Source organism: Catharus ustulatus, chromosome Z, assembly GCF_009819885.2.
Source record: "Catharus ustulatus isolate bCatUst1 chromosome Z, bCatUst1.pri.v2, whole genome shotgun sequence".
Classification (NCBI taxonomy): Eukaryota; Metazoa; Chordata; class Aves; order Passeriformes; family Turdidae; genus Catharus; species Catharus ustulatus.
The window spans coordinates 14,018,586-14,306,943 of NC_046262.2; the positions used below are offsets into that span (position 1 = coordinate 14,018,586).

A 288,358-nucleotide genomic window follows, 5' to 3' on the forward strand; every position below is an offset into this window, starting at 1 on the left:
TTTGTACAAACAAGGTAACCTTAAATGAACTGGTATTTGCAAAGAATTACAGAAGTCAAAGTCTACTCTAACTGAAAACCTTTTTATCGACTGTCTGATTATTCTTTTACTCTTTTGTTTGCTTAAGGCACGAAGTCAATGCCGTACACCTCTGACACAGTGGTAGAAGCAGAGAACATACTGTACTAATAAATAGTAATGTCTGAGTTGCAGACAGACCTGTAATGTTTGAGATGAAAACAAAATCTACAGACAGGGAAAAAGCATCTTTGTAGTTTCAGGAGGGATTAAATAAATACTAGTGTTTTTTCATTTGCAAAGCTTGACATATATGACTGTATACAAACTTTGTTTGCTGTAGAAAACAGTGTGAAGCTTAAGCTTGTCCTTGACTGAAAGGAGTTCAATTTCAGGGAAAATACATATGAGGCAGTTTCCTATGCAGAAATAGAACTCTTTTCAATAATGTACCGAACAATGACTTCTATTACCTGAGGTAGATTTTGCAGAAATTGTTATTATTACTTTCTGGTGGCAGCTGGAAGTTGTATAGCTGAGTATCAGTTCTCAGGCTCATAAAGTTATTTCTGCTCTCTGAGGTAGTTTAACTCTGTATTTCTGAATTTAATTTTCTTTGTTTTGTAGAATTAAGAAAGGCAGCAATGGCAATGACAGTGAATTATGTATTGACAACCCTGATTCATTTTAGCAGCATTCAGATTAAGGCATAGTGGCAAGTCAACAGCTGTAAAAAACTGTTGGAACACTATGTTGCACCATCTCACCCAGTCCACTTTCCTCTGACACAGTCCAAAAGATATGAGAACTCATTATCCTCTCTGCAAGTGTCAGGGCTTAGAATCTCAAACATGTACCTGCATGATAAATTATCCTCTGACGTGTGTTCTAAAGCACATGCTGGTGTGTTCTTCAGATTCTTGTCAACTTTTTTCACTGAAGGATAAGCAAGACCAAATTATTTAATGTTTTTTATTAGACAATAAAGCAATTTATCACAGGTAGTGGGCCTGTTTGTTGAAACTTTATGTGCAACATCTCAAGACATTTTTTTCATATTGGGTATCATATCATACTGTGAGACAAGGAGTGATCCTTCATGAAAAAGCATCTCCTTTAAATGAATGCAAATTCATTCAGGGAATGGAGAGGCAGATCACATGTGCATAGTAAAATTCGGGATTACTTTAAGTGCAGTAAAACAAAAGTCCAGAAGAAAGGTGGGCTTACCTTTTAAATTTTGTTTACAATGTTCTGTTACACAAACTTGAGCTAATATTTCCCAAATAGCTTTTTTTTTTTTTTTTTGGAAGGGGGGTGGTGGTGAGTAGTGCTGTAATAATGGCGTATTATTTTACTTATTACTTATTTTTTATTTTATTTTCTCCTATATAAATATAGTGTATTGCTGCCCTTCTCAAGACTGTCATGAAAAGTTAAAATCGATTCTTCCTAAAGTGTAGAATGTAGATGAGAGTTGTAGGCAGAATCATGGATCTTCAAATCATAAGAAGCTGACTTGAAGCTGTAACAATATAAGTATATCCATTTTTTTTTCTGGCCCAATGAATTCACAATATGGGTTTTCTATCTTCTACAACACAATGTGTAGTAAATAAGTAACTTTCAGTTTTCACGCAAACAAAATTGACAGACAAAACTTTAGTCTCATTTACCCACACATTTATCACAGAACCATAGAGTGGTTTGGCTTGGAAGTGACCTTAAAGATCATCTCCTTCTAACCTTCCTTTCATGGGAAGGGACATGTTCTACTAGACCAGGTTGCTCAGGGCCACATTCAGCCTGGCCTCAAACACTTGAAGGTATGAGGCATCCACAAATTCTCCAGGTGACTTATTCCCATGCCTCACCACCCTCACAATACATACAGTAATTTCATGATTATAAGCTGTACCTGATTATAAGCCACATGTCCGGGTGTCAGCAACGTTTAGGTCTTCATCAATATATAAGCCTCACCTGATTATAAGCCGCACTTTTGTTAGCAGTGAACTTTCACATAGTTGCCAATTAGTAACAGAATCGCAGGATTGCGGGGTTTACTGGAAGGTGCCGACCTTGGAAACATTTTTTCCAAGCGAGAAAAGATACAGACAATAGCTGCGGCAGCGTACCCTGCAAGTTTTATTAACAAGCGGAAAAAGATACGAACAATAGTGTGGTCATTTTACAAGCATTTCCAATGAATCTGCATTGCCTCTAAATAGCCACTCAGCTGGGCAGCTGCACAGCTGCACGGACGGGCGGGCGGACGGGCAGCCGGGCAGCCACGTGGGCGGGTGGGGAGACGGGCGGGTGGGGAGCCGGGTGGATGAGAAGCCAGGCAGCCATGCGGGCAGACAGGGAGCCACACAGGCGGAGAGCCGGGCGGCCAGAGAGCCAGGCAGCCATGTAGGCAGGCGAGAAGCCAGGTGGGGGGGCGGGGAACTGCGCAGCCACACAAGACTGAAAACACCGAGAAAATACAGAGAACTATCATGGGCTCGGATCGGCGGTGCTGCCCCGCCGCCGCAGCTGCACAGACTCCAGCTCGGCTTGGGGCTGCTGCAGGCTCTCACTTCCGGGTTGGAAAATTTCTGAACATCGTTCATATATAAGCCTCTCTGGAGTATAAGCCGCACTTCCGGGTATGGACCAAAACTTTACTCAAAATGGTATGGCTTATAATAGCAAAATTACTGTAATTTCTTTATAAGATCAAATCTAAATCTGCTATCTTTCTGTCTAAAATGGCTGACTCTCATCCCATTATTGCACTTCTTCCTGGTAGAGTCTTTGCCATCTTTTCTAAAGTTCCCTTTAGGTACTAGAAGGTATTATAAGATCTTAGCCCTCTCTGGGCATGGTCTCCTCTGGACTGGTTGCAGCAGGTCCCTGGCTCTCCTGTGCAGGTACTCCAGCTCTGGCTGCGGTGCTCCAGGTGGGTGTTACCTCCAGATGTCCAGAATCCCCTCCCTGCCCTGCTGCCCACAGGGCTCTGGATGCAGCCCAGAACACGTTTGGCTCTCTGGGCTGGGAGTGCCATGGCTGGGACATGTCCAGTCTTCCACCAAGATACCAGAATTTAAAGTTCTATTTGCTGTTCTACAAAGCCATTAAACTGTATCTCAAACTATCATATTGTTGTCTCTATTAATGTTTTAATTAAGCCCTTGGAAACCTGAGTGCATCAAGTTGAGCAGAAAACACAAGGAGTAAAATAGGTGTTACAAAATTAGAAGTACAATACATTAGATTCTGGAATGCCTCTAAAATCTGGGTAAGCATTTCTTCCATCCCAACTAATATGAAGATGTGTTTTGTATTTATTATGCTCTCACTGTATGCCAGTTGAGCATGGGTGGATTTTATTGTTTAGAGAGACATACACTGTAGTCCTTATTTCAGAAACTCTGAGCTTTTAAGTTGTTGGTCTTTGCAACAGATCTGGGCTACTAGTCCCTATTTATGTGTGTCAGCCCCGGTTTAACATGTAAACAACCTTCCTATGGATCTAGACCCACCAATTTGTTTTTACCCCTTTCTGTACAAGTGTTGACATACATGTGTTGAAAATCCACCCTGGCTATAGCTGCTGTTTTCAGACTTCAGAACAGTGTGTTTCATTCTTTTTGGCTCTGCTATAGGAACTATGTTGTTCTGATTACTTCTCTTCAGCTGCTCTATTAAGTGGAACAAAAAGTTTTGAACACAAAATTAGAAAGGAGAGAAACATTATTATGCTTTCTGTGAAAATGAACTAAGGAATTCTAAGCTCTCATCCTGATTTAATTTAAGTGTCTTTGAAATTTTATTGATAAATAGTTTTGATGAAGCAATCTGCTTTAGAGATTAAAGATACTGATAGGAATGCAAGTTAACAAGATGTTCTAGTAAATTAAAGCCAGTTTTTAAATCAAGCGTAAAATTCCAAGACAAAAACATTTAAGTAGAAAAAAAGGAGAAAAAATATAAGATCACACTATTCCAAAATATTGTGTCTGAAATGTAGAGCTGTAGAACACCAAGTACAAGAAAAACTCTCAAAGTCCAATTTCTCTATGAATATCTTCATAGGATTATGACTGATGGCAGAGGATGAATACAGACAAATCTTTACAGAAATCGTTGTGCTGCCTGAAGATTAATGTTCGAATGAGATAGAACAGAATAGGATCAGCTACTATCACCTGGGATCTTTTAGATCAAAGCAAAAAAGCAAGATCATATTAGGAAAGCATTAGTGTTGTGCTTCCTACTTCTCGCATACTCACCCCTGCCATCAGAGACGCAGCCTTAAGGGAATTTCAAAAAGCTAGTCAGAGACTAAAGTTGGTAATGGAAGAAGCCATAGCAGAGACAAATAAATCCTGATATTTTCCCCTCATATTTCAGATTTTTTTGTATATTTGAACTATCTTTAAAATTCCCAGTGGAGACACTCCCAGCAAGGCAGCTGAGTTGGACAGCTGTTGTAACTGAACATTTATCCAAAAATGCAAGCAAATTGTTGGAGTGTGCTAAACTTCATCTTGACATGGATTCACTGCTACAGTAGCAGATGCCTCATTCACAACTGGCCTGGATTTGTTCAGCCACAGCTGTGGAGTTTTTCTCTTGCCCATGTTCTCTTTTCTCCTGCCCAGTTTTCTTACCTGACATACTCATTAAACCTAAAAATGCTGAGATGAGCTGGAGTAGAACATCACGTCACACTCTGTTCTCACACATCTATTTAAGACAGCACTTCATCATTGCCCTTTTTCATCCCACAGATATTCGGAGCCTCATTTTGAGCATGCTTGTTTCTCTGTTGGGAAGTCTAACAACTAGGTAACAGCACAACCTGGGTCACAGAGAAAGCCATCTTCAGTGATTTTTCACTATTCCAATATCAGCCTCCCCAGGAATGGGCGCTGGGGGTGAAACTGCACTGGCTTGAAGAGTTCCGTATGGAGAAACACGGTAGCTGCTCTTGATGGAAACACCGTCTTTCTTTCACTAAGATTTGTTTTTTATCCACGTCCTAGTGTGTATGTCTGCAAACTTGCAGTGTGACTCCCAAACACTAAACTCCTGCGGTCTTTATTCTGCCATTGTTATTTATTGTTCTTGTCCAGCCTGACAGTTCAGTCCCTTTGCCTCATTAAAAAAACAAACAAACAAACAAACAAACAAACAAACAACAACAAAAACCAAACCAAAACAAAAAAAAACAAAACAAAAACCAAACCAAAACCAAAAAGTTCAGAAAGTTGGGCTGCTGCCTAACACTCAAGGGCCAGACTTTTGGAAAAGACTGCTTGCCCTCCTTTTCCATGTGGTCTTAGCTCTCACTCACTGCTGCACTTACCAGAATGGAAGAATTAACATATTCCTGCTGTGGAAAATGTCAGATGATTGCGTAAGCTCTATTTGCTAACATAAATCTCAGCTAATTTGTATATCTGAGCCTGCTTTGGTTCCTTCTTTTGTAGCAAACAGGCATGTGCATTAAAAATAATGCTCTATACTTCATTCTAATACTCAGGCAGAACACGCAGATTTGTCTCCTTTAGGTTACTTCAGCATCATCTGAATAAAAGTAACATCAGAATTTACATAAATGATGTTGTTCTCTTTAGGACAAAGATACGGAGCTTAAGAGGCAGGAAATGGAAATGACAGCAGAGAATGAGTTATGCCCCCGTTTAAAAAACTGTAGCGTTTTAGAAATGTAGTCACTAAGTACCACCTCAATCTTCAGATCAAAGAAACCTATGTTTGGAATTTGGGGAAAATTTTCAAGACAAAATTTCCCTGTTTGAAAACTATCTACTAAACAGGAAATTCCAAATTAATTTTATTGCTCTGTTTTTCTTTCCATTTCTTACTTTCTTATTCTTAACTGCAGATCTGATCCATTACTGTGCTCATAACAGGATATTTTCAGTCCTGTGGAGTTTGTTGTCCATTAAAATAACCCCCCCTAAAAATAAGCTCTTATATCTTTGATTAAGAAATTCCATTATTGAAAAGATGTATTCCAAATCTAAATAATATCAGGACATGAAACTTTGTTCATTCCCCTGTTGCCTTCGCTGGGGGAGAAACGAAGGCAAGTGGCGACCTGGTTAGAGTGGGCCACGGCAAACACACACACATACACTTTTACAATCCCAGTCGCCGGACAAATCACTCGCTACACTGATACAGTCGATGGTGAAATGCGTTTATTTCTCGGCAAACACGGGCTTAAGTAACTTCGATACAGCTGTGATTGGCTAACGCCATGGAGAGGGCGGGGCCTAACTCCTCGTGCATAATGACGTCTTCTGAACGAACTTTCTAGCTCACCACATTCACCTCACCCACCTGGTCCTGCTAATGCTATACTTTTAGCTCCTGATGCTTATTTTTAAATCATATCTTACATAAAGGCTGGGAAAGGAAGGTTTGCACTTAACTATTAGAAATTAGTAAAAAATCATTTTCTTCTGACTGTAGAATTAGAAATAAGAGTGAAAACTGATGTGTGGGAAGTTCCACCTGAGCATAAGAAAGAGCTTCCTTTTTGTGTAGGTGACCCCACACTGGAACAGGTTGCCCAGAGAGGTGGTGGAGTCTCCCTCACTGGAGATATTCCGGAACCTTCTGGACACAATCCTGTACCATGAGCTCTAGGATAGCCCTGCTTGAGCGAGAAGGTTGGATCTGGTGACCTACTGTGGTTCCCTCCAAAATTACACATTCTGTGTGAAACACTGAGAAATTCAGGGGTCTGCTTGTTACTTTTTCCCTAAACCAATACTATACGCCCATTATGGAACCACTAATAAACTGTCAACTTTTTTGTTTTCCTCCCGAGTGGATCCACTCTTCATAAGGAAGACCAGGAAAATTATCTTTTTTAATGAAATGCAGTTGGAAATTGCAGTTTTGGTACAATACAGTCAGTTAATCAGTCATGGCTCTCCCACGTGAAATGAGTGCTTGTCAGTGTGACTATGCATCAACTTGTCAACTTCTAGCAGAATGTTCTGGTCCTGGACATGAAATGTTTGTGTTTACACAAAATATTCAATAATGCTCAAGAAGCTTTTTGATAATTACCTTTTTCCACAAGATATTTTGTTTTAGATGAATGAATATTTCCAATGAAAGCATGTTGCACCAAACAGAAATTGTTTCTTATGAGCCATATGCATCCAGTATTTCCAAAATCAGGAGCTTAAAAATTCCTATGTTGAACCTTTGAAGATTAGAAGCTTAAAAACTTGTATGTTGACCCTCAGAAGGTCTTTAGAAATTTAGTATACCTGGGATTGATTTAATTTTCTTTCTGGTGCATGTGGTTCAGATTATTCTGCTATCTAAAGAACACTATTAGTACAAAATCAAATAATAAGATTGTCATTTTCAGAAACATAATATTCACAGAATCACAGAATGGGTCATGTTGGAAGGACCCACACTGAGACATCTGATCCAACCTCCCTGCTCAAGCAGGGCCATCCCAGAACACACAGCATGGGATTGCATCCCAATAGTTCTTGGATATCTACAGTGAGGGAGACTTCACAACCTCTCTGGGCAACCTGTTCCAGTGTGTTAACCCACACAGTAAATTTCTTCCCCATGTTCACATGGAATTTCCTGTTCATCACTCACTGCCCCATTGTCTCAGCACCTCTGAGCAGAGCCTGGTCCTTGCTCTGACCCCTCCCTGCAGACACTGACAGACTCTGATGGGGTCCCCTCTCAGTTGTCTTTTCTCAAGGCTGAACAGGGCCAGCTCCCTCAGCCTGTCCTCATACTACAGATGCTCTGGTCCTTTGATCATCTCTGTAACCTTCCACTGGAACCACTCCAGCAGTTCCATGCCTCTCTTGTCCTGAGGAGCCCACAACTAGACACATACTCCACATGAAGCATCACCAGGACTGAGCAGAGGGACAAAATTGTTACAGGTTTTGTAGTAATCTGTGTAACATACTGGTAATACTCATGCAATTTGAGATCAAGAAAACTGCTCTCCACTCTTCTCCTGATTGTTCTGTGCTCATCACAGGAACAGGGCAGTGTGGAACAGGGGTCTGGGGGCTGCAGGAGAACCTGAAGAGACCTGAAGGTCAGAGCTAGTCCAAGAGCAAAATCAACAGAGGGCCATGGTGGGGGACAACTGCAGCAGACCACAGTGTGTACAGGAGTTGATCTGCTGAGGAGATATGATACAGCTGATTTGGAGCTTGGCAGGGAGAATTAATAATAAGGAGCACTGGAGAAAAAAGACTAGAAGAAGGAAAGAAGCATCCTTCAAATAGCTAGAATAACATATTAATTTTCATAATATTCTTAGCAGTCATAGAATCATAGAATGTTAAGGATCAGAAGGAATCTTAAAGATCATTTAGTCCCAATCCCCTGCCATTGGCAGGGAGACCTGCCACTTGACCAGGCTGCTCAAGGCCTTATGTAACCTGGCCTTGAACACTTCCAGAGATGGGTTATCCATAATCTCCCTAGGCAAACTGTTCCAATGTCCCAGCATCCTGACAGTAAAGAATTTATATCTAACCTAAATTTCCCCTCTTTCAGTTTGTACCCATTGTTCCTTGCCCTGGCACTGTAGTTCATGTCAGAGTCCCTCTCCAGCTTCCCTGTTGCTCCCCTTCAGATATTGGCAGGTTGCTATGAGGTCTGCACACATCCTTCTCTTCTCAGCCTGAACAACCCCAACTTTCTCAGCCTGTCTTTAAAAGGGAGGAGCTCCAGCTCTCTTATCAGCTTTGTGACCTTCTATGAACTTGGTCCAGCTGTTGCATGTCCCTCTTAAATTGAGGACACATAGGTTGGACAAAGTGCTCCTGGTGGAGTCTCACCAAAGTGAAGTAGAAAATGCTGAGAACTCATATCTAAGAATAATGTTATGCTTTAGTGTAGTTACTGATTTGTTTGAGACAGAGAAAAATATAGAGAAAAAATATACTTCAGAGGAAGTTTAAGTTTAACAAACCAAAATACTAAATGTAATATGCAAACCTCATGTTTTCCATGTCTCACTCTTCTGAGGAGGCACGTTGCCTTTATTTTGTTACATTTTACTTGACCTCCACTTTTTTAATTGGGAAGTAGGCAGTACAGCATTTCATGTGTATGTTGTGCATCAGATAAATATAATAATAAATTATTTAATTCCCAAGTGTGACTAATATTCTATGATTGCTAAGATGTCTATCCTGTGAGCCAGTGATGGTTGTATAACCGTATCTAAATGTTTTGCCATGGTAAAGCCCTGACACTACTAAGAATTTGAGAGGAACATTAAATGGAATAAATTCAGTATGTTGGTTGCCAGTTTTACTCTTCTACCTATGGTATGGATATCATATTGTTCCATTGGCTTGCCGTATTTGTCATGGAAGAATTTTGCTATTACTGTGGAGATTGTTTAACAAATGAGAAACAAACTCATCTCTCTACATTTTAAAGAGTTTTTTAGTTAGCTGAGGCTGTTTAGAGCTTTGCTTTGGAAGGAATGCATGTTTACTGTAAGGATCTAAACACCACAAAGTGGCAAATGTTACTAGGATTCTCTCACCAAATCCCCAGGCAGATCCTACCAAAATACCATAATTCTGTAAATTAGTAAATACTCTGTCATCCAAAGGAGTGATTTAATTAGGAACATTTGGATATATTTTCAGACGCAGTCTGACCCCAACCTCTAAGTTTACATAGCCGGGATTTTCTAAGCTGCCTGTGTTCCACATGACTTCTGTGAGACTACAGCTGCCTTCTCCTGTGGCTTCTGCTGGCTTGTGTGGTTGAGCTTATCTGAAAAAAAGTATTTCCTGTTTTAAGACATGACCAGATAACAGAATTCTGGTCCAGAGAACACTTTGTTGAATCAGTGAGTAAGATATCAGTTCTTTAATGGTATTAATTTAGTAGAATTTTTTAAAAAATGCTGTCTTTCTCACTATATTAGTTCTAGACATATCTAGGCATATCGTGTGAACTGTATGATTCATTTTGGTGGCTGCTATTCTAACATATGTTGAGAGGGTTCCTGCTCCCAAGATTCTTTCTCAAAATAGAGAAGAAAAACATGATTAAAAGAGTCATTGAAATTGATGTTTGAAAGAAAATTAAATCCAAGTATTCTTTTATTTACAGAAGAAGGCATGATTTGCCAAACCACAGCATTTCTGACTTTACCATAAGTTTCAAGCTCATATGATTTATAATTTTCAGTAATTGATTTAAAAAAATTACATGTGAAGTTGTTGAAAAACTGCATATTTTTCTTATCAGGAAGGCATTAAACTGTAATTTTTAAAAGAAAAATGTGAACAGGCTGTTATTATAAGAACAATTAAATATTTTGTTCTATATTTTACCTGCAATGTAATTGATGATGTAAATTTGAAATGCTTTCATTCATTAATATAGTTTTTAAAGTTTGATAGACTTATGAAACAGGCATTTGGAATTTGAATTTCATCAAACCCTTAGAGTCATATTTAATACATGTCTCTCAAGCTGGGAATGTAGCATTTCATCAAAATACTTACGGATCCTGAATATAACTATATGGACTTCCCAAAAAAACCCCATGTAATAATGTAATCATTCAATTTTGTGTTAAGAAAGATCAAAACTTGAAGTGAATTCACTAGTGAACAGTGGGAAAAAAGAACTTCAGAGTCCAGGAGGTGATAAATAGGTCCCTAAACAAATACAGTAATTTCACGATTATAAGCTACACCATTTTGACTAAAATTTTGATCCCACCCCAGAAATGCGGCTTACATTCAGGAGCAGCTAATATAGGAACAAAGTTTGGAAATTTCCCAACCCGGAAGTGCAAGCCGAGGTGCCGAGCTGGGCACCTGCCAGTAAAACCCAGGATTATGCGATTGTTACAAATTGGTTACTCTGTTGCACGGCAGGTGGAGGCGGGCTCCATGCCAGCAGCGCGGGGGAGAGGCGGGGGACTCCGTGCCTCCTCCCCACTGCCACTGCGGGTGTGGGCAGGCTCCGTCCCTGCCTGCTTCCGCAGGACTGGGCGAGCTCCATCCCCCCTGCCGCCGTGGGGCAGCACTGGGCCAGGGCGAGTGAGCCCCGTGGCGGCGGCAGTGGCGGCCGGCTCCGAGCGGCCCCACCGAGCAGCAGTGCCAAGCTGGGCCACCTGACCCCGTCGGCAGCCCCGAGTGGGCTGAGCACACCCCAAGCCAAGCCAGTAAACCTCGTGATCCCACGATTCTGTTACTAATTGGCAACTTTGTTGTATGCAGGTCCTCGCTGCAAACGACAGTGCGGCTTATAATCAGGTGCGGCTTGTAATCATGAAATTACTGTACCTTGAATCTTTTCTTAACTTCAAAAGAATTGGCTCAAAGTACCATTAGCTATATGGCAGACACACTCCTTGCCACAGGCAAATAACTGTACTATAATACACTGAATACAGTCAAACACTGCTCAATGAAAATATGACTCTTCTCCATGATCACTTCAGCCTCAAGGAACACACTCTCAACAGCTCTAGAAATTTTCCCAGCCCCTGAACAGGAGAGTGCTGCACATCCTTCCCGTTAAAACTATTTGTTTTTGCTGAAGAGATCTAAAACAACTCATAGATGAAACTGAATGGTAGATAGGATATCAATGTGACTTGCTTTTCAAATGATGTTTTTCAGGTGACAGAGGCATGAATGGGTCTCCATTTCCCATGGAAACCTTGTGTAATTTACATTGAAAACGGATGAATAAAAGGTATAAGCAGGGATCTGGGCTGAGTCCAGACAGAAAGGCTGGCCTACAACCCATTTGTCTGTGGGTTCCAGCAGGGTGCAATATTTATTCATGTTTTTCCAGTTAAGAAAGCATATTCCAGTATAGGTCAGACAAACGGGATCTTGAATGTCAGTGCTGTGTAGCTAAATATTTTAGGCACTTCTGTGGTTCAGTAGCCGGAGAGTAGGAGTCTGATGACAATTTACAAATCTCAGATGTTTGCATGCCTAGATATTAGTGATAAATTTTCACCTGCCAATGGGAACATAAAGGGAAGTTTAAATCAAGATTTTCTACTTCAGTTCTCAGTATTTGCAATTTCTGCATGACTGCTACGATGCTGTACCTTCCTCAGACCAGTAATGTGCAATATTGTGTTTTCATGTGGCGTTTTAATGTTCCAAAAAATTTAAATCTGCTTAAAATATTTTAAAATGTTGGAGACATCATCATCAAATCTGTAAGAGTGGAGTAAGACAGAACTTGTTCTTCTATGAATTTTTAACCACAATAATGAGCATTTTCAGTGTACACAGCCAATGCAGTATGATATGTTAAAAGATTGTGAATAGACCACTTTGTTATTGCTTGGATTTTAAACTTCAGTAGTGCTGATTTTGACTTGGTGGCTCTATGGCACAGCTTTGCACAAGAGTTCACCAGTCACAAGCACAGGAATATTTTATTTTGCTGGTGATGCCCACAGTGCTAAGCTTTCTTGCAACTTTCACTTTATGGAGCTACCTGAAGAGAAACAGTTCCATTAGTAATCGGGCCTGGTTATAAACAACAGTTGAAAATTTGGGCTTCAGGGTATTGTAGTACCTGACTCACTTACTTTGTTCTTTCTCTGAACCATTCTCTATTTTTGTATCTACCTTGTTATCAAGACATAAAGACAGTAGGCTGCTTGAGATGAAATCAGTAGCCCTCCCAGCTTGTCTTTCTGAAATTAGCTTTCCTGTATTGGGAAAAAATATTAGAAATATACAGACTTTTATAGCATGACAACAGGTGCTTTTCAAACTAACAAACTTAAAGATCAAAGATCAGCCCAGGGAGAGTGAGTTATTTTCTTTTTTCTTTCCTTTATATTCTTTCCTTTTTTTGCTTTCTGTTTTATTTCAGTGTTTGGTTGGTTGGTTGGTTGGTTGGTTGGTTGGTTGGTTGGTTGGTTGGTTTGGTTTGAAGTTTTTTGTTTTGTTTTGGTCTTAATTAGACCTCCTTGCCGTTGAAAACCAAATGTCATGAAAAACACTTCATTAAAAGCTAAGTACTCTACAGCTGCACTCCCCTTTTAATAACTGTTGCAGAAGTATAATCTGGGCTCCCAGGAAAACCATGCATCAAATTTGGTACAGGTAGCCAGGGAGCTAGTGTCTCCTGTGGAGCCACAACTTCTAGAAACCAGTTTAATACTGACCATGCCAAGGTCAAGGGCAATTGCCTTTCCAGCTGCATGTGACACAGAGGAATGTGCATATTCCCCAGCTCATCTAGGAACACCTCAGTGCTTTGGACTTATCTTTTGTACTTTTCTGCTATGGCACACTTTAGAAATTGTTCCATTTATCCAACTTAACAGCAACACCGAAGAAACCTCTTCTTCCTCACGCCATTGTGACTGCGATGTGCTATGATGTTTATTTTGATAAACACTTGATAACCACTGGCAAGTTCTCATTATCTTCTCCTAGGAAAATATTGGGTTGGGTGTACTGTCCATACAGTGTTCTGTAAGGGCTTCTAATTAACTGTTGTGTACTTATGCTAGCGAGTACATATTGGACAGGACTGCTTTGTGCTTGAGTGCAGGGCATGGCAGCTGTAAAATGTGCTGGAAAATTCCATCACCTGCCTGTGTTCCTTGAAAATGGTGGTGTGGTGGAAATTGCCTTGATGCCTAAAAAGCAGCACAGTCACTGCCTTTGTTTGATAGCTGTAGGATCACAAAATAATGTGTGTCTTTGTTCTTTCTATTGTCACAAGATCCAGAAGAGAAGAATTTGAAAACACAACAAATCGTAGGACCTGGTGGACAGCACAGCTGATAAATAGAAAGGTGTCCCAAAAACTTGATCTGAGTTGTTGAATGAAATGAAATATAGAGAGGGTCAAAGATTTAAATTCCTTGTCATTCAAAGAGAAAAACAGAAACTGTGAAATTTCACTTGCTCTGTAACTACATTACATTATACCCGTGAAAACAGGATCAGCATTACTAGAGATCTGCACAGATCTTTCACTTTGCTGAAAGGTTGGGGAATAAACACAACAGGTGACTAGGACAGGGAAAGAAAAAAATAATAAGGCACTGAAACTGGTCGTGCAAATACATGGATGAGCTCAAGATATTAACTGGGGACGATTAATTCATGTTGCTTCAAACTAAGCATAAATTGAATGAGCTATGAGGTTAACACTTCCATAAAACCAACAAAATGTTTCACCTTATCCTAGCAATCCTAAGTAACTTTCTGGGTGTATTGTGCTATCTTAGCTGTCTGACACCACCATGTCAATTGTAATTTTCATATTCAATACGTATGTATATGTAGTATTTCAGTCTTTTCCTTTTGTATGAACATCCACACACCATTTTGTACAGGGTTCTTACCATGCTTTTTTTCCAACAATCAAATACACCCTAGCCAGAATTTTAGAAGTTTGTTTATACTTTATTTAGCCTGATTTGTTTGCTTGCTTTTGTGTGTGAATATTTGGGCTCTTTGCTTCAAGGTTCCACCTTGTATGACAGACTACCTTTGATACTCTACAAGCTGGAACTCAGAATGAAGAATTCTTTCCAAAGTATTCTCTTTCATGCATTATTTCTACCTTATTAGCACAGCAAATGACCTATAAAGGGTAAAATATCAAATAAAGTGGAAAATCAAAGTTACAGGACAGATTCCTGGCATTTTGTTGGGACAGGGATGGTAGATCAAATTATGACAAATTAACACACTAAAAGTAATATAAGAATTTGGGCTTTGATTTCTTAATTTCTCATTCCTACCTCAATATTTTAAAGAAATAGCATTTTACCAAATATGTCTTCTCCTTCTGCCTCCAAGATCTCTTGATTTCATATTCTCTTCAAAAATTTTTACAAGATTTTCTTAAGATGGCTTTTTTCCTTCCCTTGATGAGCAAACCAAATTTCTTGAGATACTGTGTTCAATTTCCTTTTTACCTAACTGCTGATTTTTCAATTATTTGTGACTTTTTTTAGATCTATAGTTAAAAGAAATCCACTCACCCCAGTGCTGAGCACAGCAAGATATCTGGTCTTAGAAGTGTATTCCATGTTGCTGTGTCTGGCATTTAGACTGAGTAAACAACATGTGAAAAGATGGTTACAGAAGGCATCCAAATGATGTAATAACAGGTGAGGAAAGACAAACAGAGAGACAAGAAGGAAAGACAAGAACGACAAGAACGACAAGAACGACAAGAAAGACAAAAAGAAAGAGAGAAAGAGAGAAAGGAAGAAAGGGAGAAAGGGGGAAGGAAGGAAGGAAGGAAGGAAGGAAGGAAGGAAGGAAGGAAGGAAGGAAGGAAGGAAGAAAGAAAGAAAGAAAGAAAGAAAGAAAGAAAGAAAGAAAGAAAGAAAGAAAGAAAGAAAGAAAGAAAGAAAGAAAGAAAGAAAGAAAGAAAGAAAGAAAGAAAGAAAGAAAGAAAGAAAGAAAGAAAGAAAGAAAGAAAGAAAGAAAGAAATTCCAGAAATGGTTGATGATTTTTTTCTTCATTGCAGGAAGACCACATTGACTTTTCTGCTTTTGGAGCTGTATTGGAGCTAAGTGATCAAGAGTGAGGTTTTTTTTGTTCTTGGTTTGGTTTTTTTATTTTTTTTTTTTTGGTTGGTGTTTTGGTGGTTTTGGTTTTGTTTTGGTTGTTTTGGTTTGGTTTTTTTCACTCCATTTAACAGAGATAATGAAATATTAATTAGAACAAGAATAGAACACCAGCTCTCCCTTCTCCTAGGAAACTGCTATAGTCACCAGAGCATGAAGTCATGACAAGCGTTACCATTTTCCATGAATATTCAACTGCTCCATACAAAGTGAAAAACACTGGGAGGACAGAACAGACTTCCATTCCAGCACCTACAAGATGTGTTTTTCTTTCAGGAGGTAGAACATGTGTGTTTAGATCCATCCCGGAAGACAAGGAGCTAAATCTCTAGCTCTTGTTTCTCAATGTTGGTCCAATCTTTAACACAAGTGAAAAAGGGAAGCAAGGGGTTTTTAAGTCACTTTTTACTTGGAACCTAGTCTAACAGACACACATTATTGAACACTGGTAAAACAGCAACATTCTTGAGAATCATAGGACTTATTTCAGGGAAAGCTTGCAGACAGTGAGTGAAAAAATGAAGTTTTCCAGGCATGTTCTGAATAAAACTTTAGGATTCTTAATGCTCAGACTAGATATTGGCTGAGAGGAGTAGTGTAGCTCTAAATGAGCTGCCTACTTAGTTGTGTTGTGCAGAAATTGCAAGGACAGTGGGTTCACTGGCCTCTAAACAGAAAACCTAAATAATAGGAAACAAATTGAATGGTTCCTGCCCTTCCTTGGATTTATTTCTGTAGTGTCCTTGCAAACTGCGAGATGATACTTGCACCAATGATAGATGCCTAATATCAGGACTAAGAGAATCAAGATAAAAATGTTTTCATATATCAAATCTTTCTGAGTTAATGCTGACCTTGTTGAAATCACTAGAGTAGGTTCCTACCATCAGTTCCACTCTGAGAATAGAAAACATCTTGCCAGTATTTCCATCTACACTGTGTTTTTACTGAAACAAGATTAATATAATTTACTTCCAGCTGTCTTTTTGTTGTTGCATTTGTGTGAGATTGAGAAATACTTTATGCTTAAGGCAAAAGGTTCCTAATTTCTGATGTCTGAAGATTTTTCTTCATGTTTATACCATGATGTTTATTCATTTGTGTAGATTTGAGAAATCTGAGGCTAGAAGAACACAAATGCTGGCTTTGGGGTGAGGCATTTGGATGTGTGTATGTTTCTTTTTTGTGTTTACTTTTCATGTTTGTTTTTTCTTTTGTTTCTTATGAACTCAGGAAGAACTAAGAATGTAATTCCTTATATAAACATTCAGTAGTATCAAAACATAGAATCTCAAAACAATATTAAAGCCTATCTATAGCCAACCCAAGTTTCTTAATAACTAAGCAAGTGCAGATCCTTCAAGAGAAATCCAGAATGCACAGCAGAATGTTACCAGTTTTGACACTTTTCTCTCTCCTTGTAATCAAGCAGGAAAAACTGGCAGTATAGCAGCCGCCTATACATGTTTCAAAACCGTGAAAAACAAAGCTAAAGTCTATTTCAGTTGATCACAATTTTGTCATTGACTTACAAGGTTTCTGGATTTCATCCCAAGAAAGGTTAACAGTTAAATCCATATATATGTTTTAATAAGAATTAGAAAAACATGCAGACTATTAAGAAAAGCGGTCAGAGCTTCTAATATCTGCTAAGATAGTGAATATTAAAACAAATAATGATATTCCCATTGCTGACAGTGAAACAATCAGTAAACATTCTTTGCAGGCAAGGAGGAAAACAAAAAATATTATTAATGGGAAATGTTATTATGGAGCTAATTCTGCCTCCCCTCAATTTATTATTGCAGTATCCTTGCGATGCTGTAGTGCAGCATTTTGTTACAGTCATGTAAGAAACAACAGGTCTTTTGATATACAAGGTAATTGTTGCAGAATTTTCAGTGGTAAACTACAGACACATTCGCTTTTTATTTCATTAGAAAATACAAAGATTAAACACAAAGATATGGAGGAGGAGATGCAAATAAATAGTACTTAGCGATACAAATTACCAAGGTTGTATTTTTGGACTAAAACAAGTCCTTTTTCTCTCACATGGAAAGAAACTTTCACAATAAATACTGTTTTGTGCATATTAAAAGAAAGTTGACTGAAATGAAGGAAGTACTCCAAATCAGGATGTCTCAGGTTAGGTGTGAATGGGATAAGAATTTTCCTATCCAAGCTCTGGAAAAATTGCAGGTCTATTTAAAGACTGCCAGTCTGCAATACCTTCCTTAGGTGGGAGGACATTAAAATCCCTCTGTAGCTCTATTTCTCTGTGTCCATATGTGCATTTCAAATTACTAGAACTTACAAATCAAGTGAAACCCTAGACCTGGTGGGTAATAATTTAAGCTTGTTTGGAGAATGTAGTGCTTATGTCTGGGGAAGAAAGAAACCAATACATACAATGCATACAATTAGAAGAAATTTTTGGGAATGAGAAATCAAAGTCAGGGAAGCAGTAACAAAATGTGACAGAAAAGAAATGGCATATATCAGCACAGATTGTCTTAATGTCTTTCTTCTGTAATTTTCTAGGCAAAAGAAACATAACAAACTTCAGAAGGCTCTTACCTCCCCACTATGTAGCTAGCAATCACAATAACAAAACAAGCAATTCCTTGCCAGAGGGCACACAAGGATGCTGCCAAGCAGAAGATATGAATATTCTCAGTAGCAGGACACATATCTGAGGAGAGCACAGGGTGTATTTCAGGCTATGACAAAGGCTAAGAAGTTTGTGATGCTTTTCAGCATTCAGACAAAGAAATGGGGAGATTGGAGTCAACGTAGTATGCAAAAATCTTTGCAATAGGAAGCAGAAGAAGGAAGGAAAACATGATTTCTAGAAAGAGGAGATAAATAACATCAGACTGAAAACACATTGATATAGTATCTTACTGTCTAAAAAAGGAATGGATATACCACAGCATGGTATGTGGACTGATAATCTGGTATTTGGTGCTCATAATGGTCCCCTCTTTTCTTCCATTAGTGCATTCTGGGTTTATTGCTTTATGATTGCAAACACAATGAGTTTACCTGCTTCTACAGTCAAACTTCTAAAGAATTTCCCAGAAGTCATGGTAGAAGAGTTAAATTCCCTTAGTTTTATTCTCTGCTCTGCTGGGTGCTTCCCTAGTCTTCAGAAGATATCCTGAAACTCTTCCATTTGGGATTCATGAGGCTTGAATAGTGTATTATTTCAGCTTTCATCATTCCTTTTTACTTTTTTGTTGTTTAGTTGTACTTTTAAGGAAGGTTCAGTTTGTCCCTGTGTAAAAGTGAATTTTCCTTTTTCCTGTTACAGCTTCCACAACCTTTCTTCAGGAATGTTTATAAAAGATCCTTTCTTGTATTAATCTACCGTTAATTTTCATCCTGATCATCCACTTTCCTTTCACTGCAAGGCGGTCCCTTTTCCTTACACAGGTTAAACGAGTAGGTGGATCTGCATCATTGTCTTGGTCTATGTAGTCCACCGAAAGTAGTCAGAAAGTTCTGACCTTGCTGAAATGTGAGATAGTCCTCTGCACTTCTTACATCTTTCTTCAGATGCCAGCCATCCTTCTGTATTTTTTTCTTATTTTTGACCAATTAATATGCAGTTCCATGTACTGATTTCTGATGCATTGATTACTTTTGATCTTTACATATGTACACACTTCTGTGGTTTTTCTGTCCTGCAAATTACTCTTTTTTCCTGATAGGGTGATATGATTACTTTTCCCACCCTCCATGTGTTTTAGTAGTTACTGAAGTATGACATAGGTCAGCTCGTCACCCGTCCCAGGTGGAGATTCAACGCTCTTCTGCTGATCACTGGCATGGAGGGTGACACATCCTCCTTGTCTTCCCTTGCTCTCCTTCCTAAAGAGTCTGTATCCACCCATTCTAGCTCCAATCACAGTAGGTGTTCCATCACATCTCCATGAATCTGATAAGATGATAGCCGTAGTGAGATCATCTGATAAGATCATAGCCCTGGTGGACATGTCTCTCACTCTTGTTTATTCCCCCTGCTGAGTGCATTCCTGTAGAAGCTGCCCTGGATGAAGCCAACTTACTGTCTGTCTTAATTACTTTGTCCTGTACTCCTGGTGACCTGTGACCCTTCTCCAGGCCCTGGGCTTCTGTTGTTGATCCTGATATCGAAATAGAAAGTGGTAGGAGTGGAATGGCTTGAGGGTCTCCTTCCCTTGCAGCTACAATTTAAAGCCTTCTTCATCAGTTTACCAAGCCTGTGACTGAAGATGCTTTTCCCCTTCTCGAATAGATGTACCCCCACCAGCCCTGGAACAGAAATGATGGGCAAGCTACTTGAAGGTTATACATGCAAATATGCATGGTTTAAATCATTAGTCCTTTTGCAAAATATTTATGACTAACACCACTTTTCTCAGAGTTTGTCCATTTTGACTCTTCAGGGTTTAAATCCTATAGGAAGAACTTCCCTCTCCACTTGTGTATTTCTGCAGTGCTGGCTGGACTGAGATCCCAGTTTCAGATACAGGTATTCTGGGCTCTGGTTTTATATTAAAAAAATAATCAGACAGCTGTGTCTGTATAAATGAAAATATGCTTTCCCTAGCACAAGCTGTGTATACTTGCCATATAAGAGCTATTGGATGAGTGATTCTTTAAGAAGAAAAACATCCATATGCTATACAAAAGAACAGGGCTTTAAAATACGTATTGAAAAACATCCATTCATTTTCAGCTTTCAACTGGTCAATTGTATAGATCAAAAACAAGCGAAAAGTGAAGTACCCTGAAAACATTAGCTATGAGCTTGAATGTTTCTTATTTCATTACTTGCAGGTCAAAATGGATTGTCACACTAACAAGGAAAATAGAGAAACCCTAAGACCAAGCTTCCTGCAATTTGGCATATATTGGAAAAAAATCAAAGAGGACATTTGTTTTATTGCAGAGATGACTGTGTAGGAGATGCAGACCATCAATAATGTAGGTATTATTTTTAACTGAAATACTGTAGGACCGTTGTAGACATACAGTAAAAAGATAAGGACTTCAGCCTGTAACTAAAATGCAAAAGGCACTGAATAGAAGCTGGTAGCTTTCCTTCCATTTGTGGTATAACTGCAGTTGTTTTCAAGCAAACTATAACATGAAAAGAAGTAAAAATTCAATGTCAGTAATATAATTTGGTGTCATATATCAGTGTTTCTTAGCAACAACCTAGTAACATTCAGTGGAGGCCATGCTCAAATGAAGTAATATTGCATCAGTAGAGAATGTTTTCAATGAATGTTTATGCTTTAGGTTTTTCTCTGAAAAACTATGGATGTTACAAGAACCTTGCTACTCTAGGTTTAAAAAACATGAATCACTGCTTGTTTTCTTTTGTTTTTAAAAATCTGCATATAACTCAGCTGTGACAGTGTTCATTAAAACAAAACCCGCTTCAAAATACTCTTCTCTTCTCTTCTCTTCTCTTCTCTTCTCTTCTCTTCTCTTCTCTTCTCTTCTCTTCTCTTCTCTTCTCTTCTCTTCTCTTCTCTTCTCTTCTCTTCTCTTCTCTTCTCTTCTCTTCTCTTCTCTTCTCTTCTCTTCTCTTCTCTTCTCTTCTCTTCTCTTCTCTTCTCTTCTCTTCTCTTCTCTTCTCTTCTCTTCTCTCCTCTCCTCTCCTCTCCTCTCCTCTCCTCTCCTCTCCTCTCCTCTCCTCTCCTCTCCTCTCCTCTCCTCTCCTCTCCTCTCCTCTCCCCTCCCCTCCCCTCCCCTCCCCTCCCCTCCCCTCCCCTCCCCTCCCCTCCCCTCCTCTCCTCTCCCCTCCCCTCCCCTCCCCTCCCCTCCCCTCCCCTCCCCTCCTCTCCTCTCCTCTCAGATTGTCTGTCCTTTCAGCAAGGCTGTCTTACAGCTCCTGAGATCTCTCTTGAGTAACAGTCTTGGAATGGACCCACAGTTGAATGTATGTTTGTGTAAAGCAACATTAAGGAAGAAAAAAGTGGGAGTTTTTCCTCCCATGTTCAAGACATATCATCTAAGATATGGTTCTCTCTTAAAGTTTAAGCCATTTTGGAAAACAGATAAATTTTTAGAATTTCAGCAACTAGAGGGGAAAAATTTACTCAAAAAATAAAACCAGAATAAGACATAAAGCAGGGAATATTATAGATTACTATTAATACTTTGATATCCTATTTTAATATTTGTATAATCTTATGACTCTATAGTCACAGAATCACAGTATTACTAGGCTGGAAGAGACCTTCAAGATCATCAAGTCCAACCCATGCCCTAACACCTCAACTAAACCATGGCACTGAGTGCCACATCCAGTCTTTTTTTAAACACATCCAGGGATGGTGACTCCACCACCTCCTCATGCAGACCATTCCAGTACTTTATCCCTCTTTCTGTAAAACAGTTTTTTCTAATACCCAACCTATATTTCCCTTGGCACAGCTTAAGGCTGTGTCCTCTGGTTCTGTCAGTGCTGCCTGGAGAAAGAGACCAATCCCCACCTGACTGCAGCCACCTTTCAGGGAGCTGTGGAGAGTGATAAGGTCACCCCTGAGTCTCCTTTTCTCCAGGATAAACAAGCCCAGCTCCCTCCGCCGTTCCTCACAGGGTTTGTGCTCCCAGCCCCTCCCCAGCCTCGTTGCCTCCTCTGGACCTGCTCAAGTGTCTCAAGGTCCTCCCTGAACTGAGGGGCCAGAACTGGACACAGCACTCGAGGTGTGGCCTCACCAATGCTGAGTACAGGGGAAGAATGACCTCCCTGCTCCTGCTGGCCACACCATTCCTGATACAGGCATTTTGTCATTACCCAAAAGACAAAAAACTGAGTGTAATTAATATGTTCTGGCAACAACTTGGATCCAGATCAAATTCTCCCTCTGCCACTCAATGATGTGGCTTCATGGAGGTTTGTGTTACCTGCACCTCTGGACCCTGCATAGTTAGAACTCAAGAAAACACTTTCTTGCTCAAAGTACTTTGTATTTGCAGAAGATCAATTCCGTTTTTCTTCTTCCTTTCTGTTCTAAGCATTAGGGAGATATACAGTCTTAGTGCTTGAAAAATATCAATTTTTTTGTGATGGAGGAACACAGGTATAAAATGATTGGACTTCGATCAAAGAATGAGTCTTCCCTTGTCAGAACAAGTGCTTGATGTAAGTGTATACCATTTACTTCAAAATTACTTTTCCAATCAGTTAACCAGCATTTAAGTTCCATCAGAAGAGTTTAGCTTCTGAAAAAGACACATTTTGTTTCAAAGCAACAAAGCAGAGAGATAGCACCTCTGCTTGTGAGAGATAAAATCCTGATGTGATTCAGAGAGTATTCAAGCACTGATTGTAAAGATGATGAGGTTCATAAATCCTGGAAGAGAAATAATTTATTTTTCTAAGTTCTCATAACAAAATGGAAGCAAGCAAAGGAAGGGCCTCGTAGGTGAAATAATTGCTTTGTGTCACACTGTGTAAGCAATCCCCGCTCCAAGGCCATGCAGGGGACATGTTGACACAGGCGGATGCAGATAGGGCATATCTCTCCCCCTCCTGCTCTGGCCAGGCAGGTGCAAACCAGCTTTGGCCAGGAACCCTTGAACTCATGTAAACACACCACAGGCCCATACTTTACCCCCTTGAACAGTTTTATTTTGGGCCCAGCAGCAGGGCAGAGTTGCTGAGCAGGCTCTGAAGGCAGCGGACGTGGGACACGCCACCAGCCTGGCAAGGCGCTGCGCAGTCCAGGTAGGAGCACGGGAAATTCTGCAGGGCTCGGGCGACCAAACCTCTGCCTAATCCAGGTGATCATCGCTGGAGGCTGCAGGAGGATATGCCACAAGAGTTCTGCCTTGTCTCCAGGGCTTGTCCTGTGAGACAGGAGGGGCTGGGCTCCTGCAGAGCACCCAGCTGGACACTGTGTCCAGCCTGAGCTGGGCTGGGCTCAGGGCAGCACCCAGGCTGGCACCACCTCTGTCCGACTCTCTTCTCACATGTTCCTTTTTCCTTCTCATCTGCACTGAGCAGGGTGAGAACAGACAATGTGGTCAGGTGAGGAGGTTTTAACAAATTTGTGAGATGCAAAGGATCTCTGCAGATCAAAATATATTTTCAGGTTTTCAGAGCAAAATGAGAAGCTGAGAAAACAGGCCCTTAAACTCCATTTTTCTCATGACAATTCTGTGACATGCCTGGAATTTGAAATTTAATTTTTACAATTTCTTTTTTCCTCTTTTTTCACTGAAAATTTTCTTTTGGGAAAATAATTTCAGTTTTATGTTTCTGCATAACAGTTTATTGTAGGATCAGCAGCAAAAAACCAAAAATATAAACATGATGTGTAGTATAACTGAGAAGAAAATTAAAAGAAACATATACCATTTGAAATAACATTTTTCTGATGGCAATCTCCTAGTTATCTCTTAATTGCATTCCAGTTTGCACAGAGTCAATGGTGGTTAAATAGATGGTGTGATGATGTTGCATTTGAGGAAATAAATTTAGCAACTTACCTGCTAATCACATAATCTTAAAATTCTTTTCTCAGTTTCTGGAGATCCTGTCTGTGTTAGTTCGAAGAGTTAATTAATCTTGAGCTAATGCAGTAACACACTGGGGATATCATGGCCTCTGCTAAGGTCCATGGTGGGCTTCACAGATGTGGACTTACCTTGCCATAAGTAAATTCTGTTCTTCCAAGAATGCTCACTGTTGAAACATGAGATATGTTCGGGAATTATACGATTTTCTTGGCTCTTTCCAAAACCCTTGATTTCTCTGCTGCATATCCAGACATTTTTAAATATTGGTAGAGTATTAAGACTTCATCTGAAGTATACAGAAGATGTTGTTTCCCTGCACACTGAAAGCACGAAGGGCTTCAGGAAGGTCTTGTAGTGTGTCTGTACAGTCTAATATTTCAAGTGTGTCTTCTAAGACCTTTCGGACCCAAAGTTTCCCTTCTTGACGGTGGATTTCTATGACATTTAGGATTTTACTTTTTTAATCTGTGGTTTTTCCTATGTAAGAGAGAAATTTTTGAGATGTAGAATGGGAGAACAAAGATTTTACTTGGGTAGAATTATTAAAGATTTTCTGATTTCTTGCAAAGTAAAAGAAAACACAAACATTTAATTCTGAGTCAACACCAAATATTTCAAAATCTGTATCCACAATCTTAATAATGTTTTTTCTCTCTTCTGTACTATGTTCTTTCTATAAAATATCCTGGGGCAGTTGTCTCCTTTTTAAGAAATGAGCATTGGCTTATAAACATATGTCATTTCAAATTTAAAAAAAAAAGCTCAGTTTTATAAATTTATAAAATTATATATTTGATTTGACACAATTTCATAATTTCTTTCATGTTTCTTTTTCTAATCAAAATTATTTCTTGAAATAATCTTCTTTTAATTAATATTGCAAAGTTATATTTTATTAATTTACAGTTGAAACATTAAAATTGTCTATACTTACAAACAACTGATGCTCTCTACAAGAATTGAAAATGGGTTTTGGTGGCATGTAGTTTAAACCACTTTGCCACAGTATTATTAATTTTGGAATATGCTTGGAGTATGCCAGAATTTGAGGGGTTCAGCTATGAATCCTGACATCACCACATAGTTTTCTTTAGCTGAGTTTGGAAAGGATGCTGAGAATTTGCCCAGAACTTACTAACTACTTGAACAATAAGGTAGTTGTATCAGATCATGATATTCAGGTTACTCTGTGAATCAGTAATGAGGTAATTGGCGGCTAGGATGAGAACTTAAACTTCTATGATAATTTGTTTATTGCCACATAACAGAAATAATAAGTTAATTTTTCCAGAGTGAAATAATTTGCATCTAAATTGCAAATCCCTGTTTATTTTAACTACAAGCCTATAGAATGCAAGACTATTACATATACACTTGTAGTGTTCAGCAAGCTTATATGGAATTTTTCACTAAGTGGTGACATTATTTTCTCTCGTAACTAAAACAACTAATGTCTGGGGTGTTCTCGTATGCTCTTCTTCAGTTATCTCAGCAGGTTTGAAAAACTGGTATTCAGTAAATCCTTGGTTCTGAGTATGTGTGGTGCTTGGGCTCAGAAGACTCAGACACCCCAAACTGTAAGGTCCATTATTATTGATGTGGTAGAGAAGCATTGCAGCCATAAAACCATGGAGCTGAAAGCAGCCCCTGCCCTTGAGTAATGAGCAGAGAAAGGGGATCCAAACTTACATAAGCAACTACTGGAAAAATCAGGAGTTTCCTATTTGCCATATTAACTGTTTTTTTTATTCAATATCCTCTGCTATTTCTGCTATTAAAAGTCATTACTTCTGAAACAGGTGTACCCGTCAATGGGAAAAGCCCCAGTGCTTAGACTTCTCTTAAGTGCTTTAAGCTCTTTAATCCTATTTTACTTGTTAAATATTGAAATTGAGATATAATTTTAAAATGAATGTGTGCAAGGAAATGTAATGAGACAAACAGGTAGCAGAAATTTAACATTTGTTTCCATTTTGGAATAGGAAGATAGTAGAGATAGTAGAGAAACATTATATATCAGCTTTCATTGAGGAAGAAATAGTCACTGATTGCTAAGCCATTTTTCTGTCAAAACCTCTTCTGTGGTATTTCAATATCAGATGCCATTTTCTTCTCTCTTTCTTCATATGCAATGCCAGAACAAATTCATGCTGTTGATTTTTTCTGCACTATGTAGCTATTGGTGTATATGGAGTTCTATCTTCTGCTAATATAAAGTAGCCATTTATTGCATTGCTAAGAACAAAATAACTGAGAAAAACCCTGATGAGGTGAACCCTAAGGATCTCAAAGTCTGTGACTCTATTTGCAATGAATCAGGAGATAAGAAGTTATAGTTAGGCACAACGTTATAGGAGAATTAGAGAAAAGAATGGAACAAACTGAAGAGAGAAATAGATGCCATGTCATTTCTGGACAAGAACATTTCTAACTGCTGACAGTGGTCAGGAAAGCAATGCAACTGTGGCAGGATATTAAAAAGATGAAGAAAGCATAAATTAAAGGGGTTTAACTGCAAGTATCATTTTTTAGATTAATTTTTATGCTAGACAAAGGTACCTACAGTGCCTTTTTGGTTATTCATATTGAAATAACATGTATTAGTCAACCTAATTTAAATATCTGACAAATTCCTAATTTTAGAGGAAATAATATTTTAATTTTGCCTGAATATCCAGGGAATAATGTTATACGAACCCATGCTTAATCTCTTCAAAACATTGATTTTCTTGCTTACTTTATCTAATTCAAGAGTGGCTCCAGCTGCAACTGAAACTCTCACTCAAAACTATCGCTTAGTTCATTTCCATTTGTGCATGGTTTTTCATTTGTATTTATGCTGTCATCAAGTTAAATGTTACCTGGTCTCGTAACAAATATTTGTCATCCTCCTGATGACCTCCCCTTCTGCCCAAGACTATGAATATGCGAATTTTAATCTTGTAATCTCAGATAATTGGACTAATTGGCCCCAGTATGACTGTGGAGCCGAGAAGGTGCAGACAAAAAAAAACTATATGAGGATCAAGAATATCTCTTCTCTGCATCCAATCCATGGCACATATAACATGAATATTTCAAGCAATATGCACAGTAAAAGAAAAGCATGCCACTTAAAATAACTTTGAAAGTTTCCTTGGACTTATTCTAATGCATACAAATATGAACACACATATTATAGAAACACAAACATCAATTTTTTTAATTTTTAAATTTTTTGAAATATCAAGTGTACAATATGAAGCTCTTTGTGTTGTGTAAGAGTATAAGATAACTTCAAAACATGTCCAGACAATACCTTAAGTACTTCAAAAAACATAAGCTATGCTAGGGTTTCACAGCAGCAATGAATTGTTTGGTTTAACTCTTCGTGAAGCCTCTGCCTCCTTGGGTGGCTGAACTCTCTCACCCAAATCTGGCATCTTCATTTCTTTACTGACAGCCAAAAGAGTGTCTGTGAACTGGGGCAGTCTGCAGGCAAGAATGCCTTAGGCATGCCTGCTTAGGCAGAAACCTAAGCCTTAGGCTTTATTCTGACTTATTGCTAGTGTTAGTTTCTAGTGAGTACTATCACAGTGCTAACCACAGTTTGACTTTTAAATTTTCTCTACTGAGAAATTTCCAGCCAGGAGGGAAGCAATACATTTTTCTTACTCTCACTGGTAACAGTAATCGTCCTTTGGGCAGCTCAGCTCTCCTGCTGCTCCTGTGAAAAATCAGGCCCTTACAGGCATTGCACAGCACTGACCATGGCACAGTTGGCAAGAGAATGAAACATACATATCTCCAAAAGAGTCACCAAATCACCACACCACACCTTACAAAAATCCTGACTTTAAACATTGTACACAAATCATCTTGGCTTATAAATACTTATGAGTGGGAAAAAAAAGATGTTGCTAATGTCTGTAGTATTTCTTACACCAAATATTTACTGCACAAAGCCATGCTATGCACAGTGTGGGTTATGCAGGCAAGACAGTGATAGCAGCCCTCACCTCTGTGGCTTGTTTTTTGCTTGTGGTCATTTGACACAAGTCCTAGACAAGAAGACTTTTCTGCATTATTCTCAAAATTATAGAAAGGGAGACGACAAGGTGTGCATTCTAATTTATTCATAAAATCCTAGTGATTCCCTTGATCAGCAGTACACAAAACTTTAGTCCTGCAATCAGCCTGAAAAGTCATTTTTCAAACACTGTGTAAAAATACTAATTTGTCAAAATTGGAGTGTTTTGCCATGTAGCAGGTGTAACATGAAAGGACTGACAAATGTGAGTTTAAAAACCAGACTATGGCAAACATCTCTATTGACTACAAGAACTCTTTAGCATTCTTCTTTTAATTGGTGCTGCAGTTGTTCCACTGCCTTGAGAATTGTTATGACAATACTTACGTCTGCAGTTGAATAGAGAGCGATGGTATAGAAATACTCATGCCTTGGTTGGTTTTGCACTTCTTTTATTACATTAATACAAGTACCACTCAAGCATTTGCAAACTCTTGCAAGAAAGAATGCACTCATATGTAAAAAATCCCAGTCATCTGAAGGGTGCAGCTTGGTGCCACTTATATGTCAGTATGTTGACTCAGAAGTTGTCTCAAAATGATTTCTGGAAAAGAAATACAAGTCCTTTCTATTACATATTGTAGGGGAAAAAAAAGACCAATGAATATTTTTTATCATACAACATGATCAGTAATGTTACGTTAATAACAGCAGTATAATTGGCAGTATAATAGACTAACTTTTCTTCCAAACCTTGGAAAACTGGGAAAAAGTTTTAAATTTAGTCTTTGAAGCTGAAGTACTTTAAAAAAAATTTAGCCATCATAAAATTTCCTCTTCTGGTTTCTCCAAGGACTAATATTTTGCCTGTTACAGGCACATTGTTACTGAATATTCATATACAAGCTCATCTGGACATTAAAAGATCTGAATTTGGCTTCATCATAAGGATTGCAAAGTTTGGGCAATATTTGAGGCTTAGGTATAAAAGGGGAGTACTGGTTCATACTATGAAACTGACATATATAGAGACATATATGTTCATTTGAATAGATTTTATTTTGAAAGCCTTGTCAGTTAAATCTTGTGTGAGAAGTAGTGGAGATTTATGCAGATTGTGTTCCAAGAGGAGGTTAGAGAGCAAGGAAAGGCCTGGACAGGCAGTGTCTGAGTCCTAGCAAGGCTAAAACTATTCTAGGTCAAATAGCTGTAAATAGGCTTGCACATGCTGTGAATGTGTGCACGGGGAACATTTTCCGAAGAACCTTTCAATGGTAAATCACCTCACATTTTATGATATTCACCTAGATTGTTCAGAACAAAACCCTACTTCGCCCCCATCTCAGTGCATTATACTCTCACTGGAGCAGTACAGTCATATAGACAAGATGAACTGATCTTGGTGCATCAACTTTACATCTGAATGGAGTAGGGATAGTCTGGTAGGCTTGGATTATGTATTCTTCGGTCTCTGTAACTACTTTTCTCTAGCTGGTTGCATCCAATTCTGTGTAATTTTTGAATCTCAGAGGGCAAGTCCTTTTATATCAAGTCCTTTTAGCTATTATCCCTAATAGTTCTCTGGATGCTGTTTCTGTCTTTAAATTAAGATCCCTTTAATTCCCTCAAATAATCATTGGTGTAAGTGGAACAGTAAAGTTAATAAAAAATAAATGTCTCGCTTGCTGTAAAGTGTGTATTCCAGATGGAAAGTGATTTTTAAGGAAATAACAACATACAAAATACTATTTTATATTGAGTTATAACTATAAATTATATCAATGTGTTTCTATAAAGACAGACTAAAATAACATTAAATGTTCTATATATTAATATTTCATATTATATATATTATGCACTTTATTAATCACATGGCAATACAATTAATTAATTGAAATGGCTATATGATGTAAAGGCACATTAATTAGGCAGTTAGTGTCGACTGTACAGCATTTTTGATGAGGTTTTGTCTATATAATACTGATTACTTACTCTTAATGGTAAAAGTTAAACAACAACAGAAATGCCAAAGTTACATCTGTTTAACCTTATGTTGTCCAGTGTATTATAGTAATACAGAATGTGGTTTGGCAAAACACAAGCACTGTTATTCAACTGAAAAAGTCACTTAGTTGCTCAGAGGAAGCCACTTGGACCTCTTCCTTAGTCCCCCAGAGAAGGTACTTCAGTGTTGTAAACGCAATGTGCTGAATAGATAACATAAAGTCATAATATTTGTTTTGGTTCGTCTCAGTCATTGCGTGACTTTATCTTGCTTATTGTATGTAATCTGAACCTTATGTCAACACTTAAAAGATTTACTCATTTTTATGCTTGTTACCATAGGATCAGAGCAGCCTACAAACACAAATGAGTTGGCCATCTCAGCTCCCAGATATGGTATTTCCTAAACTCCATAAATATTTGTCCCAGAATTTACAGAAGTAGCCTGTAAACTGTTTCATTACCTGTGTCCTTCCCTGGAGATGCCTGGAACTTGTCTGATGGTCACCAGTCCCTCATGGCATCTGCTGGCTTCAGCTGCACTGACTTGTCGGCATCTACGAAATGCAGACTGTGGCTGTCTTGGTCTGGGGACCCAGAAAACAGGCAGCATATCATTAGTGGTCCAGTGTGGTTGTTTACCTAGTATAAAATGAAAATCCACAGATCTGCAGTCTGGAATCCATGTGCACCACAGTCTGTACTAATCCTCACTTTACTAAGTTTATAGCTATCTGTTTAAATTCCTATTGTTAACCTCATCCCTTGAAATAATGCATGCAGTTCCTTCCTTTATATATACACAGGCTTCATGGGAAAATAGTACAATTCCTTCCAAGGGACAGGGTGTGCCAGCTAAATTGAATTCTTTACTTATGTGCCCTACTAATGTAAGTATGTCAGTCTTCTCGTGTACAGTGCCAAAAGACATTCAGAAAACTTAAGGGAGCTGTGATTAATATGTATTTACTTATTAAACAAGCAGTTATACAATACTTGTTATACAACAACTTACTTTATTTAAGTTCTTTTTCTGCATTAAACTAATGTCAAGAATCAAAATATTTTCATTTTCATTGGGGGAATCATGGTTGCATCTAGGTTGTGCTACTTTTCAGTTCCATAAAAAATGCACTTGTTCATGAAAGAATATAAACACTTGATTAGAAAGAATTTTTTTTTCACAGAACAGGTCTGTTTCATGATCTCTTATATTTGACGCTTCATTAAATAATCATTTTCCTTTTTCACCTTTGATAATGGTAATATTTTAAGGTTTCCTTTCCTGGTTTTTGCTTTTATTTTTACAAAAAAAATTTTTTAAAATTAATACTCTGTCTAGCCTCACAGTTTGTTTTTTGTCTATTTTCCTGAAAACTTCTAGAATTTCTGATGTATTTCTTACAATGGCCAAATATTAGTTATCTGGATTAGTTACGTGAGTTATGGAACAAGCACAGTTCCACTGTTTCTCACACCAGTTTACCTCTGGGACCAGTGTTGCCACAAGAAAAAAAAAACATTCTGGCAGATACAACAGGGTTTTCAGCAATCCCATCCAGGTCAGGTGCCTCCTGACCTCATTTTGAGGACCAGGGCTGCTGGGGAGTACAAAGACACCCCATCCCACAGATCTCTGAGTCCCAGAAGCTTGTTCGGTTCAATGCAAACCCATGGGAGCACCTGGACCTGGCTGGGCTCTAGCACAGTGTTGAGTCCAGCAACAACCCAGAAGCTGGGACAGCAGTGCTGTGGGGACACGGGTGGCCCCTAAAGAAATCATTATCTACCACATTTTTCTCTCTGAAGATGCAGTCTATACTCCTGTTTATTGTACCTGAGTCTCAGTGCTTTCTGGCTTCCAGGAGGAAGTGCTGCCTTGAATGCAGCACGAGGGCACATGCTAGGTTTTGCATTTGCACAGTGCTGTGCCATACTAGAGGCAAAAAGTCCATCCAAAGGACCAGGGATAGCACAGACATGCATGGTAGTTGCTCTATGCAAGGCAGACAAGGTCAAAACTTGTTAAACTAGAGCTAATGAAGAATATTTGTGGCCTGGTGGAGACACTGATGGTGCTTTGAACCACGCTCTCTCTGAGCTATACATCCCTCATGCAGTGCTCTCCTGCAGGCCTTTCTCTTTGATCTGTAGAAGGTGTGGCCACATATCCACATATTCTGAATTTATGTATCTAATTTTCATGCTAAGAATCAACATTCAAAGGTGTCTACATTCATTCCTCCACAGGCTGCTAGAGAGAATTTAGACTCCTGAATTTATGCATTGAGTATCAAGCAATCAAAGTAATGGAAAGTAGTATATGTATTTAGCAGGATGGGATTCTAACCACATTATTTCCTGATATTATATTACCCAGAAAATCACTTCAGAAATAATTATCAGAAATTTACTAGAAAAAAATATGCAGTGTTGAAAGGAAATTTCAGCTCAGTGTTCTCCTTACTGGAGATGTTCTACAGTTCAAAGTAAATGGAAGTAGAAATACATTATAGTTCTCTATAGAGACCAGGGTATATACCAAAGCACTCAGTGTAGGCAGCGACTTGTCTGAAAGAAGAGTCCTCTCTTGGCGTCTGTTGAGAAAGAGGGGAAGCAGACAGCTGAACCAGACATCATTTACATGCAAGATGTACAATAACTTGGAACACATCTATTAGAGAAAAAAAAAAAAAAAAGTTGAAGTGATTTTAGGACTGAAAGTTATGTCTGGAAACTTCCAGAAATGAAATCTTTCACATATATTCGCACAGACTAATGCTGCTTTGACAGTGGTTGCATCCACAGCTGGTAAGGTGAAAGATCTTGAGACAAGTAAAAATCATGGCCAATACTGTCAGTTTTTGAAGGGTAAATTTATGTTTCTTGTTCGAGTGAAGCACTGAAGTAGTCCTCTGGAAGGCCCAGAACAGCTCACAGGCTGAAGACCAACAGCAGTTGGGAAAATTCTCTGGCAATGATGACAGATGTGGGTAGGAAGGCAGCAGGAGTGGTGGTAGAGTTGAAGAGTAGCAGCACAAACAACAAAAGCTGCCTTTTACCCGGCAATACATGCCCTGGAGTTCCACATACAGCAGAGACTGACTATTTCAGATACTTTTTAGCTTGGATAGGATATTAGTCTACATTTGGAGTGCTGCCATGGACATGTGAGAAGGTTAGTAATATTGACACAATTTATTTTGTAGATTAATTTTTTATCTCTGGTTTATTGTTTTATTGTGTTTCTTTATCCTCTTATTAAAGTTATGTTTGTTCAAATCACTTTGACTGGTACAGGTACTCTTCTCTTTTGTACCTTGTTTCTCAGGTTTCTGAGAATCTTAAAGCACAGTTTCTTAAGCTTTCAGAAGGAACTGATAGAGCTTGTACTGGTTTCTTGTAAGTGTTAATGAGCACAGCCAGTTTATGGTTCATACTTCCTAGGCAGCCATAAGCTTCCAATTCATCTTTATCTTCCATGACAAGACCTGGAGTTGAATTCAAAAGCTTTCATGCTTGCTGAATTATTTCTTTATGCTTTCAGAAGCTCTTACTGCACAGATTTTCCACTTCTCAGAGAAGATCTGGGCAGTTGCAGCATGTAGTGTCAGTCTGAGCTGTTTTTGTCATTGTAGTACTTTCCCCTGCATTTGTAACTGCTTTCCTGGCCGTGTGGTTTTGTGGCTGCATCCAAACCCACTAAAATCAGTATAAAGGTTTTATAATTGGAGGGATTTGGATCTTATCTTTCAGTCTGGAAACCAGTTCGTCAAATATACATGAAAATCACAGAGGTGTTTTGAACCACCTGCATAATGCCTACTAAATTAAGATGAATTAGTCTGTCAGGAAGACAGATTTATTTCTAATTAAAAGTTTAAGTAATCCTTTTGCAATACTCCTTCATGGCTTTCTATAGTGATGCTTTGTATTGCACCTGTACAAGTTTCCCTGACTCACCTTATCACCTTACATACAATGAATCTCTACAATGGATGTGGTTAAAGGAAAACATGCTACATTTGAATATCCAACCAAACAGAAAAGTATCATATGGAGGAAATGAAGTTCTGAAAAAAGACACAATATAGGGGCATTAATATTTTTGGTCAGGATTGGAATTGATTAAAATCAATAGCAAACACAGTGAGCATGTTTAACTTTATTCCGAGAGTGCACATGACTATCCCAAAGGACAGGACTAGAAACAACTGTTCATCTCTTCATTTCAGATTAAGTCCCTGCTACTAACATTGTTATAAGATGTAGCTTACCCATCTCTCCTTAACAGTATTGACAGAGGCTATGAAAATTCCCCAGGATAAAACCTGCTTTAGCTCAGGTTAAGGTAAAGGAGTATTTGCCTTACAGCATATTAATCTCTTGGAAATTAATAGATTTGTCTGCACATGCTCTTGTAGCATCTGGCTTCCACTGAAGTATCCTCAGAAGCATCATTACAAGGGGAGATAAGTCACTGAATGTGGACATATGTTAGTGCATTTCAAATCTCTTATGTATGATTTTTCATTGCCTTCTTTTGTGCTGACTTCCAGGTTCTTGAAAAAGAGAGATTTAGATTTGTATGTGACACTTTAAAAACAGGCTCATTGCCTGCTATCCCTAAGGGAAGAGAACCTTCTCTTCTTGCAGTGCTGTTTGGTGGGGAAGAAGGCTTATTGTAAAATCAAACCTAGTAATACCAAGAACCCAAAATCCAAAAAGATGGATATAGAGATTCCAGGGAACGATGAGCCTGCATGAGTGTGGGAGAGTTTGAGGTTATGGGAACCATGAAAAACAACCAGGCAAAAACAAACAAACAAAAACAAACAAACAAACAAAGAGAAAACCCCAGAAATCTAGATGTTATGATGTTCAAAGGGGAAGAAATGTGGATGGATAAGAACATTGACAATTATAATTAAGTTGAAGGCTAGTCAGAGCAAGCATACTCTGCATAAGAAACAGGAGGGGAATGCATGGACAGATTGAGACTCGGATGGCATCACTGAAAAGGAGAGGAATAAAGGTTTTCTCTTACCATGCCTTTTACTGCCGAGTAATACAAACAAGAGGGATTTTTTGTTTGCTTGTTCTTCTTTCACTAGCAAGACAGCAAAGCTGATATTCCTACCACTCTTCCTCTGGAAAAAAAAACAAACGGGAAAAAAACCCAAACAAATAAAAAACAACACATAAAACTGGAGCTCTTGAAATTTGTATGAAGAATCAGTTTCAAAAAGAATCCCTCTAGCAAATGGTTGCAAGCCAATTTCTTAACATACTCTTTTTACACAGCATTTGAAGGTCATTCATCAGAAAGTTATAAGATTATTGCTATATTAATCCAATAGTTGATTTCTGAAATTTAATTTCATTGACTTGCAAAACTAGGCACTCAAAATTATGGAAGCTTCAATTCACAGGTTCAGCCTAATTTTTTTTCCCCTGCAATTGACCTATGTATTACATCTAAACTTTATCTGGAAGGAACTAACTTCTCTGGAGTGTGTTTTGGAGTTAGGGATGGTTTGTGTTTGTTTGTTTGTAATTTTTCTTTTCTATCAAAGGCTGTTTGGATTCATGTCTTAAAATCAATGAAACATTCTCTGTATTATTTTAACTAATTTTAAAGATATCTCAAGTACATGCCATGCGACAGTATCTCTAATGCGACAGCCCCCATTCAACAGCCAGTCAAGTGCTTTTTATCTCATACAACTTTCTGTCCTTCCAGCTGAGAACTTACAGGTTTATTTAATGAATTTATTAAATTAAAGATATTTGTATGTTGTGCTCTGAACTGTTCTGTTCACCTGATAAGCCATATTTAACATGTAAAGGAGAAGTGTTACTGTGCTGCTGTATTTTTAATGAACAACACTTAAAATAGAAAATGCCTAGAATTTCTGACAACTCTCCAAAAGACCCCAGTTTGCCCAATCTTGATCTTATTATCAGCAACAGATCAGTTTTTCCATCTCTTTTTAGTCAGGAAAGATTGCTTTGGTATGGTCATGAAACTGCTACCTTGCAAATCACTACAGTCCTAGATTTCAACAGTGCTCAGAACTGCACCATGAGTTTGGTGTTCCTGTGCAAGCTCTCACGCTGGAGCCCAGAAATGTCTGCCTTGCTTCTGCTCTTAAAGTCTACCTCTAAAGGGGACAAACTGGCTAAGTGGTTTAATCTTGAAGATTTGTGCTGTTGTCAAAATTGGTTTACGGCCTAGTCTCAGGTTACAGGTTGAATGCAAATACTAGAAGCGTTCATTGATAAAGTTTCAAGGTGTGCTAGAGTTTACCTGTGACTTTAACCTACAGCTGCTTCTTTAGGGTCATCTTTCCTTTACCAATCTTGTCAGTATGTTTATTTATGCGTGTCCAGTTAGCCATTGACTTATAGTGACAGTGCAGTAGGAGCAGCTGTCTCTCTCTGCCAAATGCAGCTTCTTCACCTGGAGCCCAACCAATTGTAAGAGAAAATAACCTCAGAAAATCACAATTATTATTTTGGTCATTTCTCAAGCAATGGGCTGACAAACTTTCTAACTTCTTTTGGGAATCAGATGTACCTTCTTGGTCTTTTACCAATAAATGCAAGGGAAATTAAATGTTTCTTCTGAGTGCAGAACTTATCAGTTGCTTCTTGAAACCAAGTATGAGAAGGTGGAAATATTAACCAACACCTTCAGTAATAATTTGGACTACAAAACATTCATGCCTAGTTCCCTGAATCAAAAACTACTTCCTCTGTAGCTTTCATATGAAACTCAGGATGGGATCGAATCATATTTAGATGTTCTAGTTCCTGCAGTTATTAAGGGTCTCTCTGCAAACAGGAGGGATAGACAAAAGTGTACAGGGATGAAACTTCTAAAATCTCACCCTCTGGAGACCTCACTTCCCATCTACAAGCAGGGAGAAGGAACTTCTCTGCATCGGAAATGTAATCCTCATGGGGATAAGTGCACTGAAGAATGTCAGGCATTTGCACTTTGACACTACAGCTGTGTCAGTGCCGGACACAGACCACGTTACGGAGGCTTCGCAACAAAAATGAGAGAAAACTTACTGTGTTGGGGTAACTGTGTGATAGGGAATAGAGTTTGTCTGGGCCCATGCTTCTGAAATTTTCTTAGGCATTAGTGAGGGCTGAGGAGCTGTGAGCTGTGAGCACAGTAATTACTTCCTTCAGAGAGTGAAGAGCCTGTTCGTGTGCAGAGATGAGCATAGCTCTGAAAGCCAGATGAAATCAAGCAGAACCCAAAAAAATGGAAAATGAAAGGTGGTACCAACTTATCACAGGCAGTAATGAGGGTTTCAGTAAGCTGAGAAAGCAAGAATTACTGTACTGCAAACAACTCCTCAATACAAAGACAAGCACATTTCGTGTAAAGGTCTGACTCTGAGGAATCTGGAGGGAATGCAGTCTTTGAAGATTGCCTAAGAAATAAGTGCTCAAAGTTCACAGGCTGACTTAATCAAAGCAACTCACCCATTAAGACCTCCCTCACATCCCAAGTAGTTGGTATCTCAAGGCTATCTCCTTTCTGTCCACAGAAAAGAAGGCTTTTTTCCTATGATTTTGTCACTGATGAGGGATTTTATAGCAAAACTACCATCAGAAAGCCATTTATGCCTCACCTTTTATGCTAGTGTTGAGTTTTTTTGGTGGGTTCTGTGATTTGATTGGTTTGGTAGTCTTCCAGCTGAGGATAGGATGTGTGTTATAGACTACCATGTTCATTTCCACTACCCATTCTGCTTCACTTCCTGAACCTTGACCAGTCTGGTCAGGGAGGTTGAAAAGCTCTCTTGCACTGGCAGAGCAATGGCATTCTGCACAGAGCATCCTACAGTGAAATCTTCTTTTCTCCTAGATCTCAGATGTTAAATTCTGTTCTCAGAGCAAAATTCTGTTACTGGTGGTAGGGGGCATGAGTGTGATAGGACTCACTTTCCAGGCTACCCAACCCTTGGGAAAGGAGGAACGGTGAGTTGAATAACTCAGCCTAGAAGAGTCAAATCCAAAGATTTTATCTATCAAGGTTAAACAGCCAACAAAAACACATGCACCTTCTGAGGTCTTTTCCTTTTCCAGGAGAAATCACTTTATTAACCATTCTGTCATGGGTAGTGGCAGAGATGCTATAGGATCATCATATGGAATGGTTTCTGGTAGGGAAAAAGAGGGACCAACAAGTGACTAGCTGGAGGGACAAGGCCTTTATTTAAATGCCCTTGAGGTGCCCAGGTCACAAGACAGTCTGGCACAGATGCATTCATACTAGTCCCAGACTCTGCCCAGACTACAATCATGGGTCATGTCACAAACTCTGGTGACCTGGGAGCTCTGCTAGTATTTGTCATCTTAGCAAACAGTACACTTGCCAGCCCAATGAATTAAGTAGCTCTGGGGTGGAGTTGCAACACAGTAGGCTCATTAACCTATTGTGAAATAAGCAGAATGTTATGGAATAGCACAGAAGATCAGCAGAGGATACACAAGACCAACATCCCCTTTGTCCCTGCAGGCAGGATTACCAGGTAAAGGCATACCTGCAGCAAGTCTGCTGCTTCCAACGCTTATAGGTATCTGCTCTAATTGCCTTGTTTGACTAGTTTTTCTTGACTCCTACTTTTAGGGTCAATTTTTGATGCTTATAAAACAGTGAGGAGAAGAATGAGTATTGTGATGGTCACAATACTGAATAAAAATTTCATGGATTCTGCCTTTGAAAGAGAAGAGGGGAGCCTCATCCATCTCAAGGATGACAGTTTGATTTTAAATAGGAATGAAACCCCAACTGAAATAGATGAAAGTCAGCTGTTCTGCTGCCTATAAATGGCCAGGACACTGATAAATAAATAGAGTGTACAAATAATGGAAACTCTTATTACTGCTTACTACCCTACTACTCTTAATAGCTCAAGGCATTACAAAATGTGTTGTTAGGCTACATTATGGGAACTTGTAGGAAATTTTTTTACAATTATAAGGAAATATAAGAGGCAATTTTGGGATGGGGAGAAAAATGGCTCAATATTCTAGAAGGGAGTTTAGAATAAAAAGCAGTGAGATACGTACCAGCAAAGGAAATTTCCATGTCTAACATGCTGAGGAACTTCCATTATATCTCTAGAGAAGGCAAGAAGAGGTAGTAACCACAGACTAAGGTGGTAGCCTTCTGAGGCAGAAAGAACAAAAGGTTGAGTTAGAGAAGAAAAGGGAGAGCTTAAATATTAAAAATGGTAAGAAAGACAACCATCATATCAAATTTGTACTTTGGAGTAGAGTGATAAAACACCTACAGGATGAAGTGGCACATGTCTGAATGCTGCAGAGTCTAGGAAATATGAAGGAAAAGTAATCTCTCTCTTACTACTGAGGGGCAAATTGATCCTTTTCTCCATTTTGAGACAACAGGAGATATCCAGGCCATTATAGCAGGAGAAAGGACTAAGAGATTCAGAACATCTACTCTACTGCCATCAGTAAAAAACAGGTCATTCTCATTTGTTGTAATGAAGTGTAATTAGGTAAAAAATTAGCAAGTGAGTACACTTTAGGCTTATTCTGTCAGCACTAGATTTTGTTTTAGAGCTGCTTTTGCAGTTTTATTGGCTTTACATGCTTTGAAAGAGGCCATTTCAGTCTGTGACCCAGGACACTACAGATGTTTATCATTCCTATTTTAACAAAACCACAAGGTCTAGGAATAAAATGGCAAAAGAAAATAAGCAGCAAAACTGTAACTAATAGCATTCATTACTCATTCTGCTATTAATGAAAGCACAGTTTATCATCAATGTTGCTTTTTTGTCTAGTTTAATGACAAATTTTCTCATTGGACTAAAATTTTACTTTTGGGACAATTATCACGGTAATAATCATGGTCTTCATTTTGCTGAGAAAAAAGTTTGATGATTACCACCCACTGGGGACAGATGGGGACAGATGGGGACTAGATTGCTATACAAAATATTGTGAATATTTTTAAATCTAGTTCTTTTGTTTGAAAAATATATTAACAAATTGACTTGAAGACTTGATAGATATTATGCAAATAAGAATGTCACAAAAGTTTTTTTGTTTTCCTACTAGTCTCACAGCCCTGTGATTTCAGAGCTCACCACAACTCTCAGCCCTGCTTCAAATCAGACACCAAGCATATTCTTGGAGTTTGCTCTCTCAGACCAGACCCTGTAGGCTGTGGATAGGGAGCTCAAATGATGGCAAGCAAGGACCCATCTAATTATTTATCTCAGTAAGTAAATGTCTCAGTGCTCAGTGTAATACCTCTGTGCAGTGGCTGCTCTGCCTGGATTCAGGTGCTACATTTGCTGCTGCAGTTGCTGTGGATAACAAAGCTCTCATGAGTACGTGAAGGGCCTGGCCCTGTGGTGTGGCCGTTATTTGGACTTGGTAGATAAGAAACAAACAATATTTTAAACTACACAGTTCAGAACAGCAAACATCTTCTAGTATTAAGGACTTACAGATTTTATTTAACTATGTAAAAGAAAAAGTTAATTCAGAACAACATCAAGCTTTTGTTTGTAACAAATATCTTCTCTGTCTGCTTTAACATACTTATTCAGGTCTTTCAATCAGGTATATACAAAAAACTTTCAAGACAATAAATTAATCCTAAGAGTGGGGAAAGGAAGATAGTTTCCTCTACCATGGGGGGAAGGAGTTAACTGATTTCCTATAACAACAAAGCCTTCCAGTCCAAGGTACTGCAATCACAGATGCAGAGGCAAAAAACAGGATCAGTCACAAGATAATATCGTCTTCCTCCAGAAAATCATTGAAATTTACAGTTCAGTTACAAAAAGTGCTGGGATCATAAGGAGCCTCAGCCTCTGAAGACATTAACTTGAAATGAAGCAGATCTGTGCAGCTGAAAGCAGGGAAGGAAAGAGGTGGAATCTGAAAAGGCTAGCAAAGATTTTGAAAGAATATCAATGTATATAAATATTAATATTTTTCTTTTACATAGAAAAGACTCCAGAAAGTCTTGATGTATGAAGTAGCACCTGAAAGGAGCAATTGAGACCGTGAGCATTGCTGTTCCAGTAATTTTTATTCCAGTTCTGTATTCCTGAACTGCAATCTCCAACAGCTGTGTCTGGATGAAGGGAGGGGAGGCTGTGGCTGGAGATCACTAGTGGGGAGGAAAATCCCAGGAGTTTACACAAAGCACCATTTAAAATCCGAGTGCATTGACTCAAAGAGAGTTTTTGGTTGGGCTACACAGACAGAAAACTGGCAGATGTTTGGATAGAGCATGACAAAAAAACCCTTTGTTTTCACGCTATTAGGTTTTGAGTTATCGACATTAATTAGAGACAGCTCGAGTAGGCAGATGACCATGTCTACATCTGTGCTACAGAGTGAAACAGAAGCAGTCACTGATGGGCAATGCCCACACTTACATAGCTTTTGGCCATGGTTTCCTCTGGGCCCCCATCCAGCACTTGTATAGTATAATTATTATTCCTGTAGCTAAAATTGTGTGAAGGCTCAGGTTTCAGTCTGCCAGAGCAGTGTTTTCATAGCGTGAAACTGCATGAATGTGCTGCATACCCCTGACGTGTACCGTGTTGCATACCCAGGGATTCAGCCACTGCTGGGACAGTGCTGGGATAGTCTAAGAGCAAGGAGCCAGCTCCAGTGGTTTAGTCATCTCTGTACTTTCTACTGGAAGCAGTTCCCAGCCAGGGCTATCCCCCAGCATTATTCAGGACTTGCTGACTCAGGTCAAAACTATGCCAAAGAGTGATGGGGGTGATACAGGGCCCAGTGAGAAATCTCATTGCCAGGTCCTGAATATTTTTTTGTTACATTGAAATTGCAGTAATTTCACGATTACAAGCCGCACTGACTATAAGCCGCATCTCCGGGTGCTGGCAAACATTTCGTTCTTTGTCCATACACAAGCCGCACCCAATTATAAGCTGCTCTGTCGTTTGCAGCGAGGACCCGCGTGCAACAAAGTTGCCAAATAGTAACAGAATCGCGGGATGGCGGGGTTTACTGGCTTGGCCCTGCTCGAGGCAGCCGCCAGGGAGTGGCCCCAGCCCCGCTCGCCGCAGCTGCCAGGAAGCGGGAGAGTGGCGTGCCCGGCCGCCACTGCCGCCACACTGGGGCTGGCCAGCACCGCTGCGCTTGCGGGGAGCGAGCGGGGCTGCTGCACTTGCAGAGGGTGAGCAGTGCTGCTGCGCTTATCGGGGCTGGGCAGCACTGCCACGCTTGCTGGGACTAGGCAGTGCCACTGCACTTGCAGGCTCTCACTTCCAGGTTTGGAAATTTCCTAAATTTGTTAATATATTAGCCGCTCCGGAGTGTATGCCACACTTCCAGGTTGGGAGCTAAATTTAAGTCAAAATGGTGTGACTTGTAATCATGAAATTACTGTACTTTCACTAAAGAGAGAAGATGGGATTTAGTACAAGAGGAGTATGAGGGATGACTGGATGCAGCTTTGTCACCAACGCTTAAGGAATCAAGGTACACAGGTGCATCAACTCCTCCTGGCAGTGCCTGTCCAACTCCTCAGCGTGGCAAGGCTTCTTATCTTCCCCTGTAGCAGCAGCCTCTCTTCCAAGAGCAATCACCAGCTCCACCAGCACCATCGTGATGGTGGCTTGCCCCAAAGAAGGGATCACGGGCAGAAAGATGGAACAGACAAGGACTTTGTACAGAGATAAGGCAACATTAATGACACAAAAAAATACAATTTACAGAACAGTGTGTTTCACCCACTCAAACATGTGATCTGGACCCTGTAGTTTCTGAGAAAGAGCAGAACCCAAGGTGGGGCTGTTTTGCTGGGAGCTTCCCAGAAACCAAGCACTTTGCTCACACTAGGTTCATCAGGAGGACCATGCCAGGACTGATGTGGATTTCAGATTTTGTGACTCCAGGGCAGCAAGATCTAATATATAGCAGCCAAGTACCTCTATTTCACTGCTCCAACCAAAGCCACAGGCTTAGGACTTTGGGTAGCAGAACTAAGGTGACAACTGATCTTCAACAGTGCAGCTTTAGAATAACATTCTTAGAAGTTCAGTTCACAGGAAATTTCAAAATGTTCAGGTTTTGGTCCAAATCAAAACAAAGCAAACAAAAAAGGGGCAAAAAATATTTGCATTGAACTAGAAATTCTCCTTTTAGGACAAGTCAGCAGCAATGTTATTAGGAAAAAATTCACGAAGCACCAGGTGAATCTCCACTCCTATAGAATTGACAGTTGATTGTATCAGTCTCCGACCTGAGAGACAATCAAAGCAGCTTGCTAAAATCAAAGTCAAAACAAAGAGGCAAGAATGTAACTATCAATATACTTAGGGAAAGATTTGGGAAGGAAGCGAGTAATTTCAGGTGAAGGACAATTTTGAGTCATAAAGAAAAGGATTTTTGCAGGTCATGAGTGTATTTAAGCATAAAATGCAGTGAATACTGATAACCACAAGAAAAGCTGAGTTTTGATGCGCCTATTTCAAGATGCATTGCTTAAAATGGGCTCTGAGAGAGTTTAAGATGTTTGGATAACACAAGAGTTGGAAACTGTAGAGCCCTGCTTATAAATTGCAGGGCATATGTTGGGGAATGCCCATCTTCCCTCTCTGCCCATGTGAGTAAGAAGTTAGGAGTCAATGGTGTGCACCTGTATCTCAAGATTCCTAGTTTTATGTAGGCTCTTTATGTAACACCATGTGTTGGAGATGCCTCTGTTTCACTTTTCAGCAGTTATTCTAAACTTCCCACATTGTTCGGGTTTTCCTGTCTCTAAACTTCATTAAAATCATCAGGTGTGAGGAAAAAAAATTGAGGCAGTCCCAATATGAGTAGATATACATGACAGTATTTTGTTGAAACAACTGAAATGTGTACATACCGAAGAATGTACTCTTATTATTGTAATCCTTGCCTGCCTGATCCAGCTTCTCCTTCCCAGCTATTTCTCCACTGCAGATAAATGGATGGGGCCTTATGGTTCCAGTCCTGTAGGCAGCTATGAGCTGCAACTTCTTCTGCAGTGTGATATAAACAGTGTCTGTGCAGCACAAGTAACAGAAGCTATACTTTCCTATGAGATGTGTCTCCAGAATTACAAACAAACTTCCCTCACATTTCCCTTGGGTAAGTTAATGACTCGTTTCATATACTAAATTAAATTTCTAAGATGCAACACGAATACTGCAGTGCCTCTCTTATGGAGAGGCTTTGACCAGGCATGGATTGATGAGAGTGAGGCCAAAGGCAAACAGACCTTCAATCCTGAGTCCACAGTCCACCCTGGCTGCTTGCCTCCTCATGACGTCAGGCCAATGTCTGCACTAGGAGTTATAGATGAAAACTACTAATTCAAAATTATAAAAGTGGAAGATGAAATTATGAAAACGGGAAACAGCAGTTTTGTGAAAGTTTCTTACTAGAGCACAACTTCTGGGGTCAAAGTCATTAGTGTTCCTGTTAAATAGCAAGTAGGACAACTCTCAACATAACAGGGACCTCCTCTTGGCTGTGTAAACTATTTTACGGGATTATTTCTGCATAGGCTATTTCTAGCTGTGGCCTGTGTCAGAGGTTTGGGCTGGCTGGATATCCAAGTATCTATTTACAAGCATCAGGACGGATGGAATGTTATCAAGTACAGTCAAAGGCAACTGGAAATGACACATCTGCTGGTGCTCCACTTCAGGGCTACAACTGGAATTAAAAATAAAATGACAAAACAATATTAGGTAAATGTTACTACCATTGTTTGAAGCCATTTAAATATTGCAATTGCAAATAACTTCAAGGTTGCTCTCTAAACTGCACTAGACTCAGGCAAACAATGAAAAATAAAAACACAATATAACTTAGAATTTTGATAAAAAAGTCCTCTTGTTTGTGTTTGTCTGTTCGATCTTTCTGATAGTCAGTAACATAAGAATCCTGTAAAAAGTGTTTGAAGAAAAAGAACAGGGGAAAAGCAACATGCTTAGATTTAATTTTATATACCATACAGATATGTTCACTCTGTATGACTGCTGGTATGTGAACATTTTCGACACATAAATCCATTTTGACCAAATTTAATTTTTAAAAGCTGTGTGCATTGGAGAGAACTATGACAATCCAAATTGAAATAATGAGGAGATACAAGAAATCAACAGGAGGAGTAAGGATATGTAAAATACATAAAATATGACCAGAAAAAAGACCTAATTGGTAAATAGAGTTATGACTAAGATAACTACATAGTAGGGTAATCTAACATTAAAGGACATAGCCCTGCACTGGTGCTGAACTCCAGACAAAGGAGAAAGTTGGACTCATCCAAAGCCTGTGGATGATGGTGAAAGAAAAGGAAGACTCAGCTGCTGCTGTCAGTAAACCAAACCACATGAACAGAGAATATGTAGTGGAAGCTTTCATTATGAATAAATGACCAACCATTTAACACCCAATGCACAAGCAGGGAGTCACAAGAGAGTTTAACTATCTGAAGAATGAGTAGGAAAGGAAACATCAGGACATAGATCAATTAACAAGCTCTATACTGAAAAGCATTGTTTGCCACTATTTTTCTGTGTTAAAAACGGTGAGAGGACAAGCTTTTCTGGATGTGCTTCTGTACCAGTGAAAAGTACCAGTGAAAATTAATTGTTTGAGAAAAGAATGATGAAAGGCAACTTGGAGACAGTGACTGGAATTATATAATACATATTCTCAGGGAAGAAAATAGAGAAACTGGAGACAATCAGGGACTTGAAGCAGGCAATTCACCAATTCACGTCAATAAAGAAGTCAAAAGAAAAAGTAATTAAGTTGTAGCACAAACCCTAAGCTATTCCTATCAGAAGGGAAAAGTATTGAGAGAGATATTAGTTTAGCTAAGCCAAGAACTTTTACTTGACCTCAAACTCACAAAGTTCCATCTGAAAAGTGGAAATCAGATAAAACTCTAAAAGATATAAAATAAAAGTGTGTGGATGATCCAAGAAGACTAAGGCATAAACCAAAGACAGAGCTAGAAAACACTTCAAAAAGAAACAAGCATAGGAAACAAGCATTAAAAATAACAAGGAGAAAAGAAAATTATGATTGCTTTTCCTGACTATTTCTGAGACTGGAGGCAAGGAAATAGCATAACTGACGATCCCAAGAAGATTGGAATATTTAAAATCTTTTTTTGCATATGACAAAAAAGCTGTAGGCACCTCACCAGCATAATAACATTCATGAAAAAATGTTAAGTACTCAATGCAAAACTGGGAGGAAATAGATCAGGAGAGCATTATGGAATGTTCTCAAGTCAGTCAGACTAGACAGACTTTGGCCTGGGATATTTTAAGAATTAAGTGAATTCTTCAGATTAGCAATTACTTGAGAATCTGTCAAAAATGTCTAAAAGATATAAGTCTGGGAAAGGACAAAAAACCCAGCTGCCTTATATAATTAGAGAGGAGAAAGCAGAGGAAGAGGAGGCTGGACATATTAAACTAATCAATCTAACTTCAACTCATAGGAAAAAAACAAACAAACAAACAAACATACAAAACCAGAAAAAACTCCAAAGCATATCTAGAAATAAATAAATTCTTTTAAAATGCTTTAAATGAAAAGTAATATCATAAAAAATAATTTGGTAAAGGATATAATTTTAAAACCAATTTTAAATTTTTATACTGTCATATCACAAATTTATAGGACCTTTCCTTGTTCTAACTTTATTCAATCTTGTTTTACAATCTGGATGACAGCCTTAATAAGTTTTCAGATGAGACAAAGTTGAAAAAAAGTGCAAACATGAATGTATTGAAAGACACAATTCAAATTCAGTACTATCTTGAGAAATCACAGTAGTGGAATGAAAAATGGATTAAATTCTACCTCATGTATTGCACTTAGGTGGAAATAATAAAATTTAATGCTCTGATTTATAAATAGCAGTATAGCCTTCAAGGTTTTCTCTGCTGAGCACTATTAGAACATCATGTAGAGAACTTGGTCCCTTTGGGGCACTATACTTTGGAAGAGACATGGGGCAATTGGAGAAAGCCAAAAATAGTGCATGTGATTAGAAGCAAAGAGAATGTGATCCATGATGAAAGATTTTTAAAATAGAGACCCTTTGGCCTAGGACAAAGGAAAAACCCTATAGAGCACATGGCAATTATTTTCAAACACAGAAGAGAATACTCTGATCATAATTTTCAATGTGGATCAAGAATACTTTAATTTAAATTTTAGCAAAAAATAAGAGACATTATGGAAAACATTCTAATAATAAACTTGTGAATACGCCACACAGGTATCTTTAGTAGGTAAAGGGGTCTTTTCCACTGAGACATTTAGAAAGTTAGCCAAGAAAACACCAAGAATTAGGAATAGGAAGTAAATCTTGATCTGGGATACATGAATGAACTACACCATGAGTCGCTAGCTTCAGCTGTATTTGGCTTTCAGCTGTATTTGGCGTCTCACTAATTCAAGTGTGGTAACCATGTCAAAATAACGACACGCCAAGCATGTCAAGCCCATGATGAGCAGGTGGACTGCTCTGGTGTAGGAGCTATTGCTTTGAGTTTGAGACTCAACAGTTTGAGTCTCCACTGATGAAAATAAACAGTTCTAGATCCCGTTTAGAGTGAAGTCACCTATTTCCTGGAACCCAGTTTTATATTTAGCTCGCCCCAGCTCCCGTGATGGAACTCAGGAGTTGTGTAAGAACACTGCTGCTCACAGGACTCCTGCTCTTTGGCCTCCCCAAGATACATGGTATGCATCATATGGCTTTCATCTGAGGTAAAATATTGTTATGCAACTCCATTAACCAGAAAAGCTGGATACTCCCAAAACTGGATGACTCTTGAGGCCATTTCTGTGTCAGCTGACTTGAGTCCCCACTGCCATCAGTACAGTATGAGCACTAAGAATCATCAAAATACAAGCATGCAGGCTGAAGAGTTTGAAATAACAATTATATGCAGCAATTTCACCCAGGCAGTGATTGAGGGCTAGAGGACAATAGATTGTGTGGATGAACAGCCAAGACACCTTCTGTGAATGGAACAGAAAGTCCATGGGAGGACCTCATGGAGAAGAACCTGTCATGTTAGAGCAAAAGGGTCCAGAGGTCTTTGTTTTGACTGTAAGGTGGTTATGGCTCCATTAAGGTTACTGATGGGAGAATTATCAGTGTAATCACATCTGGAAAAAGGCTCTGTAATAGGGAAACCAGGGAACTACAGACTTGTGGGTCTGATTTTCAAACCTGACTTGATGGAAGATACAGAGTAGAACTGGGAAGCATGTGAACAAACAAAGTCTTTCCGAAAAGTCAAAATTCCATGATCTTTGGAACTTCCATGTACATAAAAATACTCTGCTTTGAGAGAAACTGCTCTGTCAGTATTTGAATGACAAAATAATGCAAGTCATGATTTTTCTCTACCAATTTTACAATTTTCACAAAATGGTGAATTGTTGTAAAAACCCAAGCTCTCTAAATAATGATTAATATTGTCTTGAACAGAAGCATACCCATTATGTAGAGATGTCAACAGCACATAATTCATCACTTTGTTCATCTCAAATCCCTTATTGTCGCAAATGCTTAAGCTCTGTCAACTAGAGACCTTAAGCTGAATCATAAATTAAAGGATGCTGTTTTTTCTGGAACTAGCCAGCTTACAAAAACAACAAAGTTACTGTCCGGATTTGTTCACATCCTTTGACTAGAAATTTCTTTCTTTCAAAAGAAATTTAAGAATCATCCTTTATACACTGTGACCTTGATCAAATTGTTGTCTGTTGTCTGTTGCATGCTAGCACTACAGTTTTAGCATAAAGTGAATTTAAGTACACAAATAATCAAGCATGGTGTCTGTTCCAGCTTCTGTGTTCTCCTTTCCACCTTAATATGAGAGACAAAAGAACGTGAGGTGGAGAGCAGGAACAGGTAGCAAAAGTTGCTGAAAAATGCTCATGAAACATGAGTAGACAATGAATGCTCTGAGCAATTAAATATAGAACACTTGGAAAAGAGAAGTGGTTATCTAACATGTTAGAATTTAGGAAAATCTAACACAGGAAAGCAATGAAGAAAGCCTTGTTTGAAGTGTCTAAACCTTCGGGACACTTAGATTAAAGCACTTTAGGCAGAAGTTTTACCAGAGCCCTAAACTTGTTCATTGGCAGGAGGAAATGGAGGACAATGTGGACAAATAGGTGCCGAAAGTGGTCTCAGGACCACTGTGGATTCTAACTTTGCAATGTGTGCCTAGCCACAGTCTTCCATAAACACTTGACAGACTGAGGATGGGATTAAGATTCAGAGAGCAACAACAGCACATTCATAAAATAATACACACACACACATACAGATACATATATACATATCATAAAATTGATTGATGCTTTTCGCTGCTCATTTGGAGAAGTTCTTCTGGCTAATGTGACATCTAGGATGCAGGACAACCTGTGCAGTGCTAGAAACAGGCCAGGACACCAGATTTGATATTTCTTGGGTTAAAGAAAGAGCAGTGAATATATAATTTGAACCAAAGCCTTAATTTCTACACTCCTCTATTTCCCTTCTTCATATAAAAAGCAAACAAAATACCACAACATACACCTTTTCCAGAGAAGCAGAAAGTCAGTGTACTCATTACATAGACAGATAGGTCTTTGTTTTGTATTAGCTGTAGATAATGACACGACGGGTGACTTAGAAGTAAACAGAAAGAGAGAGCAAGAGACCTGAGACAGAGCATTTTTTCATTTTTTCCCTTCTTTCTTTGCCCATGCCTTCTTATCCTGCATGCATGTTCACATTGATTCCTTGGAGATGAGTTCCTTAGAGAAAATTCTCTGTTTCCACAGATATTTATTGGTTAGGTAATTATTCCACTTTCATATAAAGCATTTGGGGGAGCTTTGCTCTGTAGCTTTAAAGGAAGTAACCCAGACAACCCACAAACTAAATTTTTCCACATATTCAGAGGCTGAGAACAGAGCTGCTATTAAATATTGTTTTTACTTTTACATACAGCAAGCCCTGTGCATTCCCAGCTCTTGGTACAAGTCTGATCATGGTTGGAATATGCATTTTATTAGTGTGGTTTCTTTTTGTGGCAAGCAATCGTGTGTCATGGTACTTTTTTCTGCAATTCTACTTAGGATGGAAATTTAAATTAAAAGAGAGCTTCTCTTCTTTCAGCTATTCCTTATTCCTTGCATGAATAAAGAACAATAAGAAGGTGAAGGGAGGAAAGAAGAATTAGCTTCCCTCTGATCAGGATTTTGACTTGCTATTATCCTAAAACCAAACACTTTGATGAAAGACACAGAAAATGCCTAAAATACAGAAAATGCCTAAAAGACTGATTTACTCTCTATAAAGGTTATCTCCAAAGTTTCACACACTCCCAGTGGACTTTCTTTCCCCTTAAGTTTTCTAGAAACAGGACATAAAGGAGGAAACACATATTGATCTGAATCATTCACTTTTACATCCCCCATTTTTAATTTTTATTTTTATTTTTATTTTTATTTTTATTTTTATTTTTATTTTTATTTTACCCTCTAGATAAAATCAGTGGAGATTAATTGGAAAAAGATGTGTTGTGTTACTAAAAACGATGGATTCATAGCCCCTGTGCTTGGGGGCCAGTAACTTATACCTGTCCTGTTAAATATTTGCATCAACGACCTGGAGGAGGTACTGTGTACTCTTGACAGGTTTGCAGATAACACCAAGCTGGAGGGATCAGTATGCTCGAGGGTGGGGCTGTGTTAGAGCAGGACCTAGACAGGCTGGACAAGCAGGCTAATGGGAACTGTGAGAAATTTTTCCAATTCCCACAAATACAAAATCCTGCCCTGGGGGCAAAGAAGCTCATGAGGTGGTACAGAGTGGAGTGATCCAGTGAAGCCGTACCAGGATGTTCAGACAGGTGTTGGAGCACCAGCCCCTCAAAAGGATATTGAGGGACCAGGCTGTTTCAGCAACGAGAAGGGAAGGCTTTGGCAGCACCTCAGAGCAGTTTTCCCCTTGCTGCAAGTAGGACATTGAGAAGACAGAGCCAGGCTCTCCACAGCAGCGCATGGTGGACTGGAGGAGAGACAGCGGGCATAATGAGAACTGAGAAGTTCAGAGAGGAGAAGAAACTAAACCTCTTGCCCCACAGGACAGTGCAGCAGTGAAGCAGATTGCCCCAAGTTGCTGTACAGCCTCCAGACATGAAAGTTTTTGAAACCCAACCTTCCAAAGCCCAGCAATATTTGCCCTCTTCACTGACCCTGCATTGAGTTGGAGGTTGGACTGGGGAGCTCCTGAGATCCCTTTCTAGCTGTGCACTTTCTGTGTTTATGATTATGTTAAAAAAGAAGCCAAGAAAATAAGATGATAGATTTAAACTGCAGTTACGATTGCAGAATATGAACAATATCTTGATTTAATCTGTCTTCTGCATTTTTTTATGCAGTTTTGAAAAATAAAAACTCTTTTTGTAATTAGTATAATTATCTTGAGTTTTTTCACCCAAGAGAAACATATCCATGCTCACTTTAACTTCATATCATAGGGATTTTTAAACCACTCAGACTAAACAACCTTTTTTCAGCCCTCATTTGAAAGCTCTGCAGGTAAAGCAGTATCAATTGAGAGTGCATTTTGCGCTATCGCATTAGCAAAAAGCCCAACAACAAAATGTCACTTTATTTCCTTTCAATACAAACTGCTAGACAAACAACTATTTTTCTAGCATGGACCTTGTACATTATATTGATCCAGACATATATAAATTAACATTGCTTTTGCTGACTATAGGCAACTACTGCCTGCAAAATGAAGCCATGGGAGTTTGGCCAACAGACTTTACCAAAATAGCTCAGATTTTAGCCAGTGCTTGCACTAGGCACTCACTGGCAAGCAAGTCTCGCAGAAATTACAAACAGCACTTGCTTTAGACACTTAACAGTGAAGGAACCTCTTTCAGATGAATTATCATCAACTGAGCTGTTGGAATCCTATTTGACACCCTGTTGATAAACACTGCATTATCCACTATTGTAAATAGAAAGCAAAACCAGATCAGACATCGTTTTGTCTTCTGCACTTGGCTCCAGAGCATCATGCTCAGGAAGGACTGGACTTTCAATACACAGTTTGAAAAGGAGTAAAGCAGCAACTGCATGTAGAGAAAAGGGTAGGTGTAGGCATCCCTGAATATTATGTCAGAAATGGTCAGAATTCAGGTATCTTTCATTAATGTCCTCAAGGCAGACTTGCTTTTCCAGGTTTTTTTAGGAGATTGGATGGAATCTGGAAGACTGACAACACAGCACAGTTTTAAGCGTAGATGTTTCCTAAAAGATGTATAAAAAAATACAACCAATTTCTGTATTGTTACCGAGCTAAGATTCATGGGTATGATATACCAGTCTTGGGTATTTTGATTCTAATTTTGCTGGGCAATTAAAGTACTACCACAGACTAGCAATACTAAATCTAGTAAATAGTTTAATATCCACTGAAATTCTCCAAAGAAACTGAGAATAATAGTTATTAATAAACAGACTTTTTTATTCTTTTAATAAGAGATAACCCAAAAGACTACTGACTACTTATTATGCTATTTATTTGTATTGGGATGATTGAGAAAATTCAAAGTATTTATCCTACACACCAGTAATACACAGCCTTATGCTTCCACAGATCCAAGTCCAGCTGTAGACAATGTGGAAACCACACTCTTACCTGTCTCCTGTCTTTCCAGCCCCCCTACACTCTCACAAGCTTTCTGACTGAAAATTATTTTGGCTGCTTGTGCCTAAATCTGGTCTTGTTGACAGTATACTGTGTTTGACATTAGTACTCATGAAACTAAACTACCTACCATGTGAAGAAATTAAAAACTTTATCTTAGTATAGAGAAAGTTCAGCTGTAAATCTAGAATATATAATCTATCTATGGATTTATTGTTATCCAAGTTTATTTGTACATATACTGAGCAATAAATAATTTTCTCTGATTTATCCATGAGGTATTTTATATGTTCAGCTCTCACTTCCACTTGGTTAATGCAAACCAGTTTGTCATAGTCTCAGATGTTATTATGTTACAGGAACGTTGTAGTAAACAAACCCCATAAACACCTCTGGACCTGGAATTTCCCCCTTTTATCACAGTGCTTCAACCACAAAACTATAGGGCCAGGATCAGATCTGTGGTTGCAATTTCTAACACAGTGAGTTATTAATCATGCTTTGCCGTAACTTCAGCACAAGAGGTAAGAAGGAAAGGCCTGAATAACTATCACTAGTTTGGCAGCACAGGCATCACCTGGAAGATGTGGGTATGAATTCCCTGATCAGTGGTAAGAAGTGGAACTTAATGTCCTTTGCACAGGACAAACGCAAAGACTATGGTATTGTTTGATACAGTTAAAAAAAAATCTGGTCTGGTGATTTTGAATGAGGAAAAGGCAAGAGATGGCTCTGGTGTATGAATAAGCATGATTAATTTGTGCACCCTTAGTTTAAAACTTCAGCAATATTTTTGTCATGTACTTATCGACATGTCAGATTTTAATTCCCTTAAGTCAACTGGAAATTGATGAGGTCACATCTCGTGGTGCATCTCACTCTGGTACATGTCTTCAGCCCTCAGGAATCGCTCTATTTGTTCTGGGCAGAGCAAGCCTGGATCAACAGCCCAGCTGAAGACAGATAATTGCTGTTTGCAGGTGAGCCTCTAAGCTTCCTAAGACAAGTAGCTCCCAGTTTGGAAGCACCTGGTTCAATAGCAACGGAAGGGCAGCACCAGCCCAAGCAGCCAGAGGTGCCAAGAGCTGCACTGCTCCCAGCCATTATAGTCAAACAACTTCCATATGCCGGAACTGCTATTCTTGTACACCAAACACAGCAGACAGCTTGGGTGAGATACAGTTCTCTTCTATTCCCAGTTGATTTCAGAGGGGGCTTTGTGACTTAGTGAATGATTGTGAAACCCTTATAGCACTGATCCATGGAGCTCTTGTCCCACCTTTCATGTCCTGCAAATGTAGGTCTGCCTCTGGTGTTTTCTCAATGCAAATGATATATAAATAAACTGATGATAGTATGCGCCTTTTTAATGCTTTCTTTCCTAAACTGTTTTGCAAAACAGAGATCTTTTATTATTTTAAGCCCGTTTTGCTGTAGCTACCTTCTACACTCACACTACTCAGCCCTGTGCATGCACTGCCACACACCTGGCCGCGGAACGCACCTTCATCCTTTCAGCCATCCAAGACCTTCCAGTGCACCCGTGGCACGCTGACACCCCCTCCACCCAAAAATCGTGTTCCTCGGTTTCCCGAACACAAACGCGATTGCCAGCCCTGCCAAGCCCCTGGTTCAGGCCGGGCCAGGAGCTCGCTCCGATAGCCACAGCCGGTGGGACGGCGCTGGGGCCGCGCTCCCCCGTCCGCCCGTCCGGCCGCGGTGCCGCTGCAGTAGCGCCGGCCCCCTCTAGACGGAGCCCCGGGCGCAGCCCCAGCGCCGGCACCGGCCGGGGCTCGGGCCGGGCGGCGGCGGTCCCCGAGCCGCCCCACCCCGCAGACGGCTCCGAGCCGCTCCGGCCCCCTCCCCGCGGCGGCGGGGCCGGCAGCTGCCGGGCTGAAGGAGGAGCAGGACGCGGCGATGGCCGCTGAGTGCCCCGTGCCCCGGCAGGGCAGGACAGGCGCGGAGCGGGCTGCGGCAAGCGAAGTGAGTGCCAAAACCGCCACCGCTGCTGCTGTGTGTGGGGAGGGGTGTTGGGGAGCGCTGCCCGCCGCCCCCCGCCCCGCACTGACCTCCCCTCCCTCCCTGCGCTGCTCCCCGCTCCGCTCTCCGCCTGCCCCGCCCCGCCCCGCGGGAGGAGTGCGGGCTCAGCCCGCCGCCCCGCCGCTCTCGCTCGCGTTTTTTTTGCCGGTCGCTGCCGCCCCAGAAGTTGGGGCCGCCGCGGCGGCCGCTGCTGAGGCGCTCCCATGGTGCCGGCGCCCGCCGGGGGGGCGCACGCCCGCTGCCGCCCGCCGCGCCGCCGAAACTTGGGGGAAGTTTGCGAGCGAGTCGGTGAGTACGGACCGGGGGGCGGCTCCTGCCGCGGCCGCTTCCCCGTCCCCGGGGGCGACGGGCCGGGGTCCGGCTCCTGTCCGGCTTCACCTCCCCTCGCCCGCGGTCTGTGAGCTTGCCGCTCGGTGCCGGGCGGTGCCGCAGCCGCTCCGGGAGCGGGGCCGCCCGTGTCCCGCTGCTGCGGGCAGCGCGGCGCCGGAGCCGGGCCGGGACTGGGACGGCGGGCGGGGGGCGAGAATTCCTGCCATGTCCCGTGCTGTGGGTGATGGAGGGGGCGCCGGCGAAGAGATGCCTAGCATCGGAGACCTGGAGAAACAGTTTTCTCCAGAGACACCCTCATTTCTGTGTGGACTTGGATTTAAAAAGCACAGCAGGAATGGTCGTTTAGCTGCCAGCGTCTCAATCTTCCCCCCGTAACAGACCTAATCAGAATTTTTCTTCTGTGTGGTTCCTTCCAGTTTCTACAATCACTGCAATTCCACCTTTTTTTTTTTTTTTAATGCCATTTGTCCATGATTTTGTTTCTTATTGTGTGGCATGCTGTAAGTATTGCATAGGACAAAAAAAACAGAGTATTTTTTGTAAAACAAATACTGCAAACGTTCTCAGCAGAAGTGTGCAAACAAGTTATATAGCAGAGGAGTAACTAGTGCTTTATCGTAGTAACGTCTTCAGTAAAACTTGTTGCAAACTCTACCAGGACTAAGACTAGAGATCAAGTGAGTGGATGTGAATTAGTTACTCATATTTTCAGTGCGCTGTATTTTGTTTAGCGTATAGTTTATTATTAACTTTATGGCTTTCAGTCACACTTTTCTTCTTGTGTAGCAACTGCAAAAGACCCACACCTGGTCATCTTACTGGTCCTGATTAAGTCAGAATTAAGAATGAAAAAATTAAAAAACTGTAGCCCACCACTTCGTTTGGATCCCATTTTAGTAATGCTATAAGTGAGTGTTTACTGATAGAAAAAATTGAAGTTGTTTGTCAAGATCTTTTTAGCTTAAATGCGAAAGACTTAACTATAGTATACCCTTGATTGCTCACATCAGCAATGAAAATGTAGCTGGGCATAGAATCAATTTAAGGGGATTTGGTAAGTCATATTTAAATGCTGGTGTTTATTTAAGAGCTGCTATTTTAAATATTGAGATTAAAATACGTTACAATTGAGATGTCTTGTGGCTCTGAGTGATAAATGCAAGTATTACTGAAAGTTAGTCAGACAACTTAAACTGCTTGAATAGGAATGTGGTGTCTTTCATCTCCACATCTCAGTCTCGCATTACTGGAATTGCTACTTGCCGTGTTAATTCATGATGTTAGCATGTTCTAATAGTTATAAAGGATTGACAAACAAGACAGCTTGAAATCCTTCTGAGGAGTAATTTCTATTATTGCCAGTAAGTGGTAGTGGTACGTTTATCAAATACATGACTATAACTGCTGAAACTTACACTAATGTATAGAGAAGTTATAGACGCCCATCAAATATTTTTAAATTCTCTGAGTATGGTCAATCATTGTTTTCATTACCATGGGCTGTTTCCTCTCCTGGTCTTGTTATGTTTGCTCAGCACAGTGTAAAACATCAAGGGCTCTGTAGAGGCAGCCCAAGACACTGCTCCCAGGAGAGTACGTGGGTGTCTGTGCCACACTGGCTGTGTTGGGGAAATCTATAGAGCTCTGTTCTAAACATCTTTTCAAACTGAAGTAGCATGTAATCCTGTATATGACCTCTTGTCCTCTCTTCCAATAAGGAATGGTCAAAACCTCTGAAGGCAAGTCTCCCATTCACAGATTGGTACCATTCCTTTTCATGAATTGGAGACTGAGGAAGCATGAGTATATAGTGGTCCTTTTAGAGTATAACTTGCACTTACAGGGTCTCTTTTGCCTGACCATATATACATGTCCTATGCTTATAGTAACTGAGTTAGGCCTTGCCCCTGTTAAACGAAACTTTTGCTGCAGAAATTGTTTTATCTTGCTCTATTGAAAGGAGCATTGAACTGAATAAGTATAACATCTTGTATCTTATTTGAAATACCAGGTTTCCATGAATAAAATGGAAGCTGTGAATATTTATCATTGAGAAAGCAATGTAGGCAGAGATACTTTAATTTTTTTTTTCTCTTATTGAAAAATAAGTGCTTTATCAGACACGACAGCACTTGCTTGCATTCAGGCCAGTTGAAGATCTCGCAATCTTAAAGTACGTGTCAAAACATTTCGAAAGCATTGCAAATGAATGGAATTGCAAATGAAAGCACTACAAATTATAGGAATAACAAGAAGGGGGGATAAACCTGATGGGATAAGAAAGGGCAAGGCTACCAGCAGTGTAATAAAGAGTCTACTCAGTCCACAGGGGAGTCCTTCAATGATAGGTTAGCTAGAGGGTCAGGTATCTTTTAAATAAAGGGTTTTTCTTATCTTGTTACCAAATACTTGTCTGATGGAAAGACAATTATTGAGCCCAGTGGACCTGAGGTAGTATTTCTGAGGAGAGGGCAGTATGAGGAAAATGGGGAGAGAGGTAGTAGGGCTGCTACTTTGGTGTGGTGAAGGCGAAAGGCTGATGCAATGAGATACTAGCTTGGCAGGAACAGATTTATGTCAGGACTTGAAGGAACACTTTGTGCTCAAATTGTTTATCACAAGGGAAATCTTTCTTTACCGTATATGAATCCTAGTTTAAATCTTTGTATGAGGTGGGTGTTTGTTTACACATCATTTTAGTTCATGAGAGATGGAACAAGCATCCTCTTACCAAAGAGCTGGTTTTCAGTGTATGAGAAACAATTTTTCCCAGAAAATTGGAAAGGCTGTTTTCTGACAGAGGTGAATGTTGTCCATATCACATGTGCTGCAGAGTATGAATTGAAAATACATTTAAGTGCATATTTTATTGACCTTTGGAAAGCATGTATTCTATTGAAAATACCTTAATCACTAAAATTAATTATTTTCTTCATTCTTAATTAGTTAGTATAAACCTCAGACATGCTTCACAGTAGCAGGGTGACTTGCAACAGGGTGGAACTTAATGGCTCACTTGAATGGTATTATATACCTTACTATTTGCTGAACATTTCAGATGTACAATGTTGTGAGGATGTAAAAGACAATAACTCTTACTGAAGGAATAACTGCTGGAAAACACAACTGATGGTGGATGCATGTGCACAGACACTTGTGTCAGAGTAACTTTTGAGATGTAATATTGCCCCGCTTTGTTACTATCTACTCAGTAGCTGAAGGGCTACAAGAGTAATTCAGCATTTCTGAGTTTTAAAACTCCATCTGTCATGCTATTCATACTTACCATGCTAATTTAAACCATTTATGTTTGTCTTTTGACTTGCCAAGAAATCCAGACTGCAATGCCAACACCCATACCTACTAAATCATGTTCAGCTTTATAAGTTAGACTTACAAAAGTACTCCTGTTTGAGTGACACAGTCTGCAACATAGTCTTTTGTCCTGCTGCGCCCATGGTAGAAGTTAGGTTTCGTGGAAGGGATCCAGTGTGTGGGATCATGGTCCTGTGGGGGAAAGTGATGCAGGGTTGCATGGAGAGCACTGGAGATATGGTGGAGACAAAAAAACTCTGCACAGTGACTGCTGGTGAGAGGATATGAAACTCTGGTAAATATAGGAGAGAATTTTAACCCCTCTGCATTAAGAGAATAAACACAGCACCCATTCTGTTGGTGTGGAATGATTTATGCTTCCCTGTTTCTCCTCTTCTGCAACCATTTAGCAAGGCTCAGAGCATTAGGGTATTACAGTGCTAGACCTGCTTGGCCTCTGCATCAGGCACAGAGTGACTACTGAGGATGGATTCATAATGTGTGAAACTGAGCTCAGAATGTGCAAAGCAAAGACGCTTTCCCAGCTTTGTGCTCATTAAGGCAGCAGATTGCTGCCACTGATCACTTAATAAGCTTACTTCTTGTAATCCTAGAACAAAGGGGATATAGGAAAAAATAAATGCAAATAATCAGTTGCATTTAAATAGGACATTAACAGGGATGGAGATAATTAATATTTAGAACTTCAAAAGCTGTTTAAATACTGCCACAAATACATTATGATCCTCAAACTTTGTTTTTAAGTGGTCAGTCCAAACATGAAATATTGTTTTGGATGCACAACAGTAATTTTATACAAAAAAAGTCAGTAGTTAACAGACAACAGCTCTGAGGGGAAGTTAGAAAGAAGTTATTAATAACAGCTATAATGTTACAGCATTTAAATGTTCAAGCATTTAAATAGAATTTGAGTTTTTACTGCCTCAAGAGAAAACAGGCTCAGTAAAACTTCATATTGCAGTAAATCTCTAGGATGAGTTGATGGTTGAGCAGAAACTGTACCTGTGTTAGTTTTGTGAACAGATATCTTTGTGCCTGACCAATATGCAAAAGTTTCAGGTTTTAATCCATACACATTCTATCTCTACAGCCTTTTTGGTATAGCCAAACAACTCCCTTTGTGCTGTTGGAGTTTGGGGATAGTCTGACCATAAAGTACAGTGTGTACGACAGAATAAACAGACCATCACATTTTATTCCAGCTTTCTTCAGTTAAATGAGCATGCAGTCAGTTTCTGCCTTTTGTGCCTGTTTCCAGCTGCAGCAAGCAGTCTGATTTCTGCTATATTTTGCTTTATTTTTTTTTTTGCCTGCCTTTTTCATACATGGCGTTATGTTAGGGCTACCTAGAGAATGAGTTGGGTTGTCCTTCATTGCATGACTGAAAATATTGTTTGAATTTATTATGGAATACTTTTTAAACTGTGTTTGCTCAAGAACCATGCTATGAGCCTACTTTATAATTGTTCTGAGCAATTTTTTGTTTACTGTTTGGTGTTTTGATGGTTTGTGGCATTGCTAACGGTTTTATGCGATGCTATAAAAAGCGAGTGAAAACAAAGCTCAGTACCTTCTAGATGGTGGTCCTTGTCCCTTGCTTTCAGGGGTTGAAGAAGACTGTGGTACTTTCGGACCAAACGTTACCTGTTCTGCCAAGAATCAGGAAGATCTGATACTAGGACTGAGGGAAGGGCAATTAAAAGCTGCTGTATCTTTGGGTTTTGCTTGCGTTTTATGTCTGAGTCTGTTACACTACATCAGGGGAGCACTGTGCAACTTTTACTTAAAAAAAAACCTCTAAGAAAACCACAGCTTTCGTAATGACTGTGACAATTCACAGTCAGACAGGATAGCTCTAAGGACTAAGTCAGATGTTAAGTAAACAGAGTGGAATTCAACATGGTCAGAACTCTACCAGGCTATCTCTTTGACAGGACACGTAGATAAAGCCTGATGAGCTGTGCTTATGCTGGCACTTTGCTCTTGTAAGTTGGGTCCTGGCTGGTTTAGGGCACAAAGTAGGTGAGTTTAGCCACCTGAAGGAATGATTTGCAGGGTGCAGTGGGAAATCCTGCTCTTTTTCTAGAATCTGTTTGCAGGTTTTGGCTGAGGCACACACATAACTGCAACACATGCAGCTGAAACATTACAAGCTGGTGCTTGTTACATATAGTGCCAGCCTACTGGTCCAGCAAGTGTGAATGAGCTTATCTTACAGCTGCAATGTTTTTGCAGTAGGATCAGAAAGAGTGTGTGAGACAGTGCTTTACACTTTTCAGCCGTGATTTCTGACCTTTGGAGAGCGGCAGTGTGCCTCTGGGTGTGCTCGTGCTGGGTGTTGCTAACAAACACTGCACAGGAGAGGTGCTTGTTACGTGATACGGTGACTACTGGCCGGCTGTACGCCCGCCAGTTCTGCTGCTGCAGGACAGCGTGTACAGCACGGAGGGACTGCAGCCTGAGGGGAGAAACGGCCCTCCACTTCCCTGTGAGAAAGGCTATTTTTGTGGAGCTGTGCGATGAGCTCTGGTATCTTCCAGCTCTGAGGTGCTTTAATTAGGATGGCCATATAAATTGAAAAAAAACATTTCAGAAAAAGAAGTCACTGTTGTAAAGAAGCCTGTGCCTCATTATGGCTGGTTCTTAGATAAGTATTTTGTTTGAACACCTAATTTCTTTGAAATAATGGGTAGCTTTGAGAAAATTCATTTCTTTGATTGTACTAGGTCCAGATTTTTTTTGATGGCATGCAATTTTATCAACCACAAGGCACACACAAGTGGGTTAACTGCAGTGGATTCTGCTTGATGGTTCTCAGGGGTCTAGCTGACCACAGAGGTGCTGGTGCTGACATTAAGGAAGCATGGCATTCATCTCTTTTACGTGGTGTGAAGGGCCTGTCTAGCTTGCATTGAAGCAAGAGGAGCAAGAATACAGTAATTTCATGACCATAAGGCACACTGGGCTATAAGGCGCACCCCCCCGGGAGCCGGCACATTTCGCAACTTTGTAGATCAGATAAGGCGCACCGGACTATAAGGGGCACTTTTTTTTTTGCAGTGAGGAGCCGGATGGCATGCAACAAAGTAACGAATTGCTGGCAGGTGCTCAATTTACAAACATTTTTCAAAGATTGGTGTAGCCTTTAAATGCAGCCCCAGGCGCCCTCCCCGTGCAACGGGCCCTGGCACTCCCGCCCGCCCCCGGCACTGGATGGCACGGCTCACGGCACCCGGCTCCCACCGCGCGACCACGCTGCGTCCTGGCTTCCCTGCGGCCGGCGGCGGCGGCGTTTCCCGTTGCTTCCCCGTGGCCGCACCGCTTCTCTCCGCATCCCTGGGGCTGTGCCACTTGTCGCTGCTTTTCGGTGACCGCGAGGGCTTCCCCGCTGCCACTTCTCGGCGGCCGCAAGGGGCTCGGCTGGCGCCGCGATTTGGCGGCCGCAAGGGGCTCAGCCCGTGCCGCTTCTTGGTGGCCATGGGGGCTCCGCCGCCGCTTCTTGGCGGCTGCAAGGGGCTTGGCCGCTGCCGTGATTTGGCGGCCTCAAGGGGCTCAGCCAGCGCCGCGATTTGGCGGCCGCGGGGGCTCCACCGGCACTGTGATTTTGGCAGCCGCAAGGGGCTTCCCCGCCACTGCTTCTCGGTGGCCGCAGGGGCTCGGCCGGCGCCGCTTCTTGGTGGCCACGGGGGTTCAGCCGGCGCTGCTTCTCGGCGGCCGCGGGGGTTTCCCCACTGCTGCTTCGCCGCCGTCGCTTTTTGGCGGCCGCAACAGCTCGGCCGGCACCGCCTTTTGGCGGCCGCAGGGGCTTCGCTGCCGCTGCTCCGATGCCACTGCTGGGTGGGCTCTGCTCGGGGCTGTTGCGGCTCGCACTTCTCGTTTCCTCCGGGCCAGGGCCTCCCAGGTTCTCGTTTCCCCCGAGTCCAGGCCAGGGCCAGCACCGCCCGGCTTCTCGTTCCCCCCGCGCCCGTGGTGGCGCCGCCCGGCTTCTTGTTCCGCCCGGGCCAGGGCCGGCACTGGCTCCCTCCCTCCCCTCTTGGCTCCTGCCGGCTGTGGCCGCCCGCTCCCGCCCCCACCTCGCGACTCGGCGCTCCCGCAGCACCACCCCCCATTGCGGCTCGCACTTCCGGTTTGGCAAATCTCGCAACTTTGTCCATCAGATAAGGCGCACCGGACTATAAGGCGCACTTCCAGGTTCGGGGAAAAAATTTAGTCAAAAGGGTGCGCCTTGTAGTCGTGAAATTACTGTATTTGCTTTATACATCAGCTAGCATGGCTTTATATGAAGGGGAGATCTTGCCTGACAAATTTGGTGTGATGGAGCTACAGGTTTGGTGGACAGAGGCAGAGCAACTGATACTAAGTGGGCTTACGCAGTTTGACACTGTCCTGCAGGCCATCCTTGTCTGTAAATTAGAGAGACACAAACTGAGCACTTACTGATAAAGAGCTGGCTGGATGGCCACACTCAGAGTTGTGGTCAACAGCTCATTGTCCACATGGAGACCAGTGACAAGTGGTGTCCCTCAGGGGTTGGTCCTGGGGCCAAGACTGTTCCACACCTTTGTCAGTGACATGGACAGTGGGATTCAGGCACCCCCAGCAATTCTGAGCTCAGACACTGAGCTGGGTGGGGCAGTCAGCACAGGGGAGGAAGGGACGGCATCCACAGGGACCTGGACAGGTTTGACCTGCAAACCTCAGGGAGTTCAGCAAGGCCAAGTGCCAGGTCCTGCACCTGTGTTGGGGCCATCCCAGACACACTCCCAGGCTGGGCAGAGAAGAGATTGAGAGCAGCCCTGTGGGGAAGGACTTGGGGGTGGTGGCTGATGGAAAACTCACCATGAGCCAGCAGTGAGTGCTCCCAGCCCAGAAAGCCAAGGGAATCTTGGCTGCATCCAAAGGAACATGGCAACAGGTCAAGGGAGGGAATTCTGTCCCCTATACTGCTTCTGTGAAACCCCACCAGGAGCACTGTGTTCAGCCCAGGTGTCCCCAACTTAGGAGGGAGATGGAACTGCTGGAGCAACTCCCGAGCTGATAAGAGGGCTGGAGCTTCTCCCCTAAAGAGACAGGCTGAGAAAGTTATAGCTGGAGAAGGTTGTGTGGGGGCCTCAGAGCAACCTGCCAGTACCTGAAGGGGAGCTACAGGGAATCTGGAGAGGGACTCTTTGTCAGGAGGCTCTAGAGATGGAACAAGGAGTAGTGGGTACAAACTGAAAGAGAGGAAATTTAGGTTAGCTTTAACGAATAAATTCTTTGCTATGAGTGTGGTGAAACAGGTTGCCCAGGGAAGCTGTGGATTCCCCGGCCCTGGCAGTGTTTAGGGCAAGGTTGGATAAAGCCTTGAGCAGCCTGGTCTAGTGGGAGGTGTCCCTGTGCATAACAGGGGAGATTGGGGCTGGAAGATCATTACGGTGCATTATAACCTTTAATATTTCTATTGTTCTGTGATTTTTCAGGCTTATGGGTTATCATGGTATAAGACCTGTATCCAGCACGCAGGGGAGTTAAGCAATATGTTTGACCCTTGTATGTTTGATCCAACTTGTGTCATAGATGAGTGCACTTAATGCCATGATGGAAAAAGTAATGTTGTTTACTGTTGTACCTATGCGTTTGTTGTGGCCTGTTCTATTGTTTTTTTCCAAATATAAAATCTTTTATTAAGGTAATCAGGTGTATTGTGAAAATCATCCCAGGTCCCTTTTCCTCTCCTGTTCTACTACTGCAGGTGAAGGTGAAGAGCTCTCTCCATAAGAGCCCAAGGAAGCTTTGTGGAGCCAGTGTGAATAAAAAAATCCATCCATCGAAAGGAAAGAACATGCTTCTGTTTTCTTTGCTGAGGTGGGAGATGCACATTTAAAAAATAATTTTGACCTATTGTTTGAATGTTATTTCAAACTCAAGGAAACGAGGAGCTAAGTTAATCACAGGAGATCTTCAATTAGAAGAGGGAAGATGTTTTTCGCTGTGTTAGAATGTGTTGAGTGTTTCACTTCACTAAATCATGCAGAAAAGGAGAAGATGTTGAAGGATTAAGAGCCAGGAACTTCATATAGATTCTGGATAATTTGTGAAACAAAATGTAATATGTGCAAGTAGGAAGACCACAACATGAAAACCTGGGGAGTTAATGGTTGTTGGAAAGACTGAAGTTACAGGCTCTGAAGCATTTGGTTCCACTGTCTTAAGTGGGCATTTATGTGAACACATAACTGAACATAAGGTGGCCAGTAATCAAAAGAACATGTTTAAGACCAAGACTAATGATTTGTTTAACGATGTTTGAGGTGGCTGGGCTAAAACACAGTAAAAAACCCAACTTCCTCAAGATGATTGAAAAATTCTAATGTAATTTGATTTGCACACAGAATTATATTTTCATACTGATTTAGTTTAAAAAAATATTGTTATTGTAAAGATTGTAATGTTTCATGGATAGAGCTATGTTAGGAGTAGAAGTATTTTTGGTAGAGTAGGATTGGTTTTGCCAGTGGCCTGCATTGCTATGCTTTCCAAATGGCATACTAGTTGCAGTCTTTTTTAGCAGCCTGTCAGTGCAATAGCATTTAAAAATAGAGGGAACAGAAAGATGGTATTTTTGCATCAAACAGTTGATGTCATTCACCTATTCATTTTATATGTGAGCAGTTGGTACACATACTGTTTATATTGCAGTTTGTGTTTTATTTACTAATGCTGGACTAGGAAAACAAAATGTAAACTGTCAATAAAAAAGGACAGGCACCATTTGTTCTTAGGCTGAAATAGAAGAACTGTCTCTCACTCATTACATTTTTGTTTGGAGTTTTTAAACTTCTGAAAGGTTCCTGCCAGGGAACCTGATCTTACCAGAGACTGCAATTGTTCATGTGAACTGTTCATATATAATCCCATTTATAAGAAGCAGAACTGTGGCTTTCCAGGCAAAAGAAGAATTATCCTTTCTACTTTCTATATCTCAGGCACCTGCTCCGACCAAGTATCTTGAAAATTAGAGAAGTACATTTCTTCCATTTAAGATTGAGCAGTACTACAGAGCAACAGCCTCAGCTGTGGCTTCAGAGCCTGCAGGTCATACAGCTCTCTCTTCTTGGGACTGTTCATTGTTGCTTCATATCCCAGTAGATTGATATTTTCAGATCAGATGCTCTGATTGCTCCCTGTTATATTCCAAATACAGATAGGTACTCTTACAAAATGTAATTAAAAGACGTGGTCAAAAGCAGTGTGCTTGTTTACGGGCTGTGCCTTGTGGAGCCTTTCAGACAACACAGGCTGAAACCAGCTTGGGGAAAGTGCTGGATATGCTCAGCCAGAGATAGCAGCTGCAGCTTCAGCTGAGCATCCAGCAGCCATGAACACAGCTGCCATCCCCTGTTCCTAACCAGCCCCTCTCCCTTTGCTTCTGCTGGGCAGAAATTGAGGTCTGAGTTTGGACTAATGTATATGAAATCAGCAATCAGTGGCCTCTAATACTAGAGAAGCAGAGGATGATCCAGCCCATGTGTTGTGTGTCCATCCCTAAGAGGGCAGTGCTGCAGAAGCCACTAGAAGTGTGGCACCAGTGGAGATGGAAACTTGCTAAAAGAGAAGAGCAGGAAGGTTGAGCAAACAACTGTATTCATTAAGGCAATTGCTGTACAGAAATGAGGCAGGGAAAGATGAAGGTCAATCTATGTTTTGTTCCATTTTTTTTGCAGTTCATATGCAAATTACTGGTAGTCATTTATGGGTTCTATAGTCACACAAACAGTACCGGAGGAATTTGGGCATAAGAAAAATGACAAGAAGGAGTACCAAAAGGACATTTAACAGGCTAGCATCGATATTTTACCTTGTGTAAACTTTCTGGGATGCATGAAGCGACTGAGACATCAAGTAATTCTAACAATGTAGATCAAGGATGGAGGGTATGTACTTCTGCCTCAACAGCACTGACCTTTTGTGTGTTCTACATTATAAATAGTTGCTTATCGGCAACTCTGGCTTTTCCATTGACTTTTGATCCCTACTGCTCTTACCATTCATTTCTTTGTCTTTCTCTTGGCAGAGGACTTCAGTTACTACAGGAAAGAACTAATGCCATTCATTATATTGTTTTGTCATTTGAAAAAGTCAAAACAAATGCTCCTATTGCTTTGACTTTTTCTTTGCAGGCTCACGGTATGTGGGGTTGATGAGGAATGATGCTTTCAAAGCTGTCGTTGTAACTCCTTACTGAGAAATTACATAAGGCCCTAGGGAACTGTATGCAAATAATTTTACAGATTTTAGGTGCATTTTATATAGTGTTAGTACTTCTTGATATTGTTTGGCTTAAAAGACGTATTCATGAGTGTTAAGTACTGGCTGCTCTTCCCTGGATTATCAGCAAATCACTGTGTAGAGCATGGTCATTTAATTGTTATAAATATAAGCAAATGTTGAGATGATAAAATAGAGCCACACAGACCACTAGAAATATTTATCATGGGGTCAGGAAGACCCAGAAGAGTAGCTTCTCTTCAACTATTAATACCGTTGGGCATTGAGAAGTTGTGAAGGAAATTCCAAACAATGTCTCCAAGTTTTGCCAGGATTACTCAGTGGAATTACTTGTTGCCAGATGCTCATGCTGAAAGAAAGAGAACAGCAACCACTGTGGTGGGAATTAATTTTCAAATTGCTCAAAGCCAATTATCAGTCCAATTGTTTTTAGGGGATTATTTATACTCTATGGACTGTTCTACAGTTTGAATGACAGACAAGCAGGTAGAAATTTTATTTATGAGCGAAGTGTTTCTCACCTTTATCCTGTTAGCTGTGGGAATACATGCAGCATCTTCTATTTGGGATTTCAGTGTAGCTGTGAAAAAGGGATTGGAGCACAGATTGTGGGATCAGAGTGAAAGATTTGGTCTGTTTTTCCCAAGCAGTAGCTCCTGGAAGCGATACGGAGCTTGTGGCTAGGAATGGAGCCATAACCCTGTCCGTGACTGCATGGGAGGCTCTGCAGTGAGTTCAGAAAGACCTCAGCCAGATGTGAGCCTTCAAAGCCTCTGCTCATGGCACTGCTTTCCAAACCATCGCAGAACCTCATACTTTTTTTTCCTTCCTCTTGGAGAGGGGAATACTTGTGTGTTTTGGTGTTGTTTTGAATGTATTGTGCTCTTAGTTTTTATGCAGTCTTGGAATTAGTAATAAACCAGGTGTTGCTTGTGTTTCATGGATAGTATATCCAACCCAAAAGTCCAAGGAGCCTACAAACAAACTATTCCTCTTCTTCCTGCTGTTCTTTTTGGCAGTAGCCTAAACTAAAAGGTTTACATGAATTAAAGATTCATGGCTGAGTATGAAGTTATTTGCTGATCAGACCCCTTGGCACAATTTGTTAATAATGTGACAATCCAGCTCTATACTCACTAAGTATATTTGATTGCTTCAGGGGTAGGTGCTGCTGAGAGGAATTTAGCATCCTTTCTGGAGTCTGGTTTGTTGATTATTGTATGACCCAGTTGGCAGCAAGTCTGTCCTATGAGGCACAGGACAATAATACGCTGCACAGCTATTTTGCTAAGTAGTTGAAATACAGTGCCAGCATTATATGGGACAGATACACCTTTGATAACCTATTGCTGCCAAGTTGCCCAATAAAAAATCCAACTTTTTATCCATCGTGAAACTTTCCTTCACTGTTCATCAGCAAGCTGAGCCTGAGGAGCTCTGCTTCTGTTGAGATTTAAGGGAAAGTTTCTAGTCATGGTGTCAGTTCATCATGTTGCTCACTAGCAAATGACTTATTTTGAAGTTTTCCATACTGTACTAGATTTCTAAACATTTGCTTGAAATTCAGCATAGTTTCAGAAAATTCATGTTGGGCTGTCAAACTTATTTAAATGTTATTTCCATAAATCCAGAAAAACTAAAATACCACTAGTTAGGTATCCTCTAAGATAATTTTAGTTCGTAACTCTTGTCTCTGCAGCATGACAACTTATCTGCAAGAAACATGCACTTCTTCACCCATCTCAGAATGGCTAAAAACTTGCTCTTAAATCTGGCAGGCTTCAACAAACCAGGCCCTCGGATACACTCTGCAAAGTTAATTCAGTCACCTGGTATGGATAGTCTGATTTTTTTTTTCCCCTCTGTTTAAATTTCTCTGTTGTTTGAACTCTGCCTGAAGAGTAGACTGGCACATGTTTTCTTATTTTTCAGATCAGTCATGCCAGCTATGCATAAAAGAGCTGGAGCAAAAGCATTCCATATCCGTTAAGTGTTTTATTTTCCAGACTAAAAACTGAATACTTGCAGCTTGTATGTCATTATATGCTTGTCATTCCTAATTACTTTCTGGCATGTTCCTGGGTGTTTTGTAGACAGGAAAATGCATTTGATTACTTTTTTTTAAGCTAGGCTAGCAAAGAAAAAAATGAGGAAGGAAAAAAAAATTCTACAAGAAGAGAGAGGGACTTTTTACAAGGGCAGGCAGAGATAGGGCAAGGGAGAATGTCTTTAAAATTAAGAAGAAAGGATTTAATTAGGTAGTTGGATGAAATTCTTTCCTGTGAAGGTGGTGAGGCACTGAAATATGTTGCCCAGGGAGGTGGTACATGTGCTATCTCTGATGATATTTAGAGATATTCAAGACTGGGTTGGATAGGGCTTTGAGAAACGTGGTCTAGTGAAAGGTGTCCTTGCCCATGGCAGTGGGGTTGGAACTAGATGACCTTTAAGGCTCCTTGCAGCTCAAGCCGTTCTGTCATTCTGTGAGGTAGAAAACTACTGAGAGAAAGAAATGTGTGGGTATAATAACTTTTTCCTTTCTGAAAGAGTAACTTGCTTGTCTCTTACTATCAGTAAGCATTTTGTCTTGAAGGAGTAAGACTATTGCATTTCGTAACTGGAAATTAATCAAGCATATCATTATTTTCAAGGCTTGTAAGTATGTGATTTTCCCTTGCAGGAATTCTGAATACCATGGTATGTTTTACTGAAGGAAAACATTGTGTTTGCATATTCAGATTTTATATGCACAAATTCATGAATGTGTACAGAGAACCAGGTTTGCAGTTCTGACCCTTCAAATAAGCTACCAGGTGAGCTACAATAGCTCAGCTGAGGCTAGTGGTAAATAGAAACTGTGCCAATGAAGAAAAGAGTTTCCCAGCCAGCATTTCCTTTGCTCCCTGACAGCTTGACTGCTCTAGAAATGTGCTGGGACTATCAGAAGCCTTTTAGCTCCTAAAATAGCTGCTGTTCCTCAGGCAAATCTTCAGAGTGACTGAAATTAAGAGTCATGCAACTTTATGGGGCATGTACAATACTCAGGCTGCTTATAATAGATTCAGATGTGAAATGGCATTCAATGGCTATGGCCACAAATTAAAGCCCAGACTGATTATTTAGGGTGGCTCTCATCTGTCTGCCATGGAGGCTGTAGTGTAGGCTGCAATGAGCTGCACCCCTGACTGGGAGCACAGTTTTCACTGGGCTGATGCAACTTGCCTCACAACCAAGTACCAGGAGAGATTGGCAGCCTATGGCAGGAGCCTGCCTTGTCACCAAGAAGGGCTTGTCAGGTCCTTTTGGCAGCAGCCCACAGCAAGGTTGGTTTTGGCCAGGCTCAAAGCTGCTTTTTGCCAGCCCTACGTACCAGCCAGCAGATGGGAAATGTGACCTAATGGTAGCTTGTCTGTGTGGGTGGTCTCTAAAGTTTGTTGAAGTTGCTGAAGAGTATTCACATGATGTAGTATTAAGTGTCTCCACTAGATACCTGAATTGTGTTTTGCCTTCTATAAAGACTCAACAGGCTATGAGAAGTGCAAGACCACCTCAACCACGTCAGTTTAGTGCCTGCTTTTCAGTGGTGTCTGCTGAATTTTACTGGTAATGTGTCTGCTGTGATAAACAGGAGCAAAGACTCTTGCCTCGGGTGACAATAATTTATTACTTATACAGTGCCACAGCCATAGTTTGAAATTCAGTCAGCTATGCTAAACAAATATGAAGATGCCTGCCCTGGAGAATTGGCAGCATTCAGGAATAGCAGGATAATTTATGGTGCTGAGCAAAACAAATAGTCACCTGTGGCTGTGCTGCACAGTGAATACTTGTGCTTTTGTAGACTGTGTTGCCAATCAAATGATTCCCAATATTAGTTGCTTTTTTTTACCTTGCTAAAATAGCTGTAGGAAAATAATTTTCTGAAATCTGAAGTTTTAAAGGAATTTTGAATATAGCCTGATGAAATATGACAGCACAGGAATCCTGGAATCTTTAACTTACAGTGAAGATAATTCATCTCTTCTGTGCAACGACATGTATAAAATTTTTACTATAAGATTGCCTCTGAATTGCCAGTAATTCTTCTGGAAAAACAGAAATTTTCAAGAAATTAAGCCAGTTCCAGCTTTTTGGCTTGAATTAGAGTAATAGTTTCATCTCTCAGAAGCAACTATGACTGTATAACTCATGAATGCTAGGCTGGATAAACACATTTAAAATAAAAGCTTTTTCAGTCTGAAGAATTATTTTAAAGAGTTAAAAAACAGCTAAACAAAAGTAATTTCAAATAAATCAAAATAATTTCAAGTGCATTTGTACAAACATAGAAAATATTTTGTATTGCATAAAATGATACAAATTCACTAGAAATAAAAATTTCAATCTTCCTATAGAATTTTACGACATGAATGAAGCCAACTGAATTTTTTTCATGTCACCAGAAGGGTCTGTTACTAAACTGTTTTTTGCTGCCAGGCTGTCTGCTGTCAGCTGTTTTTAATAGAGAAGAAAGTGTTTTTACAATGTTCATGAAGATGCATTGAAAAAGGCAAAATTTAGTTAAATGATTACTGACAGATGCAAGGTGTTGATTATGCCAGATGCTACTCTTGGGCGAGGATTGTGGTAGACATGATGCTGCTGCTGGCGCCATGAGTGCTGGAGCACTGAGTGGACATATCTCTGTCCTTTGGAGAGTGTGCAGCCTGCGTAGGAGGCTGTAACCTCTCATGTAGATGGGTCAGCAGAGCCCCTCAGCACCTTCCAGTGAGCTCCAAAGGGTCTGCTACAGGGTCACTTTGCTTTTCTTTATCACCTAGCTGGGAAACAACTACTTCACCACCAACTGCATGGTTTTCAGGCTGAAGCACTTTGGGCTCGCCACCCTTTTCCAAGCTCCATCTAAAGTCTTGCACCTCCTCTGTAAACAGACTGTCACTCTCTAAAGCTTTCTCCACAGATCAGGTTTTCTGAGTATTTTATCTTCATTGCCCTCTTTGGCACAGTCCTTCATTAAGTATTGGAAAGGAGCAGCCCTCTAACATGTGGTGCTCCCATTAATGCAGTACAGAATTCTGGGTGCCTGTGAGATGATTTTCTCATCAACTTTTTTCTCTTTAGATTTCAGAAGATTTCTTTTGATTTTGGTTTGGTTTTTTCCCCTCTTCTCCTTGCAAAACTGCTGCCTAGCCTGCAACTCTTCACACTACATTGGTTAGTGGTACAATATGACACATTTAATCTTGTAATACAGCAATGAGAAAAATGTATTGAATAATGAGAAATCCATAGATGTGATCAGTTTTCTTGTTTGGTCTTTTCTGTTTGGTCTTTTTTCTACAGATGCTGCCCCAAAATAATGTGTTTTAGAGGAAGCTTCAGACTGAAAATTGCTTTAGTGAAACACACCACATCCATCTTTATTTCCAGGTTAGGTGTGGGCATGACAGGATTTGCTGTGCATCTTGGAGAAGTCCCATGCTGTATTAGCATGACATTGATGCCCTGCTGTTTGTCAGAGCCAACACCAAAATCCTGTTTGGTTTTGGTTATGTAAAGGTCTTGGCTGTCATTTTTTCATAGGCTAAGGTGGTAACTGCAGTGCCCAAGCTAAGCATCTGACAGTACAGCTTCCCTTTGGATCCTAACTGCTGCTTACAAAACATTGCAAATACAGCTCCTAAGCTGGCAGGGTGCTTGTCTTCAGCTGCAGGGAGAGCCGTTTTGCTCAAAAGGCTTTCGCTCTCCCTGAGGTCTATTGCAAAATGAAAATGTTCCCTTTCTTTTTGGCATCAACTCAGGTTTGTAAACTTTGATAACAAAAGAAATACTGAGTTCATATTCCAGAATACTTGGAATGTGGTTGTTGATTTTTGGGTACATAGAGCTCTTGCTCTCACACAGAAGAGTTTTGCCTTTAAAATTCCATCTGATCCCTTTACAGATTTTTGTTGTTTATTCTGTCAGAGGGCTTATTCCTGGAAAACTTAGTATGAGCACAGTTTCCAAATTGTGCTGAGGGTAATTGTTCTCTCTTGCTGTGAAAGCACTTGGTGAGATGCATAGTGGACATCTTCCATCTACTGATTTTTTAGCACCATGGATGGGAATGTTCACATTATCATAGACAATGAATGGATGGGGTACACACCTAGAGATGGAGATGGGCAGGTAACATGTTGGTTTGATGTTTAGCTGGGAGTTCTGACTGTTGGGCAAGTGGGAAGGGGCAGTATCTGGGAGAAGCTGCAGCAGGTAAGACTTTTCGGGCGTCACCTACTGACCTTCATCCACTCGCCTTGGGAACAGATGGTGCTCCTTGTTCTCCAGCCTATCTCCTTCTCTTGGATACCCTAGCCTTTCAGGTTGACCATCACTGCATGTGTATTGAAAGGTGAACTCCCATTCAGCAGCCTCTTCTTTCATCTTAATCCAGATGCTGGATTTTTAAAATATTGTAATTGTTGTTTTCATGCATTCAGGGGGTAAGAAGGACAAAAAAGTTCTGGGTTATAAGGACAGGTTTACAGAGGCTTTGAAGATGGGCATGTTCTGTATTGAGGAATAATGATGTTTCCCAACATTAATCACTTTGCATTCCATTTCCACTATGACAGCTCAGATATAATTACTGCTCACCTTGGGCCACTTAAATTAGTAGTGTATATTCCTGTGAACCTTTTAACGTGCTAAATTAATCACATGGAGAAAGTTAATGCTATTTATATTTAAATAAAAATTTGCCAACCAGGCAGGTGGGAAGAGTGTTTTTGTGTGCGATGTTACCATTTATGCTCAACTACCTGAGGAAGGCTGGTGTCTTTTTGAGAGATTATGGATATGAGCTTCTGATAAAGCCAATTTACTGTAATAAAGGGGCTGGTTTTTTTGCAAAGGGCACTGTCCACTTGAATATTGTGACAGTCAGTAATGTTAAATGCCTTATGGGGGGGGTATCGCCTTTCTTCTTACTAGTCCTGTTTATTTATTGATACTGTCATGTTTGGGGAGGGTTGGATGCTGAAAAGAGGTGAATACATGTAACAAGATTCATTCTGTTTGGTTCACCTCCATACCCATTTAGCACCTTGCTTAAGATTTGATCTTACACATACTGCTGAAAAATGCCTTAAAAGCATTTTACTTTCAAATAGGTGCAATATGCCTTTCTCTTACTTTTAATGGAATTTTACAGACTTCAGTGTTGCCTATGGGATTTTGCAAATCCTAAGGGCTGAGGCCCCTGAAGAAATAAGAAAGCCCATTTTTAAGCACAACTTTAAGCTAACATCTTGCATGTTGAATGTCTGTGGTAAGCTTGGCAAGTCAAGTAACTTCCTAATACAATCCCATTCACCATCTTTGGCATATGAATTCCTCAGCTATTTAAAACAAAGAGTAGAAACAGCAACTTTTTTTACATCTTCTTTCTTAGCCTGTGAGCAAAGTGATGTACAGATGCATATGTCGTATATTGGTTGCTTTCTCAGGGTGGACTCTACTTAGGTCCCAATTCTGCAGTGCAATTTCTAAGCATAAGCCAATGTAGAAATCATTGGTGCACGATGAGAACATGCCTCTCTGTGAAAAGGGTTCATTTCATATCTTGGCCATGTTGAGGGAGAACAACAAGGTGCATTTTATCATGGAAATATTTGACAAACTGTGTCAAGTGCAAGGAAAGGACAGGAGTAAAAGTAGTATATAGGAGTCAGTCATACTTGTTTAAAACAAAAAATTACTTTCCATGTTAAAATAACCAGCAGTTGTGTTTGCTTGCTGGAATTCATGTAGTTGAATTGTTACCTCAAGAGAGTGTGCTCCCAGTTAATAGAATGTTACCCAAACTTTACCAAAGTATAAGAATTTCAGCACGTTTCACTATTAAGCTGCTTTTAGAAGTAAGACACATCTTGCCCTCTCTTCTTCGTACTTTTTCTTTAAGCAACAGTTAAACCATCTCAATGCCACTTATCACTGGGAGATAAATGAACACTGAAATGGGAAACAGTTTTGCCCTTTGCAATTTATATATCACTTCAGCGTAGTGACAAGTGGCCTTTAATTAAAAGGAGAGACAATTGTTTAATTGATTGCAATGGAGGATTTTAAAAGTCTTTTTAATTGTAGCACTTAAGATATTTTCCTCTCAAAAGAAACTGATATATTAATTTGTACATTTGTTTCATTGTCTTAGTGCAAATACTAATAGCATTCCAGAGCCTTCTCTTGTTGCAGGGAATGCTGCTGTTCATCTCCTTGTCACCTATGGCTCATACTGTTGTACCCAATCCTAGATTCTTCAAATCTTGATTACCCAGAAGACAGAGTTGTTTTGTTGCTGTGCTCACCACCAACGTTGTTAGCTAATACATTCCCTTCAAGTGAAATGCAGCTACAGTGATATTTCTGGTTTTGTGTAACTTGCATGCTTTGTAAACATCAAAATATCAAAAGAGCAGCATTTTCAAAAGTACAATATGACTTAATAAATGTGTTTCTGATGTTTGTATCTACTGGAAGAGGCGTTTAGAGATGGGAGGAGAAGGATTTATTGAGAAATAACAAAATGACTCATCAGAAATACTTGTCCTGGTTTTTTTCCCATGAGTGGCTATTTCCATTATAAACTGGAGTGGTCAATGTCTGCCTGAATGGAATTGAGAAGATAGCTCTCAGAAGGTGAAATGGTTTGTAATTTTTAACCTTCCTTCACTATGTTTATACCTACTAGAGGCGGAAAGAGTTTAGTAGCTCTGAAAAATGTTGTCTAGTTTGCTTATGATATCTTTTTCTAAGAGGAGAAAAAAAAAAAGAAAGAAAATGGACATTTTCCCTTGTTCCTGAAATTCCTAACATGAATGTGTTTATCCCACACTAGATGAAAAGATGGACTCCCTCTGACAATTAAAGTTACTGTCCATTAGGAAGTGTGTGTACTGCACTTAATGAAGCAGCACTTAGCTTTGCTAACATCACTCTGCAGCACTACAGACATTCTTTTAACACGAGTGGATTCCCAGAACTCTTGCTTTGTAAATAATGTCTGTGCCCAGTGAGCCCTAATTGATAATGACTGTTAATGTAATACCTGCTGGTTGGGCCTGGTCTTTACTGAAAGAGCTCTTTGAAACTTATTTATTGATTGCTGCAATTAGTTTTGTTTACAAAAGCAAAGAAAGAAACACCAAAAAAAAAACCTGAAAAAACCCAGACATTAATTTGCTCTCAGTTTTCTGATAATTGGTTTTTTTTTTAATAGAGTTAGTGATATTAAAGTCTCAAAACCTTTGTCTGCCTTTTTACTTGTAAAGCATTTGCTGGTTTTCGTTATGATCTCAGGAGTGGATATTGAATAATTGCAATTTTTCTGTCCAGTTCATAAAAGGTCACCCCAAAATAAAGACACAGAATTTGCCTACTCTCTGTATCATGAGGTTTTTATAAACTAATTATTATTTATTTATCTATGCAGAAAGTGAGATTTAGTCACAAGGCTGAGATGGTATTCTCCTCCCTGTATTCAGGGAGGAGAATATATTTGCACACACTGTACAGACATCAAGCTTTGAACCCTTGTCCCATGGTACAGGCTATGCCCAGCTCTGCTGCTGTCTGCTGAAGGGGGATGGGAGTTGTGCTTTCATCTGGTGAATGTTGTGCTTTCATCCTTCTCACCTTTTACTGTTTCCTTACAGGTTTTGATTTGATTGCCATTATCAGAGAAGGGATAATGCTTGACATGAATCATCCAATGGTGACATTCATGTCATGTTTTAAATTACTTAGTGGTTGCAAAGTGATCAGTTTATGAAGTGGTAGTTGAATTTGTTTTCCCTTTCTGTGTTTTTACTTCAAAAGTGATTTACAGTAATTTCACGAATACAAGCCGCACCAATTTGACTAAGATTTTGCTCCTAAACCGGAAATGCGGCTAATAATCAGGAGCGGCTAATACAACCTCAGAAGTGCCTGCCAGAGTGCTGAGCCGAGCAGCTGCAAAGTCGGCATTTTGCGATTGTTACAAATCGCTACTCTGTTGCACCGCGGGTGGAGCCTGGCTCCCTGCAGGCAGCAGGGGGGGCGGGGAGAGAGGCGGGAGAGCTCTCTTTCCTCCTCTGCCACAGCCCAGGGGAGAGACGGGGGGGGGGGCACCGCCATTACTGCAGCTCGGGGAGGAGAGGGGGGACCCGGGCCGCCACTACCGCGGCCCGGGGAGGGGGGGGAAGCCCGCGCCGCCATTGCTGCGGCCCGGGGAGGGGGGGAGAAGCCCGCGCCACCATTGCTGCGGCCCGGGGAGGGGGGGAGAAGCCCTCGCCGCCATTGCTGTGGCCCGGGGAGGGGGGGGAAGCCCACGCCACCATTGCTGCGGCCCGGGGAGGGGGGGGGAAGCCCGCACCGCCATTGCTGTGGCCCGGGGAGCCGACGGGAGCCCCACGCAGCCATTGCCGTGGCTCAGGGAGCCGACGGGGTGCTTTGTCCCCGCCCGCCGCCGCCGCGGCAGGAGCGGGGAAACTCCGTCCCTGCCCGCCGCCGGCGCCACGGGCGCGGGAAAGCTCCGTCCCCGCCCGCCGCCGCTGCCGTAGGAGCAGGGGAAGCTCCGTCCCTGCCTGCCACCGCAGGGCAGCGCCGACCCGGGGTGACCGAGCCCAGTGGCAGCGGCGGCCGGCCCCGAGCGGCAGCACTGGGCTGGGCCACCTGGCCCCGTCAGCAGCCCCTAGCGGGCCGAGCCTGCACAGCCTTAGCTCAGCCAGTAAACCCCGCCCTCCCGCGGTTCTGTTACTAATTGCACGCGGGTCCTCGCTGCGAACGACAGAGCGGCTTATATTCGGGTGTGGCTTATCTATGGACAAAAACCAAAATATTTGCCAAGACCCAGAGATGCGGCTTATAATCAGTGCGGCTTGTATTCGTGAATTTACTGTAATTATAATTTTTAATGACTAGCACTAGCTTATGTAGAAGTGCCTATTAGGAGGTAAGATTTGCTTCAAATGACCTGAAAAACAATAGTCCATAAAAGAATGCTTGAAAAAGAATTAATTGCTGACTTTTAGTAAAGGTTTAATCAATAAATAATTATTATTCTCTCTTTATTGCTGGGTGATTTATGCTCTTGGTTTTCACTGCACTTTAGACTAATTTTTAGTATGTATGTCAGTTTTATCCAGCACTGCACCAATGAGGAAGACAAATACACTATGTAAAATCAGAAAAATTAGCTATAAAATCTAGCAGGATATTTTAATTGGGGTAACTTAAGTAGCATTTTTTTGAGCACTAGGTTCTCATTTTGATGTATCTCTGTAAGGGTACATGCTTGGAGACTGATTTATGCCCTTATTCACTCTGTGCATCTCACATGTATTTTGGCTGGGCAGGTGCACTCTGAATTTTTTGTTAGAAGTTTATCAAGCCAGTTGGTATAATCTGTCAGTCCTGGGTCCAGAATGGACATGGCATCATAGTGGTTCAAAATTTACAGTTCAGTGTGTGCTTTACAAGTGACTACTCCAACCAGTGGAGAGATGATGAAGTTGTAAATGCTCTAAGGCACAAGGAGTGCAATAAAATTGTTCAAGATGCAGCCAGGCCATTAATAATTAGACGTCAATATAGTCTGGTGTCTTGTTTTGACATATGTAGTCATAAAACCAGCAAAACAAATTTACAGCACACTTTCATTTTACCACTACTCCGTACAAATAATAACCATTAATAAGTATTTCTTTCCTAGCTGTTATTACAGTCTAACATACTGGTGTATAATATATTTGTAATTAATGAGAAATGTAGTTAGTTAAAAATCCCCTCCTTTACAGAAAAATACTTCAAATGTAATAGAAAATTTTAAGTGGTTTGTAGCCCTTATGAATATCCAACATTATGGTAAACAGATATTGTAGACTGTTAAAAGGCCTGGGTTATTTTGTTGTTGTTATTGTTGGTTTTGTTTGGTTGGCTGGTTTTATTTTCTCAGAATTTTGTTTTCTGCATATTCTGTTGTCTGTCATTCCCAGCATGCGCACATAAGAACCTCCACAGTTTTGGTCTTTGTTAATAGCTTCTGTATATTAGTAAGACTGCACCTCTGCTGAAAGTGGCGTGACATCTGGTGTGATTGACAGTATTTAAAACTAGTAGAGGCATTTGCATTTCTCTTCAGGATATTCAAGACTATTTTTGACTCTTTCACGTGGCAGTTGCCCACCACTTCACTTGGGATACCCTGACAGCACCATTGGGTTGTGCTGGTGTGAAACAGGGCAGCCAGTACTGTCCAGATGTGCATCCTGCCATTCCAGGAATTCTTTCAACAAGTTCTTTTGCTGAACACCAGCACCTGGCTTTCACCCTTCTATCCTTTATGCAGGAGAGCCTCCTTGGATTTCGTATTTTGGGGGGAACCATAAGGCATGGCTGTAGTGTTCCTGGTGTTGTACCACAGCCTGTTAAAAATGGCCTTGCAGCTTCCCTCTGAGATTGGTGTCTCCAGCAGATGGAAATGGTTGTCTTGGAGCTGTGGATTGGTACTTTAAGCATACCTGGAACTAGGACCTGCAGAATGGCCACCTCTTTACTATTAAAATGTTTAGTTCTTAAATCACGCTTAAGAATTGTTTTCGTCTGTGGGACTTGACCCAATCCCAGGATCTGCCAAGAGCCATGGTGAGATAACCAGGATTAATGGAAAAAGGAATAATTGTTCTTTCAGGAACAATTTGCTTGGGAGCATTCCCGTGTTTCATTGGCACCCAGCCCAAGTGGGACATGAGATATTAGTCCTTTTGTTCCTCTTCTGACCTTTCATATTGAGGTCATTATGGCTTTGGCAATCTGGTGGTGAAGACTTGGATACTCTTCTGAGCTCTTTGAGTAAAAAACAGCAACTGTGGTGAATTCCTGTGATGGACAAAGGAATATCCTGATGGATGCTAAGGCCAGATTGACCAGGAATTTTGAATGGGAGAAAAACTTTGACTTGCTGAAGATCTAATTTAAAAGGAGAGAATAGCATTTTAGTTTCAATTTCATAATCACATAAAACTTGTTTTAATGGCTTTCCAACAGAGACATCACACAAGGTTTTTCTTGTGCTTATTATATTGTATAATTGGTTTCTGGTAGTATCAAAACACTAGGAAATCTCTCTCAATAATGTAATTAATCTCTAAATGTTACAATTTAGTCTTAGCAAGGTCTGTTTTCCCAGAACCTCATATTTAACATCCAGACGCTTTGAATTGTGTGTGCACGCTTTGATGTTCTGTGGTTTTGGCAGTCAGTGCAGCATTCAAGTAATAAAACCTAGTGCTCACATCACCTCAGCTTTTGATGGCAACCACTGTGTCACTGAGCAGTTGTGTCTAGTAATGCCTGGATTTAATGGGGTTCAGAAGCTTGTCATGGGGTTGCATCAAAACTAAAAACATTAAGGCTTGACTCTAATTGTCCAGGTTTTCAGAAAGTGAGCTTTCAAGTCTAACTGCTTACATGTATCAGTATGTACTACTACAACTACTAGAATATGCATTAGTAGCACATAAATGCCAAAAACCAAAAAAAAAACCCCAAAACAAAATAAACAAAACAAAATAAAACCCCAACCCATGATATATGTTGAAGTTACTAGGTCCTTCTTAAAAAAAGAGGACTGCATTAAGTCTGAGCCGTATTCAGCATGAACTTCCAGTGGAAAAATACATGAAATAAATCAAAATTTTTCCCCAGCATATCTATTAAAGTCCCCTGGAATATTATGCAGAATTCTTATATTCTATGTGTAGACTGCTTCTGTGGAAGCTGGGTGGTTCTTGATGCATCCACTGGTACCTGATGCAAATGCCATCTTCCCATGCTGTCAGGGCTGCTGGCACCTGTCCCCTGTGCAGTCCAGAGAGAGGACAGAGCATTCTGCCCCAGAGCAGGTGGTGCAGCTACTGGATTTTGCTTATAAATAATTTTGAGGGTGGAGCAAAATAAAGAAATCATGTAGTTCTTGTTGGAGCTGTTTGGTTTGTCACAGGCCCAGTGTCTATAGATAATGATAGATCTCTGCCTTTCGGTAAGAAAGTCTGTGTTGCACAGAAAGTAAATATACGTTGTGGAAGTTTTTGAGTGTATTCATGCTGTTGACCCATTGTTAATGAGAAATCCATCTTTGCTCTGTTGAATAGCAAATTTATTTGCATCTTTCTGTGTTTTCTTTCTGAAGCTGGCAGCTGACAAGTAATTGGCATTCAAAGCAGGGTTCTAAATGGAAAGAAATATAGATGAAAGAAACTGACTTGTATGAATGTAGCATTGAAATACCAGGATTTTTGGGGGAGTAAGAGAATACACCTGAAAATAACTGAGGCTGATACTAAACAAAGGGATAGTAATCTGTGCTTCTGTGGCATGTTTCTCACATGCTTTTGGAGTACCTGAAATACATGTTCTCCACAAGGAGTAAACACATGAGATTCTTCAAGATTTGGGCTAGAAATAATAAGGCCCAAAATTGCAAGTGTTATTCTGGAAAATACTGATAATTCTGTGGGCATTAAACCTTTGTCTTCAGAAGCCTAAGAATGTTTATCTATTATTTGTCAGGCTCTTGAGCTGTGTCTAAGGTGTATAATGCATACCATTGTGAGATGTGTTCCTTTTTAATATTGCAGACCTTTGTTTTTTTGCCAAACACTGTTAGAGGAGATCATTAATCCCTGATATTCTCAGTTAAGAAGAAATTAAGTATATCACAGATAGAGACCAAAAGGAAAAGACCCTGAAGCAAAGGTGTAAGGGCTTTGTTCATTTTTTATTAAGAAAAGGCAAAGGCTTCTCATCACCATTACAACCTTCTTTAAAAGGTGAAAATATTCTTTTCCCATATTGACTGTTTATTTAAGCTTGACTTTCATGTAAACTTCTTAAGCATTTATACATTTGAACTTTAGAGAAAATAGGGAAACTTCACTTGAGTTCTTCGCTCTTAATTTGAAGACTGCTGTAGCAAAGCCAGTTGGGTTTCTATGATGTTTTATATCTCCATAATAATTTCAACTGAGTAGGGATCTGGTCACAACGTGTTTGGTCCTCTATATAAACCTAAACAGTTTCAGTTTTCTTCTGCAGTTAAAACCAAATCAGTATCTCTTGATACTTCCAAAGATAATAATGCTCTTCAAATGACCAGTGTTTGCTCATTTGGTGGTTTGAAATACCTGTTTGGTTCTTACACTACAGCAGACCCTTATGCCCACAGGCATCAGGGAGGTTTTTGAAGAGGCTGGTGTTGTTCACCTGGGTTTTGGTATCTTCTCATAGCAGTACAGTAACTTTTCTTGAGTCATCATATTTATTTAATTGAAGCCAAATTTTCAAGTTGTTGCTGTGTTTAAGAGTAGCTAATAATGATACTGTTAGAAAAACTTTTGTTTTACTACAAGACATTTGAGGAAGGTTTGGTGTCCCGGTCTGTTCCCTTAATGCTTTAGGCAGATGTAATTTGGGCTTAACAGAAACAAGCCGCGAGATTGCTGGATGAAATCTCAAATGCAGAGTAAACAAGAGGGAAATATACCTCTGAGGGATCGCTGCCTCTCCAGGGTCAGAGCCATAGTAAAACAAACCTGATTGTGAATAGAGGATTTGAGCAGCAACAGAGGAGCTACACAGAACATTTGGGTCATTTTTCACCCGCAGCTGTGCAGGACAGTGTGTAAACACGGACTGGTGTCTGCCAGTGTTGCCCTGCCATGCCCTTGCTTGGATAGGAAATGATCTGATTAGTATGAGCCATCAACTTCCTTCACTGCAATTCTTAGATCTGTGGTATATTAAACTTCCAGATTCCTTAGTAAAAGCACCAAGTAACCCTTTCTTTTCTTTTTTTTTTTCTTTCTGTACAGTTATTTTACAGAGCAAGTACTGCTAGGCTGCTTACCTGGTGTGATTAATCATTTTTTCCTTGAGGTGATGCATAAAGAAGGCTTTATTCTGCATTCTTCTGGCTCACTGTAATACCACAGTGACAGGAGTGCAGCAACGTTTATTGTAATGTTCTGAGTATTTTGCAGCTGTGTGTCAGTCATGTGGAATTAGCTTATTAATGTTGATGAGAAATCTCATCCAAAAAGTGAGTGTAAGAAAAGAATGACCTTTTACACTTCTGGCTGGTTCATCATGCATGCTTTACAGAAGGATCTTGTCATAATTCACAATCTTAACACGGCAGAGAAGCGGGTATCTGGCTGGTGTTATCTTTGGCATTTGGTTTCTTCATAGTTTAGAGTCTTAATTAAACCTTTGAGAGCCTGAGGGATTATTTAAACATACATGCAATTATCTTAGTGTTCAGGAATTTATATGTTTATTTTTAAAGACCTTCCTTCATTCCTTTTCTAGGACTGGAATGGAAAGGAACAGATTACTGTTAAAAGTTTCTAAAATTATATCTATGCATAAAATGCGTATTTATGATAAAGGATTTCTCACTAGGGCTCAGATTAGGCATTATATTCACAATATTTTTCCTGTCGCTATTCCCTGCTGAATTTCTTCATCTGATAATATTACTGTTTAGGAAGTGATAACATATGCATGTAACAAGTTAATTGTAAAAGCCCAAAAGGGGTAATTTGATTGTGCTACTGAAACAATAGTAGTCAAGCATTCTGTCTGCGGTTGCCAGTTCTAAATTGTCACAATTGTTGTAAATCATGCAATGGAATTTGTGGGAAACTTGCAGCTTTTCATTACAAATACCCCGTTTTCTGTCCAGGATCCCTCAGCCATCTGTCTGATAGACTGCAGTGATGCTTCTCAGACCATTCCCTTAGCAGCCCAGGGCAGTAAGAGTGGTGTGAGGGAGCATGCCTGAGTATTGCAGTATCTTTGAAATCTTGACTGCCCAGGTTTGTGGCCAAGAACTAGGTCCATTCTCAATGTAAATGGTGCATAAGCAGGCACTGGCAATTTTCCATGTTAGGAACTACACATATGTTGCACATATGCATAATTAGCTAGTTATCACTGAAAATAAAAAGAGCATTTTATATACCCTCTTCTTTGCTGTATAAGAGATGCTTCTCCTTTTACTTTAAAAAAATAGAATCCAATTCCAGTATACCTGAATTAATAGATATTCTCTGCCCTTGTGTGATTTCACTAATGTATCAGGGGACTTGGGAGCAACATTCTGGAGAATCAGAGGGGAAAATATCACACTCTAAAGATTTCAAGTAGTGTGTAGGGGGAAATACGTGTCAATTGTAAAATGAAGTCTTACTATCTTCCATTTTCAAAGTTTTTATTTTACATATTTATGTTACCCAGGTTGTTGGTATTGGACTGAGATGCAGGCTGCTCCCAGGAAGTCCTACTCCTTTTGTAGATACTCTATATTTGCCCTATGGTGGAGAGGGGAAAGTAGTTGACCGTGCTTGTGGGGGCTTGTTTCTTTCTGGGGTGTTTAAAAAAATAGCACTTGATGATAAATAGATTTTGTTTAATGAGTTCTGAGTTAGAACAATGAATGAGTTTAGCTGGTAAGTGACTGAACTGCTGGTTCAATGTGTATATAACCCTACTAGTTTGTTTTCACTGTCTGAAAAGGAAGGAAGTTGTATGGGCAATGCCGAAAGCTGTATTCTGCTGTTGAAGTGAGTGGTATTTGGGTTGGTGTTTCTTGCCATAATACGGCATTCCTAATGCTTAACTCTGCCCTGATCCTTCCTGTGACATTTGTACCACTTGAGCACATCATATGGCTGCAATGTGTACGTGTAGGATGCTAGTGCCTACATCTGTCACAAATATGTGAAATGTTCCTGAATTCATACTCTATTGTTTCTGCCTACCACATTTCACAAACTCTACTTTGTTTTTTACCTGCTATTCTTGTCTTAAAAAAAATAAATTCCATATTAAAAGGTTTCTCTCTGGAAATTTACATCTACCTAAGTACACATGGCATGGAAACATGTTCATCTCAGAGGAAAAAATACAGCAGTCGTTCTAATAAGAAGCACAAATTATTATGAAAGGTAGGCAATTGCCATTTTATTTTAATAAATGCATATTTATGAAGTAATATGGATAGAAGCTGTCTCTATCTCAATTCAGTTACAAGTAGAGTAACTGATACGTTTTGATTAATCAGAAGCTAGCGTGATTTTGTTCTTAGTGTGGAGAAGGCTACTATCATTTAAAAGCATTAGCATATCAAAGTATAAGCAGTGTTAGTGAAATGCCTTCTGATTGCCTTGATTTACTATTATTTTGGCATCAAATAAAAGAAACAAAATAATTTTCAGTGAAGAACTCTTTATATCAGATAGACACATCAAATTCCCTTTGTGTTCTTTTGTGTTGACATGGCAATAAAAAAAAACTGTGCTTCAGCAATCTTTCACTAAAAATGAGATCAGATTAACTCTTAAATTAACTATTTTTTTCTTTGTGTAGCTTTAAGCTGTTCAAGTAATTTATCTTCTGGAAGAAATTCCTTTAATTTTTTTTTTTAAATTACTTGAGGAAGGAATTTGCTTTGGCCTTTAGATATTATCTTTCATTTCATCTGTCCCTTAACCTTTTAAAGTAACTTTAGGTAAAATTTTAAGTAATGTCTTCAAACAAATAATTGCTTTTTTATAAAATAGTGCATTGGGTACTAAGTTCAGGGGAAGAAAAGAAAAATTTTGCAGACTTTCATTGCACCTTACGTCTGTAAAATTCTGTTTGAGTTTACAGTTATTTTCAGCTTATTCCCATCTGTATTTTTCAGTGTGACAAGAGAAGGTGATTTGCAATAAGATGCAGGAGGTGTGTTCAGTCAGAGGATTTTACATATATGCAAAACTGGTGCTTCTAGGTGAGACTTCCAAAAGATAAGAGAGAAGGAGGGAGCACTGTGACTGTGAAAGTGAGGAGGTCAAATGGAAGCCATCACAAAAAACCACAGTTTTTTGGAGTTCAGTGAGAACTGTGAGCAAAGGAGACTGGAAGTAGAACTCAGATTCTGATTTTTTTTCCAAAAACAGATCTTCAGGAAATTTCTTGAGGTGCAAAAGTTCCATATTTTAAAGTCAGACCCACAAACTGGATGATTAAACCTTTAGTGAGTGGATGCATTTGGTTTTTTGATGAGTTGGAGGTGAAAATTCTAGAAAGACTTATGACACTTCTGGGTTGGTAGAACACAGAATTTTGTAAGATGACAAATACTGAACATATTTATAATGGAAAAGCAGAGCCCTAGAGTGAAAGGTCAGGAGACAGCATGAGAGAGAGGAAGAGAGAGGAATACTAGGACAGAGAGTAAGAGGAGGGAGATGAAGGATTTAGTCTAAACAAGCAAACAAAAAAGTTTCATCCACTTAATACTTGAGAGAAATCTTCAGACTGTTTCAACACTAATCCACTTCTCTCCTCCTTCCTCCAAAGGGAAAGATACCAGAGGGGAAGAGTCGTACATGGGTTGCACTGGCTGGTGACCTTGTGGCAGCACTGGGACAATGGTCCACGTGGAGAATCCACCAGGAGCTCCCTGGTGTATTTTGCCTGTGCTGATCAGAGATCTCTCAGTAAGCAGAAGGTTGATGTGACCTGTAGTTATCCTCTCCTTCCTGGGCTCTGCCTTAGAACGGCTTGAATGTTGGCTTAAAAAGGGAACACAGAGTTTATTCGGTGTACTCCATAATGCCCCTGAAGAACTTGTTGGACGCCTAGAAAAGAAGATGGGCCTCTGCACAGAGTGACACCACCCATGTTGTGTGAATGATGCTATCCTTGAGTCATCACCCATGTGGGAAGAGCTGGTCTGTGGGCCAGCCTGGAGATGGGCTGTTCATCCGTACAGACTGCGCTGTACAAAACTGGGAGTTGGGTTGGTCTGTTTTGAATCTTTCTTGGTTATTTTGAAAATTCTACCATAGACTGTCTTCTGGCTCATGGTGAATGAGAAATCTAAATTTTGGTACATGACATCCAACCACCTCACCAGCATATCTACCCTACCAGACTTTTTTTGTCCTCTCTGTCTTGCCCTGCCTGTGCAGTCATCCTTGTCCCTTTGAACTAAGTGTAAATAGTGAATATTTTATTACTCTATTAATTTCTCTACACATGTTTCATTCCACCCTCTTCTCAGGCTTTTTTACACTCTTAATTCTTCTCACTTAATTTTTCTAATGCACAGGGTGTGTCATTTGAGATCTTTCTTCCACTGTCAGAGTTGAATTCATCTGTGCTCATTCAGGTATGTCCTTATTCACACTTCGCTATTGACAAGTCTAGTTCTCAGGGATGTGATAGGACACACCATGTCCTAAAAAGCTGAAAGATTTTTATGAGTCATTCATCAGGAGTATGAACTCCCTTTGAAGGATGGGACTGAGGGCCATGACATGTATTCTACCTGCCAGTCTTGATACTTGCTGTAGTCATTGTGGCAGCTGGGACATTCTGAAGGAGTGGGTCTGTGGTACACTAATGAGAAAAAGAGCATGTTCTGTTAGCTTGAAACTACGGCTTTCCTATGTAAATTATTTGAGTAAATCAATTAATTGTTGGGGTGATTTCTCCTGATGGACCTCACTTCAGCTGTGGTTACAGGAATGGATTGCTACTGGCCGGAAATGCTCTCAGAAGATCAAATCTCTTCCTACTTCAGTGTTCTATGCACTAGCTTTCACAGGTGAATGAGTACAGCTGATTCTCTCTGCTGGGCTCTCTAACTGGCTGATACTCAGAAACAACAGATTCATGGCACAGTAACTGCATCTTGTTTTGGAATTTGGGCGTGATTTTATGTGGTAACTTTTATAAAAAATTCATAAGTTTAGAGAAGATTACTCACTGTGGTGAGAAGCACTTTCAGTTTATCACACTGCTACTGGAACTCAAATTGCTGGAAACAATTGCTTTCTTTTTTAGGTCTTTGAATAATCAGCCAGCAAGTAATCTATGTTTCATAAAAACTTAAATCATTGATTGATCTAAAGTTCCAAGGCATATAATTACAGAAATGTTCTGATACCAGCAGGTGGCCTGAGGACTTAGTGCTACTTTAGAAGGAAACAAAGCACTCTAAAAATTGCACTGAACCGTAGCTACACTTTTTTTTTCAGATCTGTGACCAGATTCTGAAATGCTACTTATAAATTTATAATTCACGATTATAAGCCGCACCATTTTGACTAAAATTTTGGTCCGAACCCAGAAATGTGGCTTATAATCAGGTGCGGCTTATATACAGACAAAGAACAAAAAGTTGCTGTTTTAGTTTGGAGGACAGGTGTCTGCTGAGAAAGGCAGGAACTTCTCTTTGAAATGGAGAATGTAAACCCCCTCCCTCCAAATTATTATAATTTTGAAATCAAGGGGCTTTCAGGCAAAAATATGGGAATTAGGAATAACAGTTCTTTTCTAGGGAAATTAAAGTGGAAATACAGTAATACAAAGAAACAAACTCCAAACCCTGACAAAGTCAGAGTACAACCTGACACCCTGTCAGGCAGGGTGTTGGTAGCAGTCCCATTAAATGGTGGCTGCATCCTCCTGCAGTGACAGATGTGATTCAGTTGGAGCAGTGCTCCTGTAGAAGGTGCAGTTTCCCTCCGGAGGTCCAGTGGTGATGTGGAGAAATCCAGTTTTCCTCTGGAGTCCAGTGGAGGAAGGGGCTCCCTTAGTGTCCCAAAGCCTCTGTTTTTATCTTGGTAAGAAATGTTGGGCTCTTCCCCCCGGCTGGAGCAACTTCCAATGGGATGAAGTAATTTTATCAGTCCCACAGTGGGACTCAATGGCCATTAGCAGAAAATGACTCTCTGGAGGAAGGATGGGTTGTGAAAAGATAAAGAACAATGCCCTGCCTGGTTTCAATGGATGGGTCATTAGCAGAATATCTCCTGCAGATATAAGAATCACTGCCCCCACCCTCAACAAATGGTGATAGAATAGATACCTTTTATCAAACTCTGTATTGTAATGTGCGGCTTATAATCAGGTGTGGCTTATATGGACAAAGAATGAAAAGTTGCTGGCACCCAGAAGTGCGGCTTATACTCAGTGCAGCTTATAATTGTGAAATTACGGTATATAACCATTATTGTGAGTTTTCAGTCTGACAGTGATCTATTCTATAATTCATACTGCCCCTGGTAATCTAACTGCTGTCCACCATTCTGATTCATTATTTTTGGCAAGGCAAAATAACCTGTGCCAGAGTTTGTTTGTTTGGTTTGGGTTTTTTGTATATTTGTTTGTTTGTTTGTTTGGTGGTTTTTTGTTTTGTTTTTTTTTAAACCCAGGGTTTCTTTTCAGTAAAACTTTTTTGTTTATCTATATAGGTAACTTTTTTAATTCTGAGTTTGGTATATTATTTTTCTCAAATCATGTTGAGATTTTATTTCCAGAAAGTTGACTTCATTTTTCTTTGTACCCAGTACAGAACTGCTTACAGAAATACCTGCTTTTAAATAATCTTTTCAAAGACTCACATTGTAACAAATTAAACCCTTGATCCCTTAGTGTAGGTTCTAAAACACTGGCAAGGTGAACTAGAGCCTCATTAAATTAATGATTCAGTAATGGAAAGTGAGGATTAAAGTTTATAATAGTGGGTGATGCGGTAAATTGAACTCTGCATTAAAACTACCATTAAGTGAGAGAACAAGGAAACATGATTTGCATCTGTATAAATGCACATGTGTTGTGGGAATCAGTAGTTGTTTTGCCCAGGAGCATTCTTTGTAACATCTGCTCAGTTACTGTCAGCATCAATTAGTCACTATGATAAAACTTCTGAAATAATCTGAGATTAGGGAGAAAAAGAAACCCCACATCTCTTTGCTTTAGGTTCTTTTCCTGTTGTAAATATTTGGGAGTCCTTGATAACTTGCAAGTCACTTCTATACTGAGGCAATTAAATTTACAAACACATTAGCAAGAAAACTGCAAATGCTTTCATTTTTACTGACGTCATTTACCATCAATGTGTAAGTGTTTCATAAAGAAGCTATTACATTTCCTAATTAAGCATATAGGATTCTCTTCAGCGAATCTTTATGATGTTTGCATGCTGAAATGGGAAGAGCGAGCCCTCTCAATTTCTTTTAATTGAAAGTGTTAAGTGAGTCTACTTGATTGTTCTTTGCAGTTATTCAGTATTTCTGTTGTGTATTGTATAAACAAACATGACAGAATTGCCAATAAATACCTATATAAGCATAGGTATGTAAATACAGAAGTCAATTTATATTCCTAATTCAGTCTAATATTGGCTACAGGCTGGAAGCTGGTTCCTACCATCAGTGGTGTTCCTGCCAACCCCTGAAAATAGGCCTCTTTGAATTCCTGAGTCTGATTTAAGATTGTTGATTTAATATTTTTAGAACGAAAAGCAAGCCTAAATCAATGGAGAAGTACTTGGCTGGAGATGTGAATTGCACAAGATGTGTGTTCTCACTAGACACCTCAGGTAAAAAACTCTGGAGGAATTCTCTGTGCCATTCCTTTGTAAATTCTGACCCCATATCCAAAAACTTCCCGCCACAGGTACTTTCTGTTCCTTAATTAACCACAGGTAAAGAAATCTTAATTTTTGATATCGATGGTCTTTTATTTGAACACCATTTTTCATTGACTGGATAACATGTTGTTTTGCTCTTTTGCTGAGATGTATCGAAAAGACTTCAGGTTAAAGAGGCAGTGTGGATGCAAATGTACAGGAAAACCAGAAGCAGAATTTAAGCGACAATAAATGATGGCTATGGCAAGAACTTGCAACATGAAATGGAAACTCGTATTGTACACATAAATCCTTTAATTTAAATATATACATATATGCAAACCGGGACAGTCTTAGGAAGGATGAATAGAGGAGTATGAATTATGTGTACAGTAATTTCACGAATACAAGCCGCACCAATTTGACCAAAATTTTGGTGGAAACCCGGAAGTGCGGCCAATATTCCGGGGCGGCTAATACATTAACAAAATTCTAAAAGCTGCCAACACGGAAGTGAGAGCCCGCGGCAGCCCCAAGCCAAGCTGGAGCCCGGCCGGCCCCGGCAGAGGTGGGAAAGCCTGGCAGAGGCGGGGCCAGCAGTGTGGGGGGCGGGCGGCAGAGCCTGAGCCAGCAGGGCGGGGCAGGGGGGCGGCAGAACCGGGTCAGTAGGGCGGGGGAGTCTGGGAGAACTGGGGCTAGCAGTGCAGGGGAGCATGGCAGAAGCAGGAAGGCCGGTGGGTGGGGCTGCCTGGCAGCGGGGGAAGCCCAGCAGAATCGGGGCCAGCAGCATGGGGGAGCCCGGCGGTGCGGGGGCCTGCAGTGCCGGCCAGGGCGAGGAAACGCGGCGGCAGTGCAGACGGGAGGGGGCGGCCGGCGAGCCCGGCGGCGGCAGCCCTGCCGGCAGGGCTAGGGAACGCGGCGCGGCCGGTGAGCCGGGCGGCGGCGGCGGCAGCCCGCCGGCAGGGCTAGGGAACGCGGCGCGGCGCGGCCGGCGAGCCGGGCGGCGGCAGCCCGCCGGCAGGGCTAGGGAACGCGGCGCGGCGCGGCCGGCGAGCCGGGCGGCGGCGGGCAGGGCTCGGGAACGCGGCGCGGCCGGCGAGCCGGGCGGCGGCGGGCAGGGCTAGGGAACGCGGCGCGGCCGGCGAGCCGGGCGGCGGCGGGCAGGGCTAGGGAACGCGGCGCGGCCGGCGAGCCGGGCGGCGGCGGCAGCAGCCCGCCGGCAGGGCTAGGGAACGCGGCAGCGGGGCGGTGCTGACGGGAGAGGGGGGCCAGCGAGCCCGGCGGCGGCGGCAGCACCACCCGGCCAGCCCCGCCGAGCCGTGGCGCTGAGCTGGGCCACCCGGCCCCGTCGGCAACCATGAGCGGGCCGAGCCTTCCTGGCCCCGCCCCGAGCCAGTAAAGCCCGCTATGCCGCGATCCTGTTACTAATTGGCCAATTTGTGAAAGCTGCGCACGGATTCTCGCGACAAACGAAAGTGCGGCTAATATTCGGGGTGCGGCTTATCTATTGACAAAGACAGCAACATTGTCGAGGCACCAGAACTGCGGCTTATAATCCGTGTGGCTTGTATTCGTGAAACTACTGTATATGCTCAGATTTCCTAAGTGCCTCATTGTGATTGACTTCCAGGAAGGAATTCTGGAGCTGTGTTCCTTCTTCTATTGATCTGAGTCATAAAATAATAGAATAATAGAATATTTAAAATTGAATGAAAGAAAAATACAAGATCTACTCTAAAGTGTCCTTGCTGTATAGGCTTCAGAATCTGTGACATAGGGTCTCTCTTTCCATGGGTGATACAGGCCAGTGATGCCATGTACAATCTTCATTCAGTTAAGGAACTGGATTGGAGATTGGAGATCTCCCTAGATGAAACTTCTGGCTCTGAAATAAAATGTTGAGTGTCTTGCTTGAGACCTTTAAAAGATATTTTTTTTCCTCCCTGGTCTATTAGCTTCTTTGTTGTAGGGTCATTATTCAGATTTAGATTTTACAGACTAGAAATTAGAAAGTATGAAGAAAGAGAAGACTAAAACCAACAGAAAATGTTTCTTCTTCAGCAATTTTTAGGGTTTGGAAAACAACTATTCAAAGCCATAGCATATATGGCTTCTGTGGCTTCATTAAACAGACAGCTCTCTAGCATTAGGAGTATTTGTTTTCCAGAATTGTGGAGGATCACCACAATAAAAGTATATTTAGAATATGAAAATACATAAAGTACATACATAGCTTGCAACAGAGGGCAATAGAAAAGCCACAACTGAGATGTACAGTAATTTCACGATTATAAGCCACACAATTTTGACTAAAATTTTGCTCCCACCCCGGAAATGCAGCTTACGTTCAGGAGCGGCTAATATGTGAAAAATTTTCTGAAATTTCCAACCCTGGAAGTGCAGCCGAGGTGCCGCGTCGAGCACCTGCCAGTAAAACCCGGCATTGCGCAATTGTTACAAACTGATTACTCTGTTGCATGGTGGGTGGAGGTGGGCTCTGTGCCGCCGGCAGCGCGGAGGGGGAGGGAGGCGGGGGGCTCCGTGCTGCCATCCCCACGGCCTGGGGCAGAGGCAGGGGGCTCTGTGCTGTCATCCCCGCGGCCCGGGGGGGAAGCAGGGGGCTCCCGCCCCGCCTGCCTCTGCCAGAGCAGGCAGGCTCTGTCCCCACTTGTCACCGCAGGGCAGCGCCGGGCTGGGGCAAGCGAGCCTGGCAGCAGTGGCGGCCGGCCCCAAGCGGCATTGCTAAGTGGCCGCACCAAGCTGGGCCACCCGGCCCCATCGGCAGCCCCGACCAGGCCGAGCCCGCACGGCCTGAGCCGAGCCAGTAAACCCCACAATCCCATGATTCTGTTACTATTTGGCAACTTTGCTGCATGCAGGTCCTCGCTGTGAATGACAGAGCGGCTTATAATCAGGTGCGGCTTGTGTATGGACAAAGAATGAAATGTTTGCCAACACCCAGATATGCGGCTTATAGTCAGTGTGGCTTGTAATTGTGAAATTACTGTAAATCTTAGTGACCCTTTGTACCTGTTACATGATACCTCAATGGTGATGGCTGGTGAACAAAATTAAGACCAGTGTTTTATATTAACAAAATATTTACTTTGAACATGATGAGTGCATTCACTCATATCCCAGCAGTATTTGCGGCCATAGGTATCTCAGCATATTGCAGGAGCAGCTGGTGAGGCCTGGATGCCTGACTCAGCCCCTGGCTGGGGATCTGGAGTGGATGGAAGGGCTGCATTTTAACCCTCCATGCCTGCGCACTTCCCAGCCACACTTTTCATCGGCTGACTTCAACACCTTTCTTCTTAGCAAACTTGTGTAAACCCCTTTCTTTGAAGCTTCATCTCTTCACAGGGGCTCCTTCTTGACAGCACCAGTCATGCAGACCTTGGAGCTGTATGCTCAGCAGTGTAGGTTTTAGACATTGTTCTGCATAGCCAAGTGATGTCCAGATTCCCATGACTCTGCAGAAGCTCTGAGGAAGTGCAGTTCAGGACTGAAAAGCTGATAACATACTTCAGAAGTGTAGAAAGATCAGGTCATTGTGCTACATAATTTTGGGTGAAACTCAAAATACTCAACAACTCATGAAGAGTTAATTACTCATGTCAGTGAAATCTGAACCCTGCTGAGCTGAAATGGCAAATGTTTGCTATTTTGAGGAAAAAGAAGTGACAGTGAGGCAGGTAAGGGAGGAGCTTAAGTTTTGAAATATGACAATAAAGTGGGCTTTTTGTATTTACCGTTGAGTGAAGAGAAGGTTGAAGCAAGTGAACTGCTCACAGATAATGCTTTGTTTGAATGTGACTGATTTGTGGAACCTGTAAAGCCAGTCATTTAAAAATTAGGAATGCTTAGGGTAGCAGCTGCAAGACTTAACAGTCAAACTAAACTCAAACATAGCGGCGATGGAGATTTGCTGCTATCCCCTAAATCTCCTTCCTTGGTTCTCAAGAACAATGTGCTATGGTTGCACCATTTCAAAAAGTAGAGGGCAAATGGGAGCCATAGAGCTTCCATCTTTGCCTAAGTTACAGTAATTTCACGAATACAAGCCGCACTGTTTTGACCAAAATTTTGCTCCCATACCGGGAATGCAGCTAATATTCAGGTGCGGCCAATATGTGAATAATTTTCTGACATTTTCAACCCTGGGAGTGCAAACCAAGTCAGTGCAAACTGCAAAGTCGAGCTCCTGCCAGTAAAACCCTGCATTTACGCGGTTGTTACAAATTGCTTACTCTGTTGCACAGTGGGTGGAGCTGCTCTGTGCAGACAGCACAGGGGGTGGGGAAGGCGGGGCAGCTCCCTTCTGCTGGCCCCGCGGCTCGGAGGAGGCAGGGGCAGCTCTCTCCTGCTGGCCCCGCGGCTCAGGGGAAGGCGGGCAGCTCTCTCCTGCTGGCCCCGCGGCTCGGGGGAAGCAGGGGCAGCTCCCTCCTGCTGGCCCCACGGCTCGGAGGAGGCAGAGGCTCTCTCCTGCTGGCCCCACGGCTCGGAGGAGGCAGGGGCAGCTCTCCTCCTGCTTGGCCCCGCGGCTCGGGGGAAGGCGGGCAGCTCTCTTCTGCTGGCCCTGCGGCTCGGGGGAAGGCGGGCAGCTCTCTCCTGCTTGGCCCCGAGGCTCGGAGGAGGCAGGGGCAGCTCTCTCCGCTTGGCCCCGCGGCTTGGGGGAAGGTGGGCAGCTCTCTCCGCTTGGCCCCGTGGCTCGGGGGGCTCCCGTCCCCACGTGCCACCGCTGCAGGAGCAGGCAGGCTACATCCCCGGCTCCCATCGCCACCGCAGGTGCCGGTGGGCTCTGTGCCCCCCCCGCCACCGCGGGGCAGCGCCGGGCTGGGGTGACCGAGCCCAGCGGTGGCGGCGGCCGGCCCCGAGCGGCCCTGCTGAGCGGCAGCACCGAGCTGGGCCACCCAGCCCTGTCGGCAGCCCCGAACCCTCATGGCCCGAGCCGAGCCAGTAAACCCCGCCCTGCCACGGTTCTGTTAGTATTTGGCAACTTTGTTGCATGCGGGTCCTCACTGCGAACACAGAGCGGATTATACTCGGGTGCAGCTTATTTATGGACAAAAAACAAAATGTTTGCCAACACCCGGCGATGCGGCTTATACTCAGTGCGGCTTGTATTCGTGAATTTACTGTACATACTAAGGCACCAGTAAGCCTAAAATAACATTTGTATCTCTAAATTATAAACCCTGTACTTCAAAGCCCAAAATATTTACCCACTGTGCTGGTTAGTCATAAGCTTTTTTGATCCAATAAATACTGTTCGTATATTTTTGTATTAGCAGTTTGCCAAGTCATTCTATACACTGTCTTTTCTTAGAGCAGTGACAATTTTGGCAACTTACATTTTTGGGGTGATTTTCTTAATATGCTCTATTTTCTTTTCAAAAATTCCTTATTTTCTTTCTTCTCCCTTTTTACAGTCTTAGTTCCATGAACCACAGTTTTTACTCATGCTTTAGTTAGTAGTCATAGATTTGTTTTTCCATATCAATTGACATTTTATGTGCCTATTGAGAAATATTTCATCAAAAAGGAGATTAATTGAGTTGCATTAATTGCATTTATCGATCTGGCTGTGAAGAATGGAATTGGACCAGATAATGTCTGACAGTGTTGCACTGCCTGATTTTCTCAATTTCTGTTACACAGGCCACCAGTTACTTGTACCCTGTAATTTGTTATCTTGAAAGGCAAGTTGAAGTGATGGAGATTTTAAAAAATTAATATTCCTCTTCTAGTAAATTCCAGTTTTCATTTTGTTTCAGCCTTTTAAAATACCCTTTTTGTTCCTTGGTTCTATTTTTGATTCCTCAGTATCTCTTACATTTCATTAAAGAGCAATCTAGTGTTTATTGTTTCTTCCACATATGGATTATGAGATCAGGTACAGTAATCCATCATGTATTTTTCTCAATTAACTGGCTATTACCTTGATTGTAGAAAGGTGCTCCAGATTTCAAACAACATTTTTAGGTCCATGCTCTTTTGAAGTTTGTTAGTCTCTTAAGTGTGGACATGAACTGTGTACAATAATCCAGTAATAGATCTTTTTTCTGATCTTTTCTTTAGCATTTTCCTGTTTAATTTATCAGAAGAATTTTCCTTTTAAGTTACTGATATGTCAGCAACAGTTTCAGATAATAGAGTTCTGGATTTCCAGCTGCCCAGATCTCAGAATACTTTCTATAAACATTGACTAAACTGTTCTTCATAACATTCCTCCAGAAGATAATTAGCTGTAGCTGAGAATATGACATACTTCACTTAAGGAAGGCAGTCTGATTCTGTGGATACTACAAGATATATCTTGTTTGTCAAGTGAAATTGCTTGGATTTCTGTTTGCATCATTTACAATACTGATGGTTTCTTTTAAAAGGCCAAAGAAGTGTATTAATTCCTAATTTGGCTTCCACTGCAGTGTAAACGTCCTGAGCTATCCTGTCCACATATACACTTGTAACCATTATGCAATGGAAAACATAAATTCATTTTTTATCCTACCATAAGTGTCAAAAAGCAATCAGTTGTTACTCGGCTTTTTGCTGTTAAGAAAATGTTCCAGTTATTGTTATGTCAAAGAGGCAAAGACTGCCAAGTCTGTAAGAACAGAAATGTGGTTCAGTGAAGTATTTAAAATATGAAGGGCAAGATTTATTGTTAGACTCCTAAGGATATGAATAGATGGAGGGGGGGAAAAAAAGACTCTGATTTGGAGCTAGAATGTGATTCCTTGTCCAGAAGAGATTGGTGAGACAAGAGTAAAGGTTAAACAGAATCAAAGTTTTTGCTATCTGAATAGAAGAAAAAGGGAATGATGATGGAGTGTTCTGATGTGTTTTCTTAGTGTTTCCTTGAACAAATGATGTGTTTTCTTAGTGTTTCCTTGAACAAATTTAGGGAATTCCTGTGCAGAGGAGAAAGTTGATGAGAGAATTTAAGGAGTGAGTTCACAGTTGCAGAACATTATTTCAACAGGGGATGTGAAACCCCAATATAAATTTGAAGGTAAGAAGTTTGAGCCTAAGAAAGAACACAGAATCACAGAATATCTCAAGTTTTAAGGGACCTATAAGGATCACTGAGTCAAACTCTCCCCCTCTCAGGACTATGCAGAACTAAACCATACAACCAGGAGCATTGTCCAGACAGTCCTTGGACTCCTGACAGATTTGGTGCCATGACCAGAGGAGCCTGTTGCAGTGACTAGTTACCCTCTCAGTAAAGAACCTTTTCATAATGTCACACCTGAACTTCCCCAGTGAAACTTCATTCCACTTAGTTGTGTCCTGCCACTGGTCCCCATGGAGAGGAGATCAGCACCTTCCCTCCTCTGCCCCTCATGAGGTAAGGGTACCTTGCTGCTATGTCCAACCCCCCTTCTCTTCTCCAACTGAACAGGCCAATTGACCTCAAATGGTCCTCATAAGTTTTGCCCTCAAGGGGTTTCACCATCTGGGTCAGCCTCCTCAGGATGCACTCAAAAACAATCTGATGTCATTCTTATGTTGTGGCACCCAAAGCTGCCCCCAGCACTCAAGGTGAGGCTGCCCAGCTCAGAGCAGAGCAGGACAATCCCCTCCCTTGCCTGGCTCACAGTAATGTGCCTTATTCCCCCCAGGACAGGGTTGTCCCTCCTTGCTACCAGGGCACTGCTGGCTCATGTTCAGCTGGCCGTAAAATGGTTGGAATTACTTTAAAATGTGTGTGAAGAGTCCATTTTTCCTTCTGTCTGAGGTACGTGCTTTCAAAAGGTTTAGGAAAAGTAGTTCAAGACTCTCAGCAAGTCACACATCACAATGCAATCTAGGGAAATAAAGTGTTTTTCAGATAAAATTCGAATACATCTCAGATTGTTTTGTTTTCCTTTAAGATGTAGAGTAGCGGTTTAACTGGAAATTAAAAGAAATAAAATACAGGAGAAATAGAATAAAAAGACATTTAGGATTTCTTAGATCAACTCTCAGAAGCACAAATGCTCTGGAAAGAGATGTCAGATTTCACAGGTGCCGGGATCCTCTGACATCTGTTGTTAGCCCAGCATAATGGAGAAGCAGGAACTCCTGGACAATCTTGTAGGACTTGTGAATCCACATAGTGTGTCTGCTTGGAAGTAGTCTGCTCCTTTTCAATGTTCCATGCAATCACAGGGTTTGCAATCTTTCTTCCAAAGCACGTAATTTATACCCTCCTCTTTTTTTGTCTGCTGCCTGCAACTTTTCAGTTAGATATGTAAACACATAAAATTGTGGAATCATGGAATTACTGAGGTTGGAAAGCATACCTGGATATCATCTAGTTCAACCCTTGTGCTTAGGGCAAGATTTCATTAATGCAGTTATGTTTTCAGTCCATTGGAGTTTTGAGTACCCCTGGACCCCACAACCTCTAAGCAATTTCTTCCACTGTTTTGTCCCCTCTTAAATGAAAAATATCATTAATGAAGATTTAAACAGCATTTACTCTTGAGCTGCTTCTTTAGTGGCTCAGCTAGACTTCTTTCCACTGATATCCCTTGGCATTTCAGCCAGTGTTCAGTACATTTCACTAGTTTGTACTTCATAATAAGGATTTTACTAGGGACAGGTTCAAGAGCCTTTCCAACTTTTTTATCACTGGTGGACCTTTCCTTAAATGCTTTTTTGAAGACCAAAAGAACTTTTGGCACATTTTAGTCCATTTAATATAGTCCAGATTATTATTTTTTGGTAGGTTATCTTAGGACATAATGAGAAGATAATAATGGGCAAAGATCCTCATATCCCAGTCAAGGCACTGATGAGTCTGAGTCTGTTTCTTATTTTGTGAAATAAAACTAGTTTGGATGGGCCCTCTTAACTCAGTGCTGTAATCCTTTTATTCGCCTTGTGGACTACAGTAAGCAAATGTGCTTCTGACAAAATATGTGTATCTGTTTAAAAAAAGAGCTTCACCTATATCCCTTACTCACGTGAATCTGTTATCCTTTTGTGAAGCTGCAGTTTTTCCAAGAATCATTTTAATGGGAGACTGCTAATCATTTTAACATCTAGCTTATTACCTTATGTACAGTAATGCCTGTTTTTCACACACAATGAACTGTCAGAGCCAAATGCAAATATAGCTGATTTTGTGCTTGTATGGCTGTTCTAAACTGTTGCTGCCGGCATTTTTTGTGCTATCACCCCTTGCTGCTGCCACAGATACTGACGCATTTCACCTCCAAGAGAAAAGCAGTAGTATCTTTATTGATGTAAAACAGCCCTTTAACAAAGTTTGGTGGCAAATGCGTCAGCAGTTTAACAATATTCAATGGCAAGGTATACTTGATTGTTTACAGCAGAGAGGATGGGGTCAGATAAAATTGTGTAGGAGACCATCCTGTTGAGTCATAAGGTTCAGAAAGGACTCCCCTGTGTTCTAAATTTTTTTATTGGAGTTTAGTTGAGTTTAGTTGTGACTAAACTTAGTGACTTAGTCCCAAACTCGGTCAACACTTTATGGCTAAAAGATTATATGTGCACAATCAATATTTTATGTTGCTTAGGTAAGATTTCAAAGTTTAGCATGTTGCTATTCACTTACTGAGAATCTAAGGCAAGGAATCTCTCAGTGCCAGGGAGTAACATAGAGAGGTGTCCATGCTGAAGGGGAGCTTATGACACACAGCCCCTTCTGTTCAGGAGAGCTGAACAAGCCCTGGGCTGTCCGCTGTTTATCGAGTAAGGTGATTGACTTATGGTCGTATTTACACAGCAGCCGTGTTTCGTTTGGCGCATGCTCAACCAGCCCTCAACTGGTGAACAAGACTCATGGCCCTTAGGTGTCAAGCAAGATTTATGGCCCTAAACTATTGTGTTGATATCTGTGAGCCAGATGTAGCCGTCACAACCACCCCGGGTGGCTGTTGCACAAGCAGAAAACGGCAGGGGTTGGAGCACACCACCACAGCTGCCAGGAGTGAAACAAAATGTTCTGAGTACAATCAGGTAATCAGAAGTTAGGACATTTCCCTTTGTTGCTCATAAAGTAGCTGAGAGATCCTTGCTGCTGCTGAGCAGGATTTCAAAATATTTTGGAAGGACTACTGGAATAATTTTTTCTGTCCTATTGTAATAGGATTCTGACTTTGTCATATAAAGGTCATTTCCCCTTGTTAATGCCACAGTGAGTGTTTTGAAAAAGGAATTTGTCAGTAGTCCTTAGTAGCTCACTTCAGTCAACAGCTGGTTTAAACTTTATAACTTTGTTCCACACTAAGCTGTCCTTTTATTTTTGGAAAAGAGAGTTGTGGCTCACTGCTCAGTTTTCTATCTGAAATTCAGAGTTCTTTCAAAACTCAGAAATTAAATTAACACAAGACTCTTTATGGAATTACATATGAGTGGGGAACACAATCAGTTATAATGAGAGCAGGTACTTTCTAAAAAGTGTGATAATAGAATTTGGCTGTGCATATTATAGGGTAGACCAACTTAAAGACTCACTATGTAGGCACTTGTCTAATCCACTTGTTTCATGATGTGAACCAGGAGGGAACCTTGCTTACAGGTTTTACTTTGGATAACCATGCATAATTTGATTTATTTTGTAGTAATACTACATATTAGTCATGCTTCTGCATGGAGAGGACTTTCTGTTTATTTCAAGCATGTGTTTAATTTTTTCTCTACATTGAAGGATTTTATCATTTGGCAGTTGGGGAGGGCATTGTTCTGGGGTTTTTTTTAGTATAAATACAGAGGTGACAGCCTTTTGCACATTGCAGAAGGATAGGATTCCAGGGAAATATTGATGAAACTTTCACTCACAAGCACATTTTGCATTCCACTGTTTAGTGATCTATCTGTACATGAAAATTATAACGGAGAAAATTCTGGGGATACAAAAATGTGGGAAATAGAAAAGGTATAGAACTCAGAAAGCTGGGCGAAAGCTAATCTCAGGATGGAAAAATGCAAGAATGCTGAAGATGCAAGGGCAAGAAACAATAGGGCTGTGAGCTGTGTAGAGATACAAAAAGATTCTTGCTGCTCTTTTTTTCAGCTAGTGCTAACTCTGTAAAGGAAAATTCTCTTTTAAAATGTTACTTTTTCGTTGTTCAGGCTAGACATTCAGTTTGCATGTACACAGTAGTTCTTTAGATGTTATTTGTGGGGTTTTGCAGACTGATTTTTTTCCCCATTTTTTTGAAGAGCTTGATGCTGTTAAGTCTGGTCCTTCTTTTTGTAATCCCTCCCATTAGAAATCAGATTATTGTGAATTATTCAAATAATGTTAGCACCATGTCTGACTTTTTAAAATGCCTTTAAAAGCTGACTTGCATCCTTGGGAAGAAGTAACTTTCCATGTTGAATTTATGTTATTTTTCTTTAACATAGAAATGCTACTAGTTCAGAACTCTTTTGGATGCTGCTGCTGTGCCAAAATGTCATGGCAGCAAAAATGTGCTTAAGAATTCAGAACATAACATACTACTTTTCTTTATCAGTGTGCCATCTTCCTGAGACTTAGACACTGTCCTTTTAGAGGAATAAGAAATGTTATTTTCTTAATTCCACTGGTTTATAGATTACTGTGCTGTAATTTATTGTCTAAAGTGGTGGTAGTGGTGGTGTTAGTAGTAGTAGTAGTAGTAGTAGTAGTAGTAGTAGTAGTAGTAGTAGTAGTAGTAGTAGTAGTAGTAGTAGTAGTAGTAGTTGTTGTTGTTGTTGTTGTTGTGGTGGTGGTGGTGGTGGTGGTGAGATACTACTCATCCTCTTGGTGGTCCAGAGATTACTTCCAGGGCAGCTGATTTTCACCAGGAATGTGCACGAAGAATAAGTTGATCAGTCACCTTGACCTCTCTTTGCCTTTTAAACGTGTGCTCACTTTAATGTCAAGGTTAGCACGGGGTGCTGTGGCTTGGCAGCCCTGAGTGACACAGGGTTTCAGGCCACTGCAGCAGTTTGAGTGAGAAGCCCAGGTGCTGTGCTCAGCCGCCACGCAGACTGCCCTGCCGGTGGCTTTCCCTGAGGGACAGCAGGACCAGGACGCAGAGCTGGATTTTGTCATGCTGCCCTCCCACCGCAGGTGACCTTTGCTGTTCCAGAACTCATCTCTTGTCTGTTTCTCTTGTTTTCATGTAGGTGCTGGGATGGCTGGAGACTATCGTGATTTGCTGTCGAGCTGAGGGAGGCGTGAAGCATTGTCCATCCCCTGCTGACATTTGAGGTAGTGTGATAAATTTTTATCTTACCTGCAAGTGACTTTATTACCAGGGCTACCTAAGCAGATTGATCAATAGTATCCCTTAACACCCTACAGCTAATCTGCACAGATCCTAGGATTCACTCCTGCAGGAGGTGATAATTATAATATGCATTATACAAAATTCTGATTGATATCTAATTGTCATATTTTAATACCCAAAACAATAGATATATGAACTAAGACTGTCAGATTCAGTCCTGATTAAATTGCTGAATTCAAGCCCTTCTGTCAATCTCTAGTAGCCAGCATCTGAGACAGAGCGCTGGGTGACTCTTAAAAGTAGTTAAAGCCATTTTTACTTGTCAGAGAAAAATTATTATGCTGTATTTTAAGGAGCCGTTTCCCACATAAAGTGTTATTTAGGATATTAATCACCTGACTTTAAATGCACACTATTGAAACAAATAGAGAAAAAAAAAATCTATGTTTTATGAGTGAGGAAGAATGTGAAAATGCCTATCGGAATATTGTAGATAAAAAATCATGGTTTAAATGACACAAGTGTCATTGAGTTTGAATGTACTTATTGATTCTAATTAATGTCTAATTCATTGCTTCTTTAACGTGTTACTGAAAGCTTAATGAGAATACAGAACATCATGGAAATATGTTACTGTGTAAGGGATTCAGACCTGTGGTTTCTCATGGCGTGAAGCTGAAAAGCTGTTATCTGGTGTTAAATTGCTGCATGAGACTTTACAGCTGCTATCTGTGTACTGTAGCAGTTTTATGAGACTTGAACTTGCTATTCCTGTCTAAGTGTACGCAGTTGTAGTGTCATTAAATAGAAGAGAAATTCTAGCTACTTCTAGCTTTAGTTTCAAAAACAGTGGGTGAAACTTGCTATCCTGTGTCTGTGTTCTTAATGTTTCTGAAATCAGATGGTATAACTCTAGATTCATTCATCGCAACATGGATCTCTGCTTGGGATATTTGTTTATACCAATTTCACCAAGAAAATTAGAAGGTCAGAATAATGAAAAGTTATTTGTAAAAATGATTGTTAAGTATGCATAAATTAGTCATTAGTGACATCCTAAACCAAAGTCTTTTTTGTTGTGGTTACCATGTCTTTTCATACAGAGTTCAGCACACCTGGAAAGCAGTTTATGAATGGCTTCTGCTATTTTATAGCTGAAACATGGCCAAACAGCCATACAGAAAACTGCTTCTGTGCTCTGTTTTCCTGGCTTTTTGTGCCCAGGGAGCCATTTGATCCATAGCTAAACTGCCCATTCCAGATTCCTCCACCAGCAGCCTAGCACTGGACAGACACAGCTTGGACATGGGCTCTGGCCTTGCTTCTGAGCTCCAACACAGACTCACTCAGGTTCTGTCACCCTCTGTAACCTTGCTGTGTTTCAGTTTCCAGTTTGTAAATGAAGGGTAATAATTATGAACTTTCAGAAGGGAGCAAAGGATCCCAATCTGTAGGAAATGCTGTTATTTGCACAGTACTGTATTTGATGTGATGTTGACATGGTGTTACCAGGGGAGAATTTAAATATTTTGCATTTAAGTATGACTGGTTTTTATTCTTTCAAGTATGTGAATGTAGTCACCTGCTCTCAAGTGTGGTTACTGAAGAAAAATTTGTATGCAACAAGTGAATGAAAAATAAAGACTGATTTATGCATCACGGCAATTCTGCTGTGAAATTGCACAGTTTTAATAATGTTGGGAAAATATATGCTATGAGGAAGTGATTTATTGAATATTGCTATACAATTTGTGTTGAATCTAAGAGCAGTCAGTTTCATCACGCTTATGTGAACATGGCTTTTACAAGATTGGTGTGATTGGAAAGTGTCATGATATTTTAGGAACAGATGGTATCCTTGCTAATGACTTCTTAAAAATAAAGATAAAATATTTTTATGTGAAATATATTTTTTTTTATATATTACATTTTTTAAAAGTTTTTCTTAAGATTAAAGCCTTTGATCTCCCCAGAAATATAGCTTCCTGTGATATTAAATTTATTCAGTAAAAGAACTACAAAAAGGAGCAGTCCTACTCTTTCCCTTCCACACTGACACATTCCACATGGCCATATGGGTGAGACTGCCACTCAGAGCCCAGGGCCGAGTGAGGTGAGGGTGGTTAGTGGTGCCCTGATTAATGGGAGAGTCCAGTTCCTAAGACTTTTGCTGGCAGGCATCTGTGCAAGCAGCCTTGCTCTCTGCTTCAGCATAAAGATGAGGCAAGGCTGCTGGTCAGACTTCAGAGGAGTTGGGTGATGTGCTAGATGAGAAGAGCCCCCAGCAGGGCTTTACAAAACTTCCAATGTTCTGCCCTTTAGTCTTCTCTTTTTTTGAGCCATGTATCTGAGATCTAGCTTGATATGGGATTTGAGGACAGAGTGGATTTGTGTCTGAGAAATACTTAGAATGGTTGTGGATGAAGGGGCAGGCCCTGGTACCTTGTGAATTTTATCTGTAAATGTCCATTTCCTCATGGTCCCATGTAAAATAATTTTTCCAGCAATGGAAAAATGTGAATCCACTACATGGTTTTAATGAAAAGTTGAACGTGCTCCAAGATTTCACTTTTTTAATGAGTTGGTATTGTGATGGAGTTCCTGCAGAGAAGGAAGTCATAAAATTAGTGGAGGCGGACATGCTGTCCCTTGGCCAGCCAGCCTGCTTTCGCTGGGCAGCTCTGTTGTTTGCAGCACCTGTTGGTTGCAGATTATCCCATTTTGAGCTGCTCAGTCCTAAATTCACAGTGTGATGTCTCAAAATCAAAGGTTGCAATGCTGAAGTACTGCTTTTGTCTTTGACATTTGAAAAGTGGTGTATGTGGTACGATAAGCTTACATTCACTACATTGGTGTAACCACAGCTAAGGAGCACAGTTCATTCCTATTGTTTGTGAAAGAGATATACACTTATTAAGATGGTTTTTCTAGTTGCCTAACTGTTTCAGATTAGATTCTCTTTCTCCTAATTGCAATTCCTTCTGTCTTAATGCAAACTGTCAGTTTTTTGGGTTTGGTTTTGGATTTGGGATATTTTTAATCTGCTACAACTTCCTTTTGTGTTGTTGAGATGGCTGGCATTGTATCCACAAGACCGTACTATTCTGTGGTGGGGGGGGGGGGGGGTAGTCCATGCGTTACTCTGCTGCTGGGCTGCAGTGTGAATGTATGCAGTCTGTGTCCCTTTCTCTGGATAATGCCACTGACTGCTTCAGGATTTGCTGATGGAAGATATTACCTGGCATGATTAAAATACCTCTTTAGAAACAGATCTGTCAAATTACCTTTAAAATTAATATGCTTGTTTCTGTGGCTTGTTTTACAGACACTTCTTAATTTCTTCATTGGTGAAGTTTTCTTAGGGGAAATTATGGGTGTCAGGACAAAGCTCTGTCACTTTCCAATACACATTTCTAACATGGCATTTCTGTTAGTCTCCACTGCAGATGAAGCCATCATTGTAGTGCTATGATAGTTGCAAGTGCCCATGCAGATTTACTAGGAGGTAAACTCTCTAAACTAGTACAGTAATTTCACGATTATAAGCCACACTGAGTATAAGCCGCACTTCCGGGTGCCAGCAACTTTTCATTCTTTGTCCATACATAAGCTGCGCCTGATTATAAGCTGCACGTTACAATACAGAGTGTGATAAAAGGTATCTATTCTATCACCATCTGTTGAGGGTGGGGGCAGTGATCCTTATCTCAACATGAGATATTCTGTTAATGGGCCATCCATTGAAACCAGGCGGGGCATTGTTCTTTATCTTTTCACAACCCATCCTTCCTCCAGAGAGTCATTTTCTGCTAATGGCCCATTGAGTCCCACTGTGGGACTGATAAAATTACTTCATCCCATTGGAGGTTGCTCCAGCCAGGGGGAAGAGCCCAACATTTCTTACCAAGATAAAAACAGAGGCTTTGGGACACTAAGGGAGCCCCTTTCTCCACTGGACTCCAGAGGAAAATCGGATTTCTCCACATCACCACTGGACCTCCGGAGGGAAACTGCACCTTGTACAGGAGCACTGCTCCAACTGAATCACATCTGTCACTGCAGGAGGATGCAGCCACCATTTAATGGGACTGCTACCAACACCCTGCCTGACGGGGTGTCAGGTTGTACTCTGACTTTGTCAGGGTTTGCAGTTTGTTTCTTTGTAGTACTGTATTTCTACTTTAATTTCCCTAGAAAAGAACTGTTATTCCTAATTCCCATATTTTTGCCTGAAAGCCCCTTGATTTCAAAATTTTAATAATTTGGAGGGAGGGGGTTTACATTCTCCATTTCAAAGAGAAATTCCTGCCTTTCTCAGCAGACACCTGTCCTCCAAACTAAAACAGCAACTTTTCGTTCTTTGTCCGTACCTGATTATAAGCCGCACTTTGGGTTTGGACCAAAATTTTAGTCAAAATGGTGCGGCTTATAATCGTGAAATTACTGTAACTGTTCAGAAAGTCATTGCCTGTGGGCATTACCAGGCATGTCTGTTTGAATTATTCCCCTTAAAACTCAGGCTGACTTCATCACTCAGTGAGAAATCCAAACTTGTCTCCACTTCCTTAATAATCCGTCGCGTTTCAAAACTGTTCTGGATCCGATGTCACGTACCCTTCTACCTCTTCAGTGCAGGAAAAAAGGCTTTCCATGAGCCTTCCTGTACTTCTTGCTCATCAGATCTTTTGTCTTCTAGCCTATGCTCATCTGCCTCACAGGAAGGAATCTCCCCCTCTCATATAGAAATATTAAGGATATAAATAAATATAAAAATTAATTTAAAATAAATAAATATAGAGAGGATATAAATAATGAGCTGTGCGCTTGTGAAAGTACATCTTCAGGTTTCATCAAAACACCGATATGCTGGTGTGCATGTGGGTATTAAGTGCACGCAAGCACATGGACACAAACCAGACCCCACTTCTGCTGCTTCCTTGGCAAGAATTCTTTCAGGACCTGTGATAACTGAAACAGCTAAAATAATTCCATGGTATCTTACAAAATGTGAATTGTAAGAAGTTGCTTGAAGCCCATGACAAATCAAGCTGTGTACACAGTTTGTACATTATATTGGCTTTCAATAAATTCTGTCTGCAACATAAGCTAGTCAGTCTCCCTATATTTAGAATTACTAGACACTCTAGCCTTGGAAAAATCTCCAATTAAAAATTTGCAGCATTCCTCTTACAGCTCTTGGCCTAAAAGGTATTAGCAATAGCTGTATCATAAAAATGTGTATTAGAAGTGATTGTTTCAGTGCAAAGGTTTTAGAGATCTTGTTTGGATGGTATCTAAAAATGCTCATATGTTTTTAAGTCACTTTGGTAAAAGTCTGTTTCTGTATGCAAGATGCTTCATCAAAATATTAAATTTGAAAGTTGGGTATTTTGTCTTCCAGGTCATACCAGCACAAATAGAAGCAGAAGTTAATAGACTTTTAAAGAATGTTATGAAATATTTGAACAGAGGTCAGCTTTTCTTCACAAGTTATTTCTTATTTCATGAAAACTTGTTTTGACAGTGTTGCATTTAAAAATACCGAGTAATCTACAGCTACTGGTTTCATTCAGTACTTCTTTCAACTTTGTATTGATTTTCACAATTGAGGATCTAGCTCTATGTATGATCTCTATGTATGTCTATATGAAGTAGTTTAAGCAGTTGTTGATTGCAGTAAGCTGCTTTTTGGTAGATGCTCACCATTTAGATATTCAGATTTGTGTGGTCTTGAAGCACCAAATCAGCAACAAAAGGAGGAGGGAACATGCTAGTATTATCTTCCAGAGGACACATGAAAAGCCAATCATACTGCTTCTTATTAACACAGAACTTCTTAAACAGATTATTTTGTTTGCAGTTATTGTGGAAAACAGTTGCATTGAATAGATGTGCTCATATGTTTAACTCTCCATCAGTTTAACTGAAATTCAAAGTTGGTATCAGTCTGCATCGTACCGATGCAAAACAAATGAATATGCGTCATATCTTAAACTTACATGAGCTGCAGGACATACAAAACTGCGCTAAATTAAAATGCACTGGTTACTGTTAAACCTTCTGCCCAGAAGATTATTCTTTTCCTGCAGACCAGCTGGTAGTAAATATGTGATTGCTTGGAGTCCTGAGTGGCCATCCAGAAATGCAGTGAGAAATGCTTTGTCTCTCATTTACGAGCTTTCACTTAACTGTGTTATTTAATTTAATGACTTCCTAAATGCCATACAGGCTCTGTTATGTAGTCTTTAATCTGATTAGGAGCACACGAATAATTTAGCATGCGATTAAACCATGTAATTAATTTGTCCCATGGTAACAAACTGTTAAGTAATTCCATTAGTCTAGGCTAAATACCAGGCTTTGAACTTAAATTTTACAACTTCTTGAAGATGTTTTTTTCCTAAAAGAATTTTTATATATATAAATATGATTTACAATTAAAAGGTTGCTCCCTCTGATTTCTTGAAATTGTTCTTTGAGCAAAAATGACTGGCTATTACCAAACTGTTCCAAAATTATGAAACTCCTGGTGGTCTCCAGTGAAACAGAATTGGGTTATAGCCAAACATTTTTGAACAAAGCATCCTTAATTTCTTGCAATCACCTTGAATTCAAACCTGCCTTACGGAGTTCAAAGAGCAATGTAAGGAAATCAGAGGGAGCAGGGATTTCATGTTAGAGAAAAGCTCAAAGAGATCAGATGTGGAATTATTTATGGTGTGTGCTGAAACATAACTGACTATGTTTGCCCAAGTACCAGGTAATATGTTTTTTAATTCGAGTGATAATACAGATACTGGCACACAGGAAAAAGCTTGCAGAAATTATGCTGACTGAACAGTGGAACTGACCCGCTGTGTAGTGACAACCCAACTGCACGTATAAGATGGTTATTTATTATCAAGCATAAAATTAATCCTGTTTGTTTTCCCTCATGTTCCAGCCTTAATTCCCAGTGGTGTCACACAGGTTGCTTTGCACTCTGATTCCTGTGCTTCATTACTTTTTCCTAATTTCTGAGAGGTGCTAAGCTCTCTCACAGTGCTAGGAGAATTACTTAGCCATGCTCTTAATGTTAAATATATCATCTTGTCTGCTTGAAATCAGATGTTTTTTACTGCTTTGCTGGATTGGGTCCACACTGCTGTAATCCTGACAGGATTTGAACTTCAATGCTGGCGAGACACTGAAGAGCTTTTCCTTTGTGGTTTGGGGTTTTTTTCACACTTGCACAAAATTTTTTTACAGAGCTGGAAATATCATTTAAGCATTTTATGTAAAGTGTGAATAATTATGTCAGTGAAAGGTTTTTGAGCAAAACCACATTTTTTAGTACTGATTGCTAGGGTGTTGGTTCTAGATGCAGACTTATATATTTCTCTTTGCTTTCTTGATGTGATGTTGGACATTAAATGGATGTATCATATTTCTTCAAACAGACTGGAATATACTTTTGCCTATATAAAGAAATTCTAGGACTTTTCTTTGCAATTCATTGTACAAATAACAAAGCAAAGAGCAGAATTTTGTCTTTTGTATAACTATCTAAATACTAATAGTAACTAAATATAATAATTTAAAATATGGAGGAGCCTTGGAAGAATTAGTACTATAGCTGAGAAAGAAACTGTTATCATAAATGGGCCTGAATCTTCCTTAATGATACAATTATATGCAAAGCTGAGTATCTGCTCAGCAATTTGCATCTGAATGTTGTGCATCTAAATGTTTGCACTTTCATCTGGGATTCATCTGTTTCAAAATTCAAATAAGTTCAATTTGTTCTGTCTGTGTAGTAGACAGAAACTGAAGACTATAACTGCAATCCTCTTTTAGGAATTGTTTTCTGGTAGAGAGATCTACTGATCTTAGAGCTGAATCCTCCTTCTGTGTATCTAGTCCATCAGGTTACTGCTGTCAAAGTACAGCACATTTTATCACAAGAAGTGATACCTCATGTGCCTTAACCACATTAAAGAACTGATAATCATTTTGCCTGTTACAAGTTTAAATCAGAGCAATTAACAGACCCATCAGGCCATAGGAAAAATCAACCAACTAAAAGCACTGAAGGTGTCTCTTACAATAGAGAGAATAAACTGGTGTTGAAATTAAAATTTCATATACTCTCTCTTCCAAAATTTAAAGTTTGTATAGGAAAAAAAATATTTTTTAAACCCAAAGTGAGCAATTAATTCAATAGATTCCATTTGCAATTTTAATATTTTAACACTTGAAATCACTATAAATTATTTAGTTGACATAAAGACCTAATTAATAATATAAGTTGTCTCTGTTCCATAGGTTAAGTTTTAACCTATAAAGCAGTTTAAGTGTATTTAAAGTGTACTTTTTTTGTAGTCCTCAAATTGGCATAAAAACATGCCTAATAAGTGCAATTTTATGTTTCTTTTGTTGTTAAGGTTTTGACTTTTCTTTTTAAGTGAAATGTGCCCTTTATGAGGTTTTTGGTTGGTTATTTTTTTAATTTGGAGCACGTAACTTCTGCTTCTTTGGTATCGTTCCTTGTCCATTTTATATCCAGGATAACAGTACACAATAGGTGAATGGTGTGTTGCTCATATCAGCTGAGACAATTTGTTATTTCTGTTTCTTACCGTGGCTGAGTACAGGGCCCTGACAAGGGCTCTGTAAAAACAGGCACTCATCCAAGGGCTGCTGATGACTTAATCAAGCCATAATATCAGCAAGCAAGGGAAGGAGGCTTTAAGTTCATTGCAGTTTTAGATTGTGTTGATCGGCAGGGTTAAACTAATTCCAGTTGCAGCATGACTCCATCCTGTTGGCACTCAGGGGAGTGAGGGTACATGGGCAAAGTGATTTCAGCTGTGCATGATCAGCCAAAGTGATGTGAATGTTTTTAGGCAAGCACAGAAGGATTACCTCTTGGTGTCACTGGTCGTGTCCTGAAGTAACTTTTAAGGAATTTCCGCACTGTGAAAAATAAAGGCCTTTCACCCAGAAAAATTCTGCATGCACATGCACGCATATTTGGTGGTTGCAATAAAGAAGATTCAGGACAGACCTGGAGAACCTGGAGTTATATTCCCTTCCCACCATTTGTTGTTATTTGGTGGCATATCTGCTGGTGTATATTCACATGCATGGCACACTCTTGTACTCTTGCCTCTTTGTGATCTAATGGAATCGTGAAACAGCAGTGTACCGAAAACTTTTCAGATTAATCCTTCACTCAGTAATTTTGTGGTTTGTTTTGCAGCAGAGACGCTACCCTTTGTTCTGTACTAGCTGCGGAGATGCTGCTGTGGCAAACTATGATAAATTGGAGGAGGTTACTGGGGAAAAACTCTCATATTTGAAGTACCCTGAGTTAATGGTGGTGGCAAAAGCAAAAGTGCACTAATAGGTGCTGTTCAATGTCCTTGTCCTTGTCTTTCCTTCTGGTTCTTTCAGGTTCAGAAACTATGCAAAGGTCAAGATCTCACTTCAAACGGGGTTTTTTAATAAGCAAGACTCCTTCTGGTTTACTTTGAGTATTAACATTTTTACCTGACCAGAGTAGATGCAAACAACTCAGTGTGCTCTGACTAAACTGTTTCTTTTCTGAGGCAGCTTCTTAGCCCAGTTTCGTCTGTTTATGCTGACTCTGTTCACGTCCCATTGGAGAGATGTTGTGTTTAAATTCACTTGTGATTGACTTTACTCCAACATTGCTATAGAAAAGGGCCAAGATATTTTTTTTATCCTTTTTATAACTCCTGGCTGCCTTTCTATACTGAAGTAATTAGCCTGAGCTGACCTCTAGCCAAATGTTTCTGTGGTCAAGTTTCAGCTGGCTTGAGGACAGTCAGCTGCTGTAATTTTTTTTTTCCTGATTTTAACTCTGTTCATTCTTACAAGCTGCTGGAGTTGGGTAAGACATAGAATATTATTCTTTAGAATAATATGTTACAGAAACTTGAAGGTTTGTTTTTGGTTTTTTTTTTTCTGTTGAATAAGAGCCATTTGTCTTTCTTAGGCACATAGGGTGGGTTATGGGAGGTAGATACTACTGGGTTGTAAAAGGTCAGTTTTGCCCTAATGCTTACAGAGAAGCTGTCTCTTGCTGGGTTGACACTGAAGCCTCTGGACAATACTGTTCTGTTGACAGAAAGCTCACAAGAGTGTCCTAGAGGAAGGGCAATGGGTCATTATGGAACATATCTTTGAGATCTTTCTGCAGAGCAGTAGTTGTCTGATGATGATGCAGGTGGCACTTCAGAGGACCCTTCTCTAAGAATTTTTATTTTGTACCACCAAAAGTGGTATCATGATGGGGCAGCTCCTGCTTTCCACCAGACTTTCTCCCACAAGACTACAGCTGTGGCAGCATAGCTCTCACTTCATCTCAAACACTGCCAGAAGTGGACATCATAACTGCAGCCCAGTGAGTTTTCTGGTGTTTGTGCTGGATGCAGAGGTCACGTCCCTGTGCTTCACACCCCATGCAGCGCTCCATTTGCCTGGGTGAGGCCTTGGGTAGAAGCCCTGTCCCAAGGGCTCTGGGTTGCAGCTCCAAGGAGAGAGCACAACTTGGCCTTTTACAGAGGCTCTTGCACAAAGGGTGGAGCATGACGCATCCATTTTTTCAGATGAGAACAGTTACTGTTTCTGAGCTCAGTCCTGCCCATATTGAGTATGTTCAGAGTATACCAGTTAGATATTTTTCACAGACACAACTTGTCTGAATGGAAAACTCAGTGGGATATCCTGTGTGGTTTAGACAGTATTTTGTCTTGCTGAGATTCTGGCATTTGTGAGAGTCCACTGAAGAAGCATCGTTCGTTTCTATACTGTGTTTTACGAGCAGAAGGGCAAGGGATGAAGCAGCAATTTTGTTCATCTCTGAGGTTTAGGAACACAAATTTATCCTGTGCCCTGTTTCAGAGAGCTGGTTGTTTTAGTCAAGATCGGTGGCTGAGCAGGGAATTTCCCAATAATTGTAGAATTGTTCTTAAGTAATAGCTGCTGCTGGAGGGTGGCTGTGCCCTCCCCTCCATCCTGGCTGCTGCCCTGGCTCTGCTGCTGGGCTGTGTCTTTGGGGAGTCCTGATAAAACTGGTTTGCCAACAGGTTCATTACAATAAATGTTTATGGATTCATTTTAACTGGAAAAATCTCCTGATGGAGTTCACTGTGTTGCAGATATGTAAACAAGTCTGCCACTGCAACAGGGAACAGCAGTACTGGAAGAAGACTGTTTTCCTCTGCAATAACAAGACCTTACTGAAGTGCAATGTGTTTGTTGACCTTTGTGATGTGTTTCCAGGCTCCTGGGTTAGTGCTTCAGCTGTCAAACCATTCTTCTTGGAAGGAAGCTGAGGGATGGTCTCCAGTCAGGTGTGCAGGGATGGAGGGGATAGTCATGCTATGTGACAGCTGCACATGGGGACCAGCCCCGGTCCCACCAGACTTGTTAGGTGTGGTTATGAAAAATGAAACAGTGTGCTCTGAGTGATGGATTCTGATCACATTTGTTCGTGCAGGAGGACTCCTGTGAGGCTTTGACCTCTTCTTGTGGCTGTTACTATGCAGAAAGAAGTAGAAAGGCTTGGAAAAAAGTAGTTGGAAGATCAGCAGAGGCTGGTGGATGTGGTAGAACAGGAAAGTGTGAATAGGAAGGCAGCATGGAATGCCTGGGTACTGGGAAAGAGAGTTGTAAGTAAAGTGACATTGTGCCCAGGTCTGTGGAAGAGAAAATAAAACTTTAGGGAGAAAGTGGAAGAGCTGAGGGGGAGAAGAGACTGATGGGGTAGAAGTCATGTTAGAGAAGATTTGACAAACACAGAGGCCCATTTTTGTAGTAGATTTATTAATAACAGATAATAAGAGTCCTTTAAACAGGAGTACATATGAAGCAGGGGGACCAGTTGAGCTATTAAAGATGTAGCTGATCTAGGATGAGCATTGTGCTGTGGGAGTGTAGCACCTCTTCTGAGAGTTAAGAGGATTATTGGCCTGTGATTTGCTTCTTTAGCTTTGTCCCAGGTCTGTGCATTCCAACAGCTGCAGTTGTCACTTCTCCTAGTCCTGCTACCCAAGTTGTCTCACTCCCACACTACCCCAAATCCTCACTAAAGCACCTTTCTTCCTTCCTTCCTGTCTTCCTTTCTTCCTTTCTCCCCTTCTCCCTTTCTTCCTTTCATTTCCTGTCTTCCTCCCTCTGTCCATCACTTTAAGTGACCCACATGTTGACCAAAGTCCTGCTGGTGCCTGGCCAATCCAAAGAGCTCCTGCAGCTCTTCTCTTCACGGATCAGTCGCATGCCCACTCAGGCTGACCCAAGCTTGTCTGGGTGGTGCTGCTGGGCATCCTTGTCCTGATGTGTGTGCAGTGGGGAGCATCTCCTGGCTTGCCTTTGCAGGTCTGGCTTAGGTTCTATTAGTCTAGAGCAGTTTGAGTAAATGCCACTTATATTGAACCTGAAACCTGAGAATTATTTAAGTTTAAGGGGGATGTGAGAAAATACCTTCTGATTTTCAAGTTTTATATTGAACAGCATGGATGAGAAATCTGGAGTTGGTAATAATTTCGGTTTTTTTCTGTGCTGTGACTCATTCTCATCTCTTAGTGTAAAAAAATTTAGGGAATTATCTTCTAAATTCAGCATAACTATAGCTTTACATTCTCTGCATTCTTGTGTTTTATGGTCTTTAACCAAATTCAAACTTTGATAACTGTACTCAGAAACTGACTATTTTTTGACGCCCAGATTTGATAGCATGAATTGTTACTTGATAACACCTTCTTAGAGATTGTTACTCATTAGCTGACTTGGTTGTTTGGACACTTGTGATTTAATCTTCTGTTAGATAAAGAAAGAAAATCTCTCAATGAAAAAAGTCCAGTGCAGAATCAAGGTCTGTGATACCAGTTTACAGTCAGATGTGGAAGTGGAGCTGTTCTCTCTCTGCTGCCTCTTTGAGTGCGGTGTCAGTGTACTGTGCTAGTTGGGTGCCACAAAACACAAAATGCTGCCTGACTTGTTTCAAAGTCCATGTTCATTTTAGCATATTGTTGTAGTTTTAGTTTTGAAGGTCTCTGGCAATCTCTATGGCTATAAATGTTCAGGTTATACTCCATGGTATGGATGCTTTCCCCATACTTCCTATGAGCATCTCATGAGGTTTTTGGGAGCAAGGTACTGTTTTGTGCAGAAGTCTGCACAGTCTGCAAGTCCAGCATAGAGCAGAGCTGCTGCCCTTCACCAGACGCTGGTGACAGTGGCAAGAGCAAAGCAGTGCCTCAAAGCAGGATTGTGTGTGATGAGGTTGTACAATGTGTGCCTGCCTGTGTGGCACGGATGAATTAAGGAAAACAAGGAGTGTGCTTTTTTGTGGAAGTTGTAGAGGCTTGTTGGTTTATGCTAGGATTGTGTTTGCTTTCTTGGAGGTTTTAAAGTCATTTGCAGATGCAGTCTATCAATTGACAATACCTGATTTTTCCTCCCTCTGTATTTAATGGTCTAGAGACACATAAGCTACTTCTCTTGTAAATACAGTATCTACTATCTGTTCTAGACTGCAAGATGATGTATTACTTTATGAGGCAATAAACAATAAACTAAATGTGCTTCTGGTTTAAATCCAATCAAAAATTCAATAAAACTAGATAATAGCTTAAATGTTGTATCGTGTTAGTAATATTTGCTTGTAAAGAAACTCTCTCATTTGTTATTACAGAGTTAGAAGTATGGATCTTCGACATCTGCTGTTTACTTTGGCACTGATCTGTGCAAATGACTCACTTTCTGCAAGTGATGGTAAGTTTTATGATGCCTTTCCATGCCTTTGTATCAGTAGATACATACATATATTTTAGCTTTATGTAAACAGTACTTTTATACTGAATTTTTGATGACTGCGCAACTTTCTTGATTGCGGTAACCCAGGTACCTAATATAACAAATGCATCAGTTAATCTTTTTGTAAATATAGTGGATGAGGTTGGGACATGTTGCAGAATGAAGGTGGATTTTATAGACAGTTTTTGATGTGTAAGCAAGATGTATCAATGTTGGTGTTACTCATCTGGATTTTATCTGCATGGGTATTGAAGTTATGAAAGAATTGTACAAGGTTCGTTTTTGTTATGTGAACTAGTGTTTCTTTCCTAAACAAGTCTTCTAATATATTCATATTTTAAGTTTAGTGTATTCATATCTTAAGTATAGGACTGTTTGGACATACAGAGTAAGCATTTAAAGACCATATGCTTTGAATCTCAGGCCAATATGAACAAGTTTCCTAAGAAATAAACTTAGTGATTCTTGGGTAGAGATTATGGGATTTCAAAAGAATATATACCTTCAACCAGCCAGCTGGGACTGGGACTGGTCTTTAACTCGTTTAACAAAACCCATGAATTCCAATTGGACCTGCATGTTGTGTCAGATTGATCTGCTTATGCTTGCCATGATCTAATTATGCAAAGAAGTGCAGCTCAACCTGGTCAGCTCTGTGCTGTTCTGTCTTCAGAACAGACAGCAGTAACAGTTTTCCATAATAACTAATTTTATGCAGACGTGTCACTGCTTCTCCCAAAGGTACAGAGCAGCTGCAACTCTGTAAACAGGTGCCCCTCCTGACTTCTTAATCAAAATCAGTGTCAGCAGAGCAAGTAACAAAGAGCTGTTTGTCAAGAAATTTTATTAAAAGTGGGATGAAAACAGATTCCACAGCAAACTCTAAATAAGTTTCAATTAAAGTTTCTGAGATCTCTCACTTTTTTTCTTTAGGTCCATACTTCAGTTTTACTGAGCGCAAATTAAACATCTGTAGACTTGAAAGCCATTTTCATCAGCCTTTCTAGTGCTAGTTCTAGAATATGGTAGTAGGCCAAAAAGCTGTGACATGCTTGCCTGTAGTCACAACTGGCTTACATTTTAAAGGTATAACCATAACTCTTTGTCCTGATAGAGTTTTGTATTTTCTTTGATGTTAATGGAGACATTAAGCTGAAATAAGAAATAATTAAAACTCAGGTGATCAGTTCTCAGGCAATTCTTCTATAAAGTTAATTCTGTTTATTAACAAACAGGTTGGGGGGGAGAAAACACAAGTTTCAGTTTATTTACTTCTATGTGTGTGGCTCAAATGCTTGTCCTCTATGTTATCAGAAAGGGAATCTGTAGGAATGGTGGTTAAGGCTTTTCCTTTAAAATTTACCAAATATATACATGTACGAGCTTCTATTCATTGCCACCACAGAATGGTCAGTCAAACAAAAAGCAACGTGTCCTGACTTGATCCTTTCCCCTGTCATGTCTGCATTTCACAGTAGACTCATTCAACAGTAAAAATTAATCCCCAGGGCAGTCTACTGGACCAACTGATTTCTCTCTTGAGTTTTAACTGCACATGAGGATTATATGATCCTTGGCAGATGAGCTGTGGTCCAGATGTCCTAACTGCAGTAAAAATCTGTATTATAAACAAAACCTGACCACAGCATCATCTTTGTGTGACTTTGTCCATGCTGATGAAATAGTAACTTCCATGAGATTACCTTCAGAACCAAAAAAATTAAGACTATTTTGGTTGTTTCTGTGCTTAAACACAAGACACAGTACTAAATATTTATGTCCTGATTTGCTGTACTATTAAAGATTGTGTGTGTGAAGGGAATTACTTTGTTTAGTGATTGTGAATGACTAAATTGCTTTCATTGGTTTGACACATTTATTATGAGCTGGGTACATGCTCAGTTTAAAATGTCAGAGAAGGAAGTATAAATTGAACAGTGGTATTTGAAATAACAGCATGAAAGAGCATCCATTTTCTGGATTTTTTTGTGATTTAGGAAGAGTATTAGACAAGATCTGTTTATTACACATTTGGATTTTCTTTTTCCTCCCATGTGAATATGCTCATATCTAACAAAGTTCTCATGAGAATCCAGCCCCACTCAGGTCATGAATCCTGACAATCTTACAGTGCTCTGCCCAGCATAGTCTTGCTGAGACCTTCATATAAACTTAATTAAATGTGCTTTATACTTGTACCATATCTGATATGTTGCCTGGGGACTGGCTCTATGGTGTCATGGTTCTCTAAAAAATTCCCGTCAGTAGTTCTATTTCTTCTGGCAGCAGAATAAATAAAAATTGCATGTGCTTGGTAGTCTTGTACCAAAGCCCAGTTCTAAAACACTGTAATATAGACTTGTACATGGGATGGTTTTGTGTCTTTAAAATAAACAAAGCTTAAGTTCAGCCTTACAAGAGAGTGATTGGAGCTGGCTTTGTACCATGGGGTCACATCTACCCTAGACAGAGTGAAATCCCAAGCAAGTTTCCTTCTGGCACGATCAAGGGTGTGAGGCCAGCAGTTGGCCAGGCAACTGCACAACATTTGAGACCAGATACTGGACATTTAGTCAGCTATTTGCTGGCTCCAGGCTGGTATCCAGTTCTGCTGGAGGCTTTCTATTGATTTAGCTTGTTTTGCACGTTCTCCTCCTGCAAAGAAGCTGGCTTCCAGCTCCCCAAACTGAGACTGCAGCTATGAAGTGAGAGGAGTGCCCACCATTTCTGAGAAGGTGATGCTGGAAGTGACCAAGAGTGTCCATTGCCCCTGGTCTTCAACTGTAGCTCAGGGCTGAGCAGTCTGGGTCTTGCAGCCTTTCCCCAGGGTTGCTGGCACACGTGCTGTCCCTGCCCTTGAGCTGCCTGATGTACAGTGACAAGGGCAGAACAGAGGCTGTGGTAGAAACAAAGTAAAGGCCACAATAACAGGAAGGTGATTTCTAATAGGATCATAATTACCAGAGGTAAATGTGTTTTGTGCCTTCCAGACTGGAAAGCACAAGGCCCATTTTCACAGCTGATTATGACATTTTTGTCAGCAGAGTTAGGCTTCTAGATTGCTTTGAAGATGGAGAACTGTGTGCTTTTGACGTTTTAATTTAATTTAGTTAATTAAATACATAAACAAGAAAGAGTACTTCATCATAGGCAGATGTACGTCTGTGCAGTATTAATTGTGGTTCAGAAAATAATATAAAAGCTTATAGTTGCATAAAAATACACAGTTTGTATTTGAGATTTTACATTAATGTAACTGTGGTGTTTCAAAACCATATCCAGAATTCACCAAGGTATTTTGGCTTACTCTACCTGCTGACATCAGAAGCAGTTGGTGGGAAGTGCTCCAGACATAGACTGAAATATGTTTAGGAAGCAAAATAAAAGTTGTGATATTGTTTGCTTGTTCCTTCTCCAAAACTGATGAGTGTAAGTCAAATAAGTACATAGAGAAGTAAACTGGGAATTAGTTCCAGTTAGTAAAACAATACATAAGCTCCGGCAGCTCCCAAATGGATTTCTTCCCAGTGAAAAAGGTGGGAAATGTCTTTTACCATATTTTTATTCTAGATCAAAGTTCATTCCAGACTATTGCAGTTATGTTAATTCATACTCTGAAACAGCTTTAGAAAGGCGTTCATATTTAATGATAGCACAAGAAAAATAATTTTGAGTGAATTGGTTTTGTACAATGACAATTTTACCAGCAACAAGCCTTAAATTACTGTTCATTTTATCTAACTGGATTTGAAAAATGTATTTATCTTTTTCCATCACGACTTTTTAAATTATTTTATGAATCTGCTACACTAATGTATTCTATTTGCATAACTTTTATTTAAGAAATGGACTTAGTTATTTTCCATTCTGAAATAAATCCAATCCAATTTTTATTTCCATCAGGATGTCCTTTTGTTTTAATGGTATCTGTTGTTGTACTTTGATGCTTTGTATGCATTGCATGCTGATGATAAACCATCTAGCTGTATGTGTGCACTGGGTATCAGTGTTCATTTGCAGAACTAGAGATGGAATCCATAAGTCGTGCATAGGACTTCAGTGTCATTAAAGACATGCCTGAGCAGCCAAGACTTCTGTGCAGGACTCCCAGTGATTCCAGAGGACCTGTAGGACACGTGCATCTTCCTGGGGTGGTCAAAAGCTTAAAGGAGCTCTATCAAAAACTTTAAGGCCAGATATCTGATACGTAATTACTGTCTCTTTTCAGGGAATTAAGTCAAATCCATTCACTGTTTGTGATTCCAGGGCCTGTTGTGACTAACTTTCTGTTGATTATTGGGAACTTGGACACCTAAGGATAAGATTTGTCCCCGAGATATTCTCTAGGCACTCAAAAAATCTGCATAAAGCCTGTAGATAGCACACCTGTGCCTTTTAAGCAGAAGCTGAAGACGGAGTATCCTGGGCAGACTGACATAGCTACAGATATTTAGGCAACTAGATTTTGCCCTACGTGGCATAAAGGGAGCTAATTTAGGTGTCTTTATTTTGAACTGAGTCTCATCTTTGCAGCTGCCTTGTTTCATTGTGCATAATTCTAGTTGCTTTCTTCTTGTAGTGTCTTAGCTGCTCAGCCACACACTGTAGGTTTTCTGCTACTGCCAAGGAGAGGGGTCTTCTCACTGGATTGACAGGAAGGCACTTGGGGTCTTGCTGTCACCATGAAGTTTAGCAGCAGACACACGTTGTCTAAAGACTTTCATGACACATGAAAGAATTATTATAATTAGAATAAGCAGAAAGGTGCCTTTGAATGGCAGCATGTTCTCTTCCAGGGCAGGGAAATTCATCCATCAGTTCATGGAGTCAGGAGGTAACTGGCCTGAACCATTTAGAAAGATGGTAGTCTGAAGAGGTGTTTTGTGATCTAGATGAACTCAAATTTTATAGATGAAATCAATGACAAACCATTTCTCAGGTATTTGGGTTTTATGGTTTTTTTTAATAACTTCTTTCCTAATCAAAAAGACTATACATATTTGCATATATTATATTCCTAATCTTGTTAGGAAGGGACAAAAGGCCACAATCTTCCTAAGTTTAAACTGCAAACATTCTTGCCTTCTCTTGTTAAATAGAGTTCTATAATATAGTTTGTAGTCATTCATTCATAGTGGAAATTTTCTCTTCTTAAGTTTTTTGGTTTGATTCGCCTTTGCTACAGCCTTTCTCTGTTTTGCCTGTTTTCTCAGTTAGATGCAGCTAGATGTGGAACACAAGTCCAAGCAGAGCTGGCAGTAAAATCTGAGAAGCTGAAAACTGTGATCATTGTGGTGCATCCTGGTGTACATGGATGGGGGCAGAACTGTTGAGAAGGCAGGTTTGAAACTTCCACCTGAAAACAAAGCCTTTAGAATAGCTGCCCTTTTTGCCTATTTAAGTGTTCCTGAGCAAGAAATACGTTCTATTATGTAGAAGAAATTGCTATAGATGCATTCCAAGAGCCAGAATCAGAAACCTTGGCTCAGAGAAGCATAAGTTATACCACTCTAATCTGGCTAAGCCATTTCGGCTGAAGAGAAGATTCATTTTGGCAGAGAGAAAAATAGTATTTCCATCATCACTTTCCATTGGGATTAAGGATGGCTTTGATGACTAGCAGAAAAATCCGAGGGAAGGCCAAAGAAGTGCACTTCTGAGCTACTTTTACCACTGTTGCTTCCTACTCAGTAGTATATATTTCAGGTAAACCATTTGTCTGGGCCTATGGGACAGCATCTCAGGGAGAAGAAAGGATTTCACTTTGTCTGTCTTCTACAGAAAACTATTTGGGATTTCTAAATGTGGAAAACACATGCTGAAAATTAATTGCAGACAGAGCTATATTTTATAAGAAAACTCAGAAAATAAAAAACATTTTAAGGTATTTGAATCCTGAAATTGTGCTCTTAAATGTCTGTATTTAGGCTTGTATCTGAGTAGATCCAAAGATTTAAATGCTACCCTGGGGTGCAGAAACTTGTCTGCTCTGTCCTGTCCTCCAAACCACATCTGTGACTCCAGCATTTACTGAAGATTTTCAAGCCTTTGAATATCTTTACTCACAAGCCTGCCAAAAACATTTCATGGACAATCAGCTTCAATCAGGCACCCTGTAAAATAACATACATGCCAAAGTCTCCCCATCCAGTTATCTCTGTCATCTTTAGTATCCCTGCTATTGTGTGTATTTCCTTCACTGCTCTTTTGTTGCAATCATATTTTCTTCTCTGTTAAACACAGACTTTCCAATTTGTTGTACTCCGATTGCTGTGTTTTCAGGCAACTTGCAAGAATTAGCAACTCATCAGTGGTTAGTGCCTGGAGTAGTGGGAAGGAGAGGTCAGTCTTTCTCCCTCACAGTGCCAAAGCTTGTAATCTCAGCAGGTCTTTACTCTCCCAAGCAGATTTACAGACTGCAGCGTAGCCACCAACACACACACTGATCCTCCTGTGAACAGAACTGCTCCTCCTCTACCAGCACAAAGCTGCACCCAGAACCACTGACTGATGGTGGCCACTTGTGGCTTGTTGTCAGAGGAGTGAAGCCAGTTTGAAACACGAACTTTTGCCCATGCGTGCAGTGAAGCCTGTATATTTATGGAGGAAGATCAGATGATGGAAATTATGCCAAACCTTGCACAGCAGCACACACCCTCCACAACAAGTTTCTGGCAAGGTTTCCCTTGGAGAATAAAAGTACCTGGGATAATCTGTTTCCATTCTGTACTACTGGAGAGGTGCCCATAATGATCTATGGGAGAATGATGCAGTAGGTGAGAGGTAGAGCTGCAAACTATGAGTAGGACTCTCTAGCTTCTGAACCTGGAACAAGTCCTGCTACTTAACAAGATAGAGGTTTCTCTACTTAGCTTGCTATTCTCACCTTTTGTAGAAGCATAATCAAGTAGTAACAGCAATGGTCAGTTTTCTTCAGAACATCTAACAGATTGCCACTCTGCTAGAGATTTCAAATTCTTCCTGCATAATGCAGTGAAGACTTTCTTTTTCAGAAGTACAGGGTGCGTTTTATTGCAGATAATTAAATGTCTCTACTAAGTAAGTTCAAAGGGGTGTTGAAAAGCCATAATGTAGGCTAATAAAGTTGGTGGACTGTCTGAAGAGGCACACATAATGCCAATTCAGTCCTGTGTTTCATTCTCATTCAGCTGGTCTGGGAGGCAGACAGTTGTTCACTCCCTGCCATGTGGACTTTGTGAGAGCCCTTGGTTCAGCACTGTAAACAAAGGTTCCTTAAAAAAACACCAGGGATGTAATGGAAGGACTTGTTTGGATAAAATAATTAATCAAAAGGGGGAAAAAAAGGAACAAAAGAGTTCCCACATCCAAGAGTATCTCCTGTCTATAGATCATTCAGGGAGGAATTAAATCAAGATGTGCTCTGCTGGGAGAGCTGTGTGGCAGGGCGGGATGGAAAGCAGTGCAGTTCTGCACAGTGCAGTTTCAGTGCAGCCAGGGGAACGAGGCAGAGGGATGCGAGTGGAGCCCTGGAGCCGTGTGCCAGCACTCCGCACAGCGCTGCTGGAGTGGGGCAGTGCGGAAACACCGCAGATTCGCCCAGACCAAGGAGTGTGTCTTCTGTGGGCTACCCCAAACTGTACCCTGAGCATATTCAGAGAAACATGCTGAAAGGAAATACGCTTATTTTGTATTTGGTCTGAGATTTTGTTTATTTTTTACTCCCCTAGAAATGTGTACTCTTGGCTTTAGGGCTGACACAGAAACTTCAAAAGCAAATTTGGTTTGGATCAAGAATTTACCCCTGAATCCCTATCTGCTATAACCCTCCTCTGTTTTTCACTTTGTAAAGACAAAATAACAAGACCAATTACATGCCTGGCAGGCAAACACCATATGCATCATGTTGCTTTTAAAACACACTTTGTGTTTGCTGTGTATGCCTACTGTATAACAGGAAAAACAGATCGTATTTAATAAATGGTAAATCTTCAGCAAAGAACTTGTACAAGTAAAATAATGTTATTATGCTGTTTGAATTTGTATCTGGTCTTGTAGCTGAAACAATCAACAAAGAATAAAGTGATAATTTACTTTTAACAGGAAAACTGCAAGTATTAAGGGAGCAAATGTAGGTAATAACTATAAATGTTAAAATCTATTTCTTATTTGCTGTTAGTGATCAAATAGTTAATAGTCAGTGTAATTACTTCAGTAAAAATGCTGATGTCAACTATAGTTACTGTTGTATAGGTTTTAATTCAAACCATCTGTTTTAATCCCTGTATATATCCTGGTTAATCTTTGCTTGCAGTGAAGTGTTTTTCTGGAAGTTAAAAGTAATTATTAAAGGAATGGAAATTATTTGTGGTTCATGGTTTGGCAAGGAAAAGAAATGCCTTTTCAAGTTCTTGGTGTCTCTTTTAGAGATCTCCTGCACCAGAAATGGTTGAGGTTGGAGTATAACACAGAGTATTTTCTGTCATGTGATATTTGGGGTTCATCCCAATGAGGTGTCTGGAAGTGTAAATCACTGGTCTGATTATTCTCCACCACTTAATTAGCCCATTTATTTCACAGGGTAAAGGAAATATGAGTGGTTTATTAAAAGGGAGGTATAAAACATTGGGGAAAAATGTCAGAAATGCTGGCATGTGTACATGAACAACGTAATTTACTTTCAAGTGAACTGTGTCATTCTCGTGTGAAGTGTATTCAGTGGATTTGTAGAGGTCGTTTGGTCTTGCTACCTTGTTGGGTTAGCTTCGACCGTAACTGGCTTGTCTAAAATTGTCCTGTTGCCCAAGGATACCTCTACCTGGCTCCAGAGCTCAGCCTTCATGCTGTGAAGATCTGTTAAGCCACTTTGCAGTAAAAAGAGAAGCATCTAGGACAGTTCCACAAGTAGTGAAATAGATGTGAGATCAATAATTTATTATCTTTCCTTTCTGATTTCATAGCTATTTCACAATAGGAAGCTGTAGACGTTTATCAGAAAAACCCAAGGTATCTCCTTGTACTCTTGTCACATGCCTTTCCGCACACCTAGGGACCTTCAGAACTCAATTAAAATCCTGGCTGGATCATGCTGTACTTTACAGATGCAGAGGGCAAGACTTTGCTCTTGAAAGGCTGCTGCGCTGGGAGCTTTTCAGGCTATCCAGCTGTCACAGATGACTCTGTTTAACCTGCCATTCTTGGCCAAGCCAGTTGAGTTAAATCCTTGTCTACAAAAATACTTGTAATAATATTGCAAGAACCCTCCTGACAGAGACTTCATATTAAGACAAGTAACAGAAACAAATCCGCCAGAATTTCATGTAGTGGCCCAAAACATGCAGCTGATATTATGTACTTTTCCAAGGCTGTGAACACTGTTCATAGTTTAAAGTAGATTTTTCTCTGGTTTGTCCTTTTCCTCCCTGAGTCAAGAAACATTTGTTTTTTACCCAGAGGAACATGCATTACAGAATCTGGCACGTTTGCATGTGGTACAAGCTTGTGAATGTTTTGTTGAGATAAGTGAGTGACAGCTTCCAGTTGGTGTTATGCAGGAGCTTCCAGTTGGTGTTATGCAGGAGGTGAGGGTTTCTTTCCAGAAGTCCTGACCATCTCAAAATAATTATATTCTCCTTGCAGTGCTCCCAATCTGACATGTTATCTTATCCCCCCACTACAGCACTGCTGATATTCTACTACACCAGTTTTTCCAGCTAATTGTCTCAAGTAGCAGTTTTAGTTACGGGAAGGACTGAAAGGATTACATCTATCAGAGTTAGTGTTTGGTCTGTGTTGTCCAGCATTGTAACAGAAGACTTGATTGTAAATTGTTGTTGAATGCTGTTTTTCAGTTATGAGCGCATATTACCACTGGAATTCAACGTATTTTTTGCAAAGCCAAAAAGGGCATTTTTTTTCTTAAGAGAATAAGGCTGTGTTTTCTTCTGTTTTAAGAGAAGTGTCAACAGTTAAGCCTTGCTATTTAATTTCATTATACCCCCTGGAAATTTCTCAAGAAACATGAGTTATAACCATGTCAATGCTTTTCACTTCATGGGTTTCACATCTCAGCAACTTGCGAAGATGTGTGCACTAACAACATAGTTCCAGTAATCCCAAGATACCTATATATAAGCACTGACTTTCTAGAAACAGCATTGTTTTTCCCAAGGTCACAGCTATCACTAAAGGAAACAAAGTATTAGCCTTAGTATGTGGCTCTTAACCCTGTCTAAGAGTGCAAGTAGGAACTGATTAAAAAAGTATATAGCTTACATTGGTAGGAGTCCTTGATCTAAAGAGAAGTGGCCTCTGTATGTTGTTCTAATTGCTGTGGGAATCCCATCATGCATTCAATTGTAGTTTATGGAAAGCTGCTGTAGTCTTCTAAAACAATTACTTTTAGAAAAGCCCTGAATCCATCATACTGTTACTGGAGCTAAAGCTGCCGTGACTTGTGCCTGTGGGGAAGTCTCACAGCATTTCCAGGTTGCTAATGCACTGTAGCATTTAAATGCAGCATGTTAGAGAGAAATTATTTTTTTATGAAAATACATAAAAATGAATCTTCCTTCCTTTTAATCAGGGCAAGTCTTAGGTATTAAATAAGGAATAAAAGTTGTTCCATATTTGAGATGGCTACAGGCCCTAGGAAGTTTAGTCTGTCCTGAGTTCTCAAGTGTTTATTTCATTGCTGTGAGTGAGCTGGGGGGTTAGTTGGGTTTTTTTTTTCATTATTCATGTGGGTGGTTCTCACCTGATTGGTGTGTAATTACAGTTTTTTTGTTTTGTTTTGTTTCTTGGAGTGAAACATTCATCTGAATTGTCACTGACAGACATACCTGTCACTGGTCTCAACAGAAAAGCAAAGAGGTGGCAATAATCTGAGCTCTCCAGATAAGGCTGAGACATGTTGGCAGAAATGGGTGAGCTTCCAAAGCCATTTACTTGTCCTAAAGAAGGCAAAATCCCTGTGACTACCGCAAGAGTAATAGTTCTGTAATAATGACAGTGGTCTGAAACAAGCTTTCAGCGTCTAGCTGTGCCACAGAAATTCCTCTGTGTCCTTGGAAAATTGATTAATATCTATGTCCTGGCTCCCAAGCTGAAAAGTGAGAAGGCACTTTAAGGATAAACTTCTTAATCTGTTTATCACATATTATGGTGAATGAAATTGCTGAGGTTGTGCAATATCCTCTGTCAACAGCATTGCATTTATTGTGCAGAGCAAAATGATAGAAAATTGTATCTCCTCTTCCAGTGCTCATGAAGCTGGCAGGCTGCCTCCTCCGCCAAGGCAGGGAAAGGTGGCTGTGTGCTTGTCAGGAGGCGAGGGACACCAACCACAAGCAGAGAAAGCACGGAAGTGTCCTCCAGTGCATATTTGTTTTCTGCCTAAATCTGCATACTTGCAGAAACTATGCTTTTCTTCCAACAGGCAAGGATTTATGCTAATGTGGGCCCATAACTAATTGTTGCCATGGGAAACTCGGAATGGCCACCCACGCTTTTATATCTGAATGGAGCTTGTGTTCAGATGTACTGTTCCATCTGTGTGTCAGCATGCACACATTAGTGTGTGTGTATGTTTCTTCCCTGGTGTAGCATGGTCAAGTTGAATTATGAAAGGTTGCCTTTCGTGTTAAGGACTCTGGAAGTGTCAACCACACCTGGAACACTGTGTCTTGTGGGGCTGCTCCAGTGTTGACATGCCCAGAGTAGCCTGTGGTGCTGCTTCAGATCATTGGTGTGCTCAGGGCTGACAGAAAGGCACAGCCAGCCCTAGGAAATTTTCACTTTTTCTTTAATTGTTGCCTTTATGACCCTGCAGCCCTTCTCCCCACAGAATAAAATATGATTCAAACATTAAAATGCAAATGCTGGAGCTTTTCAAAGAAGAAAGTATTGTGTTTTGAATTAAAAGCCCATTTTCCCCTTTTCTTGTACTCAGGGTGTATTGTCCTGTCAAGTTTTCTAAAATACTCGCACTGTGAGATGTGCACTTGATTTGGAGAATCCCAGCTCAGATGACTGAAGTTTGGAGGTGCTGGAGGTGACACAGCCATGCTTGGTGGCAGGTGGTGACCGAGGTGTCTGCTGGACAGGAGAAGGCAATGTCACTGGCACATGGTTTCTGCTAACCAACAAGTGCTTGTGGAAGGTACTTGGATAAGCAGGTGCTCTAATGAATTTGAGATATACTTGTTGATAGGTTAAATTTGACCTATTTTTACACTGCTTAGTTTTTGAAAGCTTTTTTAGATCTGCTACCGAAGCCAAGCTGCTTGCTAGCAAGCAGCATTATAGAATCACTAGGGTCAAGAAAGGAACAAGGACTTCTCTCACTGTACTGATGTCCTTTCAAAGCAGATCTGTGTGAAGCACATTCAAACATATTGATGAAATGTTGTGGAAAAGGCTGCATTGTCACTGGCTGAGCTACACATTTGCTTTGGACTGTGAATTTGGCACCGTTCAGCGAGACGAAAGAAACACCAGCAGTAGAGTGCAATGCTTGGCTCCCTCCCTGCCTTCCAAACAGTCTAACCTGCCAATTTCTCCTGTGTACCCAAATACTGACTGGATTAATATAAATGTTAATTATAGCATCATTTGACACAGCAAGCTAGCACTTGTTCCTGTCTTGCACTTTCGTGTTGTGTGTGAGCACCTTTAGCCACCAGCAGGTCCTTTCCTAAGTAAAGGATAAGCCACAGCTGTCACAGGAGTGTGAGCCTTAATGATCTCCTAACTGTGTGACTTTGTATAATTTATTGGATTGTTTCCCTGCTTTCCTCCTTTTTTGTTCTGAAATGTTTTTTAAGTCTGAAGAAATAAAGATTACACATACTGTGAATTTAATTTTATCATGATGAATTTAATTGTATTATGATTATGATTTATTATGATACTACAGATGACCGCAGGTGACTAGAGATAGCGGGGTTTTGAGATGTGATTTACACCTAATTGTCACACTGTTGCTATGCTTGCATTTCCTTAAATGACAATTTTGCCTTAAACTGGGAGAGTTCACAAAAACTATAATCCTTTACCTATAATGAATGTACATACTGACAATATAGACTTTCAGTAGGGCACTGAGTTGCTGGAGTGAGTCCAGACAAGGGCATCAGAGCTGGTGAAAAGTCAGCTGGAGAATCCTGAGAGGAGCAGCTGAGGGAGCTGGGAGTGTTTATCCTGGAGAAAAGGAGGCTCAGGGCTGACCTCATCACTCTCCACAAATGCCTGGAAGGAGCCTGTGCCCAGGTCGGGTTGGCCTCTTCTCCCAGGCAGCCAGAGACAGGAAGAGAGGACATGGCCTCAAGCTGGCCAAGATAGGTTTATGCTGGACTTTGGGAGTAATTTGTTCACAGAAGGGATGATTAGACTTTGGGATGGGCTGCCCAGGGAGGTGGTGGCATAACCATCCCTGGAGGTATTTAAGGAAAGACTGGAAGTGGCACTCAGTCCCATGGTCTGGTTGAAAAGGTGGTGCTCAGTCACAGGTTGGACTTGATGAACTCAGAGTAATTTACTAATGAAGAAAAGACCTTACAAAAAGAATGTGAATAAAAAATACGCTGCATAAAAGTTTCACTATTTTTTAAATGCTCTTAAAAAGTTTTAAGAATTAGTTAAACTGAATTGCATAAATGAGACAGAAACCTGTTCAAGCTACAAAAGATTTAATGATTTGGAAAGATCCTTTTTTAGTGAAATATCAATATTTAAGTTGTAAACGAAGAAGACTTTTGTTTTTCCACCCTCAAGGTAACTTATCTAACTGCTATCTGTATTTTTGATAAGTTACCGTAATATTTTGTATGTGTTACTTGGGCCGCTTAAGCTATGTTCACAGATCTCCAAGTAGATAAATCTCTGCTTTCAATTCCTTGAAATACAATTACAGATGTTTGTCATATTACAGTTGTAGTTGTAGAACCATGAGCACAACAAGAGTTTCTGATTGACGTCATTTTTCTTTCATTTTGTAAAGTGCCTTACTGGACAAAATGGATTCTTAGGTACATGGTTTACTTTAAAGCATGAAATTTACTATGTAAGGACATAGTCCAGATGTAATATTTAATCCTTTTGCCAAACTACTTTTTGATAAATTAAGAAAATTTTGAAATAAAAGTATTTTTTAATAAGTGAGAAAACAGTACTTAGCTGTTTTTTTGAACAACCACATTCTGCTATTTTAAGTGTTTGCAAAACAGTTGTTTAGAATTTCTTTTTGTTGTAGTGTGTTCTTATTTTTCTTTTCATCCATTACTGTGAACTTTAATCATATTGAGCTTAGCCCAAAGGTTTCCTGTGTTCCAGCTTTTAAGCTCCCTAACCTGTGTAAATACATTAGGGCTGTTCTAAACCATTAGAAACAAGGATAGATGGATGTGTGCAAAGTTCAAATGTGTTCTGCTGGCTTTTATCATCACCGTGAATCATACAGCAATTTAGAAGCTTAAAATAGTTCTTTGTTCATAAAACGCAGCAAAATACAGCAAATGAAATCTCTTTAGAGAAGATAGAAATATATATTGAGCATTTCAGTTCAGTGTTGTGGGAGGTTTTTTACTGTAATAGACTTTTTGTTTGTATGTTTTCTTTTTTTTTTAATTACTTTTGGTGTATTTGAAGTGATATGTGTTGAGAGCTGTTGAAGCTGAAATCCTTCTTTCATCCTCAGAGATGAAGTAGTATGGAAAGTTTAAAATATATCCTTCCAGGAGAGAGTTAGATCACAACCATTGCCCAAGTCAGGACTCAGTCTTTCTGCTGAAATATTGTCTCTCCTTTCTCTTTTATTTTCTGAGACTGCTAGTTTAATTCAACATTTTATGCAGAATGAGTCAATAAAAATGCTCAGAAAACTTACAAAGCCCCAAAAATTATATTTTGGGCCAGATATAGAACCTCCTGTCTGAAATGTCCTTGACCTAGGGTGAGTGATGACTAAAACATCACTGTGTCACTAGTGTGATTTTCATACTGAATCCAAAATACAGCACCCTACCAGCAAAGCTGAGTGGGGGAGTAATCAGTTCAGGAAAGTGTATGAAAGCTAGTAGGTTCATTGCAATTGATTGGAAATTTTTTTTCATCTTGAATTGTCATTAGCGTACAGACACAAAACAGTAGGTACTTGTAAAGCAATCATTAATAGGAGGAACACCATTCTCATCTGTATTGGGGAAAGTTAATCCCTTAGAGGTACAGGGGAGACAGTACTTGCATTGACAGGCAGGCTAGATAACAGAGAGCCAGAGTCAGTGAGGTGAGGTGACATTTGTGCCAGGACCTGTTCATTTCTGCGTACTCGTAAACAACTCACCAAAGGAGGCAAATGCTGAAGTTTGCAAAACAAGAAGTTTGTTGATGTCCCACTAAACCACAGAGGACCAGCTAAAGAGTTGCAGAAAGTCCTTACAAGGCAAATGCCTGGATAATAAATCATTAGCAAACAATGCTCGGTGTAGTAAATGTCGAATGATGCTTGTAGGCAAAATACAGCCCTAACATGGCACATAAATTCATGCACTCCAAGTGTTATGACTCAGAGATGGGGTTTTGCTGTTGTTACAGGCTGTCCCCAAGAAGGTCATGCTTGTCACAGCTCTGTTCCTCCCCACACCAAAGACTAGCAGCAGAGCTGGAAAAGTGCAGAGGAGGTCAATAAGGATGAGCAAGGCTCTGGAACAGATTCCTTGAAGGTCTTCCTTCACCTTCAGTTTTCCCGAGCTGTTACTCCTCAGATGCTCCTGCAGTCAATGTCCTGAAATGAAGCAAGAGGCTCAACAACAAAGGTGTCTCTCACTGTGCTCACAGAGACTAGCTGGGTTGCTGTGTGCAGACACTACCTGATGGCAGCACGCAGGTTGCATCAAGCCATACCCTGGAGAGAAGAAGCCTGCTGACATGGCTAATTTTACACTGTCTCAGTGTGTGCAAAGAAGCAAAAGTAATTCTGGTTGAGTCTAGTCCCTCTTATACTAATTATTGCATCTGACACTGGCTTTATGGAGGAACATGGTCAAAAAAAAGTTGATTGAGACAAATTCTGCACAGCAAGTTTTAAAAGAAAGCTATAAAAGAGGAAGGGTCTCAGAAGTCTTACTTTTCCGTGGTTGTTTTGTTTGTCTGCCAACCTTAAGCTAGAGTTTAAAAATGTTGTGCCCAGATGGAAATTCAGTTGTTGGGCAGGAGTAATAAAAATGTAGTAGAGAATAAGGGCAGCTCCTGTTTTTCATGTTCTCCTCCATTCTGATGTTTATGCTATTTCCACAAAAAATACTGGAACTTGTCTAGTCTGTAGTCAGTTTGAGGGAGTCCTTGGCTGCTCTTCTGCTCTTGGTATGAAATGAGTACCATTCCAGTTAGAGTAAAAAACAAAAAAACAAAAACAAACACAGGAAAAAAACACAAGACGAAACATTTCAGAACATTTCAGAACAAGGATGGGCAGCACTCAGTGTTTCGTCTCGTAGTTCCTTCTGCAGCCAGGTTTTTCCAGCTGAGGAGTCTTTATCCGTCCTCAAGAACTGCAGCCCCATCCAAGAACACATGCTCTTGGCAGTGAGCTGGTCCCATCTGATGTAGCAAGAGAACTGAAAATAGCTTTCCTAAGGGAGAAACTTCAGGCATGGCTATCTAATGCTGTTAGGTTTTAGAGTATTTATTTTGTGTGATTAGAGAATTAGAGATTAAGGGTGGGGGCTTGTGCTGGTTTTTTCCTCTTCTTTCTTCTCAAAAATAAGCAGCTGAACAGTTTAGCCGCAAAGATAAAGTGGAACATAGTGAATTGTATTAAACCTACTGCTGCATATGAAATCCAAACTTTCACTCTAGTTTTGAATTATGTGGAAAAAATTCAGTCATTGACATCAATGTTCAGTCTTTGTCTTGTACTGTTTTGTAAGTGTAGTTGGCTTATTTTCCAGTTTTCTCATTTATGTTAAGAACAAAGCTAACAATAATGTTGGATAAATAGGTCTATAAAACCTTAGCAGTTTTGTCGGGGAAAAAATTAAAAGAAATTGTGGAATTTTGATCATAATTTTTTTTCTAAAAGGACTATCTATTTTCAAGAAATTGTTAGCAGTGCCTGTTAATTTAAAGCAATCTCACCAGCCATTTCTGTGGGAGGATTATGACCTGGTCACCCATTCAAGGCAAGACACAGTGTCATTTAAAAACAAATCCCTAGGCTGTGCTAGTCCTACAATTTGATTCAAAGTAAGTAGAATACTTTAGTAGTACTAGTAGTAGTAGTAGAGTGTGTTGTGATAAATGATCCTCAGAAAGCTCTTGGTGTCTTCATACACAGTGCAGACATAGTTAACAGAACCATATATAGGAGGTAAAAACAACCTCTGTATATCCTTCTTAGAGAAGACTTTACATTTGAGAATATCAAAATACTTAATAGAGATTTAATACAGAATGACAACAAGTTTCATGAGCATTATTTTCATCTAACTGCTAAGGAAAACAGCAATATAAAGAAACATTGATTTTCCAGATCTGTGATGATTGAGAATGTGCAGGCTGGGCAGAGAAACAGCTAAAATCCTAATGGAGAGGCAGGTTTCTCATTTTACTGATTTTTGCATATTTCTATTATATTAGTAATAAAAGTGATGTTTTTAAAGTGTGTGCTGTACTGATAGATCATAATTTGGTAATATGGAGAACATCTGGTTCTGACTTCTATTTACTAGAAGGGAAGATTAATAGATTCTTGTGTATGCAACTCAAATCTGATATTGAGGTATATCTATATTGGGAAGGGGTGGGAGAAAACCTTTTTCGTGTTTCTTTTAATTTTGTGTTTTACTTTAGATGCTATTCCCCTCACTAAAAGCTTGAAGTAGGGAGAGTCTGTTTTTAATACCGGTAACAGTCTTTATATTTTATTAGCTTTCAATCTGCTGAGATCAAAAATTCCTATGAAGTATTGACAATTTCACTTATTTACCAAATGTAATTTGTGAGAATACTTTGGTTTTTCTGAATTACTTTATTGGTAGAGTTGCCTGAAACCTGAAAAATGCATGCAAAATGTGTGAATAAAAAAATGTCATGGTATGGCTTGTGCTGTTTGGTAATATTGAATTTATGAGAGTGTGCTCTCTGCAGATACTCACAGCAGAGTGCTTCTTGAAAGATTATTCCGTGCCACATAAGAGAGAAGAAAGACAGAAAAGGAGAAGTGAATGGTGATGGGTGAGATTGAAAGCTAGCAACAGAGTGGACCATTCTTATCAAGAGCAATACTCTTTTAGTAATTGTAATGAAAATTACATCATCTGATATGTATTAAGCTGAAAGGTAGGACCAACATTGTCTGTATTCTGAATGAATAGCAAATTCAGAGTTTGCTGATTTTGAGCATTTCTGTGTAAATACTTGTAGGAGTAGATTTTCACTCTTACCCTCTTTTTAAGTTGATAGTCCTATGCAGATAATTTATTGATTTCTTACAGAATATTTACATTTCAAATGATTGAGTATGGCTGTTAGGCGCTAATTTCCTTCTACAAGGAGCTGACACCCTTTACACCCTACAGAACTCAAAAATAAAGGCATTAATTAGTTCCAGGATTTATTTTACTTCATGAGAGAAAATTGCCAACATTGTTAAGTGCTTCAGAGTAGGAAGCATGAGAAATGGTGATCTGTGCTGAAGGATGCCAATTCTAACCGATCCATGGTACTGAACATTCATTTAGTACAACATGGAACTGCAACCAAAGAAGATACTGGAAGACCAGAGCAATTAAAAACTGTGAATTGACTATGAAACTCTGGAAAAAGGAGGGATAAATAAATAAAACTGATATTGCTATTAAAATATTATTTCTGCATTTGAATGTAGAGTATGTTCAAACAAAAAAAAATATTTTAGGCTTTTTCTTTTATAGTAGAATAAAGGAATTTGTAAGAACTAGGTATTTTTACCATAAAACAACATGAAAAAAGGCAAAAGTTTTATTGATGAGTATATGGAGCTCTGTATGTGAGTGCAGTACATATATGCCACAGTCAGCATAAGAACCCATTCCTATGTTTTTGAAATCTGGGATACAATACATAAATGCATTAATGCCTCCAGAAACAAGCAAAGAATTCTGTTGAGGCTTAGGAAATCATGTTTCCCATCATGCTGATTGTGTGATTTGACCCTCATGTCTGCTGTCACAAGCTGGACAGTCTTGTTTGTGCTTTAGGAAGAATTATGGTGATTCTCTAAATAGCAGTCTACTCTAAAAACAAATCATGGCTTGCCCTGGTCTTATGAGCAGATACAACTGGGCTCTGCATGGATTATTGCCATGCAAGTTGGAGATGGTTTTTTCTGTGTCAGGACAGTGAGCCCTAAATCTCTGCCTGTCACTAATTGTTGATTTATAACATTTATCCTGGACATGATAAGCTGTTCCATTTGTCAGTAGAACTTACAGTTGTAATAAAAAGGCTTTTTCCTTCTTAATGAGTGGCACCATTTTTTTCTGACAAGAAGCACAAGCATTTAAAACAATAGTTTTCAGATTGGTTTTCTTTTGTGTGGAATAGGAGATTCCAAGGAAACAGCAAGATTTACTGTTGGAAATGCTTATGGTGTGTTTATAGAGATGTGTAGCTATCATTTTCCTAGTCTCGGTGCCAGATGTCTGAGAGGCCTGTTTCCAAATGCTTTTATGATGGAAAGACTTCAGTAAGTTTTCATACGTTGTTCTACAAATACCTATTTTCTTACTCAATTGTGAATTTTGTAAAGGTCTTTGGGATAAAACAAACAGACCAGTATAGGGAAGGTTAGGACAAATTGAACATCTTTTGTCCACTAGATGGAAACAGAAGCAGTGTGTATATGCGTGTTTTTTTCTGTATTCAACTGAATGTTTTTACCTCTTGTCTTCACATGAGAGATCTTCACATGAGAGAGAGTAAATAAAGTAATTTTTAGGATTGCAGTTCAAGTCAAGAATTAACTGGACAGCAGAGAATGGCTGAAGTAGACTAAAAATTCATGAAAGAACTGAAGTAAGGTAGGGGAGGGGTTAGAATAACAAGGCGAGGAAAGTGAAAATCAGGGACACTGAACATACTGTAAAAATGAAAGCTGCAAAATGCTGGCTCATCAAGAAGATGGCAGAATATGTAAGATTGTTTTGATTTTCTGTTTGTCAAAGTTTAGTCATTCTTTGTTCCCTTGCAGCAGGGAAAAAATGATCTTGAGTCTTTAAATGTGTCTGGAGTGATTATGTTTAAGAAAGCCTTGATTTAGAAAAGCCCTAGCAGTTCTTACCACATCTCCAGATACTACTGTTTTCGTCCAACACTGAACTTCTGAAGTCCACTTCAAAACTGAAGAACCACAGCCTTCTTAGTTAACATTTAAACATCTGTTCTGTATGGCCCCTTTTGAGTCATAGAATCCTTCAGTCACAGAATAATTTAAATCAGAAGAAAACTTCAGGTCTCTAGTCCACCCACCTGTTGAAAGCAGGGCTGAGTTTGCTCAGGGTTTTGTCAAGTTTGAATGTTCCACAAACTGTCTGGCAAACCTATTCCTATCCTTGACCACCCTGACTGTGGGGCAAAAAGCCAAATTTTTGTGTCTAACCAGAATTTCCATTACAGCTATTTTTCACAGCCTATACCAGTTCCAAAATTCCCATGGTCTCCACAGCTGAAGCTGCTGTAGACCTTCACATCCCCTACCACTCTTCCTTAACATCAGCTCCTGCAAAGCATTTCCTTTAGCAGTGCTGCCCAGTGTCTGAATTAAAAAGTCACTGATAGACTTGCTTCACCTGGGTTCCAAAGTTAAACAGAGAAATGTTCAACACCTGTACCTTTATTTGGAGACAGACTGACAGTAACACAAGAATGACAGGTATGCTTCAACCATGATTGAGCTCACCATGAAGCAGATGTCCATCTGATTTTACATGTCTCCTGTTTCTCTCCACTGATTGTAAAGGCTGCTGACTGTGCTAAACACATCATGGGTGTCTAAAACTGAATTCAATTAGTCACACCTTGCATCTCTCTGTAAATCGTGGGTATTGAAATCCTGCTAGATGAAGTGCAAACTTACTGAATATGATAGTTGGCAGTATTCTGAAGAAGCTGTCCTATATGGGGATGTCGTTGTGGCATTAGCAGCACCATATTTACCATTTAACATTGACAAGAACATACTTTAATTTACTATAACACTTTTATTGGTACTAAATATCCAGTTAGTTTGCTCCAAAATGTTTGCAAATTAGACTAATGTAGGCTATAAATGCTTTCATGTCTGCTCTGCACATCTCCTAACAAGTTGATAATTTTATCTGCTGTTTCTCTTCCACAGTACCATACTATAGTTTTTGGCTGACTTAGGCATTATCACTTCGTTGTTCAGTCTGTGAAAACCTAGACAGAGTTTTTAAAGCTGTTGATAGAAAAGGCTGATCATGGACAGGTATGTGGAAAAATGCCAATCTGACTGGGAGTTCAAAGGAAAGGCAAAAAAGTAATTTTCCAGCATCTTGTTTCTTGGGAAGAAACCTGAATCTGCACAGATATACTGGCCTTCTGTAGAGGGATCACAGTCTCTTTTCCTTCTGTTTTGCTGTGTACAGAAATTAATAGGAATAGAGTGAAAAGGTGTTTCTAACTTGCAGGCTTCCTTTCCCTGCCAAGGAGCGTCATTCTCCAACCAGCCTAAATATCCCTCCTTAATTAGTAACAGATGCAGCAGTACGTGCACAAGTGTTGTGTCAAGAGGACATTTGGAAATCATAGCAGAAGGTGCTGTGCCAGATAGGAAAGGAGTATGTGAAGCTGAAGCAGGAAGTTGTTAGGAGAGTTCAACAGTTGTGTTTTAAAGATAGGGAGGGAAATGGGGCAGCTGTTAGGGGTTTTTAGGTAACGTTGCACATCAGGCACATGACCCCCGCTTCTCTTAACTGGCAGTCTTTATCTGTTATTTAGATTTGTCAAAAATGCAGACAAGTTAGAAGAGATGCCTCCATAATTGGTCTTCAAAATTGGTCTTCAAAATTATGTTTACACCATTTAACCATTTTCCTCCTGTCTGCAAATGGAGAAGCTTTATAAAAGTTTAATGTCCACATTTTCTTTTCCTCTTTTCTCTTGCTATCACATTGTTGTGTATGGGGGGCAGACCGGGTACAAAAATATTAATGACTGACATGTAGAAATAACAAAGAACATAGCAGCACACAAAATTAAGGAAGAAACATTTTTCTTTCTCTTCTTTTAGCAATGATGCTACTATATTTCAGGTATTTTTATTACTTTTGAAGATGTAAAGAATATAGTAATTGACGATATATATTTAATAGAAATTGTTATTGGGCTCTTACATATACTTGCACCTATCTCAGCATACTTAGCCCCTCAATTCCAAATGCTAATTTTGAAAACTTTTAGAGTTTGGTTTGGTTCAGCGGTCTTTTGTTGGTTTTGTTCTATTATGGGTTTTTTCTTGTGGTGGTTGTGGTTTTATAATTATTTTAGAATAGTACACTTATAAATATATGTAGTTACGTTGCAAAGTTTCTGCAAGTCTCACTCAACACCATGACTACAGTCCTTTATATACTAGATAGGATGTAATTTATAAATACTGGTGTTTTAAGTGTATTTTTGTACCAGACTTTGTAGACTAATCCAAAATACTTAATTTTAAAATTTATTATTGTGAAAGAGATTTAAATGTATTTTTTAATGGAGTTGGAAAAGTAGGATCATGAATGAGCATTGAAGTGCAGAGCCTTTGATAGGCCCTGACATGTAATGGCACGACCAAAAGGGCAGAGTGGCACCTCTGGTGTCATATGGATAAAGAGTGTCAGGCTGTATTGATGCATCTCAGCTCATCCACTGCCTCGTCTGAAATACTCTGTGGAGAAATGATGCTTCCAGGAAACCCGGACTTGAATTTCCCCAAAGCCATTAACAATGGTTTTGGTAATAGGAATATGGGAATGAGGTTGGCAGCCCTGCTGCTCGCAGTGGCAAGCACTGTCAGAAATACATCATTTTTGTTGTCCTTTCGGAATGTCAGAACTGGTGCCATGTGGTTCCTGCTTTCCTCATTGTTTTCTCTGTACAATGAAAAGAGAGGAGTTAGGCTTCATGACAACAAGAACTTGCTGTGACCTGACAAATCCATAAAACCCTGTGTGAGGGCTATAGAACAGTGCCATAGGATAAGGTAACTGCCCTTACTATGGTGGAGGAGTTCTCATCAGTTATTGTTTCTTTATTATTCTTTCCCAGAGTTGGCTAATTTGGAGAGCTTCTCTGTAAACCACTTCAAATAAGCTAACTGGTGTTCAGTCGCAAGAAGTGGTTTCAATTATTGAGTGTAGAAAGGGATTAATGAGGCTTTTCAGAAATACTTTTCAGAAGCATCACAATCATCTCAGTTCACAGAAATAAGGGCTTTGCCATGTGTGGAGTACTTTATAAATAAAGTAATTGTGGCTCAAAATTTGCAACCCTATAGTTACACACATGGTTTCAGGTGGAATGTAAGTACCAAATACCATGGGATATTTTCTACCTAACAGTTATATTGTTGCATGAGCTTTATTTTTTAATCTTACTGTACAACACACCTACAGAAACTGCCCTGTGTTGTGTGGTAATTACTGGCCAGATCTACCACTTTGCTTGCAATCATTTTCTTTAATGAATCATGAAGGATCTGTGAAATGTATTCATAATATTTATATTGCTGTTGTTAAGCCAGTGTGTTCTTGTTGGATTGAGCAATCTGGAGAGCTTTATAAATACTTGCAAATATTGCTGACAAGCTGGAGGCAGTCCAGTGGAGGGACACTAGGATGAGTTGAGGGAGGGAGCACAGGATAAACAAGGGAAATAGAATAAACTGGCTTTGTTTTCTGTTACTGACAGGAGCTTTCATGGACAAGCCAGTTTCTTGTGAGAGGTATACACAAAAAGTAGGAAGTGGCAGTGGTTCACAGACTGCAAGAGAAGATGACCTACATGACGAAAAGAAACAAATTCTTCTGCAGGCAGAAAAGGTTTTGCCAGAGATAGGATCTCCATCTCTGACATACTTGAAGCAGGACTGTGCAAGGCCCTCAGCATACTGATCTAACTTCAAAGAAGGTCCCACTACAAGATGACCCCCAAGAGATCCCTCCTAACCTAAATTGTCATTCTCATAAAGAGATGCATCATAAATAAACAACTTCATATCCTCCTCTGCACTTACAAGCTCATTGATGGCAGAATGAGTGTAGGCAATGGTGCTAACGTGTTACGTGGTTACAATTTCCCTCAGTCTTCCTACTGAGATATTCAAAGTTGCCTGTAGTTTACCATGGAATTTTCTTTTACTCTGTATGTGAAAGTGTATGCTCAAATTCTGGTGCTCCTGCAAGAATTCTCAGTTCTGTATGTATGTGCTCAGTAGAAGCTTGCTTGCACTGGAAACTAAAATCTCCAAAGACCCTGACATCACAGTTTGCTTCGGCTGTCCCAGCAATTAGCACTGACGCGCCTGTGTGTGCTCCCGAGGAGGGTGTCAGAGCACGCTGTGTCCCCGGGCTGCAGAGATGAGGCAGAGTTCCTGCAGCAGCCAGAGCCAGCTGCTGTGGGCTGGGACGTGGCCAAGCCTGGAAGCGAGAGCAGGAAGCCTGTCTCCTGTGTGCGTTCAGTGACCCCTTTGTTGGTGCCAAAGCAGTGTGGAGGAGGGAATAGGTTCAAACTTGGTGGGGACAAAACCTAAACGGGGAGGCAGGGATACTTGCAAGGGCTGTATTTATGCAGCTGTATGGACGTGAGCTGAAGGAATCTCAGTGGCCTTGTAGAGGCCTACCTGCTTTACTTAAGCACTTCATGGATTTGTGGCTCCTTCCTGGAGTGATGTCTCCATATTCCAGGAGAATATTCCTGAAATATTGAAATTTTGGTTTTGGATAGTCATTTCGAATAAACTTACCTGAAGTGCAGTTGAACCCAGCACTCTGCACAGCCTGTACCTGTTGTCTGCTGCTGTGAACATGATGCAGATTTTCTCTAAAGGTGGTCTTGCATTGTATAACTTCAGGGCACATGAGGTCCTGTGTTGGATGAGACATGCAGTGCTGGATACGCAGCCAGAGAACCAGCCTGCACTGTTTTAGACAGGGTGAAAAAGAAGGCACCTGCACAGAGTTTGCTGTGTGTTGAAGAACTGTGGGGACACACAAAGAAAAGATAAAGATGATTTGAAAAGGGGGACCGAGCACAACATGAAGAGTGGATTTTGTGATAAGGGCAGGAAGCAAATGACAGGTTTGTGATACTGAAGCTTGAGATCACACTGGCACAGAAACTCTCTGCATAATCCCTACAGCCTGCTTTCATCCAGAGCCTGAATTAGAACTGTATTTCTGTCTCATCAGTGTGCTGCTTCATGCTGAAGGGATGCAAATCTCACTGGCAAAGCACATGTCAAAGCAAAGGACATATGAAGTGCCACCAATTAGACATTTCCCATCCTAGTGGTGTTATTGCAGTTGGAATTCAGGAATGTTGTCTCATATTTATTACATATTTTCTTCCTGTAAGTGGGTTTTTTCACTGTGCAGTAGAGCTGCAGAAAATAAAATAAATAAATCTGCTTCCAGGAAATTCACCTAGGCACTGCACCAGAAGCACACTAGTTTGGTCTCCTTAGAAGTGACATATTAGCTTTTTAAGAAGTTAGAGAGGGGGCATTTTTATTACACTGCTCTTCTCAATTTAATCTGAACAGGCCTGTAGTACGTTTTGAAGAAGGCTCCCATTGGGGAATTGTCTAGGTACACACTGTACTGCATGAGTAAGCGTGGCAGAGCTGCCCCTACCCTCTGTTCATTTCATAATTAATTTGTGTCCTTTTTAGTGATAGGACTTAAACTGCCTAGGCGTCACCGTGATCTTGACATGCCTCATATACAACCCAGCTTTCTAAAAAGCTGTTGAAATGTTAATGGTTACTCAGTGTATCTTTGATGTGAACTTAAAAGACAGTTTTCATAGAGGAAATTGCCATTGTGTCAAAAAGAGGTTTCTCGCCAGAGTGCCTGTAACAAAAAGTAAATCCATTTATAAATTCTGTAACAAGTGACTAAATGCTGCAACGCCCACATTATGCAAGGAGCTTAGAAAGGATGACAAGGATTCTGTGGCAGCAGTTTGGAGAAAGCTTTGCAGTATTTTAAGGACCTGATATCTTTTCATTTGTAATACTTGTGAGTTTTGTTTGATGTGTTTATTGTTGCAGTCTTTAAACATGCTTAGGTTAGTTTTCACAGTAACACAGCAGAGCTGTGGTGCTCATGGACCATTCTGATGTCAGATGGCAAAACAGAATTCACAAAAATCATAGAACCATAGAATCACAGAATGGCTTGGGTTAGAAGGAACATTAATGACCATCTAGTTCCAACCCCTCTGCCATGGACAGGGCCATCTTTCAGTGGACCAGGTTGCTCAGAGTTCCATCCAACCTGGCCTTGACCACCGCCATGAGTGGGGCATCCACAACTTCTCTAGGCAACTTGTTCTGGTGAATCACTACCCTCATGGTGAAGAATATCCTTCTAATATGTTATTCCTAATATTAATTATTCCTAGTTCTTCATATGTTCTTCGTCAGTGCTTGCCAAAATGTATCCTCTGAATTGATATGTTGTCTCTATAGCAAAAACTCAGCATTCCCTTGGAGCAAGCAGGACAACTATTGGATGCACTCTAATTGAAGATACCAAGATAAATCTTTTCAATAAATCTTTTGGGAAAAATTTTTTTCTCTCCCTGGATTCAGCTAAATTAGCTCATTTCCACCATCCCACTTCAGGAAGTTTGCTGGGAACTCTTGGTTTTAAATAGAAAACAGAATGATGTCCCGGGACTGCACCAGGTCTGTCCCTCAGCAAGCAGTCTGCTGTCATTCAGAAATGATGTGTCACACATTCCCTTGTGCACCCATCAGAGGCAATGTTCACTTGAAGTCAAGCAGTGTGGCATATCAAAGAGAAAATAAAAGAAAATAGGGGTATGGGGAAGAAGATGTCAAGAGGATGGATGAGGTTATGCTGAGTAGTAGGACAAGAGGCAAGGGGGCAGTGAGTGATGCACAGGAAGTTCCATCTGAACATGAGGAAGAAGTTCTTTGCTGTGGAATGACTGGAACAGTTTCCAGAGAACTGGAACAGGTTGCCCAGGGAGGTTGTGGAGTCTCCCATAATGGAGATATTCAAGAATGATCTGGACAGAGTCCTGTGCTCTGGGATGGGCAGGGAGGTTGGACCAGATCACCCACAGTGGGCCCTTCCAACCTGACCCATCCTGTGATCCTGTGAAACCACCTTGAGGAAAAATGCAAAGAATACATCAGGGAGGGAAGGGGATGAGAAAAGGAGAAAACGAGAAGTGCAAAAATATTTCTGTCACTAGATTAAGTGACAAAACCTGAGACACTCAATGCTCTGAAACAGCATGAAAGGGAATGTCTCCTCTGATCTTCCCATCACAAGAATGCTAGATCTTGTTCTTTTTATAGACCAGACTTAAAAAATCCTAGCATTGCCTTTCTTCTGATTCTCACTTACCTAAGTTCCTGGCACCAAGTATACTCAGTTTTCACTGAAATTGTACACTTGGATTAGATTATTTCACTAGGCACATTGTCTTCCTATTGTGTCCTGGGCCCTACTGCACTATAACACAGTGCTCAGAAATGTTGCTACAGACTTGTTTCTTGAGGGATTGAAAATGAGGTGGTTTTGGCTCTTCTGAGAGTTTACAGTCCTACAAGACATGATAACTCCCTTCCCTTTTCTTCATCCCTCCTATTAATCTCTCAAACTGATCGTGGCTTATCATCAGTGACTGGATCCCAAACCTGTGCATCCTCTGCCTTATCTTCATCTGTAGTTCAGAAATCACAAAGTAAATACTGCAGGAGCTGCTCCACAAGATTGTCAAGGGAGATGGTGATGTGGGGCAGATCATAACCTGCAATAAAAAAGTCTTTTTTCATCTATCTCTAGTACAATCTCAGCAGGAGAATAAGCATGTGGAAAAGGCTTAGGAAATACTCTGTTCCTTTAGTTCTTCAAATGGCTGCCACTTGTCGCAGCTGTGCCTGAAATTCAGAAAGGTTGGCTGTGGAACTTGCGGTTGCTGCTGGCTATTGTAAGTGGTGGGTTTAGAGCAGTCAAAAAACACTATGAGTGCTGTATTTTTTCTGGTAATGGAAAAATTATTAGGAGGGTTTTTTCACAAGGGGATACCTACCACCCTTGTTAGTCCTAAATAACTTCTTGTTAATGGTCTTTATTAAGCTGCCTTTCCTTTCATTTGGTATGTCCTTCCTTACAACAAATTGCCTATTTTTGTAAAAGATACTAAAGAAACTACTTTGCCTGTGGACTAAATAGGGATTGCAGCTTAGACTTCCCCATGCTTGGCTGCACTCCCACACTGCTGCTTATATAGTAATTTTTAAGTGAGCCTGTGAGGTGCCATTTACAGACAGAAGACAGGGTAGAGTTCAAGAGAAGAGTAGAGAGCTTTACACCTTTCAAAACTGTGAATTTCATGCTACGTCTGCCATACACCTCCTTCTAAGCTCTCTGTGTATACATTGTACATAACTTGGGTTTTCTCCTGGCAGTAAAATGGGAATTGCTGGCACAGAGCTGTGAACTGACATGAGCTTGCCCAGAATTTCTTTACTAAAATTAGAGGAAAGAGGTCATACCATGTTTGTATTACATAGCAAGTGTTATTAACTTTGTGATATACTGACAAGGGATAACAAAACTAGGTTGACTAATTAAATGAATTGTAATTTACTTTGTAGTAGAAAATGTATTTTGAACTACCACAAGTTGCTACTCATGTCTGTCTTCCTTGCAGGCCTGTCTTTTCAAAAGCATTGTGAAATAGTAATAGCTGTGCCAGTGAAAACCTAAAATTCCTTTAGCTTTGTATCCTATCTCCTGTATCTCCAGTGGTGACTTGCCAAATGCACAGTGAAGAATAGCAGAGTGGAGCAATCACTGAATAATGTGCCTTCCTCTGGTGTTTGTGTCTTGTGTTTGGAGCCAGAGGTGGTACGTGTATATTTATTACCTTTGAATACTTTTTCAGTAAAGTTGATGATTGCTCTCTTGAATACACAGATGTAGAAAATTTTAGGATCCTAAATGCCACTTAGCAGGGATCTTTACAGCTCAAGTACAAGCTGAGTAGAGAAATGTGTTCTTTTATTCCTTTGAATCTGCTACTTCCTAGTTGCATTAGCTTTCTTGCTTTCTTTTTTGTTTATGGCTTTTGGGCTGTTTTATTTTTACTTGGAGGGGGGTGTTTGGATTGTTGGTTGGGTTTTGTTTTGAGGGTTGTTTGGGTTTGTTTTTTTTTGTTATTGGGTTTTGGTGGGGGTTTTTTTGTTTGTTTGTTGTTTTTGTTGTTGTGGGGGGTTTTTTGTGGTTTTTTTTTTTTTAATTTAAAGAGATAGTTACTACTCAGTCAGGTCATCTTTCCAGTTTCGTAAATCTCACTACTTAGCTATCTCTTTTCCAGACAGGGAACTCCTAGCATATTTATGTTAAAAGGTCTGTGATTTAGCTTTTTCGATAGGCTTTTCTGAAAACAGTTTAGGATAGGCTGTTGATTTTCCTTTCCAACTCAAATGAAGCCAGGGAAGGAGGTGTACTTGTGTGTTCATAAAGGGGTACACAAACTTCTGCCCTCTGCTCCACACCTGTTTCATCCTCAGAGTTTACTCTGTGGTGGGACCTGCACACTGCCGCTGGGTGAGCACAGAGAGCCCCATGGTGCAAATCTGCTGCTGTCAAATGCAACAGCAGCTGTTTGGAAGAAGTTTAGAGGCTTTCTGCAGTGATAATGGGTGATGGTTTTTTGACTTACCTTGTACAAGGCAGCATTAGAGGTACTGCTTTGTTGCTTCTCTGGATGCTTAAGCAAATGGTACTTTAATCTGCTCCTCACTTAACATGGCTTGAAAAGGCCTTGGCACTTTTATGGGAAAAAGGATCCTGATTTCAGCTCAAAATATCTGCTGAGTGATTTCTAAAAGAAGAAAACTTGTAAAAACAGATTTGATTTATGGTTCAGTAAGACATACATAGGCATGTTTGGGGGCCAGCTGTAGATTAATCTGTCAGCATTTTGCCACTGTCGTAGGAATTTCCAGCATGTGCCACCATGTTCCATGCCCTTAGGACTCAAAAGGGATCACTCCTATGTTTGGTTTCCCAGCTCAGATAACAGCACAAACATCTCACCAGCAGACTGAGACCTACACTGACCTATAATAGCATTATAGCATTATATAAGCAGTCACTTCAAGAAAAGTCTATCTCTGCCTCACATGACAAAACTGTGCCCTGTGCCAGGGACCAGTCCAGATTTAGGCACAATGTGAAGCCTAGGGTGCATAGTGAAATCAGAACAAATTTCCAAAAAATTATGTGGCATTCCTAATTAAAAAGCTATTTTCAAGATGAAGAATACCCTGAATACTTAGCATGAGCAAACCACTAAGGAATCACCAAACGGTTGCAGTGTTTTTCATAAAAAACTGGCACCTGATATTGAGATTGTTACCTCAAATGAATACTTTAGAGCCAAGATTAAAACATTCAAATACTAGGTTTTTTTGTGGGATGTGTAAGGAAGACTTAGCAGATGGCATTGTTAGCTCTGCTACCAATACATGTTTTATTTTAACATGTTTGTGTTATCTTATATCTCTGTTTTGTCATGTGGACCCTGAATCTACTCTCACTACTCTTCCATCTTCCAACAATTTTTCTCTCTTATGCTAAGATACGGTCACAAAGGCTACTAAAATTTTTGTTTCACAGTTATCACAGCAGTGTCTGGAATACCATAATTTTCCTTTTTCTCTTCATTGAAATGTTCTGATTTCATTTGGATGCTTTCCTCAAGCTTAATCATCTAGAAATTAATCTGGAAATTGTAAAGGTATACTGTAACATTTCTCATTTTCTTTGGTTTCTGATTTTGTTGGAATAATTTATACCTTGAAAATCATATTTTTTACTGATAATTTGACTTTCTGTTTTATTCTTCCTGGTAGACCTAAAAATATCGTTAAAGATTTTTAAAAACCCTGAAAGATTGTGTAAAAATACCTTCAACTTTTCAAATTTCGAACAAAGCAAAGCTGGGCAGTAAACTTATATAAAACTTCATGCTGTTGTTGTTTCCTAAACCAGCTTGCTTAATTGTCTTTACGTGATTCTCAGATTTGTTGGAGCCTATGTTGCTGGAGCTGGTTATACAGTCAACACAGAAATGTTCTTCCAAATTTCAGGTTCATTTAATCAGTATAGATTGTTCTCATTAAGTTCATGTGTGGCAAGTGAAAACAGTACAAGCTGATTTCTTTTGTGTTTCATGCTCATTCCTGCTGCTGGAACCACAGGCCAAGACAAGCGACCAAATGTACTTCTGCTTGTGCTTCTTACTCCACCCAATGTACCCCTGAATCATTTTTAAGCTGTGCAAAATCACTGGCACTCAGCCTTAAGGCACCTCATGTGGAGCAAGGGTGGTTTCTTGTTTTCTCTATTCCCCAAAATAAATGCTTTCAATGCCAGTGGAAGTATCGGGCTCATCTGTGCCTGGTTGCTTGTTTCCAAATTATGGCTGCCTCCCACATGTCTGGCAAAAGCTTTTTTGCAGTCACATGGAAGGCTGGCTTGACAAACTGATTTGGCTGGAAAATACTCTCTTTCCCACCATGCCCCCAGCCCACCCCACCATCACCTCCAGTGGCAGCAGTCAGCTGCTTCCCTTCCCCAGTCCATTATACCACCAGCTCATACAGCTGTTGGGCCAGAGGAGAGCAAGTGGCCTTGGGGCCTCCTTCTTCCTGTAGCACAGCCAGCTGTGCCTGCTGGAGGAGCTGGCAAGGAGCTGCAGCCAAGGAGGAGAGATCAGTATCTCCAGGTGGCAGATCAGTATCTTCATATGGCAGATCAAAGAACCTCAGCTCCTTTCTTCAGGGCATGAATTAAGACCTTTGAAGTCAGAAGATATGATTCCATGTCTTTGCACCCAGAAAGCATGCCAAGAAGCCCAGATAGAAGAGAAGTGATAGAGCCCACACAGAACAAGGAAAGCTTTAGGGCAGCATTAGTGGCATGTATCCATAGCACCCTGGGAAGTGTTCGGTGGGCCTGTTTTGACATCACTGTGCTACAGATGTTTAAGAAGGGGTGCCAGGCTTGTTTGTAGAGATCAGGGACAGCTGATTGCAGCATGGAAAGATTCCCTGTGCTCCCTTACTTTGATAATAGCAGGAAACCCACAGAGAGATTATCCAGCTTGTACCTATTGCATATCCTGTGTCTCCTGCTTAAGGCAAATACATTGGTTTAGGATGTGATTTGATTTACTGTTTAGGTTTCTTATATGTGTCTTGAGATGTTAAAGGAAATCCCTGATATAATGGGATGCTTCATGGGCAAGGAAGGCAGCAAACTGTGCAGCAGAGTTGTAGAGGGAAGGGTTCTTGGCTAGACCATGAGAAGTAGGACATGGGGTTTGTGAGGATGTTTATGATTGGGTTTATGGCTAATACAGTATCTAAATATTGTTGGTCTCTAAATAACAACTTTATCATCAGTTGCAATGAATTATAGTATCTAAAGAGTTCTAATATAAGCAGGCTCAGCTAGAAATATACAGATTTACAGTCTTCAGACTTGCAGACTTCACAACTACAAAGCAACAAAGCACCTATGGAGATGATTCAGGATTTTTTTCTCTCACTTTTACTTACATATCCAAAAGGGAGTGTTCCATCTTCAGGCTGGATGGGCTCTGCAGGCATTCCTGGCAGGGAGGAGGCTCTCTGCAACCTTGGGAGGCCAGTTTGCACAGCTGCCCCAGTCTCCAGCAGCATTTCATACCCTTCTACTGGCTGATGTGCTCCAAAGCAAATGCAAACATCTCAGCTCCCCCATCTCTGGAATGCATTCATTATGCAATCATACAGACAGTTCCTCCTGCAATACCCACCTGGAGTTCCTTTCATAGGAAGAACCACACTGAACATCAGGGAAAAGGAAAAGAGGGAGGGACAGGGATGATGGGCTTTCGAGGAGAAGGGAGCTGTGATGTGTGCATGCAAAGTCTGACGTAATGGCAAGACTGTGTCGAATGCTTGTGTCAAAACACATTGTTGGGCCTGTAAGTGTGAAGAAGGGCTTTTGAGCTGTGGATTGTAGCTGCACTGTTAATTTTGTGTTTTCGTTGCCCAAGAGCAGCAGTATGTGTCTGAGATCCCTTGTGGAGCTGGTCCTGACCGCATGTGGTGCAGCAGAGGGAACATGGTGCTGTTGTGGGGAATGTGATCTGTCATGTTTCAATTGTCCTCTCTTCTCAGAACAGTTGCCAATTCTTTTCTGCAATAACATCTGCACGCTTTCACCAGGACCAAGTGTATGTAGATTGTGTCTGCTCATCTCTTTTTCTTTGAGTCCTGAAGCAGTTAAGTCTCTTGGCTCACTGGTGAGAAAAGGAACAGAGAGACATATTGTAAAATACAGATGGAATTCTCTGTGTCACCACTGAGGCCTCTGTCTGCATGTCAGTCCCTCTTGTTTATTGTATTACTCTTCTATCTCAGGGAAGAAGGGTGAACCTAATATTAAAACTTAGAGGACCATTACTGGATATAACTGCTTGGACATATTTTTATTTTTTAAAACTATGCTGTTATGTATTTCAGCTTCCTATTGTTTTGTGAAAGATTAATTTATTAAAGAGATCTCTGTCATTGCTCATTGCCTGGACACTGTCTGATGTGATCTATATTTTTTCTTATCTTTTCAAAAGAAACAGCTGAGAGCATCCGGAGAAATAATGATCTTCACTTTTCTAAAGTTACTAACATTTTTTTCCTATTTTGAAATTAAAACAGTTAGTAGGAGTAGTAGTAGTAGACTTGTACGTATTTTGATTGTCTTGGGCCTGTCTCTGTGCTAGGTGTACATGCAGAAGCTAATGATACTATACTATATACTATACTACACCTTGTGCAGACATAGCAGAAATTATTTGCACTTTATTTCTGGAGGAACCATCAGAATGTGATGGCTGATGTCATTCAGTATAATGTTGTCTTGGTCACTGAGCTTTGAATATCCCCTCTGCAGCTTGCATATTCCTTCTGGGGACTGTCTTTATATGTGGTACAGTGCAAAGTTTGTGGAAGCAATCCAGATAGCCTCCCTAGACTTAATTATTTTTTCCAAACTCTAACTGCATTCCCTATTTTTACATTACTTTTGGCCCACCTATAAAAGGAAGGTGATGAAAGTCACAGGAGAGCCCCTGCTCAGAGACTTCCAACTCAGTTTTGAAGGCATGGGAGAAAACCTGTAACACTTGCCTGGCTATACTCAGCTCGATTGCAAGCTGAAGAAGTATTTGTCTGTAGAGATGCAAATAAGCTTCCAAGCTTGGAGTGCTGAGCTCAGATTTCCTGAGTTTAATCCAGCTGTGACCAGCATTAAACACTAATGAACATCTGCCAAGGAAGGGCCTTTTAATGGAAATAGTGTTGTTCTTTTGGTAGAGTCTTTACTGCAGTGTTTTAGAAAATAAATCCATGTTTTTCACAATTTGCAAAGTTCAACTATAATGGTTGATGTAAACCTGTCCAACTGTTCAGAATCATTCTGGCCTCAAAATCAATGACAGAGAGCAAACATTATGGGCTTTTATTGATGAGTTCACTTCTTAGACATGCCAGTAAGTGCAAGTAGGTCTGAAATACTGAACATGTTAAACAGACTATCTGTTTACTTTTGCCATCTAATCCTTTTCCTCTGTTTTGAGCTTTTTCAGACCTAACATTTTGCTTTAATTTCTGCCTTTCTGTTGAGTTTCTCGAATGTCAACTTTCCACAGAAATATTTTGCTCTTTCTTTTTATGTGTTTTCATTAAAAAATAGTTTTGTAGTGACCCAAAATAGCAAAAATCAAACATTCTGAAAGAACTAGTGTTTGTTTAAAATTAGGGGGTTTCTGTCAGCTACTCAGAGCTTGTGAATGAGCCCAGGCTGGTTCTTAAGGCAAATTTGTGCAGTCCCTTCTGACTTTTTTTGAAAATCAGAATAAATATCCACCTATGGCTGTAATATGGAATAATTGGTGTAATTTCAGTTGAATAGCAACATTGGCTTTTTGTTCTCAGGGAGGTGTACATCACTGATAGCTCAGCTTCTTATCTGCTTATGCAGAATTATTTGGTCAATCTCCTGCTGTGGCTTCGGTCTCTGGTGCAATCCCTCAAGCAGTGCTCAGCCAGGTGTTTGTTCCACCTAGTAAGGCAGGAGGGAGCACTCTCCTCCCTCACAGTCAGATTTGTTTGAGGCTGTGTCTCACTGTCCAGACCTGGAAATGGCTTTGAAACTCCTTCAGATCAGCTTGGCACCAATTAGCCATTCCCTGCAGGTAGTGTCCCCTTTTTCACTGACAGAGAACAATTTACTGAAGTGAAAGTTCATATCATCACTCAGGGAGAATCTCACGTGACTCATCCTCACAGTTTTTTGTATTCATTGTTTTAAAGTCAAGTCTAATCCTCTTGAACTCATCATGCTTTTCTGCTTACCTGAAGAGGGAGTGAGTTAATCACTTAATCTCATGTTCCTCAATGTGCCAAAAATGTAGTTTTGGTCATTTTATATAATTACAGCTTGCAGTTTTGATGAGGAGATTGTGTGATTGTAACATTACTGTTTAGTCCTGTCTGAGGAGCAAACTCTTACTGTGAAGGAGTGTAGATGGAATCATCACACCACAGTTTTCCTGACTGTAGTCAGGAAAATCTGGCTAAATGCACACAAGTGGTCTGTGACTTTTTTGAGATCGGTGTGCTCTTACTAAGGCACTGGAGCAAAATCACAAGTTCTGGGTTTAATGGTGTGTTTGTTGACATTTGCAAAGTAGCTAATGTCTAAGACACATCTCAAGAGAGCAAGGAAAGTTGGGCAAGAAGTGAAGTGATGCATGGTTACTGTAGGAGACGAGTTCTGCAGTACCTTCCTTTGGGGTTTCCAAAATTCCAGGGTCTCTAAAGCAGGCAAGGTGTATCTCATTGTCATACCTAGTGTCAATGCATAGCACATATATCTGTGACTAACTACCTGCATTTAGAAAACTGATTTCAAATGCAGCTTTCTAACTGACTGGCATTTAGTGTGTCTTTAGTGTGTGTCTGACGAATTGAAGCAAATTTTGATGGCAGGATTTTCTGAGTAATCATTTTGGATTTAGCATCTGTTCTTTCTTCATCTGAACTCAGTTGAGGCTCATAAAGCAAACCTGCTGCTGTTTCTCCCCTGCAAAAAGCAGAAATTTTGGGAAGATGATGTGTAATTTTTTAAAGATAATTTGTATAAGGGCAGTTGCAAAACTATTCATTATTTCTTTCATTTCTTTGATTGTTTTAAAGGCTTATTAGATCTTTCCTTATTGATAGAGCCCATTAATCTTTTGGTAATCTAAATAAAGCATGGGAACAGTATTCCTTCTGCATGAATGGCATTCAGGGGAATGAATCCCTCCTAGGCATAGTATTGTTAGCAGTCTCTGCTTTTATCAGAAACGGAGTCTTCTTAGGCATGCTAAAGACTACAGTAATTCAAGAGACCTAGATTGGTCTTTAGTTAACTTGAATGTTTGAGCTTGGTTTTTTCCTGTCAGGAAATATTTTCAAATATTTTCTGTATTTTCAAATTTAAAAAAAAAAACACGTCTTCCTTCTAAACATCTCCTGTAGTCATTTGAAAAGGCTAGTTTATGAAATGTCATTGGAGGAAAATGGGAAACCAATGGGAAGCCAATCATTCTTTAATAGTCATCAAACTATAATAATATCTCAGGATATATATCTCAGGAGCCTTTATTTCAAGTACTGTAAAATACTTCAAGTATTCTGTCTGTGAGCCTTCCCTATGTAAGCTCTGCAGCTCAGGGCTGACAGCACTGGATTCTTAGAAAGACAAAACAGGTGCCAGAGGAAGTCAAGTTCATCAGAGGATACATAATGTAAATAAATCACTTTTGGCAGTCTGTCAAAAAAAATATAATATTTCCTCTATAAATCTGTCCACTGTGATTTTGAATATGACTGTTTTGTCCAAATCTCCTCTGCAGTAGTAAAATAAGGATTAGTCTGGTGGCTTAATTTTGGCCACCCAGTTCCATAGAGATGATCAGAAGATCTCTTAGGTTCACAGCCAGATGGCAAAAATAAAAGCTGAAGGAAAATATGTACTATTCCCTTAAGTCCAACTCACTTCTGAGTCATGAGTGTCCCCCATTTGTATGTTCTCTGGTGTTTTATTCATCCTAGTGCTAAATTGCCAATACTTCTGGGGGTGGGGGTGTGTTTTTCCACTGTTGATTTAATTCCATCAGTCTGATATCATTGACATGATCTCTTTTCTTGTTTGGTATTTACATCATCCTGAATTTCAGATAAAGTCAAGATGCATCCAGCTCAGCAACTTTCCCATTTTGGGAAGAACTTCAGATACTCCCTACTTGTAATTTACAACTGTGTCACATACATTTCCTTTCATGTGCAGGAATCCAGCTGGGATCCAAAGCACATATGTCAAGTCATGGCTGCGAGAACTGCTTGGTACTCTGATTTGTTGGCTGAGGTTTTTTCAAACAAAACTTGTTTGTCAATTACTAGGACTTTAAAAGGATCCATCACAATATTGGCTTGATTTCTGGCCATTAGGAGTGGAGATTGTTGCTTTATAAATACTATTAAATGGACAATCCTAGCAGGACTACTAGAACTTTGCTTAAGAGAAGACAAAAGTGTGGTCACAGTGATTTTCCTTTTGAAAACTACTAAAAAGAACGTTTTTACAAAAGCACTGCAAAACTGCAAAGACTCATGTACTTGTTAAGTTTAAGGATAGAAGGAGGAGAAAACAATACTTTTATTCTTCTCGGGTTTGATTTTTGTATTTCACTTTGAAGCTGGAAACTCATAGTTTATGATTCACTGCAATAATAAAGCTCTGAATTATGGAATGAGTAAGCATCCTGGCTACAGTAATAAAACAGACACTTTAAAAAGCACAGGAGAAATCTGGCATGACAGAATATTCTAAAATACTCAATTCGGTTTTCTTTTGGATGCAAAAGAAAGTGTTATGGTTTAAAGGTGCAAAAAGAGTGAAAATACCATATAAGTCCCTGTATACTTCACAGTCTGTCTAAAGATGAAATTGGGTGGTTGTCATGATGAAGAATTGTGAGGAAACACTAGGACTTGCAGTCTTCAAAAAGTTTTCAATCAACACTGCCACAGGAATCCTTGGACTGCTTTGAGGACTCTTCTTTTGAGTGCCTGTGGCCTTGCTTGCCCAGGATGGTTTTTGTAGTAGCACCTCTCAGGAACGGCTCAGTAAAATCCTGTGGAGTTTCACTCCAGGGGGAGGTAACAAATGACCCTCCTAGTAACCTAGCCTCCATATAATTTTTATCTCCATTATTTTTAAATTGCTGTATTGTGACTGTAACAGGGAACTTCCCTCTGGACTGAGGAACAAATTGTTGCTGCCTTTTCAGAATGCTTTTCAAAGATGTTCAGATAGTTGGTCTGTGGATGGAACTGGAATTTTTACTGTTTCAAATGGAGATTGTTGAAAATCTCTGTAGAGTATGAGATAGGATTTTTCTGTCATGTATGAAAGAAATACTGCAAATATAACATGCAGACATTGTTTTGAAGAACAGTTAAAACCTGCAGAAGTCAGAAATAACTTGAAAGTTTAACAGTGGAAAATACAAGAATTTAGACATTGACTCTGGTGTCCTAAAAGTGTGAATTAAAAGGACTGAATGTCAGGTATAAGGCCAGATTAAAGGCCAGTATTTCTCCAAGTTACTTCATTCAAATGTGGAAAGGTTGTGGATGGGAAATAAACAACAAGAAACATCAGGACACATTTTTGCATAACCAGCCCTGTTTTTATGATGTTTGGGACATAGTGTCATTGTCATCTTACCCACAGAGTTTGGGATATAATATCACTGTTAATGCACAGCTGCATCTTGGCTGTGAATGAAACCTGGCAAACTCACAGCCCAGCTTTCATGGAGCTCTGATTATATTAGACCTGATGTTTCACAATTGTTGAATTTGTGAGGAAGACCTCAGTCTTTCTGCTGTGCAGTCATTATTCTGCAGTTGTCCCTAAACAGGTTTGCTGCATCAGTGCTTGCTTGTCTCTTTTCACATTGCCTTTGCAGCCACATGCTTTCTCCTCCAGTCTGTTACCTTAGCATCTCCCTTGGGTGATCCCAGGTATGTGCATGCTGTTTCTGCTCTACACTATCAGGGTGTGCATGTGCCAGACCCAGAAGTTGTCTTCACTGTTTGAACTGCAGCCTTACATCAGGTCACACGTTTCATTTGCAGTTTGTCAATACTATGCTGGTTCTGCCTTACCTCAAGTCTTCTACTGCCCTTCCCAGCCTTCCTGTCATAACCACTTACGCCCTCTTGTGCTTTTCTTTCCAAACATGTAATTTTCTCATTCTTCTCTTCACCTGTGTCTTTGTCTTCCTTTTTCTTTTTCCCCCTGTTTTGGCTCCATTTGTCTGCTCCTACTGCAGGTTAGCTGTGCTGTAGCTTTTCCTTTGTTAAAACACTCTCTGTATTGTTCTCAGGCTGGCACTTGTGCTGTTTGCTTTCTTAACACCACTGCATAGACATTTGCCACTGCCAGGTCTTGCAAGGTGTGCCCCACAGTAACCTGCCCACCATGGGCTCCATGCCCCAGACACCTCCACAGGCTCTGGGGCTCCAGGCTTGGTTCCCCCTTCTCCCCTGATCAGACCAAGACCTGGCTACCTTTACCCAATGCCAATAGCCACTGCAGTGCAGGCAAAGCTCCCCATCCACACAGCTTCTTGGTTATAGGAAGGGAGCTAATGTTAAAACAAGGGAAGTAATTTGAAACATTTAGGCAGGAGCATTAAGATGTGCCCTGAAGTGACTTTTCATCAAGTTTTGTCAAGTTGGAGTTCTTAAACCTTGGTTCACACCTGACAGTCTTACTCCCCATGTACTCTGAGTACTTTCATCTTAGAGTTTGGGAAGGTGTTGGAGACTGGATTGGGAATGCCAAGTTGAACTTTAGCTTTTCTATCTGGAAAGCTTGTCTTTCTGGAGCTGGTTCTGAGCACCGACCTCTGATAGTTTTGGAGGGGCCACATCTCAGTAAGAATAATCCCTCATTGCTGCATGGTGGGGAGCAATGCATTTGGTTTTAGACAGATATTAACTCTGAGCTGGGATTCAGAATAGAAATTGCTAGTACATATGCAGGAGAAAGAAGGACATTGAAAATTATTATCAGTACTGAAAAATTTGTTTTGCACTGAGAATGGCACGGAAGACCTTTTGTGGTGTTTGGTAATTGCACATTCTGTTTGGCCACAGGAGCTCATTTGTGCTTCCAGATTTCCTCATATTCCCTACCACATAATGCTAGTCAATACTGAACATCTCCAGCAATGGCTGTAACAGATAAAAGCATTACACATTATTCATTTTGTATGTAATTTCTTGGAAAGGTCATTTCAATTTAAGCTACAACTATGTAAGCAATTAAGAGAGAATTTGAAATGGGTTTGTTACATTAACTGCCTTTCATTTACAAATACCATGGCCTTTCTTTTTCTCTTTATTTGTTGTATATGAAAGCAGGCCAATAGATAGGGCTTACCTGCGTCAGAAATCACTTGATTCCACCACTGCACATGGGAGGGCATGATTTGCAAAGCACATACCATACCATGGAACATGGCACATGTGCACACCCTCTCTCCTCCCTGTGCTGTCTCATGGGTAATGGTACCAAGTAATGCTGTGTGATCTTTTTTCCCCTCAATCCTGAGCTTTATTTACATAGTTTGTGTGCACTACCCTTATGGGCCACGTGCATGAGCAACACTGATTTCTGTTCCGTGGATGCCTAATAGCATGTAAAGTGTAGGAAACCAGCACAGCTGCTGGACTTCTATGCTGTCAAATAAGCTCAGCTTCTCCAGGTTTTTGTGCTTTTAACTACACCAGTTTGTCTTTGACTAAAGATGGAAGAAGGTTTTTGCTGAAAGAATAGCCAGAATTATCCAGTTATCTGTTTTGCAGGGATGCCTACATAATGTGTTTTGAGGTAGCAATCACCACATTAATCTTCAGTGCAGAGGTAAACATCCCACTTTCATGCTTCTAAGCAAAACACCTGAATTTATCATGAGCTATTAAAATATTTAAACTTATTCTATGGGCATAATATTCTCTTACATTTCCATTCTATTTTCACTGTGATACAGTATATCTGAGTTATTAAGCTTTGCTTTGTTTCTGTCAAGTATTTCGTACAAAAGGATCTGATTTAATACTGATATGAAATAAATTTTATTCTTTTCCACAAAAAGTTGTTCTAGAACTTGGTCCATTTTGGGTAGGTTTTACTTAGGACAAAAACTGGATCAGATTAGCAAGCAGCCTTATAAAGAGGTTATTGTCTCCCTGTTGCATCTCTCACTCTCTGTATAGGATGTCTGACAATTTATTAGTACTAGATTGTACCTATTTAACATATCATCCACTGACACCAAATGTGGTTCATTTTTCTGCTCAATTTAAACAAATTAGAATTTGCTGGTAGCATAGAAATCAACCAGCTCTTATTAAATGACCCAACCTTTGATGAGCTTGGTGAATTCAGGAGCAGGACCTAATTGACGGAGCATTTATTGTCAATGCAAAAATCTGAGCTACAGGAAATAGCACTCCAGCTCTTCATAGCTATTTTCAGTGTTAAATGTAATGAATTCCCTTCTTTGTATTGCCGTTTCCACCTTTCTCTATTACACTCCATCAGTGGCACATTGTATGTGCTGTGCGAGTGGATTATATGAGAGGTGTGCAGCTGCATAAGGTTTCATCTGTCACTTATTTGCATATTGGGACAGGTTATTCTTCTGTGAGTTTAACTCTTCTGTAGGTTTGACTGGTACAGGAAGTTCTGATAATGGATAATTCTATATGAACTGTCTAAAATTCCCAACCAGAAACACCTCCTTTTGTTCAAAAAAAGTGCAGCCTCTTTTATAATTTTCTGTTTAGTTAGCTTGATTTTTATCAATCAGTGATATGCCCATTATTAACTCACCTACCAAAGTCCCACACTAGTAAGTGGGACATTTCTGTACAATTTGTGTACTCCTCCACCATTGTCCCTGCAGAATTACTAGAGGACTGGTGGCAGTAAGACTTTGTCCACAATGATGATAAACTGTTTTGCTTTACACATTTCAGTTCTTTACTCTTCCATGCTTCCAGCTTCTTTTGAAGTTATATTATATTAGAAAGACTTTTAAGGAAGGAGGGGAAGGGAGAAGAAAAAGAAAAGAGGAAAGGAAATTCAATCTATAATAGAATTACAGTAATTTCACTATTATAAACCGCACTGAGTATAAGCCACCCTTCCGGGTGCCAGCAACTTCTCACTCTTTGTCCATACATAAGCTGCACCTGATTATAAGCTGCACGTTACAATACAGAGTGTGATAAAAGGTATCTATTCTATCACCATCTGTTGAGGGTGGGGGCAGTGATCCTTATCTCCCTGGGAGATATTCTGCTAATGGACCATCCATTGAAACCAGGCAGGGCAGTGTTCTTTATCTTTTCACACCCCATCCTTCCTCCAGCGAGTCATTTTCTGCTAATGGCCATTGAGTCCCACTGTGGGACTGATAAAATTACTGCATCCCATTGGAAGTTGCTCCAGCCAGGGGGAAGAGCCCAACATTTCTTACCAAGATAAAAACAGAGGCTTTGGGACACTAAGGGAGCCCCTTTCTCCACTGGACTCCAGAGGAAAACCGGATTTCTCCACAATCACCACTGGATCTCCAGAGAGAAACTGCACCTTCTGCAGGAGCACTGCTCCAACTGAATCACATCTGTCACTGCAGGAGGATGCAGCCACCATTTAATGGGACAGGGTGTCAGATTGTACTCTGACTCTGTCAGTGTTTTGGGTTTGTTCTTTGTAGTACTGTATTTCTATTTTCATTTCCCTAGTAAAGAACTGTTATTCCTAATTCCCATATCTTTGCCTGAAAGCCCCTTGATTTCAAAATTATCATAATTTGGAGGGAGGGGGTTTACATTCTCCATTTCAAAGAGAGGCTCCTGCCTTTCTCAGCAGACACCTGTCCTCCAAACTAAAACAGCAACTTTTCATTCTTTGTCCATATATAAGCCGCACCTGATTATAAGCCGCACTCCGGGTTCAGACCAAAATTTTAGTCAAAATGGTGCGGCTTATAATCATGAAATTACTGTACCTTTCTAACACTTTTTTCTGGTTTTTCCTGTTGAAATGGCATACTTGTTCAAGCCATTATCTTGAGTAAAGTAAGTGGTTTTATTAATGGCAGTTTGACTGGAACTTACTGGATTAGATAGGAAACGAGCAAGTGTGTTTCCATGCTTTATTTTGCTGTTCTTTGTTTTGCTCTTCTAGTCTATTTAAAATCTTGGTTGACAGCCTTTACTTTCAGTACCCTGCTGCCTTTATGCCTAAATGCATTCAGCTGAGGTTTTGCTTACAGTTACCACATTCTGGGACAGTTTGTTCAGAGGGAGCTTACACCAGGTCCTGCAAAATGCTGATAATTGACTTGTGTGGGAAACAAACAATTCATCAGCTCTACCCCAGGAATTACACAAGCCTTACACAAGTCAATATGTTAAAGTTTTCTTCACTCAGTCACAAAATCTGCGGTTTTGAAGGCTGGAAACTTGGCACAGAAAGTGGAAATGTTTATCATCAGATAATATTTCTTTCAAATAGTCATAAAATAAAAATATATGTGTCCATATAAACTACTAAACCAGGAACTGTGAATCCCAAACAAAAATGCTCCGTGTTCAAAAATTATCATGTCTGTTGAAGGAACATCTATGAGAGAAAGAATTAATAGTCCTGTCATGGTGAAGTGGAAAATAGAGACTTGGGCGTACATTCCTCTGAAGTTAGGACGTAAGAGACCAAGTCTTAATCTGTATCCTGCATTGCTAATCCTCTCCATTGTAAGTGATGCCTTTCTGCTTCTGTTACAATCTGTTTTCCTAAAAGAGTTTGTAAATTTGAAAGTGTGCATAAAGCTGGTAAATTCCAGAGAATTAATTTTTAAGACGTTGTAGAGCCTATATCTAAGATTCTGTTGGACCTCTCAAAATCTAAGTGAAGTTTTATTTGATTCAGTTCATTTCATTATGTGAAAAAGCAACTGTGTTTCTTTATTTACCCTTACAGATGAGAACATAGTCTGCATGGTCTTTAAATACTGTGTGTTCTAGCTATAAATACAACTATAAATACATCAACAGAAATACTCTAAGTTAGGAGAGTTTTCCAATATATCACTTTCTCAAATTCTTAATGTGTTGCAGTAAAAAACCTATATTTTCATGTAACTGAGGATAGAAACAGGAAAAGCCATAACATGTACTTCCTTGCACCCTATCTGTTTATAGAAGAAGGGAGAGATGTGTCTTCTTGATTGTAGGAATTATGCAATTGAGGCAATTTTATTCCTATCTTTGAAGTAAAGGCAGAAAATTTAATTCATTTTTCTTGATCTGTTTTAAAACAGTTATTTTTCTTTGTTTTGCTTTTATCTAATAATGTGATTTTCAATTAAATAAGAAAATTCAAATTTGAAAACTGGATGGAACACTCACACTTATAAAAAGTTATAATACTGTTCTTGAATCTTTTATCCTATTTTATTTTGGATTTATGTTATGATGATTTGAAGTTTTGTGATCACATGCTGTTTCTAACAAAGATATTTACTATTTGTCAATTATTTGACAAGTGATATAAAACTGTGCAAAAGCTCAAATCAAGGTAAATCCCAGAAGCATTTTGGAGTTTTTCCATAGCTGTCAAACACTGAATATCATACCAAATATAGAATAGTAAAAATGTTTTGTTTAAGTATTTTAAATATTTGTAAATATTTTTAAGTTTTAAATAAGTTTTAAATATTTTCTGGAAAAATAATAGTGCAATTTTTTCCATTTGCAGCAACAGTTCATTTCAAAATTTGTTTAAGTTTTAAACTGAAACTTATTTAAAGTTAAGTGAAATAAAACATGCTGTCTAAGGAAAAAAAGGCTTTTAAAAATCTTTCCAGTTAAACTTCAGTTATTTTAGGGGGTGGCAAGATGAATTCTTAATGCCTTGGGGAGGGAAGGAGAAGGCAGAGAGGTTCAATCTAACCACCTTGTAAAATCTATTTGCAAACATAAGCTCAGGCCTTTTTCATTGTCCAGAGTGTAAAATCAGACAATTTTATGGGATGAGCAAGACCAAAATTCATAATACTCAAGTTTTATGATGCATAATACATAGTATTAGTTACTTCCTGATGTTGGCAGTGTGTAGTATAAAATACACAATTAAAATCATTGAGCCCTGGAAACACAGATTGCTCAGGCATGGAGTGGCTGTGTCTGTCTGAGCTATAAATAAAGGAGTCGGCGTTCGTGAATGCCACAATATCCTCTTGTGTAGCAGGAAGTGCATGGTGCTTGTGGATGACTGTATCTTTTTCTGATTTTGAAGGTAAGTATCTTGTATTGAGTATTACTACAGAATCACAGAATGGTTTGGGTTGGAAGGGACCTGTAAAGATCCTCTAGTCCAATCCTCGTGCAACCACCCAGGATGTCTTCAACCAGACCAGGATGCTCAGAGCCCTGTCCAGCCTAGTCTTGGATGTTTCCTGGATGAGGCATCCACCACCTCTCTGGGAAATCTGTTCCAGGTTTTCACTAACACATTTCAATTCTGATACTCACAGCTGTGATACTGCCAAGACATTTGCAACGTACTTTGCATGCAGGGTCTAATGGCATCATATTATTCCCTTTTCAGGGATCATTTCACCACTCATCATTTCACCTGACTATCACCTACATCTTAAGTGCATTTTGGAGAAATTTTCTTAAATAAATTATCATATTTCCCAGGTAGTATGTGAAGAAAGTAGACACTTCCATGTGCATTTGATCTCCTTCTGAAAGCTTTCCAGGTCAAATAGGGAACACTGGCAATTAGAACCTTCAAAAGGAGGAAAAAGTTAAGGCTTTACTTTGGAAGCAGTGAGTCTGCAGAAGCAGTACCTGCAACTTTTTGTTTTTATATTTTTCACAAGGGTTGATGTGGCTGACTTATTGTAGCAGTCATTTTATGACTTTTCATCGTTGAGGTTTTGACTAAGAATAGAAATTACGGATACAGAAGTGGCACGTGGCATGACACGCCCATGCTTAGAAGTCCCCTTATCTCCCTCAGAACAAAGTTGTGTCCACACAGCATTGAGCACACATACCTGAGGTCAGCTCAAGGTAGCTTCTGTGTGAGCAGGCATTGTGAAATGCCTCAGCTGGGTGTGTGCTAAGCTGTGGTGAGTCTGGTAGAAGCTCTGCAGTACCACACCTTCCTTAAAGCTGGTGAAGCACTAATTCAGGTGCATCTGTGCTGAGCTAACCAAACTGGGGACAGCCAGCTGGTCCAAAGGCAATGATCCCACTGTACTCAGCCTTGGTGTGACCTCCCTCTTTGCATGCAGTTTAAGATTTGGTTTCATCTTGAGGAGGGAAACAAAGCTGATAAGAGGGCTAGTGACAGGACACATGGGAATGGTTCAAAACTACACCTGGGGGGTTTGGACTGGGCATTAGGATGAGTTTCTTTAAGTGGTCAAACCCTGGAACGGGTATCCTAGAGAAGTGGTGGATGCCAAGTCTGCCAGTGTTTAAGAGGTATTTGAGCAGTGCCCTGAATAACAGGCTTTAAACTTTGGTTAGCCCTAGAGTGGTCAGGCAATTGGACTGGATCGTCGCTTTGAGTCCCTTCCATCTGAAACAAGCTTTTCTATTCTATTCAGTTACAGCTTGTAAGGCTGGCAAATCTTTATGCCGAATGTCAGGCTGTGACACTATCACTTCTACATGGTAAAAAGAGAGCTTGACTCATCTTGCAAATTTGGCTTCTATAGTCGTGTACATGTATGCATATAGGAATTTAAATCTCACCTCTTTGTACACAAGGGATTGGAAGAAAATTTAAATACTCAATAAAGGTGCTGAGTTTCCTTTAAATAGCAGATTAGTCTGGGGTTTGGACTTGTTTAATGTGTATCCTTCTGTCCCCTGCTTTTTTTTCTGACAGACCTTTTGCAGCGGCCACAAATCAGCAAATGCAGATCACCTGAAATGGAGACATTTTCATGTTTTTGGACTGCTGGAAATTTTTATAACCTCACTGTTCCAAGAATACTACAGCTGTTGTATAAGAAGAGGTAATAAAAGCTGAAACAGGAAACGAGAGAAGTAATTTATTTTACCATGCTAGTTAGGTTGTTACTGTTAATTTTTTGCTGTGATATGAGCCATATCGTTTTTAAGGGTATAAAACCATGTTTTAAGTACATTTTTTTACAATATCAGAATTTATTGGTAATTATTAAGCAATTTTCAACAATAAGCATTATTTGGCAGATAATTAAGAACACCTTCTAAGTAAATTTAGGTCCAGGTTGCAGAATCTAAAACTGAACACTATATGGCTTGGGTAAGGATTTTTTAATAGGCAACTTCAGTTTGTTCTTTATCTGTCTAACCTGAAACACTGAGTGCACAGATGTGGAGGTTGGATACAGCCCCTTTCAAGTTTTTATTAAAGTTTTATGAAGTCCCCATTGATCAATTGCTGTGATAAAGTCTGAATGTACAGTCCAGGGGAAAAGGCTGCTCTGATACTGGGATAATGTTTCATTGAGTCCTGTTCAATTATGACTCAGCTCCACTTTAAGCTTTTTTAAATTTCAGGTTGCTACAATGATTAGCCTGAAAAAGGACACAGACATCACCAGTAAAGGCTATTAAGGAAATAGGCCTTTTGTTCACAGGAGCAGGAGTACATGAATTTCTGTTCCCTCTAATGACCAGGTTTTGATCTTTTTGATCTACAGATGCTTTTTGATGATGGTAACGATGCCTTTGTGTAGCATATTTAAGCCTAATGGCAAGGCTGGCTTTCTTAGTTCCTCTGAGACATCTCAGAAATCACAGTCATGGAATAACAGAATCATAAAATGGTTTGGGTTAGCAGACACCTTAAAGTTCAGCTATTTTCCAGGCCACTATAAGTACATGAGTACCTAAACTCAGTTATGAGGGTTTCTTCAATAGTGGTTTCATTGTAAATCACCATCAATATTGACATGGTTTCATCCCTTTCATAAGTTTTACAGCTTATCAGCACTGTGTCTTGTAATTTGTACTTTATAAGGTCTATAAATCTCTCTCACACAAATGTTGCATTTTTGTTGTCATTTTAGTAATGAGGAAGACTGGAAAGAATGCCCTGATTATATCACTTCAGGACACAATAGCTGTTACTTCAACGCCTCCTACACCTCTGTGTGGACACCATATTGTGTCCAGCTTGCCAGTAAAAATGAAATACATGATAAAAAGTGTTTCAGTGTTGATGAAATAGGTATGTTTCCATTATGTATCTATACCTCTATAAGCTTTAGTATCACTTAGGCTGTATTTAAATATTGCCTATCAGAAAAGTTAGTATCTAAAATATATTATACAGTAATTTCACGAATACAAGCCGCACCAATTTGACTAAGATTTGGCTCCCAAACCGGAAATGCGGCTAATATGTGAATAATTTTCTGACATTTACAACCTCAGAAGTGCCAGGCAGAGTGCCAAGCCGTGCAGCTGCAAAGCCCGCATTTCACGATTGTTACAAATTGCTACTCTGTTGCACCGTGGGTGGAGCCTGGCTCCCTGCAAGCAGCACGGGGGGTGGGGAGAGAGGAGGGAGAGCTCTCTCCTTCCCTCCTCTGCCGCAGCCTGGGGGAGAGACGGGGAGGCCCCGCGCCGCCATTACCGCGGCTCGGGGGGAAGGCGGGGGCCCTGCGCCGCCATTGCCGCGGCTTGGGGAGGCAGCGAGGTGCTCTGTCCCTGCCCACTGCCGCCGCCGCGGGAGCGGTGGGGGCTCCGTCCCTGCCTGCCACCACAGGGCAGCGCCGGGCCAGGGCGAGCGAGCCCAGAGGCAGCGGCGGCCGGCCCCCAGTGGCCCCGCCGAGCAGCAGTGCCGGGCTGGGCTACCTGGTCCCGTCAGCAGCCCCAAGTGGGCCAAGCCTGCACAGCCCGAGCCAAGCCAGTAAACCCCGCCCTGCTGCGATTCTGTTACTGTTTGGCAACTTTGTTGTACACGGGTCCTCGCTGTGAACGACAGAGCGGCTTATACTCGGGTGCGGCTTATTTATGGACGAAAAACGAAATATTTGCCAATACCCAGAGATGTGGCTTATACTCAGTGCGGCTTCTATTCATGAATTTACTGTATGTAGGAAGGGATTTGATTTTCTAACACCACAATGTGATCCACACCAGAAAATATTGCCTAGATAGGAAGAAAACTTAAAAGATTAAAAAAAACAAGTGATTTATTTTTCTAAATAGCAGTGGTCTCTCAAATGTGTGCATGCTTAAATGAGCTTATCTTTGCTATCGCTTTGAGTCCTTTCTAGTGGATGCTATATCTCCTGCAAAGTTGGCATTAAAACCTTGATTCTGCAAAACTCTGGAAGCCAAACACTGTTTTGCTCCTGAATCAATTGTAATCTAAAGGATCCGGATGTCTAGTGTTTCCAAGCTAGGCTTTATATTTGTGACAATATAAATTGTTACTGCCTGGGACTTTACAAATGTTATTGCTTGTTCAGAGTGGTAGTGTACCTGCATATCCAGATAATTTATTCCTACAGGTGATTAGAATGCCCAATGTTCTCTTTTTTTCAACTGAGCAAATTTAGACTAGTTTTTCAATTACCAAAAATTTTCAGTGTATTTCTACAATAGCTACTAAATATTTGTCTGTTACTCCGATTACTGTTTTTATTTCTAGTCAGAACTCTAGATTTAAATTTTGATGGATAATTGTTTATATCTAGTGTTTTATAATCTGCTATTCAGAAATGTAATTCAGTCAGGAATACATTCTTAATCTTATTTATTAGTTGCTTGGGTGAGATTTGTGCAGAACATGTCTACTGCCAATTGTCAAGGTGCCTTCTTGTTACCTAATTTGCAATGACTTTGACATGGCACTATATTAGATTTCAGTCAGAAAATACATGGTTAATATACTTTTTGAGTCCTGAAATAATTTATCAGTGTGTAGTAAGAATGGTCATTTCACATTAAAAACTGGCTGTTTTATTCCAAATACTCTGTTTAAACAGTCCTACCTGATCCCCCTGTCCACCTTAACTGGACTCTGCTGAATACTAGTCAGACTGGGATCTATGGAGATATCCAGGTAAGATGGGATCCACCACCAACAGCAGATGTTCGGAAGGGATGGATTACTCTGGAGTATGAATTGCAGTATAAAGAAGTTAATGAGACAAAATGGAAGGAGGTATGGAACAAATATTTATTATACATTAGTCATAGTGCAGTGCAGGCTTGTTCTATCCCTAACACTATGAAAAAGATGTTTGTAATTGCTAATTAGACAATGTCTTAATTCTTAAAAAATATGCCTAGCTTTCTTTCTCACATTTTCCAGCTAACATTGTAACTTTATGTGTTAAGGTAGTGGACAGGCAGGATAATAAAAAACTCAGAAACACCTGTGTTAGATTAGTAAATGTAGAAAGAGTCAGATATATGCAAGTTTTTTCAAGGCTAAAATATTTATCTATTGTTTTCTTAAACTCCAAAATCTAATACATTGGAGCAATGCTACAATTTCATTCTTCAGTTCCTTGCTACAAATGCCTTCCCTAACGAGTGTTGAAGCACATTAAGACAGAAATGTCTGGTTATACATTGTCAAGTTATACATGTCTAGTTATTACTAGTTTTTTGCACAAAGGATAATCCTTGACTGCTTAAATATACCATAATGCTTAGTTAATTAATTAATTAATTAGTTAATAAATTAATTTTTTATTAGTTATATGTACAAAATTCCCCCTTACTGAGTCTTGTTTGTAATTTTTCTCTATGCCTCAGGATGATTGATTGCTTTTTCATGCATAGCCTTGATAATATTTCAATATATTTTCTAATTGAAAATAAACAACTTCTAAATTGAAGAAAGAGAAAATATTGATTACTAAAGTGTTAAAAGCAGTAGATTATTAAATTATAATTTTTCTGATATAATCCTTCATTCTGCAGTAAAACTAGAATATAGTATCTGCCACATGGGTTTCTATTTTGAGCACTTTTTCCTTGTTTTTGTATACTTTTGTAGGGCTACTGGAATTAAAACAAATATTCTTAGAGGTGTAATAGAAAAAGGCAGAAATTTTTAGACCTCCAATGATATTCAGCAGTATCTAAGTATGTTTCAGCTAATATAGAAGTGTCAAAGACCAACAGTCTGATGCCAGCTCTCACACAGTCTCCATTATCACATTTTGTATATAGCTGAAGATTTTGGGGACCTATACATCATTCTCCAAATCAAAACATTTGTAACATGCAATATGTTTTGTTATAGACATTAAATCTGTAGTGGAGATTGCAGTAGTTGTAGAGCTCCCATGTTATTTTAACAGCATTTTTGGCATTCTGCAATCAGTAATGTTGTGTTATAATAAAAAGGATTTACAACTTGAAAGACTAGTGAAAGATGTTCACACCACCTGCTTATGGCATGTAACAAGGGAAGCTGCCTTTCTTCACTGACTGTATCTATGGAGCTTGGATTCTCTGCTTTTGGTCCCCTGAATAACAGAAATGCTTGATGACTACTAAGTTGATGGTAAATGGTGTGAATGTTCTCTGAACTCTTCTTGTGGTATCCTTAAAATTCCTAGTAGCAAAAATGCCTTCAAATTTTTATTTCTGAAATCAAGCAGCAGTGTAAAATTTCCAGTACAACTCAAACAAATAAATCACAATCCTTCTGTCTTTCCAGTTGAAACCCAGGCTTTCAACAATGGCTCCACTGTACTCTCTGAAGACAGCAAGAGATTATGAGATACGAATCCGATCAAGACAGCGAACTTCTGAAAAATTTGGGGAGTTCAGTGAAATCCTCTATGTATCATTTTCTCAAATAGGCATTGGATGTGATCATTGTACAGAAGGTAAATAAGCAAAGTGTTTTTACAACTGATTCTTGTCTTTTCAGTGATGGGGGGAGGGTGGTTTAACCATGTTGTATAGTTGAATACATAGGTAATCAGCCTACTACATGAGAATCATATGGAGAGATTGAGAATGTTCAAGTTCCATATACAAGTTCAGAAGTAAACTCAGAAGAATGTTTCACAGATCATCAGAGAGCAAAAATACAAATAGCTTTAAGAATTAGAAACTACTATTGCACATCTCATAGAGTCTAAACCAGAATTAAATCTTATACTTCATCATCTAAAATGAGCATCTAAAATGAGCACTTCAGTTCAGAAGAGAAGAATTGTGATTTCTTGTGATAGTGTTGGCTAAGGCTTTTTCCCAGAATTCTGTGCTTTTCTGATTATCCTGATATACTATCAAGGACAGTGAGTGTTTTACTCATTCTTGCTTTTAAAGTGCTTTTAAAGACTGAAGAAGAAGAAGCAACCATTGAGAATCACATTTTTTCTGTTGAAGGAATGAGATAGTGCCTTTTCCAGAAGTGCTCTTGGGTATGAATTACTAAATTAAGTCTTCAAAATATGAGGGTTTCAGCAAGAAATTTTAACAAGCTGCTTCACATCATTTCCCAGGGTATTAGTGAAGATGTTACATAAAACAACCTGTAACTCTTTCAAAATCTTGCTAGATTCTCCTTTTTAACTCTTCCTATTATTAGTTCTCATTTCTAATTTATAGGAATAGTTAATGTTCTGTACATGTAGATTTTTTTTTATTAACTCATCCACATTAAGTGATCAAGGTTTTCAATGAATGAAATTAAAATACTAGGAAAATCTAAGGCCATCCTACAGTCATTTCTCTTCAGTCACTGCAACACAGATTCTCCAAGGTGATCCAAATCCATACACCTCACACAACAGCCGTGAACTGATTTTATTTGAGAATTTATTTTTGCTTCTTTTGTATATCACTTTCAGGAACGCAGAATTAAACTTTAGTTTCATGTATTAATAATATAAAGTTTTCTAATGCAATGATCTAACTTCTTGAAGGAGCTGGACATTTGCTGGTCTCACTGTCGTGACCATTAGTTACTAAAACAGAGATCTGTTTAGCACACACATATCCATATTCCTATGGGCTTTATTGATGCCTGAAAGTGTGTCTGGTGAAAATCAGAGCTGAGAACACAAGGCTCAAACTCGTACCTGAATTTTTTATTTTGTTTTTTCTCTGGAAGGTCATTTATGATCAAGTTCTAAAGCTTTCCATCCAGTGTTCCTTGGCCCAAAAAAATTGAGTGACATTTTTGTAGGAAATTCAAAATTATGAAAAAATGAGAAAAAGATAAGACTAAAGCTAGAAAAAAAATTCTCTATGCTTTGTAATTTATAATCTCATATTAAGAATAATGGAATTGCTCTAATTTAAGAGTATTTAAGAGATAAAACATTTCATTTATCAGCATGGTTTTTCATTTCTACTAAATTGCATTTTTCAACTAATTTCTAAATTCTTTGTAGCCACCTGCAAGGTAGATAAAAGGGGCGGGTTTTTTTCATTTCATTCAGTTGGTTCACAACATAATTAATGTTCAACCTTTAGAAAGAGAAGTGATATTTTTTGACACCACCATACTTTAGTCTTGTGAGAGAAAAATAGTTTGCTTGTGATTTTCTGTGCTATTGGTAATGTTCTTTCAGCTTGGATGAACAAGTAGTAGCATGGTCTGTGGCATTATATGCCCTCAGGACTACACATACCATGCTCCAAGCAGGCAGTGTTCCTCATGGCTGGTTTTGCTACAGACATTATCTTTATTAAAACCTTATTTAGATTTATGAAATCAGTCTGGTTTAGCAAGGAGTCTCAGTGGACTCGTGGAAACTGCTGAGACCAAAAACAACCATGGATTAGGAATGATCCTTCCCACTTCAGTGCTGCCACTTGAGACTCTCCCAAACTACACCCTCCTCACTCAGTCCCCCCTTCCCCTTTCTGCTCCAGTGGGAAGGAGTTGAGAAATGATGACACAAAAAGTGATGATCATGGGTTGAGACATGAAACAGCAAAGTGATAAGAAAACAAATGGTAAAAGCAACAACATTAATAGTGAAAGTATACAAAAGAGAGGGTGGTTCAGACCCTCTGAGTGAGAGATAATAGAGATAACGAGCAACATCAGATAATGCCACCACGTTTTTCAACCAAAAGTCACACCCTTCTTCTTGGAAGCCAGGGAGTCCCTTTGTCCACCCCTGGAAGTGTCATGAGGTGGTATCACAGAACCTCCAAGTGCTGGCCAGAACTAGAACAAAAGCACATTTTTATTTCTGCTGAACACAGAACTTTCATATTTAAGTAACAAAAATTTTCATCAGTTTTTTACCACTTTGGAATCCTCAGGTGGTAGAAGACATGGTTGAAATTAAAGATGTGACAGTGATGGAGATTCCTGCTTATATGTTCATGTTTTGTTGTTTCAGAAGTTGAGTTTCCATGGTTCTTAGTTGTTGTCTTTGGAGTGTGTGGGCTGGCTGTAACAGTGATCTCAATCATGCTGTCTAAACAACCAAGGTAGAGACTTTTTATTTGTTGGATTTTATGTATCTGTAGCTAAAAAAAAAAAAAAAAATTAATAAAAATAAATTATTTCAAATTTGGGGGACTAGGAACCATTTCGAACATTTTTGGCTGTTCTTGTAAACTACATATAACAAGAATTAGTATGTATGGAGCCTTTAGCACAGGGAATCTGATTATGTTGATCTCATTTCACTGTAGTACATTTTATTCTGAAGAATTTACATGACTGATTTACTTAGGCTTTGAAGGGGGCTGGTTTTTAGCTCACTCAAATTCTGTACATGCTATTTTTTATTCACCTGCTATTTAAAAGTTTCATACAAACCTATATGTGTGCATTTGATTTTGTTCTTAGACCACTCCACTAAACTCTATTTCTTGGAGCCAAGGGAAAGAGCTTGAGTCACAGGGGAATATTTGGTCTCTTTGGATAAATTGCAGCTCCTGTAGATAAGAGGAATAAAATGAAACAAAGCACAGAATTGTTTGTTTGTAAAAATTTAAAAATTGTGTCATATACACAAATGAAAGAATTAAACACACATAAAAATGACAGATCTTAAAACTAATTAATCCCCTTACGCATGTTTTCAGGGATAGATTTTGGCGGAATTCAACTTGGATGTCATATGAGTACTTTTGTATACTATGGAGCAACACCATGGTCAAGACCTGGTGCACACATTCGTGTTGTTAGTGGTCTTGTGTGCACACTTTGATAATGAACACTGAGTAGTTTTGCACATACCATCAAACGGTGTAATTTCATTCCACATACTGAAATTAAAACAATATGGTGCATTTGGAGTAGATCTAAAAAATTTTTTTTCATTGAGCAATAATTTTTTATTTCAGCAAGCTCTGTGCTTTGACAGAGTTTAATTTCATTTGCCATTCCCTGCAATAGCATCCCAATCCCAGATTTAAAAGCAAGGCTCCTCATACAATTCATGACAAAAGCTTGATGTGTCAGAATGGAGCAATGTGCGTGTGGCACCAGGGAGCTAAGGTCAGCACACTGAGCAAGGGTGGCTCAGTCTCAGAAAATCCTGAGGTCTGTAGCTCTGGATATCTCTGATCAGAGTTTATAAATACATTCCATGCTAATCATGAATGCTGGAAGAAGCTTTTCTCCACTGAAGACCTTCATGTGGAAAGTTTTTCCGGACTGCGGGCTTGTGCCCTTTGCTTCAAACTGCAGCATTTAGTGGTGGAATGGCAATGTATTCTGCAGAGAAGCAGCCTGCATAGGTTTTCCATAATGCAAAATATCCAGGCTTGGTTTCCTCCTGATTCTACAAGATACCAATTCATATTTTCCTCAGTTCTGATCTCATAGGCTCTGAACGAGTCTCTCTAGGACAGATGCCATAGGTTTAGGTCATTAGAGTTGGGGGATGAATTATGCTAGGCTAAGAAAGGAGCAGAGGCTGCTCCCTCCCAAATATCTTCTCCAGGCAGTGAGTGGTAAAATTCTTTGTTTCACTGGAAGCCCATGCCCAGTCCTGTCAGAATATCTAATTTGTGGATTCAACTGAAAAACAAATCCTAACCCTGATAGCCCAACCAGTTTACCCTGCCTCTCCAGGGTTTAGGTGGAAAATTACTGGATTTCTGGCTCTCATTAGGCTGGCTGGGCAGAACACTGAAAATCTGCTCGAAAGCAGAAATATCTGAGGAATTTGGACATGCCATGGTTAAGCCGAAGGTGCCTAAATTTCTTTCTAGGCACTCTTTAAGACTTCTGTGACCCTTTCTGGACCTCACCAAGGTCACTAAAAAGGCAGCAAAACTAATACCTGGATTTTTATCTACCATTTCCCACACCTTACTTTCTAAAATAGGCAATTAACTCTTTATAAAGAGAATTTTGAATTTTCCTTGTGTTTATCTGTTTGCAAAAGAAGCAGGGAGGTAAAATGGAAGAGATAGTCATGACCAGCTAACTGTTGGATTACTATTAAGGGAAAATCATACTTCTGTTATAATTAGGGGGCAGAGGGGGTGGTGTGGTTTGATTTTGAGTTTTTTGGTCCCCTAAAAACTTACAAATGCACTTTATGAAGGATTAAAATAATATATATTTCCACAGCCTGCAAATGCTCAAGCAAGTTCCTAGACCTTTCTCTACAAGAGTAAACCCCTGCCTTAATTATATATTATTTGTTGCACTAAAATTTCAAAAAGAAGAACTGGCACAGAGATAGCAAAATACTAGCCTAAGTTCTTGCAGATGTTTTTCAGTTTTATTTATTATTTCTAAATAATTCACTCTTTCCACCAATTCCCATTTTCTGTCCCCCTATTTAAATTTATTGGGCATATGCAAGGCTACTCTGTTCCTGAAAAAATTTTGGAAAAGTCACCACATACTGAGGTTTGTATCAGATTCCATTCAAAAGTATGTAAAAAGGGAATCTATTGGCAGAGCTCTAGGAATTTACTCTCTTTCTATACAGCATTGAATTGTCAAAGACCAGGCTCCAAAATGGATTGCCACATCAATTTAGGTGATATCATAAAGGAAACTTGCAGAAAACTTGTTTCTTAATTTGTAATGAGACAAAACATTACTTCTTTTTGTTAGAAGTATTTGAAATTTTATTTTCAAACATTTAGGTTTTGAAGTAATTAAATATAAATGCAATGTAATCCTGTCTTCTTTCTAATATCCTCAAAAAACCCACTGCCAATAAAAGCCTTTTTTTTTTCCCCAGGTTAAAAATGCTTATTTTTCCTCCAGTGCCAGTTCCAAAGATCAAAGGGATTGACCCAGATCTTTTGAAGGTAATACTAGACTAAAATCTACAGTGAAAATTTTTGTAGTAGTAGCAGATGACAAGTGTTGTCCCAGGCAGAAAAATATTGTAGAAGTAAATTCTGACCTTTGGGGAGTTGCCATAGAATTAGTTTGCATAAAATAATTTTGAATTCCTTTGCAATTATTACATAACTATAGTCATCTTTACATAAGATGACAAGAATTTGTCATTTGTCATAAGGACAAGAATTTCTATTACTTTCTTTATAAAATGCTTTTTCATCTGTTTTGTAGAAAGGAAAGCTAGATGAAGTGAATTCCATCTTAGCCTGCCATGACAGCTACAAGACACAGCTATACAGTGATGACTTGTGGGTTGAGTTTATTGAGTTGGACATAGAAGACCCTGATGAAAAGAACAGAGCCTCAGACACTGACAGGCTCCTGAGTGAAGATCATCTGAAATCTCACAATTGCTTGGGAGTGAAGGATGATGATTCTGGACGGGCCAGTTGTTGTGAACCAGATATTCCAGAGACAGACTTCAGTGCAAGCGACACGTGTGATGCCACCTCTGATAGTGATCAGTTCAAAAAGGCTACTGAAAAAGAAGAGGATCTCTTGTGCCTTGACAGACAAGATAATGATGAGTCACTTGCCAGCACAGACCCTCAAAGCTGGCACAGGAATACCCCATCTGAAAACAGCCTCCTGTGGGCACCTTTTGGAGACAGCGTTGAGTCACCTCGCCCGTCAGTCCATACCCAGATAAGCAACCAGAATTCACTGACAAGTAATGACTTCTACGCTCAAGTGAGTGATATTACTCCAGCAGGCAGGGTTGTACTTTCACCAGGGCAGAAATCCAAGCTGGGCAGAGCACAGCATGAAGGCTGCACAGAACAAAACTTCACTGTGGACAACACCTACTTCTGTGAGGCAGATGTGAAAAAATGCATTGCTGTGACTTCCCACGAAGAGAATGAGCCACACGTTCAGGAGCAAGTCTATAATGAAGATGGCTACTTCACCACAGAGAGCCTTACCACTACTGTTGCCAACTTTGGAGCTCCAACAGCAGCACCCCCGAGTTCAGAGACGCCTGTTGCAGACTATACATCCATCCACATCGTTCAGTCTCCACAGGGCCTCGTGCTCAATGCCACCGCGCTGCCGGTGCCAGACAAGGAATTCAATGTGTCTTGTGGCTACGTGAGCACAGACCAGCTGAACAAAATCATGCCATAGCTCTTTTTTCACTAGGTGTGTGTAGTGTTTCACAGCAGAGAGTCAGTTTTGGGCTTGTATGCTGAAACCATCAAAATGAAGTCTAAACGTTTCTCGTGGTTCCTATAATTTTATCTGAAATGTTGCAGCATAAAATATACATCAAAATATTCCTACTGTGTTCTGTAAATATTACCTATGAATTTGTCTTGAGGCTGTTTTGTCTTGTTCTTGTAGGTGTTGATTTTTGTGAAATTAAACATTGAAATTACTGTTTCATGTACAGTAAATTGTGCATTTTGATAAAGCTAAAAATCAGGTGGTTTAAAGTGTTAGAATTTAGAAAAACCTGCTGTTGGCAGAGATCTTTATATCAATAATTGGGAACTGATCATACAGGTGAAAACACAAAGCTTGACTAAATAACACATCTATTTTGACTTATATAAATTGGTAAAATATATTTTAATACTTTGGTCATAAAACCATAATGTTTTCTATTACACTAAATACTGTAGTTCAATTATGATGACCCATTTAAGTAATGTAATTGCTGCAGTCCTAAAAAGGAATTTGCTGGTTTTTAAATTAAAATCTTGTTCACAGCTAAAAGAAAAAATAGATTTTTACAGAGCCATTTTATACCTCCAAAGAAATCTATAGAAAGATTTTGAAATATTGTAGGAACTCAAAAGTAACTGATTCTATTACTTTCTTACAGTAACTAGTATAGAAATATACATGCAATTTAAAGTTCTGTGTAAAATTTTAAAATATAAAGCATACTTGGGCAAATTATTCTGTTCTTCATCAGATTCTTGTTAATACTAATAATAATAATATACTTTTTATAAGAAAAATCTTGTCCACAGTATTAAACACTGTGCATCTAAACTTTCACTGAAAATTTTTGAGAACACGTGAATAAGCTCTGATAACTTAGCAGCATAGTATCTTCATATTTGACCAACTTCTGAAGCCCTTCCAGAGCCAAAGGTATCACTACATTTATTAGTCTGTGCCATATAAAGTCTCTATTAAAAAAAATAAATTGAGGACTTCAGAAGTTAGCCAGCTGTTAATTTTTAGAGATATAACAGGATTAAAATACTTTAGTGGAACAAGGGGATCAAGCGCAGTATTGTTCAAACGTGGTTTTCGTTTTTGCAGCCTAACAACATCTCCTCTGACCGTGTTAGGCAGACTTTCAGAAGGAAAGGAGAGAAAACTGAAACTCAGTGGGGAAGCTCTCTTTGTTCTTGCCTATGCTAAGAACCTGATAGAGCTCTGCAATTAACTGTTACTGTTTCAGGAGTTACCTTCCTAAGCCATGGTTTCATCACAGCAGGGTTCTTCTTAGAAAGCAAATAGGAACATTCATTTCTTTACTTTGACCTGAACGGAAGTGTATGATGTGCAGCAAATTCAGGTCTTGCTTGTGATATCTCCAACTGAACTCACTGATGTTCTTTTTGTGACCAAGTGCTACACAACTGGGCCCAACTACTGGGTGGGATTTTTAAGTTTAGCACGTACTTTATGGTAAATGTGCATTAGATTTTCTGCTAATTTGCTGCTATAATTTTCTAACAGCTACATTATTTAGTTTCATATAAAATTTCATAGATGATAGACATTAATGCAAGTAATGCCTACGTGTGTGTTTGAAAGAAGTTTCTTACTCTGTTTCTATTGCCAAAAATAGTTAAATACCTCAGTCAAACTCAGAATGTCATTTTGGTACTTTACTGGTCACACAAGCCATGATATGCCGGTCAGAAGATGTGTCTTTCAGTTTCTATTTAACTTTCTCTATGTTAGTGTTTTGTTTGTTTTTCTCAAAGTTTAATAAATGTATTGTCTTTGATCTGTCTGGACACAATGTGGTCTTTTGCAGATATTTAATTTTTTTTAATGGAAAATAGAGATTTTTACTAGGAGAAATCAAGTATTTCTCATAGAATGAAGCATAAAGCCACTTTTGTTAGAATAGAAACAATGCCTTATGTGATCAGTGTTTTCACTAATGGATGTGTATGGACAGATAGGACAAATTGCACCCAGAGCTGGCCAAGACATGTTACCAGTTTAGCTGACCTATTTACGTTCTGCTGGAACATCCTGTGATTGCCAGGCTGGTCCTCAGCCTGTAGTGGTGCATCAGTTTATTCTTCCCCAGCTGCAGGACCCTGCATTTCCCTTTGTTGAACTTCATCAGGCACCTCTCCACTCATCTCTCCAGCCTGTCCAGGTCTCACACAGTCTCCTGGTGTATCAGCCACTCCTCCCAGTCCTGTGCCATCCTCCAACTTGTCCCTTCATTCAGGACACTGATCAATAACAAGACTGGACCCACTACTGACCCCTGGGTAGCACCACTGACTACAGGGGCCTCCAGTTGCACTCTGCACTGCTGATCACAACCACCTGAGCTCTGCCAGTCAATTCTCAACCCACCCCATTGTCCACTCACCAACCCATGCTTCCTGAGCTTCCTGTGAGAATGTTACAGGAGACAATATTAAAAAGCCTTGCAGAAATCCAGACAGACAACATCCACTGCTCTCCCCTCATCTGCCTAGCCAAGCATTACAACATAATAGAAGGCTTTCTTATTCCCTGTGCTGCATGCATTGGTCTACAAGCATTCCAGGGAAGTAACTGGCCATGCAGGTCTCCCAGGAGGGGTGCAGAAGAATTACCTCAACCACACATACACCACCCACCCCTTGAGGTGGCTGATCTTTTGGTTCTTACCTTTGAAGGCAGCTATGGATCATTTGTCACTGCTCTGGTTGGCCCAGTCTATTCCCTAATTGGATGCAATGGTGTGAGCATTGCTATTTTTGATCCCACCCTCAAGGTGCTGCCCCTTGAAGCCCATCTCAAACACATTGTCCAGCCTGCATGTAAATTGCCTGCATGTGTTCCCTTTCTTAGAATATGACACTTTGTTCATTCTGTTCTAATAACTCCATTCAGAAACCCTGTTGGTTCTCAAAAGCAAAGACTCAAGTTGCTCTGCTGGCTGTCTGTTGGTGTCAGCAGGAAGGCACCTTGGTTTGGAAAAATTTGGATTTGAGCTTTTTCTCTATCAAAGACAATGTAAATTTCCAGTGCTTAGTGTTACAAGACACTGAAAAAAGCAGAATCTATACCAGTTTCCATTAAGATAAGAAATAATTTTGTCAAACACAATGAATTACACTACTATTCTTTACTTTACTTAGGGTAATTTTTTTTTTTTCTGACTTATGACACAGGAAGTGAAAATGATTTACCAAAATATGAGTATTGGTCTAATACCGATACTCAACTATGACGGACAAAAGACTCTCTAACAATTTAAAGTTAGAAAGTGAATGTTTATTCAGCGCTGGGCAGCACCATGGGGTAGCCCCCTAATACACACTGCAAAATCACAGTTGATCACAGAGTCTATTTATTGACAAAAGGTTCAGACAAATACATATTCATAATACCAGCCCCTCCCATTCGCTGCTTCCTATGATAATTAGCTTGGATGGCTATTAAGCATGCGTAAATGGCTTCCTAAATTAAGTCTGGGGTCATTTTTGTGAGGAGGGGTCCTAAAAGGAGAAAGTAAGGTGAGTCTTCCTCGCCCTGAACTTTCGGCCCTTTTCTATTAATGACAATACAAATGATTTCTGGGGATATTCCAATTTTTCAAAGAATGGGTTTCTGGTTGTGATTGTTCGTGCTTCTTCAGGCCTACCTACCAGTTTTGTCTTTTCCCATTGTAAGCACAGCTGAGCAAACGTAAGATGACAGACGATCAATCAACTATTTAACTAAAATCTAATTTTTCTAATATTATGTTTCAAAATCAGCAGATTATGAGAGCTGTTCAGTCTGAATGAAAAGTAACATCATCAAAGGTATATTTTCTATTTTAAAATGGAATATTAAAGAACAGTTGAGTGCTCTTTAGACCTATCATGATTTCAGAAATGCTTCAATTTAATGATGACAGTCTCTGTTGGGATCACTTTACTGTCATTTACAGCTTAGTATATATAATTACATATGCATCAGCATAGTTGTACAAATAAGAAGTAATCCTCTGGTTCAAAGAGGAACTTCAAACCATATGACATTTAGCCACAGGCAACTTTCTTTCCTGTACTGAGATATGCCATCTCAGAGGCCTATTGCCAGACAAAAAACAGGAGTGCCTGATGCAGACTACCTGATCTGAGAGGAAAAGGGAGAAAATTTTTGGAGCACGATACTATTTTTATTAAAGAAGAAATGCAAATTTGCATGGCGGACAAAGAAGTAAACACTACAGAACCTTATTTCCCAATACCAATTTTTCAGTTTAACTCAGAATTTAACTCTATTTCACTGAGATGGTGGAATTTGTAAGAATTTAACCAGCTTTTATAATCAATTGATTTTGAAGAGATACAAGTGGATAGTTCTCTCTTGGAATTGATTCTGTCAAAATGCAATTTAGCAGTACAAATTCTTCTCTCTGACTAATCATTATTAATTGCATACACAGTCAGCACTTTAACTGCCATAGAAACTATGCCCTCAGGCCACAGAGAAGCAAGATGTAGTCCAAATCCATTTCTGTGATTAGTATACTACTTAAACACTCTGGCATAACTGTATTGAGCAAGTGCTTCCTTATCTTCTCTAATCAGGGCTATTAGAGTAGGTAATATTCAGAAGCAGAAGAGAAACTGTGCCACTAGTGTCAGAGGAAACAGGCACAGCAGAGCAGCTGCCAGCAGCCAGCATGATAAGCTGATGCAGTTGTTAAAATCGATGCATCTAGTAAACTGGCACGCTGTTTGACAGGTTTAATTTTTTTATCGCTACAGTGTTTGGTATTTCTTTTGCATAATATAAGCTTCTTTATCCTAATATATGAAAATTAGCTCACCAATGATACATTAGTTTCCTGAAATTAGTCTGAGAAAGTAGATCATCCCACACAATGTGGTAATTTGTGAGAGAACATAGGTGAACTCCCCTCCTTGACACTGGAAGAAATAAAAGTCTGCAGAAGGCTTAGTGGGAGTAAAAACAAAATTGAAGAGCTTATGCTTACAACTTTCTATAGCTTCCCATCACAATGCTACAAATGATGCTTCCACTACTGTCCTTGGTCTGCTTTTGAGCTCATACCAAAGGAAATGAAATCTGTTCCATAATAGACATCTGAGACCTAGACATACCGGGAAACTGATTTTTTTGTTGTTCTTGTTGTTGGGACTTGTTTGCTTCGTTGGTTGGTTGTTGTGGTTGTTTTCCTCAGTAATAACTTCAATAGGTTTTTAAAATTTTATATATTATTGCCCTTGAATATGAAATCTTTACAATATGATACTAGAAAGACATAAACTATAGAACAATACAGGGTCAGTTAACTTTCTCATACTAAAACTTCAGATCTCTTTCCCAGCAGCTATCTGTTTAGCATGTACAGTGCTGCAGTCTCAAGTTACAGAGGAAATACCAACCTTGCCCTTTTGAATGAAAAACTCCTTCAGGAACTAATTCTGTGAGCCAACTAATGTACTTTCTTTGGAAGAGTAAGGGTCAGGCTTGGAAATTTACTTGATAACATAATTTCTAGCTAAAACTGGGCTACCAAATGAGTAGGTCCAACTCTTCTCCAACAGACATATGAGCATGGTATGGTTGTTACCCAGAGATCATTGTGAGCATCCTATCCTCCAACAGTGGCCTAGCTGTGTGAGATTCCTTAAGCTAAGTTTTTAGCTATCTGCTAGAGTTCTTTCTTTCTCATAGCATATTTTTGGTGGAATGAGAAAGATTTACTAGTGCCCTGAAATGCCACGAAAATTCTAAGTGACATTCCCTGAGCCAAGCTACTGCTGGAACAATGTGGAACTCAGGACAAGCTCCTGTTTTAACTGCAATTAGATTTGTAAACCTACTGTGTTTGAAGAAACTAAATTTTACTCAGCCAGAGTTCATACACTTTGTAATCACAGTCAGATACCAAGAACAGACAAGCCAAAGAATGACCTATTTTATTAAAAGCTCCAGAGACACATGGTTTTTATAGTATAAATAATGGCAAAGTTGTCTCACTTTCTTTTGAATATGGTTAGTATTAGATCTTTACCAATCACCAATCGATCCGTTACAATTTTCTGAATTTACTTTGTGGAGGAATGCATTATATAACTATTTAGAAACAAAATGCATGGTTTCAGCTTGGCACTGAAACAGAAATATAATATAGACACGTGTGTCTTTACAAGTTACATTCCTGATTCCACAGAGAATGATGCAGTAGATGATGCCCAAGGTACAAGTATTCCTTTTGCACAAGACTGGCCTCATTTTCCATAGGAGAAGGACTAACAGTCAATGGAGGGAAAAGTAAGGAAAAAAAGAAAATACCATCCAAATGGACAGCTTCAGCTAAGCTCAATAAGACAAGATTTGATAATCACTGGAAAATGTACTTCCTAACAAAACATCCTACGGTGTATGGTTAGAGCATGGTGCTAACAATACTGAGATCGTAGGTTTGATCCCTATATGGGGCATTCACTTTAGAGCTGGTGATCCTTCTGGGTCCTTTCCAGCTCAGAATATTCTGATTTCAGAGAAAAGTATTTCAGATTATATGCTCCTTACCAGACGTTTGTGCGGTTTAAACATTTGCATATGAACTTGGAGATAAGAAATGCTGACTTGGAATAGGACAGTTTTGTTAAGAGAGAAATGGAGTTAGAAAAAATTTTAAAGCCTTGCAAATAAGACTAGATACTTTGGAGAAATAAAGTTATGAAAGATACACTGTAATAGAACCCAAAAAAGGTGATTTTAGATGATTGGCTTTAAGGCATTTTACAGCATGGAATGACAAAGACTAATAGGCCAAGAAACGCTTATGATGTATTGTAATTAAAAAATAGTTGGCTTCTGATTGTGATGGCGTGAGGCATAATATCTACATTGTCTCACCCTTCATATAAGACTGAAAATTGAATAAAAGTTTTTTAAAATGCCTCTCAGAAATCCAATGTAGATGGGAAAGCACAGGAATACATTACATTACTTAGAAAGGCAGGAAGCAACACTATTACTTCTCTTGAGTTCATTCTTCTTCCTCTATTATTCTTCAATATTAGTCATCTATGTCATAGTCTATTTAAAGTGGATAGAATGTCTGTTAAATGCTTCCAAGAAAAGACTGTGAGTTTTCATAGGCTTGCACCATGGCTTGCAGGATAGGGTTTTGACATGATTGGAATGCTGACATGGACGTAGTATAAATAGTAATTTGCAAAGTGAAAATATTCTGAGAACAAAATTGTACTAATGACTTGAAGATTTTCAGCAAAATCAGAATTCTGGTTTTCCATAACTACATTCTCTCTGGAAGTGGCTCCAAATGGATGATATAGATACACTCTACTGAAGAATACTTGACTACTGAAGAACTCAGGGCACATAAATAACTGAATATAGATAGACATACTCTTTCCTGTAACACAGAGTAAACTTTTATTTTAATTAGGTAAATTATTTAGTCTAGGTATTTGACTTCTGTTTTGCCATATATATATACATATCCAGGGAAGCTGTGGATGTCCCGTCCCTGGAAGTCTTTAGGGCCAGGCTGGGTGGAGTTCTGAGCAACCTGAAACCCAGCAAAAAGTGTCCCTGCTCACACCAGGGGGGTTGGAACCACACTACCTTTAGGGGCCCTTCCAACCTAGGCTATTCTATGATTCTACGATCTATGAAAAATAATCTGTGTCAGAAAAAGAGCAACAAGCTTGGGCTACAAATTAAAACTTTCCCTCGAGCCTAGGTGATGGTTAAAACTTTTAAAACAAAGGCATTCTTCTGAACTAAATTACTGCAAAGGTCTCAGACTTTAATGACATATGAGGGGCTTTTTTCCCTTTGGAAACAGCACATACCAGTCTACACAACAAAGCACTGGAACAGGCTACCTTCATTCCATATGGCTAAGTATTTTATCATGAGTTATGCTGCAGATGAACTTAGGCTGTTCCAGACAAAGACTTGTAGACAGCAAGATACAGTGAGGTAGTTTTCCATCTGTAGTAATTTGGGAAGTTATTTCTCCAGGCCAACCAAAGCCATTTTTCATTGAGTATGTAGTACAGCTCCCGTAGATTGTGTGGGTTTTCACTGATTCACTGAATGACTCACATTTTAGGAGATTTCATGGAGATTTCATTTGCCATTTAGTGTTTACTGTTTTGTTTTTTTCTTTCTTTCTTTCTTTCTTTTTTTTAGGGTCATATTGCATCGCAGAACATTCCTGTTAAAATTGCAAGGTATGGGATCCATATAAGAGACTTAGGAAATTTATGGCAGTCTCCCATTACAAAAAATGGAACTTTTATTTTGATATATACCATAATCACTAATGCTAAACCATTTTTTTTCCAACTACTGAAGTTATAAAGCAAAGATTAGGTCATCCTTTGACAAACAAAAAGACACAAGAACAGAGGAAAAAATTCTCTGTGAACATAAATTTGTATTCTGTTTCTGCAGAAAATAACAGCTAAAACACATGCTGAAACTGTTACATTTTTTTCCCTTTTAAAACTCCCACCCCAATACTTAGGTAACAAACATGAAATAAACTTTTTTTCCCTGAGGTGATTTTAGTGGTACAGATACTGTTTAGCAGGTATATTTGCTCACACACATATACTTATTTATTTATATATTTATCTATTCAACTGTGTTCCATTACCCTACTTAATAATTTGGGAGATTGACCCCAACTGCATGCCAGGTACTTACCAAAGCTGCTCTATAACTCCCCTCTGCAACTGAATAGGGGAGAAAAAAGTATAACAAAAGGTTCATGAGCTGAAATAAATCCAGAGAGAGATAACTCATCAATTATCACAAGCAAAACAGACTCAACTTGGGGGAAACAGATTCAATTTATTACAAATCAAAACCAGGGCAGATAATGAGAAGTAAAACAAATCTTAAAAACACTTTCCACCCACACCTCCCTCCTTTCCCAGCTCTATTTCCTCCCCACCAGCAGTGCAGGGAGGCAGGAATTGGGGTTTAGAGTTGCTTCATCACATGTTGTTTCTGCTGCTGCTTAGGGAGAAGAGCCCTTCCCCTGCTTCAGCATGGAGTCCCTCCCATGTGAGACAGCTCTCCATTAACTTCTCCAGCGTCAGTCCTTCCCATGAGCTGCAGTTCTTCATGAACTGCTCCAGCATGGGTCCTTTTCCATGGGGTAGAGTCCTTCAGGAACAGCTTGCTCCAGCATGGGTCCCCCACAGGGTTACTGGTCCTATCAGCAAACCTGCCACAGCATGCCAGGAGCCTGCTCCAGCATGGGCTTCCCACAGGGTCACAAGCCTTCCTCTGGGCATCCACCTGCAATGGTATGGACTCCCACAGGCTGCAGGGGCACAGCTGCCTCACCAGTCTCAGCACAGGCTGCAGGAGAGTCTCTGCTCCAGTCCCTGAAGCACCTGCTGCCCTCCTGCACTAACCTTGGCTTCTGTACAGCTCTTCCTCTCACATATTCTCACACCTCTCTACTCTGAGCAGAACTAAAACCACACAGTAACTTTTTTTCCTTTGTAAGCACATTTTCATAGAGGTGGTTACACTGTCCCTGATGGGATTGGCCTTGGCCAGCGGTGAGTCTGTCCAGTCTGGAACCAGCTGGCTGTACCAGACTCAGGGAAAGCTTCTGGCAGCATCTCAAAGAAGCCATTCCTGTAGCTCTTCCCACTCTTCCCCTGCTACCAAAACTTGGCTATGCAAACCAATACAAATAAACATGTATTTATCTGTATTTTGTATATATTTCTGCTTTCATTCTTTGGACAAATATAAACATTTTGGAGAATGCAACAGAAATGAGTACTTCCATACTAAATATCCTTTCTGATGGCTTTCATCTCCTAAACCAGAAAAATAAATCCTTTTTTCAAAAAGAATATAACATGTTAAACAGTACATTGATGCCCCAGATGAATGAGAGTACAGTTTATACTTCCATCTAATTAAGCTACTCTGCAGTCTGACACTAGAGTGTGATGCCCTGCTAAACACTGGGATGAGTGCTCTGGCACTCTACAGCAAGTTAAAACCTATGCTCTTCCTTTTGTGTGCTCTACAGAAAAAGACAAGATGAATAATTTTGTAAACTGCGTTGAATCTCACAAAGCTTAACTCTGTGAAGGAATCTGAGGCATCCAGAAGGCTGTTAAAGACCATCAAAATGGCACAAAGACCACTAAAACACTGCTCAAGCCCATGCCTAACCATGAGGTTTCAAAGGTACACAGATGATGCTGTTTGTGAGAAAAAATATGAAACAATGCTTGACACAGGTCTTTGGTGCAGCAGTTACTCCTACAGGGAAGTTCACAGCGGCGATAAAAGGCATCTGTGTTTTCTGTATGAATTAGAAACTCTCTGTAGGTTGGAGTATGCATCATCAGCTGCCTGCTGCTTTCCTGCCCAATACACAGTGGATGTCAAACATTTGTTCAGTGACCATCAGACTCTTGAACTGTCTTGCACAAATAGTTTCTACCCTATAAAAGGAAAAAAGAATTAGAATGAACTCCAAATGAACTATAGATAAAAATCTTGTCTTTTGGAAGCATGCAGTGTTAAACTGCTTATTTTAGCAACAATATTTTAAAAGTTAAAACAAAAGAATATTTGCTGACCGTTAAACCTTTTACAAGTTAAATGTTCTACTCCTGGCTTATAGACTTCATTCCATGTCAAACATTTTTCCATCAATGTTTATCCTCTGCATTTTCCCCAAGTCTGTTCATAGTAATCACCTTCCTAGAGGTCAAATGACATATTTACATATGGGTCATTTAGCACAGCATTATTACAAACATAACATGTGGACAGTGGGTAACATTATTGCCAAATATTAAGAATTGGGTTTTAGTCTTCATTTCCTGTCTTCCTATGAATGTAATCCATACAATAAAACTACAGCTAAATAACACAAAAAACAGCCTGTGCAATATAGTGTGGTTTACTGTGCAATAAAATGCTCACTACTCAAGATTTTGTTGGGGTTTTCTCTCTGTAGCAACCAACAGTAACTGCACTTTTTTCTAGGTCAAAGAGGAACACTAATTGCTGTGATTAACAATTTTATTAATCTTAATTACAAATTTTTAATTACATTTTTTTGAAAGTACCAAACCTTTTGAAAAATTTGTGCCATTTACAAGGGCAACTGAAACTGTGAAACAGGTTTTGTAAAAATTGGTATGTGAAGCAGGGAAAGTGAGGTAGAAAACATAAGCAGCATGTACCAGGTTCCCTGGGTACCTCTTTCTCTATTAATATCTGTCCATGACACACTTGGCACTGTGTCCTTTCCCCACTCATATCTCAGCTGCAGACCTTCTATCCCTGAAAATTATTTCATCAATTTGCCTAGTCAGTGTCCCAGTGGACACAACCAACCCACAGATGTTCCGATAAAGCAACTGCCTGCCAAACAGCACGTGTGACCGCTGTGGTAGGCTGTTGTTTCCCTGGGTGTTTGCAGGCACAAAAAGTCCTGCATGCACCCACATCTGATTTGCACAGCAGACAGTTCTGCTCATGGGGACAGCACCCATGTCAAAAAGTATTCAAGATGTAATATCCAACCTCTCTATTATAGACAGAACCAGGTCATCTGAGAAAGCTATAGAATATTTAGCATTTTGGACAGGAAGTCCATTTCTACTCTAGAATCTTAGAAGATAAGGATGTCTGTCTCAATGCGTATGTCAAACAAGTGTAGCTGGATGGCTGTGGACCAAGAAAGGACTGCTGGTAATAACAGACAAGAGTAGCTGGTAATAACCAAGGAGTGTTGCCACTAACACAGTTTGAGAAAGAACAAGATGTGGCTGGAGAAAGGACCATGCAGACACAGGGTAAACACTGTTGTTCCAGTTTCTGGAGCACAATTGAGCGCAGCGCAAGCACAGGAATGAAGCCAAGAAGTGGGGATGGCCTACAGGGGGAATCAAGACTGTGGAAGCCCCCTTCCCCTTCCCCTTCCCTTCCCTCACACTTTCTTTCTTTCTCCATCCTATCCCTTTATCCCACGGCCATGTGCTTATAGAGTAGGCCAGGAACTGACGTACCACTTCACACTTTTGCAGATGCCCTGACGTTCTGTTCCACCACAAGCATTTATCAATCTTGGCTGCTTCCTTCTCCTAAAGGGTGAAACGTCACATACTAGAACGCAGCTTGGGTTGCAGGAATGCAATTATACAGCCTATTTATGAAAAGAAAGAAAGAAAAAAAAACGGGAAAAAAAAAAAACCACAATCCAACCTGGTCGATAAGGTAATTTAACAGTTGTCTCCGCTTCATGAGGCGATACCCAAGCCTCAAGAGGGAGCCGCATGGCAGCTGAGGGGACGCTGACAACGCGCGGGGTTCAGCCGAGCCCATCAGCGGGTGGTGGGGGGGGGGGGGGGGCGGGGGAGGGGGGGGGCGCGCCCCCTGCAGGCCCGCAGTGGTACGGTCCGGTCCTCCGGCTGGGGCTGGGTTTCCCGCCTTCGCGGGCGCGCGGGGTCCCCTCAGGGGCCTGAGGGGCGGCGGCGTCAGCGACGGTCGGCAAGGGCGGGAAGGCCTGAGGAATAATTCCTACATTCTGTTAATCTCTCAATCTCTGTGTGTGTGTATATATATACATACGTATATATATATATATATATATGCCATATGCAGCAAAAAATTGAAAACTTTCAAAGCGGGGTTATCAGCTACAATAGCTTTAAAAGTGATGCTGGGAAAGGGGTCAAAGAAGCATTGAACAAAGGTGTCACTTTTGCAACAGTTTAAACCCGTGTTTTAAATCTTTAAATTTTTTCCCCAGTGGCATAAATATCATCGTTCAAAACAGTCATAGGAGGTTTAACAAAAATGCCTTTGGAAGACATAATGCATAATAGTAATATGCACAAAAATAACAGTGATGAGTTTTCCTGCTGGAAAAAAACACAGCATTAATAATACGACATTATTTTTAATTTACTGTTCCAGTTCAGCAGGAGTTTTGTACCCAGTAGTACTGTTGCCAAGTGCTGAGCACATCCTGTCTTCTGAGAAAACAAGTGATGCCATAGAATAAGGAAACACAAAAACAAAACTGCTCGGCACAGCAGCTCCCTGAATTCTATCCTCTGTCAAAATGTGGAGAGTGGAACACAGTTTTAAAAGTATAATGAAAAAAATAGTGATTGACAAATTGACATACTGCCCATGATAAGGATTGGAAAAGTCAAGGGTTTGACATTCATTATGTACATTTAGATTATCAACTAACAGAATATTAAGATGGGTAATTGTTTTAAGAGTTTGAGTGTCCTGAATAAATATTTAAAACCCCAATTTAATAAATCATTGCATTGTAGTAAGTTGCAAGTCATTAAGATTACTAATTAATTTAAAAACAAAACCCCCATTAATTTAACTAAGAAACATAAATTTTTCAAAGTTTATTATATTCTGAAAACTGTTAATCTAAAAAACTGAGCTTTGACTTATGATTTAGTTTTAGTCTCCCTAAGGACATAGTGGGCACAAGAAAAGAAATATTGAACACATAGAACCAATATCTTACTGCTTTGTTCAAGAAGTTGCATATAAAAGCTTGTAAATATTGAATGACTGAGAAAATTATTCAGTTATGTAATTTGGATTTCTGCTTAGTGTTGTGCACTTTCCTATTTCTGCCTAAATTTACTGCAAGTATTTCTGTCTGGAAATTAATTCAGTTTCTGGGTAGTGAATATGTTTTAGCTTCTGGTTCATCTCCCTGATTGCAATTTTTTTGTTATTTATAAAAAGGCTGTTCACAGTTTACCACATAGAAGTGGTGATTTTGTTTGGATTGTATGGTTTACTGGTATTGAAATTTTTGTCTCATGGAGCCTGATGTTGAGAGATAGTTTGAATATTTTTAGAAGCATTCATATTGTGTATTTCAGATCCATCTTGTAATTATATGTTGAAGATTCTGTAACTAGAATTACTAGAAATAGGGATTGTGTTAAAAACCTGGAACTACATGGGTGCCTTTGAAAATACTTCAAAACAAAAATGTCTCTTTATTCTCCAGCAAGGTTTTTGTGTTGCAGTGCCCATCACTGATTTAACTCTTGTTTACAAGAAAATGTGTAAGTACCTTTAAACCTGAGTAGTCAAGTATTAAAGCATCTTAACAGGTAAAAGATGCTGCATTAATATGTGCTTGGTGCATTACTCTGTCTATGGAAGTGGATCCAGGTAAACTTTTTAATTGCAGAAAAATTTCCAAATTCAACCACAGTATATCAGTTTGGCGAGTATTGTTTGGGCTTTCTGACATTCATTCTATTTCCTAGAAATGCAAGACCCTAAATAGGCTGAAGTTTAGCACCAACACAAAAATAGTTTTAATTTTAAAAAAGAATTTTCTTTGTTCTTCTTATAGTTTTGCCTAAGAATTTACATGGCGTGAATGAGAAATGAATTAATTTATAGATCTATTTTTTACATATATCTAGTGATCCAGAAACAAATGAATCGTAGTGACGAAGAAACTATGAAGAAAACTAGTGTAGTGAACCTTGATAAACTTTTGGATGACTTCTCAGAGATAGAAAAGGTAAGTGAAGAAGATAAAAAATCTTGAGACTGCCATGTATAATTACTGACATTTTCCAAATCTTTTGAGTGAACATTTCTATAAGTTATATCAGCTTACTGTTATGCCTTTGGAAAACTGTGTTGACCATATCCTGGAGTCATAGAAGTGAATTCTGTGAAGTCTGAGAAGCCTTTGTTTCTGTGCTAGAATTTTAATCATCCAGAGGCCAAATTGACTTCTCAAGAAGAGTATGGAAGATGGTGTTGAAGATTAACTGCATTACATTGCTTTCATAGAATCACAGAATTGTTTGGGCTGTAAAGGACCTTAAAGACCACCTAGTTCCGAGCCCCCTTCTGTAGGAAGGGACACTTCTCACTAGACTGTGTGGTCTAGTGTTGGGGTATCCTTTCAGAAGTTGTTCATTGTCCTAGAAAAATGTCATTGCTTTATCAGGGAGCACGAGTTCCTACATTTCACATGTATTGAGCTTCCTTTAGCTTATACATGTGTCATTTCAAGATTGACCCTCTGAGGAAAATCACTGCTGTGTTTCTTTTTAGACTGATGTTGATCAGCTTTCTGCTGATTGCCTGGTCAGCAAATCCATACTAGAGAGCACCTGAAATAAATTTAGCATTTCTCTTGGAATAAACTTATTATACCAGCTCCTGCTCTCACATACTGTTCAAGTTGTTGCTGTGCAAGGATGTTGACAGTCTCATATGCAAAGCAGTAGAAGGAACATTCCAGAGGATTGATCCAGACTCTGGGCTACAAAACTGAGAGGAAAATAGTTTATAACTTATGATGTAAGTCAGCATTCTTAGTTCTGCAGGGTAAACTTGGAATAGCAAAGGATCTCAAGTCTAGCATCTTTCTTCTCTATAAAGGAATTTCCTGGATGGGATATAACACAGGCTTGGACTGCAGTATTGTGGAATTGTTAAATTTTTTATTCACTTAAAACTCAAAACATGTTAATATATTGTTAGTCTTTCTCCAATTTTCTAGAAAATGTCAGAAATTAATGAAACAAATAACCTACTTATTCATCAGCTGGAAAAATGTAACAGATTGCTAACATTAAGCCAATCAAATGAGGAATCAGTAAAAGAGGGTAAGTTATTTTATTAGAAAGGTATGATTTTTGCATATATTCAAGAAGTTCTGAGAGATATTTTCATTATTTTCAGCCATAAAAAATACCATAACAAGGATATAAGATACTGTAGGAAAAGCAGTAATGCCTAATCTCAAATCTTGTAATGAAATCCATCTTGTATTAAATATTAATATTCATATTAATTTTATGAGGATTCAGACTGTTCTATGGATGCTAATAAAATGTCATTTACCATTTATAGATGGGAATTATAACTCTATAATCATAATTAAAAAGCTGTGAAACAAAGAAGAATTACAGAGAAAACTATAAAATTAAGATTTCTTTTATTCTAGAACTGTTTTCAGATAAGTATTTGAAATTAGAAACAATATCTAGCACTTAGCCTGTATTTGTGGTTGCTTATTCTTCTGTAGTTTGTTAAGTAGATGAAAGGTGCATCTTTTTGTAGGACTTTCATCTCTGGGAAATCAGCCTGCTAAGTGTGGAAGCTTAGTTTCACACAGGAAGGAGATTGCCAGCTAGGTTTTATTTAAATCTTCACTGGGACTTGAATAATTTAGCACTACCAGAAATTGAGCTACTGAGTGAGTGAAGTTTGCTTATGATTATAATCTTTTCAAATATACAAAAAAACTCATGGTAGAGGATGACGGGGGAGATGGAGACCAGTAGCAGCGCAAATGGGAGGCATTTAGTGTAAACGATGGTTGATGTTAGTTGGCTGCTTCTCAGGAAAGAGATCTTGGTGTCCTCTGAACAGTTCTCTTTAAATATTTGGATTCTCTTAAAATATCAATAGACAAAGAAGCAAACACAGTGGTAGGCATGATTATGGAAGAGAAAGAGAAATAAGCATTTTGACTCTGTAAGGTCTATGACTTTCATGTCATGTTCTGGTCCACACATCTCAAAATAGACATAGCAGAACTAGAAGAGGTAACAGAGGAGGATGCAAGGCTTCATATTGCCAGGAAGGAGCAAGGCATGAGGAATCAGAAACCACTTCTGTAACAAAGACCATGGATGTAGGGGCTTAACCGTGCAAGGCTCATTCCCACTGTGCCCGTGCAGGGCTGGCCCAGCAAGGACTGCCACAGTCAGCCACAGCTCCACTTAAACAAGTCTTTACTGATGGGAGTGACTCAGGAGGCTGAGTCAGAATGGAGTTCAAAAATGGTAACAAAGGTCTGACACGGCCCAAGGATCCCTACTTGGTCCCAAGTGATTAGGTAGATCTGATATCAGCCCAGAAAATCACTCCCTCACTCACCAGGGTCTAGTGTGTGGCTACCACACAACTGCAGCACAGTCTGAGGGCAAAAGCCTCAGTTTACAAGCGGCTCCCACAGGGAGGAGGGACAGCTATTCCTGAATCTGCTGCCAGCTTTTTTTCACTGTCACCATCTATACTCTTTCTAATATGTCCCTGTGCCCAGCCAAACCCCCAGAAAAGTGCATGGGGGAAAATGCACCTGGGGCTTTCACAGGTTTGGTTAGAATTTTGGAACATCTGAAGGAAGACTGTGGTTGACTGGGAACTTTTCAGCCAAGACAAATAATGGAGCTGATATGACTCATAGCTGTAAAATTGTGAATGGCACAGAGAATGTGATTGAGAGTACAATATTCATTGTCTAATGTAATAAAAAAACTAGATGGAAATAAAACTTGTTTATTGATTTAAAACTAACAAAAGGAGGAACTTTACCACACATTACAAAAAAAAAATCAATTCCACAGAAATGCATAATGGAAGTATACATAAATCTAAAAATATTGGAAAAAAATAATGGAAAAAACCAAATTTTTTAAACACAAAGACAGTATTTCTCACTGTCCTCCTTCATTCTGTGTTTGGGAAGTTGAAAGGATGTACTAATGATAGCATTTATCTAGTTTTTTTTTCATCCTTCCTGAATTGTCTTTTAGTGTGTATTATAAGGTGGCATAGTGAACTGGATGGAACTTAGGTTTGAGTCAGAAACACTTGTATCTCTATTAAGCACAAAAGTGCAGGACAGTCAGTCAGAAACTGAAGAGGCTTCTTTATTGATTGAAACCAGAAAGGAGTGGCTTTATATAAACAGTTTGTGAAAAAGGAAAGGAAAAGGTGGACAAAAAGAGGAAATGATTCTTACCATAGAACTTATGGTAGCAGACGAAGTGAAAGAGACAACTCAGGAAACCAGAGCAGTAGGAATGACTGCAACAAGAAAGAGAAATGAACTGAAAACAGATCAAAGTCAGAAGAGAGATTGAGCTTTGTAAACAGTATTGCCTCACTTTCATGAGATAAAAGAGAAATTATTTGATGAGATAGTTACGCTGATATAACTCAAGAGAACAGCCTGTGGAGCTTCTTTTGAAACACAGGATGGAAAAAGAAGTGTGGGTGGTGGAAGTCCAAGTAAAAATACCAGAGCAATCAGCCTGAAATATGAACTAATGTTTCAGCAACAGGGATGGTCAGGAAAAAAAAAATCTCAACAATATTGAAGTCATAGGGATAGTGCAGATATATATAGGAGGTAGAACTGCTGGAAAACAAGGATCCTTAAGACAATGAATAAGAGTTTTGCAGAGATACTAGTAACATTGACAAAAACAAATGAAAAACAGGAACTTGGAACAATGTGAGACATCCAAGAGGTGATTCTGAAAACTATTTGATGATAATGAAGTAAAATATGAATAAGATGCCAAAGGGATAGAATTTATTGAGAAATAAAGACCATTATCCTGGCTGCTCTGTTAGGTTAAGCTCAGAGGGGTTGTGGAGTCTCCCCCACTGGAGCCATTCAAGAGCCATCTGGGTGCAATTCTGTGCCATGTGCTCTGGGATGGCCCTGCCTGAGCAGAGACGTTGGGCCGGATGACCCAGTAAGGGCCCATTCTGTGATTCAGTGATTCTGTACTTACTAGTAAGGTGAACTATTGGATTAATGCGCTTCCCAATAAGGTAAACCCTTCAAATATCAGGGCTTGAAATGCTTTTAGGTCTATTATTTTGAACTGCATTCGCTATTGATGCTCATAAAGCTGAGTTTCAAAAAAACATCTTGGTCAGAAAATTGACATAAACTGTGGCAGAATCTGTCACAGAAACCTTCAGATAGAGAGTTAACATGCTACTGGAGATGAGCAGAGCCTGTGAAATGTGGTGGTGACATTAGCAGTATTTCAAATGGATGTAAAACACTGATGTAGTGATTATAAATTAGTAAGTCTAAAAAGTTTCTAAACCAATTTTCTTTTTCTTTTTGCAATTGATAGAAATGGTCTTTGCACCTTTATTAAATTGATCTTCCACACTGACTCTTCAAAAGAGGTAATAGCATATGTGGTATTCAGAATCAGAGTACTAAAACTTTTGCATGTAATGTTCAATTCTTCATAAAAACCTTTTGGAAAGCCAAGGCACTGTGGGATTAAAAGAGACCTCAAATCCTCTGTAATATTGATGGGGTTATAGAGGAGTCCTGTGCAGCACTGGAGAGGTACAAGAAACCAATTACCTCATTGATAACTTTCAGTCTTCACTCTGGCGGTAGTTATCTGGACAGACTGTAGTAATGAGAATGGCTTTTATAGAGTGATATTGCCAATTGTGGCTTGGAAAAAGATTTCTCCTAGCCTTATGTCCCAAGCTGTTTCCCAGAACCCAGCTCAGCCACAGTTCCTGAATATCTTTTGAAGACATGGTGCAAAGGCAACAGGAATTGCTTACAGCAGAGGAGCAGGAAGAAAGAGTGCTGCAAGGAAAGGCTGTTGTTCACCTATCCTGAAGGTTTTGTTGGCTGCTAGTGGTAGTGGGCTGGAGGAGGTGGAATTTTATCCTGGCTGAAGAATACTTTGTTTTAAGTAGCAAACAAACAAACAAAAGCAAAACAAAACAAAAAACCAAACCAAACCAAAACAAACAAAAGCATTTCACACCACAAAAAATCTCTAACAAGTGAGAACCTGAGTATTTCTTGATATCCTTGTCAAAAGCCTTTCATAGAACTGCTCAAGATAAAAGAAGATTGGAAATTCTGAAGGAAATGCAAAGAAAGAAAACATCTAAAAATTAAGGGAGAAGACCGTGAAACACTTATCTAACATAAGGTGGAAAAAGAAAAATAGCTTGGCTAGTGTGTGTACTCTCTGAGAGGTCAGAAATTAACTTATTTTCTCTTGATACATTCTTTGCTAAATAAAAATGAAGTTCAAAACACCAGGTCTTGTTTTGTGTACATAATTGCAGATCCATTTTAAACAGATACAAGTCTGACATCTTTGCTTTCTACTCCTAAACCTTTTCTGTGGTGGCTAAATAGACCCTTGTGATGCTACAGTTCTGAATTAAATTCTAAAGTAGTTTTCTTAAAGAAAGCAATCACATTTTTGGCCGTGAAACACTTAAGGAGGTTCTATTTAGCATCTTCAGGGTTGTGTATTTGTTTATTTAAGCATTTCTAAGGAAATTTCTTTTAAAAGGAAAAAGTGGTTGATGTAATTGCCCTATTAAAAAATCACTTACAAATGTGGATGCACACTCATGCTGTTCAGTCTTTCTGCGTGTAGGCAGTATTCCTTACAGGAAAGGAACTGCACAGAATCCATAGCAGATGCTATGACAGCAATCCACAAGGCTGCAAATACTAAGCAAAATTCTGCTTCTTTTCCTTAATGTAGGCAAACAAAACTTCTGGGTTCCCAGGAATTTTTTCTTGTCACGATTTTAAGTACATATGAGATTTGCCAAGATACATCCTTTAAAGATAAGAAAGATAAGCAGATATTCTTGGGACTGCACAAAAGAGACGCTTACACTTAAATAGTTGTGGTTCTTGCTGCTCTAGCGTTGACTCAGAAGTCTTTCCAAATTGTGCAGGAATTACAAGCATCTTGAGTTTATTTCTGTACATTTTCAAATGGGAGGAAATTTGTAGTAGAACTAGTTGGTACAACGGGCATGCTGATCTCATCATTCTGACTTGAACTGACTTTGAATAGGATTTTTCCACAGTTGCTTTTGATCCGGCACAGGAACTGAGGGGCAGGCAATGTTTCTGTGCTGCTCGTGCTCCCTCTACTGTTGTTTTTGGAACCACAGAACGGGAGAAGGTATCTGGCTAACATACTCTGCTGCATGAAAAGCAGAATCGATGGAAGATTAGGTTGACGTCAAAAAGACTGAGCGGAAAACTGAACCTGTTAAGTGGGATCTTAGTTCATCTTTGTCACTCCATTATTTGTAATGTAGTCTTTAATTACATAATAGACAGTTTTCAAAAGGGCTTTTGTCTGACGAGACAAGTAACTGTAATTTGGCAAACTTTTATGTGTTGTGGAAATTAAAAGCCATTCAAGAAATGCATTGGTACTCAGGAAAGAGTAAGAAGTTTTAAAAGTAAGCAACCTCGGTTGTAGAGCCTGCACTCTTCTCAGTATTTGACAGTTTTGCTTTACTGATAAATTTACAATGAACATAGGAATAAAAGTCATATTTAATGAAAACCAAAACCTCTATTACAGGAAGTCCATATGGTGTTTGAATATTAAAAATACTGTTTAAAATATAAAATTATGAAATACAAGTATGAAAACTGATATGAGCTTGCATCTGTAATTCTGTTCTATAAAATGAGATAATGGAGACATAGCATGTAATCTGAATCTCTCAAAGCTTATGTTAAGCCATAAGATGAATATTACATGCATCAAGAAAGGGGTAAAAAAGGGGTGAGAAACTGCAATGAATGAATATTCTTGGTCTTGTTGAAAAGAAAATTGGCACATAATATCTTATTAAAAAGGAAATACTGACAGGAAAGTAAGTCTCATTTTCATTAAATACATCAGATTGCTGGAAGGCTGATATGGAAAATGTCTAGCATTGCCCAGAAAACAAAAGATGCTTGTTTTCTGACTAGAAACAAACATGTAATAGTTTTATGAAATTGTTTGTATTGCTTCATAAAATTGATTTTCATCAATCATCAAACTAAAAGCTAAAATTAAGCAGTCACCATGTAATAATAATCTGAGTTATTTCTACAGTCAGTAAAAATGTTTGGAGTAATATTTAACCAAAATTATTACAAAATATTTGAGAAAATTTTTAAACTGTAAATTTTGTAAAATGTAAATTTGTGAAGACACTATTCAAAAATTCTGAATTTTTAATTTTTTTCAGAATGCAGTACTCTACAGAATGTGATAAAAGGGCTAACACAAACCATTGAAAACCAGTGTAATCTGAAAGGTAAAGGCAAAACAATGGTATTTTATATATATGCTGAACTGTAATTTCGAATGAGTGGACATTAATTTTTTCACCTATATTTACTGATTTTTTCAGACAGATAAACTTACTGGCAGGCAGAGAAACAAAAAAAAATTAACTAAAATCAATCTTGTGCAGCAATAAATGTCTATTGCCATTATCCTACTTAGCAACTACCTCAGGGAGGCTATTTTAGTCTATAGTTGAGCTTTAAATTCATTTTAGCGTAACACAGGTCATACAAAAGGTGAGAAAGCATCATTGAGGTGTTGGATTGTAGATTATTCAAATGTTTATGCACAGTTTTTATCACTTTTTTAAACCAAAGTGTCTTAATCTTTGCATATAATCTTATTAAATGCTATTTCTATTATCCGATATACTTGACAACTACTTATTTGTACTTCAAGATAAAATATATAAATATTTGCTATATCTTTATACTACAGCCCAGCAGTATACCATGAAGTTAGTTTTATATTCATTATGCATTCAAGGCATATTAGCATATATATTAATAAACCTCTAACATTGGAAGTATATGGATGTTTTTAATACTCAAACTGGTATTAATATTTTTTAAAAATCTATTTTCTCTAAATTTTGTGTTTGCATACCATTTTCTAATTTTTAGAAAACAAGTACTTAAAAACTTGTATCTTCCAGTTTTGAAACTGTAGTAGCCATGATAATAGTCCTTTATTTTCTTAGCCAAAGAACTTTGCATCTAGATTTTCTTGAATGCATAATTTATCAGAAGACTAAAAAAATAAGTAGTAATTCCAGGCAAACATTATGATTAGACTATGATTTTTCTTGTTAAAAAATGGAAACTGACAGTATGTAGTTCTGTAATGGTCATTATAATGTCTACAAAAAAATTTCTCAAAGTTCAGCTAAGTCAAAAAATGCAAGTACATAATTTCCTTCTGCCACTTTCATGCTAAAGAAATTGTCAATATGTACTACTTAGTGTACCATATAGTTTTTTGTTTATATAGATGAAAATGATAGACTGAAGGGAACTATTCGCATCTTGGAAGATAAATTAAAGACTTGTGAACAGGTATGTCACAAATTATCATTCTTTAGGCAGAGAAATAATATTGCATCTCTATTACATTATATATCTTTTTGTTTAGAGTTTGTTATTGATACTCTTATTGTTGGTGTTTATGTTTTTCATATATAAAGAGAAAGATTGTTCTCATGACAGTATCCATGTGAGGTGTTTGAAGAACTAAGAGGTTTAAATTCCTGGGTGGTGAGAACTTTGGCTCAATCTAAGATGCACTTGGGTTGTTTTTTTTTTAGCTATGTTTAGCTTTAAATTCAACTTCACCTTCACCATTCTAATCCCTTACACTTAAATAATGTTTTGTATAGAAATACATTTTCACATTGAGGATACCTGCTTGTGCTGCCAGAGAATCAGAGTGGCCTGAATTTTGTCCAGTTTTTTCAGGAATGCTACAAAGATAATAGGTCTCTACTTCTTATCTGTTCCTCGTAATAAATTCCATATATGATCTCCATATATTTTATCTATGGCAATCATTTTTGCAAAGGTAAAACCAGCGGCACTAGTCATAGTTCTCTGATTTTATAGTTTTCTGTGTGAATAGTTCAGATCTGTTATCTATTTAGGATTAGGAATCTCACTGCTGATTTCCTTTGCCTGTGTTTGTACTATGAGATAAAATTAAATATTTATATGAGTAGAGCTGTTACCTTGACTCTTCAAGTAAAAAATGAATAATGCCTTCTGAAGGATGTGACAAACTATTATTCCACCCACTAAACACGTGTGAGCACGGTGTGGTTCTGAAGGTGCATGACTATGTCCACATGTACTCATCCCTTATCAGTGACTGCCTTTATAAGTTCCCCCAGGCATTGCTCTGGTGAGCAGAGATCTTGTCAGAAAGCTTTGGAGTGAGCACTCGACAGTGGCAGCTACAGACAATTCCTTGATAACTCTGAATAGTTATTGGAGTAAATTTTTAACTGGCACCTTTAAACTTTGAGCATCAGTGCCACCAGCATCACTACTTCTGGTATCACTGATGTGTCTACTGCTGCCAACATGAAGTTGTGGAACTCTTCATATCAGCAATACTAACGAAATTCACACTTGCGTCATGCAATCCTAGATTCATGCAAACCTTCACAAAGGTGAAACTGTAGTGTCTTAATTAACTGCATCATTGTGTCAGATCCTGTTCTTGGGAAAGGAGTATTACCTCTCCATTTGCCTGCTCTAAGAAGTAGTTTCTAATTTTATATTAACAGATAGCTGTAATACAATGAAATCTGCTATATTTTTCATCAGTGGACTTGAGCCAGATCGTGCAAGAAGTGATTGGGCATTTAAATTTACAAAATTGAGGATAAAGCAAGTACTGAATTATAATGGAGTATATTTTTTATATTGTGGTTGTGCTTTGCAGAAGGCTAAGAGCACAGAAACTGCAAGATCTTTATAAAACATTTCACATTCACAGGAGTATAAAGATCAAATTGAGAAACTCATGATAGAAATTAAAAACAAAGAGGAAGACCACAAATTAGAAATAACACAGTTGAACTGCGATATAAGGAAAAAATGTGAGTTCTCTGAAGCCTGAACGCTATGGGTAAAACATAGTGTCACCTGTCAATGTTACATTTCATCTAGGATAAATATGAGTTCTCTTTCTCAGTGGAAATATGTGAACACTAGAAGTGAGCAGTGTTTAATTTAATTTTGTCTTTGCTGAAGAGAACAGACAGTGGTAATGAAGCAATAGTACAGCAACACAAGATGAGCTGAAATTCCCAAACAGAAAAAGTGCTGGGAATGTGGGTCTAAAAACCTAAAGGAATGAAATTTTGGGTTAAGTGTCAACTGGAACATTGTTTTGAATTGTAAGCTCAACTGCTGTTAGAATGTTCTATCTGCGTTAAGGAGAGCAGGACATTATTTTCACAAATAAATAATACTGCAATGAGAAAAAACTGATTTCTAAGTTCATTTTCTCCATTAGAGACATAACCTTAAAAAGCAGGATTTTTTTGGTCATGCATATAGGTGAAAACAACTAGGATAGTTTTTATAAATTATGGGTTTTTTTAAAAGACACCATCTAACTGGGATAGGACAGTGTGGTTTTCATATAGTTTCATTATGTTTTTTTCTTGAATTGTCTTCCAGTGAAATGTTGACCTGATGTTCAAGAAAGTTTTAATATTTGAAAAATTATGTTAATTTTTATCTAAATATCTTCTACAATCATAATATTTGGTGTTACTGTGTTACTAGTTGAAGTAAAAGAAATGGAGTATAGAGAACAGAGAGAGAAAAAAGAACTGGAAATATTAGAGCTAACGAGACAGCTGAAAATTCAAAATGAAGAGAAGCAGAATGAAATAATTAAACTGCAGATAGAGGTATGAATTACAAAGCTGACTAAAAGATGAACTGGGCATTGGGTAAACGTCAAAGAGACTGTGCAGTGAAAAAATGTTAATTACTACTTAACAAAGTACAGTAAATTCACGAATACAAGCCGCACTGAGTATAAACCGCATCTCTGGGTGTTGGCAAATATTTCGGTTTTTGTCCATAAATAAGCCGCACCCGAATATAAGCCGCTCTGTCGTTCCAGCGAGGACCCGCGTGCAATTAGTAACAGAACCGTGGGAGGGCGGGGTTTACTGGCTGAGCTAAGGCTGTGCAGGCTCGGCCCGCTAGGGGCTGGTGACGGGGCCAGGTGGCCCAGCACGGTGCTGCAGCTCGGGGCCGACCGCCGCTGCCACTGGGCTCGGTCACCCCGGGTCGGCGCTGCCCCGCGGTGGCAGGCAGGGATGGAGCTTCCCCTGCTCCTACGGCAGCGGCGGCGGGCAGGGACGGAGCTTTCCCACGCCCGTGGTGCCGGCGGCGGGCGCGGACAAAGCACCCCGCCTCCTCCCCGAGCCGCGGCAATGGCTGTGCGCGCTTCCCCCCCCGTCCCCGGGCCGCGGCAATGGCTGCGCGGGGCTCCCGTCGGCTCCCGGGGCCGCGGCAATGGCGGCGCCCCCCCACCCGTCCTCCCCTGGGCTGCGGCAGAGGAGGGAAGAAGAGAGCTCTCCCGCCTCTCTCCCCGCCCCCCGTGCTGCCTGCAGGGAGCCAGGGCAACACAGTAACACTGTAACAATCGCGGAATGCCGGCTTTTACTGGCAGGTGCTTGCCTCGGCGCCCTGGCTGGCAGGTCTGGGGTTGTAAATGTCAGAAAATTATTCACATATTAGCCGCCCCCGACTATTAGCCGCACTTCTGGGTTTCCACCAAAATTTTTGTCAAATTGCTGCGGCTTGTATTCATGAAATTACTGTAATAGGATGGAATCTGGAAAACTTAATTATTTATTGTCTTTTCGAGGATCAGTGGCAGGTGCTCCCTTCCACAATGGTAACTGATTGCTGCTCAGGAGTCAAGTTCCACCTACCACAGAGGGAGACTGGAGGTTCCTTTGTTCTTGTTTCAAATTAAATTACTTACAAACATTTTTAGATTTTGAGATATTAACAAATTCAACATCTGTTTTCTTAAATTTCCTCCTTCTAAGTTCTGTTTGGTGAGAATATATATATTTAAAAAAAAAAAATTCCAATAAAAATTTCCAACCCTGCAGAGATTTAGAACAGAGCATTCAACATGTATTTCATTGCTCATGTTTAAACTACAGTAATTTCACGATTACAAGCTGCACCGTTTTGACTAAAATTTTGCTCCCACACCGGACATGCGGCTTACACTCAGGAGCGGCCAATATGTGAATAATTTTCTGACATTTTCAACCCCGGAAGTGCAAACTGAGTCAGTGCAAACTGCCAAGTTGAGCACCTGCCAGTAAAACCCGGCATTTACGCGATTGTTACAAATTGGTTACACTGTTTTGTGGCAGGTGGAGCCAGGCTCCATGAGGCAGGGAAGCTCCCTCCTGCTGGCCCTGCGGCCTGCGGGGAGGCAGGGGCTCCCTCCTTCAGGCAGCGCAGCCTGGGAGGAGGCAGGGGCTCCCTCCTGCTGGCCCCGCGGCCCAGGGGGAAGTGGGGGACTCCCGTCCCCGTGTGCCGCCACCGTGGGTGCCAGCGGGCTCCATCCCCGCCTCCCACCACTGCCGCGGGTGCCGGCAGGCTCCGTGCCCCCCTGCCATGGCGGCGCAGCGCCGGACCAGGACGAGCGAGCCCAGCGGCGGCGGCGGCTGGCTCCAAGTGACCCCGCTGAGCGGCAGCACCGAGCTGGGCCACCTGGCCCCGCCGGCAGCCCCGAGCCCGCATGGCCCGAGCCGAGCCAGTAAACCCCGCCATGCTACTATTCTGTTACTATTTGGCAACTTTGTTGCACGCGGCTCCTCGCTGCGAGCGACAGAGCGGCTTATAATTGGGTGCGGCTTGTGTATGGACAAAGAATGAAATGTTTGCCAACACCTGGCGATGTGGCTTATAGTCCGTGCGGCTTTCAGTCAGTGCAGCTTGTAATCATGAAATTACTGTACTCTCATTAGAGAAAGAATTAAGGAAGTATACTTCAAACCTTCCACACATCAAAAAAGAAGTAAGATGTGAAAGTGTTGGGGCTGAGTTATTCTTGTAACGTAAGAGAAGAATGACGGTTTTGTAGGTTTTTAGTACCTTGTGTATTTTCTCTTCCTGTAAATACGTAGCGGACAAGCTTTCAATTTTACTCTTTTTTATCAGAAACATCTTTTTTATCTACATGGTTTTACTTTATCATCTTTGTACACTATTTTTGCAAAACATTGAAGCTTTTTTTGAAGGAACATAGCTTGTAACTGCATTATTTAAAAAATAAACATAAGTAGTTTCATTTTTCTAGGATTAGTAGAAAGGCTTACGGCTACTCCTCTCAGGTAAAAAAATGCAACTAATAAAAAGTGAAAGTTGCACTTGACATATTTAATGCACCACTTTTTTTCCCCTGTTCATTCTTACCATTTTGTCTTTGCCTGATTCTTCCAGTTCAATGCTAAATTGGCAAGAGCTCAGGATAAAACCACCAAATCCTTTTCAGATGCTTCAGTCTTGCCACAAAGTATCTATCGAAGGGTAGGTGCTTTCATAGCCAGTAGCACACAGATACTGTTTTAGCGTGTTTGAAGCGGGTGTTCCCTGGGGTTTCTCTGTGTTTTCCCTCCCACACACCCCTCCCACCTCTACACAACTGAATTCATAGAATCTAGAATAATTTAAGATAGAAAAGGTTTTTAAGATCACCAAGTCCAACTGTCATGGCTCGTGACATATTGACACTACTGAGGACAAGCAACAACAAAAAGCCATGTGTGAGGAAATTACTACAAATTTTAACCCAGAGACTTAAACTGAAGTGACATTAGTGATACTGATATAAATTCTGCACATGCTTTTTCTCTTTTTTTTTTCTTTTGGCTAAGCTTCAGACTTTGGGATGGCAGAAAAACAGTATTCTGGGGAAATACTTTTTGTAATTTTGTGATACAAAGTACGGAGGAAAATATTCTTATTAGAATATTTCTTACTCGCAGTAGCAAAATGTATTGTTATGTAATCTTATGTGATGTTTAAGCGTGAAGCCTTTGCCTGCACTTTTACAGAAGCTGCAGCATCTCCAGGAAGAGAAAAACAAGGAAATTGAAATTCTCCGAAACACCATAAGAGACTTGGAGCAACGTCTTAATAAAAGCCAAGATCTGCCCTTCAAACGGAGGAGATTCTGAGTAAATGACATTAAGTATTTCAGTGTTTCAAACTGTGCATCTCAAAATAAAAACAAGAGATGAAGAAAGTATGTTTTATTGAAAACGCTCTTGTCAGATATTCCAAAGACATGCATTCTGTATATATTCAGAGCTTCTCTCTTGCTAATCAGCATTCACAATAAAAATATTCAGGTTTTCTAGGAGTAGTAATTTTCCCATTAAACCATCATTAATTATGGTGTATGCTTTCATAGCAGTTTTCTTTTCATGAATATTCTCTTCTTCATCCAGGAATCCTTCAAACAACTGGATTTACTTCCACTCAGTTAATCAAACATTAGGAATGCTAAGCTATAGACAGAGAAGTTAACACAAGTTTAAGTGGTATATTATGTTACTAATTGTTACAGATTTATCAAATTCAGCACTGTTATAAACAAGGATCAACATCACACCAAGATTAAACTTGTTTCATCCCACCCTCTTTTTATTCTGACTCTGAGTTGTTAACACTACTTCTCACTTTAGGATGATCTTACTGATTTAGTAGGATTTTATGGATGTATTAATGGGCCCTCTTACTGTATCTAAGAGCCACAAAAGTTAAGCATATCAATCTGTTACTTGAAAATAAAGCAGTTACTATCTGTATATTACATTTTTGACATGGAATTATCATGTCACATTGCTTAGGAGTAAGTTTTGCTTGTATGTGATTTGTATCCCCAGGTTAGAAAAAAAACCATAAACCTCAACTTTCAAATATATTGTCTTCTTAATAAAAAAATATTAAAATATCTGTCTTGGTTGTCTTCTGTTCTTGATTGCAAAACATCAGACAGGAGCCCCTAGGTCATAGTTTATGCTCCTGTCTTCACAAATGCAAGCAGAATGTTAGAAGAGAAACAAGAAAGACAAATTAATCAAGAATGCAGACACCTTTCAGTGGAACTGAAAAACAAACTAGGGGTCAACCAAATTCCTTTAAATCATGAAGCTTTTCACTGATGGAATTTGACCGGTATTCTATCATTCTAAGAGCGCTGCTCAAAAAATACACTCTTTGCAATATTTTAACTTCCCATACCTGTCAGTGTAATTTTGAATTTGGGGCAATAAAAACTTAATCTGTTCATTTTTCTGCTCTTGCAACTATATGAACTGAGTTAGTGGGACTCCCTTGTTTCTGAAAGGTGTTTAGTTTGTTTTTCAGGATCAGTTTTGTGCCTTTTCCTGTCACTGTCAGGTGTCACTAGTTTCACTTGCTCCTGCTGATGATGAACGTCAGGCAGCAGAGAGCAAACGTCACTGTCAAGACTCAGTGACGTCCTCTGCTGCCAGCTGCCCATGTCACCTGCAAGAATTTGGCAGTGCTCCACGACACTGTCAAGTGACAGAATTCCCTAGCTCTTCAAACAAAAGGTGTCGACAATGACAGGATCAGCTACTAGAGGTTGAGTCTGATCCTGTCAGCCAATTTCAAGTTAACTGGTTTTTGCAGTTGTTTTTCCCTTTCTTTCGTAGTTTTCTATCTTGTGCAATTTCCACAATTTCTTCTGGAGGGGCAGTGTCTACGTGCTCCTGACTACCCATCTGATCATGTCTGTGATGGCCGAAAAGCCTGTGACGCCAGCTGCTGTGAGGGAGACGTCTCTCGGTTTCAGAAGCAGCCTGGTGGTTCTCATGTTTGCCCTTGTGGTGGTGGTGGTGGTGGCGGCGGTGGTGGTGTCCATGTCTGTGCAGATTGGCATGGGAATGCTGACCTGTTGGATTGAGTTCTACCTCAGACAGCTCTTCACCTGCTTTTTTAGTGATGTTTTCACAGACACCATCAATATCAATATCAGGTTCCTGCAAAACAGACACTTGCATTAAACACAGGGCACTATATTCAATTAAACTAGCTGTAAAATATTAACATTTCCGCAGAGAAAGGCACTTTTATTTGTGCCATTTTGCTAAAGAACATGTTGTCACACCGCTGTCAGCTAGACAGGGCTTTTTAGCAATCATAATTTCAGTAATTGCTAGTAACTAGTATTCTTATCCTAGATCCTATGTCTGATCTGTCTGTGGTCTATATTTAGTCAGAATGCAGCACGATGGGATCAGAAATTATTATTCTCATTGAACTTCCATGACTATGTATGTACATTTCTTGATAATACTTGAAAGTATTTCTGATCTTGAATGATACATTAAAAAAGGCTACCCTTCTTTTATAACATTAATAATAATTTATCACTTTGTATTTTCACCTATTTTAATAACTCTTGTAGACTGTGTTTAAATGCAAACTACAATGAATAGTAATGCAAACCAGCTTTGAGTTTTAAAAAAATACTAGTTTTTCAGGTACTTACCCATCCTACAAAACTAGAGTAGTTAATTGCTCACCACCTCCATATAGCTCCAGAAACAGAATTACCCTCCAAGATTGCATTTACATTTCTGACAATTATTTTCATTTCTATCAAGGACAGGAACTCAAATAATCAATCAGTCTATTAGAAATCAAATCTAGTTCACTTAGAAAAATGTTTAAAAGTTTTCTATAAAGATGCATGAAATGTGTACATTCTAAATCGTATCTTTTTGGATTAATCACACTGAAATAATTTTTTTAAATACCAATCAAATCTACTTTTCTTTTCTACTATATATAGAATGAGATAAGAAAATACCGTGTAAGAGCAGTTTCCACACTTGTTTTCGCAGTATGCAATCTTAATAGATTCTTCCACGTACTGAAAATGCAGGAAGGAGTAGGGCAGACCCAGGTGATACACTAGACGGCCGCATCTAAGGAGAGAAAGAACACTGTGGTTACAAATACTTACAATTAAATTGCTCTTCTTATGACATCTCATTTTACGTGCGTCAATCCACACACACTGTACATGGGGAGTGTTTCTGTTCCAGTTCACAGGCAAATCCAGTATCTTCCTTACAAATGCCTGCCCGCTCACCTGCACTGACCAGAATGTGAAGCGTGATTTCTGGCTGATATGGTCACTGCACTGCCAGAAGCCTCTCTTTCAGTGGCACTTAAGACTGGCAGAGGTGCACTCATTACAGACCCATTGGGATAATGAGAAGGGCTAATTGCACAATGGCTGCTGCATCCTTACCAAGTGTTTTTATAACAGGTATTTTGACTGGGATGGGCACTGTGGGGCACCTGCATTACTGATTTATTGTGCATGAGGAGGTTGTACACAAGGGCAGCTCATTCTGTGCCAACACATACAGTTCCCCACGTGTGGACTGCACATTTAGGACCAGCAGCAGGCAAAGCTTTTGTGGATAAGGCACAATAAGGACACAGACTCATCAAACCATAATGGATCACAGCCTGGCTAGTGTTAAACCAATTCATAATGTGCACATATCCTGTGTGTCAGCAGCACAGAACTGGTCAGTCTTTCAAATGCTCTGGGCAAGGTGTCTGGGCCCCCTCCCAGATGAAATAGAGCCTTGTTCTGTTTGTCTGTTGTATGACATCAGCCTTCCTTACTTGGGCATATTTGGTGCAGTAACATTCAAGATGATTCATTCCACTGCTAGTTTCATCCCACAAACCTAATGTAGCTAATTTGTTTAAATTCATCACATTACAGAAAAAGAGTAACTTTCTAACTTTGTTTTAAGCTTATTTATGGTTTACTATGAGCTTGGAATGTTCATTACAGCAATATAAAGTAACTAGGACAGACATTTTTCAAGTGTAGGATCTCTCAAATACCTACATCACATAAAAATTGAAAAATTAGGATTACAATTCAATTACGGTTCCTACTGGTGCTGCCAAAATACATTTGTCGCAGAATCCTATATTGAAAAGCAATTTTCTTTTGAAGTTTTAAATTTTACCTAAAGACTCATTTTCCTTATGTCTACATGGCAGTTTTCACAACTCTCATCAAAAAGTTTCCATGAGATAAACGACACTACTGTGACATGCATGGATGTAATGAAGTTATCTGAAAATAAAAACACTATAAAACCATGAACATGTTACCAAATTTTACACTCACTTATGTTCATCTAAATCCATGGTAATTATAAAAAAAGAAGTATTTATTCCAAAATTACTTATGCAAAAGTAGACTTTGCTTTTGTAATTTTGTTTTTCCAGTAAATACTAGCACTTAGCTCAACTTAGAAGCTGAGCATGATGTCTTTATTACTCGCACATCAATGAAATAATACAGAGATTTACAAATCATTACTCAAAATATATGCAAATATTTTTCCATGCTTGTCTCCAAGCACACACCTGTCATAGATGAGAAAGTCATCTTTGTTTCCATTTAAAGTAGTCCAGACATCCTCTTGCTGTTCATCTTGCTGGTAGACAGTAATGTAGTCTGAAACACGTTCTTTTAGTAGGTGAAATTCCCTCCGGGATTGAGCTCCCTGATGGTTGACAACCACATACGAGATGTTGACCAATCCTTCATTCTCTAACTTCACTCGCAGGTCCTCCAAGCTAGTGGGAATGTAAAGAAGAAAGACCATAAACCATTAGAGAATCATGAGATTTTACAGGAAAGTCAATATGCTCCATCTTGTTTTTACTACAGCTGTATGGTGTGGAGTTTTTCCCTTTTCATTTGTATCTTTCCTATGGAATTGCTCTAGAAAAACAGTTGTTTTTCAGTTACAGGAAATAGTCTAGAATGTGGAAGAGTCTTTAAATTTTTTCTAAAATGTAAGAACCAAACCCAACTACCTTGAAAGCCAAACACAAAACTCACTTTCAACTTGGATGGAGTCACAGATTTACTACTATGTTTTTAAATCCAATTCTTAATAAATTTGCAAAACCTATAATGATATGTAAGTTGTGAACCTAGAGGGACAAACTAAGGTGTTGTCACTGTGACTAAAATCCAAATCTGAAACTGGCACTGTAAATTTTTAAGCCAAAATAATTTCACAATCCCTAAATGAATCAAAGATAAAAGCTTTATGCAATTCCCGTTTGGGTCAGCTTGAAATTATTTTATGACTATTGTTACTGCAATAATTACTTGCAAGGATTAAGTTCTAGAAAATAGAGCACCAATGTCACAGGTCTTCAATGAAAACCTAACATTGATGTCTACCTTTAATGCTTCATCAATTTTTTGAAAGAACAGTATTTACCTTAACTTCTGGATTTTTTAAATACATGTAGGATCTCTGAACTGAGAAGACTGAAAAGCCATATTAAAAGCATGAGTTTTGATTTATTTTTTCCCCTACAGATCTTACGTAAGAAGTTGGTGAACACAGATCTCTCTGTTTCAGGGGATCTGACCATGGTAAAGAATCATGATGTTTCTTGGTTTCATTTTTGCTACATTAATCCACCTGTTGCTGTTCCTGTCGTGTTTTCCTGTGGTTTGGGTTTCACTGACGTCAGGTTAATCATACTATTATGTTGTAAACATAATTTAGAAAAGATGATCTGTCAGTCAGGAGTAGGTCAAGAGATAAAGAATGTTACCCACTGGCACAGAACCCGTCTGCTGGTAGTGAGCCTGGTAACTGGGTCACACATGCCAGCTGTGAGGGTGGCATTTGGGGCAGCTAGAGTTCACGAAGTGCATCTGTGGCAGGGCACACGTAGTGTTCTCTGCTGGATAACAGAAATGGGGACGAGATTCAGCTCACCTGGAAGCCTGCCGCAGGCACAGAGATCAGCTGGCCTGGAGGAGAGCCACCACTGTCACCGAGCCTCTCGAGTTCCACATGGGGTCCTCCTCCCCAATGCGCCATGCTGGGGGCTCCTGGCAGTTCTGGCTCTCTGTCCCTCCTGCTGGGAGGAGACAGAGGGCCAGCACCAGCCCCAGACCTGCCCACATGGCTGGGCTTTACCTGAGAAGAGAGAAAATAAACAAAGTAAGGTCAATGACTAAACAAAGTTCAGACTGGAAATTCCCCTAAGAAAACACAGCAACATACTGGTTCCATTCAGTTAATAAAAAATACAAAACACCTTCTGTAAGAATAAATTTCAGATATATGTTTGCTGCTCAGTTTCTTTGGTTTTTCAGTGGAGTTCCTCTATACAGAGGCAGGTGCTTTTTCTTTGTGGTGCTTGAAGTTTTTTTGGGTTCTTTTGTTACTGTGTTTGAACAGCTACAAAGCAAACATTCAGAATAACTGGAATTTTTTTAGTACTACTAATCAGACTAAGTTATTCCTTCCTCTCTGTAATTTCTTTTTGACCACTTTTAACACCTCAGTAATTTTAAAGTGGCCTTACTTCTCGTGTTTTAAAATCAATTGTGCTAAGTCTGTTTATGTCAGGAAGAATCTAGAACAGTTCACTCCAGATTCCAGAGTAATTCCACATGGTTCAACTGTGGAGTTCAATACACAGTAAGTACTACAGAACATAGCAGAAAACAATAAAAAATACTTCAAAATTTTTACAAGTCAGTCTGGAGTATCTGGATCCCACTGAGGAAAATCTATGAAGAAGTCAGGCACTAGAAACAATTTTGCAAAAGCCAGAAATGAAAACTGAATTTCAGGATTCCTCAGATCTTACAAAATCTCATATCCATACTTATGTTTGTGAAAATCAAAGCATATAAGGAATGTAAGCATGTAAGAAATTCTATAATTACCTTTTCGTTTTATTCCATTAACATCACAATTGTGGCTTAAACACCCATTATCAATAAATATTTAAAATGATAAATGTATAAAATTACAAAGCTGCTCCCGAAGATGTCCTAGGTTGTGGAATTGTGTAACTTCACCACTTATATCAAAGTCTGACAGCGACCACAAAATAGTCAGGAAACAATAAGTTCTGATAAACAATACATGTTCCATCAATCTTGTCCTAGCCTAAAAGAATAATAATAATTGACCTTTTAAAACAAGAGCCATTTGTTGCTGCATTTGTGAAATCCAGCTGTCCCTGACATTTCTTTCCTGATGTTCTAGGTAAAGTACTTTAAAGACTGAACTGTGGTCCAGTATATACCAACAAAGCCTTTTTCCACTCTTTCCACACATCAGGAAAGCAGCCTGCCTTTATTTCCATTATAAACAGACGAGACTCCCATGACATTCTGGTATCCTTCCTTGCCTTTGCAGCAGCCTTCTGCAGCACTGGCATGCAGTGCCCAACAACAGCTGTCTGCCCTGTGAGCTGCAGGAGAGCCATGTCCTGCCTTATACTTCTCTTCATATTTCAATTTTCCACTTGGTTTCCAATGGAAATTTCCACAGTCAGCCTTTTCAGCCAAAGAAACAAGCAAACACTCTGCCAAATCTTAAGTCATGAAGCTCTTTCACAGCAAACCCAGCGCACTTACCCTTTCCTCCTCCCCCTTCTTGGCAGCTCTGCCTGGCTCCGCCACAGAAGAAAGCAGTGTGGGGAAAAGGGCTGTGGTATTTATATGGCTCTTGTTTATCTCACTTTGCAGATACGGTTCAAAGTTCAGGGAGCTTTTTCTGAACGACCCTGCAAGCAAAGGAAACGCCTTGAGCAAAAGTACTCAAAATATTTCTCCATTAACTAATCCCAAGTGCGAACTATTTATTGTGCATAACAGCAAAGTATTTATACTATCATGATTTCAAATACCTTTTTATGTAGTTTGTCAGTCACCCCAGTCAGCTGGAGGTAGTGGTACAGTCAGAGGGGGGGGGGAATGGGCCGAGGAGTCATTATTTTCTGAACACAGTGGTAACCACAGTGAGGGGGGGAAGGTACTTCTCTATTTACAAAAACGCTGAGCTAGCAGGTTTTTTCTCATATGCTTTATCTGATATTTGACTCAGAGAATGTTGTGCTTCGTTTGAGGGCATGTGCATACTGAGCTCCTTTGGCCCAGCTGCTCTTGATTATATCACTCTGCTTTCAAACTTTTCCCTGTAGAACTTTCCAGTTCTTCAACTTTGTTGAAAGTTAGAGCCCAAAACTTCAGACATTTAAATCAGTGTAGCTACATGGAAGTCATTAAGCTCTAGCTACTGGCAGTAGGTACCTGAGCCTCTGTATTTCACTGTTACATTTCCTTAACCCCACGATCACCGAGGCGCCTGTAAACATCCAGGTTAAACTGCTTCCCTACTCTCTTTTCTTGGTGAGAGAATTGTTTATGCATGATGTGTTTTACTTCAACAGCAGTTTGCTTTGCTTTATTTCCTTCAATGTGCATGTTACATGTGTTTATGGGGAAACCAATGTTTAAATAGTTGGTGCCCCCACAGTTGAAGGTGTTGGGATTGATACTGCTTAGATCTGTGGCCTGAGTTGATCTTCTGAACAGATAAGCATTTTGTTTTAGGCTGGACACAAGGAAGGGAACTGCTGACCTTGGGGGTTTATGCTGCAGAAGTCCTATGCACTTCTTTTCCACTAGTCATTGGAAAGAATGAGAAAAATCTGAACTTCTGTTCAGTAGTCTTGGAGGACGTGACACAGGAAACAGACTTCATACTAGACCTGAAGTTTTCTTGAGTATTCCTTGTACTGTTAGGGTACCCCTTAGCTGGGTTGGTACCAAACCCTCATATCTGCAATAGTGCCCTTTACTGTTCCATTTGATCGACAATTTGCTCACCTCCTGCTTCAAGTGTTGGGGTTGATTCTCAGTGCTGACAAAATCCTCTAAGGTTGGCTGGGAGTATTCGTGTGCACCATGTCCATCAATTCTTGCATGAGCACAGAGGCAGCCAACAATAATGAAGCGGGTACAGCTCTATTATTAGGGCTAATGAAAGTAATGCAGCTCATTGGTGACTGACAGTTGTTCTCTTGCCAGTTATAGCAACACTATAGGTGGAGACACTCTCAAAGGAAGAGCAGTACTCCATCTCCATTTCCTTTTCCTTTTCTTTGTAGAGAGGATGTGGACAAGGTTTGATTAACAAGTGCTGAACCTATAAACTCTATGCAATACCACTGAATACTGCTGAGACATGCAACTCACAAGTACAGAAGAACTCAGAGTTCAGACAGAGTAAACTGAGCTGAAGCAGCTATCATATAAAACAAGTACCACGCTGTGGACAGCACACTGGGGATGGAAATACACAGTGGTCACTATGGAAAAGTTAGTATTTCCTCCCATACAGTATGCAGAGACACCTGCAGATCCTCAGTTGCCTTACTGAGAGATGAGAAGCACCTATTGCTAGCAATTATCACTGTGACAATAAATTCTATAGGTAGCATTATTTATTATTATAGTTATTACAACCCTTAAAATATTAAGATGACTTCAACTATGTTCACAGTGATAAGCCATAAGCATCTTACTTTTTAACATTCACCCTACTTGTGATCATTGTTCTGCCTCAATATTTACTGAGGAAAAAAGTTCCTCTATCCTACAGCAAATGGTAGGAAATATGATCTTGGTTGTGGATTAAGATAGATGTAATTAATTTGGTTTAGAAATGTATAAACTAAATATGCTTAAACTTCCATCTGAAGCATTATTTTTTCTGAAGCATTATTGTTTCTGAGTGGAAAAAAAATCCACTTCCACAGGATTTTTTTATGAACACAGATAAAGCTGTTAATAATTGTCAAATTAACACACTAGAAGTCTGAATATTCAATTTCTTACATTAATCCCCTTTCTTTTCATAGGCTTCTGTAGCCCATTGTCTATAGTTTGTAAAGAAACAATAATCTTAAATATTAATTTTTGCTTTCCACTGCAAATATTTTCTTAGTTGTTGAGTTTGGTCCAATCTCACGGCAGGAGGCAAGTTTTGAACTCTAATTTGGACAAGCCCTCAGTTTCAAACAATAATTTTTTTAATGATCATCCTGTTTCTATTCACTTTCTTTCTTCTTTGCAGGAGGATAATAGTTCTGGTGGAAATAACAGCCCCTTTCCTTTCTTATTGAACATAAGCTTTTCCCTTTTCTGACATGTTCCAAATTTTTTAAAGCATCAGAGCACAGAAATATCATTTGTTGTTTCTGTTATCTAGATTGGTAATGTACATATTCCTTGGGGGGAAAAAACAACAAAAATACATAAAAAAACCCCAACATAATGCCACAATCCCAAAGGACAAGGAATTGTGACTGTCAGAAATTACATTCTGGTAATGCCTGCTGAGGAGATTTGTAATGTGTAAATAATGTGAGGATGGGGGCAGAACAGAGATTCAGCATGAACCCTACTGTGAGGCCTTAGGACTCCAGTGCCTGTTTTGCTCTTGTGACTGAAGGATGTCATAAACAGAATTCAAAGTCCACTTGCAAACCTTAATTCTCTACTGGTTCTTCTCTGTCTTCTCTGACAACTCTGTCAACTCAGGGTAGTTACTTGCACTTTATAGTGGAAAATATTGCAACAGCAACAAGCTGTTAGAGTTACTTAATGCTTATATAAAGAAATTTCCTTTTGTTTATGAGGCCTTAAACCTGAATAAATGCTGTAAACACAAAGGGTCACTTAAGTGAAGGGCAAAAAGATGCACTGAAGTAAATTGCAGCATAAGGTAACTAAATGCACATCTCAGAATTCAAAGGAAGGAACTACAGGTGATGTTCTCTGATGTAGGCCTAAAGATTGTTTGAGTGAACAAAGGAATAGCTAATACACGCAATTGTCCACTTACAAACAAAATGGAACTTACAGGATCTAGTAACAAAATGTTTGGGTTTTCTGCTTGGAAATTCCATTACAATAATGAAGAACCTTTCTCTGCTTGAACCTATCTGTAGCACACTGTAATTAGGAAGGGAAATATTTTATCAGATGTGTCCTCAGTCACAATCATTGCAGAGATTACAAATGTAAACAGACCCTAGCTGCTGAATACCTACAGGTATTCTGAGTTCCTTACAGGCTCTGTTTACTTTCTGCAATTATCCTGCAATAATTCTGTCAGTCCCCAGATTCTCCAAGTCACTGCAGTGAACTTAAAACCAGTGGTTCTCTTACCATTTGATGGAATAAAAAATTTGCTCATGATGCCCTAGAGGTGGTTCAGAAGATCATAGCTTAGGAAATCTTCCACATTGTTGTATTTAAATACCAGTATATTAAGTAGTGCTTGGCAGTCCTGTGATCCATAGAGGAAAACTGAACATTCCTTCAGTTTAATGTGACTCTGCTGAGGCTACAGGTGCTTGGCATAGTAAACCAAGAAGTAAATTTAGTCATGGAATGCCCAAAGCAGAGTATATGTACAGATCTCATATCCCACACAATGAGCCTCCTCCTATGGGAATGAAGCAGATGCACCAGGAATTCAGCAGGCAGCTTTAGGCCCTCCAATACAATTCACTGTGCTAACACATAAAATGGTTATGGATCTAGACCAATGAACACACAGAAAGTAAAATAAACCTCTCTATTATACTGAATACAAACGTTTCTCTTTACATTAACAGATCAGGCCTCCAAGAGAGTGTAACTGTAACTAAAACCTCAGAAGTACCAGCAGCAACACATAAAATTCCTCTTAAACCCCTTATACACAATAAACCTCCTTAGGAGATGTGTAGGAAAATGATTCATCAGCTAAATTCACAGTAGTTCATTCTCGGTGACTAAATTTAAACGCTTTTCATCAGAAATACCTGTACAAGCAAGTCGTTAATGATTTACAGCAGGTCACACAGGCACAGGTCACTGACCTGAACCCTAGTCACAGGATGGAAGTTAAGACAGCACAGTACACAGGATTCACTCACCATTTACAGTGAACCTGATGGGAAGTTCAAGTCTGTCCTTTACTTATCTGCTGTAAAATACGTTAAAATTGAAGAGAAAAATGCTCCCAGATAATGAGAAAGAGATGTTTGTTTATTAAAAAATTCTTCTTCAAGGACTGTTGAACTGTGACTTGAAAATGGATCATGTGTTTTCAGTTAAATTTCTTTTTGCAGGTCTGTGTTGCTCTCTTTTCCTGGTGATACAGAAGTTGTTGCGAACATTATGGTCTGCAAGAGATGTTAGAAGCGTTTAAGGGCAGATTCAGTATCTGAGTGCAAGATGTAATACAACATGGAAGGGAGTCTGACAAACAAATACTGATGGTTCCAAACACATGATATTGACAGTTGATTGCTGATGATACTTCTTTTCAAATAGGAGGGTCAGAGGAGGCCATAATGATGCTGAGGCTGGAGCACCTCAGCAGCAAAGATAGGCTGAAAGAGTTGGGGTGAAAAAGAGAAGGCTTCAGGGACACCCCACTGAGGTCTTGCAGTACCTAAAGGGGGCTGAAAAAGAGAGAGGGATTTTTTACATGGGCAGATAGTGACAGGGCAAGGGGCAGTGGTTTTAAACTGAAAGAGGGAAGGTTTAAATTGAATGGTAGTCTGACTTAATGAAAGTGGGTGGACAAGATGATCTTTATAGTCCCCTCCAACCCAAACCTTCTATGATTCTGTGATTCTATTATATATTCTAGCATTAAAGCATTTAGCACTTCCAGAAGGTTGTCCTATCTCATGAAAAGTATTTTTTGCTGAAAATTAAAATTATTAACTAACATAAAGTTATTCTTGTGTATTTTGGATGAAATATGTATAACAGAAGTCCTCAATGTACTGATATTACAGTCCTGTATTTTACTTTCCACAGATGCAGCTGTTGAAAATAACAATGAAGGCAACGTAAAATTTTGAATACAAAACATGACTTTTGTATAACATTGATAATGGGCTGGCAAAGATCAGAGACATCGTATCTGAAGCTGGCAGTCTTCCTGGTCTCTTTACAGCTTTGGACTCCCAGCCTCTGGAAAGGGCAAAATTAGAGCAGTAGAACTGCAACTGCATTTCCATAAAAATGAGATGCAGGATGCAATGCAAAGGAAATAACAAAGTGTTTGAAATAAAGAGAAGTGAGAGAAGATTTGATGATATTGTGCCTGAGGAGACGTTTGTAAGTCAGCTGCACAAGCCATCACACTACTACATATCACTACAAATAGCAAAGACATTGAGAAATCTGCCCTGCAAAATTCAAGCAGCCAGTATTGGTCGTTTTTACAAAATTATCATGATTTCTTAAGTTCACATGTATTTGTATGGACTTCTTGGCTCATCCAAGAAGTCACACTGGACAGGCTTCGTACGATTTTTAATTAAAGGCAGTTAACAGCAGCACCCACTTTTGTGCCTCGGCATCCCCTTTCAAAAGCCTTGGCTAAACCTGTGGAACTTGAAAGGTAAGTCCTGGTCCCATCAAGAAACAGTCATCATAATGCCTCAACAGCTCTCCAGTCAGTGGGGGTTTGCATGGATGTTCATTTGTAAGGACTCATGAAGAATTACAGCAGAAATGAGTCCCAGGTTGGCATTTTACTTTGGTAAGTCCGCATCTCTACTGGACCTCTAGTTTAACTTTTTGATGTCTGCCTTTAGGAAGTGTTCATAATATTATTCATGTATGCCTTCTATTATTTAATAAGTATTATTTACATATCAGGCACGTAACAGTCTTGAGGACTGTATTTAAGGTGGTATAGTATCCTGCCCACAGTCTGCATCCCACACCTGTCTTTGACCATCAGCATTTTATCCAGCCCACTGAACTGCAAGTTGAAATTTTCTGACCTTTTTCTTGACAAAAACAAAACCAAAAACAAACAAAAAAAAAAAAAACCCACAGAGTAGGGATTTTTTTTCTGCTGATCCTGCATCATAATCCTTGCCAGATTTCCGGTAAGAGCTCAAAAAAAAGGAAATAAATACGACTGTGGAGTGAAAAAAATTGTAATGATTTAAGAATCACAGCGGTAAAGTTGCTGAACATTCTTTTCAGCTAACAGGCATTCAGGAGGAGAGACAGACTAGAAACCAAATGCAAAAGTGATCCCATGACTGCACTAAGTAATAATTAACAATAAATGTTTTTTAATTGTATTTCCCTTTTTGTAAAGGCTTTCTGCTTGTCAATGTTGTGGTTAACTTCTGTTAATTCTTTAACATAGCTGTTTGCCCACGTAAGTTACAAAATACAAAACTAAAGGACAGTGAGGAATTTCAGTTGTCTTGAAGCCAATCAGGACGGTGGACTTCAGTCCCCACTGTTCAGGCAAATCATTATGCAGTCAGCAGCTCAGGCACTGTGTGAGGCTTACAGTGTGGCTCATGTGTGAGGCTGGCCTCAAGAACTGAAGCGACTCAACAGATAGAAGCTGGGTGGTCTTCCAGTAGCACGTGTGCTTTGGTAGCTGCTCCACCTGCGAGACTGCAAATTGAGCACTCACTTTATAATCAGCACAGTCCCAGTCAATGTGACACAGAGCACACATTGTCTTGCACAGATAGAAGATGCGCTTGACGGATGAAAGCCTGTGCCAGGAAGAATAAAAAATCTTGAAGGGAAAAGAATATTCCTCTAGCTAACAAGAAGAATTCTAGGTTACCCAGCTTTCCAACTTTTTATTGCTCTTAATCTTATCTAAATTGCATGTGGAATGACTCCCTGATTGTCTCCAGGCTCTGGTGTAAAGTTTATAGTGAACATTTTGTGCCCCTATCAGCTATACATAATTTCACACAGCAATAGCATGATCTCTACATTTTTCTAGGAAGATTACCTGACCTGAAAGAGGAGTAATCTAAAATTATCTCCTAATGTTTCTGCATGTATAATACAGGGAAGTACAGCTGAGCTAGGTCAAAACTTTTTCTTACAATTTAGCTTTAATGCCTTCCAGATTCTGTAGATTTTCATGGATTGTGAAAGAGAGCAAGTAAAGGCACCACATTTCAAGTTCCTGATGTGCTGTGTTCACTGTTCCTTATCAAAAAAACCCACAAAACAAAAATACTTTTACAAATGAGGTTAAAGATTTGGCTGTGAAACATTTGGATCATGTCTGAAGAGGTACTAACTAAATATATTAAATCCATAGTAATAATAATGTCTATGTATGTTATTTCTACTCATGATGCACAATACAAAAATTGCATGTATATATGTTTTAACAATAAACACAGATAACTTTTTAACAGAGGTTTTCTTTACGAGGTTTTCCAGATAAGTACTGACCTAGACAAGGCCTGCTGAATTTACATTGGGAAATTATCTTCCAATGCAACCCATTTTATATGTATATGCATGATTCTATATTATGGGATTAAAAGAAAGAAAAAAGCTAAGTACTTTAATTTCTTTAGGCATGCTTCTTGTAATCCTGCAGAATCTAAATCACTGTGGTTTATGAAACTGGACTTGCTTCTTCATCCAGATATTTAAAATTATGTAAAAGAAAACGTTTAGATAAGAGCTAGAATTCAACTACCATCACTTGCAGTATTCAACAGACACTGATCTTCCTGATTTCACTAGTCAGCTGATCTTTCTGGGGTCACAAAAATATGAAACTTGTAAACAGCAGATAAGACTTGGCAGAGAGCTCGTACATCAGTAGATAATACTGAATAGATATAAATGCACATCCTGTCCTAGCTGCACATTTCCTCTGAAAATAGAAAGATAACAAAGGAACAGGCTGACACGTTTGTGTTACAGGGTAAGACTTAAATATTTTTTACATCAGTCCACAATTCTACACACTACAGCTTTCAAGCATTGCATGCTATAGTTACACTATCATTATGACTTCCATTAACTCCTTATATCCTCCCTTCATTCTGGAAATAATAAAGAGATAAGGAGCACTAACAGCTCTCTGTCAGAAGTACAATCCGAGTTTATTTTCCTTTAAAACTTTTTAAACAGGCACTGATATTATTGCCCTCGGCATACCTATCAAAGGGGCTCCACAGAAATGTTTTCCTCTTGCATAACAGCACACATCTGGCTTGCACTAGGCATGACAATAAAGCCTTCTCATGCACAGAACAAGACACTGTGCAAGGGAGAGGTACTGACTCGTCTGATACAAAAGGGATTTCTTGCAAATGATTGATAACCCTACAGGAATGAGCAGCTGAGTTTGTAAGAATTTTTCTACTAGAAGAGAGCAGCAAAGGCCACATTGCAGCTGCCTGTATTCTGTACTTGCCTGCTGAATAATTTGGTTTTGATGTGGGAGATCTGGGTGTGCTATGAGTGCACAAAGCAGCTTTCAAAATCGTTTTGGGAGCCAGTCAGAACTGTCCAGCAAGCTGGATGTAGGTCAGAGGCTGCCAGGTGGATGGCCTTGCACTAGATGAGCTAATTTGGCCTTTGGGTACCTTTTGGCCTTCATTTATGATGTGAATCACCTGCTTTTGGACAACAGTTGTCTATTTAATGCTCCAAATAAGCAGGCCTCCTGAATTCTTGATTTCACATCTCCAATTTATTAATTCCTGCATTTCTTCAGACAAAGAGGTGTTTCCTTCATTAAAGAAGGGAAATATATGATTCACTATTTTCTACTATTAGTTTAGTACTCATTTTCATTTGTTTGCTACTTCACAGCTGCCCCTGGGAGAGGCTCACAACACTCAGTCTGGACAGATGCTCTCATCCCCGTTCAATGCTGCTGTGAGAGGCTGCAGCTAGAAGAGAACATGTACACTTCAGTAATTTTCCCAAACTGAATGTTATATCCAGAAGACTTTCCATATTATTTTAATTAATACAAGATTCTCTAGTGTCATTGAGGTGATTCTGAAAAAGGAGAAAGGCATAGGCAATTTTTAGGCATATAAATTGCTAATACAGGTTGAACTAGAGATGTTGATAAAGATCCTTTAGATATTTGCTTAACATATTCTTCCTTATGTAAATAAAATGCACTATAAATGAGATAGTTTTCAGATTTACTAAAATGAAATTGCATTGTTTTGTAACATAGCTCTTGGAAATCTTAGAGGTAGTGCTGAGAAACGACACAGTCATCTCTGAAAGAGGAAAAGGAGAACATAAGAGTTACAGCTTAGTCAGTGTAATTTTATATTTAAAAACCTATTAGGACCAAGTATGAAGTGTTCATTTAAAACATTGAGACTAACCCCACAGTAAAACTAGATGGGGTAAGCCATAGGAAAAAAGAAATACAGTGGAAAATGCCACAGGGAAAAAAAGTAAATGGTCAGAACAAACCATACATTATTAAAAACAAGCAAGACGCCAACACTGGATGGATAGAAGGTGCTGCAATGGAAAATTTTAACTTTTGTACTCTGGTGCAGTGATAGCCTTAGCAATATTTCTGTTTGGATTATAAACTATCGGAGATAAAGTTCTTCCACTAAAAATTTAGTTTAAAACAAACGTTCATATATATTTAATTGCAAGAAGCATCGACATTGCTTATGTATACTGTTGTGTACCAGAAAACAAGAATGGGTGTGGCAGGCAACTCCTAGGTTGCAAATAACTCTCCGAGCAGACCTACTGACAAGAGCAATAGTACTGTTATGTTAACAACGCCATTAAGCAATAAGCACCATGGAAAAGGGGTGAAGTTCATAAACAAGTCAGTTTTCAGGAATTAACCTGGGCAAGCTCACCAGAGCCACTGCATGAGGCTGATCTTCTCTTGTCAGCTTCCACGTGGAGGCTTTCAAAGGGACAGCCACGCCATCTCTTCTGACGAGTTAAATTATTATACAGGTTTATTTGGATGAGCATATTTTCTTCTGGTGGCAGGACATGAACCCTGGATGAATAGGGGTCATCAAGACTCCAGTGTAGAAAAGAAACCCGAGTTTCACGTCGTCAGTGCTCAGACAGGATGGCAGAGGGGCTGGTTGCAGCCAGTGCCATTCACTTGCTATCTCCTCCTAAGGGGCTCAGCCAAACAGCCCACTGGGCACCACAGAGTGAGCCTTGACTTTTGACTTTTCAGCTCTTGACACCATTTCATGATACCCATTTTGGGCACAGCTCAATCTGAATTATAAAGTAATACGGTGTTGTGGAACTGCATGGAAGAGCGGCTGTGTAAGAGGAGACGTGATGAAGGGAATCCTATGGGAATGAGTTCTGCATGTGAGGGTCCATGTGGCCCTAACACCACCTGCCTTCCAAAATGTTCTGGCATGTCAGACTAAGGAATGCACCTGCAAAACGCAAAATCTAGAAGGGGAGACACAGGCAATCCTCATCTGGGATAGGAACCGAGTTGAACAACAAAGATGATGGAGGGATTGGAGTATCTGTCTTAAAAGAAAAGGCTGAGGGAGCTGGGCCTGTTCAGTCTCAGGGAGAGGTGACTGAGCAGGGAGAGGTCAGAGGAGGGACCAGGTTCTGCTCAGAAGTGCTGAGCAATAGGACAAGAGACAACAGGGCACAAACTGATGCCCAGCAAATTCCACCTGAACTTTACACCACTTGTGACTGGAACAGATTGCCCAGAGAGGCGAACTTCACAGATACTGAAGAACCGTCTGGAGACAATCCTGCACCATATGCTCTGGATGATCCAGCTGTAGCCGGAGCAGATGACAGGCTGTGGTCTCCTCCAGCCCCACCCGTTCTGTCACGCTGAACCCGGTCACACTGCACAAATGGACTACAACTCCCGGCATGCCCCCGGCCGCCGGGCCCCGCCCCCGCCGCGCGCGCGCCCTGTCGAGTGTAAGGTGAGCGCGGGGCAGGCCGGGAATGCGAGTCGGGATTGGCCGGCGCGCGCCCCGCTTTCCAGCGTGCCGGGCAGCAGGAAGCGGCGGCGGTGAAGCGAGAAGCGGCGCGGCGAGGAGCTGCTCCCGGTGAGTCCCCGGCGGAACCGCCTCCCCACCCCTTGGAGCGCCGCGTCGTCGGGCCGCGACCCGGCCGGGAATTGAAAAGGGATCGATTTAATGCGCGCTTTGATGACGTAATAAGGAGTAACGAGGCGGCGGCGCTGCCGGGCGCCAGGCTTGGGCCGGCAGCAGTCAGGTCCCCTCCCGGGACGCCCCGCGGGAGCCCCGTGTCTGCCGGCGCCGCCCGCACCGCGCCCGGGTCCCCCGTGCGCGGCGAGCCCTGGGCGCAGGCCAGGCCTTCCGCCTTCGCCCGCTCCGGGCACTCGGCGGCCGCTCATTGGCTTCTGCGCCCGGGGCGAGCGCTGTCCGCCTCTCGCGATTGGCCAGGGTTCCGCTGACTGACACCGGCGGTCGCCAATGAGGCCGCGGGTGGCCGCGGGGAGCGCGGGCCGCAGCCCGCTGGAGGCGCGCGCGGGTGGCGGGAGCCGCGGGTGGGGCGCTGGCGGCGGGGGCGCCGCCTGGCGGCCGCTGTGCCCACCGTCCCGGCGGGAGTGGCAGCGACCCCGCATCTGCGCTGCGGGGCCGAGGGGCGGCATCGGCATCGAGGCCCGCGCCCCGCCTGAGCTTTGAGGAAAACGTGCGGCAGCGTGCCTGAGGAATTCCTGCTTCTGCAGTGCCCAATCCCGCAGCTCCCCCCTTCCCAAGATGGCGGTGTTGCGGGCACTCCGCGTCAGCTCCTCCGGGTCACCCGGCCGGCCGCAGCGCTGCCCCGCCCGCGCTCTGGGAACCATGTGCGGGAAGCAGGCATCTGGTGCCTGGAATCCAGGGAGTTCCAGATGTAGCCCAGGAGAATAGTAATAATAACATGGTTTCATTGAGGTGGATTTATAAAAGCAGCTCGACGAATCATATGCACGTCTCATGAAGTATGTCCAGGGTTACAAGCTCATAAGCTAAGGCAGTGTTTCCGTGAGTCTTTCAAGGAAATTGCACAGGCAGCTGAAGCGGTCCACTCTCTGTCCCTCAGTTGTGAGCCCACTCCTAGGTGGGAGTTTGGATCACTTCTGTCTTCCTTGCCGCTTTGTTTTCCCAACCATATTTCTCACTCCTTCCTCCAAAGCAGTCATGTTCTCACTGAACATGTGTTGTTTTGTCAGGCCTTTTTGTGCAGTATGACTGAGGTTTTTAAGATGAGAATATCAATGAATGCTGCAACTGCATTTAGTTACACAGTAAATTCACATTTTTTACTAGTTCTGTGTAAATTAATGAACTGTGTAAAATGAATTGTATGTTTCTTACTATGTTTTGTAAGCGTTCTAAGAAAAAATGTTTTATTAGAGTATCTTGTGTTTTCTGGGCTAAGATTACTCTATTATTTTGAGATTTGGGGTGTTTCTTTGAAGATATCCCTACAGTCAGGTTGGAGTAAAGTGGAAATCATGGGAGGTGAAAATCACGAGATTTGGGGGTCACATTTTTGCTTTAAGGCATTATGCTTTTAATTCCAAGTCATCTGCCCTTTTATAATGTGTCAAAAATGGGCAAGAAGAATTAAACTGTGAAGTAGGTAGCTGACACCTTCCCACATTAGACTTTATGTGAAATACCAGATGGGGAAAGAAAGGCAGGAACTTCCTTCTGGCTGTCTGTCTTAGACCCATGATTATAGATGAGGTGAAGAGAATGCAGCTGCAGCATTTGCTCCCTTCCACCTCATCTTCCCCTGCAGGCTCCTCTGCCCACTCGAAGATCCTGACAGTTGTTTCTGGTGTGAGATAAGGAATAAGAAGAATTTCTTAAGGAAGGATTTGCTTTGATATTGGATCTTTGTGTACTGTCAAGCCTCTTCAACAAGATGAGAGATTTAATCCATGAAACAGAGAGCAGCCAACAAGCTCTGAGTAATGTCCAGGTGTAAGGAAAACAAATTACTTATTGGTAGAATTCTTAAGGAAGCAAGAAAGTCATTAACCAGAAGAGAGAATACTAATTAATAAGATGACTATATTACTTGTAACTAATGAACACTAATCCTTTTGCTTGCTAAAATGTAAAATTAGTAAAAAGTTTTTGTAGTTGGGTACTTGATTTGTGGAATTCCACCAGGTGCCCAGGCTTGCAGGACTCTGAAATAAATAATCATTGTCACCTCGAGTGTAGTTATTGGCTGACTGCACACCAGATAATGCATCGGACTTTTGTGGGCAACACTTCTGTGGTTTTCAGTGTAGCAATAGCAGGTAGGACTGGATTTGCTCTACTTATTTCATTCTTTTGGCAAAACAAGTTCTCCATGGGTGCCTTTTTCCTGAGAGACAAGGAGGAGAGTGTTTTGTGTAAACAGGAGCTCCATAATTCTTTTTTTCTGCAGCATTCTAAATGTAAGCCACATTAGTGTGGGAGTTGAAGATGAGCTTTTTTGCATGGTTCTGAAGTAATTTTGCCTGGAGGTGATTTGTGAAGTGCTTTTGTTGAAGCACTTGGATGCTCTCCCGATGCATAAGCGGCAGACTACTTCATGTTACATTGGTACTGAAAGTGAGAAAACAGACCCCATTAAGATCCTTAGAGGTGTCAATGAGGAAGACCCTATGTCACCTGTGTTATTTAATCTCGCACTTGATCCTCTTCTATGTAAATTGGAAACTGATGGTCAAGGGTTCCAACAAGAAGGTTTGAAAGTAACAGTTAGCCATGGCTTTTGCTGATGATTTGGTGCTTTTGAGTGATTCCTGGGACAGTATATGTGGTATACATCTCATCCACAGGCATCAAGTTCTGCTAAACCTCTCCAGGTCTAAAATCCTCTGCAACTCCCACCCCCAGCTATGTTTATTGTGTTAGTAAGGGAGGAAGGGCTGTCAGATTATAAGCATTATGTGTCTCCTTCAAAAGGCTGGCAAATATTGCACTTTACAGAGGAAGAAGTATAAGTAGGATGGATGAGTAAGTTTGACAGCAAATGAAATCCCTGGCAATTGTGGTGCATTCATAAATTGAAAATTGCTGCTCTATTACATTTATATGTGAAGGAAGTAAACATCTTGTGTTCATGAGCTGCAAAACATGACTTAACAGTTTTAAGAACTGTGTGTTAACCAAGTAGAGGGGTGGGATTGCAAGAAGTAACTGTACGAACATTCTGCTGTGGAGTTGACTAAGTAGCTGTGGAGATGTTGCATCCCTGCAGTATTTGCTTTGAGGATGGTGGGTCCCTGCTGAATCTGCAGGATAAAGAAATACCCACTTTGGCTGTTTCTTCTTGTGTCCAAGTAAGACAATATTCCCCATCATTAACTGCCATTTCCTACCTGTCAGCTAACACTGGGTAAAAAACCTGTTAGAAAGACAGTTTTTCCATTGGTTTTATAGTGCTAGCAAAGTGCTAGTTAGGTCACATTTGTGTAATAACCTGACTGCACAGTATTTACTGTGCGGCACTTACTCTCATGCCACATTTGTTTTGCAGACTAGGCTTTTTGCCATGGAAGCTGAGGAAACGATGGAATGTATCCAGGAATTCCCTGAACATTATAAAGTTATTTTGGATAGACTGAATGAACAACGTGAGCAGGACCAGTTTACAGATATCACTCTGATCGTCGATGGTATGTACAGGCCTGAGAACCAACTGGTATTCAGAATTCTGGAAGTTGTGCTGGGATGCTGTTTGAGTTTTCATGGTCAGGTGTCAGACTAGGCTGTGAACAAATTCTTAGTTCTGTACCTTTGTGCAAGTTACTTGCAAAGTTTCATTGTAGTGATTAATAATTTTGCTTCTGTTTTCCCAAACAAGAGATAAAAATATTCTCAGATAGAAGCCCTCTTTGAAACTGCTGTGCTATATTTAATGTGCTAAGGATTCCCAAAACATTGTTCAGATATTTTTCTCTGACTTATCTGACCGCATGCAGAGAACTTCTACAAATACTGTGTCTAAATAAAAAAAACCCACACCTTGAAATAAATATTTACAGTAATTTAACGAGTATAAGGCGGACCGGATTATAAGGTGCACTTCCGGGTGTCAGCAAATTTCCAAACTTTTTCCCATATATAAGGTGCACCGGACTATAAGGTGCACTTTTTTTTTGCAGCGAGGATCTGCCACCGTTTCTCCCCACGCGGCTGCCAGCCACGGCCCTGCCTCCACCCAGCAGCTGTGGCACCATGGCCCCGTATGCACCCGCTGGCCGCAGCCCTGCCGGCTCCCCTCGCAGCTTGTACTTCCGGGTTGGCAAATTTCCCAACCTTGTCCATATATAAGGCGCACTTCTGGGTTTCCTTCAAAATTTTAGTCAAAAGGGTGCCCCTTATAGTCGTGAAATTACTGTACAGTAATTTCACGACTATAAGGCGACCCTTTTGACTAAGATTTTCCCGTGAAACCGGAAGTGCGCCTTATAGTCCGGTGCGCCTTATATGATGGACAAAGTTGCAACATTTGCCACTTTGGAAGTGTGAGTTGTGGGGGAAGCCGGCAGTGCCGCGGCAGCCGGGTGAAGGCGGGCCAGGGGGCCTGTGGCACTGCCCCTCTCAGGTCCAGGTGGTCCCGGGGACCCATGGCTGCTGGGTGAAGGTGGGCCAGGGGGCCCATGGCACTGCCCCTGCCGGGTGGAGGCGGGCCTGGGGGCCAATGGCTGCTGGGTTGAGGCGGGGCCTCAGCCAGAAACCGCGTGGGGGGCAGTGCCTCACTGCAAAAAAAAAAAAAAGTACGCCTTGTAGTCCAGTGAGCCTGGGGAGTGGGGAGTGGCCCCGCAGCAGTGTCAGGATGTGAGGGGAGAGGGGCTCCGTGGGTGGGCCTGCTAGCATCAGGGTAGCTGCCGCGCGGGGTGGGAAAGCCGCTGGAATCAGGGCAGTGGCGGCGCAGGGCAAGCCCGCCGGCATCAGGGCATCTGGAGCACCAGGGAACTCCCAGAGCAGTGGGGCCCCGGGGACACCTCACGGAGCGGCGGCAGGCATGTCCTGGCCCCGGGGACGCTGCACGGAGCGGCGGATACAGGCGGGTCCAGGGGCCCATGGCTGCCAGGTTGAGGCGGAGCCTCGGCCAGCAACTGCGCAGGGGGAGCTGGGGGCGGAGCCTCGCTGCAAAAAAAAAAGTGCGCCTTATAGTCCAGTGCGCCTTATCTGATCTACAAAGTTGCGAATTTTGCTGACTCCCGGGGGGGTGCACCTTATAGTCCGGTGCACCTTATGGTCGTGAAATTACTGTACTTAGAGGGTAGAAGCACACACTTTTTGTAAGTGTTCTAAGGGCATAAGAACTGTTTTAAAAGGATGATGGAAATACAAGTGCTTATTATTTTCTTAGAAAAGGTGGTATGTGGTAGATCACTTAAGTCCGCTTCATGTGCGAAACGTGTTGGAATGGATGAACACTACAGGGAATATGTACAGGCACTGCCCACTAGGACAGACTTAGATAAAGGAGTACCACCCAATCTTTAAAAGGATAGTAGCAACTCACTTGAAGAAAAGTGATCCTACAGAGTCCAGGTTGGAAGGAGGTCAGGAAATGAAGAAAAACAAATATTCTTCAGGACAGCCACAATTTCCCTGACAGCACTTGCCCTTAATGCTTGTTCCTGCTCTGTCCTTACCAAATCCATGTGTTGAACTCAGAGCTGTTTTTGTGTGCAGCTGTGTAGCTCTAATCCATGTTGTTTCCTTTATCACTGAGTCACTGAGCCCTATGAATGTTCATGCCTCCACTAGGGAGAAGAAATACAGACTCTGGAAGACAGAAAGAATAGAGCAGAACCACTTTTTCTGTGGTGTTTATGCTGGTGGTGGTGATAATATACATCAGTCTGTAGGAGCAACAAAAACATGAGACATACAGAGCTGAGCCCAAAACATACCAAAAAAAGCTTGCATAGAAATTGGCCCATAATTCATTTCTTAAATGAGAAACACATTGAGTGAGTGAGTGAGTGAGTCAGTGCGAGTTCTCCAGCTGGTTGAGTTGCAGAGCTTTAGCAAGGTTCTCTGTGAGAAGGGACGAGCCAGCTTCAGTAGGGTCCTATGTTGCAAGAAGAAACAGTATGTACTGCTGTAATAGATGTTTAAACTGGGTGGTCTTTTTTCCTGCATCTGCATTTATTCTGCACTATGAAGGGAGGAAGGCGTTACCCTAAACCAAACTTTCTGTCTTCATTTTCAGGTCACCATTTTAAAGCTCATAAGGCAGTTCTTGCTGCCTGTAGCCAGTTCTTCCATAAATTCTTCCAAGATTTCACTCAGGAGCCTTTGGTGGAGATTGAAGGTAATCTGACTTGTGCAGATAAGAGCATTCAGAGTTGTGCTCAAGCTGGAAGTTATTGTAGCATCCCTGGTACAGGCCAGTGTTTAGGGCTGGAGTAACAGAATGTTAAGATCATCTAGGCCCAATCTCCCCTGCCATGGCAAGGGATCCCTCCCGTACGACCAGGTTGGTTAAGGCTGTAGCCAGCCTGGCCTTGAACATTTGAATATGCTTGGTCGTTGCAGTTAACTTTCTGGATCTTAGTTCTTGAGTTGTTCTGAGACAGCTACCATCACTGGAAAGAAAGTGATCCCTGAAGAAAAATCAAAAAGAGAACAGTATTAAATATATTGGAAGGGAAAATATGAGATTGTGGTGCTTTTTAATCTTTTTTCCCCTTTTTTCCCCTAATACATGGCTAGTGATGGTCAGGCAGACCCTGTACATGTTTTTAGGACTAACAGTACTACACAAAAAGCTTTCCCAGAGAAAAGCCATTTTGGTCAGCTGAAAAAGGCTGTTAGTGATGGCCAATGGCAGATGCCTTGGTTGAGATGCAAGAGCAAGGCAGACATGGAGCAATACTTATATTGTAGGCAGGGAGGAAATGAAATTCCTGAAGCAGCATTTCAGCCTCCAGGAATAGTATTTTTTTATTTAAATCTGTATATTATTGAAAGAGCTTTTTGTCCATCTTATCATTCCTTTTATATTTGTTACAGCAAAACTGCACAGTTGTTCCAGAATCACATATTTCTTTAGTAGATTTTTTTATTGCAACATGAGTGAGGTTTTAACTAGGTGATTATAAAGGTCTCTTCCAACCCAAACCATTTCAGTGGAGCTATTTAAGGGTGTGATCTTTATGAAACTGACAGCTACAGTACTGCGATCAAAATGGTGTGCAGGCAAGTGTGCAAGATTCACTGGGAAGATGAGGCTGTAGAATTGTTAAAGGTAACTTGTTTCTCTTGCCTTATACAGGTGTAAGTAACATGGCATTTCGTCACCTAATTGAGTTCACCTATACAGCAAAGCTAATGGTACAAGGTGAGGAAGAAGCAAATGATGTTTGGAAAGCTGCAGAGTATCTACAGATGCTAGAAGCAATCAAAGCACTTGAAATCAGGTAAGCATATAAGCCTCTTTTTCTTCCCAACACTGAAGGAGTCTCAATAGGGCTTTTGCAAGAGCTGGCTGCCACTATTTTGCAGTGCTGTTTCTTATGCTGGAACCTCCTTAACTTGTATTCTTGTATATTCTATAACTTGTATATTGTATGTTCTTCTGCTGTAACATACATGTCAGAATTACACGAGGTGAAACAAGAATGTCATATTTGTTGGGCTAGAACTCACTGACAAGTGACATGGCTTGTAAATGTTGCTGATGTTGTAGGACTGTGACTCTGTGGTAGCTGATAGTTGGTCTCTGTCTGATGGCCCGCACCTGATTGACAGCTGGCTGTGCAGTGCTAATGTGTCTCTGGTAATCAGATAACATTAACAAGTTTGTGCTGGTGTTTTGATTTTGTGCAGCTTTCTACTGTTTCTGAGAGAATATGCAGTGATCTTAAAACCTCTTGCTGCAAATTAATCTGTCAAGCTTTTTGAATGAATGTAACTGCTGAAATCAGTTTTATCTAGGTTCAGTACTCAATAAAATGTTGCTGCAGCACCTGTTATCCAGTACCAGAAACTGTAATCCATTGCCAAAGCCTAGTTTGAAAAAAGTGGTTGCCATTCCCATCATGTTGTTTTTCATCTCCTTTCTTCCATTTCACTTCCATGAAGGGTTCTCATGTTCTTATTCCTCCTGCATGCTACACTGGTTGCTTTTGGTACGTGATCCAGGAGCTCCTTGCAATGTACCTGTCATCTTGTAGACATCAGAAATCCAGCTAGTCTGTTTTCCTGTGTGTGAACAGACTAAGGTGCCATTTATAAACTGTTGCCTGCATTGCATCATTAGTTACACATCTGACAATATGACTTGGAAATACTGGGCAAAGTCTTGTCTCTTGTTACTAGAAAGCCTGGAAGTGATAGGGACTGCATTACATGAAATGATTCATCATGGTGCAGAGGAAGGTTAAAAGCACAGTTTACTCCAGTCAGTCTGTTTGATGGGAAGACAGCCACTTATTTTTGAAACTGATGGTCAGTAGGAAAACCTACAGCACAGTAGTCCTGTGGATCACTTGAAAGCATTGACTCAATCAGCTCTGTCTATGTCTGAGATGCTGTTGCTGTCCGTGACATTTTGGAGGAAGAGGGTTGTGTATGTGTTATTCAGGGTGAACAACACAGAACTGAGGGTTGTGTTTAAGCCCAGAAAACTAAACTAGAATACTCCTTTCAGATCCTAGTGGCTTTTTTAAATGTCATCTGTTAGTAGTGTGCTTTCCTGAACTGTGGGATATGTTAACTCTTGTGTGTATAACCATCGTGTGAAGTCACAGCTAAAGTGTTTTCTGACAAGCTCTAAGTACTCCTTGCAGCTGCACACAGTGCAGAGTTTAAGAGGTGAATGGCATAGGAGGGACTTGAATCTTATTTCTGAGTAGGCAGGCCAAAGAATTTATTATTTTAGAGGAGTTTTCTTTCCAAGTACAGAATTTCACTGAGTTATCTATCAAGAAGAAAAAACAGCTGCTTTGTATCATTCAAGCTGAGCTATTTACTTTAAGTACTTAAAAATGTTTTATCAGCTTTAACAATGTTATTTTACTGTACTAAGGAGTGTAGATTAAGGGCAAATTAGCTTCTGATGTACACACAGATATGTGTTAATCATTCAGCTTTGAGAAACAGCTAAGGGAGTGTTGGATGCAGAACCTCATTACTAGACAGGAGTTACATCACTGTTAAGTGATTTAACCATGTTAATGCAAATGTTTTTCAGGAACAAAGAAAATTCATCACCCTTAGAACCAAATGAAGCACAAGGTAAAAATAAACCAAAAAAGAGGAAGATTGCTGAAACCTCTAATGTTATCACAGAAACACTGCCATCTGCAGAATCAGAGCCTGTTGAAATTGAGGTTGAGATTGCTGAAGGGACAATGAAAGTGGAAGATGACAACATTGAAACCCTTGAAGAAGTAGCTTCTGCAGAGCAATCCATAAAGTACATACAGACAACAGGTACATCAGATGAATCTGCTTTGGCTCTTTTGGCAGATATCACCAGCAAGTATCGCCAGGGAGAGAGAAAATGCCAGATCCAAGAAGAAGGTGATAGTGCAACTGACCCCTCGTGCAAACAGGTAGAAGGTATTGAAATTGTGGAACTTCAGCTGTCACACATGAACAATTTATTCCACTGTGAGAAATGTAACCGTTCATTTAAATTGTTTTACCATTTTAAGGAACACATGAAAACACACTCTACTGAGAATTACAAGTGTGACATATGCAATAAAAGATACCTGCGAGAGAGTGCTTTGAAACAGCACCTCACCTGTTACCACCTTGATGAAGGTGGTGCCAGCAAGAAGCAAAGACCTGGCAAGAAAATACATGTATGCCAGTACTGTGACAAGCAGTTTGACCACTTTGGGCATTTTAAAGAGCACCTTCGGAAGCACACAGGTAAACAGTGCTATAGTCCTGTGCTTGTGGCCTTCATACTAGTATTTTGGACCTTTGCATGTTTTGGGGAAATAGATAATATGCTGAAGAAAATAAATGAGTCCTGAGTGCTAGAAATACTTGTCTTCTAGTTATAACTAAAACGGTTGTATGTCTTCTTGTTTGTTGATGTTTTTATTAGTTTGTGGGGTTTTTTGTTTCCAATTTATGTAAACTTTTGGGAGATTGAGTCAATTAAAAATAGGCACCAAAAACCAGAAACTTAATAAGAAAGCTTCTCTCTCAAGTCTATTAAATTTTAAAAGATTTTTTTCAAAATACTTCCTTAAGGCCTGTCCCCTTCTTCAAAAATACCAAACTGAGGAACTACTTTTATTTTCAAAATTTTCTAGTAAATATTTATGTTGAAATATTATTTAAATCACAGTCTTCTTGGTGGAGTACTGTGTAGAGAGTTTCTTTATCTAACAACTTCTGCGTAAATGCCTATTAGACATAAAATACCCTCATAGAATTATGTTTTGTACCATCTTGTTTAGAAAGTTTTACCCTTGCTCTTGTCTCCTCTCATCTATGACTTGAATCTTCTTGGTTAATTATGCAAAACTCTGAAACTAGCAAAACATTTCTAGTCATTATAGTACACTTTTTTACTGTGAAATCTGCCTCTTTGAAATCTGGGTAGCAAAAATCTTTTGAGTACAAAGTGATTTGTGCTCCTCCTTTTTTTCTTTTTAGTATGGCAGATTATTATTTCTCCATCTCACTGAAAAATCTGCTGAGTGAACAGACACTGAGAATGACACAGATAACTGAATGTAAAATATGGATGGTCTTGATCTTCCAGATGTTTTTGTTTAATATGCCAGTCATAAGTAAAAGTTTAATGGAGGGTAGTATCTCTGTTTCTTTCGCAGCTTGTTATTGTTAAAGCCTTTTAATTAGAATGTCTTAATTTAATTAGAATATATGTGTATGAGGGACTGCTAAGTATTCTTATATGGCTGTCTCCGGTCTATTCCTAATAGTATCCTAAAAGTTCATTTTATAAACAAGCTTTGGGAAGTCCTTATCCCCTGTAAAGCAGGGAGTGTTTCTCCATTATAAGCAATTCAAATACATGCTAGTTAACAAAAACCTATTCAGGCAAAAAAAGGGTGGCTGATAACTAGAGTAATCCAAAATAACTAATATGTTCACTCTTGCAAAAAAGAATTTTCAATTCAAAGCAAGTTAGCATATCACAAGAGGTAGAAAATACCTAATATATATTGATCTAATAAGTATAACATATAGAATTACTTACAGTTTAGCATGTTCAAAAGCCTTAAGCTTAAAATCAAACAGATACCAGCATTTACCTGTGGTCCCCTAAGGAGAATGAAAAAGCTCCCGTTCTATTAAAGGCTTTCTAAATTCTCTGTATAACACTGGTTGAATGCTAAAATGAACTTGAAAAGCTTGTGAGAAAATGTCCTAAAATATTTTATACTGTTGTTGTTCAATCACTATACTAGCACTTACATTAAAATAGCAGTGGAGCAGTAATAGGATGATAAAATGGCTTGGGTTGGAAGGGACCTTAAACTCATTTAGTTCAACCCTCTGGGGCCAAGGGCAGGGTACCTTCCACTAGACCAGGTTGCTGTGAGCCACATCCAGCCTGGCCCTGAACACTTCTCAGGGATGGGACAACCACAGCTTTTCTGGGAAACTTGTTCCAGTGCATAACCACCCTCTGAGAAAATAATTTCTTCCTTATATCTAACCTAAACCTACTCTGTTTCAGCTTAAGGCCATTCCCCCTTTGCCATTATCACTACATTGCCTTATAAAAATCCCCTCTCTAGCCTTTCTTCCTGTAGACTGCCTTTAGGCACTGGAAGGTGCTCTTAGACCTCCCTGAAGCCTTTTCTTCTCCAGGCTGAACAACCCCAATGCTCTCAGCCTGTCTTCACAGCACAGCTACCAGGAGGATCTGCTCCATGATTTTTAGGGCATGGAGGTGACTAGCCTGTAGTTCCCCAGATCTTCCTTATGTCTATCTTTTGAAAGGATTATGCTTCTGCTTTTCCAGTCATATTGAACTTCACCGGACTGCCACACCTCAAATTTTATGGATAGTTGCTTAACAACTTCCTTCACCAACTCTCTGAGGACCAGCAGATGCACGTCATCAGGTCCCATGGACTTCCTTTTTGTGTTTGAATTTGTCCAGGAGCTCTTTGGTCATCCATGCATGCTCTGTAGAATCATAGAATCACTGAATGGTTTCCATCGGTAGGAACCTTGAAGATCATCTAGTTCCGAACCCACTAGCTGCTTGGGCAAAGTGTGATTTTTGACCTGCAAGGCTGATGGCACTTTAGTGTCCTCTCTGCCTTTCCTGTACAGCACTTCAAATATGTAGCATTTTGTAACCATTGAGGGCAATGTTCCCACCATTTAACATTTCTGTAGCTTTTAGGTGTGTAAGTGACACTTAAGTTGCTTGTGAATTTCTTTTGAAAAGCTTATTAGAAGCTTGTAAATATTTCTGAAGATTGTTTTTCCTCTGCAATATCCAATAACTACCGTATGCCTGAAAATGCAGGCTTTTAAACTAGCTAGGATTGATCCTCATGGTATTCACTGAAATGGCTCAGCCTCTTTTGGAGTTCATTATCCATTTGTTTCAGTAGTGGTGCTGGTGCCAGTACCTATACAGATTATTAGACTTTCAGAGGAAACACACTCTTCCAGTTTTTTTTGTAATTTGATTTGCTTGAATGTCATTGTGTTTGTGCATGGTGCAACACCCTTTGTTCATTACCACTTGATGACAGCATAGGACCTTGGATGATAAAAAGACCTGCTTTCAGCTTCCTCTGCTGTTGTCCTTAGCTGGCTTCTATGTTTGATACAATGGTTGAAATGAAGTGGCCAAATTTTTATCTTGCTTGCACCCATTTATGTGCCTCTGTGCTTTCTCTTCAGTGTATTTTGGGGGGAAGTTTGGTACAGGATTTTTTTTTTTTATTTAGTATTGATGCACTGTTACTTCACAATCATTCTGTGCCAGCTTTGTTTTCTGGAGCTCAGTTTCAAGCATAAGCTATTACTTCTGAAAATAAAAGGTTGTATTATTTAAATACTTCCTTCTTTAATATGTTACTTTGTATATTGACTAATCTTAATTCTTTAATTGTAACTATTATCAGGTGAAAAGTGTGAAATAGCTCCTATTTCTTTAAAATATTTTGCCAGAATAGTAACATAATTTCCACAAATACCTTAAAAGCTACTGGTAATTGTTACATTGGTTTTCTTCTAAATGAAAGTTATGACTCTACATCAGTTTTTTGTCCTTTCATATTGAATTTTCATCTCTTTCTGCAGAATAATCCAGTTGGCCACAACTTTACAGTGTATTTATCAACCTAGAGAAGAGAGAGAGAGAGAGGGGAATAAGGGAGGCCTGAAAGACTGGATGATTTTATACACTTAAAAATCTTTGTATCTGTCTTAACAGGTGAAAAACCTTTTGAATGTCCAAACTGCCATGAACGTTTTGCTAGGAATAGCACTCTCAAATGTCACCTTACAGCCTGTCAGTCTGGAGCTGGTGCTAAAAAGGGAAGAAAGAAGCTGTATGAATGTCAGGTGGGTAATGGAAGTAGGTGAGTCTGAGGTCAGTTACCTTCCTCTCCTTCAAGGAGCATGGGAAGACTGAACAGGAGAGGCAATGAGTGGGCTCTAAGAGCTACTTTAGTAAAATAATACTGAATCACGGAATATGCTGAGTTGGACTTGACCCACAAGGATTGAGTCCAACTCCCAGCCTTGCACAGGACACCCCAAGAGTCACACCATGTGCCTGAAAGCATTGTCCAAATGCTTCTTGAACTCTGTCAGGTGTGGTGCTGTGAGCCTGTTCCAGTGCCCAAACACCCTCTGCGTGAAAAGCCTTCTTCTAATATCCAGCCTAAATCTCCCCTGACTCAGCTTCAGGCCAGTGCCTCAGGTCCTGTCACTGGCCACCACAGAAAAGAGATCAGCGCCTGCCCCTCCTCTTCTACAAGGAAGTGGTAGACTTGTTGTAATGTAGTGAGTAGAGTTGTAGTGTTGTAGTGAGGTATTTGGAGTACAATCAAAACATGCAGATAAATTCTCACATCTAAGTATGTCCATTTAAAATAATTGAATTACTGATGTGGAGCCTTATAATACTTAAAATCATAGAGATTCTTGGTCGGCTGCACTTTACTGGTCTTTCTGGTTCCTTTTCAAGGTTCTTGATACACTGACCTATGCCTTTCGCACTTCTAAGCACACTTCACTAAAAGTAAAACCCAAAGTCCAAAATACAAATTATTTATTTACTTTTTTATTCTCTGATACCAAACATAGTGATTTTGTCTGGAAAGTAATTACAATTTATGATGGCGGTCTTGTAGTATTTTTTAAGCAAAATAAATGCTGTAGAGAGTGCTAGGGTACTTAGTCACTATATGTAACTGACATTTGAAAAGCTGTTGAGATTAATCTAACTTCACTTTTAAAGAGCTGATTCACATCATAACTCATTTTCTAAACTTCCTTATCCTCTCACAGATGTTGGAAATGTGGATTTGTGTCCCTTCAGCCTGCAGAAACTGCAGCAATTCTTGGATAAATTTTTAGAACTTTTTTCTCTTTAGAACTAAATTTGAACAAATAATCCTTGTTCACTGAACAAAGAGGAGAAAAAACTGCTTTCTTCATGAGTCCTTTCAGTGCTGTTCAGGTGTGTGCCTTGAATACTGAATTAGATTCTGTGTGGCAAGAACAGTAATTACATGCCTGGGCATTGCTGATAATCATTATCTTTATATATGACAAATTTTGAGTGTTTATCTAAAATTCTAGTATTTTAAAAACTGTATGTGCAATCTCTTTCTGAAATGTGAGCCTGGGGGAAAAAAGGTGTGGCAGTAGTATTACAACACATTTTAGCAAACTTCAGCAGCTATGGAGATGTTTGTCTGACTTCCCAGACCTGCTCTTGATTTAATCCTGTCAGATACTCCCTCCATCATCTTTCTGTGCTGTATGGAAAACTGTGAAAAGATAGAACATTCTGTTTCAAAACTGTTTGCCTACAGCAAAGGGATGTTGAAATGTGTTTTCTCGTTGCTTTCTACAGCCAAACACATTTGCATAGACAAAGACTCCTGAGCCTGTGGGTTTTTACTCCAAGCCTGACTCTACCCTACTCTTCTATCTCCTCTACCCTGCATCTCATTTATTTCTGCAGTCTCTGTGTGTTGTTTTCCAGCTATTTACCTCCAGTGCCAGCTGAAGGGAAGGAAGGGAGCTCATGTGCTTTTATGAAAACAGCATGTCTAGTGTTGAGGCAGTACTTTTGGCTGGGAGAGAATGAGAGGGATGGAGTTCTAAAAGTTGTATCTGTTGAAATCACTCAAGTAGGGTGTTTTTTTAAATCACAAAATGGGAGAGTTCAGCCTAGCCTCAAGATGTCATGAGCAAGTGAAAGTTGCTAAGTTGTTCAGTAGTACTGCTTCTAGAATGTCAGTAAAACAACAGTCTGTACTACACTTTCTTTGCACCCTATTAATGCATAAATGTCTTTCCACCCGAAACTCTAGTTCCAGACATGTATTGATTGGAGTGTGATACCATACGTGAATTTCAGATGAGAAAACTTTCAAATGCTCTACTGACTCATGAATTTTGTAGGTGTCTTATGTATGTGCAACTCAAAATAGCTCACCATTCTTAAGTAAGAATAAATAAATACCAAATCCCCTGTTCACTTGAAGCTTTCTTCTCAACTTTTACCTCTAACATGTATGGTTTTTTTAATCCAAGTAGCAAGAAGCTATACAGTGTGAAGCTATGATCTCAGATAGGTACTGTATTTTGTCCACACTTCTGTTGGCACTGTTTAACACACTGTATCTTTTGTTTCAGGTTTGTAACAGCGTGTTCAACAGCTGGGATCAGTTCAAAGACCACTTGGTAATACACACTGGTGACAAACCCAACCACTGTACCTTATGTGATTTGTGGTTTATGCAAGGCAGTGAGCTGAGAAGGCATCTCAAAGACATGCACAATATTTCAGAACTCCTAGTGACAGAAGAGGTTCTTCCAGTGGAAGGTATGGAAGCTGAACCAGTAACATCAATGACAATAATAGAACAAGTTGAGCAAGTGCATGTCCTACCAGTAATTCAGGTACAAGTGGATCCTGCACAGGTAACTGTGGAACAGATGCACCAGGATCTCATCCAGGACAATCAAGTGAAAGGCACACAGATGGAGGAACTACAGGAACAGGTGCAGATTAGTTACCTGGAAGTTGAACACATTCAGACTGAACAAGGTGCTGAAGTTCATGTGGAGCAGTTACATGTTGAGCACGTAAATCAAATACAGATGGAAGAAGTACAGGCAGAACTTATGGATGGAACAGACCTTGAACAAGTAGAATATCAAAGTGTTGATCAAGGAGAAGCAGAAGAAAAGGATCATAATCAAGTGGATGATGCGGATAAGGAACATAATGAGCAAGCTGAAGATTTAAAAACACAGTTAGTGGACACACAAAATGCAAAAGTGGATGACTAGGACAAATAATGACACTGCAGTTTTAAGAATGAAATACCAAATTATTTTTGTTAACTTTTACATTGGTTTTTGAACCGTCACTGGTCACCTTTCCATATACTGTCCATAGGAAGCTGGACAAGTGGACCAAAATTAGCTTTCTTCATGTACAATTAGACTTCTCTCATATGTGAAAAATACTTCCCCATTCATGTAGTGCCATGGAACAGAAACTACCACAGACACGGACAACTTTGTGAGATTTCTAGCAATGAATAGCTTGTATCATTGTTACACCATTCCTGGGCATAAGTAAAAGTAATTTCACCTCTTTTCCTCTTGCAGTAGAAGCAAAGTCTTGTAAAAATCTGCAGGATGTCTGTGGCAGGAGAATCAGTAAAATCTGAGGGGTTCTGCTGTAAGTGGCAATTACGTACCTGTGAATTTTTGGATCTTAACTTTCAGGCTGGGCTAAAAGCACTGTTGCTGTAGGTCTCTGAGCACAAAAGTCCTGTGCCTTTTCAACACTGAGTGGTTAAATTTCCACAAAGTTTCTAGAGTTTTTGAGAACTTAGTTCTGTAAAAGGCAATGTAGGTAATGTTATAGTGCTTTATATTTTCGCTTGAAATTGCCAGTTACTGATTTTCTTTTTGCATTAAATTTAGAGGCGGGGGGCTGAGGGAGGGAACAGACTTCACTTGGAGACAGCAGGACACTCTAAAAGGAACACTTAAAAATTGGAAAAGTGTGGTAGAGTCTGTGATAAACATGATTTGGAAGAAAGCTACAAGCAGGCTCTTCTTTTATAAATAATCATTTTTTAAAATGAATACGTTTTAACATAAACACAGAGACTTGTGTATATGGTATCAGGTTCTTGGTTTTTTTTAAATGAAATTCTGACACTTGACAAAAAGATGTGCTTCACTTGACAAAAAGATGTGCTAAACATAAAAGTAAAAGCCATAGGTATGAGTGCTAAACTGTGGATTGAAAAGTAGAAGTGTAAATAGTTTAATCAATATTAGAAAATAAAACAATACAAACCATTAAATGTTGCATTATTTGTTTCATCCAATATATTAGGAACTACTGAGTGACTGGCAGTTAAGTGCCAAGTTCCAGTGTTAAGGATCAATCTCATTTTTAATAGGATCAATAGCTTTTTACTATAAAGTTAGATTTGTTTAGAAAATGCTTGTCTATGGTTAAGGATGTTAAGAATGTCTTAATTACTGCTGGAGATTAGAGGTGCTCTGAACTCCTGAAGAAATTTTATTTTCAAAGCCTTAAATGAAGAGAAGAATTTCTGCAAGGACAGTCCCTACTGCTCTTGGTAATACTATAGATCTTAGTTAAAATCAGGTTTTTCTACTCCATCTTCAAATGCGGAACTGTTTCCTTGGATTTGTGCTTTTATTTAGGTTCATTCAATATTACTGTGTTTCATCATAGCCTTTGAGAAACTGTTGCAAAAGAAACATGGATCTCAATTAAAATTTCCAACAATTTGATTAATGTAACTTGCATTCTTTTATTATATTTTGTGTTTTCTGAGATGCAAGTAATCTGCGATGAGGTTCTGTGCAGGGGAAAGGATGTAGCCCAAAGTTAATAATGAGAGTAAATTTTAGGTATTATTCTGCTAAGCAGCTTGTTTCCTGATAACATGGAGGGGACAGGCCTGTTTGCTTAGCTGCCGAGCTCTAAAATTTTTTAGGCATAAATGCATACAGACAAAGTCTGTCTTGGTGGAATTTAAGGAACAATATTACTGTGCATCTGACCAACAAAACTAAATTTTGTGTAGTTTTTTAAGTCGAATGTAAATTGAACATGGCATCGGCAGCAAGGCTGTGGTTGGTAAGCACAGGTGGGCTGGTTCTTGGTTCTGTTTGCCCTCTCCCCTTTTCCACAGCAGCTCATACGGATTTGTAAGACAGGAACGATGCTCTGCTCAGCGTCGTCGCTCCCAATTCCCAGTGAGGCCGGGCGGGAGCACGGTGTTCCTCCTCCCCAGAAGCCTTTCCTCAAGAAATAACTCTGCTACACAGGGCCGTCCACCGTCCCCTGTAACCTCCTTCCCAAATGACCGAAGCCCAAATTCTTGCCGTTTCCCGCAGCAACTGACCCCTCAGGAGAAGGGAAGGTTGCGGGGCAGGGGGAGCTCCCGGGCTGGCCGCCGGGCGGCGGGGAAATGGCGCGGCCGCCGATAGCAGCAAATGGCGGCGCCGGGCCGGGCCCCGGGAAGGGCCCGCGGGGCCGGGGGGAGGCAGCGGGAGGCAGCTGGCTCAGGGAGCTCAATCGAGGGCCGGGGGCTGCCGAAATCCCGCCGGAAGAACTTTGGTAGTTTCAGTAATAGCGCCTCGCTGCTGTTTTACTCTGTGTACTGGCTCGCCTAGAGACGAAAGACACTGGCGAAGTGGAATCACGGAGACGCTGCAAACCCACCTGTGCGCCTTGCTGTGTCACCTGCTCCAGGTGACCTTGCCTTGATCTCCAGAGGCCCCCTCCAAACCTAGAGAACTGCGCGTTTTCCCGGAGAGATTACTGGTGCAGCATCCCTCGTCCTCCTAATTCCAGCCGTCTTCAAACCCCTCAGAGCAACATGAGGCAGGACCTCAGTGTGAGCCCCTGGGTTCCAGTTGTTACTTAAATGCAGATTGTCTGAGGCATACGTGTGTTTTACCCGAGACCCTCTCAGATTTGTGGTTAACTGGAGCCTGAGGCAAAAAACGTTTTGATTCAAAGAAATCTCATCCCCTGTTTGACCTACAAAATACACGACAAACTCCGTGGGAGGAGGAAGGACATACTGCAGTGTTTTCTGGGGTTTGGGTTGTTAATTCCCTGAATAGTGCAGTCCATGTTCCTACAACTTCGTAGAAGGAGCAAACCTGTCGTCAGAGCAAACCTGTCTTTTCAGGACATGCTCCTTTAAGGATGTAGTCTGGCATCTCAGTTCATCTGCACCAAGTAGTTTATTGATATCATGGGTCCTCAAGTGTTCCAGCCTGTTTAGGTGGTCCCAGTTCAGAAAAATTAAAAACTGGTGCTCGTTATCAGAGGGAAAAGAATATTTGCTCATATGTATATTAAAAAAACCATGTGAATTTTAAGAAATGTAATTCTATCAAGGAGAGTCCTAAATTGCATTTTTTTTTTCTTGGACTAAGTCATTTCTTTTAAAATATTTTGTCAGATCTACGGCAGATCTGCTGGGTCTGAGCAATCTCATTAATGGCAATGAGCAAATAATTTGGTTGAGTTTATTTATTGTTCCAGAACTTTTTAATTTTATCATCTAAATTTTTTTGTCATTGCCTTTCATTCAATTATGGTTGTTTTCTAAATAGTACCTTATCCAACAAATCGAGGTGAGGACTTTAGGATTTTAGTTAGTCCTAGATAGTCAGTCTCTTGGGGAATTAGGAAATAAAATACCTGAACATGCCAGTTCTCCTATTCTTACAGTTGATGTTTGGGATCTTTTCAGAGTGTTGTTTTAAAAATTGAAGTTCTGGGGTGTTTAAAAAATGTCCACTTGTGGAGTCCTTAGATTTGCCAGATGAAAAAACAATGATTTTGTGAGCTAACACAGGATCTGCACTTCTGCAAATACAAATAATTCATTATAATGTACTGATTCTGTTTTGAAGGCAGTTAAATTGCACTGGAAGATAACAGGGTTTTTCATACTGCAGCCACATTACAATAAACTGATTTGATGGCCCTTTGCTAAAAAGGATTTTTCTTTGGTTCCTAGAATTTCATGGTAGGATTTTCTGGACTTCACCACTGAGAAAATGCTCTGGAGTGGGGCTACTGCAAGTTCCTACTCCATGAGGCACTGACCCCAGGAAATGCAGCATTGTGGCAGCTGTAGTGCTTTATCTGGGGGAGGTACATGTGACAGAGATGCTTGTAATACACATTCAGAAGTTGCGCTTTGTGGAAAGATTTGGGGTTGTTGCTCTGTTTTAGAGGCCAGGTTATGCCGAGGTGAAAGAACACAACAAAGATCAGCACATGATTTTGAACCATACTGACAAGTTATGGGATTAGGTCCTTATAGCTGAAACATCACAATTTCTTCATGACCTGTTGTAGCCTGCACTGTTGTTCCAAAGTCCTAGAAGTTGGACCTGTTTGCTTCTCTTCATGATATTTACTGTGAGTTGGGAAATAAACTTCAACCTTTGAAATTCTTGGCTAACACTGAAAAAATCCCTAGAATGGCTCTTCTCTGTGTTTGGAAAAAGCCAGTTCTTCATGCATAGACAGCTCTGTCTTAGGACACTTGGCAAATATTGTTTAGCTCAGCCTCTAACTCTTCCTGGGAAGTACCTAAATGGCTTTTATTTTCCCCCTTTTAAATTTTTTTTCAGTGTTTTTAATGGTTACACAGACTAAATAACTCTGCAAGCAGACCATAATGGACCTGAAGATACCGGCCAGTTTTCTGACTTTCTCTCCTGAAGCATGAAACCAAAAATTTCTCATTGCAAGGAAAACAAGTCATCAAGAAAGGTAACTCCAAAATAGAAACCAGCTTGCTTGAAATATAAGAGGAGTATGTCTACTGTGGGAAGTATAGGGTAATATTCACTTTCTTACATTAGTAAAATAAACACAAAATTGCTCAGTACCCTGGCAAATTATTTGGAAACTACTAATATTTTCTAAGAAATTTCACATTTCGGATAGTATCCAAGGATTTTCATTGCTTTCAGCATTAATGCATCATACAAACGTCTCTTCTGGTTGTGAATTGGTATTTTAAGATGCAGAGAGAGTTAGAAATTATACCAGTCCGGATATCTGTAATGAAATCATTGTAAGTGTGGCTGTGCTAGTGATAAATCTTGTTAATGCTGCATGGAGGCAGATCTGCTCTGTGCGGGGAGGATTATTGGGATACTTTTTGCTGGTTGTCATGGCAATCATAAATCCATGCAGCTGTACAGCAGTGCGTTAATCTGTGCATGCAGTGTAATCCAGTTTCCAAATTAGTTTGTCAATTAGGAGCAGATTAATAACAGCTGGATTAAATGGTCTCCATTCACTTCACTGGAAATAGTGTCCAGAGTCCAGCCAATACGACTCTGATCTTCTCAGAAAGACACAGTATTATACCATGATGCAATTTTGTGTTATAGTGGCAGTGTATGACTTGCCTCAGTGTCCCAAGACCCATGCTTTTCAGGTGTCTGTAATTAAATTTTCTCAGTCTGAATTATTATGTAATTTATGTTTTAGAGATTGTATCAGAAGTGTAAGGACTCTTTAGTCCCTCATTAAAATAATCTTGTTATTACACTGTGCAAAATGCATGCTGATACTATCATGACTTTTAAAGCTCTAATTGCGAAATAAGAATATGTTTAATCTGGAAGGAATTTAGAAAACATATTACCTGCAGGGCAGTTAGAGTGTGCTTGAAAACTCATCTGTCTTTGAACTATTCAGGACAACTCCTACTGATGTGACCTCTTTCATTATTTTGCAATACTGTATTATTACTTCCATTTCATTTCCTGTAGCTTGCTGAAATGTGCTTCTGAACTTCAGTGTTTGAGAAAGTTCTCACAAAATCAAGGTGAGCAGGCTCAGTTCATATGTGCAAGGTGGCCTCTTTGAGAGGCTGTGTTTGTGTAAAATGACAGGCCTGTCCTCTACAGCAGGCCTGTAGATAGGGCAGGTTTTGGACAGCACAGTTGAAAAAATCCATTTTTCTTCATCCCACAGGGATTGATTGTGCTGCCAGTTGTCTTCTGTGCCCTGCCAGGCCACCATGAACTGAGCTAATTGTGAGCTGAGGAGCAGCATGCAACTGGGCTTATAATTACAGGAGAATGTAACAGTGCTTCCCATTTTTAGTTTCCTTTTTACACACAACAGAGTGGTGTAAGTTGGGGTTTTCTCACTGGTTACAGGTTCCACAGAATCCTCATTTAGGAGCTTGGTTTCCCAGAACTTAGGTTGAAGAGTCTGTTTCAGCTCATTCCCAAATCCAAAAATTACAGTGTAGGACTGAGCCTGAGGCTCTGATCCTAAATAAAGTTCCACTTCTCTGCCCAAGCATGGTGTAATTGCACCAAAGGAGAGCTGATCACTGAGTAGTCAGTGTTTAATTCCCAATGGCATATTTCCATTGGCATTTAATAGGGAAGTCTTGCTTTGCTCTCAGCAGCGTGCAGGATTGTTTAAGACACCAAAAAGCACAGCTCAGGAGCACAGGGATTTCACTTTTCCAGGTATGTTCAGCATTGCACAGCTGCAGCACCACACTGACATTGAGTGTGGCTGTACATGTTGTATCCCTCTGCTTGGGAGCGAGCACATTGAGCCTGGGCTTCCTTTGCCTGTGCTGCTGCAGCGAGGGCACAGGGCAGCTGCTCTCTCATCATTAAGGGTTTGTGTTTGTAACTGGAACTGCATTTCTGCAGGTGTCACCCAGAGGCTGGAGAGCTGCCCTGAGGCTGGGGGCATCCATGACAGATTGAAAAATGCTCAGATTCTGCAAGGATCAGATTTTGAAAAAAACATCAAAGGAAGGTAGTTCAGAAGTAGTACTAGTGCAAAGTGTCAACTCTTCTGAAGAGTATGAATGGCTAATTTTTGTCTTAATTTGAAGTGTAATCAGCTCTGGAGATTTCTCTTGACAACAGTTCATTTGTGATTAAGATTGACAACTTTTTTCAGAAGTAATGTTTTTCAGAAGTATTTTATTTCAATGTCTTTGTTCTTGTTCTTCCTTGGGGTTTTGGCTTTTGGCTTTTTTGTTGTTGTTTTTAATCACTCATGCTTTTCTGTCCTAACCCCCTTTTGGCTGCTTGATATCACTTGAAACAGCTGATAACCTTGCTAAGTAAAAAAAATTTAAAAATAAAAATTGCAGGTTTCCCTTAAGAATCAAAGAGCAGGGTCACCACTAAGAGCTGGGTTTGGCCTTTTTCCCAGATGTGGATTATATCATCCTCTTTGCTAGTCATTGGTGATCCAGAATCTGATGGTCGTCTGAGAACATGTTTGGTAGAAAAGTAAAAGATTGAAGTTAAGAAATACCTGTAGCCCTACACATGAAATGAAATGTAGATGTTAAGCGCAGTGTATTGAATATTTATGGGAATACATACTGGAGTTGCTGAAACTTCTATCCTTAATAGAACAAACACATTGAAACTGAGGCTTAATTCTTGCTAAATATCACATTACTTTATTCAAGTGTCTTCCATAGACCTGTGCCCATAAGCCTGATGTTGAGAAATTACTTCTTAACTTTGCTTCACGTGAGGGTGTAATAGTTGCATACATAACTTTTGTGTGTAAATTGCTACATGGATCTTCATCACAGTCATTAAATTGCCCTCTCTACAGCTTTCTAGAAATTTGCTTTAATGGTTTTCAATGCTTACAGGAGAGTTGAGCAGTGACAGTGCATTGATAGACTGCATCTGAGTTCCTTCTTCTCGGTTCAGGACAAGGATTCAAATGCACCACTAAGGTCTGTGTTAGGCCTCCAGTCATGACACTATTTTTCAGAAGCTCTTTTTACCTGGGTTCTGTTGGTTTTGTTTGTTTAGTTCAAAAGCATAGAGAACTTGTTTTTGTCCAGATGTACCGGCTTCTGCTGGTACACACTGAAATGACAAATAGCTGCAATATATTTCCCCAGAAATTTTATCCTTCAGAAGTGCTTTGTGAAGTTTGACAGCTTTAGCACTGGGAGTTCACTTTTGGTTTTGGTCTTCCCTAGTCCTCCCAACAGTAAATGTAGCATGGCGTGTGAAAGAGATTTCAGGGCTGTGAACAGGAGATGTCTGTCAAGGCCTCTGAAGTTTTAAAGGTTATTTTGCACTCATGTTCAATTTGTAAAATTTGTACAGTCAAGGTTTACATCTGCTACTATAATTTTCATCGGTGTACAACATTCTGCCAGTAGAGGGGTTGAGAAATGCATTTCAGTACAGAAGTGATATGGACATGCTCAAAAGATGCTGATGTTTTGTCTGATTCTTGGAGTGCAAACACTAGGTCACCCAGTGAAACAACTGGGGAAGGATGAAAAAATACCTCTATTTACAGTATTTTTTATGTGTTAGTTGAACTAATACAGTAATTTCACGATTATAAGGGGCACTGGATTATAAGGCGCACCTCTGGGAGTCAGCAGATTTCGCAACTTTGTACATTATATAAGACACACTGGACTATAAGGCGCACTCTTTTTTTTGCAGCGAGGAGCTGCGCTGTGTGCAACAAAGTAACGAATTAGTAATAGAATTGTGGATCAGGGGTTTTACTGGCAGGTGCTCAGTTTGCAAACATTTTTCACAGATTGGCATAGCCTTTAAATGCAGCCCCAGGCACCCTCCCCGTGCCGCGGGCCTCGGCACTCCCGCCCGCCCCCCGCGCCGACTGGCGAGGCGGGGCTCAGGGCTGCCGCAGTCCAGGGTGGCTCAGGGCTGCCATGATGTGGCCACAGCTCGCACTTCTGGGTTGGCTTAGGGTGGCCGTGGCTCACGACTCGGGGCTTCTGTGACCACTGGCTCCCTCCCTCCTAGCACAGCGGCCAGAGCCGCTCCCCTCCCTCCCAGTGTGGCAGCCGGAGCCACCCGCCTCCCTCCCGGCACGGCTCCCAGCCACCAGGGCTGCCCGCAGCCGCCAGCTCCCTCCCTCCTCGCATGGCTCCTGCTGGCTGCAGCCGCCCATTCCCACCCCACCTCGCGACTCGGCGCTCCCACGGCACCACCTCCCCATTGCGGCTCGCACTTCCGGGTTGGCAAATTTCGCAACTTTGTCCCTATATAAGGTGCACTGGACTATAAGGTGCACTTCCGGGTTCAGACAAAAATTTTAGTTAAAAGAGTGTGCCTTATAGTCATGAAATTACTGTACTTGCATGAAAACTCATTTAGTATTGGAATTCCCATATGGGGTGAAGAAAGGAACTCAGCTTTGTCAAGCCATATGAGAAGTCCCTGTATAAATTCTTTTTCATCTGATTCAGTAATACTGCAAAACTTTTTGAAGCTCAGATCTCTGTCTTACATTTAGTGCTGTAGTAAGAACTTCCAGAATTAGTAAATGTGTTGTTAAGACTCCTTTACATGATGAGAAATTCCATGGTTGGTACGCAAATAGAAAAAGTGAACAGTCCCCTCTTCATCAGAAATGAAACTCCACTGTTTCCATTGCATCCATTGGGCTGGCAGTTGTGTTCTAGCAATTTATAAGATTCAATTTCAACTTCGTGGTCATCTCTGTGTGATTGTCTTGGGCATACAGTAACAATTCACTAAAGCCATTGGCTTAAATATTTTACTTTTGTATAGTGAATTGTATATGCAAGCAGTAATTCTTGTGCAATTTTTTGTTACAAAGGAAAAATACATAAAAGGTCTTGAAGGAATATTAGGAATATCATTATCAGGAGTAAAAAGCAGAAACTGTGACACTGTCTAGAGTGAACAATAAATCTATATGCACATCTAATTTACTTTTCATTAATAAGAAGAGAGCATGACAAGGAGTGGTTGCCTTTTTGCTTGGCTTTGGATTCAGCAATGCACACAAATACGTTCAGTTCTGTATAATGTCTATGAAAAATTGTGGAATTCTGTATCGAGGATGCAGGATATAGGCCTGATGCTGGCTCTGAATTGTGAATGGGCTTTCAAATTAATGGTTTTCTGAGTTTTTTATGTTGAATAAATAACTCTACGGTTTTAAATAGTAGAATGGTAAATAACTTTATCTTTGCCTTTAGAGTTGTTAGGGGGGGCCTAGGTTTCAAAATGAGAGATATTGAGAGACATGAGAGAAATATATGAACTTCTTTGCCCCAGTTTACCAAATTATACCAGCCCTGTGCTTTAAAGGTTACGAGAATAATCTCTTTCCAGTCCTGTTGAGCTCTGCATAGTGTCATCAGATTAAATGGTGTGATTAACTGGGTTAAGTACTAATTATATGAAGAGGGTGCAAGATATATGCATTTTCTTTTTCTTTCTCAGCTAGTGCTGTGGTTCTGAGAAATGCTGCTGCCATGGAAAGACACAAGAGTAAATATTGTCAATGAAGATTCAGTCAGAGACCTTTGGAGGAACCAGAAAAATCAGTTAATCTTTAAGCTGCAGGCTTAAAATCTTGGTGCCAGCAAAGCAGTTCAAACTCTGGTACATCACCAGGTGATATTATACCAAGGCAGTGTTGTGTCTACTCTGCAATGCTTGCTGAATAATTTCTTCAAATGCACCTCTTCAGAGCTGATCATGAGTCTGCTTCCTGAGAGATTTTAGACTCTTAATGGGACTTATTTATTAGATTGAGGATACAGGAGATCAAACAGATCAATCCCCTTTTACCTGAAAATACAGCTGTTACAATATGCAACTCTTTGCATGTCTTAATTCCTTGACCCGTTTCCTGCTATCACACTGTGGTGCTAAAATGATATAATGTCATTTGTAAAATACTGTGAAGAGTAAGAACATTTTGGTCTTGATGCTGCAATTCCTCGTGATGCATTTTTTTAATAATCAGGAAGATGGAAGGGTGCCCTTTCTCCAGAAGAAGTGTTGCCATCATGCCTTTGAGCTTGGGATGATGGACTCAGCACATGAGAACTTGGCCTTTTACTGCCAGAGGCTTTGATTGTCATCCTGACAGCAGGTGACGTCCTGCCCAAGCTGTTGTCCTGCCCAGCACCTGACAAGTCAGAGTTTGTCCTGAGAGAATGTGACCTTCTGTCACATTTAGAGCAACATAAGCATTTCTTGTTTTATCTTGCTGGCCTCCTGGTGTTAGCCTGCTGGGTTTGGAAAAACTGAACAGACTGTTCCTCTCTGTCTCTTGTTCCCATTTTCCTCTATTTGCAGAAGCTGTGCTACGAACCTTAGGAGGTCTTATAACTCTATGTTTTCACGTGCACAATCACATGAACCATTAGTGACACTGTGAGCATACAAAACCATCACTATGATTTTAAATCATTATGGGTTTTTTTTTTTCCTCAGTATGTTTTCCTGCTGACAAATAATTTCATGCACATGTGACTTAAACAGCAGTTTCAATCTTAAGTGTCTCAACAAAACTCCCACTCAATAGGTTTTGTAATTTAATTACAGTGATAAATGGAAAAAAAAAGTTTTACTCCATCAACTCACTCCATTAAAGTAGTATGGACCCTTACAATATTTTGATTCTATCCATTTTCTTTCTCTTTTCTTTCTCTTTTCTCTTAAACACTAGTTGTGAACAAATTCCGCTGATTATTTTCCTATTGTCTTTCCCCCCACTTCAAAAAGTAAAATAAAACAAGAGGTTTTTCCCTTTCCATTGAGTTCTGCTGCACTTGGGCAGCTGCTTTTCCTTGAGCTGATAGAAGGCTGCTGGAAAAGGGTGTAGCATTAAGCAAATCCAGGATGGATTAGTCAGTGAATGAAATACTAGCAGCATTACATTGTTGTCTGTTTAAAAATAGATTGCTATTTCAGAACTTTAGTCTAACAGGAATAGCTTATAAAGTCATCTGCATACCTCGTCTTAGATAAATTTCTGGATTCTAATCTGAAATTGTCCTGTAGATTTCTTTAAGGAAAAAACTGAGGAATGGTGAGGAACTGGAGTCTCTACCTATACCTTAAATAAACTTGGGATTTTGGATTGTGTTATGTGTGTGGTGGTTGTCCACAGAATTGCTTCACAGGAGTGGATGCTTGCAGGGATGATTATAGCTTAAAGATGATTTAAAATTTGTTTGTGCTGTACTTCTGCATATATTTGCTTTCTGCTTCCTTAGTGAATCTATGCTCCCTGAAATCATGGAATGCAATTAGTATCTGAGTAATACTATAGAGTTATGTATAACAGTAGAGTTACATGTAATACCATGGACTTACTCTTAATTTCCACTTTTGCAGATTTGTCTGCAAAAACCTCTTCCCTAAGCTTGAACACTGAATGTGTTACTCGTTACCATTTTAACAAAGTATCAGCTGTTATGATCTTTTTTGCTCAGATTTACTTTGCTCCTTCTAAGGAAATATAGTTCATATAAACCTTCATTTTCACAGTAATAATAGTAGTGAGAGCATCAGTAGTAGTAATAATAATAATAATTAATAATTAATAATAATAATAATAGTTATTGTTATTGTTACTGTTATTGTTATTGTTATTATTATTTTAGTTCCACAGCTGATACTCAACAAATGATTTGCTAATGAAATTAAATGCTAGTGAAATTTATTAAGATTAATATTCATTCATTCAGGAAAGCTTTGACTGTTTAAATGTGATATGAAAAGTAGCATGTGTTTTAGGGATTTGAGATGTAGCAGCTTTTTCCCAGCTCTGTCTTTTAGTGGGTCGGTAGCAAGGTGTGTATTGCTTGGAGCTCTGCAGTGTTCCTCTTCTGCGTTTTCCCAGGGTATTGGTCTTTGCCTGCCCTCAAATACTGTCTGCTCTGCTGATCTTTGCAGCAGGAGAGATCAGTTGCCTACATCTGCTGGCAGCTTCCTCAGCACACACTGCTGCATTTGGAAATTCAGTTTGAGACAGCATTATTAATTTTGCAGTGCTCAAAAACCAGGTCAGTTAAAAAGGAAAAAAAGGCTTGTAAAAGAATCCTAGGAGGCATGTGAAGCATTAAGCTGCAATACTGAAGCCAAAGGTGCAAAAGATGAGTACAATCTAGAGTTGTGCTTCATCTTGTTTGGGTTAATATCCCTCACTTAGGATATGCACCACACTGAGGAAGTTGATAGAACATTCCAATTTGCAGTAGGCTGTCTTGAGTGTTTCTTGCTGCCATTGTACTGCTTCCTATCTTGATTTCACTTCTGTTCCCAGTCCAGTGGAGAGGAATCTTTAGTGGGCAAGATGTCTTACAGATGTCTCATACAGGGATTAATGACTTAGAACTTGTAGGATGTCAAATAAGATCAGATTTCTTCCTGCTAAGCTCCTTTCCACATCTTGAAGATTTGCTATGCATTAACCAGTTTCCAGAGGTTAATCAAAGCTTCAGCAACACAGGGAGGCTTGTACTTATTCCCCTGCTCTGTGGCTCTATGCCCTGCTCCCCCTGCCTTGGGGAGATCGTACAGATGGCAAACCTGGTAGCAGTGCACTGCAGAGGTTATTTCAGCATGTGGTGCCTAAAAAGAGCTCCAGAGGCGGGAGCTGATGTGAAGGGCACGTGGTTTGCATGGCAAGGGGACCCCTTCGGTCTGAGAAGGTGGCACACTCTTACATTGCTTGATAAATATGTCTGGGACTGTTTTCCATTTCCGTGTTGTTTCCTGGTGTATTCTAGGCATTTCCAGGCTAATGGTCAGTGAGATGAGAAATACAATTTTTGTTTCTCTAAAAGCTCTAGAATTCTCAAAGCTGCAGTCACTTCAGGATGTTTGCAATTGGCAGGGACAGAGAAGTTGCAACAACACTTTCAGAGGATAATTCTTCAGCATTTTTAAACCAAGCAGACAGTCCTTATGATGCTGCTCTCCTGCCACTTTTATGTGGGTATTATATTTCTACATCTGTGTTTTCTATTAGTGAGGAATGTAATTACTGTAATGCAGTGTTTTCTTAATACTGATTCAGGGTAAATCTCAAGGGTCTTAGAGATTACTCTGAAAAATTGGAAGCTCCAGTCAGTATAAAGTGTATTTCAAAGTGCAGTGCAGGATTTGTATATTTTCAAGTAGGTTCCTGGAGAATAATACCAACTGTTCATCTTCTGCAAAGTTACACTGAAAAATGACCTTAAAATGCTTAACCTCTTTGCACTCAGTACTTTCGAGTAGTGCATATAAAGTGATGCTACTAAACCTTGTAAGAGTTAACAAGAGTTGTTTCTATTTGCTAAGGCCCAGCTAGTAAGTAAGTGGGGAGTAGTGAAAGAAAACTGTAACAGACAATATGAACCAGAACATTTTCTGTTTCCCATGTATGGGAGCACATTTTAGGTTTCTCTTCCTTGAAATTGACAGGGAGATTTTATTGTAGGCCATCTTCTTAGCAAAGCATGTCTGCCTAAATATGCAATAATTTTTTTGATGGAAGTGAAGACTGATTTCAGCAGGAATATAAGTATTGCCTGTTTCTTACTTCTTGGACTAAAGCTTGCTTCATCTAGAGAATTTATTTTATTTTCATCAAAAAAGAAGTCAAACTAATATTTAGTGAAATAACTGAATTGGATGTGATTTTTTTCTGTTATTTAAAAGGCTAATAAAGACTTTGTTGCATCTCTGTTGACTCAGAATACGTACTTAATGGAAACTGATTTTATTTTGGAAGAACAATTCTGAGGCAAATTTACCTCATTTGCATTATACCTCAAAGAAGGAAATAAAATAGACTGGCCAGGCCAAAGTTTTGAAAGGATAAATTTAATTTCAAAATGCAGTCAGACTTCAAATTAATCACTCCCATGTATTTCAAAGACCTGGGAAATCAATAAATTATTTTTTATCTTTGTTTTTAATGCTATTTTCTGCACAATTCAAAGACTAATTAATTTTAATTATCTTTCTAGCTGTTTTATCAGCAGTGCTGTGAAAGGATGAAAGGATTTACTCCCCTGCACCACCCCCCCATTTCAGTTTCTATTTCACAAGTCTTTATGTACTTGCTTAGTATCATTAGTATTATGTTGATTTTCTTTTCCATGCACCCTGTACATTGCAGACAGTGGATTTGATGTGAGACTCCACCAGCTGGGCTGCCCCCAGCCTGGGTTGGCAGGGTTATGTAAGCTCCGACTGCTGAGGACTCTGAGCAGCCTTCCTTCCTCTTGCCAAGAGCTCATTCCAGCCTGTCGGCAGATAGCCCCTGGGGAGGTGGGAAGGTGAGTGTGCTGCACCCATGTAACATGAAGTGCCTGCCAGTGGCCCTGCAGGACTCCTGAGCTGCAGCCCGAGCGGGTGAGTGTGTGCTTGTGCTGGCCCAGTCTGAGGGTCCCTCTGGGCGGGTCTCTCTGGGTCAGGCTGGAGCAATCCTGGATGCAGGAGGGTTAGCTTGTTGAAGAACATGGGGAGATCTTTTAGGGGACCACAAAACAGGGCACACCTGTTTGTTTTTCCTGTTTCTCATATCTGGTTTTAGCAAGAAGGAAGTTGGACTAAATAAACGTGGGAGGTTGCTTAGATCTATAGTTTTGTGCTATAGTGACCCGTGCTATATACTGCTCAGTCAGCAGATCTGCAATGGGCTGGTCGGGTAAAAGCCTTGAGAGATCATGTTCCATCAGGTACCAAGTGATTTGGTTTGTCCATCCCAGAATGACCGTGGGATCAGTCCAAAAGATGAAAGTTTCAGTCTCTGAAAGAAAGGGGACACTTGAGTAAGCATCCACCTGCATTCTCCTTCAGTATGAAGGGCTCTGGCTTATTAAACTTGTAAATAGGTTGCAGAGTTCCCTGTCTTTTGCTCTAAGTTACAATTGTAGAATTAAGTTGCAGACTGGAGTTAGTGTGTTCCAGTGTAGAGGGGTATTTTTTGTCTGTTTTTTTCGTTTTAATACCAGAATTTCTTGGGTGGTTTTTTTTTGTTTGTTTTGTTTTTGTGTTTTTTTGTTTGATAACAGCATATGGAACAGGCATTTAAGTGTGAGGAATGAGTGAGTACAGTACAACTGTTCGTTATCTCTTCCTGCTTTTCTTCTTGGTTCTGTGGCCAGTAAGTGAGGTTTTGCATAGAAGCCTTGAAAGTGTTTATATTCTGTTTCAGCCAGGGTTACTGCATATGTTAATGCTCCCTGTTTGGGGGAACAATGGCACGTCTTAGGCTAAGACCCATGGAATCATTGATATTGGTAAAGACCCTTAAGGTGATCAAGTCACACGTGTCATGGTTTGACAGTGCAATGAGGTGCTCCCCCTGCCCCTGCTCCAGCTTGAATTTACCCATAGTCTGCAGTGCCTTAGGGCATTGCATCAAGTGGAGCCGTGTCTGTGAGGCACAGTCTTTCAGGGCTATACCTGCTGCAGCACAGATTCACTCAGGCACAGTCCTTTGAAGTGCGCCTGCTCCAGTATGGCCTGCATGGGCCATAATCCCTCCAGACACTTTGAGAGGTACCTACTCCCACCATCTACAGGTCACAGTGCCTTCAGCTCGAGTTCATCCTGTAGCTCCAGCCTGCCCGGTGCGGCAGTGCAGCACTGGCAGTGATGCCCTGCCCACCCTGCCAGCCCAGGCTCATCTGTGTGGCTACTATCAGAGCGTTCCCAGGCACTGCAGGAAGATGATAAGAATTATGTTCTTCGTGTCTGGTTTTCATCAAACAGTAACTGGCAAACTAAATGCTGTTCCAGCTGACAATAGTCATTCTGGGATGCATGGAAGTTGGGTGGCATGTGAGCGTGGGCAGAGAGAGCTAGTAGTTTCTGGAGGTTCTCCATGGTCAGTGCCCTGCTAGTATTTCCTCCTAACTGAGCTGGGAACATACAGGTCTGTGTTCAGCCTGCAACCATGCAGGGGTTCTTAAACAATTCATATGAAGCTTGGGGCTGTATGTTATACATTCTGTTTTCTGGCTTTCACAAAAATAAGACTGGGAGTCTTATTTCTCATGTAAATAAAAAAAAATGTGCTCAGGACAAACCTTGAAAAAATGTTTACTTCCTTTGGCCACAGCAGCCTTGCTCTCAATCTTACTTGAGCATAAGCACAGAAGTTGAGCTGTTGCTTTCCCTGTGGTGTCTGTCTGCACAGCAGAGCTTTTGTGTCACCTGTGGTCTGTACTACAGGTCTTGCAGGTCTGTTCTGCTGGGCTCTAATCTCTTGTAAAAGATAGGTTCTGTACACAGGAGTGTACTGGATTGTTGGTATTTTCTTGCAATAACTGAACATTGAAAGCTGTGATTAAAAATGGGGTCGATATTTTACTAGTAGATGAGTTTAGAAAAAAATCCCTGCTACTTTAAATTCAGATTTGTTCCAGAGCTGGCACATAATCTACTAAGCAGGAGACATGCTGTTCTTCAAGGGAATTTTTAAAAATTGAACTGATTCCCTACCCTAAGAAATACCTTAAAAATCCTTGTCTCCTCAGACTAGACAGCAGAGGGGCTAAAAAGGGAACTCTAGTGAATGAGTTGCAATATCCAGTGACATCCTCGTTAAAACCTTTTGGTATTCTGACAGTTTGAGTGGTCGAGGACCCTCCAGTGTAACTTCTTTCACATTCACGCTAGTAGGAGTGAATGTGAAAGAGCACTCCAGCACTCATAGCTGGAGTGGACTTTTGCCTCTCTGAAAAACAGGTTTAATGAAAGAGACCAATTTGCAAAACACAGTGCTTGGAACATTGGTCTAGCTGCTTCTGTGCTTTCATGTGCTCCATCCAAAGCTTCTTAAAACCAGGTCACCTTTCAGATATATGTCAGTATGGGATTTTAGGAACCACAGTCTGTATACTCAGTGATCTCTTTCTTGGTTTAATTCTTTTTCCCCTCTTTCTGGACTTCCTTAGAGTTGTGATGCAGGGTTTAAACTGAGCTTGCAGCTGAAGCCTGAGGGTACTTAGGGCTCCTTAGAATAAGAGGAGAATGTCAGTTTGAAAAACAAGGTTAAACAACAACAGTGTTAGGTTGGCACAGGTCTTAAAGAATTGATACATTTGTTCCCTCTGTCTTTTGCTGATTTTCATAGTAGTTTGGTTTTGGTTTTCTTTTGATTGCTTTTTTTTTTTTTACAGTTCTTGGTCAGATAAATTCTTGTGAAGTTCTTCTGGTCACCATTCAGCCAGACTGGAGAAAACAAACCCACACTGCTGGTTCTTCACTCTGTTTGGATCACTCCTGATTTCCTTGTTTTTCTCTTCCTTCTTAGAATTATTTTGTATGATATCAGGATAGATTTGGCTGGGTTTGATTACAGGAAGGAATGTAGGCCATAAATAAGTGGTATATATACTGCTAATACCAGGAATACTGAAATAGCTCATCTCAAAAGACAGGGAAAACCTAGCCAGCTGGCCAGGTGCCAGGAGGCTGCAGGGTTGACAGTCACATATCAAGCCTGAAAGGGAATTAATGGCAGGCTGTGCTCTAAAAAAGAGCATGCTGAGCCGCAGGAGAAATTTTGCAGGCGCAAATTCAGGTAGAGCTGTGTGCTGATGCCTCAATGCAGTTTTGCCCTTCTCTTGACTCCTCTGTCCCCACAAGGTTCTGGCATTCCCATATGGTTTGTCTCTGTGACCCACATGGACTAGGCTAGCTGGCTTCTGTTCCTTGATGGAATGTATTCACGAGGGGCTTGTCTACACAAGTTTGTTTTGGAAATCCTTCTTCTTACACAGTCAGCCTTTTCTGTGCGGCCAGTTAACTGCAAGGGCACTGATAATTTTTGCAGAAGATGGTAGTTCTGTGTTTCTTGTTTTGTAGGAACAGAAGTGTCCATAGCTGCCTCTCTGGAGGTTATATCCATAAGTTACAGCTGTTCTTTGGTGGTGAGAATGTCACTGCCCAACTAAAGACACTTGTTCAAATAATAGTTTATAGTTTGTACAAGGTATGTCTGACAATATTCATGGAGGTTTCCAGGCTTTTTGTATGGGCAACCTGTGCTGCTGTTCTCAAGAACATAAAACAGAATGAGGGCCAGAATTCTGCCTCTGAATTGCTGTGGCACTGTACAGCAGACAAGCGACTTCCAAAATCCCTGCTCTGCTAGAGTGTCATTCACCATTAAAACTGAAATACAGTCAAGTTTAATATAAAGAGTTTTTTATTACCTAGAATACTTTTATAATTGTGATGTGAAACAGAAACAGAAAACTGGTGGGCCAGAATTCAGGCAATCTTGAAAGAAACTGTCGTTTTCCCAAATGGAATAAAAACAGAATGTAAGGTATGGAGTTTGGGTTTTTCAGTTTGCCTGGGTCTGGGGTGTCCTTCCACATAGATTTTTTTTCCCAAGGTATAAAATAATAAAATTAGAGGGAATTTGATGCTAAGAAAGAGGGGTTTGGTAGGAGAATACTGAAGAATTTTCTGATTTGTCACTTTGTTTCTAATATCAGGATTTGGCCATTAGCTGTATGTATTGTATACATACAGTATTTGTCAGGAGTTTCACTCTATTTAAATCCAGAGAATTATATGGTTATGTACTATTTTAAGTTTCTGCCAACCATGAAAATAGCCCTTTTCTTCAAACATGAGTAAGCCAAAAAAAACAACAAAGGCATTATGGAAGTAGCAAATTCTTTTTCTGGTCCAGTTACTAACTGCGTCAGCCATTAAGTTTGCAGCACACACAGTAAGTGTGTCACTTCTCTGGTTCAGAGTAGTGACAGGGAGAGTCACAGACTCTGAGGGAGAGCTGGGCTTTCTGCCTCCCCTGGGGCAGGTTTGTCGGTTCGGCAGCGTGGCCGCAGCACAGAGTGGTAAAGTGACTTGCAGTATTTCTTCAGTGTATCTCAAGGTAGGGAGCAGTGTCACAGAGCATGGGTCAGTCACCTTGGCCTCTCTGAAGGGGCAAATGAGTGCTTCTATCCCTTTCCAGCTCCCATTTAATGAAACCATCACCAGCTACCTTTTCTTTGCCCTTAGATCATGCCTCTGACCTCTCTTCCTCTTGCTCATGAAGGAGATTGGGGGGTTTAAAGGGCAGCTCCACCTGGCAAATGTCACATGCCCTAGTGCCACATGCTAGTGTGGCACCTTAGGTGAACTGTCTACCTAAGCTTCAGGCGATGAGTTACTGTCTGATTCACTCCCCCTCAGTCTGGTGCATCTGTCCTGGCACTCGGGTGTGTCCCGTATCTGTCAGTCGGGTGTGCTGCAGGCTGAGATCAGGGGAGGTGAGCGTGCTACTGCCTGCACTGCCTCAGCTCTCATGCCCAGCTCACCACCCTCAGGCGTGCAGCTGCATGATCAGCACTTGCTGATCAACTCCTGGCTATCAAGGTTAAAAGAGAAAGGTAAAGAAGAAAAATACGGTGTGCTGCTTTAAAGGTAAATGGTTACTTGTGTATTTAGGGTAAGTACTTCTATGTCTGTGCTGTCAGAGTTAAACTGGTGAGATGGTATGGGTCATGCTGTCATTCAGTGAAGCGTATGGCTGTTATGTAAAGGTTTTAATTACTTTCTTCATCTGTCTGCTCAGGAACACCACGCATCTGGCAAAATTTTGAGAAGGCTCAAGGCGTTAAAGAAAGCTCATCTAAATAAAGGAGGGTTAACGTGACATTGCAGTTACTTAATCCTGTATTGTCCTGCCATGTGACTGCAGGGATACTGAGGCGCAGCATTTCTTTTGCCTGGTGCACAGTTTACGCTTTTCCTGTCATCTTTCAGAATCAGGTGCTTTGTTGAACACACCATGAAAAAGAAACAGAGGGGCAGCATACTTATTACAGCAAGGCTTCTGCACACAGTGACATTTCCAAGGTACAGTGACAAACTCACAGGCTGAAGAATGAATCAAAGGCAATCCCTACAGTCAGCTTTTGGACTTTTACCAGAATCAAGGAGAGCTACTCTGTTAAGGTCAGCTATTCAAAATTAGCTAGAAGTATCTGGATTTATTTGGAGCAGTTAATCAGCTTTCTGTTTGACCTTTGTTTATCAAGTTAGTTCTCAAAGGATCAAGCTAAAATCTAAATATTTGTGTCAAATATTTTGCATGTATCAAATGTATTGCATAGACAGTGAGCACCTGCCTGCTTTCTTGCATAAACTTTGCAGCTTTAATTGCAAAGCCTCTTTTACCTTGCAGCTGAAGATCCTGACACATCAACTCTATTAGTGAGGAATGGCTGTATACAGCTTCCAGTTTTATCTCTGATTTTGAAGAGGACGTGCAATATGTAGATGTACCAGATTTGGTTTTGAACAAATTTTCAAAATAGTCTTTGGACTTTCTAGTAAGCTGCTATTTTTTTTTCTTTTGCTGCATTTATCACAGTGTCTGTAATGTACAAGATTGCATATTCATACAGAATTGCTTCATTTAAACTTACCAGGACATCTTGTTAAATGGGGAAGTGATTACCCTATAGACTATGACAACAGGATATGTGAATGAAGGAATTCTTGGGAAATACCGCTGTTCCAGGTGGCATCATGAGGACAGCAGAGAAGACGATGGGCGTCCGCAGTGCCATGAAGGAGATGAAGAGGGCCAACAGCACAGGCTGACCCCATTTGAGAAACTAATGCAGGATATGTCTCATAATGAAAAAGTGGTGAAAGAATTAACCCTCGGGAAGAGAATTGCCTTCTATCGAGTCAGAGGAGAAATAGGAAGCGGGAATTTCTCACAAGTGAAGCTTGGAATTCATTCCCTAACCAAAGGTAGGCACCACTGTATGCTGAGTGACCTATATAAATAGCCTCTTACAGGAAGAAAGATGGTGTATGAGCATTAAATATACATATAGAGTGTGTGTGCAGTTGTGTGTGTGTGTGTGTGTCTGTGTGTGTGTATTTTTAATGGTTTTGAGTTAATCTGTAGGCAGGGTCGCACATAAATGCTCAGGGTCGGATTAGGCTTTAAAGAAACTAGAAACATTTTCTTCACATGGCAGCTATTACAGGAGGAGTTCAGCACTGCACTTTATGGAGTTAAAGTATCTTATCCCATGCCTCAAACACTTCACACTTTGAAATGTGGTATTGGGGCCTCTCCTCCTATAACCTGCCCTGTGCATCCACCCTCTTCCCTACCCCAGCTTCTGGCCTGCAGGGATACAGGTGATGAATACTCAGGATAGCAGCCTCAGCATGCTCCTGCCTGCAGCCAGAGAGGTAGCAAGGCTGCCTTTGTTTCATCACAAATTTTACTAGTATGGACAAAAGATTTTATTTGGTCACGGTAATTTTGGTGAGAAATGCTATGCCTGCTTAACTGACTCATTTGCAGATGGGTTCTTTACTGTAAAAAGCAGGAATGGGAGTGGGAGGAACAGATGCAGGAAAACAAGCCAAACCGGTGTTTTTGTTGAATTGTCAGTTATTTTTCTTGTTTTAATTATACAAAGCACCCTCTCTGCTGCTTCTAGGAAGGACTAGAAGGGCTAAGTAACTGCAGTGGACACTCCAATCATAAGGTATAGCTAAGAACTTGTCATCAACTGTCCCATTTCTTCTTCTGCCTTTCTCTGACAATAATAGAAATTGTTGTTTTCCGTCAGGGTGGCTAGTTTTCTCTGCATCTTTGTGCACTACTATCTTGCTTTTCTTCTAACAGTCTTTACTTTTCAGTTTGATTGATTCCACTTCCTTTCATCATCTTACTGGTGAGACAACAAGATATGCCCCAAAACTCTATTATCTGTTGTTATTTTCTCTAATTACCTCTTTCAGCCCAGATTTAAGAGGGGCAAAAGCTCACAATTATCCCTCAGGTGCAGCGGTTGTTGTACTGGGAATCTAAGTGGATAACCGATGGTATTTAATTTCTCACATTTAAGCCTGCCAATACCCAAGGGTTGCTTTAACTGGGTGTTGAGTTTTTGGTTATGCTTATTTCAGAAAAGCATTTGTGTTCTACTTGGCTCACAAGTTGTTCTGTGATATTTCTTTTTCTTCCCGAGGTAACTGTTTTGTGCTTACTGCTGGAGGAAATGTTACTTCTGTACTGGGATCACAAGGAATGTTCATGAAAGGCAGTTAAAAATTTGATCTGGATGAACCCTTTGCTGAACTTACTTAGGGACTAGGATGCTTTAGAATCTGAATAGAGCTGATGGAAAAATTTTTAACTTCGGTGAATATATTAAGCTCAGACAAACTAAATAATCAAAACCAAAACTCCAAAACTGTTGAGTTTTTTGTTTGTTTGTTTGTTTGTTGTTTTTGTTTGTGTTTTTTGGGGTGTTTTTGTTTGTTTTTTTTCTGGAAAACATTATTTTTCAACAGAAATCTCTCAAATTATTTTGCTTTTGTTTGTTTTAAACTTTTTTGGTTAAAATGTTGCCTGGGAAGGGAGTTGATTTATTGATGCTAAAATTGTAACTGTCATGAGGAAGGAAGAATGAAAGATAAATATTTTCTGACTCATCTCTGCCTGTGAGTTTATCTGTGCTAGTAAAATGCAGTACATGAGTGGAAGAACAGGAGCATGCACATAGGCATTCATGTATATACACTCACCACCACCTAAGAGGAATCTGTTTTTTACAATAGATACACATTGTTGTGTTGGCAATGAAATGATATTCCTGCACAATGTTAATGAGTGCAAGTAGTTTTTGTTTTGTTTGAGGTTTGTTTTTTTTTTTTTTGGGGGGGTTTTTTTGGTTTTTTTGGTTTTTTTAATCTGATGATAAACGGCTTCGTCATTAAAGCTGTTCTGGTCTCTGTGGTGTGTATGTCAGAGGGCTGTTCAGCTCTTCAATTACTGCCAGTTTTAACTTGATCTCTGTCTTGTACCATCCTGTATCAAAAGATGAAAAAATTTTGGTTTTTACTAAGATGAACCTTTGTAACAATTACATATATGTGCTTTTCTGTTGCCCTAGTGATATGTTGCAGCAAGGCGCATGAGAGAGAGAGAGATCAAAAAACTTTAGGATCACACTGGACGATGAACTCTGTTTCCCTCACAAGGACTGTCTTGGTTGTTTAGAAAACACAGAAAAATCTTGGGTGCTATGATGTGGACGCCATGTCCCACAGCTTGGACAGGTGCACTCTTCACTGGATAAAAAGCAGGATGACTGGAGCCAGGGAGTGGTGCTGAGTGGAGTTATATTCATCTGGGGCTAGTCACTAGCGGAATTCCACAGGTCTCAGTATTAATGTCAGTCAGTTTGCAGGTGACAGCACATTAGGTAGGAGTGCTGATTTGCTGGAGGGCAGGAAGGCTCTGCAGAGGGATCTGGCCAGGCTGGATCATGGCCAAGGCCAGTGGTGTGAGGTTTAACAAGGCCAAGTGCTGGGTCCTGCCCTTGGGTCACAACAACCCCAGGCAGTGCCACAGGCTGGGACAGAGTGGCTGGGAAGGGCCTGGGGGTGCTGGTGCCAGCAGCTGAACATGAGCCAGGGTGTGCCCAGGTGGCCAAGAAGGCCAATGGCATCCTGGCCTGCATGAGCAATAGTGTGGCCAGCAGGAGCAGGGCAGGGATTGTCCCCCTGTCCTGGGCACTGCTGAGGCCACACCTCACATCCTGTGTTTCATTTGTTATGGACTCTTTACTAAAAGAGAGACTTTGAAGTGCTGAAGAGTCCGGAGAAGGGCAACGGAGCTGGGGCAGGGTCTGGAGCACCAGTCCTGTGAGGAGCAGCTGAGGGAGCTGGGGGTGTTCAGCTTGTAGAAAAGGAAGCTCAGGGGAAATCTTTTCACTCCCTACAACTTGACAGGAGGCTGTAGCCACCTGGGGGTTGGCCTCTTCTCCCAGGTAACAAGGGATAGAATAAGAGGAAATGGCCTTATATGGTGGTAGGAAAAGTTGAGATTTAGGTTGGACATTAGAAAAAAAATTATATACCACAGGGGTGGTCAGGCCTCAGAATGGGCTCCCAGTGAACTGGTGAGGTCACCATCTCTGGAGATACTTAAAAATGTGTAGATCTGCCAGTTAGGGACAATGTTTAGTGGTAGGCTTGACAGGTTGGACTTCATGATCTTAGAGATCTTTTCTGATTTATGCTTCTATGTGTGTTGTGTTATTCAGCGGCTTTGCCCACTTTTTCAACCTGAATTTTGGCTGAGATTTTCTCCAGAAATTAATGTAGTGTTCTTGCTAAGGACTGTTAAGTTCCTAAGCCCTGTATAACTTTTATTTTACGTGCCTTCAAGCTGACAAGGGAAGTGTGAGAGCACAGCTGAATAAAAGCAATTAAGAGCATCCAAAATGTATAGCTAGTAACAAGCCTGTCTAATGTGACACTACTAGCAAAAGCAGGAATGTCCAGGCACCCAATTTGCCTTTTTTTTTTAAGCTATTTTAACTTAGTTTTGTTTGCATTTTTTTTCCTTCAGCCATCACAACATACACCATTTCTTCCTGAAATTATTTCCCAACCTTTTCCTAGTTTCTCTTACTAAGACTTCACTAGTACTTTTCAAACCTCATACATTGCATATAGTCAATCAAAATCTCTTTGAACTCTTTTTGTAATTACTTTGGTAAATAAGCTGGCTGCTAAAAATGGCCTTCTGTTCAGCACAGCTGCTAAGCAAGCATAATAGAGGATTTGTGAACCAAGCATTGTTTGGAAGCAGAAAGGAAGAGTTTACAAAAAAAATAAGAAGGTGTCAGATTTTTTGAACTCAAGGTGGTCTGGGTTTCTTTGCACATCATGCATTTGCAGTGATGTAGATTTAAAGGAGCTAATTTATGGTGGTGTTTGAGTAGGATCAGGCTCTTCAGTTCTAAACCTTTTCCCCCCACTCCTCTTTCCTTTTAAAACATTGCAGGGAAGCTTACCAGGAAGAAAAGTAGAGCAAAATGAAAGGGAATAACATTAACCTAGAAGATTTTATTTTAAAGCCCTAAGGTCTCCAGCTTCTGTAGATCAAGAATGATCTTGAATGATGAAATTGCATGGTTAAGACTGTAAAAGTTGTAAGCATTTAGATGTGCAGATATAACCTACTGCAAGCTGCTTCTCTTTCCCCTTGGTTTAGGAGATCAGTGTGCTGTGACTATGACAAGGGTCTCTCACTAGGTCAGCAGTCAGAGCGCTGCCAGCGTCGCTGTCAGCAGCTGCATTTCCTCCTGGTTCATCCACCTCCACACAGGAGCTACCTGATTGCCTGAGGGGCTCTCCCTCGGGTCAGAGAGAGGCAGTGGCCAGGACAACTGCCTTGTACTCAGCACTCCTGAAAACAGGCACATCAAGGGATAATTCAGCACCTTCCACCTCAAGAATCACATGTGCTTTCAAGCATCTGCTGCAGTTCAGTAGGGAGATCAATTGATATATGTATCATACTAAAAAAATGTAAATATACCAAACATGGAATTTTCTTGATCTGTACAGACACATGTGTAAGTATCCTTAATATTCCTTTATGTGTGTTGAAATACTAAACTTAACTTAAAACTTGATAACATTCAGTAAAAACTTGAATGCTTTTATACCTGAACATGTGTAAAAATATAATAGCCTTCTCACTCTTTTTTTATAGCAAAAAGTGAACAATACCTTTTTTCCTAATTTATTCCCATTTACTAGAAATCAAGGTAAAGTATTTTTCTGAAATATTTATTAAAAGTGATTAAGTATTAAGAAATATGTGATTGTTTGACTAAGATAGTCTTGAGGAAAAAAAAAAAACAAGCAACAAAGAATACCTTCTACCCAGGAGTAAATAGTTGTTTATATTGCTGTGATCCATTTTAATTTTGCTGTCCTGACAAGTTATACAAAGCCACCGTAAACCTGTTTTAACCAGACTAATCCTTCAAATACCAGCTGTATTCAGAAGAGTAAAGACAAAAGCTGTACCCGAGAGCCTAATACAGGAACATAAGGGCAAATGTGACTGAGCTATTCGTACTGCTCTGAGCTACCCTGATGATGTGGTGCAGCTGCAGATGCATATATGTGTTTTGGGGCTTTTGGCTTCAGTATGTAGGCTTCCAGAAACACGGAGGACTTAGCAGAAGCTTTGCATTACCAGAACAGCATATGCCAGCTAGATTTGCTGTCTTACAGGATCCTGTGACTTCCTCCACTGCTCAGAATAAAATAGCCAAAGCCTCTAAATTCCCCACAAGTCAGTCTGTCTGGTTGGAAACAAAGCACACAAATTTTGCATCTCCATTACTCCCTAAGTACCTGGCTCATCTGAGGAGCTCTGAGCTAACAACAAAAGCACAGACTTTCTCTACCAGCAGTGAACACCAAAAGCAGATGCTGTACCTTCAGGCATGTATTAGTAAAGCACATCAAGGCAGTAGATGATTTGATTAACCCTTGAAATATTCTACCAGTCTTCAGTTAACTCAGCACTGAGCAGGATGTCATAGACAGAAAGGGGGATGGGTTGTGTGAAAGACTGCAGAGCTTAGTAGGCCCCTGCAGCTCAGTTTACATTGATGAGGTGAAATTTTATTGCACTTCTACAACCAAGCATTGTTGTGTGTAAATAGTATTACCATTTGTACCTATTACATTAACACACAGAAAAAATGTTCTTCTTCTCAGAGAAAGTTGCAATAAAGATTTTGGACAAGACAAAGCTAGACCGGAAGACTCAACGTTTGCTGTCTCGTGAGATATCCAGCATGGAAAAACTGCACCACCCGAATATCATCAGGCTGTATGAAGTGGTAGAGACACTCTCAAAACTGCACCTGGTGATGGAGTATGCAGGAGGTGGGGAGCTCTTCACTAAAATTAGTACAGAAGGAAAGCTGCTAGAAACAGAATGTAAAATAATCTTCTCCCAGATTGTGTCTGCTGTGAAGCACATGGTAAGTTGCTCTTACACAGACGTGCTGCATCTCACTACACATTTTGTGGATATTTCTTTTGACTTTCAACAGTAGATTTACCCAAAATTTCAGGCCCACGTTTCTGAAAAGCAAAACAGCTATAGAAGAGCTGTGTTAAAGGTTTTCACATCCACCTTAAGTTACTGCCTCTCTGTTGACAGCTTTTGGGAGGAGACTGAACTGGAAACACTTGGTGGGTGGAATCACCCTTTTAGCTCCAGTGTTCTGTTTGCTCTAATGTGCTGTGGGCACCAGTGAACAAAGCTTCGTTTCTTTCCTCTGTTTCAAAACATAGAATCACTATTCCACTTCCAGAGGCTGGTTATGTGTTGTAAACATCTGGCTTACTTATTAATGAATATGGGAATCTGCCACTTAAAAAATAGTAAATTCCTGGTCCTCGCTTCACTGCAAATCTCTGAGGTTAACACCCAACAAATCACTTCTTGCCTAATCTTCAGTGTATATACTTAGGATGATGCTATTTGTGTAGAGACCAAAGCATCTTGTCAAGGCAGAAAAGGACCAAACCGAAGCAAAATGTACCTCGGTACATCTTCTCTAAACCTTACAGAGTAATTACAGCTACTTCAAAAAATAAAATCGGGAAGAACTGTTCTACAAGTCTGAGAAGTGGCATTCATTAAAATTGGCTCAGGGTGCCCTCCGGTGGCTCCTGTCCTCCTTGCCACGTAGGAGTTTCTGGTGAAGTCAGAAAGAAGGGTGTTCCCAGGTACGATGTCGAGAGGCTGAATCGCACACTACTTGTGCCTTACATAAATAGCATGCATTTCTTATGTATTTTGAAGAAATTATTGTATTTGCTTTAAGTGGTGGATTAGCTTCAACATTTTATCCACAGGACAGGCATCCTGCAGCTACAGGAACTGAATTTACATTTCAAAATTACACCACATCTACTTTGTTAGAATTAAACAGACTACCAAGCTGGCCAACCTCTTCATTTGTACACAGAGACTTCTGCACATTTCACTTGTGCTAAGCCATCACATCCAGGTTACATCAATTCCATCTCCCTGCTGCCAGTCCCCAAGGACTGAGGATCTCTGGCTGTTACTGATTAGAGATTATATAGGATGCCAAAGGGTTTCTTTATTGCCTCCAGATACTGTATGATGTTACGCCACAGGATAAGGCAGAGTGCTCATCCATTCCTTCTAGTTATTTCAAAGATTAAGCTGAACTCTTACTTAATCAGGACAGGTGTGTCCTGACTAAGAAGAGCAAAATCAGTTTGAGTCCTTCGCTACTACTGGCATTTCTGAGGGAAAAAGGTAGAAGTTATGGTGTATGTATTATAGGTTTCTAAAACTAGAACACCACTAAACTTGGTTGTCCTGAAACATGAAGTACTAAGAAGCCCAACTCTTCTGCCACCACCAGTTCCTCACAGGACATTAGATCACAGGATGTAATGATAGCAAATGTTTTACCTTATAATGTTCAATTGGTGAACGAATTTAAATCTGTAATTTACACATAGTAACTGCAAAACCAAGTGCTGTAACTCTAAAAAAATACTGATTTTGCACATGAAGGTGTCTAGTCTTGTAGGATTAGCCACACTGCACTCACACTTTTGCTTCATGAAAATAGTTGCTATTAGTTAAAAAGACTGCAGTGCTTAAAAAATACCAGCATCTTTCTTCTCCCTATAGTCAATTGGTTTTGTATCTTTGGAGAATTAAGTTAAATTTGTTTAATACTTTTTCCAGTTGCAATACTTGCAACTTGTTTCTGAACTTGCCCAAGACAGCTCCCTTTCTCCTTCAGGGTAATTAACTGAGTAGGGATAGCCATTGAGAACTTTCCTAGGAACAAACCAATACCAAATTTTCCTCTTCTTCCACAGCATGACAATAATATCATCCACCGGGACCTGAAAGCAGAAAACGTCTTCTACGCCAGTAACACCTGTGTTAAGGTGGGAGACTTTGGATTCAGCACAGTAAGTAGAAGAGATGAGACTTTAAAGACTTTCTGTGGCTCTCCTCCTTATGCTGCTCCTGAACTCTTCCGAGACGAAAACTATATCGGCATTTATGTAGACATCTGGGCACTGGGAATCCTCTTATACTTCATGATGACAGGTAGCATGCCATTCCGGGCAGATACAGTAGGCAAACTGAAGAAGTGCATTCTTGAAGGGACATACACTTTGCCTCCCTGCCTCTCAGAAAATTGCCAGAAACTGATAAAAGGAGTCCTTCAGCCAGTACCAACCAAGCGATATTCTGTTAAATTGATTATGAACAGTGAGTGGATGCAAGGAATACAGTTCCCCAAACCTTTACAGACATTTAAACTGGATCCAAAGTATTTATCAGACATCAGTACACTCAAAGAAGAAGAAATTGAAGTGAAAAATATTCTGGAAGATCTGGGAATCACAGAACAGCACATTCAAAACAACCGGGGAAGAGATGCACGCAGCTCCATAACGGGGGTCTACAGAATTGTGCTGCACAGAGTACAGAAGAAAAGGGCACTGGAATCTGTTCCTATCATGTCCCAGCCAGATCCAAAAGAAGAAGACTCGAGGAATGGAATCACTTCTTACAGTGGCATTAAACACACATCCAAGCTGTGTTCTATTTTATAAAATTGCACTGCTGGCTTTATGCTCAGCACATTTGACAAAGGGGATTATTCACTTATCCTTAAGTTGTAGTGTTACGGTTTTTTTTGTAATTTTTGAATAAACCAAAAATGCCTCATTTTCTTTGCATTTCTCAATTGACAGTGAAGCACTCAAAAACAGAGCTCTCATGCATTTGTTTTTTTGTCTTTCTCCAGACACTTGATACAGCCAGTGCAAGAACCCAGTAACTGAAAAGATTGTGAGTGGAGGGGATCTTTTAATGAAGACCATGCTACTGTACTTAACCCATTTGGGAGATTCTCTGCACAGGCATGTAACAGCTAACTTCTGAAAAGCTGTACCTAAGCTCAACACAGCTTTACCACTACAAACCGGGACAGTTTTTGCAGAGAACTAAATTTAAGCAGAGACCAGACTGTAATCCAAACAACTGCAAATTCTGCTTTTGAACTTCCTCATAAAATTTAATGAGTTATTTTTTAAAAAGCATTTTCTTTCAAGAAACATCAAAGCTGTTGTTGGCTGCAGTTCCCAATTTGTCGTGATTTCAAAGACATTCAGGATGACAGTACAAATCAGGATTCAGTACTTTAACCCTGCACGTGTGGGTGCCGACGGGTTAGGCTACCATCAGTTACCCTTCTGATGCCTTCCACTGCTCGCACCGTTCTGCCCGTCTGGAATGGCTTGGACGCCAGCTGCACTCCAATAAAGATTTAAGCATACTCTAAAACCCATGTAGTTTTTAGTTCTTGCCCTAGCCCTTGTTACCAGCAGCTGAATGCAAGCACAGCAGCAAGATCTGCTTATATTCACTGAGCATTATAGGCTTCTCCTCACTCCTGCCATCCTGCTTTGGCAACTAAAGCTGGCACAAACTAAATCTGACATTCGATCACTCTAAGTTAAAAGTTGGACAGTCTGACACTCCAGTTGTTCTGAGCATCACCAAAACGCAGATACTCTTATTTTCAGCTTTAGTTGCTTATTCCATGCTTAGATCTTTAACAGCATCAACTCCAGTTCAAAAGGCAAGTGTGGCAGCTATTCTCTGAACAGGGACATGCCCAACATAAGAGGTAGAACCTCTGAGTTTAGTTAAGGTAAGATAATCAACACAAGGTGAACACAGATACAGCTAGTGCTTCCACATTTAAAGGCAGGATGCCTTACCAGTTTGACACCAATGAGACAATCATTTCACTTTAGAGGGAACAATTCATCCAAATGAGCAATGGAATGACGCTAAGAAGTCACACATCGGAAACTGGACTCAGTGAGGTTCAGGTGTGTACAAAGCAAGAACCAAGCCTCCATCACAGAATTTCTGAGGGTAATAATACCAATTTTAATAAAACCGTAATTAAAATTAATTCCATTTCATAAAGTGGGTATTAATTCCTCCACTCCAAGCAGTTTCCATATAAAAGCATTTTAAGTTATCTTGAAACATGGCCCTGATAAAATTGTTTGACACCAGCCTAAGCAACTCTTTTCCCCACTTTCATAGTGGAATGATACTAAGAAGAAAGATGCAGAATGTCCACACAGATTGTGAACCCACAATTTTGGGTTCTTACCAGAGTCAGCCTCCTCTTTCCTGCTAAAGAAAAAGAAATCCATCCTAAAAAACCAACAAGTCAGCACTACTCCCACAGGTTTCAAATATTTCAAACTTTATTTTAATAAAGGATCAGCCTCACAGACCTGTGAGGTCCATGCCAGTAGCTCACTTCTTGGCTTGTCCACTGCCAGCAATGGACTTTGTTCCATGACAGTTTGTTTTACAGGTGCCAAGGTTAAGTTCCATGAAGGCAACCTAAACCAAAATACTTGCAAACACTATCATCATGCATTGCTCCATCATTTTCAGCAGAACAAACAGATTAGTACTCATCAATTTATAATAAACAACTATTTTACCAAGGCTTGACTGTACAAATACAGCAAGTTATCAAATCCTAGTGACAGGTAATACAAACACTTCATTACACACACACAAAAAAATGTAACTAACAGAAATCATTTTTTGCTACTTTATATTAGATAATGTAGCTTTGTAGAATTAGCAAAGAAATAAATTCAATGAAACTTCATTCTGTACATTAGCTCAACTTAAATATATATATATATATATGTATGTATGTATATATATATATATTACAAGCTTAAAAGGCTCATATCATAGTTCATTTCCAATCTGGGCTTTAAAAATCTACCAGAATGGACTCCCCATAACCACTGTATATCTATCTACTGCTTGCAAAATGGATAGCTTTAGGTTGCACATTGGGGAAGAGGGGAAAGAAATAAAAGACTCCACTCCTACAGTATTACAGTATTATAGTATTATAGTGAGAAGGACTTCAAAGTACAAAGCCAAATTCAAACCTAGAAAGAGTCTTTTGGAAAAGTATTACATAAAGACAACCAATAGGCTAGAGTTCCAGAGAAAGTGATGAACATCACTCTCCTCCTTTGTTTGCCAATTAAAACAGCTTCACAATAGCTCTAAATTTTATTTGAAAATTCTGCTGTCTTGGATATTCTACTAAACACGATGGGCTCATTATGGTGCCAAATCAATTATCCCCATTCTATAGAATAAAAAATTTACTACTTCCTTTCTTCTTCATTCCTTCCTCCCAGTCTCCTGTGACTCAAAATGCAGGTATAAAACACATAACATGTTAGGAGGAATTACATAATAACTAACGCAGTGGATCCACAGGGTTTCTTCTAAGAAATCCACTTGTCAGCCTAGCTGTTCTTGATCCAGTCACTTTGACAGGGAAGAGAGATTCTGTTCCAGCAATGGATGTTCTTGATTCTATGCCTGTCCCAAAGCAATGGGGTGATGGGAGGCAGACTGGGAGATGAAAGGGAAGGTGACAAAGTGAAAGAGAATTGCAGTATTCAGAAGGTTGACTGCTTATTGTCAAGGCACTGAGAACCCTAACATTGCAAGCTTGGACTATTTTGCACACACTTGAGTACTAGTAGAAGTTAACAGTGTAGGTTTCAAGTCATTTGACATGGAAGATCAGGCAGAAGATTCCTTTTTTTTTCTTTCTTTCTGCGTACAAAGACTTCGTAATAGACTACAGCTACTTCTCAGCAATTAGAAAAGTTCAGTATGTTAAGGAATCCCCACAGCACCTGGCAAGTCCCTCTATCTCCAATATACTCCTGATTTTAGTGTTTTGAAAATACTATAAAACCAGCACACCACATTATGATGGTTTTTTTCATGGAGCCTAAATATTTTTTTCATGCTCCAATTAAGTATTACTGTACACTGAAACTTCAGTGCTACTGCAATCCTTTTTCTCTCTCTCTCTCACCCTGCCCTCACACCTCATTTCTTTTCCCCACCTCACAGAGGTATCTTAATGTTCCCCATTGGAAATGGCGACAGTAACGCCTTCAGTTTCTGTTGTTGCAGGGATTCTTGGCACTTTCTTAGCAGGGCTTGGGATGTGCTAAGAAGAAGGGAAAAAAAACATTAAATACAGTTTTCTAGTTCACAGACATTCACACTTCATGGCTAGTCCAACTCTCAAACAACATTCATGCTACAATGGACGGCTTGGCCTTAAGTCAATCAAATTGGTCATGCTTCATGCAAACAGATTGTGTGAGAAGAGCCAGTTTGTTCTTCTTTCATTCTTGTGCAGTTTCATTCTTTCTATGCTGAAATGTACTTTTTAAAATTGCAGTTTCAACTTTTTACTTCTGGCTTGTATGTTACACATGTTAACAAAGTATTCAATGTAACTCCTAAAACCACTTCCTCTTAACATACATGCACATGCTAAGACAAACATGTAAATGGTTCCACCATTTACATCAAACTTTAAAAGAGTGCTGAGTGTTCACCTCATGAACAATGCCTGGGTGGACAACTCCAACTCTTGCTTCCAGAGGTCCATCACTCATGAGTGGGCGCCGGGCATAAGTTCTCCTGTGTTTTTCATCCACACGCACAAGGTACCAGGTTCCTTCAAAGAGATCCTCGACTGAACATTGTGGGATATAATTGGCTGTAAGAAAGGGAGTAACACATTGTTAGTTGTCTCCTGGTAAGAGTTTTACCCAACACAGGCCTTTGCAGATTGGATGCACTGACAGAGAAAAAAGCAAGCCAGCATTTTTACTTCAGACATGAGCTAAATGAACACAAACTACTCAGAAGCAGAAAGGGTTGTACATTTCCTTCATTCTACACCCTAATCATTTTAAGTCAGGTGGATTAAGTGGTAAGTATTTTGCTCTCGGACTAGGAATGACTGACATTTACTGGGTTTCTTACCCAAATGATGTGTTTCCTGTCTGAGCTTCATGTTTTCAGCAAAGACATCAGGTGCAATACATTTTCTTGAGTCAAGTCTTGTTTTGAGATCAGAAAGGCTGGCAGTTATTTTGTCCAGTGCAGAACCTGCAATATAGAACCATCATGTAAGATAGAGTCAGTACTGAGAACTGCACACTAGTATGTGAACATTACAAGCCTATTAAAAGTACTTTCCATTACAATATCTGAAGTACTGGCCATTTAGAAATATTCCCAATTACCAACTCAAAACATCAAACAGAGTTTGAAGACTATTACTTATTCAAGGAGAAAAACACTCCCTGGAGCTGAACATTCTCTGTGTGGCACTGCAGTCATTAAGGCACTGCCCTGCAGGTTTCCTTATGTTAGTGAGTTGTGTAACAAGGCATCAAGAGCGAGCTGAGCATGGGAGGCAGCTGGCATCACCTCCAGTCACTCACCAGGAGTGGCATCCTGTGTGACCCTGATGGAATACAGGGTAGCAGCAAAACCAGAGCCATATGAGAACACGCTGATTCTCTGTCCTGCAAGCTGCTCTGGGGAGTACCTGAAAATCACACAACAGCTTTTTAAAGTCTGAATTAAGCCAGTTTTAAATAATTACAAACTGCATCTAGCTTTGGAAAAGCAACAAGCAAATTATAGTATCTGTAATACATGTCTAGCATACTATGTGCACAAATGCTGACTTTCAAAAACACAAATTCAAATACTGCTGTCATGTAATGAGTCTGAAGGCTGTTCAAAGCAACACATGGCTGAGAAATGCCCCAAATATGATGAAGGCAGATTCTATTCTTAAGCAAACCAAAGCAAAAAAAAAACCACACACACATCTTGAAAGTCAATGTCAGAATAAAGAAAAATAAAGAAAAAAAAGAAAACCCAGAAGGAGCAGTTTAATGTAAACTTAATGATTTTGCAAAGGACTGTATTTGGAAAAAAAACATTAATTGCTAATTTAATTTGGCTTTGCTTATTATAGCAAAAGAAGACATTCAGATTCTTTTTCCACTTCAGAAGTGTTTCTAGGGGAAGGAAGAGGGGGAATGTTTGGGCTGAAAAGAGACACTACCTCACCAATAAGATCCTACTTTGCAAGGTAAACAGTAAGCAGCTGTTTTGGATCAGCTTCTGACACAGACATTTTCAATCTGCTTATCACTTGAACTGAATGTGTACGCAGAATTGTGTTTTAACTTTAGTTTTTCTGCTTAAGGCAATGTTGTAGGGAAAGGTTTGCTAGACAATGCTTTTACAAGACTTTCTGAAACCTTTTATGACCTTACTCATTAACAGCTTTTCCCAATTTTATGCTTACTGGGCTAGAAGAGAGGCAAGGCAACCGTAGACTGAAGGGGTGTACATATTTCCATTCTGATTGGATACAAGTAATGAAGCTTTGGTTTTCTGATTGAAGAGCTCTGCACTAGCTTTCATAAAAGCTTTTTCCACATCTCTGTCAAAGTATGTATCTTCAAGTTTAATATCCCTATTCAAAAGAAAAAAAAAAAAAAAGAGACGTTCAGAAGCAGTTACTAAAATAGTAGAAAGTAGTAACACACCTTCACACGTTGGATGTGTAACAGATTATGTGAATAAGGAAGACAGCAGCCATTCTCACCTGAAAGCTTCCAGACCACTGAAAACACCGTTTGCTGTTTCTGGATTCTGGTCACTAAGGAAGTCATTCAGCAAGAGTCTAGCCACAGATTTCTGTACCAGTTTACAGTATGGAGAATGGAAGATCATGAATCCAAAGTCATTCAAGGTGAAACGTCTGTCTGTCCCCTCTGGAAGTGGCAGAAGTGTTGTGTTACAACCTATGTTTAGTACTCACTTCAATTATGGAAATAAAGCAGGGAGCTGGCAGGATGCCAGTCATCATAACATGCTGGTACAGAAGAGACACAAACATACAAATAACACGCTGTGAAGTGCACTTAACACACTGCACTGCTTCTACTTAAAAATTCTGGTATTACCACCTTTTGCAGCAGCTAACAATGTTTGCTCTTTCTCTAGAATAAAAAGCTATTTTTAACAGAATCTCTATTTTTCTACCCAGCATTTTGACACAATAATCTACTTAATTTGCCTCTCTTCACACCTATGCCTCTTAATATAATTGAAGCAATTACTAAATGTTCTGGGTTAAAAAAAATCAGTATAACTACTTAATATTTAAATATTAACCTCAGTTTCTTAAAAGCCTGGATAGAGGTGGGTAATAGTATGCTTTTAGCCAAGGCATTACACATTACACCAACAGATGTCTGTAGAGACTACCGCTTACGGACTATCAGGAATTTAGCCATGCCAGAACAGAAATCAGCAATTTCATACAGGAGAGAGCAAATATTTCAATCACTTCAGAACATACAAACATCAAAGAGACTCACAGACTAGTTTTTAGACCAGATACTAAAACTGTCTGTGTAGTACACACTCCAGCATCTGCCAGCCTTGCCAGTATCATCACAAGAGGCTACGCACCCTTTTGCCACTGGGCATGGATCTTGTTGCGATAGACGGTGTAGCAGCGGTCCAATGCACTGAGGTAGCACTGTATGGAGAGCTTGCCATCCACTACAGGGTATTCAGAGACCATGTCTGGTTTATAGAAGTCATACGCATGCTGCATGTGGGTTCCACGCAACCCTGGTGGACAGAAATCAACAGAAGTTGAAAATTAGTTTATTCAGCTGCTCTGAGTCAATTGGAGAGAAAAGCAGCAGTTTTGCCCCCAGTTCAGCAGTTTTTCATGGCACTTCTGGCCTTTTAAGGTAAGATTTCACACAGTCCTCAATTGCCTGTAGAGTAGGACTGAGCATGACAAACACATGCAATAAAGGACTGTCATATTGTCCTGGAAAGAGAAATGTTGTTTTATTCAGCTCTAGTATTACTCTGTCAATTTTTCTGGAGAATCCTCAAGGAAATAAACAAATAGGAGCACCTCTAATTGTTCCCTGCTGCATCCTGTAACTGGACTTGGCTGAGTTAGCCCAGAGCAAGAGGAGACAAAAAACAATTTCTGACATAAGTGGGAGTTAATCTGCCACTTCACAAAAGCACAAAATCCAGGGAAGAGGCCCCAGGGCAAATGCAGTAATTTGACCTGACCAGTGTATGCTCTCCCACAGGACTGACCTCTCTCAAAAATCAACGGTGCATTTGGGCCGACCAGCATTGCAACAGCACCAGCTCCCCCAGTGGGCCTGGCATTTCCAGAGGCATAAACGGCTATGTCTCCAGCCACCACGAGGGCATAACGTCCTGGGAAAAACACACAGGAAAAACAGTGAGAAAGAGCCACAGGTTTTAACATCCATCAGCAATTTTTAGGCTTTATTTATTGAAGAGATGATACCAAGATTAAAGGGCTGCTCAGTTTTGAGTTTTCTCCCACATTTCAACTGGCAATCATCAAAATTTACAGAAGACCTTTACATTAGAAGATATATCATTATTCTTCACACTGTAACTGAATTAATGGTAAATGCCCAGAGCATTTAAGAAAAAGACTTCAGAAGACAAAAACAATTTACTCTCTGGATTTTATATGATTAAACATGATCACAGTCACTGTAGGGCAGACTGATGTAAGGATAATGTAACTTTTCAAGAAAATACCCTTGACTTACCATCCCAGGAACTGGACTCGATCCAGTTAATAGCATTAAAAAGAGCAGCAGTGCCTCCATAGCATGCATTGGTGGTGTCGATTCCTTCTACGTCTGTATTACCAGACTCTTCAAAAAGCTGCATCAGGACAGTCTTCACAGATTTTGATTTGTCAATTATGGTCTCCGTTCCAACTTCTAGTCTCCCAATACAATCATAGGAAAGGTTGTTCCTCTCCATGAGCTTCTGAACCACAGTCAAGCAGAGGGAATTGATATCCTCACGGTCAGAGCAGAACCCCATCCTTGCCTGGCCTAGCCCAATGGTGTACTTGCCAGCATCCACACCATCATACTTCTCCAGCTCTGTCTGGTCAACATACTGAGAGGGAAAATAGATTTCCAATGCCACAATTCCCACATCTTTGGGCCAACAGGATTCAGCATTCACTGGCAGAGACCCAGGCATCGTGGCAGATCTTTAAGAAAAAAAAAAGAAAACCACAAAACACGTGATTTACTCACATATATTTAGAAGAACCTACTTTCAGTTCCTGTAATTGTACGGAAAAAGTTGCATTGCACGTACTCTATAACATCATTTGCAAAAGGCAAACCTTTGCCTCTGGTGAAGCTTCGGTATGAGCATACTGTAAACATCATCAGTTTTGCAAGATTTTATTAAGTGAAAATAGAGATTTCAGCCCTGGAGATGAACAGATGTAGATTAAGCCAAAGCTATCTTTCTGAAGCAAAACACACACTTACTGAGTGTTAAGTATTTGACAAATTAATGTTCAATCTTACTTCTGCTTATATGCAAAGTCTCAATTTTGCACACAACCAAGCTAGAAACACTGGAAATTTTTATAAGCATTGCTAGTTGAAAACCCTTACTAGAAAATCACCATCTTAAAACAGGTCAGGACTCTTCAAAATAATTTTTTAAAAAAGCAACATAGGTCACTTTGTTTTGTTTAGACTTGCAGCAAGGCAGAATCATTTGTGTTGTTTTTTCTCTTTGTGGTTGGTTGGTTTTTTGATTTGGATTTGGGGGGGTGGGGTTTGTTCGTTTTCCTTTCGCTGTCAGGGGAGTTTTTGTGTTTTGTTTTTTTAAATTTGTTTCATACCGTACTTTAGCACTGCAGAGCACTGGAACTGCTAACGCCATGCATGGATGAGTATTTCACAGGCTGAGATGCACAGTGTTCTCCCTGATAGGCGGAGTTTTCTTATTCTAACCCTTCAGCTTTCCTGTCACCACACTCGAGGATTTACTACCCCCAAGGACACACTTGACCCCACTACTCCATCGCTCCCTCAATTACACAGCCCGGCACCATCCTCCTCGGCTTACATCCTGACAGGGCACTCTTCCCTTCCCAGCTCCAAGTTTCCAGAAGCCAGGACCAGCTGCGTAAAGTCACAAAGAATGGCACTACAGCGCACTGCACGGTTTTAAGCAAAAGAACCAATTTCGTCTTGCTGGTGTCCACCTCTGCCGCCGGCCCCCCCACCTCAAGGTTATCCACAATCCACCTGAGAGCCGCGGGACTGCGCGTACAGGGGGCGGCGGCGGCCCCTGCCGCAGGGTGAGCCGAGTCCGGCCGCAGGGTGAGCGCAGGGTGAGCGCAGGGTGAGCGCAGGGTGAGCGCAGGGTGAGCGCAGGGTGAGCGCAGGGTGAGCGCAGGGTGAGCGCAGGGTGAGCGCAGCCCGGCCGCCCCTCCCGCCGCCCCTCAGCCCCGCGCGCCGCCCGCCTCTTACACGCTGCGGAATCCCATGGCCGGCTGCTGCCGCCGTGCGCATGCGCGAGCGGGCAGTGCGCGTGCGCACCGGCGCGTGCGCAGCAGCCGCCCCGCCCCGCCCCGCCCGGGCAGCGCGCGGTGCCGGAAGCGCCCGGACTGCGCGCTCGGCTCGGCCGCCGGGCACGGGGCAAAAGCCCCGCCAGGACACGACACTGAATTCGCCAGCACCCAAAATCCCGGTGCCGGGAGGCTTCCTCTGTGGTTTTGCCTCTGCTTGTTATTTTGGACAATCCCTCGGTATCTTGCTCGTACTTGCAAAGTGGAGCGGTGCCGTAATTGCCATATCTTGCTTTAAACTATACAGATTAAAAGACCCCAAACAACCCACAAACTGAGCAAAGCCATCATTATTCCCGCCTCCTGGGAACTGTCGGGCAGGATTTTGGATTTGGTGGGTACGGCAGCAGGCTGATGCTGTCAGTGGAGCGTCCATCCCCGGTTCGCTGGAGCCACGGCCAGGGCTAGAGCCCGCTCCCGTGGGCTGGTCCAGGAGCCCCGGGGGCGGCGGGGGCAGGGATGTCCGTGCTCAGCTGCACCGCCGACAGCTCACACACGCGGCCTGGGGACACAGAGCAGCGCTGGCTCCAAAACCTGGAGCTGTTTTATCCCAAACCTGCACAAGCACTGCAGGAAGAAGCTTTCTGGTTCCCATATGAGTGTAGACACACTGCCCACCGAGAGATCCCAAGGTAACAGCTGGGAAAAGGGCTTCGGGGTCCAGCTCTCTTTCTGGCACAAAACACCTCATTTTTTTTTCAAAAAGGAAATTCCAGCTTATCAATGCCTGGCAGTCATGCTGAGGGAGAGCTCACTGCTGCTCCAAGGGCCAGAAAGCTTAAAGTTGGAGGCTGCAGAGAATTCCAAAAGGCCTAACTTTATGTAAGAATTGTAAAAAAGTCATTGAATAGTTTGGGTTGGAAGGGACCTTAAGAGATCATCTCATTCCAACGCCCCTGCCGTGGGCTGGCACACCTTCCACTAGACCAGGTTGCTCAATGTAGCTGGCTTTAAACACTTCCAGGGATGGGGCATTCACAGCTCCTCTGGGCAAACTGTGCCAGTGCCTCACCACCCTCACAGTGAAGAATTTCTTCCCCATATCTTATCTAAATGTACTCTCTTCCAGTTTGAAGCTATTCCCCTTTGTCCTGTCACTAGACGCTCTTGTAAGAAGTCCCTCTATTTTTCAAAAAGCTCACTGCCAGCACTGAAAGGGTGCAGCGAGGTCTCCCTGAAGCCTGCACGAAGCATGTAATGAACTTGACAAGTGATGGGCATAGGAGTACAGCAGCTTTTAACCAGGCAGTTAATTACTGGGAAAATCCGTATGCCGAAAGGAATGGCATTATTGGTAAAAGACAATGGAAACCAGTGTTTTCCATGCTTGCTCCTAGCAGAACTTTGAGATGCCAAAACTGGCATTCAAATTATATTACTTGCAGTTCTCTCTTGCAGAACTATTACAGTTCTCTCATCAGAAAACTTTGTGCACAACTAAAGAGAGGGTGTTTCTGTTGCATTCCCAGGCTCACCAAATACCAAGCTCACCAGTCACACTTATCAGGGCGGCAGTCTGGGCTGTGCTGCCATGAGAAACACTGCTTTGTAAGCATACTCTGATCACTGAAGGAAATGGGACATATGACATCTTGAGTCAGTACAGAAAAAAAAAATAATTGTTTACTCAATGTAAAACAGACCGTGCTTTGTCTTCCTGGTCAAACAGCAAACAACAACCTATTATTGAGGTTTTACCGCAAATGAAAACTTTCTCAGAAGTATGATTTGTTTTAAAAGAACAAGATCCCCAAATGCCTTGATTTATGGAAATGAGAAACATCCTTTTTTTCATGTCTCCTTATGATTCTGCTGGGAATGAACAAGAAGCGTAAGACAAGCCACTGCTTTCTGCTTGTGTTACCAGAAACACATTCGCTCGTGACGACTGGTGGCATTATTGTCTTTCTAAGGAATTTGAGCATATTATGTCAAAAACTTGACTCTGTTATTTCCCGCCTAAGTTTTTTATTCTAACAGAACACTTTGCTCAAAGGTAGAAAATAAGTCCCGGCCTTGTGTGCTACAAGCGATGCCTTTGGGTCCAGAGGAGCCGTGGGACGGGCCGCGCCCTTGGCAGCCCCGGCTGTGACATCACCCGGCCGGTCCCCGCAGGTGACACTGGCGCGCACGACACCTATGCCGCCACCAGAGGTCGCCGGGTCCGCCCGGGCCGCGGCCACATCCCCGCGGGATGCTCAGCTGCGGGCACAGGCATGGGCCGGCACGGGCATCCCCGCGGGATGCTCGCTCACCTCCGGGATACAGGCAAACTGCGCAGAGCCGCGGGGACGGAGCCTTGGCTGGAGCCGTGCGGCCCCACCCGCGCGGATGGCGGAACATCCGAGCACGGGGCTCCGTCAGCAGCACGGGTGGGCGCCGGGATGCCCACACCCTGCGGCAAACGCCATCAGGGAAGGAGGCGGCGGCATCCCTTGGGGCAGCACCCGGCTGCCTTTGCCTGGGCGACGGGAGGTGGCTCGGGCAGGGAGTCACGCTCCGTCCGCCCCTCCCGGCTTGGGAGGGCGACGCTGTCGCGACATTGAGAGCCAATCAAGGCACACACCGAAGTCTCCTCGGCTGCCTCCGAGGCAGGGGCAGAGCCCGGCGGAGCCCCGCAGCAGCTGCTCACCGCAGCTCACACAGCCGGGGGTCTCTCCCGAGGGCAGAACGGGCGGCAGCGGCCGGGACCCCCGTTCTGGGATGCAGAGTTCTTTCGGGAGGCACTCGGCTGCCCGGGCAGCGAGCGCCGCTCATTGTGCTGCCCCGCGGGCCGTGATGCTCGGACACGGCCGGCGCGGGGTGCGGGGTGCCACCTAAGTTAAGACACCCTGACACACCTTTTTTGGGGTGTTTTTTGTCTTTTTTTTTTTTTTTCCCTTATTCTTTTTTGTTTGTTTGTTTGTTTTTTGTTTTTTGGTTTTTTTTTTTTGTTTTATTTTCCCCCCCTGCCGCGCTACGGGCGTTCCTCCGAAAGCGCCTCCACTGGAAATCTCTCCCAGCTATGCCGACCCTCCGTGCAGCTCCCCCTCCCAGCCCCGCCGCCCCTCGCGTGCTTCCCCCACGCGGCTCCGCAGCCCTTCGACCCCAGGCCCGAGTGTCTCCGCAGCCCGAGCCGCGCTCACCCGTCGGAGGTGATGGCTCCCGGTGTCGTTCCCGATATCGCTCCCGTTGTTGCTCCCGGTGTGACTCCTCACGCACTCAAGACAGCACCGGCCTCCGGCGGGCGTGCGGCCCCTTTAAGCAGCTGCACCGCCCGCCGCCCGGCGGGGGACCTGAGCGGCAGCGCCGTCCGCCAATCACAGCCGCGGGTGCCCCAAGTCCCGCCCCCCACCCTGCGCGCGGCTGGCGGAGCGGGCGGGGGGAATGGCGTGAGAAAGTGACGCGGCGTGGGCAGAGGGTGGTGCACCAATGGGGACGCGGCAGAGGCGGCGGATGCCCAATGGGAGCCGTGCGCCGTGCGGAGACAGCCAATGGGAGTGCGCGGCCGACCGCGGGTGAGGGTAGGACGGGCTCGGGCCGGGCGCGAGGCGGTTGCCTGGCAACGGGAGTGTCCGCGTGTCCCGGCGCTCCTGCCTGAAGTATCCCGGCCCCGGTGTTCCCAGTCCCCGGCGCATCCTGACCCCGGCCCATTCCCACCCGGTTTGTCCCCGCTCCCGCCCAGCCAGCCCCCGAAGTGTCCCGGCCCCGGCGTGTCCTGACCCCGGCGTGCCCCGGCACGCGGGCTCGCGCGGGGCTCTTCCAGCAGAATTGCTTCACGGAGAATATCAAGGATGTCCTGCCCTGCCCTATATCTTCCCGTAACATTTGCATCCGAGCTCGTTAAATCCTTCGTGTGCCAAGCCGCGCATCACGGGGTTACTGCTGTCTGCAAATTGGCATTGTGTGGGTTCCTGCTGACAGCCTCTCTTGCCTTTAGGCCGTGTGATGATTTATTTCCTCCTAATCCATTGCTGCACACCCCCAGAGAACTGGGAACGCAAACCTCTGTTGCAGATGGGAAGCTGCTTGGCCAAAGTCAAACACAAATTTTGTAGCCTTGAAAACTGGATTATAAACCACTGCTCGAGTGAAAGCAATGTGCTCTCTTAGCAGCTGTTGAGTTCTGTGGGATCTGACTGCTGAGGCCAGCAGAAGACACCACCTTGCTCACCTCACACCACTCCAGGTTGTTGAACCACCATCTTAGGGGCAGGTAAAAACACTGTTAAGGAAATGGAAAAGCCATCATTGAAAGTGTTAGCTCCTGTCCTATTTGTTCAATCTGTTTTGAACTTGTAACTGACTGTTGTGTCATTGTCATGCAAAATCATCACAGATTTGTCACGTAACTATCTGCAGTGCAAGGATTGAGAAATACTACTGAGAAATCAAGAGGAGTTTTGTTTGCACGTGCTACCCTGCAGTCCCCTGATAAGCTTGTGCCAGTTACTGTTACAAGCCAGTTCCATTTGTTATTCTGAAAAAAACATGTTGACAAAATGCAAACTCACGTGATGTAGTGATGGTGTAGTTACATCATGTAGACGCACTTTTACCTCCAGACCAAAGGGACTTCTCAGGAAAGTTCATCTTCTGATCTGGGACACTAAAACTTCAATTCCTTTTTTTTCCCCATTCCTTCCACAAAAACGAAAAACACCAAAAAATCATCCAACCAACTAACCAACCAACCAACCAACCAACCAACCAACCAACCAACCAACCAATTCCCCCAAAATGAAAAAAAACCCGATATCGCTCCCGAGAACCAGAACCAGAACTGTATCCTTGTTCTAGACATCAAAATGGGCTCCTAATACCAGCCTCTCAATATGCACTTGGTGGCAACATGTTTCTTGCCACAGGAATGCCTGGATTGCCCCAGCTTCATGGAAGAGGTGTTGGGGAGCAGATGGAGCAGTCCACATCCCTGCTGGAGGCTCAGCTGTCTGTGCACAAGGCCAGCACTGGTTCCCATGTGTCAGGTAGCCTGGGATGGGGCTGCCCTGGAGAAAGCAGTGTGATGGAGCTGTGAGGAGCCTGCTTGGCCACCTCTTCCCTTTCACCTGGAAGCTGTATTCAAACTCAGGCCATTGCCAGAGAGGCACCATGAATGTGCCTTTTCCTGATACGACCCTTGCTGATCCTGACCCAGTGACTTGACTTCCCAGCTTCACCTCTGACCAGCAGAGCTGTCTGGAAGCCTGGGCTCTTGGTTGACCTGGCCCTGCTGCACATGTTTGTTTGGGCACAGTGAGAGCATGCCCTTGGTGAGGTTGCTGCCCTGCCTGCTGATTTGTCACAGCTCTGGCTGCACCTGCTCTTGCTGCTCCTGACAATGCAAATCTGCTCACCTGGGAGCCTGCACTCTAGTGGGGGGTTTCCTTCTGATAGATGTCTTAGTTGCTTTCAAAATAGTGAAGTCAGAATTGGGTTTTGCAATTTTTTTTGATACATGTCTAGTCAACACTAAATGCAGATCTGAAAAATAAATCTGTATTACATCTTCTACAGATTTCATAAAGAAACACCACCAAAATTACTGAGATTAGCTTGGGGAGGTGTTCATGCATATTATTGCTTTTTTTCCCATGTATCTCTACTCTCTGTTTAGAGATTTAAATGGTCTTTAGACTGCTAAAAGCATTGTTTTTGTCTCCTCAGGATGTTTATGGGTCCAGATGCTAATTTAAATTTATATCAAGTCCAGACATCCTCCTCTTACAGACTGTTTTGATGACTAATTCTTTATAGCCTGAGATCTGGAACCTACTTTTTCTTATTAATCAGTGCAATTTATTTTATAATTGTTATCAATAGTGTTATTCTTTTTATTCAGCTTTATGACATTATTTGCTTTTCCTACCACAGACTGTATTATGAGGGAATACTTATAAAAATTTATAATTGTTTCTTCACAAGAAAGGATCTGCCTATGCTGCTGTTGCAATAGTCTACAATCGTTTTACACTAATTTCTCATAAGGATTGCATTAATATCATTAAAGTTGTTGGTAAATCTTATTCCAAACCTCTTAATTAATTATAGTTCTCTAACCTAAATGTGCTCCAGATATGTAATTGCACTATTTCCAGCCCAGCTAGGGAGAATGCAGGTCATTTTGCTTTCATGGCTGTTGAGCGGAACCAATCTATCCACAGAGATATTCAAACAAAAATTGTATTTGCAAATTCCATTTGTTAATTTGGATTAATGCACCAAAATGAATGCTGCACCTCATGAGCGAATGAATGCTCACCTGTAACCTTAGAACTGGAAATCTGAAAAAGGACAGATTCTTTTAATAAAGATGGTACTACCAAAGAAACTCAGCATAACTCAGAATAACATTGTCTCAGAAACATTCTCAGGTGTGCTAGTCAGAGGGCAGGCACATATTCTCTTCCTCTGTTAAAATCCAGGCTATTTTAGTAAAAGAAGGGTTTGAATTTGAGCCTCTGTCAACGTTTTTCACTTCTATATTTTGTGTAGAAGTGTGTGGTAACTCCTAACCCAGTACTGTTTTGAAAGAAAAGTGTATTCAGTCTTATGACTCTGGACTGACTTCTAGTTTTAAGGAAGAGTATCAGATTCAGGGTGCTGGTTTTGCCTTAATAGACCTAACAGGTTATTTGCTTCTGTTTAGCAGTTCTTAAGCAATGCTATCTGTGATTTTTTAAAGCATCCTAAAGATTTAGAGGCTGTCACATTAAGTTAGTAAGTCCTAAAATAAATGAAAAAGCCAGATTATAATAATCTGTTAAGATGTTTCTTAAAAGTGCTTAAGAGTGCCTTTATTGGAATTCTCTTTGGACTTAATTCAATGAAAGTTGCACTTCTAAGCCACTAAAATATTTACTGGGGTTTTCCAATGCATCCAACTATATCTTTTAGGCACCTAGACCTATTGAAAAGAGAGCATTATCAGCATTTTCAGAGCAAACAAAGTAATATGTCCTAGTGATCTCTTCCACAAAACAAGATGTTGAGATGACTTTAGTGAAAAAGGCATTGATTTCATTTTTTTGCCAAGTACAAGATAGCAAAGGTCAAAAGTAATACTAAGGTACAGACAATATGAGGTCGCTGAAGTGGAGGTTTGTAAACTGGAAGATTTTTCTTCTGTGTATTTGTGTGTCAGCTTTCAGGGATAAATGAAACTTTGTGAGGCAGTGGATCTTTGAAGTGCTGTTTTGGTGCTTCATATACCGATATCAGCGAAGAATGTTTTGTTTTGTTTTGTTTTGTTTTGTTTTGTTTTGTTTTGTTTTGTTTTGTTTTGTTTTTATTGAATGACCGGTAGAAATTATTTCTAATTCAATTCCAAAAAATTGCACCAAAGGTACCAAAGGTCCTAAAGGTACCAAAACTTGAAATACAGCTAGCAGCAGGGAGTGGACTTTGTAATCTCGTAATCTCTCAGTTTGATCTGCTGATTGCAGGAGAACCTGATAGAAGACATCACACTGAAGAACTGGAAGATGTAAACAAAAATATCAAAGCCTGTTTTTCAAAGCAGGTCCAGTAAATGTAAATATTTCAATAACATTTGAGTAGCAGATCTGTTTAGGTCTTTAAAACAAATGAGAGAGAGAGCTACAGCTGTGCTGTGATCCTACAACTGTCAGAGGACAGGTCTTCAAGCCAAGAGTGCATGGAGTTTCCCAGCAGCCTGTGTCTAAACCAGCATGGACCCCTTCCCTTCCCTTCCCTTCCCTTCCCTTCCCTTCCCTTCCCTTCCCTTCCCTTCCCTTCCCTTCCCTTCCCTTCCCTTCCCTTCCCTTCCCTTCCCTTCCCTTCCCTTCCCTTCCCTTCCCTTCCCTTCCCTTCCCTGAAACTTCCCTGAAACTTCCCTGAAACTTCCCTGAAACTTCCCTGAAACTTCCCTGAAACTTCCCTGAAACTTCCCTGAAACTTCCCTGAAACTTCCCTGAAACTTCCCTGAAACTTCCCTGAAACTTCCCTTCCCTTCCCTTCCCTGAAACTTCCCTGAAACTTCCCTGAAACTTCCCTGAAACTTCCCTGAAACTTCCCTTCCCTGAAACTTCCCTGAAACTTCCCTGAAACTTCCCTGAAACTTCACTTCCCTGAAACTTCCCTTCCCTTCCCTTCCCTTCCCTTCCCTTCCCTTCCCTTCCCTTCCCTTCCCTTCCCTTCCCTTCCCTTCCCTTCCCTTCCCTTCCCTTCCCTTCCCTTCCCTTCCCTTCCCTTCCCTTCCCTTCCCTTCCCTTCCCTTCCCTTCCCTTCCCTGAAACTTCCCTGAAACTTCCCTTCCCTTCCCTTCCCTTCCCTTCCCTTCCCTTCCCTTCCCTTCCCTTCCCTTCCCTTCCCTTCCCTTCCCTTCCCTTCCCTTCCCTTCCCTTCCCTTCCCTTCCCTTCCCTTCCCTTCCCTTCCCTTCCCTTCCCTGAAACTTCCCTGAAACTTCCCTGAAACTTCCCTGAAACTTCCCTGAAACTTCCCTGAAACTTCCCTTCCCTGAAACTTCCCTTCCCTTCCCTGAAACTTCCCTTCCCTTCCCTGAAACTTCCCTTCCCTGAAACTTCCCTTCCCTGAAACTTCCCTTCCCTGAAACTTCCCTTCCCTGAAACTTCCCTTCCCTGAAACTTCCCTTCCCTTCCCTGAAACTTCCCTTCCCTTCCCTTCCCTGAAACTTCCCTTCCCTGAAACTTCCCTGAAACTTCCCTGAAACTTCCCTGAAACTTCCCTGAAACTTCCCTTCCCTGAAACTTCCCTTCCCTTCCCTGAACCTTCCCTTCCCTTCCCTGAAACTTCCCTTCCCTGAAACTTCCCTTCCCTGAAACTTCCCTTCCCTGAAACTTCCCTTCCCTGAAACTTCCCTTCCCTGAAACTTCCCTTCCCTTCCCTGAAGCTTCCCTTCCCTTCCCTTCCCTGAAACTTCCCTTCCCTGAAACTTCCCTGAAACTTCCCTTCCCTGAAACTTCCCTGAAACTTCCCCTCCCCTCCCCTCCCCTCCCCTCCCCTCCCCTCCCCTCCCCTCCCCTCCCCTCCCCTCCCCTCCCCTCCCCTGGAAAGGATGTTCCATACTATAATCCTGTGACATGCTCTCTCCCATAGCACAGCTGTGGAAATTAGGGTGCAGTCCTTGCTTTAGTCAGTACGCTGTGTACACTCTGTATATGCAAAAGGTCATTGGTTGCATTGATGGCACAGCTCTGAGGAGCTGAGATGCCATCATAAACCCACCTAGAAATCTGAAGGAAGCAAGAAGGTTCAAAATCTGAAATGCAGAGAAGAACATGAGGAACAAAATAAAACTCACCAGAAAGAGTAATTTGCTGATAGCATATT

At 40.5% G+C, this 288,358-nt stretch overlaps 6 protein-coding genes across 31 annotated transcripts; 4 read left to right on the forward strand and 2 right to left on the reverse strand.

Annotated features, from left to right (window-relative positions):
• Nucleotides 1–54,880: 54,880 nt before the first annotated feature.
• Nucleotides 54,881–177,290, forward strand: GHR (growth hormone receptor). 5 transcript variants are annotated; one of them, XM_033086259.2, is made up of 10 exons: nucleotides 54,881–54,964; nucleotides 102,570–102,654; nucleotides 116,376–116,455; nucleotides 163,882–164,011; nucleotides 165,053–165,213; nucleotides 166,982–167,160; nucleotides 168,673–168,844; nucleotides 171,326–171,416; nucleotides 174,143–174,212; nucleotides 174,481–177,290. In XM_033086259.2, the coding sequence occupies exons 3-10, from the start codon at nucleotides 116,386–116,388 to the stop codon at nucleotides 175,432–175,434; spliced, it is 1,827 nt and encodes a 608-aa protein (XP_032942150.1). In that variant the 5' UTR covers nucleotides 54,881–54,964; nucleotides 102,570–102,654; nucleotides 116,376–116,385; the 3' UTR covers nucleotides 175,435–177,290. The 5 variants fall into 5 exon arrangements, with proteins under 5 accessions (XP_032942150.1, XP_032942149.1, XP_032942153.1 ...); XM_033086258.2 differs by lacking the exon at nucleotides 54,881–54,964 and adding an exon at nucleotides 55,248–55,309; XM_033086262.1 differs by lacking the exon at nucleotides 54,881–54,964 and adding an exon at nucleotides 55,248–55,309 and having other exon boundaries at nucleotides 166,982–167,058.
• A 12,710-nt stretch (nucleotides 177,291–190,000) lies between these two features.
• On the forward strand, nucleotides 190,001–204,539 carry CCDC152 (coiled-coil domain containing 152). The gene is made up of 8 exons (XM_033086210.2): nucleotides 190,001–190,087; nucleotides 191,084–191,189; nucleotides 197,380–197,448; nucleotides 198,471–198,535; nucleotides 199,974–200,076; nucleotides 200,771–200,898; nucleotides 203,471–203,557; nucleotides 204,085–204,539. The coding sequence occupies exons 1-8, from the start codon at nucleotides 190,001–190,003 to the stop codon at nucleotides 204,205–204,207; spliced, it is 768 nt and encodes a 255-aa protein (XP_032942101.1). The 3' UTR covers nucleotides 204,208–204,539.
• Nucleotides 204,268–211,655, reverse strand: LOC117011004 (selenoprotein P). 2 transcript variants are annotated; one of them, XM_033086208.1, is made up of 5 exons: nucleotides 211,512–211,655; nucleotides 209,851–210,054; nucleotides 208,469–208,681; nucleotides 206,874–206,991; nucleotides 204,268–206,040 (listed from the first exon to the last, which is right to left on the reverse strand). In XM_033086208.1, exons 2-5 carry the CDS (start codon nucleotides 210,039–210,041, stop codon nucleotides 205,387–205,389), a joined length of 1,176 nt encoding a protein of 391 aa, XP_032942099.1. In that variant the 5' UTR covers nucleotides 210,042–210,054; nucleotides 211,512–211,655; the 3' UTR covers nucleotides 204,268–205,386. The 2 variants fall into 2 exon arrangements, with proteins under 2 accessions (XP_032942099.1, XP_032942100.1); XM_033086209.2 differs by lacking the exon at nucleotides 211,512–211,655 and adding an exon at nucleotides 211,283–211,303.
• An 11,041-nt stretch (nucleotides 211,656–222,696) lies between these two features.
• On the forward strand, nucleotides 222,697–240,718 carry ZNF131 (zinc finger protein 131). Of its 6 annotated transcripts, XM_033086023.1 has the most exons (8): nucleotides 222,697–222,799; nucleotides 226,245–226,383; nucleotides 228,939–229,040; nucleotides 230,004–230,148; nucleotides 231,924–232,287; nucleotides 232,390–232,612; nucleotides 236,124–236,254; nucleotides 238,565–240,718. In XM_033086023.1, the coding sequence occupies exons 2-8, from the start codon at nucleotides 226,260–226,262 to the stop codon at nucleotides 239,222–239,224; spliced, it is 1,749 nt and encodes a 582-aa protein (XP_032941914.1). In that variant the 5' UTR covers nucleotides 222,697–222,799; nucleotides 226,245–226,259; the 3' UTR covers nucleotides 239,225–240,718. The 6 variants fall into 6 exon arrangements, with proteins under 6 accessions (XP_032941914.1, XP_032941908.1, XP_032941913.1 ...); XM_033086017.1 differs by having other exon boundaries at nucleotides 231,924–232,612; XM_033086022.2 differs by lacking the exon at nucleotides 222,697–222,799 and adding an exon at nucleotides 223,365–223,698 and having other exon boundaries at nucleotides 231,924–232,612.
• A 13,325-nt stretch (nucleotides 240,719–254,043) lies between these two features.
• On the forward strand, nucleotides 254,044–269,357 carry NIM1K (NIM1 serine/threonine protein kinase). 15 transcript variants are annotated; one of them, XM_033085368.2, is made up of 5 exons: nucleotides 254,044–254,067; nucleotides 259,526–259,717; nucleotides 260,286–260,524; nucleotides 266,330–266,598; nucleotides 268,493–269,357. In XM_033085368.2, the coding sequence occupies exons 2-5, from the start codon at nucleotides 259,647–259,649 to the stop codon at nucleotides 269,240–269,242; spliced, it is 1,329 nt and encodes a 442-aa protein (XP_032941259.1). In that variant the 5' UTR covers nucleotides 254,044–254,067; nucleotides 259,526–259,646; the 3' UTR covers nucleotides 269,243–269,357. The 15 variants fall into 15 exon arrangements, with proteins under 15 accessions (XP_032941259.1, XP_042636085.1, XP_032941258.1 ...); XM_042780151.1 differs by having other exon boundaries at nucleotides 254,053–254,067; nucleotides 259,335–259,717; XM_033085367.1 differs by having other exon boundaries at nucleotides 254,056–254,143.
• Nucleotides 269,358–270,897: 1,540 nt separating this feature from the next.
• HMGCS1 (3-hydroxy-3-methylglutaryl-CoA synthase 1) lies at nucleotides 270,898–282,313 on the reverse strand. 2 transcript variants are annotated; one of them, XM_033085358.1, is made up of 10 exons: nucleotides 282,192–282,313; nucleotides 277,226–277,683; nucleotides 276,732–276,857; nucleotides 276,075–276,239; nucleotides 275,203–275,371; nucleotides 274,900–275,070; nucleotides 274,019–274,125; nucleotides 273,555–273,680; nucleotides 273,122–273,285; nucleotides 270,898–272,724 (listed from the first exon to the last, which is right to left on the reverse strand). In XM_033085358.1, exons 2-10 carry the CDS (start codon nucleotides 277,671–277,673, stop codon nucleotides 272,632–272,634), a joined length of 1,569 nt encoding a protein of 522 aa, XP_032941249.1. In that variant the 5' UTR covers nucleotides 277,674–277,683; nucleotides 282,192–282,313; the 3' UTR covers nucleotides 270,898–272,631. The 2 variants fall into 2 exon arrangements, with proteins under 2 accessions (XP_032941249.1, XP_032941248.1); XM_033085357.1 differs by lacking the exon at nucleotides 282,192–282,313 and adding an exon at nucleotides 278,969–279,034.
• Nucleotides 282,314–288,358: the final 6,045 nt, after the last annotated feature.

Bases quoted from the DNA above. Each gene is read 5' to 3' on its own strand.
- ZNF131 (XM_033086017.1), top strand. From the start codon at position 226,260: ATGGAAGCTGAGGAAACGATGGAATGTATCCAGGAATTCCCTGAACAT. The intron at 229,041-230,003 runs GTAATCTGACTT...TGCCTTATACAG, and splicing joins GCCTTTGGTGGAGATTGAAG to GTGTAAGTAACATGGCATTT. The intron at 232,613-236,123 runs GTAAACAGTGCT...CTGTCTTAACAG, and splicing joins GCACCTTCGGAAGCACACAG to GTGAAAAACCTTTTGAATGT.
- CCDC152 (XM_033086210.2), top strand. From the start codon at position 190,001: ATGAATCGTAGTGACGAAGAAACTATGAAGAAAACTAGTGTAGTGAAC. The intron at 197,449-198,470 runs GTAAAGGCAAAA...TTGTTTATATAG, and splicing joins AAACCAGTGTAATCTGAAAG to ATGAAAATGATAGACTGAAG. The intron at 198,536-199,973 runs GTATGTCACAAA...TCACATTCACAG, and splicing joins AATTAAAGACTTGTGAACAG to GAGTATAAAGATCAAATTGA.
- HMGCS1 (XM_033085357.1), bottom strand. The intron at 276,858-277,225 runs GTAAGTCAAGGG...TGTTTTTCCCAG, and splicing joins CGAGTCCAGTTCCTGGGATG to GACGTTATGCCCTCGTGGTG. The intron at 273,681-274,018 runs GTGAGTGACTGG...TCTATATTGCAG, and splicing joins CACACAGGATGCCACTCCTG to GTTCTGCACTGGACAAAATA.
- GHR (XM_033086259.2), top strand. From the start codon at position 116,386: ATGGATCTTCGACATCTGCTGTTTACTTTGGCACTGATCTGTGCAAAT. The intron at 167,161-168,672 runs GTATGGAACAAA...CTGTCTTTCCAG, and splicing joins ATGAGACAAAATGGAAGGAG to TTGAAACCCAGGCTTTCAAC. The intron at 174,213-174,480 runs GTAATACTAGAC...TCTGTTTTGTAG, and splicing joins TTGACCCAGATCTTTTGAAG to AAAGGAAAGCTAGATGAAGT.
- NIM1K (XM_033085368.2), top strand. From the start codon at position 259,647: ATGAATCAAAGGCAATCCCTACAGTCAGCTTTTGGACTTTTACCAGAA. The intron at 259,718-260,285 runs GTCAGCTATTCA...CCGCTGTTCCAG, and splicing joins AGGAGAGCTACTCTGTTAAG to GTGGCATCATGAGGACAGCA. The intron at 266,599-268,492 runs GTAAGTTGCTCT...CTTCTTCCACAG, and splicing joins TGTCTGCTGTGAAGCACATG to CATGACAATAATATCATCCA.